This window comes from Anomalospiza imberbis, chromosome 1 (assembly GCF_031753505.1).
Source record: "Anomalospiza imberbis isolate Cuckoo-Finch-1a 21T00152 chromosome 1, ASM3175350v1, whole genome shotgun sequence".
Lineage (NCBI taxonomy): Eukaryota > Metazoa > Chordata > Aves > Passeriformes > Viduidae > Anomalospiza > Anomalospiza imberbis.
The window spans coordinates 139,032,659-139,321,016 of NC_089681.1; the positions used below are offsets into that span (position 1 = coordinate 139,032,659).

At 39.4% G+C, this 288,358-nt stretch overlaps 4 protein-coding genes across 21 annotated transcripts; 3 read left to right on the forward strand and 1 right to left on the reverse strand.

Annotated features, from left to right (window-relative positions):
* Nucleotides 1-761: 761 nt before the first annotated feature.
* On the forward strand, nucleotides 762-36,520 carry CREM (cAMP responsive element modulator). Of its 12 annotated transcripts, none has more exons than XM_068173696.1 (10): nucleotides 767-968; nucleotides 3,913-3,992; nucleotides 5,851-5,963; nucleotides 6,512-6,629; nucleotides 13,849-13,995; nucleotides 18,734-18,825; nucleotides 18,962-19,050; nucleotides 25,361-25,504; nucleotides 33,554-33,710; nucleotides 35,808-36,023. In XM_068173696.1, exons 3-10 carry the CDS (start codon nucleotides 5,923-5,925, stop codon nucleotides 35,950-35,952), a joined length of 933 nt encoding a protein of 310 aa, XP_068029797.1. In that variant the 5' UTR covers nucleotides 767-968; nucleotides 3,913-3,992; nucleotides 5,851-5,922; the 3' UTR covers nucleotides 35,953-36,023. The 12 variants fall into 12 exon arrangements, with proteins under 12 accessions (XP_068029843.1, XP_068029811.1, XP_068029797.1 ...); XM_068173669.1 differs by having other exon boundaries at nucleotides 769-968; nucleotides 18,962-19,107; nucleotides 35,407-36,023; XM_068173658.1 differs by having other exon boundaries at nucleotides 771-968; nucleotides 18,962-19,107.
* A 24,501-nt stretch (nucleotides 36,521-61,021) lies between these two features.
* On the forward strand, nucleotides 61,022-180,997 carry CCNY (cyclin Y). 7 transcript variants are annotated; one of them, XM_068173609.1, is made up of 11 exons: nucleotides 80,994-81,139; nucleotides 133,558-133,691; nucleotides 133,785-133,859; nucleotides 139,551-139,585; nucleotides 150,343-150,443; nucleotides 153,471-153,506; nucleotides 157,377-157,434; nucleotides 157,536-157,655; nucleotides 168,700-168,866; nucleotides 172,148-172,310; nucleotides 178,008-180,997. In XM_068173609.1, the coding sequence occupies exons 3-11, from the start codon at nucleotides 133,793-133,795 to the stop codon at nucleotides 178,122-178,124; spliced, it is 864 nt and encodes a 287-aa protein (XP_068029710.1). In that variant the 5' UTR covers nucleotides 80,994-81,139; nucleotides 133,558-133,691; nucleotides 133,785-133,792; the 3' UTR covers nucleotides 178,125-180,997. The 7 variants fall into 7 exon arrangements, with proteins under 7 accessions (XP_068029692.1, XP_068029748.1, XP_068029701.1 ...); XM_068173616.1 differs by having other exon boundaries at nucleotides 81,006-81,139; nucleotides 133,561-133,691; XM_068173591.1 differs by lacking the exons at nucleotides 80,994-81,139; nucleotides 133,558-133,691 and adding an exon at nucleotides 61,022-61,589.
* An 11,893-nt stretch (nucleotides 180,998-192,890) lies between these two features.
* On the forward strand, nucleotides 192,891-199,677 carry GJD4 (gap junction protein delta 4). Its single transcript, XM_068173755.1, has 2 exons — nucleotides 192,891-195,384; nucleotides 198,078-199,677. The coding sequence occupies exons 1-2, from the start codon at nucleotides 195,321-195,323 to the stop codon at nucleotides 199,259-199,261; spliced, it is 1,248 nt and encodes a 415-aa protein (XP_068029856.1). The 5' UTR covers nucleotides 192,891-195,320; the 3' UTR covers nucleotides 199,262-199,677.
* A 16,996-nt stretch (nucleotides 199,678-216,673) lies between these two features.
* On the reverse strand, nucleotides 216,674-219,324 carry FZD8 (frizzled class receptor 8). Its single transcript, XM_068173767.1, is given in 2 exon segments — nucleotides 216,674-218,279; nucleotides 218,281-219,324. Coding segments are annotated over 2 exon segments (2,013 nt in total). The 3' UTR covers nucleotides 216,674-217,310.
* Nucleotides 219,325-288,358: the final 69,034 nt, after the last annotated feature.

The following is a 288,358-nucleotide window of genomic DNA, read 5'->3' on the forward strand; positions in this document are numbered from 1 at the left end:
TTTAAATGCAGTATAATCCCTTGTAACACTACTTTGTAAAATACTGATCAGCAATAACCATATGATGTTCAAAGAACCATAGTAACAAAGTTTATGGCTTACGCATTTATAGCATTTTAACATTATTACCCCTGAGCCGACGGGCCCTGCGCTTCCGGCAAAGGACGTGCTCACACCTACAGCACAAGCCCAACATGACTCAGGATATTTGGGCGTAATTCCGTGGCAGCGAGCGGGGAAACTCGCACGTCGCTCCCGCTTGTTGCCTCTTGGCAATTTCTGATTTACTTAGCCAAATAAATGTAAAATACTATGTCATACTATGAATGACTGATGTGAGGAACGTGCTTTTACTAAGCAGAATTACAAAACAACCTGCGGGGAGCATCTCGGCGGGGCGGCCTCTGGGCAGGGTTCCGTGTCCGTCAGGGCTCCGGCACCGCCCAGGGGACAACCGGGGGTTGTGCCGCGTCCCTTCCCTAGGTCAGCGCGGGGACAGCCGGGGCTGGACCCTGCGATGGAGCCCAGCCAACAGCCCTTATCGGCGGGGCCCGGCCAGCGCGGGGCCCGGCCGGCACCGCCCCGCTATCGCACGCCCGGAGCGCGGCGCAGGGCCCGCGGCCGCCCCGGCTGTTACCGGCCGCCCCCGCCCCCGGCAGCGCGGGGCCGCCCCGCCCGCACCGCGGCGCGTCCCGCCCCGGCCCAAGGGGCGGCGCCGGCGGGGGCCCCGCGGCGGCGGTTGGTCAGCGCCGCGGCCGTTGCGCCCCGCGGCCGCCCGGCACCGCCGCCCGCGCGCGGCTCCGCCTCCCGCCGCGGCCGCTGGCGCTGGGAGGCCCCGCAGACGCCATTTCCTCGGCGCCCCCGCGGCGGCGCGGCTGCATCAGCGCTGACGTGAGGCCGACGTGCGGCTCCGCCCGGCCCGATCCCCCCCACCCCCTGTGACGGGGGCAGCACGTACAGGGCGGCGGGTGAGTGCGGGAGGGGGCGGGGACACGTGTGCGCGCAGCCCGACCCCCCGCGGGCCGGGAGCGGGGCAGCGCGGAGGGCAGCGGGCGGCGCGGCGGGCAGGGCAGGCGCGGGCAGGGCAGGCGGGAGGCGCTGTGCCGCGCTTGGCTCGGCTCCGCCGCGGGAGCGCGCGGGAGGCGGCGGGGGCGAGTCCCCGTCGGCAGCCGGGGGCGCGCTGCGCTCAGGGACGGCAGCACGGAGCCCGCACGGCGCTGTGGGGCTGCCCCGAGGCGGCTGCGCATCCCGGGAGTTGCGGAAGGGCTGCGCGGAGCGCCGGCTCCGGTACCGTCCGGGAGCCACGGCGCTCGCCGGGCTCCGGCAGGCGGTGGCTCCAGCGCTTGCTCGGGACGCCGGCTCGGCTCGCCCGGCATTGCGGCTCGGAGCGGGGTCTGCGCCTGCCCGCTGCGGGCAGAGCGCCCCGGACGGCCCGTCCTGGGGTCTCCGCGGGGCTGCCCCGGCCGGGGGGAGCGGGGGTGCCCGGTGGCGTTTGTGCCTTAGTCCGTTACTCCCGGTTATAACCTTGCCCACAGAGCTTTCGGAGCTGGGTCAGAGCAAGTGGGGAGGGATCACAGTGGGCTTCGTGAGTCCGAAGTCTTGCTTGAAACTTTTGTCTGCATCCCCCACTGCTGTGATAGCATCATTTTTGGTGCTGAGTGCAACCGCGTGTTAAGTGATTCCACGGGGACTGATGCTTGCCTGATTGATCCTCTGGCCCACCCAGGGGCTGGTTGGGCCCCTCTGAAGCCCCCTGTGTATCCGCTCACAGCCGGCTCTGCACTGCGCTGGCAGCACGGTTGAGGTGGCAGGTGCCGAGTGGCCAGGTAGCATTGCCTGTGCTCAGAGTAATGGCACGTTGGGGTTTTACGATTTTGGGGTTTGGGGAAGAAAATAGGGAAACAAGACTGTAGAAGACACAAGAACCTGAGTGATGAAGCTTCTGGTGATACCGAAAACTTTCAGACCGAACAGTTGCACTTTCTGCAAACTGTTGGGTCTGTTGTGCTGCTGCACATTTTACTTGACTGAATTCTGTGATCACCTTATCAGCTGGTGTCCTTCATGCCACCAGCATGGTAAAACAGTTATAACAGAATTGATACATAACACAATCCTTTTCTGAAACGAGTGTATTCTGAGAGTTTCCACACTAACAGTAGGGTCATCAATAAATGCAAAACAGGTGTTTGTAAATTCACATTCTTGCTTTCTAGTAACTCCCCTGTGAATAAAGGCTTTCAAAGAGATTTGGAGCAAGGGCTGAAACATAGTTTTTAGCCCCTTACGATTGATTTCCTTTGTATCAAACCACATTTGTAAACAGTCCCTGATGTATAAAGGATGGTTGAAATAAAGTTGTTTTTAAAAATGTCTGTGGGTATTTATTTAGACAGTCACACACTTCTAGTTATGCAAAATACTGTAGCAATCTGCTTTTGCAGTATAACTTCACCAATAGACATTAAATATTATGTTGATATGCAGTGATGTAAAACGAACAGCAGTACTGGGAGGAGTGAAAAGATTTCTTGTGCTCTTTATTGCAAAAGAACATGTCTTGCTAGGGCTGCTATCCTTCATCTCTTACCTATGGCTAAACATATAAAGAATTCACACCTTTAGCTGTAAATCGCTTAAAATTTCCTAGGAAAAATTTTCTGTTTTCCTCTAGCTGATTCCATCTGTCAGATTTCTCCTGTCAGGGGTGGTTCATCTGATCGCAGTTGAAGAAGCTTTTGATGTGCACTGTATGCATCATCTTAATCAGTGTTTATCTGCTACTGATCACTGACCTGCTGTCCATTAGTCTCAGTGACTACAGTAAACATGTGCTTATGGATATTGAAATGTTGCTGGTTTGGTAACAGTTCAACTTCCTGCCAGATCCTGAAGATCTCTTTGCAATGTAGAAAGAAGCAAGTATCTTTGCTTCATTATGGAAAACCATTTTTGACCCCTTTTTATGTGTGTGCAGAAGTATAACTTGTTTATTAATTTAAAAATCCAGACTAGTATTTAAAATTATTGTTCAGTCTTTGTCAGTAACTAAGATTAAAAATGTAAGAAAAAGATGTATTAATAATGAGTATAAGACTAAAACTTGTATATAATTAGTCATACAATGAGGAAAAACAATATAAACAGGACCCAAGACCACTTACTTTAAACTATTTGCTTAGTTTTCCTTTAAAAATAGAAGGAAGGTTATGTAAACTTTTAAGTGTGATGTGTACTGCTACTGATAGACTTTTTTGAAAGATTTTAAAGTCTTGGCGGAAAATTCTGTTTTTCTTTCTTGGAAACTTAATAGCAATTAATATGTTAATATTTGCTTGCTATACAGACTGAATGAGAGTGCTATGTGTAGAAACTGTTTTCTGAAATGGATTAGTAACAGTTTCATGCCACAGTCTGTATTACTGACGTTTTTGAAACAGCATAATTATAGTATTGCTCAGTATTTTTTCTGTGTATTATTAAAAAGTTTGATGTATTCGTGTTGACATGATATGTAGTACAGGAAATAAAAACCCTGTACAACTGAGGTTATGAGAGTGCTCTGAAGACAGTGACAGCCTAATCTGAAATGCAGGAGTTCCTTGGCGTGCCTGGTCTTGAGCTGTGTACAAGCCCTCGTGAACTGGCACAGCTCGGTGTGAGTGTGCCACCGCTGACCCTGTGGGCTCAAATGTCTGCAGCTGACCTGCTCCTGCCAGGACAGCGATCCCATGGCTGTGTCTGTCAAAGATTCCTAATCTTGTAACATGTCTGAGTCGTGATACTAGTGTGCTAGTTTGTCTTAAGTCATCGTTCTCACTGAAGTTTTATGCCAAGATAGCTCATGTATCTTTTAAAATTACTTATATACTTCATTATTTTTGTTCTGTTTTTTTGTTTTTTTATTTTTAGGCTGTGATTGGAATTTTGTATTTGGATGTTGTTTTAAGTCAAGTCACTATTTGGTCACAGAGGTTGTCAAAAAGAAGCAGGTTTGAGCTTACCTAGGAAAATATTTTGCTGTGTTTCAGAGTAGTGATTAAATTTTATGGCAGTCAAATTTTCAGGCTTTACTCCACCCTGCTAAAGTTTTCAATTAAGCAGTCATTTGTATTGAGAGTCAGAATAGACACAATTATAGATGGAAAATCTATAGAAACTTTGGAGTTTTCCATGTATATCATAAATCTTAATTATGTTTGTCACTCCACTGACACGTACAGTTCTTGCTTTTGTTTTTCTAATTAGAGATAAATAATCAAAAAATACACCCCTTTCTCTGTACTGCATTTCCCAAAATAAAACGAATAACTTTGTTAGATTTTCTGCTGCACTGATGTTCTTTTTGTAGCTTTTTGCTAACTTAGTTAATGCAGCACTGCAGATGAAAAGTCTTGGGGAGAAAAATACTGATAAAGTAATATAAATAAATAAATTTTAATACTGTTCTGCATTCAGTGAGAAATTAAGCTAAAAATCAGGAACTAAATTTTTTCCAAGATGAAAAATGGCACTTTCTGGGTAAAAATTCTATGAAATGCATTCAGTGGGAATAAAAGTACTTGTTTTTGGGGTTTTTTTTTGGGTTTGTTTTTTTTTTGTTGTTGTTGGGGTTTTTTTTTTTTTTTTGGCTTTCTGTGACAGATGGCTCTGGATACAAAAATACTTCAGGGCCTTCATAAAGTGAATTAATTCTGACTATATTCCCATTTTTAGGAAGCAATTACAATGAACATGTTGCCAGTACCTAAGCATTATTTATTCTTTCTTGGGTGTGTGTGCTGTTCTGAAGCTTATTCATACTAGAACCCCATAGACCTTCCATATTTGAGACTTTATGGGTGGCCCTAGTTTACAAAGGAAGAACTTTTTTTTTCCCTACTTTATTATTGTTATTATATTGTGCATCTATAAAACCAGAATATTTTATTTAGGTAACATCTTATAGAAAATTATGATGAGAAGCTTGGTAAAAACATTTTCCCCAGAGCTGTTAGACTTTGGTAAATTTCAGGAGATATTTCATTAAATTGTATCTAAACAAAAAGGTAATTAGTGGTAACTTGCAAGAGAAAAATGTAGAAATATTTTAGGTGTAAAATAGCTCCCTATGATTCTAATCTGAATTGATTCTGTTATGAGGTATGTAACTTCTCTGAGCAGAAATACTCATGTTAACCCATAAAATGGTGAATTGTTTTGCAGCTTTGTTACTATTAGCTATAGTACTGTTAAGTCTGGTCAGTAGAGTACCTTTTGAGGCATATGAGCCAGAAATATGCTTCTCTGCATCATTTGACTGGGTAACCTTTTCATATTTTCATGCCTTTATTTTTGGCAAAAATTTGATTTTTAAAAAACTAATAAAAATTATCCTCTTCAAAGATTGTGGAATGTTCTGTAAAATAGTGCCACAAAAGGAGTTTGGTTGCATTTAATTTCTTTAATATCGTTAACTTATAAAAGGGACTAAATTCCAGAGCCTCAGAGTGAGGTGGGTAGCAGTCCTTGCCTGCCTCTTGCATCTCTCAGTGCAAGTCCTGAGAAGAAACCAAAGTAATTATCAGCCAGCTGAAATAATTGAACTTTGGCCTCAGTCAGGCTTGTCACCCCCTGGTTACAGAAACAGAACCTGGGGAACTGAGATTTGCCGCCTCTTAAATCTCACAACTAATACCATGTCTTCCTTTTGAGGCTGTCAGTTGGTTGTGTAAGTAGGGTGTAGGTGGGAGCTGCCTGCAGGGCGTCCTGCCTGCCTCTGCCTGACCCTATCCTGTCTCTGTTCTGTTTGTAAACTGACCTGTTGCCATGGCAATGTTTGACATCACCTGTTCAATGTTGCACCTTCAGTGCAGGGTTTGGTAGGAGAGAAAGGGAGCCGAAGAGATCCAAGCTCTTGTTTTAAATCTCACACCTTCCGTTATGACTAAGTGTGCCAAGAAATATCGAAAAGGAGCTGTCAGGTAATTGCATTTTTATATAGCAGATATGTAGCAGATTTGGAAGTTTTCTCTATGAAGTTTAAACTCTGAGTTTACATTGAGGATCAGCAAGTTCTTAGTTTTCAATGAAATCTATCCTACTTTAAACCTGTAAAGTGAGAAGAATTGTTGTGGCTCTTGAGCCATGAGTAGTTTACAGACAATTCAAGTGTAGATGCCAGCAGGGAGTAGGCATCTTGGAAGGTTCAGGAGGGCTGTAGCAGCCCATGAGGCTGAAGGGACCTTTTGTGGGCAGCACTGCATGGGACCCTGGCACTCTGCTTGTCCCTCCCCTGAGAACCATCTCCAGAACTGCCTCTCCCTGCAGCTTTCCAAAATACTTGTTTTAGAGCTCCTGGCTATATGAGTGAATATTTTAATACAGAGGAATGAAGAAAGGACTTCATTTTGACAGAAACACATTTATTTTCTGTCTGCTCCAAATATAAAATAGTTTGGAATTACTCTCCCTAGCTGCCTGATACACCTCCCAGTATGAGTTGTTGAAATGTGTATGTACTTACTTTTAGACTGATGACCATGGAAATGGTTGAACAGGATGACAATGCAGTGGATTCTCTGACAGAGAGAAGTTCTGGTCACCTTCAGAATCAGCCAGGCCAGAATCAGATATCCTCAGGATCTGAGGTAAGCTGAAATGTGGAAAGATGAGAAGAATCAATGAAGTGACACTCAGAACTGCTATGATTTTTAAACTATAAATCTTTATGGTATTCTCATGTTTTATAAGTCTTGGTATTAAATAGGAAAAATACAGCAAAGATATACTGGAAACTATGCCCTCAGTAGTTAAAAAAGGACTTATACAACATCAGGTCTGTTAAAAGGTAACATTTTTAGGAGCCCTTTCAGACAAGAGTGATCAGTAAACAAAGGGGTTTTTTCATTTTACTTTCACAAGGTGATTGTTAAAAGATGAGCTACAGTCTTAAAGAATTGAGGTGGCTACAAGAACAAACATATCTAAACCATTTGTGTATCTTGAAGATGTGTTGTATAACAAAAATGGTAACATGAATAAAAATAGCTGTAGTTCTCTCCTAGTTCCAGTTTTTGTACAGAATGTATTTCATCTAATTGCAATTACATTTTTAATGTGTGCTTGTTTTGTTTCATCCCTGTGCATCCAATGACAGAGACTGGACTTCTGAAAGCATACTTTACATGTTTTCTATGGTTGCTCTACCTGGATTATTGTTTGGTAGTTAATGGATAAAAGATTATATAGTAACAATTCTCAAACATTAAAAATATGTACTGTAATATTCAGCACTTGAGAGAAATAGCGTTCCTGAGAGTACTAAGATTTATAGCTTCAGAAAAGTGTATGGACCACTTAAAAAGATTTTCAAAAGCCCTTTGTTAAATAAAAGAACTGCTTTTCGAAAACGTCTTACAGAATTCTCTCATCATTGGAAGTCTGAAGTTATTTGCTAAGATTTGATGCCACGTATTTATCTTAGATACTTGATTTACATTATAGATACATTTTTGAAACTGAAAGCAGCTGCTCTTTTTGTCAGATCTTCAGACACAAAGTTGACAGCAAAATATTTATCAACCTTTTTTGTTGGTTTTGATGCATGCAGCATTGGGAATATTGCTTGTTTTTTTCTTTAAGGATTTTATTTGGTTTGCTCTGTTGATGTCATCACCTCATTTCTTCTTTAATAGTTCTGTTCAAATTTTCATGCAATGATTGTTGTGTAAAATCTGTTGGCTTGTGCAATAGTCTCTGAAGGAGACATATGTGAATTCTGTCACTTGGGTTTTTTAGTGTAGATCCAGAGACAAAGGTGTCACTAATGTTGTAGGAGAGGTTTTGCACTCCTATATTGTGCAATGTATAACACTTTCTATATTTGTCTGCATTTAATGCTTGAGTACTGTGTGTGAAGGTTCAGCTGTACGGGGTATGGGTCTCAGTTAAAATGAGTAACTCTGAAGTATTGATGAATCTCCTTCAGTCAACACTGAACCAAGACGTGAACCTCTGTCTGAAGGCCGAGTGTGAGAGTCTGGAGCGGAGTCCCTGTCTTCGGCCGGGCGCTCAGAGAGCTGTCCCGGAGCTGGCAGAGCCGCTCGGCGCAGGCGGCTGGAGCTGCCGTCCCTCTCCTGGGCTCCCAGACAAGCGGGGCCGGTGCTGCTGTGCCGTCCCGAGGGCTCGGGGCCTGTGCCCATCTCCTCAGCCGCTGGCTCCCGGGGCCTGCAGCCCTCACACGCCCTCAGTGCCTTCAGGCTGCTCTGCCGCAGCGTTTGTTGTGGTGAGACTGCCCAGACAGAGCACTTACTGCTGACAGGCCTTTTGAGACGCTCCTTTGGCTTGAGATGAGTAGGATTTTCTTAGCCTGTGTTCCTGCCTGGCTGGCTTGGAAGGTGAGGCGCTTTGTCATGGAGAGTTGGGCCTGAGTGTTGAGAGTTAAAGCCCGCCGGAGGCCCCTGTATGGGACATTTGACTGGTTTTGTGGCGGTGCAGACGGAAAATTTGTGTGTTTCTGAGGAGTTCGTGGCGTGCCTGTGTATTTTGACTATTACAGAGGAGCACAGATCCCTTCTCCCTCTTTGGTGTGTGGAGGAACGCAGTTATGAGAAGACAACCACTACAAGTGACTGAAACATCTTGTGCCAGCTTCCAGTCATCCCTCTTACTTATTTTGTTGCAAATATGCAGAAATAGTAGAAAAGAATGACTTGATTCTTACTGATAGTGAAAATGCCTGGTCACTGAAACTGAGGGCTCCTTTTCAGATATCTCCAGAGGAGTGGGGAGATGGCAGCTTTGTGGTTTTTTTAGCAAAATATTTGTTCAACCTTGGTTTTGGTCAGTCAGAAGTAAACCATTTTAATACACTGTGTTTTAATTTGTGGTTTTCTGTGTATTATCAAAGATTTAATCGTAGAAGCATCAAGCTTGGGAGGAACCTTTTAAGATCATCTAGTCTGACCTGCCTGTGCAAGCAGTGTCAGCCAGAACTGTGTCTGCCTGGGATGTAAATATCTCCAGGGATGGAGTCTCTAGAACCTCTCTGGGCACCTGTACCAGCAAGTGACTGCCCTTCCAGTAAAACACGTGGAGTTTTTATGTCCAGATGGAATGTAATGGTCTTTAATGTGCTTGATATTTAATTGAATTATGACTTCGGCCAGGGAGTGACTAGCAAAATGCTGAGGGATACAACTACATAGGAGGTGGGAACTTTTTTTTTCTTCTTGGGGGGCAGCTGACTTATTTTCCCTTCCTCTATAGGCTTTTTAAAGAAATACCTGCCATTTAGTTTTAAAAGGATGGACAAGGTACTTCATAAGCTGATAATCTTTAGAGGGCAGAGATTGTTTTGTGCTGAAGCATTTTTAATGTCTCCCTGTGTTGGGAGAGAGAGGAGACATTAAGAATGTGTGGGCTGGAGCACTATGGTGTGATGGGATGACATCCAGTGCTAAGAAGGGTGTATTATACATTATTTGTAGAGGAAAAAAATAGTGTTTGCATTTTTTTCTTAGCTTGTATCATAGATACTGCTGTATTTTCCTGCAATTTTTTCCTGCTGAAAGTAAAATTACTTTTTCTACTAAAGCAAAAATGAGTAAATTTGAAAATAGCGAAGATGAGATGCACTTTTTGTCCATTAAATGGTTATTTTTTAAATAAAATGTCCTATAGAATCAGCTTATAGTTGCATTTCTTGCATCTGTCACTGTTGATTAATTGACATGGTAATGTCAATTAATTAAAAGCCAGTTGATTAATTGACATGGTAACGTTTTTGTGATCCAGCTACCAGAATAAATAGGTAAGAAAGTAAAATTATTGGTGGCTGTCTTTAGAAGCTGTTGAAAATGTGCTGAACACCTGTACAAAAGCTTGATGTCTTTGAGGGAAGAGCAGAGGTGTGAGATGGAAAACTTCTCAACGTGTTTTGAGATGAGCTCCATGGGTTGGCTCACATGCATAGATCATCTGTTGCTACATATAGAACTGTACTTACAAAGAAGTTAACTTGTATTGGAATGTTCTGATGGTGTTGATGATAGTCAAACGTACATCTTCGAAGACTTAAATCTGCAGTGGTATTCAAAGAGAAATTAGATGTTCCTTTTGCAGGGTTTCTAGAAGCCATACTGCATTCTGTGTTGCCATGTGCTCAGCTACATTAAATATAATTGTAACAATGCAAGATCAATGTACTTTAGCCCTTCTCAGATTTGATAAAAACACTTTCATTTGTCTTTTTTCTTTCATACTACATCTTGATGGGTTCCTCTTTGATTCACTTTTTGTTAACCTTGTCATGTTGTCTGTCATTAGGGCTGTCTGCTGACCTTGTCTGAGATAACATAAGTCGATCTCTTGCTGCTGGCCCTGAATTAGACATATGTCAGGATTTACAATGTGAGAAAGCATAAGGATATTTTCATGGAGTTTTTCAGAGCCTGGAGTGCATACCTATTGCAAGCTGGGACCATTCAAGTTTAGCAATTCGGGGGGTTGTCCTTATGGGCTCTTGACATCAAAGAGCATTAAATCTCACTCCCTAGAGATTGAGACTTATGGGAGTTTGCTAGGCTGTTTTAAGAAAGGCTCTGAAACCAGCCTGCCAAATGCAAATGCTGGCCATTTATCAAAGCTGATGTTAGAGGATTATCAATGTGCAGCTATGTCACCATTTCATGCTTCCTTGAAGCGTTTGGTGGCACCAAATGTCTGGAGTCAGCCTAACCTTATTTTCCTTAAAAGCAGGTGCTGCTGTTTTGGCAGTGGCTTTGGAATTGATCAAAACATCTGTCTCCAGCTTTTCCTCATAGAGGCTACTCAGTGCCCAAGTGTGGCAGGTCCTTTGATCCTTTATTAGGTGAATCCAGTGTGGATTTGCCTTGGCTTTTCCAGAGTTGCTTTTCACTTTACTTCTAGAGTCCTTGTAGTATTTAGAGTCTGCAGCAGGGGCAGAAATCAGATGGGCCTGTGTCCTGCGTTCTTCATTTGGCAATGTTGAAGGTATGAGGGGTTGAATGTGAAAGTAACCTCTCTAGTACTTGGCAGGGAAAGGATATCTGACATTCACAGGATATCCAGGATAACTGTACAGATGGACCATGTATCTTGAAGTTACATAAATGATGGGCAGCTTCTTTCTCTGCAAGAGTGTGTACCTCACTAGGAAGGTAGTACCTGGTCATTCTTGCCACCTACTTTTCTCTCCCCATGTAGAAGAGGGAGCACTTACATTTCCAAATACCTGAAGTAACAGGACCATACTGTTATGGTTTGCATGGTTGATATTTATTGAAGCTATTGGATGTGACTGTTATATGCCTAGGAGCACAGAACCCATACAATGTGTTAAACCTCCCCTCAGCCTCTGTGTTCCTGACGTGCTTCTGTGGATTGTTTTCAGCTGCTGTGCCAGACAGTCCTTGAAGTAATGATGCTAAAGGTAGCATTGCTCATCACTGATGTCAGAAATAAATTTCTTTGCCAAGTCTGTTTTAGTCAGGATTTACACATGATAGCATGAAAATGCTCTAGTATTTCAGTTGACACAGGAATATTCAGCTTGAAAACAATGTTAAGAGAAATCTGAATCAAAATTAATATTTATTATTATCAAAAATTCAGATTTATTATTATCAAAATAATAATTTCCAATATCTATAAATGTGATGCAGAATATGAACATTGAAAATTTTATAATATTACCGTCTCTTCTTCCCTTAGCACTTAAACCTCTTCATTTAATCTCTTATCTGAATTAATGGGAACAAAACTTGTCCTTTAAAATTTAGTCCAAAAGAGTATTAGCTGAATGAAGTTTTCTTGTTTTTTTTTTTTTTTTTTCCCTGTGGGGTTATACTGAATAAGGAGCTTTAAAATGAATGTAGTTTCTTAATCTCAAGTACTGGATTATTTCCTGATCATGTGTGACGGACCCATTGTGTACCAAAAAGAAATTTTAAACTGCTCACCTTTTGCTGTTTTATGGCTGTTGTACTCAGAAACTTCTTTCTGACGCACTGAGTATTGTATCAAATTGCAATTCTCACAAAGACAGCAGTAAATAGAAAGGTTTGGTGAAATTGCCTTTATAATGTTTTGAAAAGTTAGCATGCTTTTTAAACATTTAGACTGCTCTATGATCCCTGCTTGAAGCTTGGGTTTAGGATGTAAGCTTTGCCACAAAATAGATCATACTTTTCAGATCTTTGAGACTTTCTAGAGCTTAATCTCAAATATCTATTTCTGATAAATTTCTCATAATATTAATATTTGTTGAATAGGTTGGGAAGGTTTCTATGTCCTATTTCCCTGTTACTATTTCATGCCATTTAAGGAATGATTTAAGGAACTCATTTCAGGGTTAAAAATGCCCTCAATTGTTCTGTTTTCTGAAAAGTGGTTCAGTTTCCTACAACACTGAACAATTGCATAGTGAATGTTGACAAGATCCTGTCTTTGTTTCCTAGAAACATTGTTTCTTCAAGGTAATTTGAACCAACATTAGGACTTTTTGATAGCAGTGCATCTTAATTGTAGTTAAAATTTTTCACTTTCTTCAAGAAAGGGATTATTTCCTAGACAAGCAATATCTTATGGATCAGGAATTAAAACTGCTTTTTATATTTGGATTAAAAAACCACCTCAGTGTAAATATATAAAAGTTACAAAAGTTTTTTTAACTTTTTAAAAAAATATTCAGCATTCTTCATGTTTTTCTTCTTACTCTCATCTCATTTTATGTTTACTGCTCATACCAGATACCTTTAGAGCTGTGAACAAAGGAAGGGAATAATAATAGAATTTTGTGTTTGAGTCTGATTTTATTGTCGAATGTGCAGAATATAGAAATAAGACTTTTCAGTGCAGTTTAATTGAAAAACACAGCATTTCTTTTTATGATGTGGTTTATGGTTTGTCGTTGTCTTCCTTTTCTAAGTTTAGAGATGTTTCATCACACAAGTTGAGGTCAATTATAGTGTTTTCCCTTTGCATCACTGCTTGTTTCTGTTAATAGATTTAACAGTAACAGCAGAAATATTGGACTATTTCTTAGCCCATAGGTGTTAAGCTGTTTCTCAGCCCACTTGTCCTCAGCACTGAGGGTTGAAAGTCACAGGCTGGGGAAAGCTGTTCTATGGCTGTGCTAGACTTAGAGAAGATTCAGCTGTTCTTTTTGTTTGTTGTTGTTTGAAGCACTGATACACTCCAACTCTCTTTTTCTTGGTATATAAAATTGTATATATAACAGGAGTCCGTTAAACTAATCAGTTTGCAAATCCTTGTATGGCTCTATTTAACAGGGAAATTTTTCGCTATCTGAGGAATTCTCACATCTCTTGAGGCATCCATCCAAAAAACATAATTTCTTACCTAATAAGCAAAGCAAAACTAAAGCAGTTCTAAATTTTTTTCTTCCTAAGAACATTCTGCCATTTATGTTGCAGGGACATTCCACTCCAGTGAATATACATGGATTTTGTTACATTTCTGGAAGTTCTTCCTAACTTTCATGCTGGCAACAGCAGATCTGGTGTGTGATGGCTGAGGGTTGGGGGTTTTTTTGGGTTTTTTTTTGATTGAAAAGAAAATATAAAGTCTCTGGAGGGGAAAAAAAAAACAAATAATTGCAGTTGGTTAGGGTACAGTTTTAAGCTTTCCAGACCATTTGGAAAGGTACATGCCTTTGGTAGTTTTATTAGTAAAATAATTTATTTTTGTGTGTGTGATAATTATCTACATCTAAGCTATTTTAGATGTGGCAACAAAATCAGTCTGTTTTAGCTATCACTTCTAAAAGCATTTGGTGAAATCTTAAGGCATCTTACTTACACATGATGATTGTAATTTTTGCAGGTTTCTGTAGCTGCTTCCAGTGCTGGAAGAGGATCTCCAGCTGTAACTCTAGTGCAGTTGCCTTCTGGTCAAACTGTTCATGTCCAGGGTGTCATTCAAGCCACACAGCCCTCAGTCATTCAGTCACCACACATGCAAGCTGTTCAGGTTAGCTTTTTTATTGTTACATTTTCATGAATATTTGGTACCTCATAAGTCTTTTCCCAACCCATCTTCAGTTTCTCTTCATCCCAACCAGTGCTGCAAGATTTACTCAGATGGCACAGGAAACAGCAGGGGGAAAAGTGGCAAACATCCAACCAGCAGCAGCTTTACAAGCATTGTGTAGCAATTCCTTAATGCTTCCTGTTTATCTTATAAGAAATTGTCTGGTAACTTGTGTTTTTCAACTTACGCAATAGCAAATTTGTGTTATAACATGGCCTTACTTCAGTGTATCCTGCAGTTTTTAATCATCTTGTATTGCTTTTTGTGGACGTGGATACCAAAAATACAAGCAGCCTCAAAACACACATTTATGTGGCAAATGTTCATGTGTTTAAAGTTGCTGGAATTAGAAAACAGGGATCAGTGCAAAACGTGTAAGACTTTTCAAAGTTTTTAAAAAGTAGTAAAGGCAAGAGAGAATGAATTTGCAGTGTTTTGAAAATTTCTTGGCCTCCCATTGGTGTTTTTTGTAGCTAGGAAGGCCTCTGCTCTAGTTTTTTTAAAACCTATTTGGGAAATGTCAGCTGAATTGCTTTTTGCAGATACAATTGGTATTTCTGGTAAGAGAGGTGATACACCTCTCCCTGTTAGGAGGGAAGGGTCTTACCTGTGGCCATTGCAACGCATTAAGGAAAAGCCCTGTGTTACCAATCATGAGAAGCCATCTTTAATGTTAGAGGCTTATTAGTAACTTTCCAGTATAATAAACAAAAAGACATATATAAGTAGGATTTATATTTGAGAAAAATAATAAAACAGTGATCAGATAATGAATATTTTATTATTGAGCAGTAGATGCAGATGATGTGACCTCAAGGTTTTGAAATACTAGATCACTATGGAAAGAGGTGCGAAAGGTGCCAATACTTGATCAAACTTGAAGTCAGAACAGAGTATTCAAAGTAATTACTTTTTTTCATTGGAATTCTTTCCAACTGTAATTTTCCTGAGTAACCTTTATTCAGTTAGCACATTAGGAATTCCCAGTTTCTGTTCCTTTAGTCAGTGTAGTCAGGACATACATGCAAAGATAGAGGCTTTTTTTTTCAAAGCTCAGAAGGAGATATTTCTCAGGAATCTCTTGCCACCTGCTGCTGTGTCATCTTAGGGGAGTGGAAGGTGACTATTTGTTGTATTGACTGAACTCTGGCTGCCCACCCTTTCTCAAAGGAGTAGAAACAGGAAAGTTTTGTCCCAGTTAATACTGACTAGTTAGTTCCAGGATTATGCTTTGGTTTCATCTGGGTAAGAAAGAGCTTGAAGATGCTGCAGAAGAATCCATTACAGAGAGTGTTCAGCCCTTCTGTGATCCTTTTCAGTACACTATCCTGCCACCTGGAATTTCCTCCAGATCATTTGGCTTTAACTTGCTACCTTGTCTCTGCCAGACAGTGGGAACTTGGGAAATTATATCAGTTTAAAAAAGAAATAATGAAGTATGCTGAAGGTTGGTGTTGAAGTTTGCATGACCTCTCCCTCAAACATCTGCCATTTTCAACTGGAAAGTGCTCAGAAGTTTTTCTCATAATGCTGTTGTTTTTTAGATGAAAACATACGTTTATAGCATTCCTTATTGTTTGGTTAAAGGTTGTTTTATTTATAGGAAGATTTAAATTATTTGACATATTTCTTGTTCCCCCCTGTAGTGTGTCAGGTCTTGGAAACACTTAACATGAGTTTGAAGTTAAATTTCTACAAATGCAGTTGAAGCTGAAATAGGTAAAGTTGAAATCTGAACAATGTCCAGGAAAAAAATTAAATTGATTGTTTGTTAACATTATGGACATGGTTGTTTGCCATTAGAGTGATCTGAAGTGTTTGTTTCTTTGTCAGGATGAAAATTAAAACTTCTGAAATTTCTTGTAGAAAATGTCCTCTTCAACATTGTGGTGGTTTGACATTGGCCAAATTCCAGGCCCCCATGAAAGTTGTTCACTCACCCTCCCCAGCTACAGCTGGGCGGAGGAGAGAAGATTTAACAAAGGGTTTCATGAGCTGAGATAAGGACCAGGAGAAAACACTCCAACAGCAAAACAGGCTTAACTTAAAGATACAAAGTGAATTTATAACTAACAAAATCAGAGCAGGATAATGAGAAGTAAAATAAGCCCTTGAGGACACCTTTTTTCCTCCAGCCCCTCCCTCCTTCCCACTGACAGTGCAGGGAGACAAATTGTGGGCGTTTTGGTCAGTTCGTCACCCAGAGTTTTCCTCTGCTGCACAGGGAGAGAAGTTGTTCCCCAGTGAGACTGTGGGGTCCCTCCCACAGGAGACAGTTCTCCATTAACTTCTGCAGCATGGCTCCAATCTCTTGAGCAGCAGTCCTTCCAAAACTGCTGCAATGTGAGTCCCTTCCACAGGCAAACCATGCTCCCAAAACTGCTGTGGCATGGGTCGCTCTTCCACGGGGTGCAGTCCTCCAAGGACGGGCTGTTCCAACTTGGGAGCAAGACCTGTCTCTCCATGGGTTCCCAGCTGGACCACAGCCTCCTCCAAACATCCACCTACTTTGGCGTGGGCACCTCAGCCACGTTCTGCAGGGGGATCTCTGCACCCCCATGGATCCCCATGGGCTGCAAGGGCACAGCTGCTTCACCATGGTCTCACCATGGCCTGCAGAGGAATCTTGGCTCCAGCATCTAGCACACCTCCTCCACTGACCTTGGTGTCTCCATATGTTTCCCTCACGTGTCCTCACCTCCTCTTTTCTAACTAGAATTGAAACTGCCCCCAACCTATGTTTTGATTTCTTCCTAAATATGTTAACACAGAGGCGTAACCATCATCTCTAATTGGTCTGGGCTTGGCCAGTGGTACATCCATCTTTAGAGCCATCAGGGATTGGCTCTGCTGGACATCATGGAAGCTTCTAGCAGCTTCTCACAGAAGCCACCTCTGCAGCCTCTGTGCTACCAAAAACCACTATGTGCAAAACCAATATACACATTAAAATGCTTAAATCATCTTGTAATTTCCTTACCTTCTTCCTAACGTATGACTGCTCCCAACTTCTTCAGCCATCTTCTCAAACAGGGGGTCTATTGGTAGCTGTTAGGGTAACATGACAATTTAAAGACAATTGAGGTCTTGTTTTTGAGCTATTTGTCCTGGGACAAATAGATTATTTATTAACCCCCAGGCCCCAGCAGAATGAAAATTCTTTTTTGAGTTATGGTGCCCAGGCTCTTTCTTGGCTGTGCAATACTATCTTACTTCTGAAGGATTATGCCAGAGGCTTGAAGGTCAATCCATGATGAGGTTGCTGAAGGTATATTGGGAGGGAAATGTCTTCCAGGATCTCTCTCTGCTGCTCAGCATTGGTCTCTCCTGCAAAAGGAGGAATACAAATTTCTTGAAGTAGCTGTATCTCTGCAGTCAGCTCTGATGTCTGGTTTGGAGCTATACATCTGTACACATGCAGAAGTAATTCTCACCACCCAGGTGGCAGACGTAGAGTTCTAATGATGTTTGTTGCATATTAACCAGCCAAATGAGGCTACATTAAATATTTTTACACAGAAGTGTAATGTAATAAAATTAACAAGTGAAGAGATAATTTTGTTCTGCAACAACCTGCAGGTCCTTCAAGGTGGAGTTCTTGAGGTGACCCAGACCTATAACTTATACAGGTTTGAGTTGAGGTGACCCAGACCTATAAATTTCCAGAACCTTCCAGTCAGTCATTTTCTATTGAGGTCAGGCAGGTTTTGTTTCTAGTACCAAACACTGAGGACTGGGAGATGCATTCATTCCAGAGCTCTTACTTGTATTCCCTGAACTTCCACTGCAGCTGGTTCATACACTTGAAGTCTTCTAGTCTCTTACATCACGCTTTCCCAGATGTTAGTCTTCACTGTTATTTTAACAAAGTGCTTAATCTGAAACTGGAGTCTGGTCTGTCATCATGTGAAAAGGTTTTCACACTATTTCAATTTGGAAACCTCAGCACAGCAGTAGTTCTGAGTAGTTAAAAGAATCTAAGAAAATAAAGCCTTTTCCTTGTTCAGTAATGACTTTCAGTTCTGTGTAGTAAGATAGGTGCTGGTCAAAAGTGTGATTCAGCCTTAGGCCTTAATGTTGTCTGCAGTAATTTTAAGAAGAATATATGAAAATACTAAAGGTCTGAGAAAATGAAATACTGTGGGTTTCTCAGGCACTTCCAAAACTTGTACAACATTGCTAAGCAATGCCTTTGTATTTATGAATGTGTTAGTAAGACTAATAAATTTGCATATTTAAATAAAGTTATTTTTAAAATAGCTTCGGTATGGTATGAGGAAACTTTTATGTTGTATGCTATTATTTCAAGCACATTAGTGCAGTATTCTGTATTTTAGATATTTGACCTCACTTTAAGAGCTAATTAAATTGTATAATATTTTTATATTTAAAGAAATTTGTTTCCAGTACTTTGTCTAAGTCTCATTCACAAAAAAGTAACCTGGATTTTATACTAACTTTTTCCTTTTTCAAATGGAAGATGTTATCTGAGTGGCTATGTCTAAGTAACTTCAGAATTCATGATTTGCATTGGAAAAAGTAGGCTAAAATCATGATTAGTGATAAATCAGTCAACAAACTTCCCATAGGTAAACATGGAAGGGATTTAAAAAAAAAATTTACTCTGCTGCTAATTTTTTTAATGAAGTTATGAATTTCAGGAACTTTGCTATTACAGGTAGCATCGATTGCAGATGAAGCTGGACAATCAGAAGTGATAATTGATTCTCAAAAACGTAGGGAAATACTTTCAAGAAGGCCTTCATATCGGTAAGGACTTTTGGTTTTGCTGGTTTTAAAGGCAGCTTATTTATTACAGCAAAACTGTCTGATAAAAGTCAGTTCTTTGATTTTCTTATGGGTACGGATCTTCAAGTACATAAAATTACTTACATTCTCTTTTTAGAAAAATTTTGAATGAGCTCTCATCAGATGCACCTGCAGTAGCGAAGATTGAAGAAGAAGAGAAGTCAGAAGATGAAGGAACGCCTTCTGGTATTTCTGCAATGGCCATGCCAACCAGCCTGTATCATACTAACACAGGGCAATACCGTATGTTTGCAAATGTACTATGTGATGATGCAGAACATAGATAGCCAAGCTTTGTTTCTAGGAGTTGCATAATGCGGTTGGGATGTTTGATTTTGATGAAGAAGAATAAGAGATTCTGTATTTCTAAGTAATTGTTACTAATTTTTTCTAACATGGGGATTATAGACTTTTAGTCTATCAGTATTTGTTGGCTGCTAGATTTAGTCGTTCTAGAGCTTCTATGCATTAAAATATGGAGGTGAGGCTGAGCTGTAATGAAAAATGTTGACACTTTTATGTGAATGTTTAATGATACGAATCATGGCAGTTTCAAATTCTTGTGATTTGCTATGTATTAGTGCTATTCATTATATGAAATGGCAAGTGGAGTTTTTTGAAATGTAAGGTTGGACTATTAAATTACTTGTTAAGTTCCAGTTTTCTTCTTTAAAAGAATTGTGTCTTTTTGTCACCAGCTTTTAAGTATCTACACTTTCACCATAGAATTAACCTAAATCATGGTTTCCAACATTTGATATGTCATCCAAATGCAAGTTAAAAGTTAAATTCACAGTTCTGTTCTATGGGCTTGCTTTTGGATATTTTTATTCCTGTATTTATAGTAGAGGTGTTGCATAACTTGCACTCTGTGGCTTCATTGGACATAATCAGATAATCAGTTATCAGTTTGGATAACTTTATAATAACAACTCTTTTTAAAATTATGTGTTTTATAAAGCTTCACTTCAACAGTTTGTAGGGGTTTTTCATGTCTTTTCATAAGTAGACACACTAAAGTGCAGGTGTTTTTCCTTTGATATAATGACAGGAAGATTGCATAAGAAATGTTTTGGAGATTTTTTCCTGAAATGAGAAAACAGAGGAAGTCTATTAAAACACTGCAGTAGCATATAAAAGAGGATAGAATGGCTTTAATTGTGTTCTACTCACCCCTAGAATTCTTCAGTTATTTTTAATTTATGTAACTAAGCTAATTACTAATGGTGAGAAGACAAAATTTTCCTGTACTATCTATCCTTTCAGCATAGAAAGTAATTTTACTTGTGCCCCTAGGCTGCTTTTCTTACCCTTTCTGTAAGCTCTAGACATAAATAAATAAATGTTTGCTGTGTGATGTCCAGCATATGAAGTGTTCTTTTCTGTGGAAAAGAATATCATCATCTTAAATTGCAACTATTTCAGTACAGAATCTGGCATGTGTTAATGTATTCTTGTATTCTAAGAAAAATTAAATATTTTTCTTCAATTTTTGTATTATATTTTTTATTTTACTTAGGTTTAATTACGAATATATATGTTTGCCATTTCAAGGCTTAAAAAAAGTGTTCTAATGTCTGTGTCTTACCTAGTGAGCCTGTAAACCTATAGGATTTCTAAGAAATTTTAGAGCTTAGGTTTAATGATGGCTTCCTCTGGGAAGCCAAAGCTGTACTTTGACCACAGTGTCTTGCAGGAGGTGATTCTTAGGGGAATATATTTTCATTCTAACACACCTATAAGCAATAGTGATAGGGAAGTGTTTAAGTGAATAACAAAATTCAAAGGTTTTGGTTTCTTGTTCAATCAAACATTTACTTCTGAAAATTAAGCAACAGAGAGCATCACTGACAATGTGAGAACAGAATCCACAAAAATTTAATTAAACCTAATGTGTTTGAATTTAAACTTGGCTATAAGCCAAGCATGGGAGATTTCTGTTCTTTGCTGCTTTTTCTTTGAATTGTAGCATAAAACATGTACTGTATAATTAAGGTTCTCATCATAATAGGGCATTGCTTCAAAATGCAATGTCAGCCTTCATGGACTCTCTTGGTTTTTGCTCAAACAGTTTGAGAGCTTTTTCTTTTTGGAAATAGTCTTTCTTGCTGAATTTATTAGTCCATTAATTTGATTTTTTTTAAAGTTCGATTCTGTAAGTTAAAATATCTTTTTCCTCAGCAAAGTCTGTGTATTTTAATTAGGCCAGGTGGTAGCAAGGATGGTCATTTCCTTGTAATAAAGGGGGTCTTAATTTGGAACTTACTGAAGAGAGCTTAACTGTTGACTCCTAGTCTTTACATATATGAAGCACAGATCTGAAACATTTCTGAGCCTTCCTGTTGGTCACCTGTAATCCTCAGGAACTGCTGTTATCTAAAACCAGGAACACTGGGTGGGAATGTAGCAAATTCAGTGTTGATTTTAGACTGGATATGATGCAGAGGGTCACTCCATGTGCCTCCTTCATCTTTTATGCCTCCTGTCAATAACTCTGTGCTTCTGCCTGTCGTTTCTGTGCCTGAGAACTCCTCTCTCCCTGGCCAGCATGGGCTGCACATGTTCTCCTGTGCAGGCACTCAGTAGTTTATGCATTAAGCTTGTGCGGTGTCCGTGGCAATGAAGAACTGGCCTTGCGGTGTCACTGTGGCCATCTCTACTGTGGCCTGGTTTAAAAGAGGTGTCATGTTACTACATTTGCTGGTCCTTTTTTTCTCTACTATTCTCTCTATTCCTGCAAAGGAAGGGCAGTTTAGTTGAAAAGATCATTTTGACTGTGTGTTTATGTCTCAATGTCTGGCATGACTCTTTTTGGAAGAACTTGATAAGTAAATTTTTCTGGAAAAGAAATGCATTTTTGTCTAGCAGCATTGATGGCTCTTGTCTACTTATTTTTCTCCAGGCAAAATGGTATGTTGCCATGGTTTCCCAGTACCCTTTTCCTTGGAGCTTCTTGGCTTTGGCTTATGGAAGCAGACAGACTGGCATGACCAGATAAAATGTCTTTGCCAGTTACCTCCATCAATATATGTGTGATCTTTCTGCCAGGCACATGGGTAGTTTTGCACAAGGTGCTGTCTTGTGTAGGAGCTTTGTATTCTTATCTGACTACACACCTACTCTATTGGCTGTAGTTCTGTCATGTTGGTTATTTAATACTGAAAAAAGTTACTTCCTCACCTGTGGTAGTGGTCTAATGTTTAAGAGTTGTTTGTTCAGTTGGGAGTGTGTGAACCAGTCTCTCCATCCCCCTGCTTCCTTGTGCATATCATGATGATCTGCACAAAAAAAAATGCAGAGGGAATGAAAATTATTAGATCTTTTGCTATCTGTTTGGGTTACTTGCTGTCTTAGAATAGACTTTTAACAATTGGAGAATTAAGAAATCTTTTGGGAAAGACTAACTTTAGTTCCATTTTCAGTTTTGGAAGGGAAAAAATCTGTTTTTTTTTCTGAATACCACTCAGAGTGGTATTACTACTGTCCTCACTCCTAGTTGGAAGAGAAGATGCCAGTTGCAACCATCCACCTGCGTGACATTCAGCTACAGGGACTGTCCAGGAAAGTCCTGTACTCATTATAAAAGGCTCAGTTTTCAGTAGAGCTCCAGCACAACAAAGTGTGTGCAGTGGTTGAGATCAGGACAGTGAATGGGAGGATGGGCAGTGTGTTGTTCTGGGAATATGGCAGGAATCAGTCCTGTAAGGGAGGCAGTTACTGGAGTTAATTCACTTTTGTTTATAAAGTACTGGATTGGGATCTGAATGAATAATTGCCGGACAGCTGTGACATAATTGTTTACCCAGGTTCACTGTGGAGCCAAGAGCTTTATATCAATCTGTGCTGATGTTTTACTGCTTAGGAAGCCAAACTGACTGGGGTTGATTTGGTATGGTTCTGTGATGGTGTAGATGTACGACCATTCCTGGTTCTAACTCTGAGAGGCAGAATTTGGCTCTTTATAACTTGTCTGGGGGTAGAGTTGACAAATCTTGTTGTTCTTGTCCTGGACTTTGTGAAGAGTAGACGATACAATGCTTTACTTTTCTTGCTTCTCTCTCTTTTGTCCTGCCCTAAAATGAGGCACTCTCTGTTTTGGAAGCCAGACTGAAACATCTTGCTCTCTACACCCTGCCACAACTCTTCCCCTTCTCCTCAATGCCTTACAGAGCCTGGGTGCAGCACCCAACTAATTCCTATGTTACATACTCCTCATTCCAAGGGCAGGACTGGAGGTCCATGCTGAACCCTGTTTCAGTATTGCAGATAAGGCTCTGAACTTAATTCATCATGAGAGGAATTCCATGTTTTCCCCAAAAGAAGCTAATTCAAGTGTTGGGATTTGGCAATCTCAGTCTCTTTCCAGTGTTTATATCTGAGGTTGAGCTGTTGAGATAACCTGCTGTTGCCAAAACAGAACATTTGAAATGAGCAATCTCTAAAATTCACATAGGTATCTAACAAATCCTGTACTGAGCTAAGCAGAGCTGAACCTTCAAGAATGGTATAAAATACTGTAATCTGACAATGAATTCAGAGGAGTCAGCAAGCCTGAATCTTTTTTTATGTCTGAATTTTATAACATCTCAGATCACTTTGAATACAATGTTCATAGTTTAAATATCTTTTGGGGGAGAATGGATTTTTTTACTCCTTGGGCATTGCATTCTCAGCTAAAAGTTTCAGGATTGTTTTAATTAACACAGGAGATGTGGAATTGGCTGGTGAATCACTTGGTAGATAAGGAATTGGCTCAAAGAGGTCCAGTCAATAGCTGGATGTTCAGGTGGAGGCCAGTGATGAGCGGTGTCCTTCAGAGATCTGGTTTGGGACCAGTATTATTTAGGATCTTTGCTTGGAGATGTGGAAGGGGTTGAATGCACCTTCAGAAAGTTGTAGGTGACACCAGGCTAATGATGCAGTTGATACTCAAAGCTCAATAGAGAGAATGGATCCCATCCAAAGGGACTGTGACAGAGTAGAGAGGTGGACCCATGCAAACTCCATGAAAAGGCCAATGCCAATCCTCAATACACAGTGTCCTGTGCATGGGTTGTGTCAATCCTAAATGTGGATACAGACTGGGCAATGAGTGGATTGAGAAGACCTGGATGTGCTGGTGGCTGAAACACTGACTAGGAGCTTGCAATGTGTGCTTGCAGCCTAGAAAGACAACCAGATCTTAAGCTGCATCCAAAGCAGTGTGAGCAGCAGATTGTGGGATGCAATTCTGCCCCTCTGCTCTGGTGAGATCCCACCTGGAGTGCTGCATCCAGCTCTGAGTTTCCAGCATGAGACAGACATGGACTTGCTTGAACAGATTCAGAGGAGGGCCGTGGAGATTATCAGGGGCTGGAGGCCTTCTCTATAAAGACAGGTTGACAGGTTTGGGCTTGATTAGCCTGGAGAAAAGAAGGCTCTAAGGAGACCTTGCAGTAGCCTTCCAGTACTTAAGGGGGGGGCTACAGAAAAGATAGGGAGGGACTCTGTATCAGGGAGCATAGTGATAAGATATGGGGCAATGGCTTTAAACAGAGAGGATAGGCTTAGTTTAGATATTGGAATGAAATTTTCACTTTGGGGGTGACAAGGCACTGGAACAGGTTGCCCAGAGAAGTTGTGGATGCCCCATTCCAGGAGGCATTCAAGACCAGGTTGGATGGGGAGGCTCTGAGCAACCTGATCTAGTGGAAGGTGCCTCTGCACATGGCAGGGGAGTTAGAGCTAGATGATCTTGAAGGTCCCTTCTAACTCAAGCCATTCTATGATTCAGTGATATTTCTGTGTTTAATAAATGCAATGCTAATTTCAAAAGGAATACACAATTAATAATATCTCAAGGGAATTGCATTTTTATAAATGCAATAATTATAATTATGGCAAGAATGCAGTGATTTTTTTTAATGGGGAAAGTATATTTGGTTTTTTCTTAATGCTGCTACACTGAGGGAAGAACCCTACTTTGTTCTGTTTCTCTTTTTGCATGAGTATTGGGCTCTGTACAACTGTATACAACCTGGTTAAATCTTATGCTAAACTTTTTCTTACACTAAGGAGAAGATTGTTAGTATTGGACATCTTTCTCTTCCTTTGTCTTGGTGTCCTGGTATTTGTTTTCTGAGAGTCAATAAACAGCTTTTCTTAAGAATTTTTTTTAATAACTTCTATGTTAGTATTTAAAACGTCACTTTTATATCGCTAGGAGCTACTATGTTTCCCCCCAGTATTTGAACTATTTTTGTAGAGTTAATATTTCTGGAAACATAGAGATAAAATGTGTTGAACACTGCTTTTTATCTGTTATATGTATGGCGTATACTGCACAACAGGCTTTATATTTGTGGAAATCTGTATTAATATTACCTAAGTTTTATCATACAATTGATCCTTAAGCAAGGAGAGGACCAGGAGTCCTATAAAACAATGTTTATTTCATGTTTTTTAGCATGTGTTATGTCTTTCTATTGCCTAACTTACCTTTTTTTTTCCTGTTTAGTTACCATATCTCAAGGTGGTACAATTCAGACTGTGACAAATTCAGGTGCTCCTCAGCCAGGTGCTACCATTGTGCAATATGCAGCACAGTCATCTGATGGCACACAACAGTTTTTTGTTCCTGGAAGCCACGTTGTTGTTCAAGGTATATTTTAATAGTCTACTCCGTTTTCATTTCTTTCTATTAAACAATTTTTCTTTGAAGGTTTCTTATTATGTGTTGACATTATTGCACTATTAGGTAAAATACTCATAGCAAGATGAAGGAGTCTTAGGAAGGGATTCAGGTTCTCTGCTTAGCAGGGCAGCTACTACATTTGGTTAAAAAGAATGAAATAGCAGTATAACATCACTTTTTGCTTTGGGCTGTCTTGTCCAGATTTTGAGACATGTTTAATTAGAATAAAGGTACTTTTGCAGGTTGAAGTGAGAAGGTGCTGAAGGTGCACATCATTTAATATATGAATTTGTTTTAAAATATAATTTGTTTTAATATATGAATTTGTTTAATATATAATTTGGTTTTTTTTCAGCAGTTAATGGTAATAAAACACAAATTCTGAAGATTTTGGGATATGTTTAGGGCAGAATTTCCCTTCAACTTATGGCTCTTGCAGTTACTAGAAAGCAGATCCTTTACTGAAGCTATTTTTCTCACAGAGGGACACTTTGAAGGTCCTATAAAGTGCACACATGATGTGATGAAAACCTTTGAAAATGGGAGAAAAACCTTTGAAAATGGGAGATAGATTTCTCTGTGGAGACACTAAATTAATAGCTATGGAGGATATACAGAATTTTTTTTAATCTTTTTTTTTTTTTTAACAAATTTTCTAAAAAATTTCTTAAGCCAAAACAGCTATCTGAAATAAGCCATGAGAAGATCCTTGGGAGGATTTAGATATGTATTCATGGAGTGGATGAGGGTCATCAAATAAATGCTGAAACACATTGTTGTCCCAAGACTTTCAAGAAGCATTTCAAGTACTTTAAGACTATAAGATGAAAACACCTTAGCCAAATGTTTTTATTGCTCAGAGAGTATTGTTAGAACTTCCCTAAATATTATTATTAATTAATTCTTAACAAAGCCTAAGACCCAAATTTGGCTGTCCCCCAAACCAATTTCCCACTCTAGTATTGCATGTTTTTCTGAGTATGAGTCTAATATATTTTCTGTATGTGTGCCTTACACATCCCTTAAATCAGAGGCCACCTCCATCTCTCCAGGTACAATAATTAATTGTAGTATTTTTTAGGTACTGCTTTGATTTTTCAGAGATTCTTTGGTGTCAGAGGCAGAAAGAATAACTCCTTAGCTGCTTCCTAAGACTTCCCAAGTCTGTGAAGAAGCACAGCATTTGAGGATTTTATTTGGCAGCATTTCAGTCTTTGGGAATTCCATTTGACTGATTTTCCTTTACAGGCTCTCCATTACAGCCCTGTTCTCTGACAGAGCTACTCAGTCTCAGCAATGGGCTCCACAAGATGGAATTGTCCATTAAGTGTTTTGCCTGTGATGGAAACTTTTAAAATGGATTCAGAGACAGCAACTGAATACTTTCTACATCATGTTTTTGAAAGCATTTGGGTACTTTTAACTAAATTGATTTGCTCTCTGTCCATGATCAGAGAAGTTTGTTTCCTGGAATTCTCTATTCCTTTGGTTCAAAGTCCAGTGCTTTAGTGAGCCTCATAGATGTTAACACAGAAGAAAAATGTGACATAACATATAGGGAAAAGTACAAAGCAATCAGTAAATGAGCATTAACTTGGAGATAACAAGAAGATAAAAGGCTTCAACTTATTCTACATGCTATTGATATTAGAAAATGTTTAGAAAAAACAAAACGTCTATAGTACAAAATGAGATGTGTAAAAATAGTGTGAAAGCATTTGAAGATGTTTATAGTAATACAATTGTATGTAGGCAGCAAACCTGAGTTAATCACAATGGAGTGAGACAATGGAGTAAGTTGAATATACAAGTGTCTGAAATGTCCTTATTACGGGTCATCTTGCCTATGCTAGAAAGTCTGTTGGAATACAGGTAATGAACATTTGTCATTTATGCACACTTTGTAGTTGACTGTTCACCTAATGTTGTGATAGCATAGATTATAACAGAAAAATTATTCCGCTTATATCTTACAACTTTTTTATAATTTTTTTATATAATGTATTTTTTATAATGATTTTGGGTAGGCAGCATATAATTTTTTTTTCTTTACCACAGAAGAAGAAAAGAATATAACAAATACCTGGAAACAGAAAAGATCTGTTTCAGATTCTGTTTCAGAATCTTTCAGATAGCATATGTACTGATATTTTTTCTAAAGTATTTGTTAATGAATCTCATGTAATAATGGATACGATCACATAAACCCTGTGTTTGGTATTTTCTCATAACCTGTGGTGTGGAAAAATACTAGGATAAAAGTGCCAAATATATTGATCCAATTGAGTGACATTGTATTTGCTACAAGTTTACATTTGTAGGCAAAATAAGAGGCAGTTCTAGTATCTGAGCAGTTTCCTAATACATTAAGGGTTAAGGATTTTTTTGCTAGCTGAAGAAGGAGGTGTTTTGATTATTTGTGAAAGTGAGTGTAGAAAAGTTATATAAAAATCATTCTGTTGGCATCTATGTGTGTTTTCATTATATTGTTAATGATATTTGAAATCTGTGGCTTGAATGTCTTGTGCTTTAGTTCTGATCTTCTGTACATATGATCCTGAAGTGATCCTGTAATTTACAGGTTTAGGTTTAGAGAATAAACCTTATCTGTAATTTACAGGTAAGGTTTAGAGAACACTCCTGTTTTACTCCTGTAAACACAGGATGTAAAACACAGAACATCAGTGCAAACATTGATGCTTCCACTGCTGCCATCCAGCATAGTTTCACAGTTGATAAATTACTAGTCTGAATTTTTTTAGTACAAAGACCATAGAAGTTTGCTGTGCCCTACATACAAACCAGTGCTTGGACTCTTGCTCTGAAACTAGTTTCATTTGCATTGATGTAAATAAGGAGTAACTCTCTTAGAGCTGAGTTGTTGTTTTTGTAATTTATATTTTAAAACAGAGTCAGCCAGATCTCTCGGGCATATTTTGAAAAAGGAGGGAAGGGGAAAGAGGTAGCCTTTACCCAGAGTTACTTTTGTGCTTGTTACAGCATCTGAAACCACTGGCTTTAGGTTGACTTACTTTGTTGGAGTATTCTTTAATAATTTCTGAAGCTTTTAACTGAAATTAAATGAGTGGGTCATGGGTTTTCCTGCAAAATGAGGAGCTCTAGCCTTTCATTTACCTATTTGTTACAGCTTATTAAGCTTTCCTGTCTTGCATGTCTGTCCAACAGAGTTCTCTGCCCTTTACTGGAACTGTTCCAATGAAAACAACTGCATGTCTGTTTTAAATTTCCTTATTTTCTATCATGACTTTGTCATTTGGATTCATTCATGAATGCTAGAACCACGTTCTAATTTCTGTCAGTCAGTGCTGTGATTTTTCAGGTCTTAACAGCCTGCTTTTTGTTGAGTGCTTTCTGTAGCTTTATGAATAATTCAGGGTAAAAGAACAAAGCTAGGATTATAGCAATATGGAAGAGGAAGAAAAAACAGGTTTACTGGAAAAGGAATTCTTTGGGCTGCAGTTTCAGTGAGCTGTTCCAGTGATGGAGCACGTTAATGACAGCGGTAAGCAAGTGAGGTCATTGTGATGTCAGTGCTCTTGCTTGTAATCCTGCACATGCTTGGTAGTTTGGAACAGTTCATGCTGAGCTCTGGTAGAGGAGCAGCACAATCGTGTGTGCAGAAGTTGATCATGGCTGTTACAGGAGATGAAACAGGTAAAAATTTTGTTAGCCTTTGACATGGTATTTTTGCATGTCTGTGCAGTGTTTAGTTAATATTTGTGACATTTTCTTTTGAACCTGTTGCTGTAATTCTTTCATCTCTCTAAAGTCATACAAAATAGCTTCTTATTCTGTCTACTTAGTGTAGGATTCCAGAGCAATTTTAACAGTTTTGTTTGGGGGGAAAAACTAAAAATCACTGTTAGTGCATGAGTTCTTGCACAGATTGATTCAATAACTGTTCTTTATTATTTGATGCAGGATTTTGCTGAAAACAATCCACCACTCTGCTTTTGAGTTTTTCTTTATTGTGGTGATAGTCATATATGTTGCTGTGTTTATAATTGCTTTTTGTTTTGTAAAAATGACAACTGCCTTTTTTATTGAGCAATAAACGCTACAAATTTGATAGCCATGGGCTTCAACCTAGCTTTATAGAGATTGTTTCGGCAGTGTAAATCATTCCTATGCTTCCAGTATTAAAAAAACACTGAATGGAAACAAATTTGAGGGCAATAATTGAAGTGTTGTAAAGCCTGCTTGTTTTCTCCTCCACTGTTGAAATGGTCTGTTCCTCAGCTAATCGAGTTCAAAAGGCTGACGTCATTAGATTTCCTGGAATCGTGTTGCAGCAGGGAACTGGAAAAGTTAAACTCCAAACAAGATACACATTGACGTCAGCTCCAAGTCATGCTGCGATTTAGTCAGTTCCTTTCTGCCTCGTCAATTGCCTCCGGCAGCTCGGTACCATTAACTACTTCCCTGCCGGCTCCTACGTGCTGCTGCTCAGTGCTGGCACACGTTGTTTCATTAATCCAAAGATAAATATCTTCTCCGGGTCGATTTTAATGCTCAAAGGGATAATGATTCATGCCTTGTGTAGCCTGTTTAGTGGTGAAGTTAAAAACCCCTTGATAATCAAGTCCCACCATTATGACTCACAGAGGGGGAGAATAGGCGTCCAAATACATCGGGCATTTTTTCTCCTGGATAGTCACTGAAAGAACTGAGTGCAGGGATGCTCTCTAGTGTTCAGCAAGTTACTTTTTCCAAGAGGTGGTTGCTTTTTAAATGTTTTGGTTTTTTAAAATGCATGTTTGTTTGGTTTTTTTTTACTCTCTGTCTTTTGGCTTTCTTAATTTTCTTTTTGTAAGTCTCAAATTCAGGTTTTCAGTGACTTTTTATTCCCTTGCATTTTAAGGAGTAAAAAGAAAAAAAAAAATTACCTGGGGCAATTCGATAGGGAAAAGCACCAACTTGAGGTTTGTTGCTTTGTTAACACTCTCAGTTCTACTTCTGGTACCTTAGGAATTACATTAAATCTTTGTGAAGTGTCATTAGGAACAGCCACAGACGTTTGGCGGTCTGGATGAAGTGTGTGTGACATTTGTCTCAGATGCTGAAATGGAAGGTATGCTTCACTGTAATATAACTAGGCTTAAAATAACTTTGAAAAAAATTAAGTTTATCCCACTGTGTTTAGAGCCCATTTCATCTTTCCAAAGGTCTTTTTCTGGGAAGTCAGTTACATTGTAATTTCTTGAGCTAACATACAAAATATTTTTCAGTCTTCAAAATATTTTTTGCAATGATATATCATAAAACCTATATTATTGCACAGCTAAAAGATATTTTGTCAATGCTGTGCTATGCTTTTTTCTTGTTTCTAGACAGTGGTATCTGGATTGGCAAGGTGGTACCACCAGAATAGTTATCTGTCTTCCTGTGCTGGCAGATTTATAAGTGAGACAACGGTCAGGCAGAGACTGCCACTACTGGGACCTGCTCAGACTAGAACACTTAGCAGTGGTGTTTGCTGATCCCAGCTGAGATAGGGACTTGCTTTTGTTAGGTCTTGCTGGAGGTACATGATCACACTGAGTCCTCTGCACAAAAGCTGCAGTAAGTCCTGTTTGCTGCTATCTGAGCATAGGTCAGACACAGACAACAAAATAGTTGGTCTTGCCGGACTGAGATGATCTGGGCTGTGGAGCTTCCCCCCATGACTTCACCTACAAAATGGTTTGCTTGGATTTCTAATTCATCGTAGCTAAGGCAAATGAAGATAACATCTCTTTAATACCTAGTGATGAGATAGAAAAAGGTAGTTCTTACCATAGAGTCTACAAGATATGTTATGTGGCCAGCATAAAGGTGAGCCTGAAGAGTTACTAAACTTCCATTTTTATATAGTTAGTGAGCTGAGGTATCATTCCATTGACGTGACTGGGACTGCTAAGAAATGTGGAGGACTTAAAGGGTTAAGCAGTTCCCCTGTAGATGTACATGATGACCAAGCCCTGTGTTCAGGCAGCTGCCTGTCATTGCTCACAGGGCTGTTCTGGGCTGATTTCTCCCTCCCTCTCTCCCTCCCTCCCTCCCACATCCCCTGGGGATTATCCAGGTCAGTTCACTGGTCCAGTTCATCTTGTAATTCCACAAACACTTTTACCCGCAGGACTGAGGAGCAGGGGGAGGTGCACAGGGTTTAAGCTGATAATGATTTCAGGACATGGCTGTGGAATTATAGTCTAAATACAACTTGATTCTATTTTTTTGTTTTGAATTAATGAAAGACTTGTATTAATACAGTAAGAATAATAGTATATTTTTATTAAGTTTATTTTTATCCCCCTATAGTTAACTGTTGTTTCTTAACTGCTCAATCTGTCAGCCTCCCCAAGATGTTTTTGTCTACCTTTTATTTTTCCAAGTTGTCCTAGTGTCAGCTGGGATAGAGTTAATTTTCTTCCTGTTAGCTGGTACAGTGTTGGTTTTTGGTTTTAGGATGAGAGAGATGTTGATAACTCACTCCTGGTTTGGTTGTTGCCCAGCAGTTGTTGCACTAAGTCAAGGACTTTCCAGCTTCTCATGCTCTTCCAGTGAGTAGTCTGGGGGTGCACTCAAAGCTGTGAGGGATCACAGCCCGAGCAGCTGACCCCAGATAGCCAAAAGGGATATTCCATACCATAAGTCATCATGTTCAGTATATAAACTGTAGGGAAAGCTGGCCTGGGGCCTGCTGCTCAGTAACAGGTTGGGCATCAGTTGGTGAATGGTAAACAATTGCTTTTAATTTGCATTAATTATTTTTCTTGGGTTTGTTTCTCTTTCTTTTTGTTATTTTCCTTTTCATTACATTTTATTTTATTTCCATCAAACTGTTCCCATCTCAACCTATGAATTTTCTCTACCTCATCCAGCTGGGGAGCTGTGTGGGTGGAGTGAACAAGTGACTGTGTGGTGCTTAGTTGCAGGCTGGGGTTAAACTGTGAGACATGTTTTTCCATTATTTGAATAATGCTTTAAAGAATTAAAGTATAAGCTAAGTGTAACAATAGCCTCTGAAACATCAGCTATATACAGTTGCTTTAATTACAAAATTATAAGTTTTGTTCTGTCATAATATAAATTACTTATGGAAAGAAATAGGTAAATACTTGCTTAGAATGTAAAGAGGAATAAATTTTTTGTTTGGTTTTGTTTTCTGTCAGACAAGATACAAGTACTTAGGACTTCCCCAGTGCTTCTAAGTTGAGGTACATCACGTAGGGACAAGTACATCTGAAGCAAAGAAATGACATGAGACTGTAAGAAAGGTGTTAGTTTCAAGTCGCATCAGATCAGCATTTGGCTTGGGGAGAGCTGCTAAGCTCAGGAGCTGAATCTGAACTTTTGCCCTCTGATTTACTGTGCAGCTACACTCCTTCCTGTGCAACCGCCACTGCCTCCTGTTGCTTGCTAATGCTGCAGCATCCCATGTGTGGCCTCCTTGCCCGGGGAACAAATGCCTGTACATCCTGGGTGCTTGTCTATTCCTTTTCATTGTAGCAACAGCAGCTCTCACTCATTATCCAAGGTTGCCAAACTGCTGTTTTAAGAGGAGAGGCTGTAGAGCTGGTACTGTTGCTATCTCAATGAAGGAGGAGAAATTTGTCTTCTGAAGCAAATAGAGTCCTGTACAGGGAGAACAGGGTAGCCTATCAACCGCAGTGGCTACAATAGCAGGACCCTCTTTTTGTGTGATTGTGCAAACAGGAAGTAAGTGTCACTGCTTGAACTGTTTCTGAAACTGCTTTCCCCATGTTGTCTGAAGAGAGCCATGTGGAAGCTTTCAGTCTGGCTCGCTAGTGGGGCCACATGCTAGAGCAATTCAGATAGTTTACAGAGTGGAAATAAATGCTATTAAGATAAAAAAATATAGTTGTGTTACTAGAGACCTGTGAAATCATTTATGTATCTGGGATCCTGGATAAATCATTGTCAGAAATCTGTTATTTTCAGATATACCTCTTTTTTTAACCATACATTTTAAAATATGTTTCTTTTATACAGCTGCCACTGGAGACATGCCAGCTTACCAGATTCGAACTCCCACTACTACCTTACCTCAGGGAGTGGTTATGGCAGCCTCACCAGGGACTTTGCACAGCCCTCAGCAAATGGCAGAAGAGGCAACACGCAAGAGAGAGCTGAGACTTTTGAAAAATAGGTAAGACTATGTAATAATTCATAGTCAGTGTTGCAAACCACTCTCCCTCCCCCACAAACATTATAACAAAGTTTTCTTCTTAAGGTCATGAGCACTACCTGTAATTGATGAAAGGAAGGCAGGAAATTCTTTGTCAGTCATCCCATGTCCTTCTGGCCTAGAGTATTGCTTGTTAACTCCGGAAGATTAGAGTTGGCCTTATAGGCATGGATTTTTAGTTTGAAAATATTAGGTGATTCATAAATCAATATCAGATAATTTTTGTAATAATCCAGAGTTACACGTTTTGTTGAATTTTACTTCGTGTCCTCTCCCACTACTGACAGTAATGTGACCAATAGAGCCTTTTTCATTTTAAAGCATCCCAGCAAAGAATTGGTTAGGAAAATAGCTGAGGATCTCATTAGCAGCTGGCCATTAATGATGCTATGAAGAGGACTTATTCAAAGATGGAATGATAATTATAGACTTTGCTAAATACTTGGCTGCTGGGATGAGATACTTTGCAGTGCCCCTGTCATTTTGTGAGGCATATTGTGGGAAGTTGCTGTATATTTTTTAATTAGTTGTCATGGACTTGACTGAATGTTGTAAATGTCAGTCTTTCTCTGTGCATTCTTCTTACTGTTCCTAGGGGAGTCTGTCTTTTTAAAATGTGTAGCCACCTCTGTCACTGGCAGATTAATAGTAGAAATAGTCTGCTCTGCAGATCTCTAATACACTGCTTATCCACTTGTCTTATAATTGAATTAATGGTATTGCTTTGCTCTCATGCCTGTCCTTTATTTTAAATTACTTACGAGGATCGCTGCATTGTTGTGCCTCCTTTTTGTTTCTTCTCTTTTCAGTTTTAAAACTAGTGCCTATGCTATAGCTCATAATTTGCTGGAATGTTAGCCTCTCACAATTTGATAGTTTATCATGTTCCAGGGTGGTAAAGGAGAACTCCCAGTATTTTTAATATTTCTTCTGGAATTGAATGCTTGTTTAGTCTCATCCTTCTGAACACACTAGCCAAAGTGTTTGTCTCAAATATTAGAGACTTTTGAGCAGAACTACAAAAATGGCTTCAGGCTATCATTTGCCAGCAACAAAACCCACAGACTCATGTGGCTGAAATGTGCTCAGGCAGCCAGTTCTGAAATGCTAATAAATTGTATTTGTTTTGACTTAAATTCTACTGTACATCATTACAACATACTGTAAGTTTTTATCTTCATGTAAGCTTGGCATCTAGTTTTTATCTGAAGAGAGTAGTGTTACATTTGTGTTTTTTCTGGAAGTATATTCTCTGGGTTTGGTTTTAAGATTTTGATGGCAGAAGACAGTGCTCTCGATAAACACACAAAGTAGAATGTGACTGGAAGAAAAAAATGCTGCTTTCCATCCTAATGTTTAGTACAATTCAAATCAATGCATCATCATTAACTCCCTGTTTTTCTCAATTCTTGTGTGTAATGGTTCCATCTTTGTATTTGGTGATGCTGGATGCATTTCAAGTTCTAGATGTTTTGGATTATATTTTAACTATGTTACTGCTTTTGGCTGTTATCCGATGTTCTGTTTGTGCAATCCAGCAGTTGTTGGTGGTGGTTGTTGTTATTGTGGAACCACAGGGATTGCAGGTAATTGCATTTATCCAGTCTTTGCCATATTGTGGCTGTTCCTGTAGTCATTTGCCTTGTATTGGTTCCAGGGAAGCTGCCAGAGAATGTCGCAGAAAGAAGAAAGAATATGTCAAATGTCTTGAAAATCGTGTGGCTGTGCTTGAAAACCAAAACAAGACTCTCATTGAGGAACTCAAGGCCCTCAAAGATCTTTATTGTCATAAAGCAGAATAACTGTCTTTCATTTGGACCTCCTTTATTATGAACTTTAATCAAGGCATGAGAGGAAGCAATTCTACAGATTGCCATATGAACTTGAGAAAGAGACACTTGAGGCCCTTGTGGAACCCAGTTTTGCTTAGTGTTTTCAGACTGATTTGGGAGATATTCCAAAATTTGGAATTCTGTCATAGTCTCCATACTCTGCTGAGCTTTCTAATGGCATGCAAATGGCTTTTTTGTTTGCACTTTTTACTTCTGCTTTTTGCAGGGAAGCTGCTAAAGAATGTCGACGTCGGAAGAAAGAATACATAAAATGTCTGGAGAGTCGTGTTGCAGTGCTAGAAGTTCAGAACAAGAAACTTATACAGGAGCTTGAAACCCTAAAAGACATTTGCTCTTCCAAAACAGATTAGTAAAAATATTTATTATACTGTGAACTAAGATATGTCCAGTTGCTTTGTAAGACAATACATAGCCAACATGACTTACGGCTTTCTCTTTGTGTCATTTATAATATATTCCAACTCCTAACATTCCTGAATGCTTTCCTGCTTTTTGTCAATTCATAGCTCTAATTTCAGGTTTTTCATGCACCATCCATCTGTCTCCCAAGGAGCCAAATGCTAAAAAATATAACAAAGTAAAAAAGTGCATAATTTCTAAGAGCTGTTTCTTTGCCATATATTTACATATTACTTTTTACATGTTACTGAGTGTCCTGCACATTCAAAGTATTTTGCAATTGTTTTAGATGAATCATAAAGATAATGCATCCAGTAACACAAGAAAATCAAACAACCCAAGGTATCTCAGGAAAGAGTTTATAAAAGAATGTTATGATTATATGTATGTACTAGCATACTAGCCTACAGATGATTTTATGGCATATTTTTATATTAGTTGCTTTGTGGAAAAAGTATTGTATTGCTGTCACTGAGTGCCATGGTTAAAGATAGTTTTTAATAGAACCATGTTGTTTAACCTGTGTAGTGTCTGATTTCCTTTAAAAACCTGGTTGAGATGCTTTAAAATCCATGAGTATCTGAAAGAAGACAAAGGGAAAAAAGCACACCTAAGCTCATGACATGATGCTAAATATATTGTAAATACCTGTAAGAAGCTCTCTGTTATATGGTTGCTATTTACTTAAATTTCCTGTAATCTGCAGAATATTTGATTCACTGAAGGTCCATATGTCAAAATTTAAATGTTCATCCTGAATACTTCCCATTCTAGATCCTGTACACCTGTAGATAGTTGCCTGTAGTGAAGATTAGTTCAGTTCTTTTCACAATTTCAGCAAACTACTGAGTGGTGGTCAAGGTGTCCCAAGGAAGGAAGCTTTCCAATAAGTGACTGTTTGCTGTTTGACTGAGTTCTGGAGTAGCCTACAGAGGAGATCTGAAGCGTTTTAATATAAAACCATGTTTAAACCAGATTACAGCTCTCATAAATGCAGTATGTGCCAACTTTCCATTGTGTTTTGAAAAAAACTAGTGTATATGCAAAGTTGCTAAGTTGCTAAGTTGCTTCTGGGTACTTTTTAAATTCAGGAGTGATCTAATTGTTTGGCCAGTACAGTCTGTGAGCAGAGTATTTGGGAGCTTTGCTGGAACTAATGACTTTACTGATGTGGTAGGAAGAGAGGCCTGTTTCCTACTTAACTGGCTTTACTTGAGGGTGTGTGTGTGTGAGAGTGTGAGTGGAAGGGGAGGAGGGATGGAATCATACTGAAGTCATTGAGATTTCCTAATTTAATTTAAACTCAATTTGCATTTAACCCTCTTCAATCTGACCCTGTTGGGGTGGGTTGGTTTATGTATCTGTTTTTTTTCTTCTTTCCTAAATTTCTTGAAATACACAGGATAATATTTTGAAAATCCCACTAAGTACCAAAGTGACACCATTTGTAAGAAGAGGTATTCTCTCTCACTTCCTGCAGCCACATCAGTTGATTGAAGGAGGTAACAAGATACCTCTGGCCTCTAAGGCTCTGATGCAGGTTTGGAACAAAAGTAAAGTAAACTTAGAAATACCTTCTTCACTGTGAAAATACATCTGAAGTGCGAAGGTCAGCAGAAGTCAAAGGTGGACAGGATGAATGCAATCTGCAGGTCCATGTTGCAGCCTCTGCAGTACAACTAGTAAGCTGTTTCTTGTGGCTTTGTCACTAAAGTCTGTTTTCTGTTACAGGTAGACATTGCTTCTGACTCACAAGGAATTTGGAAACTTAAATAGAGAGAAATGTTTCCAGTAAAAAGTCCCCTTTATCTTCACAATAGTATCTGGTACTAACTACAGTTAGAAATTTGATGGGAGGAATCCTTGTCTATTCCACATCTGTGTAGTTTATACTCATTTCTTTACTAGTGGAAACAAAGAATGGTTTGGGTTGGAAGTAACCTTTAAGATCATCTGGTTCCAAAGCCACTTGCTACTAAATCATGTTGCTTAGAGCTCCATCCAATCTGGCCTTGAATGCTTCCAGAGATGGGGCAACCACATCTTCACTGAGACACTTGTTGAGTGCTAATTTCTGAGTAAAGAATTCATTCCTAATATCTAATGTGAATCTCTCCTCTTTTCTTTATAACGATTGCCCCTTGTCCTGTCATTGTCTACCTGTGTAAAAAATTCTCTCCTTCTTTCCTGTAAGCCTCCTGTAAGTACTGAAATGCTCAGTGAGGTCTCCCTGGAGCTTTCTTTTCTCCAGGATGAAATAGCCTAACCATCTCAGGCAGTTCTCATTGCAGATGTGCTCCTACCCTGTGGTTATGTTTGTGGCACTCCACCAAACATGCTCTAACAGGTCCATGGCTTTCCTGTGCTGGGGCCCCCAGAGCTGGATGCAGCACTGCAGGGGGAGCCCTGCCAGAGCAGAGGAAAGGGGCAGAATCCTCTCCCTGACCTGCTGCCCACCCTGCTTTGGATGCAGCCCAGGATGGACTTGGCCTTCGGGGCAGCAGGCACACACTGAAGCACTGATGGATGTGGTGCAGGAAAAAGACCTTTTCAATACAATAGTATTCTTTATATAGAAACATCAAGTGAATCTGAGTTGGTTTATTACAAGAGAATTTGAGCACTGCCCAAGCTTTGATTTGGCAGAACCAAGAGTTTTGCTTTTTCATTATCAAGAAAAAAGGCCAAAAAAAAGTGGTTTTTCCCTTCCTGTTAGAAAACTGCATTTCTATTGTATGAAACTCCTTTCTTGCTGAAACCACACAACTGCAAGTTTCTTTAAGATAGACAGCTAGAGGATTTGCCTTGGAGGGAAGGTGGGTGTACACAGGCCTGCATGGATTTTAATTTTTTTTTTCAAAATAGATTTTCATGTATCTCAGGTAAAATAGTCTCTTGGAAAATATCTTCAGCTTCCTAGACTTGTGGGTGATGAGGAATGTAATAGTCAACTTCCTCTTAAGGTACAGCTTTGAGTCATAGCTGTTTCCCTCTTTAAGCAGATGTGCAAAGAGAAATCTCTATAGACTACCCAGACAAATCTCTCTTGACTCTCTAAACCAGCCTCAGTTGTTTTGGCCAGTGAAGAAAGGGATTAAAATAAGTATATTGTATGAGTAGGTGTGGATTTAGCTTCTTTGGGAGGACTTTTTGATTGTTATTCCCACAGATTTTGCTGTTTGCAAGAATAATTGCAGATTTTTTTTTGGCTGCACTTATACAGTCCTGAGGAGTGCAAGTTGTCTTCTGCTTGGTTTTCCTTCTGTTCTTGTCACACGTAATTGCTGATCTGTACTGGTACCCTGCAGACATCAGTGTAATAGCTAAATTCAGTGTGATCTTTTTCTGAATTAAATTTCACTTCAAAGAAAACTAAGGGGTCTGCTCAGCCACTAGTTTGGATTGACTCATTTTGCCCACAGTTTTTTCCTGTTTCATCCCCTTGGTATTTAGTGTGTGGGTGTGTAGAAGGCAAGACTGTATTGAGTGCTGAGCTGTTAAGCAGCTGACAGAAGTAACTGCCTTTTGGTTGTCAGCCTTTCTGTAGAAAATATTGTTGTCATGTGGGGAGAGGGTCTAGGGTTTTTTTTTGAGATTTTTTTAAGGTACTATGAGGCCCTTTTGGATGAGAACAACGGTGATCTCATTATTCCAGCAAAAGTGTTCTAGTATTTGCTTGATTTAATAACTGAGGAAAATAATTTAGGTAAATTCTAGAACAATTTGATAGTCTGTCATGCCAACTGGAAATGACGGCTAGCGAAAATCAAATTATTCTTCTATGTCTAATGAATTTTTAGTCTACTTTCTCAATTTTCTATTTTTTTCTTAATTCTGAGTTAGAACTTCCTTCTTGCAACAGGCTTGCTCTATACAGTATGAAGCAAAAGCTATGTATATGCACAAAGTCTGAGAGAGAGTAGTGTGTGAGTTGAGTGCTGCATGTAGACTGAGGAAAAAAACACTTCATTGTATTCTGTGTGACTTGAATGGAAAAAACAGTGAAGGAAGTGTCTTTGTTATGGTAACTGCTGAGCTTTTTCCTCTCTTTTAATAGCCTTTGTCAGTGAAATCAGGTGTGATTAATACATCTCGTGAATGGAATTATGGCTATAAAAATGTCACAATTCAGAAATCTGGTTATCTAGCCAAGTCATTGTTTTGTTTTGTAGCTTCAAAAATACGATTTCCAAACAACCTTGAATGAGGCTCTTAATATTCTCACTTTCATGATTCTCCTCTCCACCTCTTCCCAATGTGGTTGTACTCACACCAGTTAAAAGCTGCTGCAGATTTGTTGAACAGGCTCGGTCTGGACCAAGAAGGTTTATTCTAAAATAATTCTCTTAAGGATTTTCCCCCCCTAAGCAAAGTATTTATCACATTTCTAGCTTCCATCAATTCTTACAGAAGTGAGAGAACTGCAAACACATTTTTAAGTTTAATGCATACTGAACTGTTTTGCTTGATGAAGTTGATTCTGAAGATCTAGATTCTCCAGGATCCTGGTTATGTGAACTAAAAGCTTTCTGAAGTTTGTCAGCTGGCATACAAACAAAAAAATGCTGAAATCCTTGACACCTCTGCATTTTTACCAGTGAAGTTGTCAGTTACTTCAAAGGTCCAGACATAGGCCTGGAGCTGCAGCTTTCATGACAAGTGAGCGGCCCAAATCTGTTTAGATCTTCAAAGCAGACATTGTTCTTTTTCTCTCATTTGAGGTCTGATCTAATTAGCTTTTCTGAAGTGTGTCTATTGGAAATGGTCCTAAATGAAATACAGCCACAGATAAACAGGAAAAGTTAGGATAGATTGAACAAAGTGTTTGAAAACAGTGCTGTTACAGAATATAACACAAGCAGCTATGGTAAGTTTGGATGTGGGACTGTTTATTTTTTAATTTCTGGGTTTTTTTTTGCAAAAGCCCCATTGGTCTATGTAGGGATCTGAGCTCTGCAGAATTGAGCACAGGATGAAAAGTTTTAACATTGCAAAATCAGTTCCACTTTCTTTTGTTGTATCTTGTGTAAATTTTTAGCTACAGCTCTCTCCCTCATACTATCAGACCTGCTCCATACATTCTTTGTTCTTTTTCATTTATAATTTTCATTTTCCTGAAATACTAATATTGTTTCCTGTGAAATGACAGTTGCTCATGTTTGTATCGCATTTCTTCTAGTATGTTTTGAACCTGGTGGTCAACAGCAATTAAAGTTCATAGATGTATCAAAGATCTCTCAAACGTTCATGAAAATAGGGAGTTAGCAATGAAGGCATGGACTTCCTACAGGAGAAGTTGGAATGTAAGTTTTTTTTAGATTCAAGAAAACTTTCTGGGTATTCTCTCCTATTAGCTTCCAGAGAATTAATTCACTGATTGCCTGTGAACCATAGAAAGTGAAGTTTTGTTGCTGACAACTATTTGTATTTTTGGAGGGTATTTGAATGTCTGTAGATTATACTATATTTGTTTAAAAGGACAATTTGTTTATAGACAAAATGTATTTTATTAAAAAGCTTGAATACCTTGCAGGCCTAAGTTATTGGGTCTGACATTGTTTTCTGTGTCTTCAACGAGCCAGTGGTAGTTGAATAAAGGAGAGTGCATTGTATCCTGAAAAAATACTTGCTGGATGCTCCCCCAAATTTAAACAATTACAACAATTACTGACATACTTTTTTTTTTCTTTTTCCCACACTTCAGCTAGGCAAATATGTTAAAAATAGATTGATTTTGAAATACACTCTTTGCAAGAAAAAATATCCACTGCCTGTACTGTTACATTATAGTAGCTCTGAGTAGAATCTGATAATTCAGTCTTAAATTTGAAATGCTGGTGATTTCTGACCTTCTGGGTAAAGTTCAAAGCAAAAGAGAAACGATTTTTTTCCAGCTGTTTTAGAGTGACACCTTGTGGAGTATAAATGTCTGGACTTTATTTTCAAACTGATAAAGCAGCCAAAGGATGTTCCAAAAGTAGGGAATTTTTTGTATCCTATGGGGGAGGTTTGGGGGGTGGGGTGTTCTGTGGCTGTTGGGGACAGAAACTAATTTTTCCTGCTTTTCCTGTGTTAGTATGTATTTAGAAATAAGTGATTTAAAATTTGATAGCCTTTCAAGAGGAAAAAAAATTATATTGACAGTTTTTCAATTTATAGTCTTTCTGATCAAGTCCCATTTAATGAAAGACAAAATGGGAATTATTTAATTTTGATTTATAATAATAATAATAATAATAGGATTTATCTAAATGCTATTGCAAATACTGCTTTTGAGGCACAGTTGTTATTAGTTCTAGATCACAGAAATTAAATACAATAAAAAACCTAAGTATCTTTTGAGATATAATGACGTGAAGGGAAAATGAAATAATGCAGCTTTAATCCTGGCATATAGAAATGTCATTCTGATAATGGAAGGGAGAAGTAAAATGGGGGAATGTAGAACACAGGAAAAGGTAAAGACAAAGTCATAAAGAAAATCATTCTTCAGGATAGATAGATTCTACTTTTCTAATAAATTGCACAGTTCTGCATTACAGGCATGACTATATAGCATTCTGTCCCCCACAGACACGTCTGCAAGTGGCCATGTGGACAGTTCATACATGTGTTTTTCCACAGCACCTGTGAAGTGGGTGAACTGAGCACCTAAACAGATTTTTTTTTTGACTCTTTCAAGAAAATTAGCCAAATACATGAGATGTGATGTCAAGATCTAGAACAACAAATGCATTTGCATATGGTAAGTTTATAGGCCTATTCTATGAAAAATGAAAATATATGTGGTTTGGGAACTGTTGTTATTAAGAGATTATATTAAATATTTATATGATTTGACAATTAAGCCAGTTACAAATGCCATGCATTTTTTTTCCCAGTCCAAAATATTAACTTGGTAACAGTTAAGTTTGTGTTTTAACAGAGACAGTCTGAAGAGGGTCAGTGTCCACTTTCACTATAGTGTATGATTGCAAAGCTTATAAAACTGATTTGCTGTCCCAGTTGTTTTCAGTGTAGCTGTTTTGGCCAGTGTTAGATCTGGTTGTGTATCTCTTCCCCAGACTAGAGCATTCCTGAGGTGACAAACATTATGCTCAAACAACATCTCATGCTGTTTGAGTATATCAGTCGGTTTCACAGAAAGTCCTTCTGTTTCCAGTTTATACACACCCTCACACCACCCCACTTTCAAGAAGGAAAGAAAGAAATGTTACATTTCTTTAGCCAGTATTTTAGCCCTGGAAATCCTTAGGTCTTCTGTTTGGTCTCCCACTTTGCCATTAGCTTCCTAAGGATCAGAAATGGATTTGCTCTCATAACCCAGCTGCGTACTTTTACAAACAGCAGAGGTCTCATTGTGCAGCTTGGAAAGGTATGAGCAGAGAACAGAAACAACTCGTGCAAATATGCACAGCAGCAAATATGCACTCATGCAAATATGCACACCTGCAGGCCTCAGGTCAAGAGGCATCTCTAGAGATACATTCCTACCAAATCTCCTTTGTAAATGACTGGCAAGAGAACCTCTGCTTTCTACTGCCCATGTGCCCAAAACCACATATAGGAGAATTTGATCAAGTTACTAGTATTTCTGGAAGTATCACTTTTTATTGGCTCCTTTTAGTTTGTTTTTCAAAGTTTTTTTCTCAGAGCGATGACTCTTCTAGCATAGCCTAGCTGCCTCTGGGTAACAAAGTTCAAGTTTGATTTTTTTCTCTAGCAAGATGGTCAGCTTCTGCCTGTGGCAAGATAACTTGTTATTCTTTTTAATGCACACTTAACACTAATGGAACAGCTGTAGAAATGTCCAAGGGCTTTTTCAAGTGTACCAAGGAAAAATAAAGGCATATGCTCAAACTTGAAGGAAGGAGAAGCTTCCTTCAAGCAAGAAGAGGGCACTCCCATAATAAAATTATCAAAGCTCTACTCTGAAGTTTCATAAAAAACTTTAAATCTGACCAAAGCATTTCCTCACATACTCCTCTGCTCCCTGCAAAGGTTTTGAAAATACAAACTATAACTGTCCAGCCAGTCTAAAGAATCTGAAAGAATCAGTTTACAGCAGATTATGTAAAAAATCTGATTCTGATGCCTGCCTCTGCTGAAATTGTAAGTAAATAAACCTAGTGCTTTTATGTCTTCATTATGCACTGCATAAGGACTATATTTAGGACAAAGGAAAGCATGACTAACAGTGTCCACATAAATTTTGATTAGGATATGGGGTAGTCTTGTCTGTCTGAATTACTCTTGGAAAAATCTTCATAACTAAAATTACTTAAGTACAAGGGATTTATGCAATTCCATGAGAGAAATTACGTATAGATCAAACAGAAAATATGAGTCATTAGTGTCACTTATGAACAGGACAATGGTTAAGTATGTAGGTCACTTTTTAGAGATTAGTTATCTGGCATCTTGAACAGATGCCCAGCAAAATGAAACACACTAAATGGAATTCCTGATATAAAATAATCCTATTAAAATACAACATTAACATTGCAATAATGTAGAGAAGTGGTGTCAGGACAGCAGCTTTGTTTTAAAATACATACTTGATAAGGAAATAAGCCTGTCAAATGAAAAGAATCATAAGGACAGTGGCTAAATACATTTTAAATGTGGTTAAAGGTTTTATTCCTAATTCATTAATCTGCTTTGAATCTTTAGCAACATAAAGTATGATGAAAAATATTCAAAAATATCAGCTACAAGGAATGTAGCTGATATGCCATCAGGTATGACATTTAGGCCAGATGAGCAGGTTTTTTTTGCTCAAGTCAGTCAATAATTGTAGCAGAAAGCATAGCTGGACATTGTAGCATATAAGCTACCAAAAAAAAAAAAAACCCTAAGCCAGTAGATAACTGAGGCAAAATGAAGGAATATACTGCAACAAAGGGGCTGGAAAAAATAGTTGTACCTACTGTCTTAGCTCAGTAGCAGTGGTACAAAATTAGTCTGGAGTGCTACAGCTGGTTCTTCTTCAACGTTCGTGAAGCTGAGTATGTCCAGTGATGAGAGAAGCAGACCTGCCTGAAGAGCAGAGTTGGTGCACAGCCAGAACTTGGCCTGCAGATTTACTTGTGCCTCATCACTGCAGAAGCGCTAGAGGGTGAAAACCTTGAAGAGTATCCCACATTGATGGTACCCAGGGGAGCTGCAATGGCATTTGTGAACCTGCTATGGGAAATAGCACTATCTTAAGGACCAGATACTAAATGGTCCAGTAAATTGTTGCATGTCTAAACTTTAGATATCTGGTCCCAAATCTGGTAATTGGATCTCTCAGTGTGTACAAGTTCTCTACACAATACATGACTACTTATGTTAAAGAGAGAAGTTCATAGGAGTAGGTATAGAAAGTTCATCTTTCTCCTGATTCCTGGATAAGTTAACTCTTAATTACTTGAAGTGATACTCATCTTACCTAACAATGATAATCTAAACTCTAGGTATTTCTCTGTAGACTAGTTCTGTATTTCAGTGCGATGGCAGGTAGCATTTCCATAATGCAGTCTATAACTCTGAGGATGGAGTTATTTGCTCTTGCTGAAGTCCCTTTCCTTCCACTAAACAAACAAACAGTTTAGAGGACAGCTAGGAACAGAGGGCTGTTTTTTTTTTATTGCAGTTGAGCAAGATACACCCAACCCCAATGTTATAAATTCCTGATCCTTCCCAAGACAGATTAACTTTTATCTTGAAGAAAAAGTCCTCAGAGAAACGACTGTGGTAAGGAAGGGTAGATGGTATTGTCAGAATAATGGTGTACAGACAGCAGACCCTGACCAGCATGGTACCTGAAGACTTCCCAGGAGAGGTGAGATTGAATGCTCTTTGGCAGAGGAGGAATTTGATGCATTCTACACATCTGGGACAGGGATTCTGATTCTGTGCCATAGAAGATGTGCCATGAACATCCCAGGCATGGATTATGTCATTTTAAAGGGTAGTAATAGTTTTGTTGGCTTCATATGTCAAGTTTGATCTGAAAGTATGAAGTAGGTTTTGCAACTTTGAAGCTAACTGAAAACCCTAATGGTATTAGGTTGTGTTAGGCGTTCAGGTTAGGTGACTGTAAGCAGCAGGTCTGTGAGCACTGAAAAAACTGTAGCTCTTAACGGAGCAAAACTGTAGCCATGTCAGGAGCTCTTAAGACCGAGATATCCAAGTTTATTCACATCCCATTTTAAACAGCAAAACCTTGACTTTGGCAAAATCTGGCCTTGTTGCAGTATGCTTAGTCAAATATCCTGTTCTCATTAATATTTCTATTTTAGTGAATTTGGATATAATTAAGCTTGAAGTACAGAGATAACCATGACCATTAAATACTAGATAAGGATTATTTTGTTTCTCTTTACTCTTCCTTATCAGCTAGTATATTTTAACTTATTTAGCATAAAGTAAAAGATTATTTCTGAGTAGTTCCTAACCTTTCGAATGTATTGTAGAAATGTTTTATGGAGATTTACAGAGATGAAAAATTGTATAAGAATACATGAAGGGCTTAAGCTAATGTGTGCCTCTGCAACTCTTGGGAATGAGTCAGCTATTCATTTGGAATTGAAAATACACAATCCCAGGAGGATATTATAAAGTGTTGTGGAGCTATTTTGTTAAAAATTTATTGGATTTTTGTCAATAGTTAATTTTCAGTATTTTTATGTAAATGAGAATTCACTGTTACCTGTGAAACAGTCTCAGAATAAAAACCCAAAATTCTTCACAAGATTTGTTTTTCTTTGTTAGGGAGGTTTAAATTTGAACATTGTATATTGCTATAAAGTTTCCTGACCCAAGTTTCTAGTCTAACCTAGATAGTTATTTAGTTTATGTGGGTTCCCAATGTCAACTTCAAAAGTTATGTTACTCAGATGAACAACATAAATTAATAATCAGTGCATATCTGAAAATGTTTGAAGATATTTTTGTCTTCATTTGCAGTATCATGTGCCACTGGTACTGGCTGACAGCTTTAGGATGTGTGATTAGTTCTCTGTGCAGACAGAAACCTATTTTTTGTTCTGTATTTATGCTTTCAGTCTTATCAGTACCTCACCAAAAAATCCTGATTTACAGAGCTGTTATGGATCTTGCTTCTCCAGTTCTCTACACCTGGCTTGTTCAATCCCATCTGGAAACCAGTGGTTGCCTTAAGCTCTTGCAGTTTCTGTGCACTTCACCATTCTCTTTATGTAAATTGATTTGTATTAGGAGGTAGGATAGCACAGGCTTTTAATTTTAATTCAACAGATCAGCTTGTTGAAATAGGACTGTTAAAATAGTTATCCCTAAAAATGTGTGGGTGTTTTGGTCCATATAGTTAAATTGCATACATAACAGGGTTCCAACGCATATGTGTAGTAACTATAGACTTCAGGATACTCAGATCAGTGGTGAAAATAACAGTGGCATAAAGAGTTGCAAAACTGAGATCCTTATTTTCCAAAAAAGAGATGGAGATATATATTCCTTTCTCAGAAAATTGAACACAGATACTAAGTTAGTCTCTTCTGGCAACCCATCGGTACCTCAATACTTTCTTTAGCAGTGTTTTTCCCTTTATTATATAAAGGAAATTGATTAGTGATGAAGGCACTTGCCTCCTGCTGTGGCTGGCTAAAAATACTTGGTCTGCAATGGAGTAATGTTTCATCTCTTTTCTTATAGTAAAAAAAAACCAAAAAAAAAACCCCTTAACTCAAATCCAATATAAAACATCAGTGAAGGCTTCTTTCTTGACAGCCCAGGCGTGTGAAACTCCAGAAGGATTAGAATAACATTAAAGTTCCCTGTGATATGTACCACTGGTCTCTTCTGATCTGAAAAGACCAGTGGGTGTGATAAAAATACCATTTGTTTATGGCTTTTCATAAAATGAACTCTGGAAAGTATAAAACAAGGTGAACAGGGTACCCTTTTGTTGGAAGCTGTTCTGATACTGCAAATGCCATTTAGCTTATATCCATGATGCCCATAACACAAGAAGAGTAGTTGGTTAGAGTGCCTGCTCCTATATAGTAATTCCTATACTCCCCATGGATATGTGATGAAGGAACAGGACTGAGCATTTCAAATGCATTTCAAAATAAGAGAATGAGCAGGACAGAATATCTCATGTGCACTTCTCTGTGCAATATACTTTAAATGCTTGGAGCTTAGAGTAAATGTGTGTTTGATAATGCTTAGTTAATGGCATAATGCATCTCTCATTGAGATGTTTACTTCTGTGACTTCAGAATCTCAAATCTTTGAACCTGTAACCTAATTCCTATTTCTACTATAGCCAATAAGGTTAAGGAATAAGATCTAAATACTACACCAGTGGTAAAATCCTGATACTTCAGTCTGTTGCCTAAGTTTCCTCTCCAATGCTTGGGGATGATAGTCTTGCAAAGGAAATTCTGTAAATCACATTGGAGCTCTGCTGAGTTGGGTGGTTAGTGAAGATAGCACAACTTTATTGTGCAGATGTTTGAGCTGAAACCAGCATTCGTTCCAGATATTGTGTAGCGATGCAATCTGAAAAAATGGAATCCCAGTTGTGCAACATTTCCATTTCAAACCTCATTAGAGAACTGGGTTTTGTGTTTATTCAGGCTTAGTGTTTTAAGCCACTTGTTCTACAGTCAGATAAGGTCTTGTTACCATTGGGGTCTGAGGGTTTGCATTCTATTCATTATTTGTAAAAAATGCATTTTTAGTTTGTAGGAGTGACTTAATTTTGCTTTCTTTGACTTTGTGCTGGTTTTGGCTGGGGTAGAGTTAATTTCTTCACAGTAACTGGTATGTGGCTGTGCCTCAGACTTGTGGCGAGAGCAGTGCTGATAACACAGAGATGTTTCAGCTATTGCTGAGCAGTGCTGATACAGCACTGAAGCCTTTTCTGCTTCTTGTGAGGAAGCTGGGGTGCCATTCTCTGCGTGTAAAGCTGGGGGAAGAAGGGTGGGGTGGATGTTCAGAGCAATGGTGTTTGTCTTTCCAAGTCACCATCAGGTGTGATGGAGCCCTGCTGTCCTGGGGATGGCTGAAAAGCTGCCTCCCCATGGGAAGTGATGAATGATTCCTTGTCTGCTTTGCTTGCATGCACGGCTTTGGCTTTACCTGTTAAACTGTATTTATCTCAAACCATAAGGTTTTTTTCACTTTTACTCTTCCAATTTGTCCTGTATCCCAGCATTAGGGGAGTGAGGCTGCATGGAGCTGAGCTGTGGGTTGGGTTTAAACCACAACAGACTTGTTAGCTAAGTACAGAAATGAGGCAAAGCTCACTTTAAATGTGTATTCCCCAGAGAGCTGCCCTAAAAACAGGATGAAGACTAGAGGTGGCGGACTCCCATGCATACAGGAAAGGCCTGGGATATGCCTGAGTCGGGATTTATGTCCCAGGGCTGTTGGCAATCCTGTGCCTTATGCAGATTCCAAGTTCTGCAGCAGAAGCTTGACAGTGGAGGTAGGAATTGTTTCTCTATTAAGTTACATTTATAGATATTCCAAAATTACACTTGCAAATGGACAATTTTTTCTTCAGTATACAAGATACAATAACCAAGACAGCCACTACTCATCACTGTATGTATTGCAGGTGAGAGAAGATTCAAAAATGCAAACAATGCTCAAATGCATAAAATAGAGGTACTAAAAAGGGCCTGTGTCCCTCCTTTGAAAATGAAAAGTGTCTCCGGAATGCCTTGACAGAGAAAAGGAACTAGGATTTCCCACACTCCAGGGACAAGAAAAAGCAAGAATACTTGGTATACACAGCTGCGAATATAAAATGCTGTAAACTTTACAGGAAATGTGAAAAATCAATGTAGCTAGAGATGGCAGCCATATGACATAGGCAATGCATTAGTCCAATAGGAACATATCTGGATCTAGAAATTGTGGACACAATCTGAAAAACTTTGGCCTCTGCCTATAAAAATATTTCCTGCTGAAGTCCCAGATATGTACAGTAAAAGGTAAAAGAAATATTTCTGTAAATAAAAGTATTAATGAGATTTGTGGAACAATACACAAGTACCTTTATCTCAAAAATGCTCAGAACTAAAACTGCCCATTCTTAACCTAGACTTCAAGAAATTAAGGAATATTTTTTCTTTTATTTCAGATAGAATTCAGTAAACTTTGAGACAGCTGCAAGGAAGCTAAGACTTAATTCTTCCAGGTTATGCTTGTTCTCCAAATGTGTAAAAATTAGTTTTCCAGCCAGCACTCTCATGCCAGTGCTTCACATACAAATAATACTCTATAATCTCAAAGGTGTTAGGAAGCACTGAGAGAGCCTTGCATTTGTAGGCCTTTCTTCAAAGGGTAGATCACCTCAAATTTATTATAATTTGTTATATCCTAATGTAACATACTTTTGTTGGTTTTGTGAAGGTAACAGCCAGATAAAATCCTTTTCAATCTTGTCTATTAGCTCCTCTTATGTTCAAGTAGATTGCTAGAAGTCAAGATTAGCATGACATCACAACTTTGGAAGTAGAATCACGTAGCTTGCAGTTTTCACATGTCTAACTAATAGTAAGTTGGAGTGGGTGAGTGATTGTGCAATAGCTGTTAATATTTTCTTTTTGAGAAGCGGCATGAAAAGAGATTAAGTTTCACTTGGTTATTTAGCCTCTCATTTCCATGAAAATTGTTATTTTGTCAAAAAATATATAACTCCTCCTTTGACAGAACATTACAATTCTAATTTTCCTTTGGCACAGCAGAAAACTGCATCTGTTTCTTAAAAATATATTTCAAGTATTGCACTAGCAGAGACCCACCAACTGCGCTTGTGATAAAAATTATTATTTCCAGCATAATAGGTAAATGTAACAGATTAATAAAAAGCCAGTGCTAGTTTTAGCATCTGTATTACATATTGCTCGTTCTTGGTCTGTGCTCAGAAATGCTGTCTGATATTCTAGGTTCTTGAAGTGGAAGCAAATGATACAACCAAAACAAAAAGAACAGCATAGTGGAAGATTTCAGATAAACTGCTGAAGCTACAGTTGTCTGGCACTAGTCAAATTCACATGATTAAAAATCCTCTCCTGCTTTTATTTCAGCATCTTAGAAAAAACATTGAAATGTCCTGCAAAAGCAACTGGCAATATAGGAGTAGTGATAGGGAGGATTCATGAGAATACATTTGCTCTTGGAGATGATTCCCAAATTTAGGCTGCTGTCTCAGTCACTTAAGCCCCTTGAGTGAGCCCATGACCCAGAAAAACAGTCCTGTCTTTCCCCAGTCACGTATTTCCACTGCTTCTCCTGAGCCAGTAATATTGTTAACACAATTACATGGTAAGCTGGGTTAGAGAGTAGCTGAAAACTTTGCCTGATTAAATTCAAGCAGAACAGGCTGATTGATCTTCCTCTATGGCCATACAAATAATAATGTGGGCAGGGGGGAACAGACATGATCCTGCATGTGGGAGATCAGGACAGCTGGTTTTATCACAGTGAACACATGATTCAGAATATATCTTGTGGTTTTGAGGACATGAATATAAAAATTGGGAAACTATCATCAGGGGCAGCAAAAGTTCCCAACTCATGTGCATAGCAAAGGAATTGCAGACAAGGATTTTCCTTCCTCTGTTTATGTGCTGGTCCCATGGAAAGGAAAGGGGGACAGTTTTTTGTCTTTCAGTGTTGGCCATTTTTAAATACTTTGTGTACCATTAGTAGGATCTGGAAGAAGTTCTGCATATTGGATGCATCTGTGGTAAACTGAGATTTTCAGTGGTGCAAGTGAAAATTAGACTGTTGGATCTTGTTTACTTCCACTGGAAAGGAGGCCTTTACCTCCAAAGCTCAGAGTGGCAAGAATCCCTTCTGAAATGATCCTCGTACATTTGTTCAAGTGTTGCAGTCATTGGGCCAGAGTGATTTGACTCTCCTTGGGACAGACTCTACTATGCAGTTTTTAGTGATGCTCTATTCTGCAGGGGCCCCTGACACATTTATTGCTTTGATGGCACCTGCAAAATTGCACATTAAGTTTAAGCACATCTAAAAGCAGGATATTGTCAAGAGTGAGCACTTGCAGTGAAACAGTTAACTCAGTGGTTGTATTTCTGCTTCTCCCAGTGGTTGTTCTGGGAAGTTTTGTTCTGCAGAGCTGGTTTAGGTTTTTTGTTTTGTTTTGGCACTTTTAAAAACTCTTATCAATGGGATTGTGCATGATTAAGAGTATAGATCTAATTCAAAGAGTCTGTGAGTCCTAATGCTCTAGATGAATGATAGAAAATTTATTTTGCATTATGTAATGTATAATTTTTTCTCCTTTTGTTTGCTACATTATGGCCAGCAGCATGATTTATCCTGAACCTAAACACTTTGCCAACACATATTTGATTAGAAATATTAGCCATTACCAAGACACATATTTTAGCTATGTAGGCAATCCCATACCAGCTGTGAATTCTTAAGATAACTCAGTCTGAACAACTGGGAAAATTATGAAACCAATTAACAAGGTCAGACAAAATACTGTATTATGCTTATGGATAATCCACAATATTAAACAGTGAGATGTATCTTTGGCAGCTTTATTTTGGACAAAGACAATTAAGTTTGAGGTTAGAGACTTTGTAAGCTTGAATACATAATTAGAGTCCAAAGATTGCATTTCACTGGTCTTTAAGGGGCAGCTGCAAATATCTGACCTGAATTGCCTAAGCACTCCAAATAAGGAAGTCTTCTTTGTAAGATAGTACCAAATTTTATAATTCATGTAACTCACCCAGTATTAGAAATTATTTTAAATGAGAGATTACAGAAACAAACAAGTATTTTTTATGTGTTTTTGTCATTTATTGGAAAGGTCGTGCTGCAATTTTAGGAGTTTTACTACGAAATTTGAAGAAAATGGGCATATGCTTTTAGACAGCTATTCTGTGTTACACAAGATATTTTTCTGGTTTTCAAAATGAATTTGAGGAGGTCTTTCTTTTCTGTGGAGCTAAGCTTATCTAGAGGGCTACAATTTATAGTCATATCTTGTTATATGCTTTTATGTATTCTTTATACCTTAATTGTCAAATAATGTGACAGTTCAAAGTTCCTGGAATGTAAAAATCTGGTGTCCCTAAATCTTTTCTAGTTAAGTAGCTTTAAAGTAAAGAGACACTCATCACTGAATTAATCAGTGTTATAGAAATGTCACGTGCATGAGCACAACAGAAATATGCTGCAATAAACCTGGTGGTGCAGTTGGCTGGACCCAAGAAAATACCTGTTTTAATGCACTAATTTTATTTCCTGAAGCAGTCCCTAAGGGGAATTTTTGAGTGACAGCAGAGGACACTTGGTTGAAGTATTAGCTGAAGAGTTCCAGCACTGAAGGGTAGCATTAACTTTGAATGAAAAACAGCAAGCTAGTTCCTTACTTGATATAAAAATGTCTTCATTAATTATATTCTCTTTAATTTGAAGTATAATTCAAATTGACTAGATTCTTCCCAATGTTAGTCAGCAGTTTCTTACAAAATGGCTGTGCTGAGTTCCCTGTTTAACCACACGTTGCAAGATGCAACTGCAGGTCATGGGGCCTGCTGGCTGGTCAGCTCCTGAAATTCCAGAGCTGCCACAAGGACTGCGGGACCCTGAAAACATATAAGAATTATGTCCTCATTAAGAGTTTAAAAAGTATGGCTCATTTTGGCTTTTGATTATTTAGAATACTCGTATGATAGTATAGTTGTATTTTTATTAGTTGCACTTGGTTTTATTTTCATGTTTGCCAGGACACTTTATTCTTTATTTCACCATAAAGTCCTGCTTCTTTAGCTGCTTTAATTCTTGTCACTTTTAACTGTATGAAATGGATTCCCAGACAGCCAACAGGAAGTGTTTTTAGGTCAGCAGCTAATTTTCCCAGGCCTGTTTTGCAGACTCTTGTGATTTATACCAACTCTATTTATAGAGGAAAGACTTTCTTTAACCTATGAACTTGCTATCCTCAACGTTGGCATTTTTTCTATCAGCTGATGTATCTGCTTGTTGAGTGATGGTGACAGCAAAATTAATAAGCTACACAAGTGGAAAAATGTATTACAACAGACAAGAATTTAATAATTTAAAGATGATCTTGGCGCTGCCTGCATCCTGCAGTGTTAGTGTGCATGTCAGAAGCACCATGGGGGGAGGACAGCACATCTGTGATTACACAGTAATCTCTATTTTATTTACTTGGTCCCCTTTCCTGTAACACATGAACAACTTGCTGTTTTAAAGATTTTAGTCTTAAGAAACCCCTTTCATATAGTGAATTCTATGATTCCCTTGCATTGAAAGGGATATGAAATATGGGGGTTAAGTGGTGCACAGTCTGCAATGGAGCAGAAAAATGAATTTGGGTTCCTTGACTGTGGGCAAATCTCTGGGTGGTTATTCTCAAAAATAAAACAATCATTAGTCCTGTCTCTCTGGTTTCATAGTTTAAAATGATAACAAAAACCCATGAGTTTCACCTGATTAAAGGAAAAAACTTTCTTCTTCCCCTCCCTTTCCCCAAGTAATGGTAACTTAATCTAAGGATCATGCCAGGTTTTGCTGTATTTGAGGGGAAATTTTAAATGTTGACAGGAAAGCCTCAATTTTATTTCTGTTGGCTTGCTAATGTCCTGGGTACTTTTCATTGCTCTGGAATACAAAGAGGCAATGTTTTTGTTACTTGTATTGATTTTGTAGCCTTTCTACTCAAAGGACATTGATATCAACGACCACTGATAGTGGCCAGAATTCACAAGAAAAGCTGTTGGTCTGTTTCCATGTATAGTTTTCAATCTTGCATTGTTCTTCAAAAGAAAATGTCCTGCCACATAGGACCTGAGGAAATGGAACAAAATCTGTAAGAAGTACAAACTCAAAATTACATATCTGTTGCTAATTTGTTAAGTACATTAATTAATTTTTGGTTCTTTACTTTTAAGATCCATATTTCCATTTTCTGTATTTTCCAGACATATACATGGGGGTTTTTGGCCTCTCTACATTTCCAATTGAGTTCCTACAGGTATTCACAATTGTAGTACCCTGCTAAAAATCAAAAAGTCTCATGCCTGGACACTTTTCTATTGAAAACTTTGATGTTTCAATTTAATTTTCATACTTTTTAAAAATTTTTCTTACTTTGTAATTTCACCTTTTGATTTGAAAATTAAACAAGGAAAGTCTATTTTCACTCAAGACAGATGTTAATACTTAGGGGAACTTAGCTTAAGAATGTGTTTCACAGGAATAATTCTTAAGATTCATCTGTACAGCTCACCATATTTAGCTTGATTCCCTGTCTCTGAAACCTATAACTTTTCTTCAGGTCTATCCTTCAAACAAAACACTTTTTTTATTCTAGTTTAAAAGGATGGTCTTCTGAGGAGCTGTAAGATAAAGCAATAAACTTCCTTCATATTCTTCTTCACACAGAGAGCTCAGCCTGACACATGATAGACACATGATCTTCTGGTGAGCCATGTTTCGAAAGACCTCAATTACTTGCATATTACCCTTTATTAGCTCATATTACAGGACTTGTAAGCTCATACTACACAAAAATGTTTTTAACTGTGAGCTGCCACAACTGATAATCAAAATTACGAGGTATTGACAGTGGGTAAAAGTAAGGGATGTTATTTTCTCAAGATGAATTTGAGAGAAGATGGCTTTGTATGAACATGCTGTCCCAAATTGCTGGGCCTGGTTCAGTTCTTATTCTTGGTGGAAATTAGGCACAGCTACATTGAAACTAAAGAAGTTGCATTTGCCTAGACTTGTATGAAATAAGAAGAGACTAACACATACGCCTTCATAGAATGGGATCTTTCACAGACAGGACAGATTAAAACACAGTTGGCTCTTATTCATAATCCATATAGACTCTCTAGCTAGCAAAGTGCTTTGTGGCAGCACTGCCTGGTTTTACACATTTTGTTTTGTTTAGTTAGGCTTTTCTCTACAAGGGGTTTTATTGTTCAAGAGGGGGCACTCCCACCCTTGCTCATAGTCGAGTCATGGAGTAATTACTGCTCTTTACATGCCAAGATCTCAGACCAAGAAAAGGCAGCCAATCCTGATACAGGAAGACACACACTGGCACAAAAAAACTAACTAGGGAGACAATGACGAGAGGAAAACACAGAGTGAGTCTGTATGGGATTGTGCTCTATCTGCCTGTGACAGTAGCATCAGGGCCAATGTTGTTTTTCCCCAGTAGCTTTCCAATATAGTTACTCCATTCACTGATGAATTAAGAGTATGTGAAACTGTGCCAAAGCTAATCAAGTCAAATTCCACCCAGCTGGTTAAATCCAATTGCCTGTGCCTTCCTCCACAATTCAAGGGCATCCATGGTACACTCTGCTGAACTGCCTCCTCTCTCCCGAAGCTCACTGCAGGTCTGTGCAGTGTGGGTGATCTTTCCCCATAAGCATAATGCATGGGTTTCTGGCTGCTTCTGAGTGCAGATCTTATCTCATTAAATCCCTGAAGAAACAATAAAAACAAAAACATCACTTACATATACATGTGTGTGTATATATGCATATATATATATAGGTAAAAATATTCTAGCACAGTTGTTCTTCAAGTGTTTCCCCTAAAACAATGAACAATCTTCCCCTACTGTCTCTTTCTGCAGTGATTTCAAGCTGAGAAACATGGCACTAATAAAAAAGATTGTAATATAAGATAATATGCACTTATCTGGGCTATGTATATTTCGGGAAGTACTCCAACACTTGCTCTCTGGTGTATTACCTTCCTTCTTGAAGCAACTGTTTCCTCCTGTATAGTAAGTGGCAATAGGCAGAGTCCCCTAGTTGCCACACACTTCAGAGTAGGAGTGTGACTTAGGGCTTTGCATTCTTGCCTAGAATAGTATTTCCTCATGGGCTAGCATGAGACTAATATCCCAATTTATGCACTAAAGTTGAATACATTAATCAAATAGCCCAAATTTCTGCCTTGATCTTCAAAAGAAATCTTTATTTACTCTTTCCCCATTTCTCACTGATTCCAGCAAGGCACTTGATTCCTGAGAAACAAATGTGCCATTCACCAGAGGAATAACTCCGCTGATACCATTTGTGTATTTTTAAACCGGGTCCCACCTCTTACATACTCCTTGTTAGGTCTGGGTGTCTTTCCTGTGAACAGTAGCTGCAGCTATCTGCCATGCACAGAAACATCCACCTCTCTCTGGCGATGGCTCAGTGCTTGGGCTGGCAGATAACTTGTGTCAGGGCTGAAAGGATGTCTTCTGGCAGGCACTGGATTTCTACCTCCAAGAAAGAGAATACTGTCTTAACCCTGGAAGAATCAACACCTTCAGCAAAGGGGAAATCTGCCATAGGAGTAGTCTATGCAAATACTTGCGGGAGGGAATCTAAGACATGATCCTGAATGCATTCCCTTGAGGAGCAGCACAGTAAAAGGCCCTACAGCCTGGGTCAGAATCAAGTGTGATGCATTAGGAACTTGCCTTCAGGAAGGAAGTCTGCTAATACGACTGATTTCAGGCTTATAACAATAAATGCAAATATTAACAATAAGAATTGTCAGAGGGCTAATAACATTCCTCAGGTATGTTCATGACTGGTTTTAACTGATGTGGAATTTATTACTATCATAAAAAAAATTAGCTATTACAATCAACAAAGGCTAGGGAATGATTCAGTGGACCAGGCTAAACTCATTGTACATGGGAATGTTAATTTTAAGCTTTTGCTTAAACTCCAGACAATGATTAGCTCTGACACAATGGCATTTTAGAGTGGCTGTACACCCCAACTGCGAGTACAACTCCAACTAAACATCAGATGGCGATGTGGGGAAGGTATTGTGTGACGTGAATTTCTCAGCCTGTATTTGAAAGATGAGCAGAACCAAAAGATCTGGTTATCACCACTCATCTATCTTAAGGTTTTGGGTTTGTTTTTTGGTTTTGTTTTTTTTTTTTTTTTTTTTAACTGTGCTTCACAAATAATTTGGTTTGCGAGCGGGAAATACTTTTGGATTAAATAATACTTTTAAATTTTATCTGCTCAAAATAGATAAAAAGCTTATATAAGCAAAACACTGACCTGTATCTGCTGGTTTGAAACACATTTTTTGACAACATTCCAGGAAGATTTTAATCGCAAAATTTAATGGGTCACATAATTAATTTTAGCCTATTAAAATCCATTGTCTTTTCTATAGTGGAGTATCTTTTGTACAGTGGAGATGCTATGGATTTAAAATATTTTTGTACAGGAATAGGCTTTTAGGTGTACTTTTTAAACAAAGGTATGTCAGCACTGACCAATCGTGAAAGCCTTGGCCTTAGTTTAGGGAGCTTTATGGTGTTCCCCCGCTGATGGCTCCAGAGGGCAAACCCATAAAAATACATAAATCATAAATCTCAAGAACAGAATAATCTCTAATCAAAGAAGAACATACATTGATTTCTAAGCATGTCAATAAGATACAGTGAGCTGTACCTGCTTTACTGTATGAATATTTATCAAATAATGCAGTTACATTTGCATCATGCACTTCATATAGCTGAAATAAAATAATCATAATCAAATCTCAAATATCTTTGCATGGTATATATTTCACCTGTTCTCAGCTCTTACATACCAGCAGGATACCATTACCCTAGAGCAGCATCCCTTTTCTTTGATTTGAAATATGTATTGTGGCACCTTTGTCATTATAATGTACTTCAGCAAGCTCCTAGAGTGAAAAGAGGAGGAATAAAGGTAAAAATTTAGAATGAAAGGCTGCAAGTAAGAAAATAGGTAGCTACACAGAATAATAGAATTATGGATATAATATAGAATGGTTTGGGTTGGAAGGGACCTTAAAGGGCATCCATCTAGTGATCACATGGTCACATCTAGTGATTAGTGGCCACAGCCAATGATCACAAATTTTAAATACATTAAAGCAATTACATTGTTTAGTTTTATAATATTAGTTTTAAATAAAATGCAAAGATTAAATCATTCCTTTCTAACAAAGAAAACATGTATTTTTAAGCTCTACTTACACATTTAGAGACGCAAAGTTTGTACTTAACCCATCTCCATCATTATGTGGCCTGTTTTGTTTCAAAGCTTATGAAAATTGCAGAGTAAGTATAAACTGCAGGTTGTGTCTAAGATTTTGCTACAACAGATTTACAATTGTTACAAGTTTCTAAATAATTAGGGGTTATGAAATGTTTATGAAAAAATGTAGTGGGATTGATACTTCAAGGCAACAGTTGCCTAGTTAGCATTACCCATAAAGTACTTAAAAGACCATGGCACTGGTGCCCTAGGAGCAGTGACACTTGAAGTTGTGACACGTGGAGTTGAAAAGGCCACAAATGAGCACGTGTCCCTGATTCCTGCGGGAAGGTGGAATTTAACAGGGCAGGTAGATAAGTCTTGCACAGAGATCTCACTAGCTTGAGGTCCTCTTGTAAAATGTGGTAAGCAGGCATTTCAGTAACATCTTACTGTTCTGTTGTATATATACTGAGATGATTTGATTCTTTAAAAATTGTGTTGAGATTTTCGGATTGTTGCTTATGCCCATTTGAGACCTGACCTACCCTGCTGCCAGGTTAAGGTCAGGCCTGGTCTGAGCAGGCTCAGGCTCAGCTGGAAAGCAGGTGAGCTCCAGTGGAGGGGCTGAGGTGCCCTCAGCAAGTGATGACATGGTGGTGGAAGGCACTGGTGGAAGGCACTAGTTAGCATGACATCCTCCTAGACAGCATTTCTAAACCAGAGCTCAGCAAAGATTTTCCTTTTATCTGGATGCAAACTACTGAAGACACTAATACAAAAAAAAAAAAAAAAAAAAAAAAAAAAAAAAAAAAAAAGATGCTAAACCTAGCCTTAATTTTTGAGGTACTCAAACAGAAAGGGACAATGTAACTCCAAATCTACTGCCCGTCCATGTTTGGGGAGGGGAGTGTCATAAAACTAGTTACAGAAGACATCCCCAAAACAGCTTGATTTTGAAAAAAAACTCACATTCTTTTTCTTTCTTCTTGATTCTTTGTACCCCACTAGAGTACATTTGCATCAATAAACATTCAAAAGGTAGTTGAAAATAAAAAAATTAGTTTTCTTTGCAATGTGTGATCTGAAAAATAAAATAGGATAAAAAATTCTAAGTCTTTCATGTAATCATGTGACTTGAGCAGATCTTGTGAAAACATCAGCTATCATGAGATGCCTGACAGATTGAGTAATGGCTCCCTGGACACAGGGCTGTAAGTCAAAGCATCTTTTATAAACACAGTAAAGTGCTTTTCTCTTGTCAAATTATCAGTGTACCCATTCAACTACCATGACTCAGACCTCCAGCCGTCAAGAGATTTGCTTAGATTACAAACATTTAAAGAAAAAAACTCCAAAACAACAAAAAAGACTAATGAGAGCCATGCACTATCCCCATCTTTACCATTACTTAGAATAGGGCAAAAGTGGATTTTGAATGGATGGGAAAGCCCTAAACACGGGGAAGGTGTTACAAAGGGGCACTTAACACCCTCTCATTTCTCTGTGGCCTGTTATCTTTGGAACGGTCAGTCTCCAGGAGAGTTTAACAAGTTCTCAAAGAATTCGTGCGGTGCCTGCAAATCTCTGGGACACCAGGGACTGTCTCCGGTCGGACGCGGGTCCCCACGGCGGGGGCAGGGCCAGCCTAGGGCTCCGGCCTAGGTCCGGGCGGCCCGCGGGGTCCCCGGCGCGGCCGGGAGCACGGGGGCGTTCCCGAGGAGCCCCCGGGCCAGCGGTGCGGCCTCGGCCCGGCCGGGCCCCCGCGGGGAGGGGAGCGCCCGGCGCCGGGACGCTCGAGTGAGCAGGGCCGGGGACGCAGGGGCCAGCGCGCCGGGAGCCCCGCGGCCGCGGCTCGGGCGGGGCTCCGTCGGTGGCTGCCGGGGCGGCCCCTCGGCCGAGCCGGGCTCCGCCGCCGCTCCCGCAGCCCGCCCGGCGGGAGGCGTCACCGCCCGCTTGAACCGGAACCGGTTCGCGGGGGCCGCCCGGGGCGGCTGCTGCTGCCGCCGCCGCTCCTACTGCGGTGTCGCTGCCGCGGAGGCTGCGACGCAGCCGCGTGGGTGCGTGCGCGGAGCGGGCCCGGCGGCTGCGCGGGGGCGGGGGAGGATGGGGCCGTGCCCCGGCGGGCCCCGCGCTGCCCGCCCGCGGAGGAGGGCGGCTTAGCTGCCGCAGCCCACGCCGGCGGGCCGCGCTGCGGGGCCGCCTCCGCGGATGAGCCGCCGGGGGGAACCGCCGGCGAGTGCAGCCGCAGGGCGCCGCAGCCGCCGCCTCCTCCCCCGCCGCCGCTCCCTCTTGTCGCCGCTGCCGCCCATGGCTTCCCGCCGCTCCCGCTAACTGGCCGCCCCTCGCCTCCTCCCGAGCCGGGCCGGGCCGGGGCCGGGCAGAGAAGATGGGGAACACCACGTCCTGCTGCGTCTCCTCCAGCCCCAAGCTGCGCCGGAATGCCCACTCTCGGCTGGAGTCCTATCGCCCCGAGGCCGAGCTGAGCCGGGAGGACACGGGCTGCAACCTGCAGCACATCAGCGACCGGGAGAACATCGACGGTGAGCGCGGGCGGGCGCCCCGGGTAGCCCCCGCAGCCCTTCCCCTCCCCTCCGCTCCCTGCGGCGGGCACGGCTCTGCCCCGGCCGCTCCCCCGCGGGTGGGGCCGGGCCGGCCGGTCCCGCTGCCCCGGCGCCGTGTCCCTCGGGGCCGCCGCGGTCTGTGCTGGTCACCGTGCCCGCTCCCGCGGGGACGCCGCGGTACATTCCGGCTCCAGAGCTGCTCGTGTCCCCGGAGAGAGCTGTGCGGGACCCTTCTAGCGGGGGCTGGGAGCATCCTCGCACCGCGCCGCATCCTCTGGCAAGGTGCAGTTTTGCAGCCCCGGGTCTGCGCTGCCGAGACCCTTCGCCCTTCAGAGTATCGTGAGGTGACATTACGGTCAGTCCCGGCGGGCTCGGACACCCGGGGCTCGGCTGTGGCCCAGGGGAGCGTCCCTCGCCCTTGGCAGGGCTGTGTGTGCCGAGCTCACGTCACCTGCCGGGATGTCACCTGCCGGGCCTCTGCAGGGGTGAGCGTTTAAAGGACAAACCCTGCCAGCGATAAAAGTGGGAGAAATGTTTCCCATGACAACCTTCTCTTCCAGTGACTTTTTCTTCTGTTACTGTCATGGTGAGGCGCAGTGCTCATCATGAATACTGCCTTGCCCTCTCTTTCTCTGCAGAGATATTAAAAAAGCCATGTTCCTGTTGGTTTAGTCGTGACTGAATGTGGTGCTGTTCGGCTGGCCAGAATACAGCTTTATTTTAAAGATGTGGGCTGGGTTAATGTATACATGTAATTTAGTTTTTGATTAGCTGAAGTATTTAGTCCTAAAACTTTACTTGCTAAAAGGTCAGCTATCTCATGGGTTTGTTCACATGAACTGCTTTTGGTAGAAAGCCAGAAAGTAGGACTTTGGTGCCCTTCAGTTTGCCTTCCACATTTTTTTCACAGCTTATTACATTATGTTATTAGTGCAGAATTCAATGTTCAGTCACTTCTTGACACTGGTAAAGTTGTGAATCCCATGGAAGCATATAGGTACCCTCACTGGTTTCTTTCAGTGAGGTATATTCTAGAAACAGGAATGTTTTTCAGATGTCTTTGCTACATGCAGCTGAAAAATTGAATGTAACAGGATCAGTAGGTGGAAAAAAAAATACATAATGGTCTGATCTGAGAAAGCCAGGGAGATGAAAGAACCAATTGTTGATCTGTGAATGATTAATTCTTCCAGCAATCAGTGGTGTACAGTGTAGCAGGATGCAGCTCTCTCTGATGGTACGGATTTCTCCATCTATAACAACACAGGCTGCAGTAAAGTTTTTGGTCAGAGATGTGTGGGTTTTGTACCTTGTTCTCAGTGTGCTTTTTTTTTTAATGGATGGGAAGAAAGGCTTTGATGGAAATAGTAAGTGCATGAGTACTTGTTAAAATGTGCGTGCAATGCAGATAAGTTCCTGCATCTTAGTAGTTATTTGCAAAAACCCCAGATCTTTATTGGTTGGTTGTTTCATTTGTTGAGTCAAGGTGCATGTGTGTTCTGTCTCTCTTCTCCTTTAAACTGTGGCATGTGTCAAGTGTAGAGTTGTAATCTGTTGTTAGAACACAGAAAACACCTCATGCATTATTTATTCTTACGTTTTTGGTTTTCATCTGGGGCCATTGTCAGTGCAATGCCACAGTTTCAAATGGGCAAGCTGTCTTCAAATTTGTGAATGAACAGTTATGGGTTCCCTTTTTATGCTTTACTCTGCTCTTGGCCCTTTTTGTGGATAGAGTCTGAGAAGCAAGTTTTCACTGTGGAGACTGATGGGTAATAGATGTCTGTACATTCAAAACAACTGGACAGACTGGGATAAAACAGCTTTCTGAAGCGTGCTTTGTTGCAGGTCTGTTACCCTGGAGTCATGCTCATTGACAGTCTCTTGGTTAAAGATGATGACTGAGTATTAAATATAATAGGGTGATTCTTTGTTTCTGAAATTTTATTTTGTATTAGACTAGCTATTATGTTTTTGTTGTTAGATTGTTTGAAGTTGTATGGCATACAGACGTTTATGGATGTGACATTGGGGTAGGAAAAACCCTTCATAGTAGAGAACTCTGATGATATTTTTGCCATTTTAGAATGAAAGAACAATAGTCTGGTTATCTGTGTTGTGAAAAGAGAATGCTGGATGTTTTTTCCTTAGTGTTCCTGCGAGTCATAAGGTTTTGCAAATTGGTAGTGTTGCCAAATGTGCCCTTTTTTAAATTAAATAAATGATGACAAAGACTAATGCCCTGAAAGGAAACTTTTTTGACACTTTAAATTTATTTCTCACTGTTCTTCAAGTGAGAGCCCTTCCATCCTGCATGGGTATAGGTGTCAGTGACAGGTCTCAAAGTGCAAATTCGTGTCTCTAACAAGCATTTACTTTGTCACTGGTACTTTTAGGAACTGTAAAAATTATGTCATGCAGTGACTTGGTTACTGTGTTTTGTGGGGCAGTTGTTTTCATGCTCATATTGATGGAAATTCAGGAAACATTTTATTTTTTGAAGTGGGTAAAGCTACTTGAATAAATCAGGAACTTTTAGAACCTTTAAATCAGCTGTGGGCTCTTCTAAGCTTTTAAGAGATGTATGGTTTTCACTGTTCCAGGCCCTGTTTCTGGCAGTATGAGAGGGAGGAAAAAAAAGAGGGAAGAATATCAAATCTTAAAGGTAATTTAACTGGCAATTTTAGTACTAGTGGAACTGTTTGATGTCTGCCTGGTGTTATGGATCATGTAAGTCCTCAGTGGCTGGGCTGCCATAGCCCAGACTCCCCTGGCTCTTTACATCAGCAAGACACAATCAGAGCCAGTGGTGGTTTAACTTGGGAAAAGGCAGCATGTGCTCAGGTGTGATTCCTCTGTTTGAAGCATGATTTCTACAGTCAGCTTTTCAAGTATGGAGCTGTAGTGAGGGGGGTGAAAGGGAATATCTTACCATAAATATGATGGTGAGAAGCAGAGCTGATACCATACAATGAAACTGGCCAAAAGGCTGTTCTTGAAACAGAGACTAGATGGAGAGTTCCTAGGCTGTTTCAAGAAAGGATGGTTCTTAACGTTCAGCTTCTCCCCTTTTTTTCCCTTTGCCCCACAAAAATCAGATTTATTTTTTCCCTTCTTTGTAAACTTCTGCTAATGTCACTAGATCATGCACTGCTAGCTCAGATAATGTCCTGTGCAACTGTGCATCACTGATAAACCTTTTCAGCCCTTTCCATGATGGGTCAACGTTAATTTTTTTGCTGCTTAATGCACAAGCTCCTAAGAATTGACTGCTTTTTAAAAAGCTATTTATTTGTTCATTTATGTGGTTTTTTTTTCCTCCAGCTTCTTGGAACTGTTGTAAGATGGTCTCTGACATGGGATTAATTACTATTTGTGTATTGTATGCTGGGTTTTATAAGAATTATGAGATTTTAGCAAAATACAAGGAAGTTTTAAAATGTCTGCCCCATATACCTAATGGAATTTTGCTGAAGGGAAATACTGGTGTTTTCAAGAGCTAGGGCATGATGGGTTGCACATTGTGAAGGAACTGACCTACTTCACTAAAGTCAAGACATAAGCATTTCAGAAGCAAACTAAACATCTAGTGTGCTGCACGCAGACATTCCTGCTGAAACACAGATTGTGAAAGGATAGCCCTTCTTTAAAAACAAAGCCTATTTGGTTTACAGAAAATTCTCTTTCAAAAAATGTTCTTGTTCCTTTAGCCAGAACTCCAGCACAGAGGTGATCTATGTGTTTTTCAGTACTACTGTTTTGGTATTTGGCGTTATCTACCTAAGCATTTTTCAGAGGTAATGTATCAAGGTACTCCTGTATTCTGATGCATCAAAAAATTAAAAATACAGCCTGCTGTGGCCTACACTGGTGAACCTAGGCCTATATTGCACCTTGCTAATGATGCTTCCTGCACAGCTTTCTTTTTTCTTCTGTTATCACCCTCATCTGGTTATTCTGTCTGTGCCCTTCTTCTCCTAAGAGACACCACTGTGTCGTACAGAGCCTTCCTAAATCTCATCTTTACATTGTTCACATCAAACCAATAAATTTACACCCTGTATGAAGCCAGTATTTTCATATTTAGCTGCAGAAGCTTTCAGAGGTGCACATACTAAGACTAGTCATATCTGAATTTACCTCTGAGAATTTTTTTTAATGCACTGTCATCTGATTAATATTTTCTTTGAAAGTGAGTTGCACAGTCTTGACTGGGTAAATTGGTACTTGAAACAGAAGGACAAAACTTAAAATTATAGGTCTTGGAAAATGGAAGGACTACTGTATTTTGAGTTGTTTTGGATATTTTTGAATTTATATTTGTTTTTTTTCCCCTTGGGTTTTATAATAAGAATAATGTATGTAAAAGGAATTAAAACCTCTTCAGTGTGTGGTCATAGCTTGTTTACCTAATTTTATGTGCTTACTGAAGGTTTTTCAGACTTCCAGGGTATGTTTGCTGCATCTTCAGGCCTTACTCAGGTCAGATGATACAAAAACCAGCCCTGGTGAGACACCATACAGCAGCTTACTGACATCATGAATGCTTTTTTCTAGCTGCTCTCATATCCTGAGGCTGGAAGGGGAATAAGTGAGCAATGTCTAGCACTACCTGATGGCTGTCCTTGTCCTTGTCCTGCCAACCAGCTGCACGTCAGACATAGTCTAAATATCTTCCTTGCTTAACATCTTTGCAAGAATATGAGATACACTTTACAAAATGAAAACATATATATATAGCCTTTCTCTGAGCTTTCCATGTAGAAATGAATCAACATTACTTCTGCTTCTTTTCCATTCTTTGGACTTGGATAAATAGAACTTTTAAAATTTATTAATTTTCTGTGTGCATTCTGACATATGGATTAATCTTTTTCACTTCATCCTGCAGAATATTTAATATATGTGCCATACCTCTCTGAAATGTATGTGAAGAGCTAGTAAGCATTAATAAATCTTTTAAATCTAAGACTGTGGATGGACTAGATGGCCGATTCCAAGCAGTGTGCGTAGGTGGTGCCTTCACTGGAGTAGTTACTACTTCCTGTATCTTCTGTAAGAAGAACAAGCAGTTTGTAAGGAGTTTTATCTCCTTACAAACCAGCTTTAAAAGCAAATATTCCAGAACTGCTGAAATGGACTGTTGGGATGTTAATTTCCTTAGCTGAAACCTTTTGCAAAATTGAAAGAAGTTCAGAGATGGTTTTACTGAGCTCAATTTAAACTAGCTTTTGTTGCTGATTTTGTAAGCCCCAGTAGGAGCATCACCAACCCTTGTGCTGCTTCTGGGAGGACTGGTTTTAAATTTGGAGTGCTCACTAGCCTGAACTGGGTTGAGAAAGAACTTAGTCTTCAGGCTAAAGCTCCCGCTTCTAATCCTTAACTAGTATAGAAGCTGGCTAAAGAGCCATGGTTGGCAGTAGTGGAAAATTACTAGTTAAAAATGGTTGGAGACTTTGCACAAAATCCTTGTTTCTCCCCCCCCCCCCCCCTTTTGTTTTAATTTGTTTGTTTCCTTTCTCATCATGCTTATAACATTTTGGGCCTGCAAATTGGAAAGGATTTTTTAGGTCATTCAGCTAAGACAAAATTCTCAGATCATCAAGATTCACATTTTCCATGAACTGGTGTTAGAATCATAGAACATTCTGAGTTGGAAGGGACCCACAAGGATCATAGAGGTCCAACTCTTATTTTTTTACTTCCCCTTTATTTCTTTGGAAATGAATACTGTTTTTTTAAGTAAGGGTAATGCTGTAACCATGTTGCTGAAATACCTTTGGTATGCCATCAATAGGTGCAAAACCATGTCCTCCTCCTGTAGTTTATGGTGGTTTGAACAAAATGTATCAATTAAATCCCTGCTTTTGGTGCTGTGAGTGTCACTTTATTACTGTTTTGTTGGTGTGAAAATATTGCAGAAAACTGCAATAGTTGAATGCTCAGACATGGTTATGGAATAGAGCTAATCCCAAGATTAAAAGCAAATTTTCATCCACCTTGTTTAACATTTCCCATGCTGTTTTTTGCTGTGATTCTTAGAGGGAGAATCTGTGCTGTAATATCCTTCTCTCTGCAATAAGAAGAGTCAGCCTTCGACTACTGACACCTAATTTTCTTTTAAATAAAACTGCACCCAGCCTTAGTTTAAAAAGTTGTGTCTCAGACTTCTGGCTTGCTTATCTTTTTTTGTCTGCAAAATGATTCTTAGCTGTGGCTGAGATCCAGAAGATATCAGATGGGAAGTGAAAGTATTTACTTTCAACAATATTGAAACCAATATGAGAATGTGTTGAAAGTTTAAAAGATTGTTTCTTTGCTGTGTTGGTATTTCATTAAGAGTGGGAATGGATGAATTGTTCCTTCATCTGAAACTTGGATTGTAAGGAGACAAAACTTAAAGAAGATACAGAGTACTCCAGGGCTTTGTAAAGTCAGGCTGCGCAAAGTGACGTGATAAAAGTGCAGTGTTACTAAATGAAGATGCAAGACTTAATGGTACAGGGGTTCTTTTCTTGATTCAGGATTGAATCCAGAATTTAGAATTACTGGCATGCTTGAAATTATTTCTGTTCTGCATTTTATCCCTACACATCAGTATTCTGGGAAGTGGTGCCTTTTTGTTGCCATGTTTTTATTTATTTTATGACATCTTAAGGGACACTTCCAACTGAAAAAGATACTTATTGCCATCTTTGTTCCTAGAAAAAATACATTCATTTCAGATATTGAAAGTAGTACTGCATGGGAAGGAAACTGTGCTTGGTTAGCAAAGATATTTTCCATTGCTATCCTACACTTTTTAACTTCTACACAAGCTCTCTATGGAGGGGGTAATGTAGAATTGTCAGTAGATGAGGCTGGGTATGTGAAATGACTGGCAGTAGTTACGCTTTTCTGCTATTTATTAATAGTGCCATTTTAAAGCTAAGTATATGGTGGTTTCTTTATCCTCCTTCCTGACCTCCCTATGGAAGGACAATGCATTAGATTAGAAGATCCAAAGTTTGGGAATTGTAGCTGATCTTAACACAGCAGACCGTACTTCCCTGCTTTGACTAAAAGAAGTTTTCAGGCTGCGGTCAGTGGGCTTTACAAGCAGTAATTACATCTTTGAAGTACTTGGTGAGCTGTGTTGTGCTGTAGAGTAATGCAAGTGATCTGAAGACATTGAAGAAGGTCTTTCAGTATTTGAAATTAATTAGATCTCTTCATTCCTAGGCTCATATTAGGCGTTTTAGACCTCATCTGTTTTTCTAGTTTGAAAAAAGTTGTCTCTGTCTTACATGTGCAGTTTTCATTCAGTAAACTGTAGTCTCTACTAATTTGGTGTGGGTCTCCCCCCACTTCCTCCTCTTCAAAGAATGATGTTAGAATAACCAGTGTGAAATACAGGTTGGAAAAAGAAGAAGTTACAATTGAGAACATACAGATAATCCTAAAAGAAATTTTGGGTTCCAGACGGTTGGTTTGCTTATTACAGAACTGCAGTTTCCTGTGTGTTTGGGAGGTAGAACCACAGCTATTAGGAACTGGGATCTTAAAAATCTCTTTTTATTCCTGTTTTTGTTTTCTCTTTATTTTGGAGAACTTTGAAAGACTCATTTTGTTTTTATTAATTAAGTTTATGAAATATAGAAATGAAATCAACAGAGTTAAAATTCATAACAATAAGTCCAGTGGCAGAATATTTTGCCTAACAATTTGTAGCATTATTCTGTTTTATATGTAATTAGGGAAAAAACAGTTTCAGATTTTATTAGAAAGAATTTTATTTCTAGTTGCTGGCAAAGTTTCAGCTGCTGCTATATGAAGAATCTTAATTCTGTTCAATCTCCAAACTCAATAAAATCTGTTGAGGATGATCTTTAATGTGAAATTCTCTGCCCTATTCAATATCACTTTTAAAATAAGGATTGTAATTAACCACTTGACACAGTTGTTCATACATGTGGTTTGAAATCCTAGGGTTTCAATTTTTAAACAGTAATCAATGATTGATTTATTTGCTTTTGGAGTGATCAGTTCCTGAAAAGGGATTCTGAAATGAAGATACATGAGCTTTTTTCTGGTTAGTATTATATATCTTGTTAAAATCATGTGCAGAAGATAGTAAAATAATCATCAAGGTAAAATCCAGTTACAAAAGTGAACAGCAAGGTCTTTTGCATGTGCCTGTGCTCTGAGCTGTGTGTCAGTCCCACCTGATGCTCCATGTGAATGCACAGCTCTCAGTGGCACCTCCTTGGAGCTGGTTGTTGTGACTATTCCTGGCTGGCAGAAATCCATATGCATTTATTTAGTCAGTCAGTGGAGGCTGAAAGTGTGTGAAGAGTTTGGAAGTGCAATTGTGTTTTAAGCTTTCAAATCACACTTTGTGCAGCTAAATGTCCTCCTTTCTTCTAGGATAATTCACTTGGGGTAAGTGTCTAGAATGCTTTTTTCACAATATACAGTTACTCCCTCTGTCAGACATAGAAATTGGAATTATAATTGTATGGAGGATTTTCTGTACTTTTTCATGGGATTAGGGACAGGAAGGATTCCTGTAACTGAGATGGTCTTGGAGATCAAGTCTGTGATAAAAAGAATAAGAAGTAGGAGATATTTAACTGTTTCAGGGAGAAAAAGAAACCAATACGGCCTTTGAAAGCTAAAGGAAACAAAAAATAATTCAAAATTCCATATATAAACAGTGATGCAAATTATAAATCTAGAAACTAGTTTCCCCTGGGCAAAAATGGATATTTAAGTGAAGGGGACAGTGCTAAGTTAAATTGGACTGGAAATTAATGTTTTGTGAAAAGTAAGCTCTTGCCATTAAATCACTTTTCTTTAAAAATATTATGGTAAAGGATTATTTTTGTAACAAGTATTTGAGTCACAGTGAGTGCAATCCAAACGATGAGGTTTTATATTACTACATGAGAACCTGAACTTATATTGTACAACTGCTGTCATATTTTCACATATTTGTTTGTGGGGGTTTTTTTGGTTGCTTTTTTTTTTTTTTCTCCTTACTGCATGTTTTATTTTTTGAATATAAATTTGCAGTTCAACAGCAGTGAAATTATGTATGTATGATTGTGGTAGAAAAGGAGAAGAGAACTTCAGGAAGCACTTCTGTAGTTCTTTTGTCTCTGATTTTGTGTTGATTATCTCAAAATGGGCTCCCATGGATGTACCAATGTATTTGTTAATGTAGGGAAAAAGCAAGTGTACTCATACTGACTGTTCAGGGTGGTTGTTCAAGTGAGGAATGGTGCTGGCACTGTGGCAGCTGCCAGGCCTTGGTGCTGCAGAGAAGGCGCTGGCAGTGGCATCCCTGCACCAAGGAAGGGTTTGTACAGCATAGCCTGGCCATGGCCCCTGTGTCCCGGTGTCCTCCTGCCCGTGCGTCCCGGTGTCCTCCTGCCCGTGCGTCCCGGTGTCCTCCTGCCCCTGTGTCCCAGTGTCCTCCTGCCCTTGTGCCCGGGTGTCCTCCTGCCCGTGCGTCCCGGTGTCCTCCTGCCCGTGCGTCCCGGTGTCCTCCTGCCCGTGCGTCCCGGTGTCCTCCTGCCCGTGCGTCCCGGTGTCCTCCTGCCCCTGCGTCCCGGTGTCCTCCTGCCCCTGCGTCCCGGTGTCCTCCTGCCCCTGCGTCCCGGTGTCCTCCTGCCCCTGTGTCCCGGTGTCCTCCTGCCCCTGTGTCCCGGTGTCCTCCTGCCTCTGTGTCCCGGTGTCCTCCTGCCTCTGTGTCCCAGTGTCCTCCTGCCCTTGTGCCCGGGTGTCCTCCTGCCCTTGTGCCCGAGTGTCCTCCTGCCCCTGGAGGCCAAGGTCAGCTCAGGGCCTGCTCTGCTGCTGGGTAGCTGATGCAAACCCAGTGTGCCATTTGTCCTTGGGATATCTGTGAGCTTCAGGAAGCTCTGGGCTTTGGTAGAAGAGCAGGCTATAGTTAGGTAGCAGATTCTGCCCCCAGTTATTTTACTTTTGTGTGTGTGTGGTCTTGAATGGAAACTTTGTTCTTAAGGGCTTATATTTAACAAACCTATTGGAATATAGTATTTTTAAAGTAAGAAGTTAGTTTATTGTTTTTTGGTGTGGTGCTAGTAGAATGGTAAAAGCAGATTTGAGCTGAAAGATAAATATATTCCTTTTGGTCATTCTTCCAATGATTTTTGGTGATTCCTCCATCCTTGTTGCTTTACCAAGACTGTCTGATTTTTGTCTCCTTTCCCCTCTTCCCCTTTGTTTTATGTCACTCTGTCATAATCTGCCTTACTTGCCTCCTGCCTGTGCTCAGCCCAACCTTCTTCTACCCACACCACACAGACATCCTGTACCCATGTCTTATCTCCTCTTACTTGACCCCTTCTGTTTTGCAATTCTTTTTGAGTGATGAGAAGTGCACAACAATTTCAGTTTGTTCTAGAGCAGGGTCAGTGAAGATTCCAGGGTGGCATCATAACTGTAAGCACTGAATTCAAAGCCCTGTATTATCTTATGTCATGTTTTCACTTCAGCAATTGCTGCACATTCCTACTTTCCTCCCTCTCCTACATGTTTTACAAGCAAGCAAATAGTTCTCTTGTGTGAAGGTTAACCACAAATTGGTAAGATTTCTTTGTTTCTGCATTGTGTCTTTGGACTTCCAAGTGCATTTTAATCTCTATAATTTTCTTCATATCTTTTGGAGATGTGTGTTTTATGATGAATGTCCTGAATTACAGTTTGGGATAACAAATAAACCATGGTGCATGAGTTGTAATTCTTAAAACAGGCTGTGAAGCTGTGTAGGTTTTTTCTTTTTAAAGAGTGTGGAATGCATATACACTGCTTTCTTTTGAATAAAAAGCTGAAAAGAGAGTTAGTCAGTAGGAGTCTTAAGATCTGCATTTCATGGAAGAAATTTCCTGGTAATTACCATCTTTGTAATTGATACTCTGCCCATTATTCAATGTGTCCAGCTGTATGTAAATCTTCTCTAACCATGTGTTTTTGCATTTCTTTCCTCATGCAAATGAAGAACCTTCTTGGTTTCTATTAGGGGACTCAAATCTGACTGATTTGGCGTGTCCTAATTGAAAGGGTCTCTTTCTGGAAAAGGTTTTCCTTCTATTGAAGGAGTGGGAATGTGCTCGAGCTCAGCATTGCCCAGTGGGATTGGTGGCTGGCCTCTTCTAGCCAGGGCTACTTGGCAGACCAGGTGGCACCCTGAGGGGCTGGCAGGGCAGGAAGGGCAGTTGTGCTGTCACTGTGGGTTCCTGGAGCCCAGCCCCGTCCTGTCCTGCCAGGTAGTGGTAGGACCATGTCTGGTACTCTTCCTTCTCTTGGTTTTGTTAGTCTGGGCTCTTGGCCATATGAAGGTTTTTGTTTGTAGGTCAGAAGAGCTCTCTGTCCCTGTTGGCTACTTCTAGAAAGTGTTTTGCAGAAGGCTGCTGACATGGTCATGAGTGCTTGCTGTGCTCCCCTTGCTGGCCATGCCATCGTCGCCACCTTCACACTGGTGATGCAGTGCTAATCAAAGCTGGGAGGAATGTCACATGCTAAGTCAGCACACTGTCAAATGTGGCTGTAACTGTATAACTTGTCTTATTTATGCAACAAAAAATATATTTTACTGCTACTAGATTTCATGAGAACGTGCTGACTTTTTTGAGCCATTTTCAGTTCTTACAGGGTGTGGTATTCACATTCTCTGAGCAGAGACATGATTCTTTCTCCCAGGATTTTTCCTGGGAAGCTGTCTGACGCAGTGAGAAAGCTCAGAGAAAGAAGAAAACAATTCTTATCTCTACTGGCTGCTCCTGTTGTTTGGCACATGTGGAATGTGTTATGGAGATTGTTTACTGAAGAGTGCTTTGTTAATTGGACACTGGTGATGGTTGTTTGGATTGATTGGCCAGTTGGGTCAAAGCTGTGTCATGACTGTCTAGAGACAGTCACGGGTTTTTCTTTAGTATCTTTTTAGTATGGTATAGTTCCAGTATAGCATATATTAATGTAATATAATTTAGCTTAATGAAAGCAATTTGTTCAGCCTTCTGCAATATGGAGTCAGAGCATGTTATTCCCCCTTCAAGGGTCACTGCTTCGGTAACAGGGAGGTTTTAATCCTGGTTTTCATTGAGGTAAAACAGTTTTGATGGAGGAATACCAGAAATAAGCTGTTACAGGTAACTATCAAATGGGGGGTGGGATAATTCACAATGAAAATGCTTTGGCAGGGGTGCAGCAGTATATAATTAAGTGTGAAGCTTCAGTTCAGCAGTGCGTGTAAGCTGTATACTCAAGTGCACTGCTGGCTGTAAAACACATTTGCAATGATACTAAAACATCACAGCTTATTGTTATCAAACAGTCAATTCCTATGGTAAATTTTCTAACCAGGGCCCATGTGAGACTAAGTCTTGTTGAAGTAATTCAGAACATGGAACTTGCTCTTGCAAGACTCTTAGTATTCAGCAAGGCAGTTGTTGAAAGAGGGTATAGCATCTGATTTCTCAATAGTCCTATTAGCTTCCTATTGCTTGCTGCAGTTCTCTTTCCTCAAAGAGAAACTAAGGTACTTTTTTCTTTGTATCTGATAGAAAATAATATGCATAATTCATTCAAGTATGCACTGATAAAACTTTATTATTGATGTCTTCTAGAGAGTTGGTAATTGTTACCTGGAAAATAAATTTTACCCAGGAACCTGATTGATCTCTGGAAAGATCTCTGTGGCATCTTTCAAGTAAGATTTGACAATATTTACTTATTGTTTGGAGAGAAACCTAAGACTTGGTTTGAAAAAGCAGTTTTATGCCATTGCTAAGTGGCATTACTTGTCTGTCTTGCTGTTTGGGTCTGGTGGTCTTTTTTTCTCGCTCTAAATTTTTCTTGCATCCTTTTCTTTTGTCTTCTGTTTATCCCTTTTTGGCAGAGTTTATTGTTTTGCCACACATAAGCCTTCTTATCAGAGCAAGCTAAAGTTATTATCCAGGACTCAGTCATGATAGCATTTTTTGGTGCCGTAACTAAACTCGGGATGAATGTATTTTTTAATAGAATTTAAAATAAATGGGAGGAAAAAGTCAGAGTTTCCTTGGTAATATATAGCAGCTATGACCAGGCACATGCCTTTGTGTTTTAAATAAATAGCTAGTATATTGGTAGTTAGCATTAATTGTTTCTATTAGCTTCATTCCTTTGATTAAAAGGGATCATTGTCATCTCCATGGTGGTACATTGACCTAGTAAACAATGGAGAATCAGAAATTACTTGCAAATGAAGGTTGTTGTGATGAACAACACTTTGTGTTCATGCTTGTACTTACTAGTTTAATATATTGATGATGGGTAACTTACTTGTTTTCAAGCTGAGACAGCAGTAAGAAATGTCCTTGGCTCTCTATTTATCAGAAAAATGAAAATAAAAAACCCTAAAAGGATTGGTCATATGAACAAAGAAAGCTGAAAACTATTTGAATATTAAATAATTTGCAAATACTGTGCCTGACTCTTGGGAACAGAATTTATTTTTAAGTTAATATATATCCTCTTCCCCTTAATGGAAATTCTTTTATTTCCCTGATATTAAATATTTTTTAAAGACAATATCTTGATGCTGCTTGCTAGAATTAAAAATATAATTTGGCATCTTTCAAGCAAAGCAATCTCCATGTCAACGAGTAATATTTGTGAGAGAATGAAAAGCACTTAAAAGATGCTAGAAGACTTACAGTGGGTGGGGAAATAATTGCTTTATTCACTGGAACTGCAGACTATAGTAGAAGTTACAGCATCCCTAATTTACTTGTTCCAATATCTTTCTCAGACAATTTAGTAGATTCATGTTCAGGAAAATTTGTCTCTTTATTTTCCAAGGTGATGTATCAAGGAAGCTCTTGAAGTTAGATCTGAGGTTTGGCAGTTCCTTCATGGTGTGGAATTGTTCAGAGGCCTGCAAAAAGAGAAATTGAGAGATTTTCTGCCAGTTTAGACCAAAGAAGAAGTTAATCCAGTTCTTGTAGTAAAATTGTTTCCTTGAAAATAAAATAATGCTGTAAGATTTGCAATAGATTTTGGTTTAATTGTGGGGTTATTTGGATTTTTTTTTTGTGTGCGGGTACATATGTTAACATGTATTTATGTACATTTATATAAAACCCCTCACAACTAAAACATTTTGGTAAATAAAATTGAGGGTTCTATGTGAATATAGGAACTCTAGGGACATAGATTCCTGCTAGGATGGTGTAAATTAAATAGAGCTGATAACAGCCAAAGCCTTAGTTTGCTAATTCCTTTACAACTTTCTTGTTTGCAGTCAAAACCAAGGTATCCTTTTGGGGTTTGGTCCTTAGTTCCTGGCTCATATAGGAGTTCTTCATTCCCACCAGTCCTGGCTGAAAATACCTTCTTCTGTGCTGACTGTTAAGATGTGAAGGACACACACTCAGAGTGCCTTATGGGACCTGCAAGGTGAACAGCATGTGGTGGGCTCACTTGGCTGGGATGTAGCCAAGACGAGATCAGCAACTTTGGTCTTCCTTTGAAGATTAAGTTGGCATTAAATTATACACTTGACTTGCTGTTTTCTTTTAGAGTGAAGTTCAGTTCATCTCTACTTGGAGTTTGATTTATAGCTGTTTTGATAATATGTACAACCTTGAGCTGTGGAAAAAATCCTTTCCACCTTTTCAACCACCTGGGTTTTAGCAAAGGACAGATTTTTACTATCTCAAATATTTTCTCAGTGAAAGTATATTTAACAGGTAGCTGACCAACTGGTCTCCTGTCTCCCTCCCTGTCTTCAGACTAAGTGTCCATTCCTGCCTCTGTCATTTATTGATGAGTATTTGCTATGTGTATATTATGCTAAGATACTAAATGAGACTAACTTTTAGAAAGTCAAACCTCTTGATTATTCGATAAAGTTAAAAAACAAATGCAGAATAAGCCTTCATTAAATTTTATTTCCTTCCAAAAAGTGCCTTACATACTTGTCTTCAAGTGTTGTGTTCACATATAGGAGAGAATTTGAGAAATCCCAGTTGGCCAAGACAATGTCTCTGACAGCAGCAGCTGCTCAGAGGAAGTGCATGGGACCATCTGCACTGTGCTGTATTAGAAGCTTTACAGAACTGGAGAATACCTGTAAACATTTAAGACAGAGGCAAGAATTACAACTCTCTTTAGATGTGACTCTTTTTTTTAAAGGGAAGATAGCACTAGCCTTAAAAAAATAAAAACAGTTCCTTGTTTATAGACCTCTGTATTAGATTTGGATTGCTTCTGGTACAGGAAAGTTAGTTTGTCTGTGGGATTGTTTTGGAATGCCTGTATTTCCCAGGCAGAAGGGCATGTGCTGGAGTCCTACAGAACTGTGCTGTTGTGTGAGCAGCAGGCATCCTTACGTATCTGCCACTTTAGTTTTGTGAGGCCTAGGCTACCTTGATGGTCTAGGAGCACACAGTGACAAGTTTTCAGAGTTAACTAGGATGCTAAAACGTACTAATTATTTTTTGTTTACTTAAATTTGTGCTATAAAAAAATTATATGTTTTCTAAGGACATCCAAATCAAGTTGAATTTTCAGTGTGAAATATGATTTTAGTGCTTGTGCTGCACAGTTGCATGGCCATAAAGGCTGATGTTTGATTTGGACTTAAAGGTAGGAGCAAGGGGGCATGTTTCTCAGTCAGCTATGGAACTAGGACAGGCTTTCTAAAACTCAGTAATTACTGTGTATTCTAGCCTTAGCCTCCTGATTTCTGAAGGAGCTGTACACAGACTTATGGTTTCTTTAGGTCTCAACTTTTTTTGCATAGAATGCTGGGAGTGATTTGAGTATTGCATGTCCTATAATTACACTTTGGTAGGAATGCAGTGGAGTCATCAGCTGCTGCTTCACTGTCTGGTTTTCCTTGCCTAAGCAGTGTGTGAAGGGGAAAAGAAACTGGAAACATGAAAATTCTGTTAACAGTTACAGTTTTGCTGCTCTGTGTATTGGGGAGCATTGTTAGCATACACTAAAAAGAAAACTGGATTTATGTTGGGAAATACGTTGCTACTGGTTAAGAGGAAGCATTTTCTTCCAGAATATAAGAGGAAGCATTTTCTTCCAGAATATACTGCACTTGGTTATATAGGTTAGTAATTGCAAGAATTACATACTTGAATGGTAATTAAAAGTCAGAAGTTCAACTAAAGTTGAGGACTAGCCACTGAGTTGTGTTATCAAGTCTGATGATGCCTTAAACAATAGATTGAGAGGAAAAAAATTCTATCAGTCCTCCTCCCCTCCCCCACCCCCGAATTCCATACTGCATTTTTTCACAAGATAGATATTCAAGGAGGAAGCAATATTGCAATTTGAAACCACAGTCAAGTGCTCATGCATTTGTGGTGTTACTGTTTCAGTTCCCCTTCATTTCCAATGAATAGAAAAAACTCCTGAAAGATTGTATTTCACAGAAGATTAGTGTCCAGAATATTCACTTTATGATAGTCAACAGGTGACATTCTACACCTTAATTTTTATGGATTTTATCTAAAGCCTATCCAGAACACTGATTAAGAAAATATTTTTACCATTGCAATTTTGGTGCAGTTAAATAGAAAAGATTTAAATTTTGTACGTCTGTTTGCATATCTTGATTTGAAACCTAATGAGGAACCCATTAGATAAAACCCATAAAATGTAGGTATCAGTATTTTCAAACTGTCCCTTACCCAGTTCATTTTCTGAGGTGTGAAATCTTGTCCATTTTTAATCTGTCCTGCTACCATTTAAAAGCTGTTTCCAGTCATTCCTGAAATTCCAAGAAAGTCTCTATATTGTCTGATGCTTGAAAAGTCTGGATATAAAAGTAAATAGACAGAAGGTGGTATTATTCTGTGATCTGTTATTGCTGTTATCTATTTGTAGTCACCACCTGTGACTTCACTGATGTCTCAGATGCTCACTTCTGTTTGTTTCCTAAATGTAAATGTTTTAAAACATGTAATAACGAATTGTTTGGCTTTTTGCCCTTTCTTCTATCTAGAGATAAGAGAGAACCCACTGATAAGTACCTCCAGTGCAGGTGTACAGTGTGACATGGGGTATTATCCATGGAAAATGGGCATTTCAGCAGTGTCCCTGCCCAGGGCTGTTCTCTGGGGTGGATTCTCTGTCTTCCTTTCATCAGATGTGTTTAGCAGTGGCAGCTGTGTTGGGGACAAGGTACAGCAGTACATGTTGTGTTTCTGCCTGGAAGTGGCTATATTTAATTGACGGACAAACAGTCAGAGTCCGCTATTGGCAGTAGTCCTATTATTGTTTTTTTAACTAGAAATTGTTCAGTGATAAGCATTGAAATTCCAGTGAGGCAGATGGAAAGGCAGCAGAAAGCTTTTAGATTTAACAAAATCAAAGTCTTTGCTTTGGCAAGACTCAGTTCTTTTTTCTGTTTTAACTTTGTCATTAAGGAGGGGAAGAATGTTGCTCTAGTTAAAGAAATTAATTGCAAACAGGTGTTAATGTTGTTAATTCTGGTTTGTGTTGATCCTTTCAGCTGTATCTGCTAACAAAGCTAGCTTCTCTGTGAGACTGCTCTCCTGTCATTTTGATGAGATTAAGTTATCTCTTTGATTATTAGTATGTAATTCCAGTTTTAATTGTATTGCTCTTGAAATATTATTGATGTATTCATCATAGATTTTCATGCTTAAAAGAAAAAGTTCTGTTACTCATGAACACTGCTTGTTTTCTATTTCAGCTGGACTGCCTTACCTCATTCTGACTGCTGTGTAGAAAGCCCCATAGACTACTAAAGAATTGTCAGCTTTCTAGATGACTGTTCTTATTTCTACCTTGTTCTGAATAGTTAAAATATTCTGGTTTTGAAATTAATATATTTCCAGAAGCTTCTTGTTGCAATTGAAATCCTATTAATTTGCTTCCAGTGTTTTCCATGTCAAGTGATCCTTTATAGTCCTCTTGATTATGTACTTTCAGTTTCTTTTCTCTATTGCTGTGAGGAAAATGTCCTTTTGCATAAGGTAATTTCACAACGTGATGCTGTGCTCATTCTTACCTTAATAAAATACATAATCCTTCTAGTAACAATGACGATCCCTACATATTCCTGCTTGTGTATATTCTTAAAATAATGGAGAATGGTTTGGGAGTTTTGGTCATTTATACACTGCAGGATATTGAGAACTAAAGGATGCATTTAAATACAGCAAGAGGCCAAAAATATGGTTGTAGGGATTCTAAGCAGATACAGTGTCTCTGTCCCTCCCTGTTTCTGTATTACCATTGCTTATTAAATGGTTGATATAGGAAGTTAACATGGATGAATATTTTGAAAATAGATGCATCACCTTGAAATGTAAATGTGCTAGGAAGTGAGACCAACAATGTTTAGTTAATGTTTCTTAAACTGATCTAAACTAAGAAATAGATATTTTATTGTAATTTTGCTTTAGGAATTGATGCCTATTCATGCAATTTAACTTTTGTCACAAATATGCATCTGCTGGTTTTCTTTACCATAAATGTGATGTGATTAGTTATCTGAAATGAAAAGTTATATAAATAATTTAATTATATTCCCAAAATCTCCCTGGAAGGAGTGCAAGAACAATGGCAGTCTGCATTGTGTACAAAAGTTAGAGAAAACCTGCTGTGCTTATTATTCTGTTTAAGTAACTTGCTGGGACAGCACTGTGAAATCAAGATACAGGAACCCAATCTTTGAAACCTCTGTTACAGCGTTTAAGTGTGTGAAAGATTTGACTGGGTTATTTTCTTGTCCTCTTTGAAGAAAGTAAATGATTCAGTAGGCTTCAAGCATATGATTGAATGGCCTTTTTTTCCCAGGGAATTTGAGATATGTTATTTTTAGGAGAACACCAAATCGCATCTGTATGCCTTAGCATTTAAATGTTTAAAATACTAGTTTTGTATTGGTTAACAAAATTGCTGGAAACTGCTTTTTTATCACAAAGAACTGGAGCTTCTTTTTTTAAGGTTGCTTTAGCCTGTTGCTGGATTCTGTAATGTGGAGGTTGTTCCTTTTCTAGCTAAACTGAAGTCAGAATGGAATTGCAGTCTGCTGAGAGCAAAACAGCTTCAGGGTTAGCCCTGGTCCCTGTGGGCACATTGATCCCTGGGAAGGGAGTGTCTGTGTGTGTTCTGTCTCGTTCTAATCTTTGCTTCTTCAGTGGAGAAACATAACTGCTAGGTAATTAAGTTATTTTTTGACAGATTGTTTTCCTTCACTGGATTAATTTATTTACATATTTTAAACATTCTAAAGTCTCGAAAGTCCCAAATTCTGATGCTAATTCCAGCTAAAGCTGTGACACCTGTGCTCATTTATCTCAACCATGCAATCCCTTTTAAGGGCTTGAATTTTCCTTTCTCATCTGCCAGCTCAGATCACAGTGTCTCCTTTCAAAGCCACTCATGTGTGCTCTGAAGTTGAACACTGATATCATCTGGGGCTGTGGCAGGCTGGAGCCCCATGGGTTTTATCTCTGTCTGCCATAATGTGCCTATAGTAGGCAAAATTTCTGGTATGATCATAATTTATTTGCATTCTGAAAAGACTGTGTCAGTTGGTTTATTTCTAGGACACAGTTAACCAACAGGTAACCAATAGAAAACTATAATATTAAAATGTTTCTTGTGCAGTTGGTACAAGGCTGCCATGTGAATACCAGCCTTCAGAAATGTGGGAAGGACTTCAAATTTTACAACATATGGGAATTTGGGAAATGACTGTACTGTTTATCAAGCAGTAGTACTGTGGGACATAAAATGTACAGCGTGCTTTGATTCTAACTTGGGGAATGCTTGTAAATTGTATATTTGTTTCCAGAGTTTTATATAAATGAGACAGTGAGCTTGAAATCTGCTGCTTCACGAAGAATTCCCTGCCTCAAAGCAGAAATGCAGCAAAATTGCATCCTCTGTGTTACTCCCGCTTCTTGGAGATTTAATTTAAGGGTCTTTCAGTCTCTAGAAATATTAATTATCAAAGCTGTCTTTCAGATCTTGGCATAATTATATGGGGATTCCGGCATGCTTTAAGAGAGAAATTGGATAGTCTTTCCTTCCTTTGCTGTTGAAAGCTCCTTTATGTTTTGTCTGTGGAGTCACTGTGTCACTGTTGCAGGAAAAGGGCAATTAGGCTGGGTTTTTTACCACTATGAATTGAGTTATTGCTTCTTCCCTTTGGGAATCAGTTGGGGATGAGCTTGAAATGGAGCTACTATGAAGCTCCAACTGTAGGGCTTCCCATATCTGAGTCTTTATCATAAGAGAATTGGGTAGGTTCTAAAGTTCCTGTAAAGCAAGAACAAATCCTAACCCAGTTATGTCTCTTCAGAAAGGTGAATGGATGACTACTAGAGGCTGTATTTTATAGTGGCTGTATTTAATTTTGCATAACAGCAGTCTTGACAGTCAGAGGGTGAATAAATTGTTTGAAACAGACATACAGCTTTGAGATAGCAAGGAATTGCAGTGTCCTGTCTAGAGGCAAAAGTAGATATTAACCATTAAAATATACAGCAGATATAATAACCAATGTATTAAAAACTCTTAAAACATTATATTGAGTTTGAGTATCTTAAACCTTTTTTGTTTATTTGTTTGTGTTTTTGGTTTTTTTTTCTGTTGTGGGACTTGTGAAAACAGAAGGATTCCAAAACCTTCGTATGTACCTGGATTCTGAATTAGCACCAGCATATGCCTCTTCTAAAGAGAAGATGTGGTTTGCATTTGTTTATATATTTTTGTCTTCCATGTGTTAGAAATATTTTCAGAGGCCTTTCCCAAAGCTATATAACACCTGCAATTTTTTTTACCCAGAACCATCAATACATTGTTAAACATAAGCAGCCAGCTGAGTTTTTGGTTTCTGTAATTTCCAGTCTGATTTGTGGGGTTATTTCATACATACTTGTTTAGTTCTGAGATAATTCAGGAACAGATCCCCATTAGTGTTTCAGTTTCAACATCAGTAAATTTTTTAATGGTTTGATTGACCATTCATATATTATGGTATGTCACACACTGAGAGGGCTTAAGTATTAAATATTAATAATAATAATAATAATAACTTTTTTTTCCCCATTCTGTCTTCTGAAAACAGGAGTACACTATAATTGGACTTCAGAAGTCATCTGGTAGAGGACTCTGCATAGCTTATTCTTTAAATTTGACAAGGTTGTTGTAATTTTTAAGACTGAGCAATTTGCAGCTAGGAACTGTTTCCCATAGGATGGAAGGAAAGGGATCCAAATTCATACTTTTTGTTGAATTGATGTTTTCTACGTGTTTTTATGACTGAGGAAGAATAATTTTAACTTGCTTTCTCTTTGCAGAAATGCCTATCTTCTTTCTGTAAATTAGTTTAGCATTTTACCAGGTGACTTTGAATAGGCTTCCTCCTTCTCTCCCTGTCCTCAAATAGCTCCTCTTCCAAGTTTGGTGCATTTTAGCTTCATTTTTGCTATCAAGGTTTGTAAGTATTATTTATTTCAGTGCTAAAGGGACAGTACTTGCTGGTCATGCTTCCCCTTGGCTGAGCGCTTTGTGATGGGAAAGAAAACCTTCATGTCTTTGCCTGGCTCATCCAATGTGGACCCATGGCCTGAGCAAGCCAATATTCTTCTCCTTTTTCTTAGGGATGTGCTCAGTGCTGATGCAAGCCTTGTGGGCTTCTATTATGGGCTAACATTTGGTAACATCCTGAGGATATATGGGTGGCCAATGGCATGTTACAGACATGTGGAAGGTTGTCAATTAATTGTGTGTTCATAGGGGAAAGTGTCTTGTAAGAGAGAGGATGTTTGCTGAAGAAGTGTTTGTCTGGAGAGCTCCCTTGTTTCAGCAGATTGGTTCAGATGTCCGACCATTTTTTCCTGCAAATGGTCACCCTTCCCAGTGTTTGCTCTTTCATCTGTAGAAGTTTGTTTTTCTTTTGGGTTGAAATAAACCAAGTGTTGATTTGGCTCTGGCTATCTTTTAATTGCAAGTTTTTTTGAGTTTGAGTCTCTCCTTTGTTTTCTGTATGCAATTTCAGCAATAGTGTGATGTTGGAGGAAAAAGACAAAAAAATATAACATTGCTTGCATTTTTTGTCTCTTATCGCTTAGTTCTCTGGTTGAACTCACTGTTGATGGTGGATCAAGAACTTTTACCTTCTTTGTCAGGGTAACTTGACAAAACAGAGGAATAGAAATGAATGAACTAAGATTTACCATTTTCTAGTATGGTAAAGTTGAAAACAAAGGAGGAATACATTTGTACTAGGAGGTGGAAGTGAAGGACTTAACCTTACATCATCTCTAGGGATGTATTTTACTGATAAGAAATGAGGTATGCCTGTAGCTCGAGGGCCGTATATAACATAATTAAACATACATACATATTTCAGTGGATGCCAACTAGTGGAAACCTCTGTCAGACAACATCAGAAGCAGAATGCTGAATGTACTGTGTAATACATTAAGCAGAGATTTCTGTTTCTTCTTGGTCATAGCTGAACAAATCTTAGGTATAGTTCTGGTTCAAGCGTGGCTCCACTGCATGCAGACATTCTCCCATGAGCCAACTACATTTTATTTTTTGTGGTTAAACCACAAAGTGTGTGGTAAACGGAACTATTTATCTTGGTTTCCTTCATACTTATGGAAATGTACAATGAGGATTTTACTACGTAAAAAGGAGATTGCAAATTAAGAGGTGTGTGATTCCCTAAACCTTTCCTGTTCTCCTCAAATAGGAAGCATTTTGTAGGGTTATGTTTAAATCCTATCTGAAAAGTAAAAATAAACCCATGCAAACGTCAATGTCTCCTGCCCCATCTGGAGTGGGAAAATGGAACAAATTTGAAGTCTTGTTGTTTATCATCTGTCTGAGACTGAAAGAAGGATTGTTAAGAGGGAGTCACAGCCCAGTACATAGTCACAGAGATAATGACAAGATTTCATAGCTGGTTGAAAATAATTTTCCATTTGACAGGATTTTTGGTATTTACTCTTAATTCCTGCTGCTTTCCCGTATGTAGTTTAACTGAAGTGGTGTTAATTATGATGCTAGATCATGAACATCCTGCAGGCAATGGGATGGTTGTTCTCTGTTCCTTAAACTAGCACAAACGGAGACTTCTCCAGCTTTTGGCTGTGCTGTGAAGTTGCCAATGCTTTAATTTTCCTCCTGCCTATGTCGTTCAGAGAAACACAGTTTTTTCTCACATGTCCTACTGGGAAGTCAGCCGGTCCAGATTAAATGAGGTGAGTTTTGGCCATGTGTGGACTTGGGCTTTTGACTTGCACCGAGATCACACGCATTTTACTTTAGACTTGCAAGTAAACTCTCACATATCTTTCAACCCATACAGCTCCCACCATACGGATCAATAACCTTGTGTTTTTTGATTATTAGGTTAATTCAGAGGAGCTAGTTTCAATAGTTTTTCTCTTTCAAATGACTGTATTTCTGTATTTAGGGTTGCATACTGAATACTAACATACTGTAATATCACAGACTGTTCTTCAAGCCTGAAGGTACTTTTCTAACATTTACTTTGGTATACTTAATATTTGGGGTTAGTAATTCAAGGTTACATCAGGGGAGGTTGATGCTCCTTAATGACATCTTTCTTTTTATTCCTCTGTGGCAAATATGGCGAGTACAGAGTGTTCGTATCGTACAAGAGAGTAGAAAACATGTTACATATATATGATGAATGGTTTGATTTAGTTTTTTCCACCAATCTTCCATCTTTTCCTTCTGGTTTTAGTCCTTCTTCTCTGTAGTTTCTGTTGTTGTCAGATCCTGTATTTGCTTTTAGTATTGCTTTTGCTTGTGTATGAGGGAAGCCAGTTGGGTATTTCTTAATAAAAACAGATTCATGCTTCAAGGCCGGGTGCTTGAAATTAATCTCTTAAATTAAAGGAGCCCAATTCTTAATGTGTGTGCTGAGTGTATATAATTTCTGTGGAAATTGTATATGACCAGTATTCTGTCCCTCTTTGATTTAGGATATTAATCTTAGCGAAGTGTTCAACTTTGAAACAACTCGTTACGTTTATGTTTTAATAATATTGAATGGCAAACGCATTTTGTTGTTATTTTTAAAAGGCATAAATATGGCAAAAGCAAAGCTTTTAAGCAATTTAAAATTCTCTGTCATGAGGCTTTCAGTCATTTGCCTTACTTTACCTAGCTTTGATAACCAATCTCTGGGGTGTTTGGCAGAATTTGCTTAAATGGTAGTGTGCAGCAGGAGCAATATGTGTAAACTGTTAAAAATGGATAATTTGCAGACTAAGGCAGGAAAGCACAGAATGGGACCAGGATGTCACCTTCTGTTCTTAGTTTGCTCTTTTTGTGTGTCAGGCAGGTGGCTGGCAATGTCTTTGGTAAGTGGTCTGCCCTCAAGATTGCAACATAAATAACTCCATTAAGACAAAAGGAGGAATAGAATTACAGCATCTTCCGTCTATTCACAGTAACGTAATTTGGCTGTTACAGTTCTTTCTTAGTGTACAGTCTAGGAAAGTCTCCTAATGCCCTCTGCAGCCTGGGAATTTTATCTCCTGTCCTTTCTCATAGATTAATGGAAATGGGCTTTCCAAGAGCTGTGAAACAGATGTGAAAATTGCAGCAGAGAGCAGTGACAAACTCTGCCTTCTCTGTTTCTTGTTATCATTGGATCTCAGCATGGTTTCAAAGCAGGATGAAAGGAGCCACATCAATATAGCAATTCCTTTTGCTTGTGGTGGATGTTTATTTTAAGTGTTGGTTCAGAATATTTTTGGTACATTCAGAAATCTGTCTGTTAGAACAGCAGGAGAGATTTGGTTTGGGTACGTAGCTGCAGTGTGCTAGGGAGTCTCGTGCCTTACTATTGCTAAGGTGCATGGTAGTGTGTAAGAAATCAAAATGCTGTCTGCAGTTCTCCAGCTTTCCTTTCTCCTTGGCTCTGGAAATTAAAAAAAAAAAAAGTTTTGGAAGCTTAAAAAAATTACTTAGTTCTTAATTAGCTTACATTTTTAATGTTTATTAAAAGCTGTCATAGAATTCCTCCCCCCCCCTCCCCCCAAAGATGTAGAGCTCAGATCTTAAGGAATTTCTTAGTCTGGGAGTTTGCAGTTTGGAAAATGTGCAAAGGTAAAAACTGGTGCCAGTTTTGTTACTGTTAGAGAATGTTTTTTCCCTACAACTTCTGCAGTCTAGTCTGTTCTGTACATATTATTCTGAAGCTAATGTTTTTAGGGCTTGGGAAAGAGGAAGATACCACCATAGAAAGACTGTGAAATGAAAACAGGCTTAGAAAATATTCATAAAATGTGTTCTGTTGTGAATAGCCTGAATTTGTATAGTGCCTTGATTCATAGAACATCTACACATATGGTGCAGTTATGGACTAGGTAAATGAAAGGTGTTTTTATCCTCAGTGTCAATATTCAGCATCTTGTTTCTCTTTAGTATCAGAATGGGTGAGTTGTTACACTGAAAGTGTAGCTAAATTGAGCATTCCTGCAGCTGCTCAGTTGTTTCATTATGTTCTAGCCAAAGGCAATTCCATTGCAATTTTATTTCTTTGCCATGACTTTGTTCATACTTAAAATATTTTCCATTATTTTAAATTATGATGTAAGATTTTCTGAGCCTGTATGGCTTTTTTTTTTTTTTTTTTTGGCATTTGTATCAGTCTGAGCAGGCAAGGGCTCTTAAGGAGTGTTACGTTCAATGGAGATTAGATTGACGTTAATTTACCAAGAAGAAAAAAAAATTTACCAAGAAGAATTTACCACCCATGCTTACTCTTTTGGCCTTTAACTGAAAGAGAACCATGCTACTAATATATTTGCAAAAGTTTTCAGACAGCCTGCAGATAAATATTGGATGATTGAACAGGTTGTTACTTGTGTCACGGATGTCAGTGGCTGTGCCCCTGTATTGACAGTGAGGCATGTGCCTCGTTTCTCCAAATAAAATAAAATATCAAATTGAATTTACAGTATAAATGATTGTTTATATCCATTACTTGATTTTTTTCTAAAAATTAGTTTTTAAATTCCTGCCTTAAGAAAAAAGATTTGAACCCATGTGGCACAGTGAAATAGGTCAGTGGCAAATGCATGGGAAGAAAGCTAAAAATGTCTCATTGCTGTCTTGCTGTTGTATTTCTGGAATTTTGAAGTCACTCCTGCTTAGTCTTCCCTCCATGGGGTTTCACATGGAGATGCTTCAGCAATTCACCGATGCTATGCAAATTTGTTCAAGTATTTTGAGGTACTTTTCCTTCAGGCATCCCATACTGTGTGGCAGGTTCCAATGTTTTGAGACTGTAGGAAGTCTCCCCACCAGTTTAGTGGTCAAAAAAATCTATGTTGTCCCCAGGTACACTTCTCTAACATGCAGTTACAATTATAATACAGGAAAGTACTTCTAAATTCACACTCTCGGATGGAGAAAGATTTTGTGGAAACACTGTTTTCAGGTCAGTCCAGAGAATTTTACATTGCTCAGATAAAATTATTTATTCCAGTACTGGGCAAATCCAAGCATGTATTCTCATATATAAATATATATATATATTTTTTATTTCTTATAGCAAACTTAAACTGATGAAAGTGTTTACTCTTAAAGTATAAAGACATTTAACTTCAATTTGAAGACTGTAGTGAGTTGACCTTGGCTGGATGCCAGACACCCACCAAAGCCTCTCTGTCACTCTCCTCTGCAGCTGGACTGGGGAGAGAAAATATAACAAAGGGTTTGTTGCTTGAGATAAGGGCAGAGAGAGGTCACTCACTGCCATCATGGGCAAAACAGGCTAGAATTAGAGATATTAATTGAATTTACTATTAACAAAATCATAGCAGGACACTGAAAAGTATAAACAGACCTTAAGAACACCTTCCCCCCTCTCCTCCCTCCTTCCCAGCTCTACTGTCTCTGCTCAGGGAGATGGGAATGGGGGCTATGGTCAGTTCATCACATGTTTCTCAGGCTGCTCAGGGAGAGGAGCCCTTCCCCTGCTCCAGCCTGGGGTCCCTCCCAGAGGAGACAGTTCCCCATGAACGTTTCCAACATGAGTCCATCTCATGGGCAGCAGTTCTCCACAAACTGGGTCACTCTTCCACAGGGTACGGTCCTTCAAGGACAGGCTGCTCCAGCATGAGTCCCCCATGGGGGTCACAAGTCCCACCAGGAAACCTGCTCCATTGTGGGCTGTGCTCTCCGTGGTTCTACAGGTCCCTGCCAGGAGCCTCCCCTGGGGTCAGAGCCTCCTCTCAGGCATCCACCTGCACTGGCATGGCTCTCCTCTGTGGGCTGCAGGTGGATCTCTGCAGCCCTGTGGCCTTGTCTAGCAGCTCATCCTTGGTGGAGCCAACTGGGATTTGCTCTGTTGGACATGGAGGAAGCTTCTAGCAGCTTCTCACAGAATCCACCACTGTAGCCACTCCTGCTACCAAAACCCAGCGATATAAACCCCATACAAACACTTAGAAGAATCACCACAATAAATAAAATGTTGAAGATTAATGATCCTCCCAGGTAAATGTAAGTTTTATCTAAATGTATTTATCACTGCTTCCAACTATTAGATTTTATTATGGCTTTAATAATGCATTCTATTGCATCTACTATGTAGTAATGTATCTGTGCAATTTTCTTTCTTAAGAATTTTTTTTTCTTAAGAATTTAATGCTCATCAAAATACTGCTTTTAGTGGTTTTTGGGCTCTGACCTTCCTCACATACTCCTCTGACTGATAAACTTAATCATTGCCAGAGTGGTAAATAATATTTTTATTCATAGTCTTTTATTCCACTAAATAATCAATGATAAATTTCAAACCCAATTAGTAGTCTTCTGCATCGAGCCCTTTTATTCAACCACTGATTTTCCCCACTCTTTCAGAGGAGCTGGCTGTGTTCTGCTCGTTTTCATTCCTGTTTGTTGCTGCTTTGATGATAATAGATGGGAAGTTGTCCATCATAACAGCCTCTGGGACATAATTTAGCCATAGTAGGACTTGTCTGTACTACAGCTCATGACAGGTTGCCCTTGGTGTTGGTGCATTGTGTGCCATAAACCAGCAGAACCTGTGAGAGCTGTGACACCAAGAAACCACTCCCTTACTTTCCAGTTTGTAAAATAAAGGGAGCTGAAGGCAGTTTTCTCGAAGGTGGCTTGTAAATGGGTTTGGAGGGATTGTGGAGGTTGTGTATGTGGCGCAGATGCGAGCAGGCAGCCGGAGTGAGCAGCCTGTGGGCTGCCCACTGGGCATGGCTCCTGCCCAGCCTGGCTGGAGGGCTGGCACTGCGCTTTGGACTCCTCTTTGCCACGCGCAGAACTCTTGTCTCCCAGGAGATGCCTGGTCGTGGGCAGGCGCTGCACACCTGGTGAGCCCTGAGCAGCAGGGCCCTGCCTGGGGCGCAGTGGGGAAGGGAAGAGTTGTGCCTCTGCCCCTTGGGGAGCTCTCAGCTCCGTTCAAGCCATAAACACCAACATTTCAGATGACTTGGCAGGGCAAGCCGCCAAAGACAAGCCAGGCCAGTTACGCCCCTCAAGGGCCTGCAGCCATCCACGATGTGTCCTGTTCTCCCCTTCCAGCAGCACTCGGGCGTGCAGGTGGCTGGGGACGCTGCCCAGCGCGTTCCACCCGCTGTGCGTGCGTGCCGCCGTCCTGCGAGGCAGTCGCGGGCAGCGGCTCTTCCTCTGCGCTTAGGCATTCACACAGTCCGGGGGAAATCCAGACACTTGGATCTGTTTTCTGGCAAATTGCCCTGCAGGGAAGTTTGGTATTTTAATGGTGTTTCTGCCTTAATTTGGAGGGAGGTTATATTTTTATCTGCTTTAGTGGTCAGGTGGGAATTATTGTACAATTAAATGCAGCAATATTAAGATTACATGGCTTTTTTAAAATTGAAGAGTAAAAAAATACATGCAGTGTTAATGTAACTTTTATTTTCTTGAGTGGGAGGTTTTTTCCTTGTTAGGCTTTCATTCAATTTTTTTTTTCCTAATGGACTTTGGTATATGAAGGGTATGCAGCGTAGGTAAGCTCAAAGCATCTTGCTTTTCCTAACCCTGTACAAGCTTCTACTATGCCTTGATAGACCTTTGGGATTAATTAGTTTTCTTCAAAAAAAAAAAAAAATTAGCTATGCTTATTACACTAGGCATGAATTTTGCATTGAGGTTTCATTTTAATAAGGTGACTGAGATGTAGGAGGAAAACATCTGTGACGTCTGTCCCAGCTATGTTTTCTGTAAATACAGTTTTTATAGGGCTAAGCTGTAGATCAATGCAATATACAAGTTGAATCTGCTGTATCAGCTATATTGTTTTTTTAAAAAGAATGTAAAGAAAAGCTATGTTTTTCTTAAAATTTGAAGCAAGCTTCTGTATTCTGAACATGCTTTTATTTTTCTGTTTAATTTTGATATTTTTAAAATGTCTTCCTTGGTTGTGTATTGATTTTGGAAGATCATGATATAGAAACAAATGATACTTTACTGTTACGTGATCCTGTGATCTCTTTAATAGGATGCTAATTTGGGCCTGTGATGTTGATGTTTTTAAGATGTACATTAACTGCAAATGGTGGTTGGTAATTGTGGTTTCTTTTACTTGCCTTGCATATGTCGCCTGAATTTGGATTCTTCCTTCTTAGTGTCACTGCTGTTGCACTGCAGGTGAGAAGAGTGAGGAGTGCTACTTCTCTAGCACAGCAAATTTCTGTCCTACTTTGTTGACAGCATGCTTGAGACTAAGGAAGTACCTAAATTTTGAAAAAAAACGTTTGTCTCCTCTTCTGAAAATATTAAGACTCTAGTACATAATGTTCTCTCAGCAGTTGCCTTTCTGATAGATAAAAATAAGCAGTGATTCCTGAGGAGGACAAAAGCTATCATAAATTCCATTAAGATCTGAACAAATGTTTCTAAGTGTTCTTGGAAGTAATAATGCAAAAAAAAAAAAGTCCTCCGTTACTTACCATATGGCACTGCTTTAGATCTTACTGGGAGGTCTTGACTGTTTTATTTTAATGGTTGCATAACCTCTCACTTCAGAAGCTTGTTCACATTAATAGCTTGCTAAGGAAGGCCTGGACCTTTATCTTCTTTACAATGTATGGACTTCAAGTTTTAGCTTTAATGGGATTCACTGCAGGAATTCAAAGTAGCTTTCCTTCTCAGCTTTGTTGTTGGAAGCAGGAGGACTCTTCATCTGACTAAGCAATAGTTGATTTTTGGGTTTTTTTCCTTTTTTATTTTTCTTTCTCCTCTCTAATCAACAGTGGATTTATTTTAAGAAAAATTCAGGGTCTGAGACTGCAATTTGTTGTTTTTTTTTTTCTTAAAAAGTGTGATAGTGGAACAGTGGGGAACAGTTGACATAAGGAATGGTTGACAGCCTCTAAGGGCTGAAGTTTAAAAGGATGAGAGATCAGAATGACATTTGTAGAAAATATTATTACTTGCTAATTTTCTACTTTGCATGTTTTTGGATTACATGATATACAGCCAAAGAACTGCTAATAATGGGGTTTTGATGTTGGGTTTTTCTTCCCAAACTTCTCCAGTTCAGGTTTTTAAATCTCTCAGGCAGTGGCATGTTCCCTTTCCCTTGGGAGCTTGTTGTAATTTTGAAGCATAACCAGTATTATGTTTCTTTAAAGATTCCTCCCTGACATCTTTTCTCCAGCTTTTCTGTACATACATCTTCTCTAATTTAAATAGTGTTAGGAGTTGCCTTCAAGATTTTTTTTGCATACAGTGTAGGAGAAAATGGACTCCAGCAAATGACTGCATCTTTCTATGCTCTTAATTGTACTGGAAGGACTGTGAGATGTGGTTTCAAAGTCTGAGAAGACACCACACTAATTGTATTTTTTGCTTTTAGACTGATTGGTGCAGTGAAATGCAGACAAGGCGATTGGGAGTGGAGCTGGTTTTGTGATTTGTACTTGGGTGATATTTAGGATAATTTCTTTTTGTTCAGGGATGACTCCTTTGCTTCCATAACACAGATGCACATCAAAGCAGCGTTCTGAGAAGTGCACTTATTGTTTTCTTGATTTTTTTTGTTGTTGGATTTTTTTGTGTGTAAAATATATAGCAGTGTAGGTATATAATATATTTTTTCTTTGCAAGGTTGTAAATCTGCCACTCTGACTTTTGTTGAATAATTTTCTCAGTAAGTGTAACTTTTTAGTTTAGCTTATACAGTTTATTTGGTAGAAATACTTGCACTGTAAAATACTTTCTGACATGATTTAACTTGCAGAAAATAAATCCAATAAGCTATTAGATGCACTCTTTCATATATGGGGAAGATATTTCCTACAGTTCCTCTCCTACTGTCACACCTGCTTTTATTATTGTAATTTATCCATTTCTGTAATGCAGTTTCATGATTCAAATTGTTGTGGAATTACACATTATGTCAGTAGGGATCTCTTGACCTCAATTACTGCCAGCTACTACAAGCCTTTTCCCAGATGAAAAGCACTAGCCATGGCACAAACACCAATAACAAAGCAGTTTAAAGATTTGAGTGGATGTACCATGGACTTCTAAGGTTGCGTAACTGGAATTTTTAGTCCAGCACTAAATCTATGCTTCCTTTTATGTCTAGTAACAAAATTATATCTAGTAACAAATTACATTATAGTCTTCATTGACCACCATCTTAGACCTAGATTTAATTCAGGAGCATGTGTAGATGGAAGATTGATTTTGAAATTAATGAATTGAGCTTCTCCACTCCAAAGTGAGACCAAGTAAACATGTGGTACTTGCTCATTGCTGTTTTTTAGCCCTGGGACTGAAATCTGAACTTACTTCCCCAGGATGCTTCATGTTTCCTGCATCTTCAGACAAGAGTTATTTGAGCTTCTGGTGTACACACCATTAATGTGTCATCTTTTGTATCTTATGTCTCAAGAAACTATTTGCCCTGCCTGCTCTGTGGAAGACCTGTAGCTTTGTGTTGGACCTTGATGTTTGCTGACAAAGTTTGTCTGTGAATATTGCCGTTGTATTTGTCTTAGGCCTCCAAGTATATCGCGTCACCTAAGCACTCCTGATGTGGAGATATATCTATTTTAGCTGAGTTACGCAAAATCTTCAATAAGTCTTCAGTCTAAGTCAGATGGTTTTCTTTTCAAATGCTGGATTGTGAAGAAAAATCAACAGAGGCAACCAGTGTGCCAGCATCCCCTCTTGTAGACCAGGAGGATTCTTCAAAACATTTAGCATTCTTCTTTGAATTTACAAATACCTTTAATAAAACTTTGTGGCTTCCTGCGCTTCAGCATGAAGTGCAGGTAAGTATATAAACATTATATTTGTTTTTGTAAAACAAATCTTAACTCTGTGTTTTGCAATCCAATTATTTTCTCCTTCCAGAAGAGTTATTCAGGTAACTAATCCTCCTTTCCTCTTCTGTGTTCAAAAATGAGTTTAATGCTGGGTGAAACAGACTATGTAATGGGCTGCTTGTGCATCCTGAGGCTTCCTTGAACTCATTCTTCTCATCAAGTATTTACTATTATTATTATTTTAAAGAAAGAACAAGAATTGGAGGATTAAAAATATATACCGTATTTGGGTATGGAATCTACTACTCTAAAGAAAATGGACTTAATAGCAAGATAATGATATGAACTTTGTGATATTTAGAAATAATAAATTACACTGGAAATAATCAAAATAATCCTCATTTTTTTCTCTCATATCTTTTTGGGCAGTTAAGTTTAAAGCTGTTCATTTATTTCTAGCTATGTTCTAATTTTATGTTTAGTGTTCCCTGACTAAATCACTTCATGAAGTACTGCTTTCCCAAAAATAATTTTTTTTTCCTGACATGTATAAATAAATATTTTATATATTAAATAGGTAGATAGTCCCGTTGGCTTTTGTGCATTAGTGGTAATTGGGCTGTAGAGTTGCCTGGGTAGTGTCAGTGCACTGCCAAGGACCACTACCAAAATTGGACCTGAGGGGGTCCTGAACTTACCTGAACTTGCGTAAGTCATCCTGTGAATTGCTGTTTTCTGTCCTTTAACAAAAGTATTTATGTTGTATAGAATGCACAGGAGAAGAAAGAAGTGTGAGGACTCAACAGACTTCCCAAATCTTTACTTCTGTCATTTGGTTTTCAAAATAAGCTCTTCTTGTTAATGACAAAGAAGCGAGTTGCAGCAGATGTGTCTTGTGTCGCTGTGAGCCCATGTGCACGGGCGTGCCAGAGCTAGTGTGGGCTGGCACAAGCTGCTTTCTGCATCTGCCTTGGCAGCAGCAAGGAAGCAGTGGTGTTCAGTCTCCAGGAATGCACTTTGGGGTTTTGGGTGTGGAGTTCTGGTTTTTTTATAGTCTCCATCTCCTTCCTGGATAGAGGTGTGCCTGTTGTGCATTTCTAGCAATTGTTTCCTATAAATACTTTTTAAAAGTTTTGTGCAAACAGTGCCCTTTTTATAGATACTCTTCATTCTTATTGTGGCAAAAATTTGCTAATCTCTTTTGCCTTTGGTTTTTTTATTTGCCCCCATATCTTCTTGAAAAATTAAGTGGTGTTGATAGAATTGGGTAGGCTGTGCCTTGGGGCTATGAATTTGGGGTGCTAGAGATGGGATCTATATTTCTGTTCAGCATGGGTTCCTTGCAGAAGTGTTCCTGGGGAGTTGTCCTCCCGGAGGAGCCGTGCTTGGGCACTGCTGCAGGAGGCACTCACCTTCAGGGAGAGTCTATGTAATCTGGTAACTGACTGTGCTGCTGGAATGAGCAAAAAGCACTCAAGTTCCTTATTGTGGCTGGTTATTTGAAAATTTTTAAACAAACAAATCCCAGATCAACTAAACCACTCACAGTGTTTTTGCCATCATTGTTTTGAAGTCTTTGAATGTATTCCTGGTCATTTCCAGCATCAGAAGACCACAGATGGAAGTGTTCCTTCAGGGCAGCAAAAAGCCTCTGGAACATCAGTCTCCAATTGCCCGTCTGTGCAGGAACCTTCCAGCAGCTTCAGAAGGGATGTCCATGTTCCAGTCTTCTTTTTTTTTTTTTTTTTTTTCCTGACTGCTTTTTCCTTATATCTATTCTGGGCAGTTCTTTTCATCTCCCGGTCTCTATTTCTCCATGGATGCTCTCTGGAGGGGAGGGCTCAGCAGAGGTGGCTGCAGAGAACAGTGTGGGTGTTGGCTCTCTGCAGCTTATTGCCACAAACACTTTTTGAAACATTTGCTTTCCTCTGCATTCTGGGTTTGATTCCCTTGGGCATTTTTCCATTATTAGAATGGTAATGGAAAATAGTTTCTGTCCTCTCCTGATGAAATTGGTCTATCTTGAAGCAGCTATTAATGTCTTTGCTTCTTCAGGTTTTAGTAATTAAAGGCTTAAAGTCTCTTGCACCGTGCTTCTCAACAAAATTTTTTGTGCTGCCTTTCTCTGATTTTCTTTAGATTTCCCTTGGTACTGTTCACTCCTTTGTTTTGGTAATGTACCTCCATTTTAGCTGGAAAGTGATCTCTCTTATCAATAGCCCCAGATGTTTTCATCTACATTTATTTTTTTGAGAAGGGAGCCTTGATTCTTGTGTGAAGGTTATTTGGAAAAACCACCAGGTTTCTTTGGATGGATTTGTTTGATTTCTTGCTTTCAGCAGTAATTCTACTTGAATAAAATGAGAAACATTTTATGCTTTAGTGTTATTTTCTTTTGTTATAATTTCTGTTATGCAAGGCTCAATATTTTGCTTCAAAAACCTATCCGACAAGCATTGTGTATTTTTTCTGTCTTATATTTATATTCAAGGATGCTTCTTATGCTGAGTCTTTTAGCTAGAGAAAAATTACCTTATATATATATGTGACACATATGTAAAATTACCGTACATATATATTTGTGACAAAGATCTGCTTGGTGTATGCCAAGTGTGGTGTCCTATGGAATGGGCCATGATGCTTGTCAGGTGGCAGAGACACATAGATGTTAGTGGTTCTTAAGATGGAATATATTAAAAATATTAAAATATATCAAATATTTAAAAAAATAAATGCTTCTGCTCCTAGACAGGAAAATGATGCAACTATAACAAGAGGGATTGCTAGTGGGGATAATAGATCATTTTCCTTATGCTGCCTTATTTGAACAAGGGCTACTCCCTGGAGTTCGTGTCTGGTGTATGAAGTGCATGCAACGTGCACCTTAGGTCTTGATTTGATTTTTGTCTTTTCTTTGGTCAGTATAGGTCTCATCAAAGTCATGGCATCCTTCTGAAGTACTGTGGAGGGACAGCCTGGGTTGATTTAGGTATTCAGAATTTGTCATCTACTTTTTTGTATCTGGTATGAAACGTTTCCTTCCTGTCTTTTAAATTTAGTATCTAATTTCTGTATAAGTATATTCCATTTTTATCTGAAAAACTTTCCAAGTCCTTTTGGGCATCATGAAACAACTGAGCTAATTAAATTTGTTTTCACTCAACTTTAGAGGCACTCTTAGCTCATCAGGGATATTTTTTCAGATTAACCACATAGTGGTTAATTTTGTTGTCTTGCTCTGTTTTAAGCAGCCAATATACAGAGTGTGCATTTAGAGTAACATTGGTTCTTACCTTCTAGGAGATAATGTTTTGTGGCTCAATAGTTTGTCTCCACAGACTGGCATATTTGCTATTTCTAAGTGAAGCTTAGTATAAGGACAAAGTTAAAGGAGTAGATTAAAAGAGAGAAAACCAGGTTGTTTTCTTTTGTTCAATGAGGCAGTAGAAATGATGTTTAAAAATGCTTCAGAGAGGACTTGGCTGAACTTAGTACACTGAAAGCTTGAGTCTCTAAAGATAGCTCTCTGAAGCAGTAAATTTGTGCTGTGTCCATGCATTTCACTACTTGGTCAACCCTGAGAGCAGGCAGCCTGGCTTTTGTAAGGAAAACTAAAGATTAAAGATTGGTGACGTGCAAAGTAGTAACAGATGATGGAACGAATTAAGTCAGAACAGTTCAGACAAGGTATTAATAGAAACTTTTTTTTTTGAAATATGGTCTGCAAAATGCCTACTTTCAAGGCTTCTGTTTTTCTAAGTTTATTTTAACTGTCTTCTTGAAGTGTTTTGTGAGATGAAGTTTTTAGCTCAGTTTATGGGACACAGCTGTCACTAAAATGTTCTGCCACCCCCAGCAGAGAGGTAACGTTCTTTAATCTTAGCATGTTGAATTGCTGCTCTGAAAGGTAAAAGGTTGCATTGAAATTACTGAAAAATATATTTGATGCTACAAAGTAGTATTCTATGTCAGGTGGAAATCCTTTGCACAACCAGGTAACATTTGATCAATTTATTAAAATGTCATTGGCTGCTGTTCAAGGCAAACTACAACAATAACCAAGCTTATAATAGTAGCGATACTGGCGTACAGTGCTGTATTTTCATTTTCTTAAGGTACATTGTTGCATTTATCTAGCATTTTCTCTTATATTATGACCTTCATCTGCCCTGTGGAAGGTTTTCCTTGCTTTTTCTTCCTTTCATTTCTTTTTTGTGCAAATTCCCAGCTGTGGCTAGGCACCCCTGCTTGCCCATCTGCAGTGCGTGGGGTGGTGGAGAGCCCTTCCCGCTCTCCTTGGTTTGTGTATGAGCTGTGTTTGTCGGGGTGCCAGGTTCTGGTTTGTAGACCTTGCTCAACAGGCATGTTCTGACCCTAACCATTCTGTGATTCTGTGACATGCCTGATCTGCTTTCACTGCTCAGGCCCCCGGGTGCCCGTCACTGCCACCAGGACCAGCCCCCACGGCGGGGTGGCAGAGCTGTGTCCGGATTGCCTGTGTGCCTTCAGTCTTCTGCCAAACTCCCTCACCGTTGTAGGGCGTGTTTACTGCAGGCCAAGGCTGCATGTGTCCTGCCCCCCATTTCAGTGAAAATGAAATTTGGAATTCCCTGGAGTCTTTTTTGCTGGATTGTGGCTCCCTCCAGAAGCAGAGACTGAGTGTCTCATGGAAGGGTCTCCTGGTGCTCTTAAAGGGAACAGTTAAAAACACATTGTTAAGCCTGAGGAGGAGTACAGGGACATTTTCTTTTTCCTTATGATTACCTGTTAATGTATTTAATTTGTTTGCCAACAAGCTGTTACACAGTGACATTTCCAGTTTTCTTAATTTCTTGAGCAATATGTGTTCTGGATAAACTTGGTCCAGGTTTACTGTGCCTTGAACTGCTGTGGGTCATTTGGGTCTGAGGTTTCCAGCTAGTGTTTTCTTTTTGCAGTTTTCCACCAGTGCTGCTGTCCAGGTGAGGTCAAGTGGTGAAGGCTGGTTTGGGAAGGCATCATGTGTCCTGACACACTGTCCATGTGCCTGTCGAGGGCAGTTATATAAAACCCCTAAATAAGCAGGCATGACTTCTGACGCAGCCTTTTGCAGCCCAGGAGGGAGAATGTAGAATAAGGCTGATCTTAGGCTTCTGGAAGTATAAACTGCATAAATGTACCTCTAGCACAAAAAAAACCCAAAAAAACCCCCAAAAAAACAACAAAAAAAAAAAAAAAAAAAAAAAAAAACCAGCAGAGGGACTCTGGAGCTGTCAGCTCTTCATCACAGCCTCAGGGTGACTTTGGGCTTGCTCTGCATTTTTCCCACTGACCCAGGGTGGATTCTGCTTCTCTGTGTAGGAGAATACCTGTGGGACAGCACTGTCTCTCACTTGCCACCTCTGTCAGTAAACTGGTAACAGAGAAGCCACTAGGAGATTTTCAGTTGGTGATTTTTTTTCCATAGGGATGCTTTATTCTTGAAATTCCTTGTGCTGCTTCATTTTAACCCACTGGCTGAATAAACAGCCTTCTTTGCAGTATATATGGTATAACACAGAAGTAGTCCTGCTGCTGTGGAAGCTTTAGTTTCATCAGGGCTGCTGACCAGCTGCTACACAGTTTATAATTGGGATTGAATGGGAATAAAAGCCATAAAAGTCTTTATTTCCCTCATAACTGGGTAAGACGAAAAAAAAGTTTTACTTTAGAAGAAGATCTGTAAAGGCTGGATTTTTTTTTTTGGTGTTTGGTTTGTTTTCCTTGTAGCAGAAGTTCTGCCCTATTTAGTGCAGAACTAAATGCAGTTGACATTTATGTGCTTGTAAATATATCTTTTAAACATCTTATTCTGAAATGAATGACAGGTAAATCTTCAGCTTTTATGCCTTTATCTACCCTGCATAATGTGAAACTTTTCTGTTCTGTGGTCAGAAAACCACTCAACTTGAGTCATAGGCTAAAAGTGGTGTAGAACAGTAATTCCTTTTGCAGGTCTTAAGCATACCTCTTTTAATACAGTGTTAAACATTGTAAGAAAGCTCTTATTATATTGCATTGAGATAAAATTCATTACTGTCTGCATAAAATAAAATGTGGAAAATATCCTTGCAGAGATCTAAGTCCTGAATTCATCCACCCTCATGAGGTTGCACAAGGGCCTCCATCATCCACAGCACTATTTATTTTTAAATACACATCTGTCTTATTCAGAGTCTTTCTCACCTCCCTTTATTTTAGCAAGCAGCTGTTTCAGTCTGCAGAACCTTTGCTATTTTTTAAATAACAAACAATTATGTAGCTTCTACATACATCTCTTAAAAATTTAACTACTGGTTTAATAATGCATATTGCCTTATGAAGATATGTACCTTTTCTGATAAAGGTTTTGTGACCCATTTTAGTCATTTGGAGGAGTGTCAGTGTAAAAAATTTTATTCTCTTAAAGAGAAAATAAAATTCAAACTACTTATTTCTGTATTGCCGTAGTTATTTCCTCGGGGATAGTAGGGTCAGTCCCAGTAGAGCTTTAAACATCACTAAGGTGCTTGTTCTCCTGTCTTTAAAGTGGTGTTTAATAAGCTCCTGTAAATGCTTAGTTTGTTTTTTTTTTCCACTAGCAAACACATTACAGAGTGGTTGCAAGTTCATAGGTGGCACATGTGATGCTTAATCCCTCATGTAAAGCCTAGATAATACATGTGTAGCATATGCAGAAGTGATAACAAAAGGCTTATCCTCAACACTTGAGTTCCTTAATTTGTTCTTCTGATTAAAGATTTTGGCCTGAACTATCCTGCTCAAGCTTAAGTTTTCATTCTGTGTGTGTTCCATGGTACAGAACAGGAGACAATTTCTGGAGCTTTGTAATAAGCCTAGGCCTGTTGTGAATCAGGGCTGAGTGTTGCTTGCCCTACAATTAGTTTAGTACCCTTGTAGGTGTAAACCTCTGTACTGTTTTCTTCCCCAAGCAATTAGTTGTTGAGTTCATGCCTTCTGAATGTGCCCCTGATGAGTTCATAGGCTGTATGCATGTGGTTCTGTCTCGTTTGTACCAGTCATTTGTGCCCAGAGCAAAGAAGACATCCGTAACATAGTGTGGGACTTGAAGGATTTTTCTATGCCTACGTTTATGTGGCAATTTATTTTTTTCCACCTTCTGTTCAGTTTGTTCCAGCACTGAAAAGGGAAATCTTTGGGGACTTAAATAGAATTAAGCTTTTTTGTCAGAACATCCCACAGTGAAAAATGCCTTAGAAATGTTGATAGGCAGTTTTTCAGAATACCTATCACTCAGACAACCATTTAGTTCTGCTCATTCAGTGGTGTGTAAACGCCCTTAATTTAGCCTGATATTTACACACATTCCTTGAATATAGGATGCTGGGAATTACTATTGCTTCAACTTAGTGCTAAGAAAATTGGGGAGGGGGGGAAGGGTAGTTCTGATAAGATGACCAAGTTGCAGTGAGTTGAAAATGGGCAGAATTTCTGACTGGAATGTGATCTAGTGTTTTACTGTTTGACGTAATTTTTAACTTGAGTGATGCCTGTGGAGGTGAGAACCTACATTAGCCTAGTCTTTTATTTATTTCTTCTCTCTTTTGTCTGCCTCTTTTCAGCTTCCTCTGAAATTTTTAGTGCTAGTGTCTCCACAATCAAAGTCTTGGTGGAAGTGCGAGTGTATCTGATGGTATATAGCAACTACCATCCTTAGGCTCAGATATGTAGGGAGGGGACAAGCACCTGAAGTGTTTCCTAAACCGTCTGTGTGAAGTGCTTGCCAAGACAGGAGACAGATAATAAAATGTATATAATCAGTTTATAGTAATTTTGATGCCTGTCTCCAGTTGTGTGAGATATATGAATTATATAAAGAATATATGCATAACAGATGCCCTGTTAAATCAGATATGCAGTGTGCCATCCTAATGAAATACCCTTCTGTCTCTTTTTCTGTCTCTTTTTCACGGCTTCTGTTTGAGGTGCCGTGCAGAACGTGTGAAGGAGATGCACACGTTTGGTAGGTGTGTTCTAGCTTGCCAGGTATCCATGGTAGGACTGCAGGCAGTGTGAGAAGACTGAGAGCTTGCTAGAGAAATCAGAGATGGAGGAGGCAAAGATCAGTCACATCTGCTGGGAAGAAAAATGAAGGTGCTGCCAGCTGTCCAGGAGGAATTCAGCCATTTGAAAGGTAGTGAGCATGGGGAGGTCAGAAAAGCTGCAGACCATGTGTGAGAGAGAACAGTATGTTTAGACAGGTTGGAGAGCAGATCCCATTTCCAGCCTGTAGCTGGAACTATTTTTCTCCTCACCTAAAATTCAATTAAGGCAAACCAAGGGCACAGCCACATGCTATCACAGTTTTCAATGTGCTTTTGCAAATTTACTCACCACCTTTCTGCTGTTTGTTCTACGGATGCACCAAAATAATGTAGTGGTTTAATTCCATGTTAGTGATTTTTTTTTGTGTGTGTGTTGGTTTGGTTTTTTTGAGGTAATTCTTCTCCAAATTGAGTTGATTTCCCTATTCCATGTTGAAATATCCCCAGAACAACACTTAGGCAATAAATTAATCTCTGTCAACTGTGGTGGGAGCCTGAGGTGACTATCCCATAATATAAGCTTTATTTAGCAAGACAGGTTGACTGTGGGCCTAGCAAAATTATTTTGTTCTTTTGGGGGGGGGGGGAAATTAGTAATATTTAGATGCAATTTAGCATTATAATCTGTTCTCTGGTCTCATGTAAGTTCTTACTGTTCTCATGCAAACCCCTTGAATCCTAGGCCATGTCCCTCCTTTAAGCTGCTTTATTCTACAGCACACTTACCCTACATAGCAGTTTTCTATTTTAGCAACTGAATTTCTTGTATTGAAAACATAAACACAGTGTGTCCTTTGCATGTGAGAAAATTGATAACGCTTCCCTTGTCCCAGCTACAGCATCTGTGTGGCTCTCCAAAGTTCCAAATGCTCCTGTTTTTCAGTAACTCATGGTATCCTGGCTCATCTCCTCTCCTTCACGCTGAACCTTTTCTGGCTGCCTGAAGCCACGTGGCCCCGTCACTGGAACATTGCCTGTGGACTGAGTGAACACATGGGTGCCTCAGAAGTCTTTGCCCCCTCACCTCTTACATACTGAAACTGTTTCTTTGTTTTCCAAAGCACTGGAGCCCTTGAGTGAGCCCTGCCAATTTATTTCAGACTCTGATTTTGATATTGGAGCTCCAGGTAGCTCAGCTGCTATAGAGTGCACAGCCACTGGTGCAGCTGCTTTGACTTTGTTTGGTGCTGCATGTGTTTCTGAATGGATGGAAGTGGGTAAAGAAAATGTAAGAAGTAAGTGAACCCAGTGAAGAAATAGCTGAGGGCTCATTGTGGATGTCAGGGGAGGAGAGAGAAGTTAAGTTGTCTTTATTTCTCTTCTGCTAAGGAAGAGAAAAGAAAATACAAACATAAAAACCAAAGCCCCAGGGCAAGAGAAATAAATCAAAAAGGGGGAGAATATAAATTATGTAACTTTGAAAAACTTTGGGAGGAAAAAATTGAACTCTGGGGCCATGGAGTGGAAAACCTAGGATCAGAAAAAGAGATGTACAAATAGATAATGCTGTGTGTTACTGGGGCATTACAGTTGTTTTTTGAAAAGAACATCTGGAAAGTGTAGGGAAATTCACTTACCAAATTCATAGCACCAAGAACAGGTTAATGGACATGGGGTGATGTGATGTCCTGCTTGGTGATACAAAAGTAATTTATGTTGTGTACCAGCAACAGGGCTCTGACACAGAGGAAAACCAGATGCCATTAGTTAAGATCTCCCATGTCTTTGCTTCTCATTGCATCTGGAGATCTTGTTAAACACAGATCACCTTTATGTCCTTATTCCTACAAGATATGAGAATAACCATGAAATTGTTCAGAAGGAACATTTGTATTAAATAGCCTAATGCAATTTGCCTCAATTTTTCTAATTTGATCAGAACATAATTTAGCTTTCATCATAAAATTATTAATGCCAGGGGACGTATTTTAAACATTGTGGGGAGCACTTAGGATCATTTTAATCAGATATGGATAAGTCCCATTAAACAATTGAGCTAATCTTCCTGCCAAGACAGAGCATAGTATGCTATATGCAGATATATGTAGTGTTTCGTGAGCAGCAAGTCCAATGAAGTTTATCTGTTAAATTTATTTTTTTCTTAATAGTTGCTTGTATCTTGTGTGCTGTGCTGCTCTGCCCCACTTCCCCCCATTTTCCTGTTTTTGAATGGACACAAGTGCTATCTCTGGGCTGGAAATGGCAAGTTGCTGGCCAGCCACCACGTCTTGGAATGAACCATGCCTACCTCCTTCCTTTTAACAGGGTTTTTGATACACTGCCTTCCCTACCAGCCTGCCAGCTTTCCCAAAGTATGCAGGCAGGTTGTTCCTTCGAGGTACTGAGCCATTTACAAAATTTGTTGAAGTAGGTTTTGCGCTGAAAAATTTTCAGAGCAGAGGGCTGAGAGCTGGCACAGTTAGATATGCCTGATTTCCTTAGGAAGTTAGCTAAAAATAGTGTTATGCTTAGATATTTATCTACAAGCCAAAACACTGACATCATCTATTGTCTGCAAGCCCTGTTTGTGAACAACAGAAATGAGCAAGTGTGGCACTTCTGTAGGTGTCACTTTAGAAAAGAGAGAGCTGAAATTTCCTAACCTGGGTAGTAAGATTCTCAGTACTTTCCTACTTAATTTCCTAGCAACATGCATCCTATATTTTCCTTTTTTTGTTTTTTTGTTTTACTTTTTCCCTTTTTCCCCTTCTTTTTCCCCCTTTCATTTTTTTTTTAAAATACATGACAACTGTTTTGATTCAGTCAAATGCATGGGCAAATTGTTGCATATATAAATACCCTGTAATCATTATTTCATTTTTTGGTAGACTTCTTGGGCTTTGGGTAAGGTTGTGTGTTTTGTGTGCCAAGAAATACTTTGCCAAGTGACCTGAGTTTCACTGAGTTTTGATGAAAGTGTCTCTTTGGAAGCCAATTTTAGCATGAAAAAACAATAATAACAATAACAATAATAATAGTAATGATGAAAACTGTCTGCAGATAGTTCATACCTCTCTCTGTTTGCTTTGCCCAAATCCAGAGCCACTTTGTGTACGTACCTACTCTATTGCCAAGATGGATAAAGATAGTCGCTTTTTGAGCAACAGTCCTTGTACAGGTGCTTAGATTTCCATATAATTAGACTTTTTATCCAATATCTTCTATGAAATACCTGCTAGTTAACAAACAATTGAACAGTTTTTCTCTTCAAGGGCAGTTTGTGTGAAATGTAGCACTTAGTGGAATAAGCACTAATGAAATACTGTGTCAGAGACAGATAATTTGGGTGGTTATTTTTATGCCCTGAATATTACCTTCATTTGTTGTTCCAATTTTCCTGTTTTTTCTTCTATCTTTTCTATGTGGGTAAGCATGGTTTTAAGTGGAAAAAACCTCAAAGGGAAATGAGTGCTGATTGCTATTTAATGAAGAACTGGAGATTATCGAGACTAACAGCTAAGCTGCTTTATTTACTTGGTAAATACACCACGGTGTAAGAGAGCACACATTAATGAATTTGAAGAGGCAGCATAAAAAACTGTTCTGGCAGCATCCTATGTTTTGTTCTTTGTGCAGATGAAATGACGCTGGTCGAACATTTCCCTATCTCAGTTGATGCTAAGACTTGACTTAAGTAGTGTTTATTCAGAATAAGAGTCTGTGTAGTTTTGTACTAACATAGTATGTTTTCCCATTTACAAACAATTTGCAACTATTATAAAGGACTCTCTCATTTATTTTATTTTTGGGAAGCTGACAACCAAGTAACTTTTGCTGTCATGTGTTCTACACTTGAATTGTAAAGCAGGAACCATTCATTCTCTTGAACATCTTACTGCCCCTGACAGTAAAAATATATGTTTATTAATTCTTGCCTTCTGGAGGCAATGAATAGATAATCTAGAAAGAAATAAAATTTTAAAAGTTCTTACAGTGTTGCACTTGTAATGAAGAATTTCAAATTCAAAGTAGCTATTTAAAAAGTTATTTAATTTGTTAATAACACTTGCTTCATTTTTCCCATAGGGCAATGGGGATTTATTTGTTTGTTTGTTTATTTTCATTTTTGGCTAAGAATCTTTTACTTCCGATGACTACTTCAGCAGAAGTTTGATAAACTGGAAAACCAAAAGAGAAGAACCTGGTTTTAAAATGATATAGTGGTCAGCTGTGAAGCACAGTTCCTGTTCCTTTAAATTTTTTCTCTAAAGGAAGTTTAATATAACATTTCTTGAACATGTTTTGAAGCTGATGGGCAGTGGGCATCCTCTGTATGAATGGTATTATAAATAATGCATTCAAAAATACTAAGAGCCAATAATTGACACTTGAAAAATAGGAAATAATCGAGAGTTAAGTTGCCTTTCAGTCTTAATTCATCTTGTTATTCCCCTCTTGTTATGCACAATCCAGAAGTGTGGATGCTTTCTTGCCTTCTTCAGTAGCATTGGTCACCTAATGGACTGCTTTTCAGCATCTTTCTCATTTGTTTGTCACAGACCCAGGTCTCCTACGAATCAAATCTTGTTCCAAGGTAAGTGCTTGTGGACACAAGTATTTTTACTTGTCTTCCAGGAATTTTATCAGATTTATCCTTATACTGCACGTGGAGAGCTGATACACAGAATAATTTTGAAAGGCCTGCTAATTTAGTCTCGTTTCTAAGTGCTGAGGAACTCAGTTTACAAGTTCTGTGCATTATGTTGCAGTTCACACTCTTAGCAAGGCTGCTGTTGTTGGTTGAGAGTTGCTACTCAGGAAGGGTTGGAATCCTTTTAATCCTTTCCTTCCTAATGAAATTTAGGAATCCTTTAGGTTGCAGTAGACCTCTAAGATTATTGAGTCCAGCCGTTAATCTAATGTTGCTAAGTCCTGACATGCAGCACATGAGAAACTTGCAGCTGTAGATTGCCTCTGTAAAGTTTGGGCTTTGCCTGGCAGCAAACAAGCTCTGTCTGGAGGCAGAGGAGCCTTTTTCCTGTCATCACTAGAGACTGGTTTCTCTTTACACAGTCTGCTGCACACCTTGTTTTCTGTGACGAGAGGAAGAGATCCTTCCACTAGCTGCTATCTTCATTTGGTGCTGCAGGTTTGTTCCTTCAGCTGCCTCTTTTGTGTGTAGTGCCTCTGTAACCACAGGGGAAGGGGAAGTGTGCACCTGGGGTAAGTAAAGGCTGTCAAAATGAAGGAAGCCTGACAAAGGCTGCACACAGATCAGATTACTTTGGCTGAACTTCCCAAAGTCTTGGGACTATGCTGAAAGTTTTCTGGTCACTTTTTCCAAAGTTTCCCAAAGTTGTAAGTAATAGGGCAAAATCTGCTTATTGGAAACATAAGCTTATCAGCTGAGAGTGCTGAAGACTATTAGCCTTGCCAAATACAATTTTTTTTTCAGAATTCAGTACAATGAAATACTCATACATTAACATTACCTTGTGTATTTATTTCAGTTGTGGAACAGTGCCTTGAACAAGTGATAAGAGTTTGCTTATTCTGACAAATAGGAGATAGCAGGATATCTCAGGATATTTATGACAATAATTGGGGTAATGTTTCAGGTTATTTCAGAATAATAGAAACTGGCTACACTTTGAGTCCTCTGTCCTATTCTGGGTGCCTCAGTTGAGGAAGGACATTGACATACTGGAGCAAGTCCAGAGAAAGGCGACAGAGCTGGTGAAGGGTCTGGAGAGTAAGTGTTATGAGAAGCAGCTGAGGGAGTTGGGAGTGCTTATCCTGGAGAAGAGAAAGCTCATGGATGATCTTATCGCTCTCTATAGCTCCCTGAAAAGAGGTTGTAGCCTGCAGGTGGGGGTCAGCCTCTTCTCGCAGGCAATCAGAATGACAGGATAGTCTTAAGCTGCACTGGGGCAGGTTTAGGTTGGAAATTAGGAGGAATTTATTTGCAGGAGGGGTGATTAGATGCCTGGAGAGGTGGTGGAGTCAATGTCGATGGAGGTGTTTAGGGAAGGACTGGATGTGGCACTCAGTGATACTGTCTGGATGATATAGTGGTGTTCAGGCAAAGGTTGGACTCAGTCTCAGAGTTCTATCCCAGCCTGTTTGATTCTGTGATTCTTTGATGCGTACTTAACACCTTTCAGTATAAATTGCATGAAAATTGTATTTTCACGTGCAAATTATTTCTAATGACATTACTTTAGGTTTTCTTGGCTGCTTTCAGAGAGAGGAGACTGTTGTGCCTTGTGTTCTGATATGCAAGCCCAGAAGAACCACATGAGGACAGCCTCAAAGGGGTAGTTCATGCGGAAGGGGCAGGCACTGATCTCCTCTCTCTGGTGACCAGTGACAGGACGTGAGGGAATGGTGTGCAGCTGTGTCAGGGAAGGTTTAAGACTGTTATTAGGAAAAGGTTCTTCACCCTTTTGAAGAGGGTGGTTAGGCACTGGAACAGGCTCCCCATGGGAGTGATCACAGCACTGAGCCAGCCAGAGTTCAAGAAGTGTTTGGAAAGCATTCTCAGACACATAGTTTGATTCTTGGGGTTGTCTTGTGTCTTCAGTAGTGTATCACTGGCACTCTGATTGCCACATTGGCAAGCAAAATTTGCTGTACTTCATCATATCATCATTCTGCCAGCTTGGGAACTCTTCTTTTGCAGTGTCCCCTTGGTACTTTGGGGTTCAGAGCAGAATAACTAAACAGACTCTGTGGTAGAATACCTGACAAGTCAAGGGAAACGCTCTCCTGGATTAATGTTCTGTACTGAGGTGCTGGCATTTCCAGCATAACATTTCTAACCATAAATGTTACTAGCATTCAAGGTATTATATCTGCCTGAGTTGTGTACTGCATTAATTTAATTTAGTAGAAAATATGTCCATGCAGTGACTGTGTCATACATTAGGAGGATAAATGGTGTTAGAAATTTTGTTACAGAAGCAAATATTAAATGTGATTGTAAAATGACCCTCATGGGCGGTATAAAATGACAGACAAGTTTGCTTTTTTGATTTTTTTTTTTTTTTTTACAAGGGAAATTAAAATTGGTTTCATATACTTACCAAGATCACAAAATATATCTGGAGAACTCAGATAATACTGTAGATATTTCTGCTTCTAAAGGCAAAAGGGATACAGGTTCTTTCTCTATGAAAGTGTAGGAAAAAATGGAATAATTTCCTTTGACCTATCAACTGTATCTCTCATTTCAGAACAGAACTTTATTTTCTTTTACAGGTATAATACAAAATAAAACAGGTGTAATCTGGGAGAAATGCAGATGGTTTGATTGAGTCTGGTGTCCTCTACCAGTAACATTTATTTGTTTTACTATGGAATACAAAAACATCCAGTTTGCCCTGCTTCATGCTAAGCATCTCAAGGTATTAAAATGATTCTGAATAAACAATTTACATTGCCTTACAATATTTTGGTAATAAGGAAAACAAAAAATGTTTAAAAATTGTGAGTTTTATTCAAAATATTCTTATGTCAAGCTGTTAAACTTTTATGTCTCTTATGGAGTTCAAAATTACTGAGACAATAGTGATGTACTGTATCTCTGTGCAATCTAGAAACTTGTTTCAGCCTATGTATGTATTTTCCTGGTTTGGCAGGAAGGAAAAAGTGTTACTGTCTGCCTTACAGTTGAAAGTAGGAGGGTAGCAGCTAAAAGAAACAAAAGAACCAAGCTGCTTTTGAAGGAGCCAAACCAGCTGACTGTTTATTAATTATTCATGATGAATATGTTCATGTGAAGTCTTCATTGTCTGAAGTGTCAGGCTTCCTGATGAAATTTAATAAACCTCTTGGTGAAAGATTTCTATTTATACACCTTCAAGCTCCAGAAGGGATGATTGTGGTAAATAAGGCCCTGCATATTTTTGAATGCCTGATTTGTTATTTTTCTGAAATCTGTTTTGTAACTGTTTTCCCTGATGTTCTTTTAGGTTTTTGATCTTCCAGATAATCAACCAAATCTGAATAAATGTAGAATGACTGAGTGATAAAATTCTTAAGTAGTGTAAAATTTTTTCCTAATGGCCAAAAGTTTTTTGTTCTCTCTTTTCCTTAAAAACAAACAACCCCTTTAAGAAAGTGAAATAATATTGCAGATTTTTTTGTGCAATGTCCATTAGAGTGTTAATTTTTAGTACTTTTTCCTCACTTTTGTAGTATTTTATTTATTAGCATCTTCAACACTTTTTCTTTTAACATTAAAAATAATTAGGTCAAATCACCTCTGTTATAGGTACTATCACCATGTCATATAAAAAAAGATCAAGGAAGAAGATAAAGAAGGATGAGAGGGGAATTATTATGGACTTTCAAGTTTACTCCTTTCCTGAGTGGCTGACTACCCCAACTGCTGAGTTACCTCAAAATTCTACCTCCTTTTTCCCTTTTCCTTTAGATGCTTTTGTTATTCAAATAGTTCAATTCTATGCTTCTGAGAGCAGAAGAGTTAATTTTTCCAACAGTGTAATAATTTTAGTTCCCAAAATAATGTGTATATACAAATGTCTCAATTAAGAGACTAATACTCTCCTCAAGAGAACAGAGCAGACCCTCAGATGGAAGATAACAGCTGGGTGGACACCAGGCTGCATCTGTAGTGTTGAGAATGTAAATATTTGCAGGAGACATTGGAGTGAGCTAGAAGGAAGATATTCCATAGCAAGAGATTTCTTCAACCTCTGCTTTAGGTCTGAATCGAAATCAAATACTAATGGCACAATAGGTTCCTCTTTTAATTTAGGTTTCATCAAGGACCTTTACCAATAAGCTGTATGAATCTTCATCTGCCTACAAATAACAAAGGCTTGAGATAACTGACCTGGTGTAATTCCATGCTCTGTGCACTGCTCTATCGTTTCTTAGGCCTTTACTACTCTTCCCTTTATGAATAAAAGATAAATGAAGCTTGGGAGTTGCCAATGGGGAAATAAGAAAGTTAGAAATGAAGTGAGCCAATGAGAAATAGGGGTTAGATTCTGTGAGTACACTAGAGACTAGGGCAGCCTGGATTGCTGTGAAATGTCATATACATAAATTGACAGTGCTAACTGCCTTATGGCCTCTGCAATGCATTTCCTCATGTGTTAATTTGTAAGTTTTAAAACTTCTGTTGAGAGTTTTGTTCAACAGGAAAGCATATGTCATAAGGAAAATTAGCAGTGAATCAACCATCTGCTTGTAAATGATGAAAATCTGTGATAATGCAGAGGTTATACATAGCTAGCAAAAACTTGCATTCATGTGCTTTTTTTCATCTCAGGCAATATGAAGGTGGCTTTAAAAATGCTCTTGGTGCTGTTAATTTTCTTTTTTCTTTGAGAAATCCAATAAGGAAAAAATGATGTTGGTAAAAGAAAGAGAGGCAAATAAACATATTTTGAAAGCTTCTGTTCTAGCAATTTTATTTTATTTTTTATTGCTGATTGGTTTCAGTGGGGGATTGAAGGGAACAATTTTCCACTTGATTGTATGTGAATTACTTTATGACAGTTGCAGACATACTAATTCATTACAGAATGGCTATGAAAATTTTCTAGTGATGAGAAGTGTGAGAGAGGGCAGAGAGATTTTTCTTATGACAGTTAAAAATAATACAAAATATTTTCTTGTGGAAAAAGCATTTAAACAGAAATTTCTTACAGCTATTTGGAGACCAACTTCTCTTTATTTCAGTCATCTTGGAGTCAGAAGTGAACAAAGCTGTGTTTTGAAAAGGATGCCCTCTGTAAAAATATGATTCTTCTGACACCAATGTGACCAACTTGGAACAAAAAGTGAGAAAACAAGTTTATGGCTTACCAGAAGAAAAATGTTCAATCCTATCCAATTTTCTGGGAAATACATAATAGTTTTCTGCTGTTTTCAGGTTTTTCAGGTTTTAAAAAAATAGGAGTAGGCCAACATGGATTGCCTGTATAGTGTCCTAAAGCTCAAGAGTAGCTGTTTTGTCTGCTTGCTTTTTGCAGTGTCAGTAAGTGGAAACTTACTCAGGGATGATGGATTCACCCAGTGGCTGAAATGCAGGAATTTTGATTTGTAGTGTGCTGTCTTTTCCAGAGTTGATCTGACTGGTTATATTGGTGGAACTTCCACTAATTGACTTGAACACTCCTCAGTCTCAGGATTTCAGCAGTGCTTTGGACCTCTGCTATGCTTTCTGTATCTCAGGAAGCATTTGTATTGTTTCTTTCTTGGCACATCTGAAAGATTTCCTGGTTTTAGACCTGTTCTTACGCTGTCACAAAATAGACACGGTAACACCCCAACTGCCTTCAGCTCTCAGATCTGTGCTAACTACCAGGGTATTTGGAACATAAATACAACAGTTTCCCAGATCTCTGTCCATATAGATTTTCTGAGATACCCCGTGCGTGTATAGGAGTGTGTTACGTGTCACCCTAAACTTTTGAACTATTTTAAGACTTCATTGTTTTTTAGTTACTAGTATAAATTACATACAGATTAGGCAAAAGTCTCTCCCCTCTGGTCTATTTCCACTTCTGGAACTCTGCTTTGGCTCAGGCGGAAGATCCACAATTCTTTTGTAAGTACACCAATATTCTCCCCTTCCCCAGCTCAAACTTGTCCACAGCCTGCCTGTGCCAGCTCTGTCCTCTTGGCTCATTTGGTATCGTCCAGTCCCCAGACTCATTTTCTTAGCTAAGAAAAGTTTTTCAACCGTTCTCATTAGTTCTTCAAATACTTGGTTCAAGTTTGGATGTTTTAGTCAGTCCTCTTAGTTTGATGGGTACATATTAAAGTCTGCTCTAGAAAGGATAGAGCAGAGCATGCCTGGATATGGTAACTTAGTAGCAACTTCTGAAAATCTGAAAGCTGTCATAAGCTCTATGTAAGCTCTTTGTCTGAATCATTGCACATGGCTATTGATTTGAAATTATCTTGTGTTGCTTTAGTGCAGACAGTCCCTTGCTGACTGCTACATGAACCTTGAGAAGCTAAATGGCATTCTTAGAGCAAGAAGCAGCTACTCTTCTGAAAGGCTTGAAAGTGTCAGCAGCTGAACCATTAGGAATCTATGACAGAGTTGAATGCTTGCCCTGAATCTCAGGACTCCCAGCCTTTTGCCTCAACTTCAGTGACAACCTTCCTGTTGCTGTGCTGAAGAAAAGACAGTACTGGAAATGCTGGTAGCTGATGGCCTGTGGGCCTGGGACATGGTGTGTGTGCCTAAAGCATGAGGCATGTGGCAGACTTTTGAGATGGATGTCTCAAAAATTCCTCCTATCTCTTCAGTCATCCTGGTATTTTGAAGAACTGAACTACTGTGAACTTTCAGAATATGTAATCATATTATGTTGATCAGAATAACTTATGGCATCTCTTGTCGTTGTTGGTAAAAAGTGACTAAGATCTCAAAAAGATTGCAGAAATATCAGCTATTTTCAACATATTTATATGGGAGCAAATTGGTGACAAGTTGTGGAAGTTTCATTTGCATATCTTAAAGAAGAAATGTAAGGTAAAAAAAGGCCAAAATGAAAACATTCATAAAGTGGTTTTCAGTATGCAGATATAATCATGAGGACAAATAGTTTTCTGCTTTTGAAGTCATACAGATTGAAGACAGCATCAAGTTTTAAAGCCTGAGAAAGAGAAAGCAGAGATGATGCTAATGATTTTTCAAAGGCTGACACATTTCAGCTGGATTCAGCTTGCTAGTGCTTGTTCTGTAAAAATATGTTGAGTTGAACCTTGTCTCTTTTCTATGCTTTTCTTCAGTTCTGTGAGTCTTCAAACAGAATAATTGGAACTTTTCTTTAGACTGCAAAAGTGAATGTTATAACTTCTTCTGTGGTACTTTTCAAAAATCTTAGCCTATCAATGAAAACAGACTGACTTTATTGACAACTGAAAAATTGCCATTTGCCTGAAGACCAGGGCACACGGAAGAGTGATAGATAAAGGGAGAAGGCATGTCTAACACTTCTGTTGCTGGGACTGCTGGTGTGGTACATGCCTGAGGGCTTCTTGGAAAAAGGCTGTGGTTCAGCTGGTCCCCAGATTTCAGAAAAAGCTGCCAGCAACAGTGACGTCAATGTCAGTTCTGATGACTTTATTTTACAGTGGCTGATCTGCTGGTATTTGGACTAAAACCACTGAAGTCATTGGATAGTGAAAGTGTAAATTAGTGAAAATCCATTAACTTTTTAAAATTTGTTCTTATTTATGGCAGGACCAAGCTCATTTTTATTAAATTTTACCCTCTTGCCTTTGTGGCTTTTGGTTTCTTGGTAGCTTTTTTGATGATATCAAGTAAAGGAAATCAATTTTGATTTCACCTATATGGATACGTACTTTGGAGAAACTTGCTGTCAAGCTTCTGAAAGCATAAGAAGTGCAGGTTTTCAGGCAAGCCTCCAAATCCCTCCCACATATCTGGAGATTATATAATCAAATTGTGTGTGTGTGTGTTTCATGTTGCTAGGACAAAGTAGAAACAGCAAATTGAAATTCTCATTTTGTATAAGGAGGCTGTGAGGTGTCAAATTTTGCAGCATTATTACAGCAAAAGTAGCAGGGAATTTTTTGAGGGGATGGCAAGGATGAAGTACAGATTAGATCCAGACTGCTCACAGGCAATAGGTAAAGCTGGTCCGTTAAGCAGTTTTTCTTCACAACTCAGATGTGAATGAGGGGCGGGCAGAGAAAGACATCTCTGTTGCCTTCTAGACAAGAGAGTTTTCTTCTGTAAGTTCTCAGAGCCCACTTGTGTCATTGAAATCATAATACAGCACTGTAAGGCAGTGAGGGAGCATTTAAACATCATGGTTTGAGGATTTTTTGTTTATTTTATTTTGTTATGTTCCATTTCTAATTTGCCTCTCTAGCCGGCAATGATCATGATTTACAAGGTGTGGGAAATCTCTTCTAAAAAATGTGTGTCAGAATGCAAACTTTACATTGAATATTTTTCTCTATCTAATTTTTAGAAACACGAAGTTGTGTTATTTTGAAAAACATTAACAAAAATTATTTCACCAGGGTCTTGGAATGTTTAAAAAACAGTAAAAGTTTTGATCTGCATTTACTGAAGTGTTAAAAGTTTATCTGTGTCTCACTGAGCAGTGCTGTTCTTTAAATGTGTCAGGCACCTGGTGAAGTCAGGATCCAGTCCCTCCATACAGCCAAAGCGTTGTTGAAATTTCACTTTGTTGTATAGATGCATTATAAGCTGTACATTGAATAACGTGTAATAAATATCAGTGAAAGTGTTCAGCAAGAGCTTTTCTATATTAACTCGAGTTAGCCTGTGATTTGGCACCTGCTCTGCCCGTTGCTGGGTAGGCTTTCACATGATAGTAACCCAGATGGAAACTGAAATCTTGTTTCTTTCATAGGTTGGAAGGCCCTACAAAATGGTCTGCATTTAATCCGTTTTCAAGAAGAAAAAAGAAAGCAACTCAAAATACAAAACACAGAACCTAAAGCCTCTCTTCCTCTCTACCCAAAAGTAATTTTTTTCTGCAGAACTTAAGAAATCTAGTCATTGTTTTACAAATGTTTAATCTATGGCTTCAGGGTAGATCTATACCAGAAGGAAAAAGAAGGTTCATGATGAATTCCTCTTGGGCTTGTCCAGATCCTTAGGAAGTTTGCAGTGGATGAACATGTATTTAGTGAGAGATGGTATGTGAGTATTGTTCCAAGCAGAAAAACTGCAGCATGGCAGTGCACTGACCTCAGAGGTAACTGGGCCAGTAACATGGCCTGTAGCAGATCAATAATAGAGCCCTTACTGAACATTTGGTTTGGACTTGTTTCACTTCTGACTACTGTTTTGATTCCTGCAGCTGATGTACAAGACATGCAGTACTTCCCTTTCCTGCTGCTTTCCAGAACTACCAGAAGGACAAATGCTTCTGAGGATGAAGAGCACAGAGGTGCTCTCTGAGGGTGGAAGTCCATATGCTGCCATAAATCTGATGCTGGCTGGACAAGCAGTCTGATTCAGTGGAGACAAGTTAGTTAACGTTAAACTGCAAGGCAGTGACATCTTTGCTCCTTGCTTAAAAAGTGCATGCTTGCCTACTAAATTCCCAGCTTTGGGTTTAGGTAATTCAGATGTTTTGGTAGCTCTCGACAATAAAGGATCTGTTTGGTTTAATTTAAGATGTTTATTTTACTGGTTTATCAGATTGCAATGTACCAGGATTTTCATGTGACTGGTGCCTGAAGTTCTGCCTGGCCTTCTTGCCTGTCTCGTCTGTGAGTCAGTGGCAGAATAATAAAACAGGAACATAACAATATTTGCCCTAAGGCTCCACCCTGGGAATTCCCTGAGGTGTTCCTATGCACTTTCCAAATATTAGTGAATTTGTCTTCTAGGAACCTGTTTAATCCCTTTTGAACCATTGGTACTGTAAGAACTTCAGTGGTGTGTGCAAAGTTGTTACACAGCATTAATGTTGCTGAGGAGCCTCCTCCTTTTGTTTGATTTGAGTATGCCCATATCTGGTTGCATTTTTTCCCAATTCCTACAACATATTTCCTGAGAAGGAATATTCAAAGCTCATAATATTGAAGAGGAAGTTTGAATGTTTTTTCCTGTCTGCCCCAATTTTTGCATTTATCTACAACTACCATTTTGTCAACCAGTAACTAAGATATTTTTCACAGTTGATGCTGTTTGTGATGTTATGTCCTGTCATCTGCAGACTTTGCCATCTTATTAAAATCACTTCATGGTTTTGAATGTATTGAAAAATGACAGAGAACAATTGTTGAAAAGTGACCATTTCATCCTGTGCTTCCTTTCCCATAGTTTTGCAATTTGTGCCTGGCCTTTCTGAGCGTTCAGTGTTTGCTTAATTTTAGAAGCAAGTGGCCTTGTTAATGCCTTTTGTTAGTCTTAAACTGCACCAGAGGAGGTTTAGGTTGGATGTTAGAAGGAATTTTTTTTTTCAGAAAGGATGATTAGACATTGTAATGGGCTGCCCAGGGAGTTGGTAGAGTATTTAAGGAAAGACTGGACATGGCACTCAGTGCCATGGTCTAGACATGGTGATGTTCAGTCATAGGTTGGATTTGATGACCTCAGAAGTCTTTTCCAGCCTAATTGGTTCTGTGATTCTGTATATCTGCCAGATCTCCCTTATGCAAATGGTTTTTGTCCCATTAAGGATAGGGCTTAAGAAAATCTGAGAGATGTAACTTTCCATTGTAAAAGCCTGCTCAATTTTCCCACTCTGTATCTGGATACTTTCATTATCAGGACATCATTGTTAAAAATAGGTCCTTCAGAAGAGTAGGACCTCCAGGTCAATATCACATATTAATTTTTCAGATGATTCCTGAATATATGAAATTGGATTTTTTTTCACTTTTAAAGGGTAGTCAGAGTTGGATTTGGTACCTGCTTCTGTACATACAACACATGCCAGTAAAACCTCTCCTGTGATGTGAGCTGACGTGTTTCAATGAAAAAACCTCTGATAATAATTGAGATGAGGAACTGCTGTCCTGAGTAAAATGGCTTACTGTATTTAATTTTCTGACTGGCAGATTAGACATAGACCTTTGAATTGGAAAAAAATCATGTCTGCTTAGCAATTGCTTAAACATTTAATCTGTGGTGTGGCTATATGCATTTCTGACAGCTGTACAAATCGCCACTGATGTGGTTATTCTTCCCTGTTGTCATGGTTTGACACTGGCGCAATGCCAGCGCCCCCATGAAAATGCACCTTCCTAAATAATTGCTGTGAGTTGTGGTCAGGAACAGAGCAGAGCAGGCCCAAGCTTAATAACAAAGGGGAAAAAAAACTTTATTAAACTACTACTACTATAAAACACAGACACTAAATCACGGATGAAGACCTTCCAAAACACTCCTCCTCCTCCCACCCAATTTCCAAACAAACCCGCAGTGAGACACCACCCAGGATCCTGATCAAGTTGCCACCCTTCAGATAATCAATACTCAGTCCATCAAGGGAGACAGGAGTCTCTCCTGTGCCACAGACCCCCAGGAAACACAGCTGCCACCCTTGTGTCTCCATGTCACACATGGCAACCGCCCGGAGAAAATCTGCCAGTGTGACACTCTCTTTTCCATGTCACAGTGCTCTCACCACCGTGCATGGACAGACTGCTCATAGGGCTCCTTTAAGGATGCTTTGCCATGGACCAAAAGAGACAACAGTTCAGTTTCTCATCTTGGGACTACAGTCCCCCCCATTTTCCTCTGGGGCCGAGGGTCCAAGAACAGAGATCTTCTTCTCTTCTTCCCTGAAGACAGAGGGCCTCTCCGCACCCTCTTCAACTTTCCTCTGTTCTCTCCATTCCTCTGTTGGTAGCCACTAAAACAGGTCTCTTGGTCCACCAACACATCCCCCTAAATGCAGTCTGTGTTGCAGGAGAATTTGGTTCAGTCTTTGGCTAACAAGAGAAGTCCAGCCACAAGCCACTCCATCATCTTCTGCCACTCAAAAATTTCCTCTTCCAACATCTCAGATCCCCGACTGTCTCTCTTCTACTTCAAATCAAGGAGGAGTAATATTTTACAAAGCCTTCATTGCTCAGGAAAGGGTTGAAAGCTCAGACTCCCTGGATGGCTGATATCTCTGCCCAGCAGCCGATTCCCAAGGCCAAGGCTGGGCACCTTCCCCCCCACCCCTCCTTCTCCTCCGTGCCGGCAAAGTTACAGGTGCTGTCTGGACTCTCTGTCTCTTCCCTTTGTGGGGGGGACAACAAAGGCATCTCCGCTTCTCTCCACCCTTCCGTCCACAGGAGCTGGCTCGGTTCCAGTCCTTCTACCCCTCAGCTCACCTCGACCAGGCCTCATGGCTCCCCCTCCCCCACCCAGCCCCATGGCTGGGCGGGGGAGGTCTGCACAGCACCCTGACTGGAACCAAAGAGAGCGAGCTCTTGGGAATTCCTGCTTTTAAACCCCTGTGTTCTCAGAGGCGTATCCCTATCTTCAGTGGTCACTTCAGGTGCCAATATCCAAACCTGACCACTGATTGGTTTGACCCAACTTCCTGAAAAAATTCACTTCCATGTCAAACCACGATACCTGTCAGTAGATTCCCTCAGTAGACTGTCTTGGAGGAGACTTAATGAAATCAGTCTGATTAGCATGCTGCATTGGGCATTCCCTTTTCTGATTTAATACATTGTCTTTCTGATTCTCTTGTTTCAGAGCAACTCTTAAAGCAGTGTTCTAGGCTCACGTGTGGTGGTTTTAGCTGTTCTGTGGTAGCAATTCACTGTTGCTGCTTTTGGTCTGTCTAGTAGGTTGAGCACAGGTCTGAATTTGGCAATGAACATTTGAACACATTGAGCTATTTAAGGCAAACAAAAAGGCTCAGAAGAATTGAACTTGGTGAGTTAAATTAGCATTTCCCTGGGAGGCAATAATAGGAAGTGTTTGTTCAAAAATGTTACATTACATATGGCCTGACATTTGGATGTATCTTTCCAGTAGCCTTGGTACCTGGAACAGTTCCTGTAATCTGGAAATAAGATACTGCTTAATAAGTAAGCACCACATGGTGTCAATGTGAATAGTTAGAAGCGTGACTGGGTTAGTATAGTGCATTGTTTTATATATATTTTTAATTAATTTCCTGGTATGTTTGTCAATAAATTTATCAGAAAGATAGGGGAGGTCTGACGATGTCTGTCTCTGTGCCTGAAGAAGAACAGAGACCAAATTGTTGGATGATATTACTTGACATTTTAGTAGGTCCTCTCCTGATTCTGGAAGGCTTCTGGGGGCAACAAGTTTTTCTGAAAAAAGGATCCAGATGTTCAACCTACCTAATGTGTACTCATGGTTTTGAGAAAAGGCTTAAAAGATCAATAAAGAGAAACTGATTCTGGAACTTTCAGGTTTAGACAGAATCAAAGAAATTTATTCAGTCTTTCCCAGATTTCTTATAAGCCCATATGCTGCTTTTCAACAGGATTCCTGTCTTGCCTTAGGCTGTATTGAGAATGGACTGGTCCAAGTAATGCATCAGTCAGTGCAGTGAAGGAGAGCTTGTCTGTAGGAATCCAGTGTGATTTGTTGGTGAAATAAAGATTGTATATGGAGGACATCAAGAGAGAGTGGGATGTGAGGACAAAGAATCCAGCTTCATTCATAATGCATAGTGAGCAGTCAGCAGCCTGTCCTGGGTGACACCGACAAATCAGAAATCTCTTGGTTTATAACCAAGAGAAAAGTAATTTGTGTCAACCTTAGCTGACTGCATCGTGGTTTAGACTGAGTTTGTCACCACTGGTTCCATGTATAGACAGTGTATAAGGATCAGTATGTCCAGAGTATGTGTCTGTTCTATCCCAAACATTTGTTTTAGGATTTTGTGAAATAGCTGCTAAACAAATGCACTTTTAGAAATGCATACTTTGTTTATTGAGGGGCAACTGGATGACTAGCTCTGAGTTAGACATCTAAAAAGTAACTATAAAGTTTGGACAAGATAGTCCTGTGTTACCCTAAGTATGTGCTCTTCTTTTTCTGGCTGCCTAGATTGATGCTTGGAGCCTGATATACAGAGCTATGGGCTATGTGCAGAATGGCATTGGGATTTTAATGGGGCATTGACTTTATTCCTTTACCTCAGTTCTTCATCTGTAATGGAAGTAGCAGTAGCCCTTCAAATTTTTTGGCCATAGTGCACATAATTTAACTTTGCTCTGTGACTTTTCCTTGGAATTCTGTTTCACAGTGCCTCTCCTCTGTTTTGCCAATGGCACAGGTATTCCTGTTTTGGGTTTGATCTGTAAGGTTTTATCTGCCTGGATTTAGAATGGCTGCATTATTTGATCAGGTCAGCCTCAAGACTTGAGTTCTACACGTGATGGCACCTGACTAGGAAAAAAAACCAGACAAATAGGAAATTGCTTTTATCAAGAGCTGGAGAGCTGCAAGGTGTTGAAACTAGATGCTGCACTGTGACTGGGTGTTTCTAGTCCTGGGCATTGAACCAGTGTAATCTCAGAAGTAATTTCATGTTTGGGACAAGGACAGAACATTTCTGTAGGGTTTTGACTTAAAAGTAAGTTTAAGGCTTTTCTGTTGTTGTTTAGAGCTATTCAGACATTCAGATTAGTATTTTAAATCATGATGAAGATAGATGGCAATGTTTGAGCTTGCTATAAATTCACGGTAAATAACAAAATACCAATATACTGCTTTTTTCTCACTGGAAATGGTAGCTCCTATAGTGACAATTCATAACATTCAATTGTTGTAAGGTGTATCCTCAAGATCAGCACTTAATGGCTCTGAGCTGACTCTTCTGAGAGCAGGTGTTTATTAAAGAAGTGAAAGACTTAAAATAAATGTCAATTAAAGATCTATATCTCTTTTCTTCAGAGTTCAATTATCAATTCACTTCTTGCTCTTTTTTGTGTGCCTGGTGCATGAGTGCGGGCGTCACAGGGGTTCAGGTTTTAGAGGGTGTAGTGTCTGGAGTCTGGGTAATAACGACATGGCAGCATCTGAAGCAGATACGTGTTCAGGAATCAGTGGTACCTGTTCTGCCATCAGCCTTCAATGGGACTCAGCCTTCTGGGCATGGGGCAGCACAACAGCTGTACATATACATGCACATGTGCTTTAACTGTATGTTTATGGGCCTTTGCATACATTGACAGATGCAGAGATTCACTGATAAGAGAGGTTTGTAATATCAGTTGACTTCCAGTTTTAGGTGATAATTTGTATGTATGATTTTGACACTATCTTGGTAGCTTGGTGATTTGGTTGCCATGTGAATACAAATCTGCAGGGGAAAAATTGAAAGCCTGTTATTGTAGTTTGCCAAATATCCTGGAGTCCTCCTCAGAAAAGATTACAAGTTCTATTTTTGCATATTAAAAAAGAAGCTGCTGTCCTTTAAGTCAGAAATGTACCTTTGCAAGTGTTGTATAATGCACTTGCACAAAATTTCCTGAGAAACCAGGGTCAATATTTTTCTCGTTGTATTTCACAGATTATCTGCTTACTTTAACTTTGGGTCGCACAGCTCAGTGGGGAAGCAAAAGAAAGGAAGAGAGCCTGGAAAGATGCTATTTTCACTGGCACTTTTAAAAATAATTTCTGTAAGGGAATGAGGAAGGGTAAACTCATCCTACCCTGCTGGGCTGGTGTGAGAGCTCCTCAGAGCTTCAAACAGTATCATAATATGCCTTTTTCCAGGCGTAGAGTTGAGCTGCAGCTCAGGCTCCTGTGCCCTGGTTTGCAGAATATATGAATCTTTAAAGTCATGCATTTTCTTACTGATTTGTGTGGCAATAGTGTCTGTGTTTTAAGGAAAGGTGAAATGCATGCACCTTGGTGCAAAGCTGCAGGTGATGCTCCAATCTAAGATTCAGACTTATAATGTCAGCTGTGAAATGATGATGATTATGCTGCTAACTTTTTATTGATCTGTGTCTTCAAGTAAAATTGCTTCACTTTGCTGTAGGTTAAGGAAACACTTCTGCTGACTGGTATTGTGTGTTTGGCTCGGTGATAAAAAATCCTCTACCAGCTGCTAACCTCTAGGTTAAATCCGTGGCAAGAGCAGCTGGGTTCGCAGCCAGCCTCTCTTGGGGCATGGATGGCTTGATGTCTCTTGGTGGGAGAGCATGGTAATATTGTTTGAAACAACTGAAATAATTTGTTGTGACATCAGCTGGTGTGATTTGTTTAGGTCTGTAATGATACTGTGTTCGAAGGATTTTACATTTGTCAAGTAAAGTAGGTATCATAATGAGTGCTAACTGAATCATAATGTAATTTTTTTCTGATACATTTATGTGAAGAAAAATAACTTGGTATTTTAAAAATTATTAATTTTTTAAAAATTCTTTCACAATACTTTATGTTCCCTTCTGTCTGACTTTGAACCTAATAGGGCAGAAAAAATTCATTTAAAATTGGTGTATAAGTTAAGTAAAAGTGTGTTAGGGAGAAAGCATTTATAGTGCTCAGTGTAACAGGGACATGAGAGAAATGCATACATTTCAATTTGGAGTTAATAATAACAGTGGTTTAATTCCTTTTGTTGCTATGTGTGCCTAAGTGGGGCACGAGTGATGTTGACAAAGCAGGCAATAGTTAAAGTGTTGATAAATCTTGCTGAAAACAGGTGATGGCGCAGTTCAGGTGTTGACATTCTACTGCTTTATGTAGAAATGCACTTGGAGTGGCGAGACACCAACCTGTATTCCTGAAGGTGGGCACAGTGATAGGATCACATCCAGTGTGCTCTAGCTGGCTCTGTGGCATTTAATCAGGGAAGGTTAGTAAGAGAGAAGGTAGAACTGGGAACTTGAGTACTGTGTTCTCAAGTGCCCACAAGTGTGGTCTAGTAACAAAATGAGAAGGTTATCAGTGAGAAAATGAGCAGCGATGGGCAATGTGCCGCAAAGCAAGATGCTGTTCAAATGGGCACTGGTGTTTCTCTCCCCAGCCTACATTACTTGAAGGCAACTATATCATATATGATTATTGGGGGGAAAAACGGTTTTGTGGAAGTGTTCTTGTCTATATTACTTGTAATATTTAGTGTGGACCATCCTTCTGACAAAATGAGAGCAAGCCTTACCCCGTGTTTGTATTCTAACAGCAGAACTGAAATGCCACATGCATTCCTTGCCTTTTGGTGAGAAGTGTTTAGAGCAGTTTTGCTTGGCTTCAGCTGTGTGTCCAAGACAGTGTGTTCACCCAGATGAATTGAGGCAGGTGGCTGTTTGCAGTTCTGATCCTTTGAGGGAGGCTGCTGCACCTGCTGGGTCTGGCTCAGGCCACCTGTATCTCCTGGGCTGAAACCTGCTGTGTGCTCAGTGCCAAGGAGTCAGAAGCAATGGGAGCTCTTGTGTGTGATGGACTCGCAGGACGCCACTTGCTGTCCCAGTGTAAGCTTTTCATTCCAAAAGCCATGTTACACGATCTCAGCGTAATGAAAAGGGTGTTTCAGAGTGAATTTTTGTCCATGAAAACCTGTAATGTCCTAGGGAATGTTTTTCCTCAGTTCTGGAGTCAGTCTGTGTGTATTCCAGCATGCCTGCTTGATATCCCTGCATGTCCTGCATATGAAAAACTTTTGGGCCCAGTTGTGATTCTTGGACTAGGTTCTGTTGAACCCTTCTTTAAAAAAAAAAACAACAAATATGTATATATAAATTCATTTTACAAGACTGGTGGGAGACTTTCTGTGAGGACAGTTTTCAACTAAAGGGTTATCAGTGTCCTTTATTCTGGAGCATGCCTTGGGTCTGCTGTCAGGAAGGAAGGCGGACGTGCTCACACCTGTGCTTGTCACCATTTTTACAGGTGACATTAATTTCAACAGGAAACTGAAAGTCTTAAAGATGCCATATTTGAGAAGTTGTTCCATTTTGCTGGCCTTAGATTTTCAGTCAGATAAGTGAAGGGAAAGTGAAATTTTTGTATGTCAAGATATTTTGATCTAAAGAAGTGGCTTTTACAATAGACATTGTTCAACATTTCATTATTGTATTTTATTTCTCTTACACTTCAGATGTTTTAGGATAATGTAAAATGAATCATGCTTCATAACACTGAAGTGCTGGAGTGTGTCCAAAGGACAGTGAAGCTTCTGAAAGGACTAGAATACAAGTGTTAGGAGAAAGGGGCTGAGAGAGCTGGAGGTGTTTGTCCTGGAGGAAAGGAGGCTCAGGGGAAGACCCTTATTGCTCTCTACAACTGCCTCAAAGGAGGCTGTAGCCAGGTGGGAATTAACCTCTTCTCCCACGCAACCAGTGATAACACAAGAAGAAAAGGCCTCAAGTTGTGTTGGGGGAAATTTAGATTGGGTATTGGGAAACAATTCTTTACTGGGAGGGTTGTCCGATGTTGGCACAGGCTGCCCAGGGAAGTGGTGGAGTCACTGTAGAATCACAGAATGTTGAGAGTTGGGAGGGACCCTAAAGATCATCCAGAACCAACCCCCTGCCACGGGCAGGGACAGTTCCCACTAGAGCAGTTTGCTCAAGTCCTTATCTGGCCTGGCCTTCAACACTGCCAGGTTGGGACATGCACATCCTCCCTGGGAAGTCACAGTTAGGTGCTCCTTTGAGCTATAGACGTGAAGAAAAGGGTCAACCTGTTAGCCTGACTCCAGCCTGCAGTATGTCCTCAGTTATCTTCATGTGTAGGTCCTAGGAGGAAATGACCCTCACTGGGATAGGTCTTCAGTTTCTGCTGTGTGCACACCTTCAAACATGTTCCAAAGACTTGGAACAATGAAAAAGGACAAACTTGAAAATTTTGAACAATTTTTTTCCCTTTCAGTCCTTGGTTCTCTAGGGCTGCTTAAATATGTGCATTCCATTATTCATATAGCTTTTTAAAATAACTGAATAAATTTCAGGTTTTTTTAAGTAAGTCTGTTTTGACTATCAGTTCTTCTATGGTACAATAAGAAGAAAAAAAGGACTGAGAAGTGCACTTAAATTTCTCTTTTGCCTTTTCATCACTAATTTCTACAGTTACCCAGTCTAAATTTATCTTGACCAAATTTACTGCTAGGGTATTAATACAGGCTGAAAGACTTAAAAGATTTAATTTTAAAAGCATACTTAGAAATCTTACAAAGCAGGAGTATATATTCTTCCAGCAGGTATTTGTGTTCACATTAGTATTAATCTGAGTACCTTCTACTTAGATTTTCTCTATGATTTTAACTTCTACAAGAAATAATATTTAATGTCTCCATCTTAAGACATTAACATTCAAGAAGTGTTTATATTCTCTTGGGTGTTTGCTGTGGAAGTTAGGTTGCCTGAAGCAACCTAAGTTCATGCAGCTGTATTTGAAGCACTGTCTTTGTAGGCTTCATTGAACTGTGTAGCCTGTCAGTGACAATACAGTCCCTGGAGGTATCTTAAAGACTGTGCTTGTGGCACTTAGGGACATGGCTGGACCATCCAAGTGGTGGACTTGGCAGTGCTGGGTTGATAATCCTAAAAGTGTTTTCCAGCCCAAGTAATTCTATGATTCAGTGATTCTATGTTGTACTCAAAAGCCAGAGGAACAATATTTGAGTATGATGGAAATACATGTACAGTCTTATGTGTTGTGTTAGGCACTTTTTACAGTGGGCAGTTGTATTTAAATAAGGGGAATGCTCCTAATTTAATAATAGCACAGAATTGTTGCTCTCTTCAGTCCATGCTGAATTCTGCATGTGATAGGGAGAAATAGTATTTTCCTTTCTATTTTCCTGTGGGGAAGGGAATGGAGAGGTGTTTGCATTAGTAATTTTTTTTTCTGGTCTTCTTCTGTCTTACATATCAACAAAACTTTTAAAATGAATCTTGGCTACTGCAAGCAGTAACCAAGTTCAGTTAAAGCAAAAACTACTAAGTGAAGTGCTGGAATGTCTGAAAAACTTCCATGAGATGAGCTTGAGAGGAAAAAGATTTATTAATTGCTATCTTTCATGTTCTAAATGTAAGGAAACATTAAACAAGAGACTTATGTATCTGTAATGTCAGATACTTATGTATCTGTAATGTCAGATCTTTTAATTCGCTCTTGAATTGTGTCTAGTTAGTTGGGAGATACTGCTGTGTAAGGGAAAGCAAATCCTGATAAGTGATACAAAACTAAAAATCCTGAATACAAACCTTGTATTTCACCGTGTGGGAAGTTATATGTGTGATTTGCTTTTAGAAGAGAAAATAAATATAGCTGTGCCCATAAGAACTGCTCTGGGCTGTCACTTGGCTGACTGGTCAGGCATAACTGTACAGAAATGAGCATTATTTGCCACAGAGGGTTTCTTTTATTGATGAACTCTCTCTGCCTCCCTTGAAAACTGAGATCAGAGCAGAGCCTGGAACAGAGTCACCATGTAATTGGAACTTGCTGAGAAATGTCGTGCGTGTTGTCTGCTTGGAATGGCAGGCAGAGAATACCATAGCTCCAGGGTAGCAAAGATCACATCCAAGTTTTTCCAGCAACCTAGCCAAACCTGAAGGAGTTTACCCTTCCAGCCAATTGGCTCTTGAAAGCCTTCCAATTTCCAACTTTCTTTTCTTTTAATAATCCGTGTTAAAGTGTACTGGAACATGATCACAAACATTTGTTCTTGCAAGAATACTGCATGCAGCTGAGAGGCATTTTTCTTTGTGGTAGGTTAGTCGCTGCGTAGATTAGGCTTGAAGTATTGTAGAAGTTACTGCTGGATCTTGTGGTCTGATACTGCTGAATCTGTATGCTGTGATTGTGTGCTACTTGAATGACACAAGCTGAAACTTCTAGTAAGGGATCTCACATCTTGGAAGTTTTAGTGTAAAAGCAGGTGCAGTTACTGTCACTAGCCAGTGAAATCAGCCTATACAATTCAGTCTTGTTTTAGCTTGAAAGTTTTGAAAACCTCTGAACAGAAAGCACCCCAGTGCTTTATTTATTTATCCCAGTGAATTATTTTAGTCCCAGTGTTTGGTGCATCCCACATTTTGGAGACATTGATGTACAGAAATCTCAAATGGAAGCTTTACTGCTAGATTTAGTCGTAGGGCTTTCCAAATGTCAAGTTCTATCATACATCTTTTGCATAAATTATGGTGCTTTAAAATAAAATCTAAGGATATGGATAATAATGGTGAGAGCCTTTTTCAATCTCGTTTCTTTGCTCTCTGTTCTATTTTAATCTTTGTTTTTAGCTTCATTTGACTAGAGACAGATGAGGGAGATCCTGTTAGCTGAGGTGTCCTTTTAACGCTTACCAACTCCTCAGGGAATGCTAATAACATAATAATGTTTAAGGGAGTATTTTCATTACTGTACTTATGGCTAATTGCTATAAATAGAGGAGAGCAGCCCACCAGAGTAAGAAAGTAGCAGAAAGGTATAAGGTGTAATGAGACTTGTGGAATTTATTTCAGCATTTTTTTCTAGGTTCAGTGTTGGGGAAGCTTATCTCCCTGTCTGTCCCTGGAGAATACTGTTTCTGTTTCTCTTCCCACAGATGGCATCAGCTCATTCCTGTGGGCTGGTACAGTGAGAGCAGGAGCACCAACCTCACTCTTTCTGCCAGCTGGACAAATTACCCCTCAGGTCCTGCTGGTGCAGAGGTGGGGCTTGGCCTGGGGAGTCACAGCCGTGCTGGTTCCCATCCGTGTCAGGGCACATGGAAAGCTCTGCCTTTGACATCTCCGTGAATGCCGTCCCCTTAGCTCAGGTCACCTGTGCTTCCCTTTCCCTTTGCTCCTGTGGTGATTGTTTCTCTTCTGTTCTGACACACTTCCTTCCTGGAAGAGTGTAGGGCTTAGATATTACTCATGGCTTGCATTCTTGTAATTGCTCAATAAGAACCTTTGTGGTGTTTTTGTTGTTTTCCACCCACTACAGGCAGTTACTGTAGAGTCAGGCTGTGGGTGGAGAAAAGATGGCAAAGAAGTAAAGTAATTTATGTAGTGCCTGGTCAGCTCAATTTCCTCTGCAGCATGCCCTGGACAGGTCTGTTCTTACCTCAAGTCCCTTTAAATAATTTTAAAAAATGAAGCATATGATAAGTCATTAATAGGGGGCACTATCTCTTTCCTAAATGGTAATGGTGGCTGTGCAGTGGCAGTGATAGCTTCTGGTCCCAGGGGCAAAGGGAAGGAAGGAGAGAATTTCACGAGGTTATTTCAGAATTGAGTAAGACTAAAACCAGTGGTTTACTTGGCTTAGACTTTATTCTGTTATCAAATCAGCATCAGAGCTTTGGTGGTGCAAACTTACCTGACGTTCATTGTTCAAAAGGAAGGAAATAACATCTTATTTTTCTAAGAGAATAAACACATTTTCAGACCTGCTCCCTGTGCTGCAGCCCACGTGCACTGTTAGAAAGGCAGTGACTGTTGGTTTTTCCTGTTTGTGTCATGCAGAAGCTTTGATGCATATTGCTCAGAAGTTAGCTGCTACAGCACCCATCCTTAATTCTCTTGTCATGCCCTCTCCTATCACAGTAAGACTCATGAGTTGAAGAAGCAGTTGGGTTTTTTGTTCAAGTTTTGCCACAAAAGATTTAGTCTCATCCTTTACTGTTTTTATCTTGCATAATATAGTCTAACCACAAATTTGAAAATGTACCTCTTTCTGAAGAATTGCAGCAGAGCTTGATGCAGTTTTAGAAAGCTTACAGATGTGCCACAGGGATTTGCTGAGCTTCTGTGCTTAATAATTTAAATATTGCTATTTCTGAAGATTTTATAGACCTTAGGCTTGAGGCCTAAGGGATCATCTGATCTGACCTGCATATGAATCATAAGCAAATAACTTGCATAAGCTATTCTTAAATTGAGCCCAAATACCCGTGCTTGACTAAAGCCCAAAGATGTTTGGCTGAGACAATCTTCTCAAAAAGGAAAACATCGAGATAAGTTTAGTGCATGTTCCTTGGGTGTGGAGCTTCACTGCCTAGTTGTCCTCCCTCTTTTATCATCCAAGGTCATAATGAAGATTTTTCTGCTTTCATATTCCACTGGTTTTGTTATATTTTGTACTAGATTGGAGAGAGCTTTCAGTAGTTATCAAGTTGTATGTGAAAGACAGACACCTCATAGTTATCTTTTTTCTTCAGCTGTGGTATCAAGACTCTCAATTGAAGGCATTTTCAGCAGTCTGTCACTCTTGTAGCTCACCTCTGCACTCATCTAAATTTTATTCTTACTCTTTGCTCTTTAAAAAGTGCAAATTGAGGCTGTGTTCAGGGTTTTTTTTTTTTTTTGTCTCAGTAATGCTTTTTAAGATCTTGTTTTGAGATTTAAAACCTTGCCTGGGCTTTAGCCCAAGTCTGAAGCCAAACTATTTTACAGTTCTCTTCTTTTTATGGCCATATTTGAATGCAGCTGCTGTAGCTTTAGAAATTAAGTTTCTCATAGTATACAGGGTGAATCTTGTTGGGGTCTTCTGGTGGCTGTCTTTAACTTCAGCACAGTTATATACCAAATTAAGTTATATGCACAAGCTACTCCTATTTTCTCAAAATGATTTTATTTTGATGTGATGCATCAAAATGGCCATTACAAAAACTGTTAATATGGCTGCTGCTAAGCAAATAAGAGAATGCAATTTTAACTGTATTTGCCTGCATTTGTAACTGTTTTTGTCCAAATCCTCCAAAATCGTGTGAATTCTGTTAGACATACAATATCTTATTTGAAGTTTGCATGGGTCTGACTTTGCCTTGGCTAACCAAAAATTAGGTTTCATTTAAATATGCAACTATCAGTCAATCTATAGATATAGATATGTGCCTTTGTACATGTATTTAAAGACACAAACCTTTGGTTCCTAATCTTTAGAAGACAAAAGCCCTGAAATTTTCATGGAGTACCAGACTGTTGAGGTGTTTACAGGATGTGGATTATATTTTGCATAATTTAACAGTCCTTTAGTAATGAAAAAAAAAAAAAAAAACAGAACAAACTTGGAAAAGATATAGAAAAACATTCCAATTCTGTTTAACAGAAAAGAAAGCTACAGTGAAAGATTTGGACTATCTACAAGACCATGGGTTTTCTATTTTGAGGTGCTGGATAACTGTTGGAAGAAGTATCCACTGTTATTCTTTCATTTGAAGGCTGTGATGAGTTGCAGAGCAGACTGTTAGTAAGGAAGATCATTTTTGTACAGGTTTTGAGACTTAAAATTCTGCCTCTCATTTTCCTCTCTTTTGAATAATAGACTATTGCTTGTGTGAGTTTAAATCTCTTTTTATCTTTGACTGTTTCAAAACAAAATGGGTAAACCTTTCCTATTATGGCTGGTCTTCATGGTACTCCTCAAATACTAAAGAAAGAACTAGTAATAATTAAATAGCTAAAGAAAGAATTAGTAATAACTGAAAGAACTAGTAATAACACAAAAGCAGTATGAATATCCTATTTTCTTTAGGGTGGAGGTAACCTTTTTATGGATAATGCCCTTTGGTGATGAGTTACTAGCGTTAGGTATTTGTGTATCATTTGATCTTTCTTCTGTAATGTGTTTTGTAGAGACAAATCTGTCAGGATTTGTTGTCATATTCAAAAAGACATTTGTTTTAAAGTTGTGCAATTAATTAAGACATCTAAGAACCACCAGAGAGTGAAATCTTACATGTTGTGAATCATCCATTCTAATACTCCAGTGTGCCAGCAGTGGTGGTCTGGAGTGATGTGATGCCATATGTGGGATGCTTGGATTTGCCCAACCCTTTTCCCTGGAGGAGCTGGGAGGGGCCCAGTTGCAGATGCACTCCAAAGAGTGCTTGCTTCTGCCTGCAAGACCTGTGCTGTTCATCAGAGGGGTCTGGGGAGCCAGCCCCTCTCAGCAGCCTCTGTCCCCTTTTGGCCACATTGTGCTGGGTAAAAGAGGCTTTGCCTTTGCCATGTTCTCCTCCTTGGAGTTTTGTGCAGGCAGTTTGAGAAGGACAGATGGATGTGTTTGGTTCTTGCTGTTGCTGGGGAGGATGTGAGAGAAGGGATGTGGAGAGAGGAGGATTTGTGCTGCTCTGTAGGGCTCAGTGGTGGGAAGGAGCCACAGTTGCTCCCTGGCTGTGGACCATTGGCTCTGCCAAGATAATTAAAAATCCCTGGACTGTAGTCTGCAGCTGCTGACATGGGGTTTTGCTGGCCTTCTTTCAGCTCCTGTCAGAAGAATAACAGTTTTCTGAGACACGGTGCTTTTTGGTAGTTTATGCTTTTTTCAGACAGACTTTTAAGTCTTCTGTTGGTTTACTGCTTCTGCAAAATAGCACCTTGTAACACAGGCATCTTTGGGAGATGCGACTTGACTGTAAGATGTGGCGATTGGTTTTCCTTTCTTTTCAGCCCTGCAAACAAACTGTGAGCCTGTACCAGGTTGTTATTTTTGCTCAAACAGATAATTTTCTAGGCTTAAGGAAAGAAGTGCTTTTCTGGTTTTCTGTGTTTTGCAAGCTGGATTCAGTTTTTGTTCCTGATCCTATTTTATTGACTGAATTTGTACTTCTGTACTTTGAAATGGTTGCAGAAAAAAATATCTGTAGTGTTTTTTAAAAGAAAGGGCTTTTTTTTTTTTCTGGTGATGTGTTGTGCTGATCAAAGATGAAGAGGTTAATAAAAGATAATGTATTTTGCATTTTTAAGTGCTGATTACTCTTCACGTAAGGCAAAACATCTTGAATTCAGCTTAGCAGAAAAACCATCCTGAAATGGAAAACAGTCTATTGTTTATGTCAATGGGTGATTATTTTTTTCTTCTATATGTCTAAATTAAATGCATAGAGTAACATGAAAACATTCTATTTCATAATCCCCTGAAGTCAGAACTCCTAACATAAGATGACATTCTTAGGATCTTCTCTAAACTTGTCTGTGATTTCTGGGACAATCAAAATAGCTTTCCCTTGAAATCCCTAGATTACCTTTCCTTTGTGGCATGGATGATAATGATAATAGTAATAAGAAGACTGTTTCCAACTGAGAAGTTGCACTCCTGCATTTCTCGGTTCTTCCTTGTAGGAAATTGTGCCCAGGTTTCCAGCACCATGTCAGGTTGCTCATCTCATGGGCTACAGAATGCAGGGAGGTGAAAAGGAAACCAAGAGAGCATAAAATGGAAAAATACAAATAGAAGGTACATTTGTAAAGACGTGTGTGGTGAGGAGAAAAATGCAGGGAAGTGGAAGACTTAGTAAATTATTAAATAAAGGGGCAAGGAGAGCAGGGAAAGGAAAAGCTACAGGGAAAGCTGTAGACAGAAGAACTTGACCCTGGGGCAAAATGACTTTGTTTTCTTTTCCTAAGACATGGGGCTTAATTTCCAGTTTTACTGAGCTTTCATAAGGACATGAAAGGGGAATGACAGAATTGTAGAAATGCTGGGATAATCACAGAAGATAAACATATCAGTGCTCTTATGTAGTCTCACATAAATGCCTGCTTGAAATGCAAGAGAATGTGCATTTGGAGATAGGGAGAATGTAAGAGAGCTAAGGTTGAGAAAGCTGCACTGGAAGGCAAGGAAATGCTAAAAAATTATGTACTATTTTAGTAGCATGTTTTCCAGTGGATACAGGCCTGTAAGCTTTAGCAAATTGGTAGTAGAGTGGAATTTGGGAACAAATAAAATCAATGGATTTTAACATTGATAAGGAAGATCATTCATAGAAGTTGGTATAATGTATGATAGATTTGAATTTGTAACTGGTAAATATCTTTTAGGACTGGTTTGGGTTTTTTGGAGTTTTTTGGGTTCTTTTTTGTAGTTGTGGAGGTTTGTTTTATTTTTTTTTTAAAGTTGTTACAGCAAAGAGAGTGTTAATGTGTGGAAGTGCCATATTTTTCTAATCTTGACCACATAAAACACTCTGGCCTAGATTTTACTTGTTTACATTCAGTTGCAATAACTACTTTTTTGTAATCATGTCTAATCTTGGAAACCTATATGTAGAGAGTTGTGCATTTGTTTGTAATACTTAAATCTTCAATAATTACATATAACAAGCTGTGTTCTTGTGCCAAGCTGTGGCTTTGGGGCATGGTGGGAAGAGAGGGATCGTAAGTGGGAAATTCCTGACTTCTTGTGTACCAGCTCCTCAAGCTGCTTTATCTGTTTTAATCCAAAAGCAGCCCTTAGAACTGAAGTCTAATCCCAAAGCTGTGTTGATGCAAATGATTTGTGTGCCAAAAAGAACCACTTGTGCAAAGAAGGATAAAAAAGTGGGCCTCAAGATGGATTCTGTTTTACAGTAGCTGCTTAAGTATGTAAACTTGATGTTACTAAAAAGAATGAGAAAATCTGTGTCTGCCATTGAATAATCATAAATTGTTTTTGTGCTGTTCTTTCTTTCCAGATTTGAACATGGAATTCAACCCATCAGATCATCCACGGGCCAGTACGATATTTCTCAGTAAATCACAAACAGATGGTAGGTTACTGAATTTATTACAATGCTTGTCTCTAAACCCTTCGTTAGAATGCATGTGATAATCCTTTAATATGTAATGGCCCCCTCTCCCCCAAAAGGAGGCATTTAGAGGCATCATGTTAGTTTTAAGTAGTCACACCTTTAGCTAATTGTCTTGTCAGACCAGTAGTACAAATATGGATGAAGCTTAATATAATTATATTTTAAAAATATTTTCTCTAAATCCAAATTTTTTTGTGTAACCGTGTCTTAATTTTTTTAAGACATAATAGACTATTGCTTGTGTGAGTTTACCATTAGGCTTCTGAAAAATGTGTAGAAAGTATTTTTTTAGAAAATGCCGGTTTATATTAGCTGAAAGACATTCCAGGATTTCTCTGATATTGACAATACTGTAAATGAGTTCAGTACTAGGTTTTCTTAACAAAATAACTCCCATCCTACCCAAACATTCTGTTGTCTTCTCCTCTTGTTATGGATTTTATATAACCATGTTTGTCTGGAGTTTAGATGATTTTTTTTTAATACCTAGACAAAATGATCTCTAAAATTAACATTGGCTAAACAAGCCTCCTGACAGTTAATAGAATAGAAGCCATTTACTGTGTCTCTTTTGTTCCCTATTGGACATGTATGATATGCTGGTTTAGAAATAAATGAATAATGGATACAAAACACATTATTTTCTAGCAGGACTTTCAAAGCAGTTCCTGCATTTTAATTCTGACTGTTCAGCATGAATTCTTTGTCCTCCTTTCTGCTGCCTATAAATGCTGCTTTTGATTTACATAGTAAATTGCAGTGTCAAACACATCACTTGAAAAATAATGTAGTTTTCACTTACTGTATATTTTTTGCTAGTTTTTGAGCATGACTAGAACAAAGAGGGATATACATTTAGACCCTAATAGAAGAGTTGATTACGTGAGTACCTCCTTTAACCTTGAGATTGTCCTTCTGAATTCAGCCCTGGTTCTTTCAATACCTGATTATTTGGGTTTGGATGCCATTCACCATACTAATCTGGTTTGGCAGTCTGGCAAATGAATATGGTACTATTTCCATAGTTGTATTATGAGGATTGATGTCTCTTTTATAGTGAATTTGCTGTGTTTTGAAACTGTCTAATCCCAAATGGATGCTACTTGTTTCTTGTTACAGCTTGTTGAAAGAAAGGACAGAATAGACCCAAGTTCAACAACTAAAATTTTGACCAGACTGGATGATTATTCTTACTTGTAATAAGAGTAGTTAATTTATTGCAATATGGAGTTAATTTTAAGCATTTTATAAAAGTATTTATACCTATTCTAGAGTTGGTCTATGAAGCTTTGTTCCAGTTTAAGTAATGTGAAGAACATATTTTTGAGTAAGAACAACGAATTTAACAAAATGTTATAGAAATGTTATCAATGGGAGTGTAACATCTGTTCAGCTGTCCTTGATGCATTGGAAAAAATACAAAGGCTATTTTTTTGTATAAAAATAAAAGGATTCTGCAAACATTTATCTACTGATGTATTGCCAAGAACCATCATGTTCTGGTGGGACAGCTCCCAGTACTAAGCGTTTTGCTAGGCTGTACTTCGTTGAACCAAGTGAGCTGGAGCTGTAGGAGTTACCACATTGTTCAAGGATGTTGCCTAACTAAAATGCAATAAAGTGCTTGTTAAGAAGAAAATAGAGGGGGTTTTCAGGGCATGTAGGGCTGTTACCTGAGAGGTTGCTGTGGAATCTAGGGGACCCCCAAGACTTCTTCAGATGATGTAGAAGAGGGGAGCTGAGCTAGCTGTGTTGAAAACACCTAACCTGGGCAAATAACTGCTCTATTACTTGAATAGGATTGGGCTGGTAAACCTTCCTGTTGACTGTAAGTGAAAATATTTCTATAGATAAGACCTGTGGACATTTAAAATACACATTATACAATACACAGAGAGTCAAGTGGCATCAGGATTCAAGGTTTCACCCAGGATCTGGCTCTGGCTGTGAGCATACATCTCACGGTTTTACAGTGGGAAATGGCCAAGTCCATCACTAGGTGCTAGAGTGATTTGGCAATGTTACCTTCAGACAGTTCCATGTTTGGCTTTCTAGTAGCCCTGTGCTCTTTGAGCCTCACTGCTTATAGCATTCTCCTGGCATAGGAGCTGTGCTTGACCTGCTTGTGATCAACATGTGAGCAAAAAGCGACAAATAAAACGAGGCAAGATGTGGCATCTCGGTTTATTACATGGTTTCTAATTGTCGTTGTTCTGTGAAGCCTGAATGCCATGCTAAGCATATAAATTATCCTGCCCCTCTTAGTAGTCTGAACGAACACTTAATTACTTGAGCATTCAATGAATCTGTAGAAAAGTTAAAGTCACAATAAATATTAATTTGATTCCTAGCTTGATGAGCTTTTCTAAATGTTTACATCTCTTTTGGGAATTTTTTAGGTGCTGAATCATATGTATGGAATTCTTCCTATTTGGGGAGCTGGTACAGAATATTGCCTGTTATGTTTTTAACTTCTGCAAGTGCTTTATGCAAGTTCTCCCTCATTTACTGAGCTTGGCCAGTGAGCTGTGGGTGACTGGAAACCCATGCACTATTTAGTGTGTGGGTGTGATTAACCCAGGGTTTCCAAACAGCACTTCAACAATGGAACTGCCTTTTCTTCATGGTAGCAAGGAGGCAATGTTTGCTCCTCCAAGGTGCTGGCAATGGTGTTTTGTGTCAGTGGGTTCCAGCTGTGCCCCTCTCCTAACTTAGATTGGGCTTTACGCATTCAATGTACTGGCTAAATTTTGCAGTATCAGTGCAACAGTGGGCTTTAGACAAAAAAGATTTTCAAATTGTATTTATATAGGCAGATAGAAGTGGAGTAAGCTGCTTTTAATGTTAGCTAGGACCAGTCTTCTCAATTAAAACAAAAATAGATGAGTTATCAACAATGGTTGGAAATTCCAACTTCCAAAGTGCAAGACATTCTTATAGTTGTAATCCTCAAGAATTTTGTTTTCAATCCTGATATGATTAACATTAAAATAAGTCTATAGAAATGGCACATTGAAAGTTTTTCTTACAGCACAATGAAAAATACATACATATATGCATGTACACACAGATGCCTCTGTGTGTGTTTCCTCACCCCCTTTCAATTTCAGGATACTTTCCTCCTGTTGTGAAAGCTCAACAATAACAGTTGAAAGTTTCTGCAGCAATAGGAATAGGTCATCAATTGTAGAATGAGGAAAACTGAGACAATTTGGCAGCGTCTCAGGCTCCACTCGAAGAATTCCATTACAACTTTGAAGTTTTATATTGTTTAAAAAAAGTAGAAGTTTTAATTGTTTAAACTGACTCTGAATCTGTTTGGCTTCACGTCATCAAAAGCCCATACCTGAAACCCAAAATCCTGGAGTTGTAGTTAAGAGTTTATGCTGCAAAGCACTGGTTAATTCTAACGTGATGGTCTGGCCTGCTGCAGACCATACTGACTTGTGTGAGCAGCGAAGCATTTTTTAACTGACTGAAGGCAAGTGATGGAATGACTCTTTACAGTCATTTTGCCTTGTGCAATAATTGGCTTCCCCTTGGTTTAAATGGTGATTGTGATTACAAAAGAGAATGGTTGTGACAGAATGGATTTCTGCTCTGCCTGACTCCCCACTGGCATGTGTTCTGGAGAGAGTTAAGCCTTTCACTATGGCAGAGTGTGCCAGAAGCACAGAAAGAAGCAGCTGCCTTCCTGGAATGCCTCACCTGAGAGGCCAGGCTAACTGTATTTCTGTTATATGGGGAGATAGGGAAAGGAGGTCAGCATGGTGCTTGCAAAGAGGTGCACAAGAAGTGCTTGAGCAGGCAGAAGGGAGGGGTGTGTATAAATAATGCTAACATATTCTTCTGGAGACTGGAAATAGCAAATGGGATTGAGCTGTGAGTGACATTCTTGCTTGGGATAGTAGGGGATTGTACCTTCTTGGGGAATTGAATAAGGGATACCAATACAGAAGACAAAAATTAAGGCGACTAAAGGTCATTAAAATGGAATTTGAAGTATATGTGCCAGCTGTCTTTGTAGGATTTGAAGAACTTTGAATGTGGTATAATTATTTGTGATTAAAACTGTGATTAAATACTTAACTGTGTTCAAAATTTCACAGTTAATGGATGTTAACTTTGAGTCAAGCACTATAGTAGCTTTGCACACAGCTTATCAGAATTGTTTACTGCCTGTACATTGCAATATGTGATACTAGACAAATACTTCAGCTGTTCTCAGAAGTATTCACCATCATTTTGTTGTTCCCCTGTAGATGTCTTATGTATTTTGCTGGTGATAAATGCAATGTGTGGAACTTAAGTGTAGTGCAGTGTTTTAGCAGGATTTCAAACAGTTTAACAATTTACTAGATCATCAGAATTTTTCTGCTGTTCCTGTTTTATTCTGTTTCTTATACAATGTCCATAATTGTGGATCTGAGCATATTCTAAGTGACATGGCTAACATCTGTCATGTGTGATTCTCCTTTCTGCTCCCTGGGAGGAAAATTATGTAAGGATTTTTCAAAGTTTTTTCTTATTTTTTTATTTTCATTTTATGTCTGCATTAAACACAATTATTTTACAGTATTCACACATACAGCCTTGTTTATGTGAGATTGCTTGCTTATAATAAATCGCAGATAATGGCTTCTCATCCAACAGGGAATGGACAGGCTATCCCACCATTGTGAGCACTCTTATTTTGCTAAGTGCGTTGGTTTGCATAGCTTTCAAATCATGATGCACCAAAGTGCATTTAATCACCTACAGCATGAAACCATTATTTTAATCCTGCAGTTTGATTTATGTGGTAGTTGCCTCCAGAGTTGTATCCTAAATGCTGTGTTTTCACTGGAACAGAGCTCCGCTGGCTCTCTATGGGGTGAGTTAATTGGGGAAGTGCTTTAAAAAAATGAAACAGAGTATATATAATCAGCTGTAATAAGCATTTTCCTGACAATTAAGACTTCATACATCTATGTCCCTTTTTGTTGCTATTTACTTTCTGACTGTTTTGGCTAATTATGGCTTTGACTTGGAACCATTGCTTGTGGTGACTGGTTCACACTCACCAAGGAAATAGATTTTCATTGTTACATCTAACATGAGTAATAGTTTCAGGCTTGTGCCTGATCATTATAGAAGGCAGTGGTGTAATCCATACAGTTTCAACGCTTCTCTGTGGGAGTTAGTGCACAGTAAGCTGTGATGAGAATTTGCTAACCCCATGGTGTAGCCGTTGAGGTGCTTTCGTACCTGCAAAGTAGTGTAGGCCACTTTGCAGCAAGGTACCTTGGATGAAGGCACTGGTGGCTCAGGAGTACCCACACAGAAAACTGGGGAAGAATGGCCAAGCCACTGCTACCTTGGACTGCAGCTTACTGCATATTAGCTTGCCCATGTGGACCAGCACCTGGTGAAGTATCCAAATGGATGAGAATTTTAACCCATCACCACACTAGTGAGCATAAATGCCTTTCTGCATACAGATATGTGTTTCTTCTGTGTTTGCTATATTAATATACTTGGTTAGTGCAAAAGCAATTATAATGTTGCACATAGATAGTCTCCTGTTCTTTTTATTATAAATGGTGTATAAGAAGCTTAATCGGGAAAAATAGTCATGTAATATTTCTATCATATTTTGTGTTTTTGCAGTGAGAGAAAAACGCAAGAGTCTCTATATAAACCACGTAAGTGAAAATGCCTCGCTATGCAGCTTTCTCCTTGTTGTCTACATTATCCAGTAAATGAGAGGTATCACACGTGATTTCCACATCGCTGAGAGGGTGCTGATGCTTCACATGTTTGCTCTGCATCAGGATCCTGAAGTATAGGCCTTGGCCATTGAGTTAGTGGAACAAAGCTGTTGGTTTGAAGACAGTATTATGCTCACAACCAGTGTACGTAGGTAACTGGTATCTGGGAAAAAGAGCTGCACACATTGGTATGAGTTTTTAAATTACTCCAGAAACTCTTGAAACTTTAGATTACATTTGTATGCAAGTTTGCATTGCCAGGGAACTACAGCATTGGGTATTTACACAGTTGTTCTGAAGTGTTGATGCAAGGTAAATGTGAATTGACATGTGCTACATGCTGAGTACGAAGACGGGGGTTTGATATGCTTATGTACCCTGGGCATTTTTCAATTCAGTTCTCTTCTGATTGAATCAAATTCCCAGTGAAACTGAGAGCAAATACCCTGTAGCCTGCTTTGGGTACAGGACCAGGTTCTTCACCTCAGTTACCATTGTTTGTACTGCTGAAGCACCTGGAACCAGTGTGATTCCAAGTATGTGAAGCCTTGTGCTGAAATAGTGGAGTCATAGCTAAGTAAAATTGAGAAGGGAAAGAACTAATTGTCTACCAAATGCTATTTGCCTTTAAGGTAAATGGGGAGAGGCTCTCAAGTTTTTCTCTATCTGGAAATATAAGCTGTCATTTCATTTTTATGGTACTACAGCTGCTGAAACAAACAGATGTGGTTTATACCCACTTCATCTCTTTGTGTTGAGGTGAGCAGTTGTCTAGCTCCGGATAAACTGGATTGGGGCACAAATGCAGGTGGATTCAGCTGAATGCTAAAGTGGAGCTCCTAATTGTGATTCACTCCAGGGCTTGCACCTGCAGAAAAAAGGGAGGGAGCCATGAGGGCAGGAATGAACTGCTGTGTGGGGTGGGAGGTCAGGACTGCTTCACTTGTTGATAGAACTGGTTGGTGTTGAGTATTTCTAAAACTACTGTATGGCTTTCAAAGCAAGCTGAGATTTTTCAGGTTCCCAAGAGTTAAGATTCTGAGAAGTCATGGCTTCTGAGAATTCTGTGAGGCTTACAAAATCCTTAAAGTTGCAGATCTAGGTTAGCAGATCTTCTTGGTCCTCATCTTCTGTTCCCCTATAAAACATTCCCATTGTTTATAGTGCATGTGAGGGTAGTTTGCAGAGATGTTGTCTTGTTATAAAACTACTTGGAAAGCCAGTGTACTGGGTTCCTGTAAACTTAATAATGTGTACTTAGTACCAACCATTTCATATGTAAAAATTGTCTTGTGAGTTCTGATTCCTCCAGCAGATTAACAAAGATGCTATTACAGATGCTGCTGGAAGCACCCTAGTGCAAACTCTGGTATAAAGTGTTTTTTAGGTTAGGCTGGACATATTGCAGAAAAGGGAAGGGTGATCCTGTCACTGAGGAGTTGTGTTGTTGGGAGCTCAGTGTAGCAGCACATGCAGTTGATGTGCTAAGTGCTGTACCTCTTCTTAATTTGTTTTGTTTTTCCCCCCCTAAGTACCATTCAAAATATTGGCTGAGGTTGCAGTAGTGTAAACTTCCCTCAGTGGTTTACTGCTACCTTAAGTCTTTGTACTTATAAAGTACTTCTTCTGAATTACAAAGCTAAAAATAACCTTTATGAGGCTGAAGTCTTTACCATGTCTGTGTCTTTACAGGTCCGTTAAGCTTTTTAGGCAATACTCATAGATAAACTGTATTGTCAAAGGTGTCCTGTAATATTTTAAGTTGTTCCTTCAGCACATCTGTAAGTATTCATTCAGCACCTCCTAAATCTTCAGTATGCTAAACCTGATGTACAAACTGGGTGATCATTTTTGTAGGAGTAGCTGTGACTTGTAACTGGAAACCGTGTTTAGATTTTCAGACTGCAGGGAACCATCATGGTTTATTTAGACCACCTTGCTGGAAGAAATGGAAGGAATTAGTTAGATTTAACAGTTGTATGTGACAAATGATGGGTTTTATTTACATGGTACAATGGTTTATGATATACCCTATTGATAGATCAGTTCTTTTCCACTGTTTCTCAGTGTGTGCTAACAGGAGCTATTGCTACTCATCTGTTTCCCTGTTGATGTGAAGTGCTGGGTCTCCACATCTTCTCTGGAGGAAACTTTCCAGAGAACATAAATTTTGTACTGTTATTATTTTGCCTTTTTTTAAAAGAACTCCTCACCATAATGCAGCACTTTTTTCTTTTGTGGTTTTTCCATGATGTCATCTTTTTTGTTGTTCTTCATGCTTATTCTCTTTTGTGATAAATAACCAAGATGAGCAACAAAATATTTTTATCTTTTTGTGCAGTAGCTGCATAACTGGTTGTTTTGCAGGCAGAATTGAATTTCTCCCAAGTGATATGGGGGGCTGGTTAGAAAGAGAAGTGTCAAGAAAAGCTGGGTGTTTTTTTTTTAACTGCTTGCCAAATTGTGTGTAGTAACAGATGAGAATAGTAATTTATATAAATGCAGTTTTGAAATATTACTTAGGAAAATAATTAGTATTGACTCTTCCTCATTTAAAAATGCACTTTCTTAGCATGATCACACCACTGTTCTTTATCTTTCTCGCTTGCTTTTGTTTGTAGGATATTTTATTTGACTGAATAGTTTCCTGTGATCCCCAAACACAAATGGTGGGTTCCTGATTTGGTTTGTTACACTTTGTCAAGAGCTGACAGTTGCCATGTTTCCGATTCACCTTGTCAGTAGGTGTGATGGAAGAAGCCAGCAGCTGCTCTTTTTTTGGGGTGGGGAAAGAATGAAAGGAGGGATTGACAGAGTGCTATGGAGGAGCTGCCATCTCTCAGTCTTCCCCCAGAGCCCAAAGAGATGCATGACAGGTTGGGAATGATGCTGGAAGTTCCCTACCACCAGTGTACCTGACCTTTGCTTTCTTCTAGCCTGTTTTAATTCCTAAGCACTTGCAGCAGACTCTGCTTCTCTTTGCTATTGCACTGGTTTTTGTTATTTTATGTTTTTTTTTTTTAATGCTGCCTTGGTGTGCACATGTCTTTTAATCTGCTTAGTCAAGCTGCTGAGAGGAATAAAGATGCAGACTGAGATAGGGGTGTTTCCTTTCTCAGAGAAGAGAGATTGCATCAGTGTCTCTGCCTGTACAAGGAAAGCAAACAGGAAGACAGACACGTTTTGTGTTTTTAGAGGAGGTGGTGGAGAAAGAGTGAATCTTTTATCATGGTTGCAGTCGGTAGTTCTTTTTACTGTTTACTGCAGTAGGTAGTTCTTTCTACTGAGAGGAGAAAAAAGGTTGTTTTCTCTTTCAAGTTTTTCTAGAAATTTTTCCTTTCAGACAGGAGAAAATGCTCTGTCAGCCCAAGTAATTACTTCTCTTCTAGGCGAGATACACTATTAAAATGAATCTATGTTTATGAGCAGTAATACCCCTTAAAAATAAGGGATATTTTTCACATATATTTCTGTGTTACTGAAGGAAGATAAAGGGTAGGAAAAAGGAAAGAAAATAAAAGTAAGTAATGTCTCACTTCTGCATATTTTTTATTCTGGAGACTCTTTGCCATCCTTGTAGCAACAGCATCCTTTCATCATTGTCTTTTTTAGGGATCTGGACCTTCTACTGTCTGCTACCTGGCAACTGGATGTTCAAATTCCAGCAAACAAATACTGTTTTTATCATTCCAAGTAGAACAGTTAACATCTGTGTGTAGACCAGAATATTTTTTCTTCATCCTGGGGAAAAGTTACTGGGCAACACTCATGTCACGACCCTGGTCTTTGTAAGTGACCCTTTGGTGATTCACATCAGGGGAAGCTTCTCCCCAGACACAGTACTGGGGACTTGCAGAGAACAGTTGGGTCTTTTGCTGTAGGTGGTGAGGCAAGAACAATTTCTATGAGCCTTTTTCCATGCTTGGAGTGATGTATGGCACTTACTCCTATGTAGTTCCCAAATCTTCTTGTCAGATTGAATAAAGAGGCTGTTCTGCTTCCATGTTGTAAAACTACTGGACATGTGGATTATCATGTGGACATGATAATCAAACACTTTCAACTAGTGATTAATGAGTAATTAAGATACATGCTGAAATGGGAACATAGTCTGAAAAGTAGTTTAATCTGTGAAAGCAAAGCACAACATAAAACATGAGATGTTGTTTTCAAGTGATGTTTCAAGAGATGTTGTTTCCAATAGCCAGCCTGAGGCTGGCTATTGGAAAGGCTTATAATTGCTGTCCAAATTCCTTAAGATATTTTAATTGTCACTCCTTACTTGAAGAGAAGAACAAGATAAACAGAAAGATAGAGACTTCTCAGGTGCTCTTGAAGTTCTCCTAGAGATTGCTTAATGTGGCCTTTGCTCCTCTCCATTGCACAGTCACAAAAAAGCAGGTCTAGAGGGGGCCTTTATAGGCCACCTGGTCCATTTAGCAGATTCCCTACACTGTTGCCATTCCCAATAGATGTAGCTTAAGATTCTTTCCAGGCATCTAGTAAGTTAAAATTAACAGGTTTTAATGGCTGACCTAAACTTACTGTTTGAAATGTGTTTTTCTAAAGTCTTTTAGTTAGCTTCTTTTCCTGTCTTCTAGGGTAAAGAATTTTACCTCTCCTGTCAGCCTCAAGGCAGTAGGTTATGTGAAGTGATAAACTTTTTTATGGGGAGAAACAAAAGCTAGCTTTTGAGTTAGAGTGAGAACATGCAGGACAGTTCTTTTACAAGGGGCTATGTAATGCTTGCTTTGCTGGGAATGTAATAAAGTCCCTCTGGTGAAATTGCACAACAGTAGCAATTACATGCTTTGTAAATATAAGCCTTTGAGCTGATTTTAACAGTCAAAGAAATATTTAATCTTTCACATTTATAAAGCAGGGTGCTTTATCAGTGGTTAAATAGGGCCTGCATGTGCTGCAGAGGAGTTTACTGGTGATTGCTGAGCCCCTCAGGAGCTCAGTGGTTTGCTGACATAATTTCCTATAGTTGACATGAGTAAGGACGAGTTTGACAGCCAGAAACTCGCAAGTACAGATCTAGTCTAAGCTAGGCTAGTTTTGGACTTTATCAAACATTGGTGAAACATCAGCTGAGGACAAAGGTGAATCATGAGGAACAAGGGGTATTACTTAAGAGTAGTTGGACTGGATTTTTTTTTTTAATTGTAGTTGTTGGCACAGGAAGATGAACATGCTGGTGCAGTTTCCTATTACTCTTGTTCTGGTGAATATATCTACACCAAAGGTAGACCATTTTGCTGTATTGGCATTATGCAAGACAAAAATAAGTGCAGAACTTTGCAGAGCCATGTAGAGAATTGTGTTGCATGGTTTGCTTGATTTGGGAAGCACTTTGTTGACCTGTAAAAACATGTTTCTTCTGTGAAAAATGTTGTCAAAATGAAATCATGTCCTGAAGCAACATAAGATCCTCAAGATAGGAACCTCCCTTTTCCAAGTCAGAAGCAGTCCTGGTATTTTTGCTAACTGTTGTAATTTGGCTTCATGTGCACTTTTATGTGCCAGTTTTGCCTTTTAGCATCTTGGCCAGCCTCTACTACCTGGAAGCTAATGGGCATGTCTGCGTAGACGGGTGCAAGCAAGCCTCAGTTTTTCCATGGGGGAAAATATTATTTAATAGGACCTTTTAAAATCATGCACTAACTTAGACCTGGTTTGCAGGGAGTAGAGAAACTACTATCATTATTTAGTAGAGAAGCTCCAAATTATCTTTTGATGGACAGTCGCAAAAGAACACTGGAAAAGGCTGAAGCTGCTTTGCCAAACTGGAAGCTGACTGGCTGAGAGCCAGCGCTGGTACAAAAGCTGTAAAGCTTCATTATTGTGCCCAAATAAATGAATCCTGCTGAGCATCAGGGCAGAGAGCCACCCTAGTGCTGTTGAAAAGGCCAGAGCTGGCCCTTCTGCTCAAATCTGAGTGTGGGTTTTGGGCAATGTACACCATCCATTAGATGTTTCTACACAAAACCCCTCTAAAGTGCCTACTTTAACAAAAGAAACGGTAACATTTCTTCTTTCCCCACAAATTTAGATTAATTTCTAAGTGATGTTTCCTGAGAGAAATTAACTCTTTTGTACAGTCTCATTGTGAAAAAGTTAGGGATTCATTATGGTCCCTTTCAAAGCAGGTACCTAGAAGCAATTCTGTAGTGTTTGTGTGATTTTGATGGCAAACCAAGCCATTAGATTTCTGATAAAATGTTTTTATATAAACTTCAAGTAAAAACCTGTAGTTCAAACATCTTAAAAAACATAGGTTTTGGAAAATTGGAAAGTGTTAGGATGAAGCTGGAAGAAAATGAAGCAGTGATATTTGCTTAGTACTTGCTGTGCAAGGGGAAAAAACTGCTAGTCTTAAGAGCTAGGAGCGCCTGCATTATTGGAAACTGAACCTTGATCTCTTAGGGCTTTTTCTGTAACATATTAAAAAACATAGCAAGTTATAAAGCAGAGTTTTCTGTTCTGCATCTTTTCCTGTTAAGAAAGAAATTCCACAAAACACCTATTTCATATTCATTGTGACCTATAATGTCAGCATTTCTTAGTGGATGTCTTTGGTTCGAATGAGAAAAATAGCAACTGCTTCTGGAGTAAAGAGCTACAAATCCTCTCCACCACATGATAGAAGATTGGTCTAGAATTCATCTCAAAAGCTTGTTCAGTCTGATTTCTTGTCCAGAAGCAGAAGCTTATGTCTAAGCTATTCCTGGCCTGTTTGTTTTATCTCTTCTTTACAACTTTCAGTGATGGAGATTCTATCACTGCTCAAGTCATTTAAGCTATCCCTACTATGAGAAAAAGGTGATGACTTAGGTGTTTTTGCCATCACCTCTTCTCACACTTTCATGTACAATCTTAATTTTCCATGGTTTAATATAAGCCTGCTCTTTCTTATCCCATCCACAAGGGTCATGGGGAACATCGTCCTCTTCTTTGTAACTTCCTTCAACATGACTTTAAAGCCATTATTTTTGCTTTCTTCCTGGAGAAAACCTTTCCAGCCTGCCTTTACAGTCCCTTGTAAATCAGGTTTTTCAAGTCTCTGACTTATGTTGCTTCTCTGTCCTCCAGACTCTGAAATAAATTCATCTTTCTTGAAATACAGTGTCCAAAACTGGACATAAAATTACAGTGGAGCAGTGGATGGATGCTCTACTCTGTTGCATACTTGGTAGCTCTATAAAGTCTATTGATATATTGCATTTTTAAAAAGAAAAATGTTCTCTGCAAGTTAATCTCAGCTGCAAATACATTAAAAATACTTTGATACTGTGATCAAAGTTGTTGGTCAGTATTTTATGTGGAGTTGACTGGACCTCTGTGGAATGTCCCTTACTTCAACCTTCCAATTTGAAAGTGATCCCTGGCTGACCAGCATATAATTTTCCAAGTAGTTTTTACCTGCCATGTTTTCCTTAGTTTGCCCTTTGGGAATTTTATGTGAGATGAAGTTGGAAGTCTTGCTGAAGTTGAGAGGCATGACATCTACAGAATCTCTTGGCTACAGAAATAGTACTGCAGCTACTGAAAATACATGTAAAGTGAATCCCACTTCATATCAGTGAGGTGCTTTGAATTAGTAAATATTTGTAATAGCAGAGGTTGTCAAGGCTTCATATATGTCCTATGCTCATTTTTGCATATGAAGATTTACAAAAGGATGTATACCAGTCTGTCCTTTTCCCTGTGCCAGCTCTGTGGTGGGATAGAACTTGAGAAGGATCTCATTAGATGATTTGGCTAATTTCTCCAAAAGCTCTATAGTCATCCTCAGCTCTTTTTTTTTTTTTTTTTTCCTTTATTAGAGCCTCTTTGACTTGTCTAAATGTGACCATTTTTGTGGTCAGCTGTGATGGATTTGAAATACAAAGGTGTTAAGCTCCTGTACAATTTTGGTCATGGACCTATCCCACTGAAATGGACGCAGAAGGGAGTTTGTCGATAGGACAGTGCTGAATACTGAGCTGATGCTCCGTAACCTCTTTTGTCCTTTGCAAGGATGGAGAAGGTTCCTGTGCAACATTTTATGGAGGCTAAGAAAAGTCTGTTTGACTGAACTGTGGGATTTAAGATGTCTCCCAGCTTAGTCAAGGTAAAATATGAAACCAAGAGTGTTTCCAGCAATTGGAAAAGGTAGAAAATCTGTTACCTGCTGCATCATATGGCTGCAGTTGGACATCAGAGTAGAAGCTGGGAATGTTGATGTCCGGACAGGTCAGTTATTCACCTGGCACAGGTGTGTGTATATTTACCCAAGGGTGTAGCTTTATACTTGGCACCATTCTTCTGACTGGGACAGGTAGCTCCTTCCTGCCAAGCTGTTGTGAACAGAAAGTGAGGCATGAGACACCACATATTTTCCTGAGGTGTGAAAAGTTCCAAGCCTAACGAAGTGTGATGTGGGCTGAAAATCCAAGAAGAGTTCTGTGATGTGGTAGTTTCAGAAATAAGGTGCATTGCTCTAATTATTGACATGTGTCAAATGTTAGAGTGCTGTTTACATAGGAAAATTTAAATCTGATAGTGGTGTTGCCACAGAGTTATTTTCTGGTTTTAAATTGTGCTTCCCTTGAACAAATCTGGTGTATTTATCTTAAATTTTATCTAAACCTTTAAAGCATGTTGACACTTATTATGCAGAAAGAAAACTTTCCATGTGTTGTTTTTTTTTAATAACAATGCTGACATGTGTGTACATCTCCCTATTTTTCCCCAGCCACTAGAGTCTCATTTTTGTTGTTTTTAAGATGCTTTGCCTTTATCATGCCTGTGGAAGGTACTCAACAGACTAATGCAGATATTTAAACTAAACTGTGGTAGAATAAGGGCTATGAATCACCAGTCCCCTAGTAATTCTCTGTGTGCAGCAATGCTAGATAATAAATTTTATGGCATTAATATTCACAGTACTTATAGTTTTTTTTCATTCTTGCCTAACATACAGTAGCTTGGAAGGTAGATGGATTGTCAGCTTTCAAAGTATTACAAAGTACCTTTCCAAAGTCCTGAAGACCTGCAGGATTTTTGAAAAGTGGTATTTTTCATTTTCTCAGTAAACCTTTTCACTTCCAAGAAAAGCAGTTCAGCCAACAATTTTACTGGTTAAGTGAAGGACCTTGAGAGTATTTGTTGGTAAGCTTTCAGATAATTTGAACATAATGTTTCACAATTGTGGCAGCTGCAGAAAATGTTGGGTTTTTTTTCAATTAACAGGAGACTGTGGTTTTTCACTCATAGCTGTGAAATACAGAAATATGACTTAGATGTGTGTAGGTTTTACCAGGAATCTGTCTGTGTAGTGAATGCTGCTAAGTCAGCTGCCTGTGGAAAGTGGAGCATTGGTGAGCTGATGGATGCTGGCACTTGTAATAATATCTGCTTTGGAAAATGGGCAGGGGAAGATGTACTGAGGTAGGAGTCACAGGACTGTATCTGGATACTCAGTTGCTCTGAGCTGGTAAATACCTCTGAATTCCGCTGATGGTATTGACATTGGTCCCTCCACTGAAACACTGGAAACTACATTAATTGTAAGATGAATTAAAATTTCCATGTTGATACGCCAACTGAATTTTAAACCTATTCTGTTGTGAGTTAAATGTGTAACTTGACTGATCTTCACTCTCCTGCCCTAGGTTCTTGGTCAAGTTATTTGCTTGTGTAGATGGAATAAGCAAAGATGGAATCAAAGAGGATTAGGGACTGTGAGAGCTATTAGCTGATGTGGTTGAAACTGTTCTCTTTAGCCTGGTGGAGTGTTGGCTGCTCTCAGCTGATGGAGAAGCTCTCTCAGCAAAAAAATGTTTAGAAATAAATAGAGTTCTCAAATGCCAATTTTTTTGGCTGAATTTTCCAGTGTTTTTCTATGGTAGTGCAAAAAAAGGATTGAAATATATTGAAAACCTTTTCTTTTAAGATATGTTTTTTTTAAAAAATTGCTTATACTCTTTTCTTCTGTTCTTTGATCAGTTTTCTTCCTTTCTGATAACAATCTGTTATTGATGAATTATTTTTTATGAATTATGAATTTTGAATTTATGAATTTTGATGAATTATTTTTTATTTTTTAAAATTTGCTTATACTCTTTTCTTCTGTTCTTTGATCAGTTTTCTTCCTTTCTGATAACAATCTGTTATTGATGAATTATTTTTTATGAATTCTCCTTATTAATTTTGTAGTTCTACTGTGAAGACCTCTTTCCCTTCCTTCATTCTGTTAGCTTTTTGAGGGTTTAAATTTTTTTTTTTTGCAAGCATGGTTTTATATCTGTTGCTAAACTGGTCTTCATTGCTAACACAATTTCTTTTTCACTCTTCCATTTACTCTTTTGGAATGAGGACAGAAATATAGGTCTTATTCATCTTTGCTTTCGAAGTGTATGTATGTATTTGAGTAAGCCTCAAGAAAATTTTTTGCATGGTTTTGGGGAAGGAGGGATGCAGGGGATTTGGGACTTGAAAGCATTAGCAAGTCTCAGGCAGGGATTTTTGTGACTTTTGCACTGTTAATTATTTCTGAACTTTCTGAACTGCTTCCAAATGTGATCACATTACTGTGTGCGTCATTGTGAGAGACAGAAATTTGTCTTTTTAAAATTCTTACATTTCCTCAAAAAAATGCTTTGCTATTACATAATTGCCATTGTTCTTTTGCATGTTTTCCATAGCATCCTCCTGGGCAGTTGAGAAGGAAGTACAGTTCCTGCTCCACTATTTTCCTGGATGACAGCACGGTCAGTCAACCAAACCTCAAGTATACCATCAAATGGTGGGTTTTACACTTCATTTATTTTTGTTAGCACTTACATTTTGTGTGTGCATTTATGTATACTTATTTCTCAACCATTATTAAGCAAGCGTCAAAGATTTTAGTTTTTGAAGTAATAAATTTATTTAATCAGTCATGCTCCAGACTTACTGGGTGATGTCTTAGATGAGCATTTTAAGTTTCACTGGTGCCTTTTTACTTTTGGAGATAAATGAAATTCATATTTGTAGAGTATTGTTCTTTACATTTTGTACAGTAAGGGGAAAATATAAACCAAATGCTCAGGCATTTTGTGCTTTTTATTAATGGTTGCTGATAGCCTCTCTTGAGTTGTCTGTAGGTTGGTTACCTTGGTGTATGCAAATTCAAAAATTTATTAAGACAGTATCTCTGCTGCAGGGGTGTTTACATGAGAGACAAATCTATTTAGACTACCACATCCAAAGGAGTTTGTAATGTTGGTCACTAAGACAGACCTTAATTTTTCTGTTAAAGGAAAAAGAGGGGAGAGGAGAATGGTTTTGTAGTTAAACTGATGCCTGATTCCTTGTCAGCTCTTTCTGCCTGGAATATAGTCTTTCTTTTCTTCAGATTTCTGTCACTAACTTAAAAACAGTTCTGATTAACACTTGAAAAAGGTTTTGCATTTCTGAGGTGTTTAGGCTTTTTTTGTCCTTGAATCTCGTACTCTTCTGCTCTAAAATCCTTTGTATGCAGAATAAGGGCAGCCTTTTGGGTGGGTTTGGGGTCTCTTTTTGCATTAGAACTGCCATGGCTCGTGGGAAGAAGACATGGGCTCAAGTGCAGCAGCCAAGAAGCATTTTCAGGACACAGAAGGATGAGCTGGTGGTGGGGAAAAGGGTGGTGTGTCTGGGAGAGACTCAGGTGCATGGGCAGAGTTGTGGGGAACAGAAGAGCCAGTGCTGGGATGGGGCAGGGGTCGTGCAGGGCTGAGGCCAGGCTGCCAGCATGGGAAGGGTTGGAAGCTGCAAGGGCTCAGAGAGCTTGGAAAGGGACTGCAGAGGGTGAGAAACTGAACTCTGGAACACAAAGCCTCTGCATCTTCTGTCTGGCGGCACATTTAACAGGTTGAAGGGTGAGGACATGGTAGGATTATTGCTTTTGTAGGACAACTTCATTTTTTTACCCACACCTTGCAGTCTCTGCAGGAAAATAACTATTGCATAAAGGTAAATCTAAGAGGGAGACATTTTGCTCAGCTCATTTATCTCTTCTAGGTCGTGTTATGCACTGGTGTGTTTAAAATATTACTGTATCCACTGCAGCATCTGCAGCAGTCGGGGTGGCTGGGATAGGGTGATGGAAAGCTCCATAATCATCATTTCTGCACGCCTAGTGCCAGCTGAACCAGTGTATGAAAGGTAGAATGAAACTTGGATGAGCCCTGAGAGACTTTCAGATTCTGATACAGATTTCTAAATAGTACATATTTTCTAAACTTAATTTGACATTTTGTTACAAAGGCAACCATATGGGCACCAAGCAGAGCTGTGCACATAGGTTCTTGCATCTGCTTTCATTAAGTGAACTGGAGCTGCAAGTGTGTTCCTAGGGGCATAATTTAAAATTAAATTTTAGGATTAATTCATTTTGTGAATATCATTCTGTCAAATCAAATTCCTTCATAAATGTGTGTTTTTCTTGTGTTCAGTAAGTACTGTGGTCTTTAGGTACACACTATCTCTTGATTCCTTAAATATGTGTCTGTATTAAAAAAAAAAAAATTTAAAAAGCATGTATGTTCTAAGGACTTCCAATACATAGAATAATAATAATAGGTAGGTAAAAGCTCATAAAAATTTAGTAAAAAATATTACTTTTAACCAATAAATATATTTTCTACTGTATGGCTGTTCAAAAAAAAAAACCCCAATCGAACCTGAAATAATTTAAAATTCTGCAAGAGTTTTAGCTCAAACATATTATTTTCCTAACATGCAGTATCTCAATTTTCATGTAAAAATTCTGGAATAAAATCTGAGAGCAATCGATTGACTCTTAAAAGATCTTTTACGGAAAAGTGGGAAATTTTGCATTAGTATAAAACATAAGCATCTTACAGTGAATTATTATGAAACAAACTGTCTACAAAGAGAATCAGTGAATTCCCTCCTCCATCCTCCTCTTTCCCCTTTAGCTTAGATTGGTTTTATGCTGCTGCAGTAAGTAGGGAGAGTGCTGGCTTGGCTTCGTTCTTTAATAAAAATGTATTGTGAGTAAAGCATGAGCTGGGAGTTGGAAACTGTAGGATAATCCTAAGAATCCATGCTTTAATTTTGTTCCATTTCAAATGGGAATGAGATCAGTTAGTTATGTATGTAATCAAAATCTTAACTTTCTGTGAATACAAGGACACTTTTTGTCTGTGTGCAGAATATAATCAGGGGTGCTTTGGTGTGTGGTTGAGAGTAGGGGAAATGCATAATGCAGTAATTTATTCAGGGAGTCGTCTTTCCTGAGTTAAAATAAGTAACTTGATGCCATAAAACTGTAGGAGTGTGGTATTGGAGTCTGCTGTTTGAGCAGCTATATAAAGACAGACCCAAGCAATGGATTTAAATATACAATCATAAGCCAATGATGATTAAAACATTTTGTGTTAACCTGTCAGCAAAACTAAAGAGAATGTCCAATGCCTGTGATGCTTTGTCTTCAGCCTTGGAAGTCAGTAGGGGTTTAATCATTGGGTTTAGTGGAGTAGGGCATTTAATGGAAAGTTTGTGCAACTTGATACATGAAATGTGAAGATAATATGAATATGATGATAACATGAGGTAAAATACTTAATTACTAGTAAAAAGGATATAGTTGGAGAGTACAAAACAAATATTATAAAATTGTCTGTTTACAGCAGTTTTCCTGATATCTAAGAGCAAACAAAAGAAAATAGGCTGTTGACCATATACTGTTTGTCATGTTTTGTGCTAGGTTTTAAATTTGCATGCAATATGACAGGAAATACAATATGGCAGTCCTGAGATATTAACTCTGTATTTTTCTTTACAGTGTAGCTCTTGCAATATATTACCACATCAAAAACAGGTATGTGAATAGTGGAATCTTGTACTGAACATATCTTTTATTGAAACAAGTGAACTGCTCAATCCCCAAAAATCCATGCTTAATCTCCTTCAAAAATGTTTTTGGGTAGTAGTTTTCTTAACTTACAGGCTAGCAGTAAGAAACACACACATTTTCTATATGTATTATTTTACATAGAAAAATTAAAACTGGATGATTAAGTACCATAAAAAATGGAAGTACTCTAAACATTGAAAAGCTCTGATGATTCAGTGTTTGGTTTTATATGCATTGGACACTTCTGCATTGTTGCATATGTTGCACTTACATGTAGAAAAAGCTGAATAGTATCTTTCAGTTTTAAATTTTTAGCTGCACCTTTGTAAAGTTAACTGTGTATATCAGTAATCAGTTAGGATTTTGAAATAAAACCCATGAATTATACAGTAAGAGTGGCATTGTGAAGAGATGTAATTCAAGATGCCTCAGAAACAGAGCAGATTCTGGCTTATCTCTCCTGGTATAGTATGTTTTAGATCTATGCTCAGTCAAGTTGATTGAAATTGAATAGAAAAAAGGTTCTCTGAAAAGTAACTTGGCACATATATGAGTTTGCTTCATGTTGAATTGTGCTTTTGTATCTTAATTTCCCTGTCCTCATGATATGTCATGGTATCCTAAAATAATATTTCCTGACATTTCTAAGGAGAGGTTGTATAAATAATTTAAGTGACTTCTGTGTCCATGATTTTTCAATTGGCCTTTTCAGAGAACTTGGCTTAGATCTTGATTTATCAAGCCACTTCGATGTTTTTTCTTCTGGACTATAAGAAGTCCAGCTAGAACAAAAGGAATTACTCATGAGTTTAAAGTTCAGCTGGTACGTCATTCAGGACCATGGTTCAGGTCACTGGAACCCATCACCCTTCTTGAAACAAGGCTGACATCTCAAGAGAATCCTTTAAATGTGCACAAGAGCAGAAAGGCTTAGGGCTTGATTCCTGCTGAAAGCTCTTAGAAGACTTTCTAAGACATCAGTGGGTCTTGCACTGAAACGTGGCAATAGATAAATGAAAAGTTGGAGTGAAATCTTCTCTTGAACTTTTAATCTCATTTACCAGGAAATAAGGCATGAGTGGTCATGCTTGGATTACTTGTTTATCTATCTGTGGTTCCTTTCCCCCGTTTTTCCGTGGTCCCTGGATTAGTTTGGTTAGCTAGTTGGTTTTTGCTATGCTTGACTAAATAATAGAGATCTCAAAGATAATCAGACTCCAAAGTTTTGTGGAAATAAATTATTAAGTACTCTGCTAATTACCATGCAGCTGAGTAAAAGGCTTGAGAGAATCGGGCACATTAGAGAGTACAAAGGGTGAGAAACCTCAGTATAAGAGTTTGCAAGTGAGCAGGAAGGATCCAGAGCCAGGGGCATCCAGAGCCACAGTGTGCATGGCCATCTATGCTGATTGCCAGGGAGCTGATCCCTGTCTGCAGTAAATTATGCCCATTTGTGGGCTTGCAGAGCCTGATGCAAATTTGACCTACAGCTGGTAGACAGAGAGACCAGACCTTTATAAAATGAAGAGTACTGTGTCAGCATCTTGAAAACAAGTGTGTTCTGACTGTTACTTTCTTGGGAAAATTGTTATCTGTCCTTTCACTTCTTGGGATGGAGAGGTGGTTGATTCAGGAAACTGCTTGCTGCTGCTTTCCCTGGAATGTGCCTGGGGTGGGGAAGTGCTGTGCCTGCACTTGGGACAGAGTCCCAGCAGTGATGCTGGAGCCAGGCTCACGTGTGGCAGTTTGAAACTCTGAAATGAGGGCTGTGGAACAACTGCCGGGTCTTGGGTTCTCTCTGATTTGGGAATGGAGGGACAATGTGATAACAGCACTCAGTTGTGCTTGCTGCTGAAACAGCAAGAGCAAAACATATGTTCTGTTTCCTGCTATTATAGGAGAAAAGGAAGTTGTTGACGTCTGTGGGAGAGTTCGGTTCATTATGGGGGATGGGGGGTATGAAACCACTGTGACTCTTTGACTCAGGGTTCATTTTGACAGAAAATGAGTCAAGCATCTGCTTTTCCAGAGAATAATTCATTTTAGACAGTATTTAGTTGGTCCTGTTCTCCTGCGTAGGAGACTTAAACCAAAATTACTTCCTAATATTTCAAACCCTCACCAATCTATTGCATGAAATATAATATTTCTTCTCATGTTTCTCACACATCATTTGATTGTAACATTCTAATTATCATTCCTCCCTTTCCCATTGTCTATTATCATGGTTATAGTGATCAGTTTTCTTCATGCTTTTTTGTCTTAGCTACTCAACAAGTGAAAAAAAACTACACCCATCTTGTTTTTGAAGAAATGCATAAGCATTGGTGAATTTGCTAAGGAAATAAAATAAACCCCAGCAAACTAACCATAAAGAATGCTTGAGTAATCAGTAGATGGTCCATTTTTAGAAAGAGTACAATGTGAGTTGTAATGAAGACAAAAGCCTCTCAAGTTTTTTTTTTTTTTTTTTAACACATTTTTGAGGGCAGTCAGGTATGACTTCATAGCATACAGCAGCTACAACCTGAAAAAATAAAATAGGAAATTGTTTGCATTGTGAAGTGCCATAGAACACCAGTCATTTCGGGGAGACTACTTCTGCATCAAAATACTGTTTTTAGGTAGGGTTAAAAGAGTCTGGCCTAGAATCTTTACTGATAGAAATTTTCTAGTAATTACTCCAGTCACCCCAGTCCAGATTTTGGTTTTATTTATTTTTTATTTTAGTTTATTTGTTTGTGGGTTTTTGGGGTTTTTTTTTGTTGTTGGTTTTTTTTTTTTTTTTTTTTAGTTATTGTTTATTTGTTTTAATTTAGGTGCTCTTTTTTATATTAAAAATGTGTTTCTTTCCAGTGTTGGCCTCAATTTTAGTAGAAAAAATGGCACCTTCAGATGCTGAGTTAATAAATGTATTTTGCAGACATGAGTCCACTGTAAAACTTGTGGTTTGCATGCTCTGAGAGACACATGCTGCTAAATAAAGATAGAAAATATGTATTCAGTGGTTCGTTTGTTAACTGTATGATCAGAGTACCAGGGATGCTAAAAATAAAGATGGAACTGTAATAGGTAGATCAGATTGATGCATCTGTCCAGAAAGTGCCCATACAGTTATACTTCTTGGTTTTGTGTTTGTTAATGTCCTTGCCAAAGTTACATACAGCAAAAATCTTCTATTGCATCCTGGATGTTAGGCTTGTGAAGTTGCATCAACGTGCATGCTGATATTGAGCTACAGGGATTTCAGAGAAACATCTAATAAAACCAATGAATAGGAATATTATTTTGTCTGAATTTTTGTTTGTCTGTGTTTCTTTTGGCTTTCAGAATTCATTAGTATAATAGGGTTTTTCAGATAAATTAAAAGTATGTATGTATTAAGTAAAAGATTACTGTAAAAATAGCATTGCATATTAGTAAGCATTTGCAATGCTGGCAATAAAGGAGGGAGAGGCAATAATGAGATGAGAGATTTCAGGGGTGGACATGAGTAAGTTAAAAAAAGGAGAAAAGGAGAGTAAGCTGGGCTGATTTTATCAAGTTTGTAGTAGTACTTAAGCCTTGCAGTAAAGAGCACAGCAGTTTTGTATCTTGGCCACAGAGAGCTGAGTGTTTCAGCATGTTTTGTAATATGAATTTCTTGTTACATGAGGGCCTTATGGCAGAGTAGGTCCAACCTCTACTTGAAAATCACATTTCATCAGTGGTTCTAAGCACCCCACAGCATGGGGAGTGTTGGAGTTTGAATGGTTGGAGTTTGAACTTGTGTCTGTGAGGGTTGTGTGCTGTTGTGTCCACATAATGACGGTACTTTGGTTTTAATGCTTTTAGGGACACAGACGGAAGAATGCTCTTAGATATTTTTGATGAAAACCTTCATCCCCTTTCGGTAAGTTCATCTGCCTCTCCTTCCCTTTCATGTGAACTGTCTTTTTTTTCTGTCTGCTTCATTTTGTTTCAGTCACCTATTTGGAAGTATTTCTTCCTTAGAAATCCGAAGTGCCACCAGACTATGACAAACATGACCCAGAGCAGAAACAGATTTACCGCTTTGTCCGGACGTTGTTCAGTGCTGCTCAACTGACTGCTGAATGTGCCATTGTCACCCTGGTGAGTGTCTGAAGGATGACATCAGCCATCTGACAGACCCAGTTTTGTTCTCAAAAGTTGCTTTTGTATGATTTAATAGATCTAGGTGCTGCCAGGGAATTTTTTTCTCACTATGGAGACAGGAAATTCCTTAATGGGAAGAGATGCCATAGTTCATTTCATGGGTAGAGTAAGTGAGGAAGAAGAGATTGGGTAACATGTGACACAAAACCTGGGGTCCTGCCCTTCACAGAGTGAGAGTGTTACAGGCCACCAAGGTGACTCATAAAAAAATGTAGGTGCCATAGGTGGTCTGAACATGAGGGAATGTTAAAAGCAGAAAGTCTTCAGCTTTTGGGGGGTTTGCTGTCTCACTGCAGCTTCCAAGAGAGACTTGGGAACAGCTGTAGGTGATTTGATAGCAGTAATAAGAATTGACTGGCGCACGAAGGATTCAGTGAGTGACTGGGACATGTTGGCTCTCTTCTACTTACACTGTACTTGTCATGGGATTGAACAATTGTACTCAAGTCTGAAGTTTAGCTGCTTAAAAATAGCACAACACAAAAGAAGGTTCAAATTTTCAGCTGGTGTGGATCAGCATAGCAATGTGGATTAAAAGAGCTAAAGTGATCTCTACCAGCTGGGAATTTCTTAATTTTCTCGAAATTTATATCCTGCCAATTCTGACAAGTCTGTTCAGTTTTCAGTCACAATTTTGGCCATGTTCTTCACTCAGAGATTTTAAAATAACAACATGGTTTTTTACCACTACAACTTGTGGTTTCATGACAGCTTAGTTATACATTTTTGATGGAAGAAGGGGAAATTAGAGAAGGTGAATTTTGAAGCCCCGGCCTACTTGTTTCCTCTATTAATCTATTTCCCTTGGCTTCTAAGATTAGTTGGCAGGCTTTTCTCCTTCAGACAGTCAGAATGAGTTGTACTAGCCAGTAAAGAACAGAAATATGAGAGAAATAGGGCAAGAAACACCCTCCAGTGCTCCACCTTTCCATTTTGTAGTTTTACTCTACCTACTTGCTTGACGGTCAATATTTATTTTCTGAAATGACATTTTGCCTGTCTCTTTTGCATAATTGTACTAAGTGCTTGTCCTTCTTCCTTGTCTTCATAAGTGTTTTCTGCTGGAGACAAGATATGTTGTGTGAATCAGTATGTTCTTTTGTAATATAATTAACCCACTGTCAAATGCCTTGTTGTATTTATCTGTTATTCAGTCTTAAGTTATTTGATCAACGAGGGCACTGTTTAGTAGAAAGACAGGGAGCTTTTTTTTCTCCCTTTTTAAATAGCATTACCTTTCTGTTACTGCAATGCATGGGAAGTTCTTTCCCACAAGTTTTATATAACTACTTCCTTGCCGCTTCTGGTTCTTATGTGGTTCCCTTGCACGTAATTCTTTTGAAGTATAAATGTTTTTAGTTAATTTGTTATATTGCAGAGGCAGTTTCCATAGTTGTTAGTGCTTGAAAACTTAGGTGTTTTTTTTTTTTTTAACCCAGCATAATGGTAACAGGAAAAAGTGCTATAGCCAAGTTCTCAGAAGCAGCCATGCAGATGTTTAGATGTTTATGGGTAGATTTGGTGCAGGTGATCAGTGTTTGCCATTCTGCTATTCTTGCCTGTGTGTTGTCAGGATAATAGCACCTGCCTGACCCCCCTTTCCAGAAACCTTCAGAGTTTGTACATAGTGTTTTACAAGTGTGAAATTCTGCTGCTGCTGTTCTCAGTTTCCTCTGTACTTCTAGAACCCATTTCTTTATTCGTTTGTGTCATCAGGAGGGGCCCCAGGCACAGATTGTGTTGTTTTTGAACTACTCATATGTGGAAACTAATCTGTGAAAAAGCAAGCGACCCTTTCCCCCTTCCCACACTCCTGAAATCTTAATAATGTTGATACTGCTGTTTATGAACCTTGCAAGTTTTGATATCCTGTCTGGAGAAGGAGAGATCAGCATTCCCTGCTGGAGCTTGTGTTTTGCCAAAGTCTGGCTGTCCGTCAGAGAGCAATCTGATAGCCCTGTCTGCCACTTGTTCCTCCTGGGAGGGCTGCCAGAAGGCAAGAAATGTGGGGATCAGCGACATTTTGAACAAGATGCTGCAGTTTTATCTTTCTTTCACTCACTCTAATTATTTTTAAACAGTTCTAAGCACCCTTTTTTACTGCCCACATTATTAACATGCGTGGTTGAATGCACCCACTGTTTGTCTTGGTACATGCATTAACCAGGTAAAAGCAGCAGTAACAATCAGTTCTACAGCAGTCTGTGTTCAGCACAGGAGCTGAGTAAATGTGAAACTCCAGACTGAGATAAGCTATTCTGCAGCAAAAAGCTGGCATTGTGTAGCTTCAAGCACTTAATTAAAACATTTCAATTAAAGCCTCCACTATTACAGCAAAACCGATTTATAATTAAACTAAAAATTTAATTTTTACATAGCCTCCAGAGCTGCCTAGAGATTTCCCACACTGATAGGTAGAAAATTAAAACCTCAGGTTGAAGCAATTAAATACTAATTCACATTATTTATTTCTAAAATAATACCATAAGAATAAAATTAGTTTTAAGAATTGCTTTGCTATTTTAAAGCTTGTGACTAGTGGTTCTAACACCAGTGATCAGCATAACTGTATTCTGTGACCTGACTTATTGAAAAAAGTCTCTTGCCCCAGAGTATTCCCACCTTTGCTAAAACTGAGAAATGCCTGTGTCCTCTTTAGCATCTCCCTCAGTGCAGAGGTGGGAAGTTGTACTTGTGTTAATCTACTAATTGGATGGCAAATAAAAATGTGAACAGGAAAACAATACAGTGTTTGCATGTCAGGAGAATTAAATATTTATGCTTTGTTCTTTTGTTCTGTGAAAACAATCCTATGAACTAGACCTGAAGAGCAGAATGGTTCAAGTTTTCTGCTTTGCCTTGGCACGACTTGCTGAGTTTTTTGCAAATAGGCCAGAGTTAAGGCTCTTTTAATATACTTCTGTGTCCATAGTGGTTTCATTTTACATTTGCAAGTATGCTTGGTCTGCATGCTGTAGACAGATCAAATACAGTGATATGTAAATACATACAGTACATGAGCAGAATTATTCTGAGAAGTTCAGAGGAGCATGCTTTTAGAATACCTTAAAGAGTTCATACTGTGACTGAGGGGATTTGATATTAACAAATTTGAAATTTGAAATATGTAAGAATAAATTCTCCTTATGAAAAACAGGGATTTAATTAATCCAGGCAGATGTTCCTGAGTTCTTCCTTTATTATTTGGTCACATTTTCAGCACTTAAGTAAAGAGAGAATACTGCTGAGCTGTATTGTGAAAACTATTGTATTTGTGGAGAATTTTGTTTTGTTTTCTGGGTATTTGGAGGAATGGTGAAAGCTTTTTTTATTGGTTTCCTTTCACTAGGATGTTTTTACTTTTGAATGCTGATAAAATGTTTAAAAAGTGTATTTCAATTGATGCATAAAAAATCTGATGCTTGTTTAAAAGGAAAGAAAAACACAAAAGGGTGTCCAGAGTCCATAGAGATACTTGATCTGCAGAGGTCCTTTTCTGCTGGCCCAGTGTAACCTCCAACCTTTACACAGCTGATGGAAGATAAAAAATCTGATGCTTGTTTAAAAGGAAAGAAAAACACAAAAGGGTGTCCAGAGTCCATAGAGATACTTGATCTGCAGAGGTCCTTTTCTGCTGGCCCAGTGTAACCTCCAACCTTTACACAGCTGATGGAAGATGCAGGTTTCCCTGAAGACCTCTGAGTGCAATCCAAAGCAGTGCTTGTTGCCTGGTGTGACTGTGAGGAGAGTTGTGTGTATCCAGTGGTGTTGGTGTCCACCTTTGTCTGATCTTCAAGCATTCCTGGGGAGGTGGCAGAGCCCAGCACTTGGCCACATGAGAAGAAGGTCTCCAAGGTGTGGAGAGAAGGTCCCTCGACCTGTGCTGTCGATCCTGAGCTCCTTGGCAGCTGCACATGGCTCAGGGTACACGCTGGAGGAGGCCAGGAGGAACCTGTGCTCTGGGAACTGGCGGGATAGGGATATTCTGGCCCCTGCTTTTAGGGCTATTCTTATCTTTTGACTGCGGTCCAATGTACAACACATGGGTGATTATCAGTTAATACTTACACATCTACTTAGTCAATTCTTGCCTTAGAGTTGCTGGGATATGCACTTAATGAAAAGAGAACAACTGAGGTGGGCATTGAGGGGGAATTCTTTTTAAATCGCAAGGGAAGAGGACATTCAAGGAGTGTGAATCTGCTGATGCCTCTTGGGCTTCTGTGTGGGCAAAGAATAAATGCTGATCCCAGTTTGAGACTGGAAAGTCAACATTGCCTAACAGTTGGAGTGCATTTGACATTGGTTATAAGTATTTGTCTTAAAAGGAGTAATTTAAGGGGCAAACATGGAGATGGGTAACTTTTATCTCAGTTCCATTTGTGCCCTCTATAAATATCTGTAATGGCACTTTGCAGTTGTTCACCTTTTTTTGTAGTTCTCTGGCTGCTTTTGTTACTTCTTTTCACCATTTGGCCTCAGAAATAAAAATGGGATGAATTTCAAGGACCACAATGATATGATGTCCTTTTCCACCAAATGGGTGGCACCAAACCTTTGTGGAATATTTTAAATGCCCAGCTGGGCAATTGCAAACCACGGTTATTTCTGGAGAGTCGTGGTAGGGAACTGGCTGATAGCTTAGAACAGAGCATATGGCAGTTCAGCGATTGGATTAGAGCCGTGATTTGGCTGTGTGAGACCTGCTACCAATTATAATCTTTTCCATAAAGATACCATTTCAGTTTCAGGGCATTGTGACACACTGAAGTTTTCTCATTAGAGAGAGATGACTCTATATTTCTTCATAATATGTTGGGATGGGAATGTCTTTGTTAGTTATTCTGTGCTCCTGCAATTTACAGTGTGGGTTACCTGATGAGGGAGGGAATGAGGTGTTTGCAAATAAAGGTTAATTTGTAGATTCTCAATTATAGTAATTAAGATAGTAAATCCATTGTCTCCTTTCTGTCAATGTAAATCAAGTGAGAAATAATTTAAGCCACTAGAGTTTTATTGGTAAAATAGAGATAGAATTTGACATAGGGCCATATAAAAACTACGTGGGAGAACATAATGTTTTGCTTTTGCTGCTGCCTCAAAATTCAGAATTATTCTAGTCATGTCAGTGACATTCCTCGGTGATTGCCCATTGCTTGAATGTGCTGAGATTCCCAGTCAGCTTCCTTGGGGGCAACACACAATTTCTGACCTCTTAGTGTGCCACCACAGGAAATTCTAGTGCTGTATACAAATATAATTGCATAATAATTTCAGTTGGAAGGGACTTCTAGGGGTGATGTCTGGTTTGGCCTTTTCTGAAAGCAAGACCAGGCTGATCAGAGCCTGAGCAGTTGAGTTTTGAGTTTCTCTGAAGATGAAAAGTTCATAACCTCCATAGAAAACCTTCTCCATTGCTTTAGGGAAGCCTAAAAAAAAAAGAGAACTACTGTATTTTTAGTGTTTAGACTGCAACTCCAATGTGATAAGAGGTATCAGTGGAGTATTGGAAGTTAATGTTGAACAGCTTCAAGATGAGGTTACAAAAAGAAGCAAAACTTCTATAAGAACCCCATCTTTTTTTTTTTTTTTAAATGAGTGTTTTTTGTGATTGTGAAATACTGAAATGAAATTATTTGACACTTTCACGTTTAGTATGTATCCTCCTGAAGAAGGGAAAAAAGGGAAAGACATCTTCTCCAATATTTTAATTTTTCTTTCTACTTGAATATATTATATAATGTCCAAAGTCTGCTGTAATATCCTCTGAGATGGGAAACATGAGATGCTGTTTCACACTAATTAAAAATGGACTCTTTAGTGCTATCTTTAGTTTTCAGTTTCTTCAAATGATTTATGTTCTGTTGATTGGGATGTTGTGTAACCAACACTCTGCTATCCAGGGTCATGGGGAGCCTGACATCTTAGATAACTGGGACAACACAGGATACTGTGGTTGGTTACTATTAAACACTTGGGAAGAGCAGGATGGATTCACCCACCTGCACATAACCACCCTGGGGATTAGTTCAAGCTCAGCAGTGGCCCTGCTTGGAGCTGCACTGCTGGGCCTTGGATGCTGTTGCTGATCCTGGTAGTTTGTGCCATGTTACAGTTCTGTGTTTGGATAAAAAAAGCCCCCCAGGACCAGTGGTTATAATGGATGCCCTAATGCTATTTAGCATGCCACTGCAAGTCCAGGTCCCAGGAGTCAGGATCAGAGGCATCCAAACTAGGTCAGCATGGAGTTGTTTCAGGTCCGGCAGATTTAAGAGTTGAAGATATGTGCTGAAACAAATCAGTTCTGTACTTCTGCTGGACCCGAAATGGCTTTGGAAGCCATTTAATTGCATTCCTGCAGTGTTACATCTAAGCTAATGAACCTCTCCAGAGTTCATTGAACTTCCAGCCAATTTGGGATTATCTATACACATGGAGTGGTAATTTTATTTAATTAGTATAAATAAAGTCTCTTTCATTCAGATAAATGAATTTTTAACAGAGGCAAATCACCAAATTGCTTTCACTTATGATTAAGTAATAATTTGCTGATACAAGTACAAAGGTCAGTCATTGTGAAAGCTGGGTGTTAGTCTGTGGAAAGAGATGGAAAATAATAATGCAATATTGATCCTTTGAAATCTTAACTCTGTGCAGTGTGCATTCTGATGTGTGCTTAGTTATTAAAAGTCTCCAATGAGGTGCAGATGTTGTCCATCAAAGCTTGTTAGACTGACAGTCATGTGAAATCAGATGATTCATTTCCAAATGCAGAATGTAGACTAATAATGGAGGTACCAGACTCTGAGGTATTGAGTGTGTAAATAAAAATATATGGACAGACCAATGGCCATTGGCATTTTCCCAATCAGAATTCTATTTTCGTTTCAGCTAGGATTTGTATTATGGTAGAAATGAGTTTTGAATACTGTGGTGTTGTTGTTACTAACACTGAGCTGTATTTGTTCTTTGCAAGCTGGAAAGAATTTAGAAGTGTGGTTTTTTTGACTGAAACCACTGAAAGTTTTTGCTCATGTCACATCAGTAACTTTAATCTGTATAAGTAGTCTTGTTATCATTGTGTAAAAAATATCTATACATACAGTTGGAACTAAGTGGGCAATGATAAATGTGATGAAGATGAGTCTTGGATGCTATGAAAGTGCTTGAGCAGAACTAGTTGTTAAAGCAAAATAAATATGAGTCTTTTGAGAATTCAGCTTTTGAATGTTTAATAGAGAAGTACTGAAAAGTTCTGCCTCAAAAGCTTACTTTCAGGCACTGCAAAGGATTAAGCAAACTGGAAAAAAGTAACAATGGTGCAACAGCTTCAATTTGGTTTTAGCTTTGGTTCCATTCTTGAGCATGGATACAGCTGTTAAAAGCTGGTGGAGGTAAATAATATTTTAACCTCTAGACTCTAAAAGCTCTTTAGTTCTAGTTCCATAAAGGACCACCTGTCAAAATAATCAAAAAGACAGATAGTTCTTAGACTTATGTTTAAAAAAAAGAAAGAAAAATAGCGTTTTTCACATTGTTTCTTCTGCATTTTTTGTCTTTCGCCATATTAGCAAATTTATTCCAGCATTCTGAGGTGGAAGTTGTAATATTCTTTTCTATTGTGACCTTTTAAAATTCAACTTAATTATATTACTTCATAGCAGCTAGTTCTAAAGAAGATGTAGAAAGTGTTTTTGCCTTTGAAAATCAGGCCAGTGAAATTCATTACAAGAGAAAAATACACTGAACCACATTGTACACTCAAAATTCCTGTTTGATACAAAACCAGTATTCAAGAAAATGACCCTTGTGTTTAAGACACTCTTTAGACATAATTGCATACAAATGATATTTCCATATCTCACGTTTACCGTTACAGGGCCAACATTTTCAGTGATTTTTTTTAATGAGGTGGAGCATGCCTCCCTGTGTGTGGGAAGACTCCCTGGCTTTTGCCAGCAGAAGCAGGTGGTGTTCTCCCACCCGCAATGAGTTTGTTTGGGATGAGTAGCGTAGTGATTAACCACCCCACCAGCCTTCCTCTTCAAACAGGCTGAGAGCCACCTGGCTGTTCTCCAGAAGTCTCTCCTGATTCAGCACATCTTTGCAGCAGCCAGAAGCACTCCCTGCAGTAGTGAGTGTATGGCAGACTCTACCTGTCCCACTCTGATGTCCCATCATGGGACATTGTGGGCTGGAACTGTGTCCCACGAGGGCGTTGTATGTTGAAATGCTCTGAAATGAGACCAGCTCCTTTTATCAGAAATAATGAACTTTGGGCACATTTACATTGGAGACAGCTCACTTGGCTCTGTGTGTGCTGCTGTTATGAGGTTGCTGTACATCAGCAGGGCAACAGCTGAAGTGTGTACCAGCCTGAATTTCCCAATCTGCAGTCAGTGGGTTCTCTCTGGGAGAGAGGCACAGGGAGAGCTAGAAGAAAGACTGTGTGTGTGGCTGGGTGAACTTGATTAAAGGTTGAAGACCTACACTAATGTCTCCTAAAGGTACACTGATGATGTCACAAATCCCAGATTACAGTGAGTTCTCACACTGACTAAGGACCTTATTAACTTTAACAAGTATTTGCTGCATGTAGTCTTGTTCTTTTTCTGTCTTCTCTTACTTGAGTGTGTACGTAAAACCCAAGCTGAGTAAAGAAGGCCACAGCAAGTGAACAAAATAACTGCTTATTTAAGGCATGTTCAAGAAAGGAGTTGAAAGCTACACTAAGTGCCTTTCTAATAGAGAGCTGTTTATCATCCTCAGTTTTACTGAAGTATGATAAAGAGCCTCGTTCCAGCAAACAGTGTATCTGGAGTCAAGCCCAAGTTATCACCAAGGAAGCAAGAGTGCTTTTTCACAACCCTCAACATGCTATTGGCAGATGGATCAATATGGTAATGAAGTAGGTGTAGGAATAGACTCTCATCAAACTCCTGTTTAATTTTTAATTCTGATTTCTCAAGTATGTGCTGGTGGGAAAATAGTGGCAAGTTTATGCTGCCTTTTTACTGAGGTGTAATTTCATCTGCTGTGCAGATGGACCTTGACAGGCTTGAGAGGCTGGCCTGTGCAGTATTGATGAAGTTCAGCAAGGCCAGCTGAAAGGTCCTGCACATGGGTCAGGGCAATCCCAAGCACAAAATGCAGGCTAAACAGAAGATGGCTTGAGAGCAGCCCTGCCAAGAAGAACTTGGACGTGTTGGCTGGGGAGGAGCTGGACGTGGCCCAGCAGTGTGCCCTCGCAGCCCAGAAAGCCAAACATGTCCTGGGCTACATCCAAAGCACTGTGGGCATCAGGTGGAGGGAGTCTGTCCCTCTGCTCTGTTCATCTGAGTGTTGCATCCAGCTTTGGGGTCTCTGACATTAAAGGGCATGGATCAGCTGGAGCAAGTCCAGAGGAGGGTGATGAAGCTGATCAGCGGGCTGGAGCACCTCTCCCATGACAGGCTGAGAGAGCTGGGGCTGTTCAGCCTGAAGAAGAGAAGGCTCTGGGGATGCCTTGCAGCAGCCTTCCAATACTTGAAGAAGGCTTACAGGAACGCTGGAGAGGAACACTTTATGAAGGTTTCTAGTGGTAGAACAAGGGCTACCAATGGCTTTAACCTGAAAGAGGTTAGATTACATGTTAGGAAGAAATTCTTTACTGTGAAGGTGGTGAGACACTGGAACAGGTTGCCCAGAGGAGATGCCCCATCCCTGGAAGTTTTCAAGGCCAGGCTGGATGGGACTCTAGCAACCTGTCTAGAGCAAGATGTTCCTGCCCATGACAGGAGAGTTGAAGCTAGCAGGCTTTTAAAGGTCCTTCCAAGCCAAACTATTCTATGATTTTCTGTCTTTCTTTGGAATATAATTCTTACCTGTTTACATTTTCTTCTCTAAGTGCCTTTGAATTTCAGCCCCCACAAAATCCTTACTTAGTAGTTTTTCTCTTCTCTCTCTTTCTAAGCTAGAGCTGTACATTAGAAAATATATGTTTTGTGATTTTTGTATGTTCTATTTATCTATATATATATTATAAATGTGGAGTATTCATTATAAATCTGCTAAAACTGTATGTGAAAAGTTGAGATTTTAAAGGTTTGCGTTAACAGTAGAGAGTCAAATTCTGCATTGATGTGAAGCAAGTTAAGTTCATCTGCTAATTTGAGTGGCATAATATTGCAGCTTCCATATGCTCTCTGCTTATGAAGCTCCCAGCATTAGTGTATTGTTTTAAAGAAGTTTTCTGCTTCCCAGGGATGGCTCCAGGGAATGCTGTATTTTCATTATTTGAGGAGCAGTTTTGCTTGCAAAGTTGACAAATTGACTTGTGTGATACAGAGTGTAAGGAGCTTGTTTACACAGGCTGTCTGGAAAGCAAAAGACAGTGTTTTGCACAGAACCCCTAGATAGTGCATACACCAGGGAGATCCATGTGCCACCTTCTTACTGAGCTTTGTGTTTCTGCAGTCTCACCATAACAGATTTTGTACGTCAAAGTCTTTTCAGAATGATCTGCTAAATAAAAAGTCAAACTTCCATCTTCACTAATGGGCTTGACACATAATTTGGATTTTTGTTCTTAAATAACAGTTTGCCTTCCATAAGAAGGAAAATAATTTTTTTAACAATTAGTGATATTTTGTTTTATAGTATTATAACATAACATTAAGGTTTTCTTCAGCTTTAGGATGGCAGGCAGGGGGAATCACAGCTAAATAAGAAATGGTGTATTTAGGAGTCTGGTGTCTGACCTCTTGAAATGGGTAATAGGATCAGAAGGCAAAGGCCAACTAAAGTGGATTTGTCACATCCAGTTTTGAGCCTGGCATTAACATGCCATGTATTTGAAACTACAACTTCTATAATAAAATAATCTTGAAAGCATTTTTAACAGCATACTGTTTTAGAATTGCTGGAATGGGAATAGTTTTCTTTTTTCATTTCTACTTAGTAGCAAAATAGATCAAGTCTTGATTTTGATGTGTTTCCACAGGTATATCTTGAAAGACTCTTAACTTATGCAGAGATAGATATTTGTCCAGCAAACTGGAAGAGAATAGTACTGGGGGCAATTCTACTGGCATCTAAAGTTTGGGACGACCAGGCAGTGTGGAACGTGGATTACTGCCAGATCCTGAAGGATATCACGGTCGAAGACATGTGAGTGAAGTTTGTTTATCTTTGTCAATGAATGCCAAGATCTGTCTCTGTGAGGGTGACAGGAAGCTCTTTCATCAATTGAATGAAGTTTGTATATTTGTGTTGTATCTAGCCATGGTGGATGCTGATAGGTGGCATGAGGTCGGCTTGACAGCTGCTTACATAGAAGATATGAATTATTTTTGTTTTCTGGTTGAAGTGTATTTTACCACTGGATATTCATGCACAATAATGAAAACAGATCTACAGAATATTTAAATGTATGGTTTGATAAAATTCCCCACATCCAGTGAGCCTGCATGTATTCACTTCACATAATTTACTGTCATGCAAATTCTCCATTCAGATGTAAATGGACATGTAAGGCAGGAAAGGAAATTATCTTAATGACCTTTAGATGATCACCCAGTTATTTATTGCCATTATTTAAAATGGATGCTTTTGGGTTTTGACATTTTTCCCCCTCACCCCTCAGTATCCTGCTGCATTAGTTTACAAGATGTTAAAAATCCAGACAGAATGAGGTTTCCAAAATAAAACAGGGAGATAAGATGGACAAGAACCAAAATCAGGCCCTTCACATTTTTGTGTGCAATATTATTCCATGCAGAATAATTTGCTAATGATTCCTTAACTGACTAAGTGGAATCTAAGTGATTTTGCAAAGTTAAATTTTTCCCCTTGATCCTTTTCTCCTGCTTTTTGAGTATTCAGTAGCAGTAAGGATCTCCCTCCATTCACATCTCCAAGGCAAATCTGGGTGCTTTTAAAGTGTTCCTGAAGCTGGGACATGAGCTGAAGTGCTGAACAGCTTGAAGCAGAGTCACAGGTTAGACTGTGCCATATGACAGTATTAATCAGGAATGGTTATAAATGTGAGGTTTGAAATCGATAATTCTCAGGGCTTTCCTTGAAGGCAGTGTGAAAGGAAACAGAAAAAGAGATTGTTGTTTCTGACAAACACATGTGATGGTGCTACTGTTAGAAGCTGCACTTGAGCTATGTAACACCAACACTCACATGGCAGACCTGTGCTCACATCAGCTCTCTTCTGCACTGCACATTTCCTAAGCCAAACTGTGATGAGTCCTTGTCCTCAAGGATTTTTAGTGTCTTACCCTTTCCTTAAAAGATTTTAGGATTCTCACAAACTGGAAAGCCAGCAGCCTCTGGGGAGCCTGAGCTCTCTATATGTACTTGGTGATGTAGTTCATGGGCTTTGTGTTTAGGGCTCTGTGTGAATCCCCAGCAAAGATTCTGGTGCTTATGTTCCTGCTGTCAGGTTTTCCAAATTTTGTTTCCCTTCTATCTGCAATGTGGTGGATTTTTTTTTTCCTTTCATATATTTTAGTTAGCTTGGACAGTACAGTATGATGATTTTGAAGTGTCTGGTTCTAAGCAAGACAGGGCCTTTCGTTGTATTAGTAAGGTAGAAGATCTAGGTCAAAAGCTTCAGTTTATGTGAATCATTCAGCATAAGTGTATCTTGCAAAGCATCAGGCAGACCTTTCAGGGTTTTATAAGTCAGCATCAGTGCAGTGAACTGTGCCTAAAAGTGAGTGGAGAACTTGGGAGTACTGAAGTGCAGTGGGTATCTGTAGTCATGTATGCAGCGTTACATTGAATTTCTGAGGAGTGGCCCAGGAAAGCACATGCTAAAGCAGTCTGAGGGAGATGTTAGGGGTAAGAAGGGTATGGTAGTTAGTTAAATTACATAAGTTCACTAAGAAATACATGTATGTTTTTGTCCTTTCTGACCTGTAGCTAATCTATTGATCCAACTTTGAAATCTTGCAGATAGGGGATGATAAGAAACTGAGGCTGTGTATTTGAGATTTTTGAGGGTACTCTTCAAATAGGGTACAGCCAATGTCTTCTGCCAGTAAAATAGGCTTTATATTATCAATTAACATAGAACTTTAGGCTTAGCTTGCAGAATGTACAATCTTGGCAGTATAAAAGGACATATAAAGGTTATATTTTGGTTTTATTTATAGACTATTTTTTACTTGGATTTTTAAGTTGGAATCTTCAACAGTGTGAATTTAAGCCAAAGACTCCATATCCAGATTTTAGTTAGTCTTTTAGTATTAATTAGCATTTATCATTATATAAACGTAGAATTTTGGCACAGAGAGTGAGGACAAAGAAGGACAATGCTTATGATGTAAGAATTATATAAGGGTAAAGAGTGAGAAGGAGAAAAATAATTCAGTGTTTAAAAACTACTGTACTAGTACTTTTTGTCTTCAGATCCTTCCTCTTCTACTGCCAGCTGTGCAACTTCTATTTCATATTCCTTGCACATTTGCACAGCAGTCAAAATGCAACTTATAGACAACATAATCATCAGTCAGTGCCCACTAGTAGCACAGCAGTGCAGTCTCTGGGCTCTTCAGCAAACACTGATAGCTTCCACTAGCCATTTATTTTTTTATTTCTCATATTTTGAATGTATCATATGTTCCTGCATAAGTATTAAGTAGGATATCTGAACAATTTATGAAAATTTCTAGTCCTTAGTTTTGTTAGTTGGCTTATTTCTCAATGTACTTTTTAAGGTATTGGTGTAGGTAATAATGTATTTGTATACCAGAGTTTTACAGGGTGGGAGCTCAAACAGGAGCTGTGTTCCTATCAGGTATTTTGACAAACATCTTTTGTTTAAATGCTGGAAAACATGTGAGAACCGCTGCGAATTTTGGTTGCATGTCTAAGGGAAAAATTACTGTATTCTGTTCATAAAGAGAGTATGATGAAAAATTCAGGTTTCCCATGACTAATTCTAAACAATTGATTATGAAGAGCTGCAGGGAGTAAATATGTTCTTCAGTAATTTGTGTTAGAGTAATTTGTAGTGTTTATGAGGGGAGCCTGACAAATTTAGGGCAGGGGTATGTGTGTTGTTGTGGCATAGCTGTGTGTGCAGACCCACCTAGTGGAGGTAAAGCAGAAACTACGAGAAAATTTTTTCCCTGCTAGGTTTTCCTTCCAAAATTGTGTTAGCGAAACTGATGAAGGTGCCCTTTCACTAGCAAAACTTGTATCTGGATTTGATTGGCATTGCAGTAGCAGCTGCAAGGTGCAGCATCTCTCCTATTCCTCATTGGTGTGAGTACACCGACAGAACTTGGTAGAGAAGGTCAAACCTTAGGCTGGGATAATTGCATATGGCAAGAATAAAAAAATGAACTTGGTTTATACCATTTGCAATTTAAAGTAAAATTACATTCAGAATGCACAGTCTGAAATACGTGTCCATGTTTATCTCCTTTCCACAGGAATGAGCTGGAACGCCAGTTTCTTGAGCTGTTACAGTTCAATATTAATGTTCCCTCCAGTGTTTATGCCAAGTATTATTTTGATTTGCGTTCCCTGGCAGAAGCAAATAACCTGAGTTTTCCCTTGGAGCCCCTCAGCAGGGACAGGGCATATAAACTTGAGGTAAGACTCTTTTTAGATTGCTCAGTGTTAAATATATAGGGGGATTAAGAATTTCTGTGCTGTTTCTCTCTTCCATCTCTTCCTAGATACTCCCATGAGATACTAGAATATCATGAGCCTGATTTTCATAATGGTTTTGTTTATGCTTTGAGTATTCATGGCTGTGGGGACAGCTTTTTGACCCAGTTTGCTTCATACCTTACCTTGCTTTCCCATTTCTTTTCAGTTGCAGTTGTCTATATTGGCCTTGTGAAAGTACCCACAAGTTTTATAATTATGGTGTTCAGAGTCTAGTGTTGTCCATTCATTTTGGTTTCTTAAAATTGATTATCCACCTTAAATGACAGAATATTAACAAATGTTACTGAAAATAGCTATTCCATGTTCTTCTGCAAGTGCTCAGTTTCATGTGGATCCAAGTTTATCTCCCATGGTGATTTTCTTAGTAAAGGGAGAACGGAAACGAGCACATGCCTTCAGTGAATAAGTCATGAATGCTTGCGAGATGTGGGTATCTCATATGCCAGAAGCACTGTTGGGTGGTCTGCACCTGTAAAATGCTGGGCACTGGGAATACCACAGACACAGGAGGGATTTAAATTATCAGCTACTTGTGGGCCCTTTGCAAGACTGCAACATATTTTTCCTAATTTTTTGGATATGTTTTTCAAATATGGGCATTATTGCACTGGGTGTGCATTTTGTTACTAATTTTGAAAATTTTCATTAGATGCTGGCTGCTTTTAAGGGTACACATCTTTAATTGCATAACAGCTTTGCATTGGAGGTTGTTTGCCTGTGGGATAGACTGAGCTTTGCATATTCTGAAATTCCCAGTGCTCCTGTGGAACAGGCAGGCAGTTCTATGCACATTTTTTGGGGGGGGAATGGTGCGTGGGAAGGTTAATTGACTTGTTTGTGACTCTAATGGGAGCTAAAAGTGGTGGAGAAAGAATCAAAGAAAATTTCACTTAAGATTTATTTCCCATTCTTTCTAAATATTCTTCCTAAATTGCACAGGTAGCTCCAATAAGAGTGTATGGAGTGTGATCTAAATTTGCATCAGATTTTCTTTCTATTCAAGAGAATATTAAAATAAAAATTCATTTGGATTGTAATCTTACTTGAAAAGAGATGTTTTACTGAGTCATGGGAGTCTTGATTTGAAGTGCTATTACATATATCAAAATTAAGGGAATTACTTTTTGATTTAGCCCACAGTTTCTTAAAACTCTCCATCTATATCACACACAATGTATAACAGCAGGTTACAAATGAATGTAACAATGATAGCTCCTAAAACCTTAGAAGAAAAGAAAAATGGGAAATGACTGTAAATAGCCAGAGAATAGTAGTAATTCTTCTGTACTAGCTAAAGAAAGGGCATATTTAAAAAAGAACTAATGGAATATTTTTTCAATAAATCTGTATTATTAAAAATTTCCCCATTGGGCATGCCAGCAGAAGTTGGCTGTAAATAACCCTGCTAGCCAGGGGATGTCTTCAGGGTAGAGAAGGAGTATCTGCTGTGAACCAGCTTGGTCTGCCGCCTCCTTTCCTCTATATTCTGTGGCCAGAAGGAAGGGAACTGCCTTGTTCCCTGGCAGTACGTGGTTGTCATTAGTGTGCCCTTGAAACTACTTGACAGCATAATTTATAGCCCAGTTCCCGGAGCACAGTTAAGCATTTAGCTTGCCAAGAGTCATCAAAATGCATTTGCAGCACTTCTGTAGTCTCTCGTGTGCTGTTCAGACCAGAGTTCTCTGTTTTAAAACAGTTGCCTGGATTGTCAAGTGGAGTAGATGTAGTACCACACAGGCTGTGACATTTTTGATACCGAGAGAAAAGCTGCAGTCTGTGGTAAAAGACAACAGCCTCACAGCAAATGTATTCATACAGTGGAAGGATTTGCCTTGTGTGATAAACTATAAAGACCTTGCTCAGTGCTAAGATTAAAGCAACTTACGGCATTTGAGATCACAAAAGCTGTTGCATAGAGAAATAGCTAAATTATAAGATATTTTTGCTATTTTTGCATTCTAAATCTATTTTTTATTATTTAAAGCAGAAGCATTAGATCTGACATGGCAGAATCTGCATTGTGATTACTGCAAACATCATAAAGTTGATATACCCATGATGATGAAAAAAAACACCCCAAAAAGTCCTAAAAGGACGAGGCTAGTAAGAAAGGTACCTCACCACAGGGAAATGCTGCACAAGATCCATCAGCTTAGAGGTGTTATGAGAGATTGCAGTACTTGCTAAAAATTACATCATTTTCTCAAGCATCTGCAGGGGATGTTTTCTCTTATTTAATCTTCTCAGAATCGACACTTAAAAAGCAGCTTTGTCTTTTAAATAACAAAATGAAAGGAATTTTTTTTTCTTTTTTACCTTTTAATTATCTGTGGACTGAAGTGTCCTGGATTTGTTATACCAGTCCACCTAGTAGCCAGAAACCATTTTTATGAACCCTCTTGGTTTTTTTTACTCCTGTTCTATGGAATCAGGCAGGTTAAAAATGGCAAATAAACTTTCATTAGATCGTCCACTCTGTCCACCTGCCAATGTTGTTTGTTCCAAACAGCATATGTTATAGTGTGTTTTGTTCTTTCTTTTAATTATGTCAAATGTCAAGGCTTCCTTTGCTTTTCCTGAGACCTGTTTTCTAATATGGGAGAATTTTTTCTCCTAAGAAGGTTGTTTGGTGTCCAGCCTGAATCCACTATTTCCTAATTTCCTACTCGTACACATGTATTTTCTCCCATGTACTGAGCTAAATATGAGTCAGATTCTGCTCTTTGGGTTAAGTTGACAAAACGTGTCTGTCCTATTGCTGCTTGTGATCTTAGCACTGTGCTTGTTTCAAGGTTAGATTTTCTGAGAGCATTCATTAGTGCACTCCCAGTTTAACTGATGTTGTTAGGATGGTACTTGAGCACATAGTTCAAACCCTTTGAAATATGTGCTGTTTTCCTGACCCTAAAGAGATATAGTCCCATGGTTCAAACAGACAAAACCAGGAGAAAAATATGTAAGTTACAAGCAGAGACGTGTCTTTATATCTCTTCAGCTTTCCAGTGTCACAGTGACTTGATTGCAGTTCTGTGTGCTTGTATGTTCAGAACCCTCAAAGCCAACAAGAAAAGGAAGAGCAAAACAGATCAAAACTCACCTTTTTGGGTCTTAGGAGTAACCAGTTGTGCTTTTCTCATGCTTTATAAATTAAGGAGAACTACCTGCTCTTTGTCTCTGCTCAGTTTCCTCTGGTTTGTCAGTTTTTGGAGGGTGTGCAGCACTCACAGTGCCTTTGTGCATACCTGATAGTGACCCCATAACCAGCTGTGCTGCTTTCCTGCCCTTCACAAACTGCATGCAGCCAAAATTTGTAGTGCTGCTTCTACTATTACTACTACTACTACTACTGCCATTCTCCAGCCTTCTTTCTCCTTACTTGTCCCCTCTTCCAATGATGGAATCTCTACAAGAGACATATAACTCAGCAGAGGAACTGACTTTAGTTGTGTATGCATAGGTATAATGGAAGAATATATATGTGTATGCATTCTAGCTGAATACATACATTATAGCCAAGTCCAACAAAATTTCACATGATGGATTAGTGTTGTTGGTTTTTAGGAATGTTTTGATTTGACATGAGAAATGGGCCCTTGCAACTGCCAAAAATTGGTTTCTTTTTCTAGCAATAAAAGCAACAGAATTATCATGTGATAGAAAGGTGATTATAGCTATTTTGATTTATTTTAACTGAAGGACAATAGTAAATATTTACAATTTTCTGCTTTTCCTGTTTCCCCATATGTTATACTAAAGTTGACTAACTACCTTGCCAAGTATGCTCCAAATGTTGGTTTTCTAACTTACTTGCAGATGAAGAGGCATCTTTAGATACAGAGTTGCTTTAAATGGCAGTGTGTTTCTTATCCATATGATTCATCAGCATAGCCTAGAGATGCCAAATATTAAGTGCCACTTCCAAGCAACATTTCATTTTGTCTGACCAAGTGCCAGAACAGAAATTTTCCTGTGTCACACAGGCAATTTTGAAGTGATTACCTTCTCTGACTGTTGGATGCCTAAGGTAATAGTCTGATTTGGCAGCTGAAAAAAGCTGAGCTCCACCTAAGTTCACCCCTTTGTCATGCCTTGGCACAGTATTTCACAGATAAATATTTTTAACCTATTGAATTTTAAATCTGATTGAATTGCAGAAACTCTCTTAGTCCATCAAGTTCCTGGTTAAATTAAATAAGGTTTTATTGAGGAGTTTTAAGTGCATGAAGTTACAGTCTAAGAAACAATATGAATACTTGCAGTTTTCAGTTAAAAAGTAGCAACTGATCTTTTGGTGGTGGTAGGTTTTATGCTGTTCTGGGGTTTGAGTTTGTTTTGTTTAGTTTAGTTTTGTTTTCTAATTTAATGATGTTTTGTGGCTGGCTTGACCAGAGCATTAGGTGAACTCAGATGTATGAGTTGTGTGCTTCTGCCATACATGGCTCTGGTCTTTGCAGGACTATTCAAATTAAAGGACTCTTCACTGCTACAATTTTCTGTGCTATAGAGGTAAAGATCAAGAGAGAAAATGATGAACCATGGAGTAAGGATGTTTAATTATTTGTAATGCCTTGTGTTATAATCAAACACTTCTACTGGGTTTGTTTGTACAGTACTCTTTATTAAACATCTTATCTTAAGGCACAACTTGAAAGCATTCCTGAGTAAATAAAAAATGCTGCTTTAGTTTGTCTTATTTTTGAATTTGACCTTGAGTGCTCCTTGCAGTGAGCTTTCTCTGCAGCTCTGCAGTTTGATTGCCAGAGTTAACATCTCTACTGATGCCAACCACAGCCTGTCCTAGCCATATGAACTCTAATAGACAGGCTATTTTAGGGAACAGTAAATTCATGCATGTGAGGTCCATAATAAATACTATTTTTAAACTTGGCTAAAGTCAGTAGAAGAAACATCAAACATTAATTTCAGTATAGCATAAAAGGAATTGAGACTTGAATAATATTTGTCTCTCTCTTCAAAAAGTTTAAAAATTACTGTGTATTTATAACATGAATTAAATTATTCTGAATATGAGTTTCATTTCCCTATGGAACTATATAAGATAGCCTGGTCACCTAGAAATGATCATCTGCTTCTGAAAGGTGAGTTAACATCAGCTCAGGAGGCAAAGCAGGGTGAGTGTTCTGCAAGACCATTTCTCAACAGAGAAAAATACAATTACTACAAGATTTTTAGGAAATAAAATATTTAGGAGCCACCCAATTTTTAAATTCTCCAAATACACTTACAGTTTCTATAGTTGTTTTATTAAGTTTTCCATGATTTTTCACCTATGAAGGATGATGCACCAATTACCTTGTAGAAATGGATAAGCACTGCCAGCTCCCTCAGTGAGGTTTGTGATGGTTCACCTTCAAAGAAAAGGCTTGGGGTATGCCGGGTCCCTCTGCTGCCATGTGAGGCAATGCAAGCCTTTCTTCCAAGACGAATGAAATGAAAACTAGGATTTGAGGAGAATGTCTTCATGTGTTTATGTGTTTTGCTTAATGAAATGACTTTTGTAATTCCCCCCTGTATGTAGAAATCTGCATTTAGTCTTGCTTTACCTGGACAGCTGTGGGCAGTGCCACTGAGGGCTTTTCATCTTTTCTCTTGCAGGCCATTTCTCGCCTGTGTGAAGATAAATACAAGGACTTCAGGAAAGCTGCAAAGAAGCGGTCGGTCAGTGCTGACAATCTGACTGTGGTTAGATGGTCCCCTGCTATTATCTCCTAACAGAGGAGACTGGAATATTCCTACGGACGTACTGTTTCATCCATCCATTTTTTTCAGATTGGGCTGGGGGCGCGGGGATAAAGAAAAAAAGACTTTTGATTTTTTAATTTTTAAATCTGTCAAGCTGCCTTTACAGTGCCTCCCCATTGTGTAGCACACAAGTGAAATACCTAACGGAAGGAGAAATGGAGAAATCGGTGTTCGGGAGAGAAGATTGGCAACAATTATTTTCTCACTTCCACTAACAGCTTTACACTTTTATGAGGAAACAGCAAATCGGGTGCTTGGAAGAAGAAACAAAAAAATGAAGTAGAGGCAGAAAAATATTTAAGAACGCTGCCATTTTCTATTATACTGTACTCATGAAGGGAAATGGCAGCATGAAAAAAAAACATGTAGTCAGATGACTGTGCACTAGAGGAATGACATTGGGAGAGTTCCATCCTAAAGGTTTCTCTTAATATCTTTTTTTGTTGTTGTTGTTGTTTTTTTTTGCATTCCTCATTGCTGCTTCCCAGGATAAATTCTTCCCCTTGCACAGCAGGAAATACAAAGTCTGTATTTACAGTAGCACAAGCCCCTGAATAAATAGCGTTGGGTTTTTCACTGCACTTTTCTCTGTAACCTGTCTTATTAGCATTATTCTTCTTAATTATTATGCATATGTTACATTTCTTGTATGCCTTTTATTGTATTTCAAAAGAGAGAACTTGACCATAGTGCTGAACCAAAAGTGTGTACAGGGATCAGAAGATCTTTGTAATTTCATGATGTGTTTTATTTATAGTATACTTGGGTGCGTGTGCCTTCCTGAGTTCTTGGAATCATTTATTTTTCCGTAATGTAAAGATACAATTGTTAAAGACTTGAGATGATGATAAGACTTGGGCCAAATCTCTGAAATTTGCAACAGATCTTGTGATCCTTTTTGCAGATTTTCATAACATTAGAAGTTTAGCAGAATTCATCCATTTTGAAGGAATTTTTTTTTTTTTTATGGCCTGACAAGTTCATTCCTTCACCTCCAGGTCCATTGTTGCAAGCAATATTCTCAATTTTTATATGTTTACTTTAAATCAAAGTGAGTCTGTTTGTATAAAATAAAAAATAATAAAAAAAATTGTTCCAATGAGAAGGCCTGTAGAAGAGCAGAATGGAAATCTTAACAAGGTATCTGTCACAAGGAGATTCTATTTGGAAGCTAAAATACAAACCCTCATGTTTTTCAGTGTAGGTGCTTATAGAAATTAAAAGTAAATGAACTGTGAATATAATTTCCAACTCAGATTATGAAACTCCTTTGTTGTTATTATTATTTTGCTCTTACTGTGGCTGTTCCCCCCCCCCTTGGCAATTGTAAGAACCTTTTATACAAAATAACTTGTCAGTATAAGCATATTTGCTTCATAACACCGCAGGGTGATTTTTTTTCCCTTTTCCCCCAGTTTTTGTTTTGTTTTTTTTTTCACAGTTTAGAAAGATTCAGCTGAAAGCTCTCAGTTCCCTGAAATCTGTCCTTGTGACTATCTCTGAAGGGAATGGCAGCAGATGTCCCTGATTTGTGCACTACTGTTGTAACCCAGAAAGATTCCATGTTTGTTTTGTTAAGCCCTATGGGCTTGTAGCTACCTGGGGGCCCAGAGTTGCGCACTTGACTCCCAGAGCGATGCTAATCCGGGCCCTCCAGGCAGGGAGGCACCACAGGATGGAAGCAGTGGAACCAAGCAGTTTCCTGTTAGCTTTCCAATGTGATTTCTTTAGTTTGAGACATGAAGGCTTTGTCCATAAATTCTCCTGATGTTCTTTGGGCCATTAAAATAATCTAATTCTCAACACTTCTTGTTGTGCCAATGCATCAGAACTGTGAGTATCCAAGTCCATTTTTCCCTTGAACATGGAATGTAAGGCAAGTGTTTATAACAAATTACAGCATTTGAAAACCTCTTTACAGATAGTATCAAAAGGTACATTTTCAGAGCATTTGAAATTCATCCTTTATAAGCATAAATTTAGGCTTTAAAATATGTAAAATATTTTGATTTATCAACACTTTGCTAAACTATTTTCCATTTAACTTGATATCAGGAATATTGGTTTTATCCATTTCTGGGTGATAGAGATATGAACTTTGGATTATGTAAAGATATCAATGCATCTACTATAATTTTTGTGAAGTTTATTAAACTACTTTAAAGATTGTATAGTCTATTTATTGTATGTATGTACATACAGTCTGATACTTTAAAAAGTGGATTCCGTAAAACCTGGCTCAGTCTTGTTTAGACTATTGAATATCGTTTTAGCCTTGTGCACTGGACTCTACCTCTGTATAGGAGAATTTTCCATATTCTTAATTAGTACTGATTCTGTGATTAACTTGGTTATGTTTCTTGCACTAAGAATTAAAAAAAAATCTGCTCTAAGTGTGGATTTTTTCTTTAGTTTTACCATATGAATCCTCTACATTTAGATGGATGTTTCTTTCCCTCATGGTTATAGAATAATTCTTTGCTTTTTATTCTGGTTTGTTCCAGGGTTGCCAAAAAAAATACAGTACTTGTCAGTAAATCTGAAAAGTGTCTTTTGTTTGCAAGGTATCCTATACCAGGTAATTAAAAATGAATTATTATTTAGGCTTATGTTGTATTTAGTGTAGTTTTTTCAGCATTACTGTATGGAAAATACCATTGCAAAGTTAGAGAATCACTGGAGATGTAAGAAGGGAGGAGAACCATAAAACATTTTGATTAACAGCACAAAGACATTGTGTTTTGCTGTAAATGTTTTCTGGATTAAGGTTTTCATTATTGCTTTGGTCACCGGCTCAGAGCTGAAAAGGTGTAGGAGATATAATAAACCTGTCCCTTCAAGTATCATTGTCTTAATGAATTATTTTTATATGTTGAGCCAGTGGGCCACTTGTTTGGTCATTTATATGTTGATAATTGGATCAGTATTTGAAAAAGGCATCTTGTAAGGTTTTAATCATTCATCTGTATGCAGCCCAGAGTTGTAGCCATAATTCCTCTTTCCACCTGCAGACCTCTTTATATTTGATTTGCTGTTTGTATTTCATGTTTTGTCAGTGACATATATCATTCTGACAGACACTGTCATGTGGGACTGGGAGCACTGGAGTTACGGGATGAAGTGCAAAAACAAAATGGTCAAATCACTTTTTTCCACCTTCCACAAATCCAGTCAGCTCTTCATATGATGCATGTTTTCTGTTGCTAAAAATATACAAAATCCTATCCTATAGCAGGATAAAGGTTTTAGTTTGTTAAGGATTTTTCTTAGATTAGCATATATTGCATAATTGCTGTTTACATTTATGTAGTCTGAACTAAGACTTTGTGTTTTAACACCTTTCTCTCCAGCTCCCCTAATGCCAGAAATCTTGGCTATAATATAAAGATTAGAAGTAATAAAAACCTCATCAGAAAAGGGTAATGGTGGCAGATGACAGAATGACATCTGGTAGTGCTGGCTATATATAAAAATAGCAGTATGTGGGAGGGGATGGAGGAACTGAAAGAGCAGAAAAAAACCCCAAAATCTTAAAACCTGAAGCAACAAATTATTTACAGTCATCCTTAGTTGGTAATGAGCATTTCATTTCCCAGTGACATGTTTAAACTCCTAACTGAAGTGCTGCACATCCTCTGCGGGCTTGTGTTGCTCTCTGCTTCTTCTTGGTCTTCATGTGGAATTCACTCAGCCTAGCTTTTAGTACTTTCCTCACTTCTGTGTAAAACACATTTTTCTGTAATCAGGAATTTTTTTACTTGAATTGACAGTTGTTGGCAACATTTGCCTACTCTGCGGTGAAGTTCCCACTTCGTGTCTCAGACGTGTTCTGAGAAATCAGCTCAGCTATAAACACAAACATGCCTGTGTGAGTTCACCTAGATGTATAACCAAAGTGCAGTAAGTGTCTTTCTGCTGTTTTTGTCTTTATTCTCATCAACTGAACTCCATCTTGAGGAAACCACAGAACTGGTGAGACTGAGCTGCATGAACTGAAGGTAATGATGGCGGATGTATAGCAACCACTGTTCTGTGAAAATGCTTTAAAAAGGGAAACAAGATTTAGAAGAAAAGCTGCTGCTTATAAGGAAAACAATAGTGATAGCAGATGTAGATTATGATGTTGAAAAGGATTTTTTCATAGTGTGTGAACCTGCTTTTCTGGATCTTATGAGCATCCACAAAAAGTAACTGCTGCGTTGCAGAACCACAGCTTGAAAAGGACTGAATGCATTGAGGGCATTGTGGCACTGGAACAGGTTGCTGAGACAAGCTGGAGATGCCCCATCCCTGGAAGTGTTCATGGCAGGAGAATTTGAACTAAATTATCTTTAAGGTCTTTTCCTAATCAAGTTTTTCTATGATTATATCCAAGAAAGCCAGACTCGAGTTTATTTCTTGCCTGGCCTGGATCACTGTGCTCTTCCCACTGAAGAAAGAAGCAACAGGATGGCAAATTGAAGAAAGGCAGGTGACAGAGCAGGACAAATATACTGTACTTCTAGTGCTCCTTCTAGAATAGTTAGCCTGATGCAACTTGGTGTGAAAAAAGAGGGTTGTTGTTCCATGCCCTTTACACCATGTGTAATGTGATTTGGTATTATCAGCAGAGGCTTTCAGCTGTTACACCTGGAGATACTGTTTGGTGAAGATATGCTAAGCAAGCTTCTTGGTGTGGTGAAATGTGGCTGTATACCTATGAGTTGTCCAGAACCTCTATTAAGAGTTTGTAAAGCTCAAGATGTCAATGGTCCCTACAGATGGAGAACAGCAAATAACAACAAAATGTCAAAAATTGTATTTTATAAAATACAATTTTCCAATGTACTTACCTCATTTACTTAATGTACCTGATTTAATTTCAGACCTTTTTTCCTTGCATCTCTGACACATAGACTGGGGTGCTGTGGTAACTAATGCAGTAAAACTTTGAAGCTGGAAAATCTCTGAAAATAGCACTGCCACCCCTTTGAATTCACTGGCAGTGAAGTGAATCCTCAAAAACCAAATGAAGACTTAGTCGTGTGACATGAGGGCTTCTCTAAACAGGTATTAGAGTAAGACATCACCTTCATGTAAGAGATTCCACAGCACACTTAAGTATAGAGCTAATTCTTCTCTTAGCTGTAGCTTTCCTTGCTTCACTGCTCTGGGTTTTCATGCCCCTGTGCTTTAGATGTTAATATAAATTACTCTCCATGGAAACAGTATCTTGGGAACTGGCAGCTGTGATACCCTTGCTGTCTTATATTTAAACAATACAGATCATCCTGTGGCCACATACTTCTCTTTCATGTATTTCAGGCAAGTGAAGCATTCTGCTGTAGGAAAAGGAGAGGCCAAAAATATGGGGATTGGTGTGCTAGAAGGGCTATGAGGCACAATTCCATTTGTATATTTTTAAAATAGTCCAGGAAATAAAGATGGAGAAATGTATTTGTACTTTCTGTACTCTCAATACCAAAAGGCATTGATGATACTTTCAGAAATGTGATGGTGTTAAATCTCTCAGGCAAAGAGTTTAAGGGATTATTCAATGGGACAGGAGATGCAGAGTGTTTTTCATTGATCTGGGGAGGAGGAAGACCAGGCTGTACTGAGCAAAATGGTACAGAAGAGTATGTAAAATACATACACCAAATAATCTTGAACATCGAGCATTAGAATGGCAGAACTAGCTTGATGCTGGTACACGATTTCAGTGTTTGGAAAGTGTTGGTGGTCACCTTACTTCCATAATAACATCCTTTTCCTTTTGTGGCCTTCCAGTACAAGGCCATTCTGTGTAGGCAACAGCTTAGTACACACTGTTAATTATTAGAATATAATCAGTAATACTTGAAGGTAGACTTTACCAAAGAAGCATTAAATAAAAGAAGTAATAAGAGTTCCTGTTAAGAACAAAAGCTGCAGGGGATAACCTGATGCTGCTGTGGGGCTTCATCAGTATGAGCATTAAGTAATGAGAGTCTCCTGCTTGTGACAGCTCTCAGTACATGTCAGTCCCACTTCTGAAGTCACAGGTTGGGAAGGTGAGAATTGCAGAGAACAGCCTCCTACCCCCCGTCCCCTGGTAATAGCAACCCAGCCCCAAGTCCTTTGTAGTTACAGTAGTTTTGCACAGCAGAGTTTTGAACAGAGGTGGAAAATTTTCTTCCAACTTACATCATTGCTTTGCACAAAAGTAAGAATGGTTTAAATGCGTACATCACCACCAGCATTTGTAATGTTAAATATTTAACTTATTACTGCCAACAGGTATGTACCTTACACTCTGAATGTCCACAGTCTGAATGTGCTCTCTACCAGTGCTTTATAGTGCACCTATTCTAAGTCTGTCCTCTGAGAAACTAGAGGAATGATTCTCATAACCTAGGAAAATAGTTGGTGTATCTTGATAATTTTGAATGCTGTCAGGTAAGGTGATCTTCCAGATTTGCCTGATTGAAGGCTTCGGATCAATGGTTCCTTCAGCTGAACAGAAATAAATACTTCAAAGCATAAAGTGACAGTACTGACTTCATCTAGAGAAACTGTGGTCATGTCACCCTGACACCAAGCTTCAGTGATCGAAGGACTGGCCTGATTCTTCTTCCCCATTTAATCATGAATCCCAGTGAGAACATTGTCGGTGTTTCTGACCTGTGAGAAATCTAGACTCTGAAATCGTTGCTTTTCTGTGGTGGCCTGTCATTTTGGTACATCAGAAAGGCTTTTTTGTTCTGGTCTGTTTTGCTGGCATGTGGCAGAACAAAGTTGTTCTGCCCCTTAAAGTGTGCACATAGCTGAACCATGTGTTAGCTGAAATTGTGTGCTCAGACATCTGATTCCCAGCTGTGACATTTTCCCTTAACCTTTTCTAAAATAATTTTCTCTTAGAAAAAGGAACCAGGGCAAGCAATCAGTTTTAAGCTTTCTCCAAAATGTATAGCAAATCAGCATCTTAATTTTTCTATTTCAGATTTTTTTTATAATTTCAGACTTGAGCTTTTCCTTGACTATTCAGTACATGTATGCATGTGAGCATTTATTTTTGGTTTTAATTGCATTAGATAAGGAATTTCTATGACAGTTGCTAATAGAAAAAGCAATTATTTAAAATGTCATTTGAACCTGTTGTTTGCCCGCTGAGGAATGCATTTATCTTTCACTTACTAAGAACAGGTAAATCCAGTGGTACAAGATTGCAGATTTTTGCCCCGTCAGCTTCATCCTGTTACCTGAAAAAGGAACTTTTAACCGTTTTCCAGTATTCATAAGAAATTTTACATATTTCTAATACTTTCAGTATAAACTGAGAGCTTCAGAGGATTAGGGGTGCAGAGAACAAAAGAAATCCGTAGCTTTAATTTCCAACAATTAGAGAAAAAAAATTACAGCAGATTCTAGTATCTATCTCTCTCAGCTTTTCTTCCTAATAAAGTGTCCCTAGAAACAGCTGCAGCATCTGTTGCCGAATGTCCTGTGTTCTCCTGAATGCAGGATTTCTTAGGATTTGAACAGAAAGCCCCAACCCCATCAACCCTTTAAGACCTGAGGTGCATTCCCAGGGAAATCAGGCTGAAATGCAATATAAAAAGGTGAGCGATACAGGAGGGTGGGGGAAGAGGATCTCTTGGGGCAGTGGAAAAGTGCCCTTGAGCTGAGTCAGCACCAGACTGAGGAAGTAGGTGAGGAACTCAGGCTTCCCACCCCACAAGTTCCTTACCCTCATCCTTGCAGCCTCAAGCCTGAGCTGCCACTCTGGGCATTGAAACAATTGAATTCTGTGAGTCCGCACTGGTTTGTGCTATCAAGTGGATGTGTGGGACACAGGTAAGTGAAACTGGGTCAGTATGACCAGGCAGCCCCAGTGCACCTCTCACCTAACGCAGATTTGCAGCTGGTTTTCATGCAGCTGGTTTTGATGCATGGATCTCATGCATCAATCTCTGCATCTTCCTGGCCTCCTCCTGTGCTGTACCTGCCACTGCGGGCTGTGCCGCTGTCTGGGATCTGCCTGCTGGCAGAGCTCCTGGCACTTCTAAACACACCTGGCTGGGCCTCCTCCCTGCTCCAGCATGTGATATTTGCATGAGCAGCCATGCCTCTCGGTGTTAGATCACACAGATAATTGGTAGCCACCACAGAATGGTTTGGGTCAGAAGGGAACCTCAAAGATCACCTAGCTCCAGCCCCTGCCATGGGCAGGGACACCTTCCACTGGCCCAGGTTGCTCAGGGTCCCTTCCAGCCTGACCTGGTTTCATTGGTTTATCTGCACATTCTTCAGCAGTGTATTTAGTGAGGTTTGCGCATTACCTCAGTGGCCAGGCAAGATGGAAGCCTCATCGTTTCCACGTGTGTAACAACAGCTGCCCTGAGAGCAGAGGCAGAGCTCACCTGAGGGACTGTGGGTTACTTTATCAACATTAGAAGAGCTGAAACCTCTAAACCTGAGGGATGAATCATATAATTGCTGAAGGCAGGAAGGAATGGTAGGGGACCACATTACTTGAACTGAAAATTGCTTTTGCTTATCTGAGCATCACAACCTGGGACAGGAATTCCTGCAGATCAGAAACAGGGGTCTGGGGGATTCTGCCACAAACCTCTAACAGGAGAATTAGTCCATACTAATGAGTCCATGTGTAGCTGTAACATTAAAGTGAAAAACTTTGTCCTTCTGATTCTTTCTATGTGAAAAACCACATTATTACTGTGGGGGAATGCATTTTAAGCATGTCCTGAAGCACTCATGCTAAATTTCAAAGATGTAAGACCTTCTAAAGTCTATATTTTTGCATATAAATGACTGTGGCCATTGAAAGAAAGGTCAATCATCTTATATATACATAAATACGACATAACTTCCTTTGTCATGTACATAAAAGAATACAGTTTATTCAGGAATGCAGATATATAATATACCATGATTCTGTTTAGTGATTTATTGGATTGATTCCCTAGAAATGAAAACATCATTGGCAAATTGTGTGGGTTAATGTACTTAAACAACTGCTCTTTGAGGTGTTTCCTAAGAGTTTTTGGATGGCCTACATATTTTGTTCCCCAGGAAGGGAAGTGAAGACAGTCATAAGAGAAAGCAGCAAAATGTAAAAAATGTGGGGGGGGGGGAAAGAGGAGAAACTGAAATAGTAACAGCAGTTAGGAGGCACAATGCAGGTCACAAGGGAATATATCCATAAATATTTGTGGCCAGTTGTCTGGGGTTTGCCAGCACTCAGCCCACTACACCAGTTAAAAGAACTAATACAATTTTTAATAGTGTCAGGAACACAGTAATTGGTAGCAATTTTGTAGATTAGATTAAAATGGCAAAGTATCTGTCATAATGCAGAGGAGGCAGAAAGATTGAGCTAATGGCCCCATTTTGTCTTTTTGTGCTGTGTTTGTGCCTTGCTGTAGTAATAAAATTTAGTTTCTGTTACTGGTACTGAAAGAATTTTCAGTGGAAAGTATTTGATATCTTGCAGTGACAAAATCTCTTTGCCCACGTGGTCTGAAAGGTTTGCTGAGGCAAAGGTGGTTGGCTGGAGGTATTTCTCAGTCCTGAGGGGGAGCCACCTCTGGAAAAAAGCTTAAGGAGAGCAAATGTAGAAATGGGAGGTGGTTTATTTTGTTTTTGTGCTGGGCACAGTAAACTGAGAGGCTGAATTGCTGTGCAAGGGATGGGTAAGTAAATGGGACATAATCAGTGATCCCTGCTCCTTCATGGAAAATAGCCTGTCACACTATCATTGAGAAACAAACAGGACCTAAATGGGTGTTCTTCCCTCCAGGCACACAGGTTGTGGTAACTGGGAGTGGGGCTGTGGCTGAGCCTCATCCCAGTGGGCACAGCTGTGAAAAGCAGGTGAGCAGCACTGACAGCAATGAGCCATGGAGTGCCCAGGGGCACTGACCAGCCACCAAAGGGAACAGAGGGCACACAGGTGCAGTGCATGAGCATGAGGGTACAAAAGGTTGGGCTAAAGAACAAGAAGGGCAGATTCTTGCAGCCTCCTGAAGTGGTAAGGTGTTGCTGTGTATGGGTTGAAGCTTTCTGAAGTTGTATGGTGACACTGTGTGTTGTGACCATCTTGACTGGGACATGTGCTGTGGCTTATGCTGTGACACTTCCTAATTTCTGCTGTGTTTTACCTTCCTAACAAAACCCCAGTAGGATGTTTGCCAGTGCATTTATCCATCATGTGAGGTTTCTTTGCCTCTGGACAACACTGGAAGCTGCTCCAAGGTAGGGAGCAGTGCTGTGTGTTCCCTGCCTGCCATGGGGATGGGTCCTGTGGAGAAATCCACTCTGGATCATTCTTGTCTGTTTTCCTTTGCTCTCTAAAACATTGGAAAAAATCCTTCAGGGTCCTTGTTGCCCTTTTGATGTTGTGGTAAAAAATTTCAAAGGAATGAATGACAGTGGAGTATTGAACTCCTATTAATTTTACTAAGAACTGAGCCATTGAGCTAAATTTTATGATGCTTTTCTCTTTAAAACAAAAAATCCTGGTTGATAGAATACACAGAATGTAAATGCTATTGCAGTTTAATGAGGGAATTCCTTGGGTACTGCCCAGTATGTGCTGAGTTCATTAGTAATGATTATTAAAAATGGCTCTTGGAAGAAAACAAAGCAGAAACAATGGAAACTGTAGGCACCTGGTATGATAGGAGTGCATTGTAAAGCAAAGGTTTGGGGCTGAGGGCATATTCAAATCCTGAAATAAAAATTTGGGGTAATTTTTCCTAATGTTGTGGAGGTTGACCTATCTGAATTTTGTTTAAATGACTTTTTACAAGGCCACACTATACTTAAACATACAGACTATTAGCAGGTCGCAGTTTAAGGTCAAAACAAACCTCATAAAACCATAAGGTGATGTGCATCTCATAAAGGTGAGGTGCAAAAACTCAGTTTCGTGTTATCCTTTAAATGGCCAGATGTACATAAGTTGTACATTCTGATATTGATGCAATAAATCTAATAATTATTTTGTCTATTAAGCTGTGAGTAGCAACTATGAGGAGTATTAGATTTTTCCCTTCATTGTTCATTAAACATGGCTGAAGATCAAAATTCCTCATTCTGAAGCAGTATGATAGATGTACGCATTCTTTTTAGACAGAAGTACTCTTCTGGATAAGGATTTTATTATGCACAGTATACAGCTTTTATTTGTCTAAAGCCATATTTTCAACACAAAGATGAGACTTAATACAATGTACTTTTTGACTTCTGCATAGGAATGAATTTGACTTGAAAATGACATTTCTTCACGTGTTAGAAGAAATCCACAATTGGGACTGCCTGCAGCGGTTCCTGAAGTTGTATGTGAATTAGAGGGGGGAAAATCGATTTTCTCTTTTCAGCTTCCTTCTTTCATTTAGCATTTTCCCCTGTGCTTGGTTTAATGACCACGTAGTTACAGTGCATCTGTCCATGGCGAAAGAAAAAGCAGTGTCAGTGTTCAGAAACAACAGTAAAGGGTTTGTTTCTTAAAATGATCAGCTATGAAATACAAGAAGGTGTAAAGAACTCTTATTTTAAATCCACAGTGGCTGCCTGTATGTTAAATCTAAGATGACAGATTTATTTACTGAAATCCAGAACCAGTACAGTAACTTCTTTTGTTATGCATGGTGCAAACAGGGATATTTGCCCTCCATAGCTCTAGAAATATTCGCACTTAGAAACAAAGAATTAAATTTAAAATATGGTGACCCAAAGATTTTCTTGCCATCTTCTGTTTATAATAAAAGCTCTTTTCCAATTACTTAAGGCCTTTTTCTTATTTAAATGATTTCCATGGTGTCAGCTCACCATGCTTTTTGCCTGCCTGACCATTGCTAGGTGTGGACCTGCTTGAGGGAAGAACTCCTTAGTGCCAGATCTTGGGCACTAATAAAACATGAAATTACCTGCTTAATCATAAAATACAGGATCCTTAAACATTCCAAACCTTCAGTTTTGTATTTGGCACTATAAAGAAAGGTAACTGTAAAACTCAGTGTTAAATGTTAATTGCAAAATTTTAAAAAGAGCTGGAATCTCTCTTATACAAGATTTTTTTTTTTTATGTTACAGCGGAGCAAATTTCAGTAATAATGTCATGTGCTCATGTAGCTACCAGTTTCAGTGGGAGTTAAGCAGGTACTAATAATGTGCTCTTGAAAATCCAGTGGACTCATTTTGTACTTTTACTACTTAGTAAATTAAATACTTTTGCAGAAATTAGCCCTGAGCTCCTGAATGAGAATATATTTTCCATTACTTAATTTTCCTTCATATGTGTCTTGAAGTGCTCAAAATTCTTGGTTGAGTAACTGTGAAGTTTCTGAACCTGAGTCTGAGGAAGAGCCACTTTTTCCATTTGTCGTCCTCTTAAAAGCAGGTTCCCTTTAGAAATATGACTGCTGAATATTCAGATGTTAAGAATAAGGAACTCTGTTTGAAACAATGTGGAAGAATGGTCTAAATCCTTAAGAGCATGCAGTAGAAGACAGTCTTTTTTTAGGTTTACTAAATTAGTAGGGGAACAGTGAGACAACACAACACGTGCGAGGCTGTGAGGCACCAGGCTTAGGCATCCAAGAGGACAGAGCTGGTCTGGGAGTCAGCAAGGTTGAATCCAATCAATATGAGCAGTTAAAAAATGAGCTGAACTTCACTGCTCTGGGTGTCCTGGGGTGTTTTAGACAGACATGCATTGGCATTTATGTACGTTTGAAAATGTGTGCATGCAGCTCCTCCCTGGGAATGGAAGGCAGGAAGAGATGGGGAAGAGGAAGGAGCATTTGTTGGAAGTTTCCTTTTCTTGCACTCAACTCTGCTGCTTGTGGAGACTGATGAGTTAGAGGCTGAGCAGTGGGGAATAGGAACATATTGTTTAAGCTCCCCATGGAATATTTCATGATGGAAAATTTTCACAGCTCCCCTACCTCAGTGTGTGTAGGCTCTGCACCCAAAAGCTGGAGCTGTGATTGCCTCACCTTTTCCATGTCTGAGTAGCTATGCTGGCTGTTCTGGGCACAGGTTCCTTTTGAACAGCAGCAGCAACACCCACGTGGCAGCTGGACAGGTCCCAGGGAATGCAAAGTGAGCAGTGCTGCATGTGTCTGTGTAAAGCAAAGGGCTTTCCATGCTGTGCTGGCTCTTGGCTGTGTAAGTGCTGTGAGGATTTACAACATGTGTGTGTAGCACATACGTCTTAAAAAGAGCGTTTGTTCTGGACAGCTTTTCCTGCTAACTTGCTATTGCCCTTCATGGCTAGTTTGTTTCTTTCTCTCCCCCTTCTGCTGTATTTCACAAATTTTAAAATAAGGCCAGCAAGATAAATTGCCTTTTAATGTTTACTATTCCTTCCAAATAGATTCGCCCCCTTCCCCCATTCACAAATCACCTTCAGAAGAACTAGATTTACTGCAAGATTCATCACCAACACATAATTTTTGCTAACTAGAAACATTCTAAGTAGATTTTTAACTTAGGCTTTAAAATATGCATCTGTGTTTTTTCATTCTTAAATTGCGATACACCAAAGGACCTGGACTAAAATGCCAGATCCCTTTGTCTATTAGGGAAGCTGCTATGATGACCTGTTTTGCCTTAACATTAAATTAGTAGAGGAATGTTCCTTCATTGCCAGGTGCAGTCTCCCTCAGTAACTCTCACTTCACTTTGGTGTCATTAGTGTAGGTCTTGACTGGGTAAAACAGATGGGTTTGGGATTTGCTACACCGGAGGGATGCCTTTATTTTCTGGGAGATTTTTTGATGTGTGATGTAGATTGTGATCTGTCATTCAGATGACAAATTTGATCCTGAAGTGACTTCCAGCTAACTCTCTCTTACCTCTGGATGTCATTCTGAGCCAAGGACTAGCTGAAGTGTCTTTGCTTTGTGAAGTAACCCAGGTCTAAGCCTGGGGAGGTGGCGCAGGTCCACACTGCAGCAAGATACAGTTCCAGTAGTTCCAAATGTTTCAGTGGGTCTCTCACTGTGATGGAGTCATATCTGTGAATTTTTGTAGGATCAAGCCCTAGACCTATGATAAGGGGTTATAAATGTGGAGAGCAGTTGTGAATTTTAAAATAGATTGTGTCTTCTTACGTTTCATTGTTTGTCTCTGAAAGCTTTCCAGTGGCTTTTAGGGCCCTTCCTAAAATCAGATGTGGTGTGGTACTGCTGGGTTTCAAAGTTTAACTTTACCCAACACCATGTTAGTTTTTTCTACCTGCCTCTCTCTCTAGCTAGAAGGCAGTGCAAGTTCACAGATTTGACACCTTTTTAGGTTGGGAAGAGTTGTTTGTGAGATTCCAGAGCTGCAGTGTGTGGAGTGGTGGGGCTGTGCACCACGTGCCCATCATCTGATGTGGGAAATGGTGCCAAACCTACTGGTGGCACTGCAGAGCTGGGGTCCTGTGCTGCTACACCCATATGCCTGTAATATGTATGTCATATTACATACATATGTAATATGTATGTAATATTACATGCATATGTAATATGTCTGTAATATGCTCTCCCTTTTTCTTTATAATCCTTACAGGCCAACAGGGAATACAGGGAACAGCTAAAGATAAATAATAAATGAGGGGGATTGTGTGGTGAATATCTTCAGCCATGATATGGAAGATCTTCAGATGGGGACCCTGGCCTGAAATATAGTGCTGAGCCAAGGGGTGAGGAAACTAAAGCCTATGGCTCTGTGGAGACCAAACATTTTACAACCACCACAGACTGGAGCCCAATGTGGACTGATGGCAGAGGCTTGGGAAGAGGACACCACAGAAAGGAGAAGCACTGGATTCAAGTGAGATATGAACTCTCTAGAAAAGCTAAAATTAAAAAAAGCTAAAGTTGTCTGAAAAAGCTAAAATGTAATTCAAGCTTTCTGACCTAAGCTAAGCTGCACTGTGACTCTGGAGAGTGCCTGCTTTCTTTTAGAAAAAATGGGCCATCCTATCTCAGTGCATCCATGCTGTGGGATCAGATGTTGTTGCCTGGTATAGTTTCTCAGGCAACAGTCTGGGGGCTTAAATTCCTAGCTGTTATCCCTCTTCCACAAATGGTAGAGGTCTCACAGCAATGACAAGCAAGGATATTTTAACCAACAATATTGACAGAGACAATTTATAGCCTATTGTGTGGATGCAGCTGCTGAGCATTCATATCCTGCCACCATCTTGGCATTCCTGACTTTATTTTTGACAAAGGATGTTTAACCAGGAATACCTCCATACCTCAACATAATTAATATCTTGGCTGTTTGCATCTTTTCTCTATTGACTTTCTCCAGCTTTCCTTCCTTCCCTTACTTCTTTCACACAAACACATTTGTGGTCGAAAAAGAAAAAGAAAATGTGTGTGTGTGTGTGTGTAAGTAAATGAAGCTAAAACCATCATCACAAACCATAAATAAAACTTGGTAACAGAAGAAATAGCAGTTTGGCAAGTATTTTACATAATTCAATTCTGAAACCAATAACATTTCTGTATTTACTACTGCAATTAAAAATCTTTTTACATAGGTAACAGACAAAGGGTTTTGAAGGGCTATCTTTTCAAACCCCAGGTTTAGGGCTTCCTTAGGATGGTGCTTACTAGAGAGAGGATGCTCAGTGTGTTCTGCCAAGGTGTTGCAAAAGCTGTGAGCAGAGAGCTGGGGAGAAAGTCTTTGTGCAGGTATCTTTTACTTTATGTAACTATTAGTTTTACCTTTTACCCAGGTAAGATGTGCTCAGGAATAAAGCTCAGCCCAGCTGCAGTGCCCCCAAGTCATGGAGTATCCTCATACAGCTCCCTCTGAGCTCCCCCTGCTCCCCCAGAGCAGTCATGGCTCGAAGCACACAAGCAGGACTGCAGTGCCCGGCCTGTGCCCAGGCTGCTGGCACCTCACAGGTGTCAGGGAATCACTTTTCTCCCTTGCTATATCACACACAGACTCCTTCTTCAGTTGCTTTTGTAGGGATTGTTACTATTTCCTGACTAGGTTTTCACAGTATGCTTGTCCTTGCCGCAGCCCAGGATAAAAAGGACAGAGCAACATCCCAAATCTGGTGGAACAGAAGATGGAAGATGGTGGTAGATTATTTTCCCCAAGGTAACCTGGGTGAAAAGTGAGGCAAGGAACAAAAAGCTGAGAGCCTTATTTTCACCCCTGCTTTTTCCTGGGGCGCAGCATAGTGGCACAATGTCCAGGACATGCTGTGCAATTGCATCTTGCTGAGCCCACAGACATTCTGCTCCAAGAGGGAGTTCTCTCCACCACTGCAGAGGGGCTGCTGGCTGTGAGAATGATGGTCAGTCACCCTTAAGATCATTTGAGTGAAGTACTAAGCAGTTTCAGCCAAAAGGACTGATAAAAATTAAAAATGAGTGACTCATGGCATCTTGAAAACCAGCCCCACCCTTAGGATTTTCATTTTTTTAAAGCTTCTCCTGCTTTTCATCTTGCCTGCAGGGAGGCTCAGCCTGCTGGCTGGCTCAGCACACAGAGGAGAGTTTGGTGTGGCTGTGATTGACAGGGCCATGATGTTCTGTCAAGGAGGTTTTGATTTAGAAACCAAGTGGTTTTGGGAAATTTCAATGGAATAGCTTCCAGTGACCTGAATTGGAGTTGCCTTTCAAACACAGGGATGCTCATCCTTTTCTATCCCCTTCTCTTATTCATCTGCAATTCTTGTGGGGAGACAGAGAGGTCTCTGTTATTTCCTGGTCTATGCTATTTTTTCCTCTCTCCCTGTCTTTCACCACTCAAGTATCTCAGCAATGCCAGGGGGCTGGTATGCCCTGGGAGGGTAAGAATAGTCTACAATGGCAGAGATCCCTCCTGTTGTTGCTTGTCCACTTGCAGTTGCCTGGACAGAGGATCCACACAGAGGTAGGAGTAATTGGATCTGAGAAGCTGGAACTTTTGTAGGACAATGTGTTAAAGCCTGAAGAAGATCAGCTCTCAAAACTAACAGTCCTGTTCAAATCATCAAAATAATCCTCCATCAACATATTGTTTTGGCTGAGTTCTTGATTTCTGTCCTTGACCCTCAGCAAAAATATCTTCTTTTTTACTTCCCTTTTTCTCCCCCCTTTCTTCCCTGCCAAGGTCTTATCTCCTTTGGAAATGACAAAACTGTTAGGACATCAGGAGCTGGAAGTGTTTTGAACCTGCTCAAATATGGAGCACTGGGACTCACTGGGATTTCTGATAGTCACACTGAACTATAATGTGACTATTGTAGGTAAGTACTTTAAAAGAGTTTTCTTCTTTCTTTTGCTGCTTCATATCCTGGAGCCACCAAGTGCCCTACTGATAATCAAACTTAATTTCAGGCTATGGCTCTGTGATCTGTACAGTAAGTTGTTTTCTTGATGCCTGATAGAAGAGGTTAATGTATTTATTTTCTTGTTAAATAGATTATTTCTCTCTCTTTGATTTTTCCTAAACATTACATAAATATTCTTGCAAGATTTTCAAATTTGGGTCTTCTTGATGACAGGGCTTCCTGTCAGCTAGAAGAAGGGATCATGATAAAGCCACACAGAAGTAATGCTGAACTTATACCACATAAAGTGAATGGTAGGATGTATGCAATAGCTTTAGTAACAAATTAAAAAAGTTAAAGAAGAAGACACTCTCTTTTACAGGAAGAAGTTTGTGGTTACTACCATTGTGGTTAATTATTGCTTTTCATTCTTTATTTTTGTAAACAAATAAGAATCATATGCATTAAAAAAAAAAGGCAAACCAAAGCAAAATGCCGTTGTCTTTTCCTTAGCTAAGTGTTTGCTGTTTATTTTTTACCCCTATAATTTAAATAAGATTCTGTTCCTCTTTCATGGGCTACTTTGAACAAAGTGTGAGCCAGAGAAAAACTTTCAAGGGCCCTTTAAAGAGTCTTTGCCTGCAGCAGTTGCTGTAGTTTCTGCTGTGCACTGCAGGGAGCATCCAGCTGAGCCCCAGCAGGGCTGCTGGAGAGGCTTGTTCTTGTGTGTTAAATCAAGATTGGGTCTTTAGGGATGGGGATGCATGGAGGGGTTATCTCTCAAATGTATGTCACGCTAAACTACTTCCTAAGGAGCCATTGATTTTTCTTAAGCAGTACTCCCTATTGTACATGTTCAAATTAAAAATTGATAGTGAAATAGCGTGTAGTATTTTGAGCCTAATTAACTAATGAGCTTCAAACACTTTGAGGTCCTTGCAGGGAAAAAATGCTACCAAAGGATGAAACATGGTTTGCTAAAGATGACAGATTCTGTAGAGCTGGTGTTTCCTATTGACCCATTGTCAAAAGGTGAGTAACAGTACAGCCTGCCAGCAAAGCCAGGAAGCTGGAAACACAGCAAAGCCACCACTACAACTCAGGTGATTAAAGATAAAATGGAAAGGCCTCAATTTATTTATGGTTGGATAATATATTATTTTGCCAGGAGCAGCAGTTTCTCTGATCTCTCATCAACCTTAGATATTCTTCATATTTTTTCACTACAGAGGGCAGTTTAGCTGTTGAGCCCCCAGTCAGTCTACTGGCCACAAATGGTTTTTAGAGGGCACTTGAACTGGATGTTCAGTACAATAATAGGTATCACACGATGTTGTGGAAATGTTTGAATATTTTAAATTCACACCAGCTACTGGGAAATAGCTTTATGGGAAATACAGAAGGAAATTCTCCAAGGCAACAGCCATAAATAGTTGTATATAGAAAAATGCTTTGTGATATATTTTTTCAAAGCCTTTATAGTGTGTATTCGTGCTATTTCACAAATTGCACACAAAACCTTATGTGCATGTGAGATGTGCATTCACTATTGACTTGAGCTTTTCAGTACATTTCTCAGCCATTAATTCTGTATAATATACTTTAGTCACTGAGTCTTGCTGTTTCTCTGCCTGTGTTAACAATTCATGTCTTAACAATACTTTAAAACAGAACTAATCTTATAATTCTTTAATGTTGGTCCCCCCCCCTTTTTTCTTTGTTTTCAAACTGTTTTTTTTCCTCTTTTCTTGTAGGGGATTATTAAATTAAATTACTTTTTCAAAGCTATATAGGGAATTGGTGATGGGATTCAACAGGAAACATGAGAAATTCAAGTGCTAAAATGAACTTCAGATGTTGAATATGTGTTTGTACAGAATGCATTTTTAACTTTTGACAACAGAATGGTATATCTTTAAACCTTCCTATCCTGCCCAGGAAAAGGTTTTAGATTTTCATAGAATCATAGAGTGGTTTGATAGAAAGGAACTTTAGGTCTGAGTGGAGAAAAGCTGATCACTGAGGTGAATGAAGGTCGGGAATCATGGCCAAGGTGGGGCAAACAAAGAAGCAGCAGAGAGAAATGTCTGGGGTGCACATTTGCACAAATGTATGTTTGTAGAACACTTTGCATGAGTTTGCTAATAATAACAATAATAACTAATTAATAGCTTTCTAGTAAGTACCATTCTAGTCACACCAGAGAGATTTTGTTGGCCAAAGTAAACTCTACATGGCCAAGACTTAGAACAAATACTATGTCATGGAGCAATCTTTTCTGTCTAGATGAGTCTCATGCTGTGCTACTTGAACTGTATTATTGAAATAGGACAAAATTTAGGTGCAGAAACCCAACAACAAGGAAAAACTGAGCGGAACTGATTGTTTAGTCAGCTTTGTTCTCTTTTTATCAGAATGTTTTCATTAGGTTTCAGTTGGCATGGCTTATTGTAGGTTTAACTCCTACGTTGTCGAGTCTAGGTGAAGATTATGGAGTATGTCAGCTACACATTTTCACTCGATTTTCAGTCCCGGTCAAAAAAAAAAGAAAAAAAAAAAGGAGCTAATAAGAGGGGAGACCATTTCTTCAAATGCCTCATGTATAGAAAGAGCATCACCTGCCTTCCTTCTCGGGATCTGACTTTTTCTTACCTTTCCTTCTCTTGTAGGGAAGATCTGGCTGATGTTAATAATTCTGCTGCGAATGGCAGTGGTGGTGTTAGCAGGCTACCCCCTGTACCAAGATGAGCAGGAGCGCTTTGTCTGCAACACCCTGCAACCAGGATGCTCCAACGTTTGCTATGACTTGTTCTCTCCCGTGTCTCACTTTAGGTTCTGGCTCATTCAGACTGTGTCTATCCTGCTGCCCTATGCTGCATTCAGTATTTATGTTTTGCACAAGGTAGCTATGTACATTGTAAGAATGCACTGTCTGGTGCTTGGGTGCAAGAGGAACAAGGGTTTATCAAGCCCCAAAGATGTGAAGGAGCTCTGTAGAAGTGCACTTGTCAGTAGAGCAGATTGTGATGCAGACAACCTAAGTGTCCTTAATTTTTCAGGAGCATATACCATTCATCTTTTTATTAGGACCCTACTTGAGGTTGCCTTTGCAGCTGTGCAATACTTTCTTTTTGGATTTTTTGTTCCTGACCGCTTTTCATGCTACCACTCACCTTGCACAAGTGCTGTTGACTGTTACATCTCCCGGCCCACTGAGAAATCCATCATGATGATTTTCCTCTGGGGGGTCAGCAGTCTGTCCTTTCTGCTCAGCCTTGCTGATCTTGTCTGTGCTCTCCGGAGAATGACAGCAAGAAACCAAAAGAGCAAGCAGCTGGCAAACCTCTGCACAGACAAGGAGTGCATGATAGATCTTCCCCCAGTCCAGCACAGTAGCTCCTCTCCACCTCCAAATGGGGATGCCCCAGTAGCAAATAGCTGTCAGGCCAGTGATGGCTCCTGCTCGCTTCTGCCTGATGAGGAAGAAGAGGCTGTTCTTCATGCTGGAGGTGTCCCTCAGCAAAGTGCCAGCACTAACCTCAGCAGCAGCAATAAGTGCTGTGTATCAGGAGACCTTGCTGTTAAACGACAGAGCACTGAAGAATCCTTGTGTGCCAGTGACCACCAAGGAACTCCCTGCAGCCAAATGAGGCCCAGACTTCAGCAAGACCTCATTAAAGATGCTGCCCTGGCTTTGAGACCTCAGATTGAGTTTCCCCTTGGAGTTTCTTCCTCTGTTGTTCAGAACAAGCTTTTAGGGTTCTACCCTTCAGCTGAGCTAAAAAGCCCTGATGCACAGTCAAATTATAGCAGCACTAGCTGCCTGAGGTCAAAAAAGTCCGAATGGGTATAGAAGCCAGAGTGAACACTACGCTGTGACCTTGACAGGGCAAATCATTGCATCACTGAAGAGGCTTCAGGGTGTTTCAGCTGAAGCCCTTGGCTGTGGTTATGCTGCAGAGACACTCTACTCCATTAGAGAAGAAGCAAAAACTTTGGATATGAGTTTGAAAGGTATTACACTAAGGGACATGTTCTTTAGAAAATGTGACATCTTTGTTTTTCTGCATGTAGACAATTAAAAAAGGCTGTGGACTGTTGCTGATGTGACTGACCCGGTTTTCCAGGGGTATATGTGAACACTTGTTTACTCTAACCTAGTTTTATTGCAAAAGATTGAGCTTAGCAAAGATATGTTGTTTACTCTCAGAAGTCTAATTTATCTCCTCATACTAAATTCTCAAAGCTCACTCTAAGACAGGATATTCAAGAAGAAGATCAGACAGTGAATAAAATAAAACCACTGTTTTGTGGAAAAGTGTTAATTTTTAAAACCCCCGGATCCTATTGCTTGAAGGCAATACCTCTGCCAGCTAGCAGTGGCAGGGTAGTACCTTTCTCTGACACTGATGCCTGCTGCAGTCTGACCACACCTGAGATATTCAACTATAACACCTTCCAGTACCCAGAGGGGCCTAAAGGAAAGCCAGGGAGGGGCTTTCTACAAGGGCATGTAGTGATAGGACAAGGAGGAATTGTTTCAAACTGAAGTAGGGTAGGTTTAGATTAGATGCAAAGAAAAATCTTTTTGCTTGATGGTGGTGAGGCAGTAGAAAGGTTTGCCCAGAGAAGCTGTGGATGTCCTGGATGTCCCATCCCTGGAGGTGTTCAAAGTCAGACTGGATGGAGCTTTGAGCAATCTGGTTTTGTGGAAAGTGTCTCTGCCTATGGCAGAGATCTTTAATCTCCCTTCCAACCCAAACCATTCTATGAATGACAATAACCTCCAAAACAGAGTGCATCCACATTAGCTGTTGGGCATGGTCCTGTGCTTGAGAACTTCTCAGGCGACAACAAGGAGGTGTGAGCTGCAAGGGTGTCAGGGAGTGCTCCAGCAGCTTGACAAGGACTGAGCAGCAATGCCCATGCTCTGGCTCCACTGACACATCTACAGGGTGTTACTTCTCAGCCTTAAATAGTCACAGTGGGCTCTCAATTGCAGGAGGTGGGAATGAGTCACCTGACTGTTTTAGGGGTCTCTAAAGGTAAGATGAGTCACTTTCTAGATATACCTATTTCTCCCACATTATGATTATCTCAGACCTGGGTTTAGGGAAAATGGTTTCTACCCTGAAAGAAGGATATAGTGTCAATGTCTATATCAAAGTGCTCGCCCTCTTTGTCTGACAGACTTATAATGCTAATAATTTGAAAACATGTCTAAATTGAGTGAATCACAGAAGATTTTATTACAATTACACTTTGTGCTTTCCTTGTGTTAATTCTGTTGCATTTGCATAAGCGTGGTCCAGCACTACAGCACAGCAGTGAGTGAGATGAATTTTCTTTTAGCTGCAAGTCAGTGGGGTTTGAAGGTTGCACATACCTGCAGATCATCAGTGGGAGTGGATGTGGAGGAGCATGTACCCAGAGAAATGTGCTGGTGGTGGTAGTGTCTTATAAAACAAATTATTCCGAGGGTGTCAAGAACTGGTATTTGTAGGTCCTGCTTGGTGCTGGAGTAGCTACGATGCTGTTTAGACCAGGCACAGGTCTAGTCTTGCTTTTGGGCTGCCACGTAACAGGTTTCAGTAATCACTCAAGGGCTGGCTCCCCTGTGCAGGGTATGAAGGGACAGCAGCTTTCACAGTCTACCTTTTGTCTCCTATGGATGCAGAAGTCTTCAAGACAGGCTCATCTCACCTGTGTATTATTGATCACATGTATAAGGTAAAGACTAGTAATTATCCCTTCTCTTCTGCATTCCCCCAAAATTAGGTGGCTTAATAGGGAGACAGAACTGCTCTTGGGGTTAGGAGCAAAGTACTTTGGGATCCTGAGGTAGGCTAAGGGCATTTTTAACTACTACCTTCTAAGTAAGGTTTTGCTTTCCATTAGCTCTGTTTGTTTCTTTTATTGTGACGCTTGATGTGTGATTTGTCATTTCCAGGGTAGAAGCAGCATTAATTATTAAACTTATCATAGGCAGAAAAACATTAAATATTTAAACTTCTCGTCCTCCAAAGCCTCTTTAATGGGGTCTGTGCTGATTACACATGCCCTGACAAAACATTGCAACAATGAAACCTTTTATGATGCATTCATCTTCTCAGATGTGAGAAGGAATGCAAGGAGCAAATGTGGATTCAGTCTATTGCATGCATCCCAGAGCGTGAGATATAAATAGGGTAGGAAAAATAATAAATGCATTGTGGCTGGACACAGTTTGGGTTTTTTTCTCTCTGATTAGAAATTTTTTAATGACTGAAGAGTCTCATTTGAAATTGGAAAGATCCTCTTTGTGTTTGAAATGGAAAGTGAAATTAGTGGATGTCTTCATTTGTCTGCAGAGACTGTAGCCTTTGGGTTGTGCTGCATCTCTGCAAACCTGGCTGATTTTGGGACTTGTGGGTCCATTGAAACATAATTCAGAGTCAGTGTAATAAGCACTTAATGTGTTTATAAAAACTGCATGTTAAAAGAGAAAAATTTGTTATGGAATTTTCCCTGGGGAATGAATAGAAACCTCTGACATCAACAACCTGCTCCTAGGGCAATGACTCAGAGTCTTTTACTACTATTTCTCCAAGTCACATTTATTAATTACAAAGATGCAACAAGGTCAGCTGATTTGTCAGCAAGGGAAGAGGTGTAAAGGAAGCTTGAACTGTTGTGAACTTCCATTGCTCAATGAAATTAAAAGTGATGGTTGGGAGGGACATCCACAGTGGGGAGAAGAAAATAGCAAAAAAAAAGATCTGCTTGAAAAAACAAAGAAGATCAGCTGTAATTTCCCCTTGTACTCAATATCACTGAATGTGGAGGTGCTGTAGACATGTCTAGATGTCTTAGGGTGAGAAAAGAACTGATAGAAGTGATGCAAAGAAGCAGCAAGGCTTTCTGCTTTTAAAACAAAAATTTAGTCTTTTAAACTCATGTATTGGTTTTGTAAGTCCTTCCAGACATTATTGCATACTCAGAAAAATGTTACAAAAGGTTCTTATTATGTTTAATGATGTGTCTTTAAATAATTTCTTAACCTATATACTTCAGAAAAGCATTTCAAAGATGGGTTGAAAGCACAATACTTCTCACACTGCCCTCAGGGAGCTTTGTCTTGTGCTCAAAGTGCAGGTGTCACTTGCACCCTGAGATGGCTTTATGGGACAATACAGAAGATATAGATATATTTTTCTCATCTAGCCTCATGTGCTGCTGACCGTGAGGTTATACAGAAAGAATTGAGCTCCCTGGAAATAAGAGTTGGAACTGATCAGAAAATCTAGGATAAAATAGTTTTCATGTAAGAAATAAATTTTTTATTGGAAAATTATAAAATGTATTAAAAATGTTTTTTTTTTCTTAGTATCTTGAATTGCACTTCAAACTTCAATAGCAATTCTCTTGCTAAGTAAGTATCTAGTAGGCATCTGTGGAGACACAGAATTTTCATGTTTTTATGCAGCAAAATCAAGTATCACTGGAAGTTTCTGCAGTATGAACATGATTGAAAGAAAAAAAAAATCAATTTTGTTACCTCTAACTAAAATATATTTAATTTTTTCTCTAAACAAATATTTTTCAATTTTTTTTGTTTTGTAATATATTTTTAAATACCAAAGTAAAGGCCGAACTAGTTTAGAAGCCAAGTTTCGGTCAGTTATAATCCCTTTATCCTCTTCTTGCACTTTTTAGGTTGGGTCACTTTGATTTACTCTCAGCAGCATAACTGAAAGCTGTGACTCTGTCTTCTCTTGTGAAAGACACTGTAGACAGGTGTCTAGGGAATGTATAATTTCCTGTCAGCAGCAGTTGTTCTCCATGAATATCTCGGTTCAGCCCAGAATAAGTGTTAAATATGAAGTTAGCAATGTAGAGGTTTGCTCAATGTATTCTTTCAAGTTATCTGCCCTTACATGATACATCATTATTTCAATTATTAGCTTTCTAAAATAAACCCTTAAAGAGCATATTAATTTAGTATGATATTATTGTAATGTCATGATTACAGTGGAGAACAGATAAACTGTTCCTGTTTGTAGTATTTTAGGACAATAAAGAAATACATCTCAAAAAATAGGCCAGTGGAGTAGTTCAAAAGGCTGTTCTTTAACTTCTGTCTTTTGATCTGCTTTTAATAGCCTGATGTTCTCCACTGACAGAGAAGTAATTTTACAACATAATGTCTTACATGGTAGTTGAGTTACTAAAATGTTCTGCAGATTAGATGGTTTCTGCTCACTCATAGCATGAACTCTTGGTCTGTGATACCCAGCAATGCCAGTTCAGAAAGATGAGTTCACTAAGGCAGAGATCTGATCAGAATGTATCAACTGCATCTCTATGTTAAAATTGTCCAGCATCCACGTAGATAGATTACAGTCACAGTCTGCTTCACTAGCTTCTGATTTCTCCAAATTTACTGTTTCCTTCCATTTGGTTTGGCAGGCAGGAGGTCCCAGGCCATCTCCACAGCTGTGGTTTATTCAAGGGAGTGCGCACCCAGTGCTAAGTCCAAGAACAGTTTTATAATCCTGTGCTGTTCACACTGCTGTGGAAATGCCAGGAGGTAGAGAGCTGTCTCCAATTCAGAGTCTGCAGGTAACACTTCATGTTGAGTACTGGATTAGCTTTGAAAAGGTTTCACTGATGAACAATTTACTGAGTGAGGATGATGGGACATTTTGAGCTTGTTGTTAGAAACTGAGGTTTATACATGGTGCTCTCAAGAACGATGGGGGATTTGGGCTCAGCAATCAGAAGTAATTTCCTTCATTTCTGGCTTTCCTATGTGAGTAGCATCTATTTTGCCAGTGAGACTTTAGGCACCACAGCATTTTCTGGCACTGAAAATGTTACTTTTAGAAAAGAAATAACAACAATGGAAATAAACAGGAGATTTTGACCTAGCAAAATAAAATTTTGCATTTTCCCCTGTGATGACTTGCCTTTTCCTTGCACTGAAGATAGGCATTTTTTTTTAAAGAGAAATCAGGATAAGATGCTTTCAGAGCCCCACTTGTCCTGACAAATTAAACACCCACTTAAACACCCACTCCTTCTGCTCATTTCTCTATGAGTCAGTGTGAGTGATTCTTACTTCTGACAGACAATATACAATGCAATGAGCTCTTTCTTTCTGGCACAAACTTTAAAGCTCTGTGCTATCTTTGGAGGTCTAGTGGAGCTATTCAAAGGAAGGCAGATGAACAACTCATGTGCATTGGCTAACAAATCCAAGCTTTTTTTCTTCTCCAGCAAGCCTCTTTGTAAAACATGTCTCTGAAGCATAAATAAGGAATATCTGTAACACAGTTTACCAGTTGTGATGCATTGACAGATACCTGTTTGTCCAGGTTCACCAGAGGCTTGCACATACAACCTGATGACTTGATGGGACCTAATCTTGGAATGACTGGAGAAAAGCACAGGATTTGCATTGCAGTCCCACTTTGGTCTCCCATCAGTCACTCAGAACTGATCCCACAGACTACCAACCCCTGAAATTCACAAGGTGACCTGATGTTAAGGAATGGTCCAAACATAGATATTTTTTTGTAATATTGATAGACAGACAGATGTGGTGACAATCCACCTCATGGGCTGGAGTTACATGAAACACAGAGCTACTTCAATTTAGAATAAATCAATCCTAATTTTCAGAGCTTATAGCAATAGACTTTGGAATGTGCAGATAAATAGGAAATATTTTCTTCAAATTACCCATATCTGAGAAATATATTCCATGACTTTTGCACAGAAATATTGACAACCCCCTAGAATAATAGTCTTGTGTTCCCTATTTACTTAGCCCCCTGTACTTCAGCAAAAATCCTTAAAATAGTATGGGGGGGGGGGGCAGGGGGGAAAGAGTCAGAGGTTGGTTAAAACATCCAAACAGTTGCTTTATTTATACATGAAGTTCCTGAAATATTCCTAATAGGCTCATTTCCAGAAACAACTTGGCTCAGCACACTTTATCTTCTGAGAAGTTTTCCTACAAATTAAAAGCAAATGCTTAAGCAAAACATTTAGGTTGTTTATTTCTGTTGATATGCTCATTGATATCCATCAATAATATTCTTGCTGTGTAGAACCTGGGATTCAACCCACTAGAGCCTGGACACCAGGTCAGCTGAAATACAGTCCCACACTGCTTCTGACACACAAATTCTATACAAATTCTGACCTGATTTTGGAGTATGTGCAGGCATCATGAGAATAGTCCAGCTGGGGCACCAAAATACAACTTTCATGTCTCTCCAGTCCCCACAGAGCTGCCCTCTGCATCCCTCAGGCAGCCTGCAGGCCCTGCCAATACAGACTGAACTCTGAGGACTTCTTCTGATGAGAATTTAGTAGGTCACTTGATGTTAATCCTGTGCTATAGGGTTGCATTGAGAAACTGTGGCAAAGCCAAGGCCAGACAGGGCAACTGTTTATTACAATTGTGAGCACAAGTCTGTGGCTGCCAAGTTAACTACAGATAAATTTATTTGGACTGGAGGATCATCAGGATCTTCCTCAAAAAATGGACTATACAAAGCATATTGTGAGGGTGTGGGTGCCTCAGTCAGCACCTGTCAAGAACTCACCCACCATCTCAGGGAGCATTGAGCTCTCTTGGTGGAGTGTTCCCTGGAATTTCCATGTTAGTGTTTGCAGGAATTAATTTGTAAAGAGGAAGTGCTGGTAAGTGCCAGCTACTTCCCATTGTGCCAGTGCCTTTATATTCTCTCTGCCTTGATGCCAGGTGGGCTCTTGTGGTGCAGAAGGCTGTGCTTGTCCAGTGCACCAGCTGCCAGCACACACCTCGAAAAGCAGCAAGATACAGCCTCCACCATCACCCAGGAGTACCACTTCCATAGTTTCCAGGATCTTTGGCAACATGTTTCTAAAACATGAGGTGGGACTTGGTTGGTAGATTGTCTGCGTTGCTGCATCTGACTGATCCAGCCCACCAGCAGAATAGTCCACACAGCTACTGAAGAGGCAGGATCCTGGTATGAAGGATGACATAGGAAAGGGGAAAATGTGATAGATGAGTAAATGAAGATGACGTGCATCATCTTCAGCTGCATACAAAGCATTCCTCGCCTTTTTCCCCTCTTTGCCTGACTGGATCCATCTCCCCCTCCATGTTATGCTAGCATGCTGGGACAAGCTGAGCATCCTTGAGGCAATGGAAGACAACAACTCATGGTAAATCCATTTTCCAGAAAGGATTCTCTTGCTTTGTCATGGCCTTGGCAGTCACTCTTACACTGGTGATATTTTCTGTCTGTCCAGAACTGTCTCCCAGCATTTTTTGTGTCTAACAGAGGTCAGGTGGTGACTCTGGGGAAGGTAGTTCCCATTTGTACCTGGGTACCTGGCAATTTGAAGGGAATGCCACCAGCACAGGTGTTTGTGGTGATGACATGTAATGCAGGTCACAGGAAACTGAGGAAAAGCTGCTCTGCTTGCAGCCATGGGCCTTTTGCAGCTATGGGGTTGGCTTAATTGACCAGGCTTTTAAATGAGAGAAAAACCTTTGCAAAAGCTGCTTTAGACAGTCAATACAGGCCAAGAAGCTTTACTGGCAGAAAACCTGACCAGAGAGGTCTGGGAACATGAGCATGCTTTTGGAAACTCTGTTATATTGGTTTCCCTATTAGAATGAGTTTGCATTGTCAGGACTGTGCCAGCTGTGCGAGCTCTCGGGCAGGCAGCTGTCAGTTGTGCTTGGAGACTGGTCTCAAAGAACAGAGGGACTTTGTCCTTCTCTTGAAGATTTATGTAGCATTTCGGTCCAAACTCCTGGTGGCATTAGTCTGAAGAGGTCTGTAGCTAGGAAGACTTTACATTACCTTGGCAATTTTTCCTAAAATATAAAACAATTGTGGCTCACTGTCAGGCACCGAGTTCCCTTAAGCCCCAGTCAGTGCACACCAGGAGCCAGAGTCCCATCTGTCAAACGCCCACTGATGGACAGGAGGATGGAGAACTTGTGGGTGTTCTTCTGAGAGTGAGTGCTTCCTCTTGGCTGCCAGTGCTGTGTAAAGATGGAAGATTTACAGCCCACAGATCTGGTGCACATCCAAGTCTGGTCCCTGGCCCAGGCTGAACCCCTGTTGCCTTCCTTCTCCCCTCTGCCATAAGATATTGGTGAGCTGGTGTTGGCTTTTGGAGAGGGTAGGAGGCTTCCACACTAAATACCAGGGCTAGGACAGTTCTCAGACAATGTCTGAAAATGCCAGGCTCAGGTATAAGACCTTCATTCCTCATAGTTTTTTGCTCTTTAGCGGTACTTAGCAAGCTGAGTTACAAAAGATTCTGTTTCAGGAAACATTAGGTTGAATCATGCTACTATTTTATTTGAACATATTTGCTGCTCTCTAGAGGAGCTGATGGAACTTGCATGATTTAAGGATACATGGTTATGTACTTTAAGTGGTCCTAAAATTTGGATAAATGAAGAAAATTTCAAAAAGGAGGAAAACAGAAGTAAAAAATAGCCTCTCAAAAATTTTGTCAGGAAATGAAGCAACAGCAAGACAAAATTTAAAGAATAGAGAAGTTAATATACCACAAAGAGGTAGAAGAAAGCATGTGAGGGGACCAAAAGAGGTGATACTAAAATAACACCTTTTCAATAAATTATGATTATACTGAATAAATTATTATTATACCAATCTAAGGCCTTGTCAAGAATAACACTCCCCCGTCCAAATCCTTAGCAGACAAGGCAGAGAGTGCTTTTAAGGGGTCAAAGAAGTCAGAGCAGTGGCTAAGAAGAAGTCTCTCTACAGAATAATCAAAACTATACATTATGCAAGCTAGTACAAAGGCATGAGAGAGCCCAGCAAATAATGTAAAACTTGAGCAAACAGCAATTGAAGAACCCATCAGCAAGAAAATACTGAAATCTTGCAACAGAGATGATAGAAATTATTATCAGCCTCTCTTGGGAGGGTTCAGCTCAAGGTTAGGACAGCTGTGCTTTATCACATGTCAATAGTTCCACTACTCTTTGAGGAGATCTGGTCAAATCCAGATCTCCACTGCAGTAAGTTGTCCACAAAAGTATCCCATGTTATTGGAGTAGCCAGAGGGTAACTGAGATATTCACCTCTTTCTTTCAGACATGACAGAAAATTACAGGAGACCCATGCTCGTTTGGAAAGGCAGGTAGAGACTGGATAGGAATCTCCAGGATCACCTGGAGCCCATGTCTGAGCAACTGAATTGAGACCCACAAGTAACTTAGAGTCCAGATTCTGCTTCCATGACCCACTGACAACATTTCTAACACTCCATTGATTACAATAAGAGTTCATACAATGCCTTACCTTAAAAAAACCCTATACTGAAATATTTACCTTTATTTACACATCCTAGCCTTGAGCTGAACCTCAGCCTTCACTTAAACATGGCACTTGGAGGGAGAAGGGTGGAGGGAGGAGGGGAAAAATCCATATGAAAAGGTTGAGAAATATTTAGGCAGTGATAACAGCTAGAGAAGCACTACTATAGAGGATGTTACCTTTCAATAAACATGATACTGTTTTTTATCCAACAAAAGAGACACAGAAAGCTAAGTTGGGAGAAGAGTATTGCTGCTGACCTGGAATAGCATATGATGCCAAACATTTTCACAGTAGAATTATTTAGAAAGAGAGCAAAAAAGACAAAAATCACACTGGTCATACCATTCAGATTTCAAAAAGACATCTTGCAAGCCACCACTGCAACACTCCAAAATCTTCTAAAATTCAAAAAGAAAAATTGACACCAGAGTCTGACTTCCACAAGTACAGTCAATATGGCCACATGGTCATACACTGAGCTCTTTGAATTCTCATGTGTGCTGTTGCTAAAGACTTAGTTGAGAGAAGTGCATAAAAAAAGTTGTATTTCCAGAGGAATATGGTAGGAAATGTAAATACACAGCTGGAGCAATGCTTCTATAGAAATAAAAAGATTATCCAGTGTTGACAGAGACAGATGATCTCTTAGTATCATGAAAACACAGTTGTATCAGAATCTGCCACTTCAGCCGTTACTTCAAAAGACAAGACATTTAGAGGTAGACACATTTTATTTTAGGAGATATTATAAAAAAAGTTTGTTCTGCCCAGTGTTAGTGGCCACTGTCTGGAAACAAAAAATGGCAGGTGTTTCTTAAAAGCAATACTCTTCTCGAAGACCAAATATAATATCACTTAATGTAAAACAACTTATCACTTTCCTTCCAAGAGACTGAAATTATCTATGTAACACCTTATATTCAAAAGCTTCCATAATTTAGTTGAGATTAAACCAACAGACAGTCTATAAAAGTTGCTGTATGAATATTATTTACTTTCAGCTTCCACAGATTGTTCACTGTTGGTTTTGGACCCTACAGAAAATTCTATCCTGAATAATTTTCCATTAACTTCTTCTAAGACTAGCAGAAATATATTAAAAAAATATTCTTGTCTACTCTATTTTCCCAGAAGGAGTTCTATTTTAAAGCACTGTGTAAATTCATGGGTTAAACCCTAATTCAGAAAAGCGCTCTTGTTCAGGAAAACATTTATGCACATGCTTACTTTATCTTATAAAATCTCACTGAAATCAATGGCACTTTGGCATGCACTTAAATAGCCCTTACCACCCTACATGCTTATGATCCACTTCTATTGAAGAAAGCAATCAAGCACAAGTTTCTGAATCAGGATCTAAAGGTATTCTGTGAAAACCATTTCTATTCCAAGCTCTACTAATAAATTAGGTTTTTTTGTGATTTTGCTTTTTTTTTCATTAAGAATGTATAACGTGAATGTGCTTTGCTTCATTTTAAGCTGCAAAGGCCCATTTTATGTACTGCTTGTTAAATCAGATTCTAATGATTCTTTCCTTCATGCAAATCTTTCCTCTCATTCATGGATTGTATTTAAATTCTGCTCAGCTTGTATTCATGATGCCTTGTCAGTGATTTGCATTGCTCTGATGCATTTGCCCTGGTTGCACCCCTCACTCACTTTGGCTTGAGAACATAGAAGCCATAAATAACTCTTTAGCTGCTAAAAACAACACACACAATTCTTGTACACTAATGAGCTCGAGGATGGCAGCAATGAAGCTCCGTGTGGGTCTCCGTGGTTTCCTGATCTGGCTGTTCCTAATGCCCTGCTCTATGTCCTGGAAAACTAAGCTTTCACAACTTATTATAGCAAAATATTCCTTCCCTCTAATATATAGAGTTTTGCAAAAAAGTAACTTCAGTTTAAACCCCGCAATGATAAATGTGCTTTCCACCCCACAGTTTTGGAGAGAGAAAGCCCTGCAGAGTGGCTGCAGCTCCGGATGGCAGCGATGTACAGAACACACAGTGCCCAAAGCTGCACAATCTGCACGGGAAACACTTCCCCTTCCTTTCCTAAAAAATTTCATTCTGTTCCCTCCCTACATCTGGTCAGAAAGCCAAAGTGAGTAATTTGTTTCCTAAGCCAGATGGCTACATTTTCTGATTTACATTGAAAGAGAGCATTTAGATTTCAACCACTGAGAAATTATGAAGGTATCATGCCTCAAACACATTTTGAATCAAGTCTCTTTATAGCATGAAAACTATTCTTTCTAATTTCAGAAGATGTGAAAATGGGACATTCTGATTGTAAGCTAATTTTTTGAAAAAGTCAAGTAGAAAAAAAAAATTGGAGACTAACACTTCTTTGTGAAGAATGTCACATATAATTATCAATGACAGAAGTTTGGAGGTAAGAACTTCTAACTAATGCATTTAAAGCATACCTGAAAGCATCTAACAACTCACATGTAAGGAAAAACTGATGGGATAAGAGCCCTTTTTTAATGCAACATATTAAAGAAGTCAGATAGTGTTCAAGAGAAATAGCCCAGCTTTCTCCTTTATAATATATTAGGCATCTACAGGAATGTGGCCGCATCTCTCTGACTAAATGTCTCTTTTCTTGGAAAGCTGGATTCTAGGAAAGAGCATCTCAGTTCCACATTCTGCTCTGCCTGTCGCCGCGGCGGTGAGCCCTGCCCAGAGGGTGTCAGCAGCGGTGTGCAGGGTCAGCGCAGCGAGCGGCGGCTGCCGTCTCCCCGGCGCGGCCCCGCCGCGCTCCGCGGGGAGGAGAAGCTCCGCAAACAGGGGCAAAGCGGGAAGCCCGCGGGAGCAGGAGCGGTGGAAGGGGCTGGCGCTGGAGTTCCCGGTCTCCCCAGCGGAGGGCACTGCGGGATGGCGAGCGCCGGGGCCACCGGGCTCCCGCACCCCGCTCCCGCCGCTGTGCCCGCACGCCCCTCCGCCTGCCGGATCCCTAGCCCGGTGCCACTCCAGAAGCGCCGTCAACCTTCTTCTCCGTACCCGCCTGCCGTCGGGACTGGGAGGAATGAGCAATTTTCCTCCAGTCTTGTAGAAGCCGATTTCGCTTGGCCCTGCGGCATCCACGGCTCGTTGGGTTCGGGCAGCGGCAGATGCGGAGCGTGCCTGGCAAACCCGGGCACCCCGGGCATGGGGCTGTGGCCTCTGGGGGTCTGCGGGGACACAGGTGACAGAAGGCGCTCATCAAATGGAGCTGTACTGAGCACACAGAGCAGACTCAGAGATCCAGGTTTTTCTCCTAGACTCGCATTTAGGTTTCATTAGCCTGCATATTATTACTGCAATTTCTGCCTCACAAGAAGAAATTTGACTATTAAGTCACAAGTGAATGTAAAGTGATTTAAGTTCACAGATAAGAGCCTAGTAGGAGTGAAGAAGTGTTATCTCAGCCTTCAAAAACTTGGTTCAGCATTTGACCTTAGGAACTAGTTTCTGAGCTGATTTGACTATCCTTAGTCACCTCAGATTGTTGCTCCACATTTTAATACCAGACACTAGATATTTCCATACCACCATAGCATTTATTATGTGTGATCTTTTCTGCTGAACTAGTGAAACTCATATACCTGATTACAGTAATGATGGGCAGTTATAAAACCTAAATAAATAGAGCTGTCTGAAGATTTCTAATTGAGTTCTCTTCAAGACTGCCTAGCACTCATCATGACCACATGCTGGGAGCCTGCCTTGTTTAATGTTTTTTCTTTGGACTGACATTTTCAGATCTCTTTATTCTTCTTAGTCTCATCCTATTGTTTTCAGGGTGACCTTTGTTGCCCAGCCTCTCTAATTCTAGGGAAAGATGTGCTATTCTTTCCATACCATCCAGTTTTGGTACGCAGGACAAAAAAAGAGGGAACATGGCCAGCATGGGTAATGGAGAGAGATTGCTCTTCACTCCCTTCCCAGCTGGGCCAGAAGCTGCATTGACCAAGGTGTGTGGGAGTGGAAGTGTGTGCCTGGAGAAACACAGGCTGTGTGGCTCTGGAACGGGGTGCAGGAGCAGGGCATGCTACAGGCAGGTTGCAACAGGCACTTTGGAGACTGGCTGTGATTCCACAAGCTGGTTTGACTGGTCCACACTGAGCTTTCCTCCAGCGAGGTGAGTTTTCACTCCAGGAGCATCTTTTGTCATTTTTCAATGTACATTATCACTAATTCTCTCTTCCCTCATATTAGGTGGCCTGTCTATCCCATGTAAAATGTTGTGGTTTTTTTTGCTTAAGAGGGTTAACTAACTGTACAGGCTAGGTTTGGCTTTTGCACTGCATGCAGTACTTGTGACATAAGTGTGTTGAGTTGAGCACCAGCACTGGGATCAAGAAGTGGTCATGTTTTGAATTTTTTATTTCAAAGTAGAGCTGGGATTCTCCCAAGGTCTTTCTTTCTTAGCTAGTGATTCCTTTTTAAATTTGGGCATTTTGCCTTATCTCCCAGTACTGGTTTCCTCTTGTAAAAAACTGCTGTTGCTTTCTTCTACAAGCCACTTTCTGGTGTCTAGAGATGTGTCCTCCTGAGGGAACCTGGAAAAAGCCCAGGCTCTGAAGCTGGGGTGAGAACATTGTGGGTAGTGTGTGCACAGAGGCACCCCTGCCTCCAGTTTTTCTACCCCACCTGGGACAGCTTTGAGCACCCCAGTACTTTAATATCGTGTAAGAAAGGAGAAACACTCCTTATGTGTCAGTCTAAGCCTTCCCAGAAAGCCTGGTCACATTTGTATTATTACAATATACGAGAATTTCCTAATTCCTTCTTTTCTCAAAGCCCCTTCCCAACCAAATGACCGATTACCAAAGCTTCAGGGACTTCTCCTGCACAGGGAAACCTTTGGAGCACACCTCCAGCTAGCTCCCAGGGACTGAGCAGCAGGGCCCAGGGGATGTACCATGTCCCTGCTGAGGCTCCGCAGCACACCTGCACTGCTGTGCCTCCTTTTAAGAAGCCCACCAAAAGCTAGGCCAGCTCTCTGGGAGGCTGTAGGGTTTTTCAGTTCTTGCAGCAGGAGAAGAAAGATCTGTAAGATTTCCTTTCTGAAGCAGGAGCATGTAAACTAAGGAGAGGTCCTGGGAAAAAAAAAAAAGGGAGAAAAAAAAAAAAAAAAAAGAAGAGAGCTCTCCAATGGTACCTTGCTTATTAGAGAAGAAAAAAAATCCCAAACCTTGTTTTTCTGCTAATTTGGTCACTTGCCTGAAGAGAGAAGTTTGGCCTTTCTGTGGGAGGCTCTCAGCTGCCTTTATCCAGCCCCCCAAATGCTGCCATACAAGTTGTGCTGTGGGCCACATCAGTGACAGTAGAACTTTCCCTTAGCTCTCTGGAGCCAGCGTGTGTGGGTGCTGTCCCTGCCCACGGATGAGCCTATGCCAGCAGGGATGCTGATGGCACTCCTGCTCTGCAGGCCAGGGCTTGGGCCGTGGGGCTCCTTGGACTGCTTTCAGTAGCTCTCTGGCAAATTTATGGAGAAGGCAGTTTATCATCAGATCTTAAAAATTAACATGTCATTTCTATCACCTCACCAATACTTTTTGGATCTTCATAGCAAATTTAACCTTAAAGTTTGATGAGGGCATCCTAATAATGTGAAGTTCATTGTAGCTGTGGATTTTTATTTTTCATGTACCTAAATGCCTTGCTGTTGGTGTTTCTGATTGTTTTTCCCTATCTACAAATTTTATGCTGATTCACAAAAATCTGCACTTCTAAGTTAGCTTCTTTAGCTCCATTTCCTCAGGTTTGTGTTTCTAGTGATTTTAATTTTGCCTCATTTTCATTTGTTTAACCTTTGCATTATTACTCAGTCACTTCCAAAGCAGGCATCTTGTTTACCTGGCTAGCTCTGAGACCCCTTTTTTTTAGTTCACCTGTAGCACCTCTTGGCTCATTCTGGAGGATGTTAAGCCAAAGGGCTACTTCTTTCTTTTACTGGAAGTGCTTTTATCTCAGTGCTAGCAACCTACACCAGCAGCCTGAGAGAGACCTATCTAAATAAATTCTCAGAAAATAGTTGTGACTACCTCTCCTCTGTCTTCCTTGCTAGAACCTGGTGGAGGGGAAGGAACTCAGATTTTTTACCTGCAGAACTGATTGTGCTATGTGGGTCTTCCCCATCAGGAAGACCTGACAGCTGGGACCTGACAGCTATTATTGGTTTAATAACAACCATGAAAAAATGTTTCCAGGAATATAGAAAAATAGTATGGCCTTTTCAACTTACAGCTATGCCCATATTCTGATGCTGGTCAGTTGGGGCATAAATAGGTACCATGTGTAAATCCCAGAGGAATTTCCTTTGCGTTTAAGAAGTTAAAATTATTTTTCCCATCAAAGAGTTAAGAGCATTTTGAATTACTCCTTTTCATGTTCCTGGCAACTTTGTAGAAGTGGGGTCTATTAAGTCAGGAGATCTTTGAAAGGGACACCAACAATCAAGTCAGTGCTCAATGAAACAAGGTTTTTCCCACAAATCATGACTGATATCTGTGTCATTAGTAGGGTAGCTGCCCATCTCTTATCATGATTGGCAGGTTAATAAGGGACCTGGGGCTATCTTTTCACTGCTAGCACACAACCTAACCAATTGCTTTTAAATGATTGCTAATTTGACAGAGTATAAGCAGAAGATGCAAAAATATCTGGAGTAACTTCTAATGCAGTTTTTACTACTGGTATTCTGAGTGCTCTCATTTTAGAAAACAGATTAGAATGTTAGTTAATATATTTTAATTTTTTTTTGGACACTCAGTTTTTAAAGAAAATCTTGTAGTTGTTCTTTGGTTCAATTAGGACTAAAAGAGAAGGGAGTTTTGTAATGCAATTGTCCTGTAAAGGAAAATGTTTTAAATTGGGGAGATTATGTGAGCAGACCACCTGTAGGGCATTCATAGCTCTTTTCTATAATGCTCCAAGCCATGCCTTGCTGCCTGCAGTCTGGCTAACAATGCAGGGAAAAGCTGTTTAAAAGGCTGTTCTCCCTTTTCCCTCTGGTGTTCACTAACTGTTACAAGTCTTCCTCTTAAAAAAAAAAAAAAAAAAAAAAAAAAAAAAAAAAAAAAAAGTCCCATGTCCCTTTAATTGAAGAACTTTAAGGCTCCATGGTGGCCAATTGGTCTGCAACAAGAGGAACCAGGCAGCAGGGAAAGAAACTTCAGACTATACATCACGTTTGGTGAAGAGAAAAGATCAAAGTTTTCCCAAACTCAAAAGAAACCAAGTTCCCTACAGATTAACCCTATTCATTTAGCTCCTCTTAAAGGAATGATGTTCTGAGCCACTGGGCAGACAGGTAAAAAGTTCAACAATTGCCAAAGCATTCTTCTGTTAATTCAACAGCCTTCTGCTCAAATAAATTAGCTTACTCCTGACAGAAGAACAATACCTTTTCTCTTGAAAAAGGACCATATTTGATATACAAAAGTTAAGATGTTAGTTTAATCTGTTAAGAAGAGATTGATCTAACAAATCTCAACTCACTGTCCCACCATAGTATATGAGCTATGAATTTAAAACATTAACCTTTTACACTTCAGTATGCATCCCAGGAAAGGCAGGTGCTTACAGAAGTGTAGACAACAGATATGAGAGGCGGGCGTGCACATTCCTAAAATAACACCCGTTTTAAAAGGATACTTAACATGCCATGGGAGCCTCTTTTGTAAAGGCTCAAAGACACCATCATCTTTCAAAAAAGGAAAGTAGTATGGTAAAGCACCTCCCAGTTTTGGCAAACACTTTTTCAGAACAACTTGTTGAATGATTTGTTTTCTTGTGTCTACATATCTCACTTCTTTAACAGGCAATGACTGGAGCATGAATGTAGTTCAGTTTATGGAACTACCTAAAGATACAGCAGCTGGAATAACAAGGGCAGGAGGAGCAGAAAAGCTTGAAAAAGTAATTTATCAAAAGTCATTTTATTGACAAAATAGAATACTCATATTTGCTCTTACAGGGGTAGCCTCTAAATTTTTACAAAAAAATTTACAGACTGTATAGCTTTGGATATATACATATTTTACACATCTGTACAAGGTAACAAATAATTATATAAATACATCCTTTAATGTAGGAAACCCGTATTTAGCTGGGGTGTATAATTAAGACATTTTTTGATTCAGTCAATATTGTAAGGCATTTGCCTGGTCATCCACAACCCAAAAACCTGCAGTCCCCAGCAGACTTCCACCTCAGGACGGGGGGAGGAAGACCCTCCCTCCCATGAGTAAAGAGCTGCTGTTAGTCCAGAGTGATTCAGAAGCTGCTGTGCCTTGCCCTCTGCAAGACACGGGTGAGCCTCTACCCTCCTCTGCCAGCAAAATAATAAGCTGGCTCCTTGAAGTACATGCTCCCTGCATATGAATGGAGGGGAAGGAGGAGGGGGTTGGAGCCTGGGGCCTCTGCCAGCTGCATTGTTCTATACAAGCTGTGGCTAATAAGGACCATTAGGGGTTCATTAATGGCACCAAACAGTGAGGAGGCATTTTAGGCAGGCCAGTGTCCCTCAATCCCTAACCTTTGGCCTCTTTCCCCCTCCTCACACTTGAGACAGGGGCATCTGCTTGGGATAGGACACAGAGCTGGCGGTGCCTGACCTCCACGTCAGACCGGTGCTGACATCGCTGTAGAGTGAGCCACCACCTCCGGCCCCAAGTCCTCCTGCCGTGGTGATTACTGCCTGTCCACCTGCTCCTGCCCCTGTGCTCCCAGCCACGGCAGCACCTTTGCTGGCCCAGCAGCAGCGAGTGCAGAGGGCCCTCCAGGATTCGAGGGTCTTGCCAGACCAGACCCAGACACCAGAAGTGATGCCCACCACCAGGCACATGAAGTACTTGAGCATGAAGACGGCATAGTCAGGGCGGCGGGCCTGGTCAGGCTGCTGGTCACGCAGGCAGGGGCAGTTGTGCGTGGCCTCCCAGCGGGGCCGGTTGTGCTGCTCGTAGAAGAGGCAGGCAACCACGCTGGCAGCTGGCACAGTGTAGAGCACAGTGAAGAGTCCCAGGCGTATCATCAGCTTCTCCAGCTTGTGGGTCTTGGTGGGGCCACCCTGCTGCTTGATGACGCTGCGGATACGGAAGAGCGAGACGAAGCCAGCGAGCAGGAACATGGAGCCGATGGCCAAGTAGATGAGCAGAGGTGCCAGCACAAAGCCCCGTAAGTTCTCCAGGCTCTGGTTGCCCACGTAGCAGATGCCAGCCACGGGGTCCCCGTCCACAGAACTGAGTGCCAGCACAGCGATGGACTTGACGCTGGGGAGCAGCCAGGCGGCCAGGTGGAAATACTGTGCGTAGCCGGCGATGGCCTCGTTGCCCCATTTCATGCCTGCCGCCAGGAACCAGGTGAGGGAGAGGATGACCCACCAGATGGAGCTGGCCATGCCGAAGAAGTAGACGAGCAGGAAGACCACGGTGCACAGCGCCGGGCCGGTGCTCTCGTACCGCACGTGCTCGGCCACCGCCAGCTCCGGCTGCAGCTCGGCCGCGCCGCCCGCCGCGCCGCGCCCCCCCCGCCGCCGCCGCGCCCGCAGCCGCGCCGCCGCCGGCCCCCGCCGCCCCGGCCCCCGCGCCGCCCGCGCCCGCCCCGCCGCTGCACGCCACCTTCTCGTGCCCCGCCACCAGCCGCACCAGGTAGCCCAGGGACACGAAGAGGTAGCAGGCGGCCAGGAAGATGATGGGGCGCTCGGGATACTTGAAGCGCTCCATGTCGATGAGGAAGGTGGAGACGGTGGCGAAGGTGGAGAGGAAGCAGAGCACGGACCAGAGCCCGATCCAGAAGGCGGTGAAGGCGCGCTCGTCGGGGCTGAAGTAGGGGTTGTGGCAGGGCAGGGCGCAGTTGGCGATCTGCCCCGTCTTGACGCGGTTGTAGAGCGGGTGCCGCTCGCTGGACACCGACACCATGGGCGCCCGGCACTGGCAGCCCGGTTCGCAGGGCGGCGGCGGCCGCGGCTTGCGCGGAGCCTCGGCCGGCGGGGCGGCGGCGGCCGGGGGCGCCTTGGCGGGGGTGCCGGGCTTGGAGCCGCGGAACGGGGGCTTGGCGGGCGGCGGCGCGGCCGTGGTGAGGTCCGTGCGGTTGTAGTCCATACAGAGCGTGTCCGGGCTGCCCTGCTCGGGGAGGCGGTCGCAGCGCATCCTGTCGGGCCAGGCGAAACCGTACTGGCGCATGAGCGGGGCGCAGCCGGCCTTGGCCCGCTCGCAGACGCTGCGGCAGGGCGGCAGCGGCTTCTTGTAGTCCTCCAGGCAGATGGGGGTGTACATGCTGCAGAGGAAGAAGCGCAGGTCGCTGGAGCACTGGATCTCCACCAGCGGCCAGAACTGGTGCACCTCCAGCCCGGCCTCGTCCTGCGTGTCGTGGTTGAACTGGTTGGGCATGTAGGTGTAGTTGTAGCCGATGCCCTTGCAGAGTGGCACGGTGATCTCCTGGCACGACAGCTCCTTTGCCGAGGAGGAGGAGGACGCGGCGGCGGCGGCCGAGGCGGCGGCGCAGCCGGCGCGCTGCAGCAGGGACAGGGCGGCGAGCAGCGAGGTGATTTCCAACAGGTAACTCCACTCCATGCTCGGCGGCGCGCGGGCGGCGGCCCCGGCTCCTCTCCCGTCCCGCTCAGCAGCCGCGGGGAGCGCGGCGCCACAGCACCCCCCCGCCCCGGCTACCCCCGGGGGGGCGGAGGGCGGCCCCCTCCGTGCCGGTCGCAGGTGAGAGGTCTCGCAGCCCCCGCCGGACTCCGTCGTCCGCGGGCACCCGGTGAGGGGGAGCCCCCACTCGGCGCCGGAGGATGGGGGTCGCTCACGGGAGGCCCCTCAGCCGCCGTCGCATCGCTCCCCGCGGGGTCGGTTTCGCAGGGGAAGGCGCAGCTCCTCTCGCCGCTGCTCCAGCGCCGGCCGGGCACGGGGTGGCGGCGGCAGAGAAGTTTCGCCGGCAGCCCCCGGGTGGCGCGGTGAAGAAGGCTGAGGCGTCCCGGGGACCAGGCGGTGCTGGGCTCCCACCGCCCCGAGCGGGCGGGCAGCGGCGGGGCCGGAGCCGGGGAGGCCGGAGCAGCTCCTTCTGCCGCCCGCCCGAGCGCACGGCTCCGCGGGTGACCGCCAGCCGGCCGGTTCACGCCCTGCGCTGGGTCCCTCTCCGGCTGCCCGGCGCCCCGGCCGCGATCGCGCCACCTGAGACGCGGGTCGAGCGCGGCAGCGCCTCCGCCAACTTCTCGCTCTCCGGCCCCGGCAGCGGCGCTCCGGCCGCCGCGCTCTCATGAATATTTATAGCGAGTGCCGCCAGGCCCCGCCCCCGCCGCACCGCCCGCCTATCAGCCGCGCTCGGGCGGGACGCGGGGGGCGGGCCCCGGGGCTCCTTAAGGTGGCGCTGGTGGCGGACTGTGGCGGCGGCGGGTGCTGCTGGGTCGCAGCGGCTGCGGGGACGTGGCGGTGTTTGTTCGGCTCCTGCCCGTGCGGAGACGCGCGGCTCTGCACCGCGGTGCGCGGGCTGCGGCAGCCACGCACCGGCCCGGGCTGCGCAGGGGACCTCTGTCCCTCAGGGCTCCCGGCCAAGTCGCAGTCACCGCAGCTGCAGTTTTAGTAGCGCTCGGGGCTGTCTCGGAAGGGGTTTCCTATCACCTCGTTGCTGCCCGCGGGATTCGCTGCCCGTACCGGTGTGCGCGCTGCCCCATCCGCTTGCACGTGTTGGTGACGGGGGTGGGAGCACGGCGAAGCCCCGGGTCCCGGCAGCGCCGCAGCCGACACCCGGCCCCGCCGCCCCGGCTGCCCGCGCCCCCGGCCCCGGCGCGGAGCTCCGAACAACGCGCGGTGCAAGCGCAGCGCTGGATGCTCTGCCCGCGGTCGGGGGTCGCGGCGTGTGACGGGTGACACGGGGACCCCCGAGGCGCGGACAGCCGCGGGTCACGGCGCTCGCCGGGGTGTGCTCGGGCGGTGCCGGGTGCGCACCCGGCCGGCGCCGGCAGCTCCCGGTGGGACGGCGGCAGCAGCCCCGCGCCTCGGCAGGTGGACACTCGGTTCCAAGCTGGGCAAGGACACGGCCGTAGCTCGGCGGCCGGCGCTGGGCGCGCACTACCCGCGGGACGCGGGCCCACTCCGCGGCCGCCGCGGGCCACTGACCCACAGCCGCGGGGCAGCGCCGGGAGGCCGGTCCTGGCACGGCCGCGGCTCCCGAGCGCCCGCGCCAGCCCGGCGCCGCGGCGGTGACTCGCCGAGGAGCCGCCTGCAGGCGCCCAGAGCGGCGTGTCCCGCCCGGGCCGGCAGAGGAGCCATCGGCGGCTGCATGCCCGCTCGGCCGCCGCCGGCCCGCGCTGTGGAGCCCCCCCCGCCCTCCACTCCGGGGGACCGCGGGGCGGCCGCGAAAGGAGTCGCCGCTTTTCTCCGCCCGCGGCGGGAAGGGGGCGGGCGGGAATTCCGGCGGCCCCGCCGTAGCCAGACCACCTTAAGGGGAGCGGCGGCGGCGGGCGCGGGCTGCGAGCGCGGCGGGGCCGTCCCGGGGGGTTGTCGCGCTCCGGGACGGGCGTTTGTTTGTTAATTGAGGCGCTGCTGCGCCTGGCGCTCGCGCGGCGCTCCCGCTGCGGCCCTAATGACTGGAACCGCGGGAACGCGGCGGGGCCCGTCTGCCGGCGGCGGGAATCGTGTGATTCGCGGGAGTCACACGGAGAGAAGCGGGGCCGGGGGGGAGCGAGCCCGCCCCGGGGGGCGGTGCGGGGCGCCCGAGGAGGAAATGGAACGCGTGAGGCCAAACAAGGAACAATCCCCGGGTTGTTGGCTGAGCCAACAGGCTGCTGTCGCCGGCTCTGTCGCCGTGTGAGCGAACGCGCGGATTACCCCGTTAGGAGGAAATGGGCGATGATGGGGCGATGAACTCGCCCGCTGTGTAATGACAATTGATTTGCAATCGACCGAGCGCCGCTCCCGACCCCGGCGCCCAGCCCAGGTCGCACGGGACTGGGAAGCTCTCGGGGGCCGCGCTCCTCCGCGTGCTCGGACTGTGGAATCGGTCCCGCTGTTACACGCGCGGTGGGTGCTGTTTCTGACCACGATCAGAACTTTTCCAAAAGTAGCAGGTGGTTATTTTAGCGCTAATTTAGTTAACACCATTGTGAAAAGTGTTGCGAGATCGAACAATGCCCGGTGAAGAAAACGTCTGGCACAGGACTCAGTGACGGATAGAGGTTTAAAAAGTCTCCAGTCCTGGATGCGATGCTCCATTTTAAGACGTGACTCTTTTGCCGGTGGCTGCTTGAAGCGCACCTCATTTAAAAATCTCTACAGAATGTAAAACTGAGTGAGTCTAGTCGGGGGAGCCGGGCGAGTCTGTAAATTACCACTCTGTCAGGATTCCTCTTGCCTGTTACAAAGTACCTTTTTATGCTGAACTTAAACTTTACACTACAGAGACAGCAGATGTGAGGTGATGGCTTCCAAAAGCAACACAGATGCTGTAAAATTTCCATTGCTATATTTCAGCGAGGAAGCTCAGGAGACATGCTGAATGCTGCAGTTTAGAATTACACTGCAACTCTCCTAGAAATAAGAGAATACCAAGTTTCCCAACAGTACATTTGGCTTCTTTTTTTGCTGTCATTCATATGCTCTTGTTTTCTTACAGCGAGAAGAAGAGATGCAGCACAAAGATACTGTGTGTCTTGAAGCTGTTCAGTAATGACAGAATCGGTAATATGGAGCTTTATGGCAATTTAGTAATGACTGCATATCCACATTCCCTAGTAAGACCATGATAATTTTTAAAATTGTCTTTCAGGTATATAAAACAGCACAGCTGTGAGGAGGCTGCTTTGCTTTATGTGACTGAAAAGCAGCCTGGTTAGCTCAACACTGAGGAATCAGAGCCCATTGTGTGTTCCTTATATTTGGAGACTTCCCTGAAGTCCCTAGAAGTCCTGTGATGAAGGAATCAAGGGTCTAGTCTTTAAAATGGTTGGTGTGTTTATTCCAGAAAATTCAGCAGCTGCTTTTTCTGAAAAGCTGAACTTTGCTATAGCAATGCAGAATACTTTAGAGCACTTTTTTCCCCTGGGATTTCAAAACAGATGTCCAGTCATCAAATCCTGCAGAAATATAAAGCTGGCAAGAATGTTACAGATATTATAACTTTTTACAAAGTTACAGATTTGACTTGTTGTCAAATCTAGTCACTTTGTGACTAGTCTTTGTCGCTACAGATCTTTGTTGTCACAGATACTCAGGACTCTTTTAGTCAAACAATTAGGTTTGGCACTGGCCCCTCTAACATAAACCTAATTTTTCTCTGCATCTGAGGCTTTGCATTTGGAATTATATGGATCCCACCAAACCAGGTAATGGTAACAACAGGGCATTTTAGTTCAAAATAAGTAAATTTGCCTTTTTTTTTTTTTTTTTTTTTTTTTTTTTTTTTTTTTTTTTTTTTTAACCTGGAAGTAAAAATGCCACATGAAACCTTGGATTTAACATGCCATTTTGTTTATGTAAAAATAGAGATGTTTTGTTTATAAGATTGAAAAAATTGCTTTTTAATTCCCACTGAATGTTCTCCAGTAAATTTTAGTGTGGCATTGTCTGCATTGGATAGGTCACTGAATGGTGCTTTTATAAATGTGTTTGAAAAGAAGAACTTGGTCCATGGAAATTGTTCAAATAATCTTGTTAGAATGAAGCCTTGACTGAAGGCAGTAATTTCATGGATTAAACCCAGAAGGGCTGGCTAGGCTGATCTCCTTCCTATCACAGGCCACAGAGCTTTGTGCAGAGACTGTCTAAGCAAATGCTGGATAGCTGCAAGACATAGGGGATTTTGCATGGACAATACATTGAACAACACCACAAAACTGGAAACTTTGGAACTTTTTGAGGACAGGATAAATAGGAGCAGGAAGAAAGAGTATTTTTACAGGCCATTTAGTAAACACAGTGAGGTAGAGTTGTTGCATCTATGTTCGGATTTCCCCTAAAAAGTTCAAATTAAGGGAGGCTGTTTTTTTTCCCAGTCTATCCTTTTCTCTCACATGCCAAATGAGGTCCAGAACTGAGCAACATGATGGCACATCCAAGTATGGGGAGGAATTGCCTGGTTTGTACTTCTGCAAGTCTGAAAAGCACAAATTACGAGCAGAAATCCAGTGCTGTGAAACCTGAAGAGAAATAGGTATAGGAGAAAACAGTGTGCATCTCTGTCTTACAGTTTGTTATTTTTCCATTTACAAAAATGAATAAATAAATGGCATTCATACATCTTCTGAGTCAGCGTGTACTTTATTGTGATTCATGAGAACTTTTTGTAGGCAAGAACAATGTTCTGCTTACATTTTTTTCAGGCGTGTCAGATCTGATTGGGGATGGGCACAGTACCATGGTGGTGCTACTGTTGTTCAGTGAGATTCAAGAGAGACTTCAGGAAACAAGAAAATAGGCTGAATACAATGTGCTGCAATAGCTACTCCTGGAGTGCAGTGAGCAGGTGACAGAGGAGGAGGAGGAGAAGCTTCTGGAAGAGTACTTTGCTGTTGCTTTGTCATAAAGGATGATCACAAAGAGATTGATCAGTGCTGTGGTCTGAGTATTGCTCTGACAGTGAAGATGCAAGCTGTGGCCCTGAATGTGGCTGGAGGATTTTCTGCTGAATATGGGAGCAGACCATGGTTAGATTCCTTCCTGAGGCTGCTTTGAGTGCATGGGCTTCACTAGAGAAGGAGTATGAGCTGCAGAATGAGTGTAAGGAGTCAGTGGGAACAGCAGTTCAGCATGAGGGCAGTATAAGGTGAGCTTGTATTGAAGGGCTTTAGCCCTGTTCTCCCACACTGTGCAGCTGGTGATTGGGCTGCGAAGTATTGGCTCTCTCAGTGTAATTGTATATTGCTTCAATTCTCACTAGTGAAGCAATACAGGAGGAAGGAATGCAAGAAAATACAGATTATAAAGATTGTGAAGGAAAATAAGTGTTCTTGAGGGTTTTTTCCAAAATATTGTATTTTTCTTTTCCCACCACTAGTTAGCAAGCTGCATTTATAATCCGCCTGTGCTACAGACTGTAATACCTCATGGTGTGGTGTTTCACACATGCTAAATCATGCGACTTGTGAAGACAAAATGCACTGAATTAAACAGTCTCTTGATCCATTGTCACTGTATTTGGAGAACAGCACAAACTTCATGCAGTTGAATTGCTAACCATAATGTCTGTAAGGTATGTATGGACAGAGTGAGTAGTGTTGTCTTCCTCTGATTACCCAGGTAACCATGAATTTACTTTTGGACTACTGCTAGATCATTAGTATATAAATGCACTCCTGCATCTCAGGAAGGTTATGTGGATTCAGGTTGGCAGGGAGAGGTCTGGTCTCTGGGGGTTAACATGAATATAAACATGCACCACTCTGAGTATAAACATGCACCACTCTCTTCTCAAAGTGAAAGCATGTCCAGGCCTCTGGCACAACAGTGACTCCTGCAGTCATGTTTGTGATTCTGTCTCCATGCTCCACCAAAATGTAATTAATGCTCATGTATCTGCTTGAATGGCAGATTCACCATCACATCCCAGCATGGGCTGGGAAGTCCATTTGGTCAGTCTTTAGTCTTGGAGACCTCAGTTTTAACAACTTGGGTATAAACCCCTGCAAAACTTCTGGTAAATATCCACTGCTGTTGCACTGCCCCCTGCCTTACCTGTCTGGGATGTGGCCATCTGGGATGGGCAGCTTCCAAATTACAACTCCCACCTGGCCTTAAGATGGTATGAGCTGCAGGTATCTGGACTGTGATGTCATAGCTTTGGGGGAATTAAGGGGACTCTGTCAGTAACTTGACCTCCTTGACGTGGTTACTTAGTCCATGTTTGGGTGGTAGCAGATGGGTGAGTAGCACATTTAACTCTTACCAACTCTGAGTATTGGTACTGACAGGGTGAAAGGAAGAGCCACAACAGAGGAGGTGGGGAGTGCAGGGTTGTCTGTCATGCAGGGTAAGTCAGAGTTGGGATAGCTCAGTTGCCACAGTCACACAGCTGTGGTGGGACTCCTGGGAAGAAATCCAGCCCAGCCTGTGTGCAGCTCTGTGCCAGCTGATCCAGCCTGGTGCAAGAAGGTTGGTGCAGAGACAAGATTGAGCAGTGTAGTCCACTTTGAGCTAAGAACTTCTGCATAAGCTACATGGAGACATTAGCTTGCACACATACCCTCTCACATGCTGTAAATTAAATGAGAAACTAAAGAGGTAATGTGCTTATGAGTAAGAAGTGAACTAATGAAAAAATGACACTTTATTTTGAAAGGCATGGATAAAGCTAAAACCCAGATAGAAGAAAGCAAAACTGTATAACTGATTTGAAGAGACACATGTCACTAAATCCTTGAACAATATGAAGTTGGTCATCAATTCTGATGCTACATTTTCCACCTTGAGGTCAGTGAAACTATAAGTTAAGGGAATGATGTTTTGCGTATGATTGAAGTAGATATTTTTTAAGTTTCACTGCTTCCAATCCCAATTTTTGATGGATGCCCAGTAGTAATTTTTAAAATATTGTATGACAAAATCACACTAAAAATTCTTACTGAAATTATTGTCCAGGAGATAAAATTGAAATAACAGATGTATCTTTTATCACTGATCACTGATTTTTAACATTTATTCTTTGTATTTCATTTATTATAAATAATTTTTTTATTCCTACAGTTAGTCCCTGACTAATTCTTCACTGTACTAATTTTGCTGGCACAACAGTGGTTGGTTATTCCAAATATGAGTAAGGACAGCAAGCTTGGGCTTGTATTAATTTTGCTGAAAAATTTGCCTTGAGAATGACAAATTGTGTTAGTACTTTTCACTTTATAACATTAGACAGTCAAAGATGTTAACACTTTGTTGGGAATCAGCATTAGGCAGTGTTTGGAACTTCTCATAGGGAGTGCTCAGGTGCCTGGTCTCAGCAGAAACTGCTAAAAACCTCGCTCTATTTTTATTTCAGTAAAAGAATGGTGTGATTGAAAAGCAAGGTGTTGAAAGGAATTTCACTGTAATAGCAACATATCCTTCCTTTCATTTTACTCACTGAGTTCTAGAATAAGGATATTTCTTTGCCAGCTCCTTTGAATTTTCTTAATTCTTAGTTGGCATAATGATGGCAGGAATAGTCCTCTCTGTGTATGGTGAGGGGAAAGAAAGAAGTACCCCACTGGCATGAGATTTTCTGCAGTTCTTTTGTAGGTTCACAACAGTGTTACAAAAGGTGCAGTCTTGATTGATTTCTTATCTTTTATTTATTGTCTTTATACATTTATTTTGCAGTTGGGGTGAGGGTATGCAATCGTATGTCAGGAAACAGCCACAAGGGGAGAGAAATACTAGAAATTTAGTTGTAGCATTTTTCCTGGTAGTATTAGTTGAGTGTTTCTCTGTCTTGGCCTGGTCAGGGCCTGGTTTTGGATAAAAAGCTTTCAGTTCTTCCAGGGGATTGTGGGGTTCCAAGAAAAGGGATGCTAATAGCCATGTTGGGATAGCTGATACTTTTTATTGTATTAGTTTTATTGGATTTATTCCTTCTGGTTTACTTTACTGAAAAGAGAGCCCTGAAAGGGAATAATAACTGGAGTATCTTATTTTCTTGCCACTTTGCTAATTTTGCTATACATATTTTTGCATTATAGATTTCTTACTTAGTAAGTGTAGCCATTGTATGAATCTTATCTTCATCCTTTGCTTTTGTAAGGTAAGCTGGTTGGTCTTTTATAAGTTAGGGATCACATGAAGTTATCGCATCCATTCAACTCTGTTTGTTTTTGTTTGGGTTTAGCTCCTTGGCTTTTTGAACAGTCCTGCTAGCAGAACTGTGATGGAAAACTTGAAACATTTTACTGCTGTTTAATTTTTTTTTCTGATTTGTGGGTGGATGGGTCCGGGTGATATGTTTGAATCTGCAGGTTAATGAGAAAGAAAGACCTTTCCTGACCCATGAAATTTCCTGCATGAATTTTGGATAAAAAAAAAAAAAGCTTTTTCTGTTTTGTTTTTTTTTTTTTTTTTTTTTTTTTTTGTCTTAATTTTCCATGAAACACAACATGCTTTGACAGAATTCAGAGGACTTTGGAAGAATTTATCTGAAAACTGAAACTTCTGGATTTGAAATGTTACTGCACTCCTCTGTCATCACAACTTGGATGCCTGCTGGCCCTGCTCTGCAAGGCTGAGCTGCCTTCCACCTTTGACATTTTGCCATGGTCTTTCCTCCTTGAAGGGAGTGCTGTTAGTGGGGAATCCCTCAAAGTGATCTGTCCTCAGAATTCCCATTTAAATGGTAAGTCTGGTTGATAGAGATCTGCCACATAGAGCAGGTAAGCTAGAGATACAATGAAATGCTACCCTACCATTTCTTAATAACATACTATGTTTTCAATCAAAATATTTTTGTTGATAAGTTTGGCTTTTTGGTAAGAAAAGTATACTTGCAGAAGCACATATTTAGACATGCCAAAAACCCCCAAACAATCCAACCAGAAAGTGTTTAGCTGAAAGCCTCATTTCCCATCAAAAATAGATGCAGTGGAAAAATTTCAAGCAGCCCTATATTTAACCTCCTTGGATCAGAATTTGGTTGTTGGACTGAGGGAGGCTTGCAGAGTTTTTTGGCTGCTCTTGTTAGGGTGTCTGTTTTTTCACTCATGATATCTGCCTGCTTTTCAAGCTATATTCAAATTTGTTATAACTCTTGCTATTGCAGCATTTTACTGTGTTCAGAATGCTAATTCCCACTGGACTCAAGTCACTCAGGTATGTGCAAACTCAATTTCTTTCAAGGGGTGCATCAATCCTGCTTTTAAATTTTTTTTAAATTTTTAAAATTCTTTTATTTTGGCTGTGTTTTACTAAGAAAATGTGAGTGCTGTGTACTGACTGTGCACAGAACAGTATCACTACAATGCAGTTCCTAGTTGTTTGCCCAGGGTAGCCTTGCTTTGACACATGGTGGATACAAAAGTTTATATAAGTTTGAGGGATAATTGGATAAGTGAAAGAGAAGGTCCATTGGGCAAGATAAATAGATAAATCACATCAATCTCAGGAATTCTTGAGTGCAATATAGTTGAAGTGCTAGAGAGTTATTCTGGGAAAATACTGTGTTTGATCTCTTTGCTCATGCTCTCTTCTCTTCACTCTGGCTTATGGACTGCTTTTGGAAAAACGATACTGACCCAAATGCACCTTTGATCTGAATCGTCAAAGCCATCCTTGGATGAGGGGAAGTACATTGACAAATGAGTAAGTAGGGGCTTTGGCCATCTGGAATTCAGCAAAATTTACCAAAAATTAATATTTTTTCACTGAGAAAAGTTCAAGAGAATCACTAAATATATGAGCATAGGAATAGAGAATTTTGTCTGAATAGGTTGTGATTCTGGAGTCAAGCACTCTGTTGATTTATTTTTTTTTAAGTAGGTTTTGCAGTTTCCATTTCTTCTTTGTTGCTTTTTGTAAAAGTAAAAATTTGCAACAGTTATGTCTTAAATACAACTGTGACCCTTTTTGTGTGTTCTTCCAAAGTCGGTGGGTAGAACATTAGTGTGACTCCTGCAAAATTCACTGCACATTGTATTATCACAAGAAGAGAAAAAAAAGCAAATATTAAAAATCAGGGAGGAAAATTATTAGTATGATCTGCATTAGTTTCAGTATGTGTTATGTTCTGTCATTAGTTCAGTGTCAGAATGCAGTTTGTAGCCAGAAGCTACCACCAACTGGCAACGTGGCATTTCTCAAGCAAAAGTTGATTTTTATTCATTATTGCTTATTTTGTATTGTAACAGCTTTACAGAAATATCTTTCCAGATATTCTTTGTTTTCATGGTAGTTTAACTTAGTTCATGACTGCTAAATAATACTATGCTGTTTAAGTCTTCTTAGGCATTAATGGTCAAATCTGTAAAGGAGCATATTCTTAGTAAACCAGCGGGGTATTTTTCCCTATATTTTTAATAAACTCTTCAGAATTTTTATGATTTCCTGAAAAAAGATATATTTAGTTTTACTCCTGTGCGCTTAAATTTACCTGGGTGATATATTGACCAAAATAGGTGGAGTCTCTTTTATTTCTTTTCCTGACATGGCAGATGCTTTTTATTCAGGTTTCTGTCAGCACAATTTTATTACAGCACATTGTTACTGCTAGAAGTTCCCTTTTATTATTTTAGAACTATTTAAAATAAATATTTGCAAGAAAATATAATAGCCAGACAACATTTAAAAGAAAGAAAGAGTTTGAGCATTGTTGAGAAATAGATTCATCAACCCAAAGTGTGGCAGGAAGGACAACAGAGAAAGGAAAGCACAATATTGAACCATAAGAGTGAGCTCATATGGTACCAGCTGCTCATGTGTGGAATCTAAATACTTTCTGAAGTACAGGGCTCCACAGTCAATTAGCATTACTTCAAATAATCAAGGAAGACATTTTAGTACATTAGAATTCATGAGCTGGAAAAAGTAGAAAAAAATATTCATACTTTCCCAGAAAAGCAGTAAAAAATATGTAAATTCTATTAAAATTAATTTAGAAATTCTGTGAAGTGAAAGATATTGTAATCCTGTCTCTATAGTGTGTCAAGAATGGCAGAATAATGCAACTTCTCTCACATAATTTGTATGGCTTAATCAGAACTTTTATGATAATGTCAAGAAGTGAGAAGCAAATGGAGTTGCAAAATCTGTCCACTCTTGAAACTGGAAGAATTGAGGGGAGTAATTGGGTGCAAAATAAACATGTGTTCACAAGTAATTGGACTGACACTATTAAATTTCTTTCATTTCAGTACTAAGTAGCAATTACTTTAACTTCAAGGAAAAGCTAAGATTACATCCTGTAAAATTTCTCATGCAAAATAGCCTGTCCTCCTGTCAGTGATGCTGGTTACTTTAAAATGTCTGTTTGCTTGAGAAAAGGTTTGTCAAATCTGGTGATTAAATGGGAGAGGGGATTAGGAAACAAAAAATCTGTTTTTTAATGGGAGTTAACTTTTGGGGGTGTGGGGCAGAGAATGGACAATGAATATCACCATCTTTTAAGCGTTCAGTACTATTAAAACTGTTTTCCTTATGGAGAATCCTTTATTGTAGAAAATTTGTGAAATAGACAGTGAAGACAAATGCTGTGGTAAAATATATATAAAGAATCTAATGCCAAAACCCAGAGTTAAGGCATACATCTTCTACAGATTTAGGAAATTATGAGGATAAACTGAAAAACTGTTTCTGTGCTTAAAAAGCCTAATTGTCATTGTATATATCAAACTCTCGTCTGTTTTGTAGAATGTTTGTGCTATCTAACTGGCATTTTTGAAGCAAACAATTTTTTTACAAGAGCCACTAATTTAGTTTGGAATATAAGAAATAGTTCTTAGCTCTATGGGTATTGTTAGTTTTATGGGTAGTAAATGTGAATGTAATAATTTTCACTTCATTCTGTATGTAAAACAAAATAGATTTGAGGTGCTTGGTTTTGTAATTAACAAATGTCTAGTTGATCAAAAATATCCTCTCTCGTATGAGGCATGGAGATTAGGCTAGACTGTGTTACAGAATAATGTGATTATAATGATTTCCTTAAGAGAGCACAAAAGCAGCATCTAAGTTTCAGCTGACGTTTATTGACACACAGCATCTGTTGGGAGCCCCATCAAACTTTCTATTCTTTTCTGTTTACCACCTCCTGCTTTTATTTACAGTCAGCGTATCTGTTAATTAGCCTCTGGTAGAGCCAGCTCTGCTAAGAAGATCTCTTGTCTTCCTGGTGATGGCCCCATGAGGTGACCATGTACACACAGCCTGTGAGTGAATTAATCTTTAGCTCGTTAATTTCAGTGCCTGGTTCTGCAATGTTTAACTGCTGCCTTGGGTTCCCGCTCAGCAATTTGTATTTGGAGAATTGTGATCCTTGACTTCTGCCGACCTCAATGTCATGAACACATCCCGGTGAGCTCTCAGCTTCTCGTGGGTAACCTCACTGAAATCATATCTTCCTGTCGTGTTTTGGTTTCCTGTGATTGGACCAGAATGCAGAATGCACGGACTTCCTCTGTGTCACTGAGGTTATTTACCTCGTTTTTATTGAGCATTTGCAGAATAAAATTACTCCTGCACTTCCTCAGCTATCTCTGTCCTGCCATATCTGAATGCAGCATTTTGCAAAAAAAAAAAAAGTCTGAAGTGAGGTTGCAGCACGTGGATGTCACGAGAGGTGCTCTGGAGGGTGCCATGCTGCTTTGTGGAGCCTCAGTGAGACCTTGCGATGATGTGAAGCTGTTGATAGGCACAGGCTGGGTGCCATGCTGCTTTGTGGAGCCTCAGTGAGACCTTGCGATGATGTGAAGCTGTTGATAGGCACAGGCTGGGTGCTAGAGGTGCTTCTTGCAGTGCACTGCTCTCACAGCACGGCTTGTTGGCTAGAAAACAAAAACCTTGTAGCTGTACTTGGAGGAAAGATTCAGGAGCAGGATTCAGAGATCTCCTGCCAGGCCTGCAGTGTGTGCTAGAAGTGCTTTGAGAGGTGAGAGCTGATCTGTGCAGCTCACCGGGGTGTTGATGGTTGGTTGTTCCACTTGAAACCTGAGAAAAGAATGACTGGGCCACTTATTTGCACAGTCAACTGTAGGCAATGCCTTAAGTGATGACCAAGTTCCTCACTTTTGCCCTCTCACTCCTCCAGCTGAGGAGTAGCCAAACTCTGAAGACTTAAGCAAAGGTTAAAGGTGTCCTTGAAAGGTGTCCTTGTCCAAGGGCAAGTATTAAAAGCCATAAAGTACATGCTGTGGTAATGTGAACATTTTTTCGTAATTTGATGAGAGCTTTACTGATAAAAATTCACTGTTTCAGTAAAAAAAAAAAAAAAAAGAAAAAGAAAAAAAAAAACCCAACAAAACAAACCCAAACCACCCAACCAACAGCATAATCCCTGGAATACAACCAGCTTTTGTACTGGAAAAGTACCTCAAAGGAGTATGATCTTCTCTCTTTAGTGGGAAAGTTTTTTTGCTTATCTAAAAGGTTTTATGCTGACAGAACTGCATTTCATTGTCTCCTTTTTGTGGCTAGGCAGATCCAGGTAAATAACTTAGTTTTAAAGGGACTAGAAACCTTAATTCCTTTAAATTAAATTCCTAAAACATCCAAATGTCCAGGATGCTGTGAAAAGAGACACAAAACCTAAAAATAGAAGGTGAATGTTTGCTACCGATAGTTCATGGCTTTGGAGGGCTAGTAGTGATGCAGTGTTGTGACAAAAATCAATAAAAAAGTATCAGTTAAAGTTTCCTTTAACAACTTTAATTGTAAGAAGTCAATGCTGACTGATCTGTTAATGTTTCATGGGGAAAGTTGACACTGAGGGGAAAGGGTGGGTGATATTACTTCAAAACATGGTATCTGCTTTACTTGTTTTGTGGTTGAAGGACAGAGAAATAAGAGATGCTGAAAATATTTTCTAAAATTATATGGCCACTCATCAGTGTTTTTAGGCACTGTTTAAACTTTTTTTGCTAAGGAGAAACTCTTTTGCTCTTAATATGCTGTCATCTTTCAAATCTCATCAAGGCAGCACCAGGATTTTTTTGCACAGATTACTTTTGACGTACAGCCTCAATAAATATGGAAATTACAATTTAAATCTCATTTTTTTTCCTTGAAAAGCAGTGCAGTGTCCAAATTCATTGAATTTCCACTTTTATTTTTTCTTAATGTTGAAAGACATATATGCAAATTTTATTAACAATATGCATAGTTAAATTTAGCTGTAAATTCCAGTCAGGGATTTTTGCTTTGTTTATTGTCCAAGTCAATATGTCTGTGGAGAAAACCTCCTGCTGTGCAGGAATACATAGTCAGCTACTTGGAAAAGTAGAAAGTTTAATTATGAGGGTTTATTCTGCAAAAAGTTAAAGCAACCACTGGTTTTTGGGTTGGGTTTTTTTTTTATTATGACTTCAACTAAAGGAAATTCAGCATACACAGTTTGTTTTGACACTAACTGTTATCAGACAAACCACTTGATTTTTCTTTAACCTGGTCTTCTGTGTATCTGAGAGGTTCTGAAAGAAAGTAGAGGTCATGAATAAATGATGCATTTCTTAAACTTGCAAGGTAGATCATGACATAAATGAAATAAAATCCAAGTGTGAAGCGAAAGAAGAAGCATAAACACATGTATTGCTGAAATATCTTCATTAAAATATACCTTATCCTATGAAGATATTAGTGTCAGATGCAAATTTCCTTTGTTGCTCTCTCTGAAGTTATTCTGATTTTTTTTGTGTGGTAACAGTGAAGTACCTTTATACAAGACTTTTGAGCGGAAGGGTAAATTATTGCCGGGGAGTATGTGTTATCAATGATGTCCAAGCATATTCTTGTGTTTGTAACAGAAAGCCCTCCAAGACTGTAGTTACTGGACTTGTTCCCATGTGTTCAGTATTTGTAAGTAATTTTCATGGAATACATTTTATCTAGCTATGTAAAAAACCCCACTGCTTTCAAAGAAGGTGTTTCTTCTGTCTACGCAGAGTTTATGTAATACTGTAATAATCTGTATTTCTCCTTGTGGCTCAATGCATATTTCTCCTTTCTAAACCTGTTCAAATGTAATATGAAGGATGTTTTTATGATAATTCTATTATGGATGATATTAATTAGCTTTAAGGGAATAAAAATTTTAAAAATTATGTTATGGGCAGTTTGGGTTGCATGCCTTGCATCAGGTGTGTAAGCATGTCCTTTTTTTCTCTTTTCATCTGTGTAGGATTGATCCATATCCTGGGCTTCGAGGTTCCACTGTAACACAAATAGTACATGTTAATTGTGTGTGGAGAAAGGCTGGCAGCTTTACAGAGGAAATTTCTGAACCTGTGCATAAGTGCAGAATAAGCAACTGCCTGTAACTTCCCTTCCCCCAAACAACTGCTTTTTACTGAGTCTCATTAAATGATCCTACATGTGGGACATGAATGTATTTGTGGTAGAGTGAGAGTTTTGTTCCGAGTCACTGGTGCATCGAGAGTTCCTTCACAATGTTCTTCTGGCTGCCTGATGCAGTGAGACAGGCCCATGAGAGGCACGGGGCCCACGTCCCGTGGGAGCAGTCCTTGAACCCGAACTGGCAGAGATGTGAAGGTGCCTTATCTCCTGTAGAACTGAGTGGAACTTTATGTTCTTACGTAGGATTCAGTAACCTAAATGCCTTGTAACTCTCCATGTATAAAGTTTAGCTGCAATATAGCCTCTTAATTCCCCACACATGCCTGCATTCTTCCATACACGTTTCTCTCATTGGCTGTTTACTGTTGACTGACAGTTTGGATGCTTAATTATGCTTCTGGTTTGTGAGATGTTTCTTCCTAATCTTATCCTGTATTTCTTTGGACTGTCCCTCTTCAACTCTTCCCACTCTTTACACTTTCTGTACAAAATAAAGGCACTTAATTTCCAGTGACTAGCCTCCCTCTTCCAATGGCATGTGTGAACTGTAAGGCTGCTGGCATTTATAGAGCACCTTGTAAAGATGCTATAAAAGGAATAATTAGGGCTCAAAACTGACAGGGATTTGACTATTTTGTCCAATCTACTTTTTGACCAGTGTATGACCGGCCAATATTCAAGTTGCATAGTAGCCAAATTCTACTTCATTTAAGTGACAAAAAGGACAGGGTAGGGGTGTGTATCACAGGTGGTTAAAGGATGCAGAACCTTGTGCCAGTCCAATGCTTTTGTCACAGGAACTACTTTCTGTTCTGCTGTTTGCTCTTCTGAAACCAGCAGTAGTAAACCAGGGCATAAATCAACATAACACTTTCCTCCCATGCTAAATTTTATCTTAGTTTTAGGAGTAGGATGCAGTTTGGGTAGGGATTTAAGTGCTTTGATATTGCAGATTGCTTTTTGTTTCTGAAATATTTTCCTCTTTCTAGTCAATAAAGGAACATTAATTAATTAATTAAAGAAATTAATGTGATTGACTGTTTGTTGTGGCTCATGGATTCATGCTGTTTGGCTAATCGATGGCTGTGAGTGTTGCATGTGTAAGTAGTTATAAACACTTTGTTTTATTCATGCTGACTTTTATCACAGAACATCTTAGTTTGTACTGAGGAGCACTCCAGGTGGACCATGGCCTGTGTATTCTACCCCAGTGAGGGGTGCTTTCAAAGGGCCTTTTGTTGCCTTTTTTTGCTCCATCAGTGCAAGGCCTAAACATATTCCATAAACAGTCTTACAGGATCAGAGATTAACTGAACTGGAGATGGACAGAATATGGTAAATTATGTTATGAACATGCTGGTGATCCTTGAGGGACCCTCTGCAACACTGCCTGTGGCAGCATGTCTTCTTCCAATCATTCTTCCAATCATCTCTTCAGCTCTGGGGCTGTTGCCTAATGCCATATAGTAGATTTATGCATTTAATTGTCTTGTCTTTAAAGCTATCCAGCTGCTTTCAAAACAGTATTGTTAACTTACTACCTAACGAAGCTGATTAAAATGAAAGATGTTTGTACTTGGTCGGCTTCTTCCATGATCTGGGATGCATCTGGGAATTCAATCTATAGAATCTCTTCTTAGAATTATCTAAATATTTCTGCGTGGCAAATACAACCAACTGAAATGTCCAGAGATTAGTAGATTTCATACAATTTTTAGACTAAATCTAAAAAATCACAGCAATTTTTTTGCATAGAACTGTTGGTGCTTCCCATTCACTGGATTTTTTGTGACATTAATGTAGTGTAAATAGATATTTTTTACATGGGAATGCAGAATATAAATGGTTGGCTACTGATATATGTTCTACTCTATATGTGTTAAGACAGTACCATACTAGTACTATGGTCATGAGAGATTATGCTGGTGGAAAACATGATCATGGGGTTTGACCTCCTTGGAAGCAAGGACTTTTCCAGGTCATGAAAAGCCAAATATTCAGCTCATGACTAGTGTAGAACTCTTTTTCTATCATAACAGAAATACTGACACCTGGTTTGCACTTGAAAGTGTTATCAAGGAGGTCTGTCAGGGAGGGATATGAATTTTTTGCTGACATAGCTATGCCAGCAAAAACCCCAGTGCAGAAGCTGCATAAGGAGTTCTTTTACCTGTACATTTTACTTCTCTTGAGGGATAGGCGTGGGTTGTTAGAGAAGAGTCTTGTTAGTGTAATTTCTATATTAACCTTTCTAGTGTAAATCAACTGTAAGCCTCATCCTGTAGGGACTCATGTGCCAGTTTATCACTGCACAGAGATGATACATCATAGCTTATGCTTACCTTGCTCCCAAGAATGACCTCCAGAGCAACTCTAAGAGCAGTGTCACTGTCTCCTGTTCATCTTCTGCCTACAGGCTTGTCTTACAGCTGCAAGTTCCTGACAATGCCTGAATTTTCAGATGTTTGGCATCTGTCCTGTTGGTGGTTCTAGTCTTGAGGATACCTTTGGGGCCACACTTAGGAGACAGTATAGACAAAACCATTGCTTAACTGAACTACTTCATCCAGAGGGCTGGATGAAAAGGAGGGAAGGAAGTTCCCTCATAGTGGAGCTTTTGATGTGCAACATGCAAACTGAAGAATGAGAAGTATAAAAGTGGAATTTTCTGTGAATCAGTTCCAGCATGAATTAGCATGTGGGAACACTTGACGGATCAGGATTGTCCTTTGCTGGTACTATATCACTACCATAAATAACAAGTAGTTCTAAAGAAATTGGTAGTGGAACAGGAGAGTAGAAATGGTTTGAGTGAGCTCAGGTTGTGACTTGAAGCCTTACCTTGTCTCTTACAATGCTCTTCCTGTATGCCTCTAATAATCTTTCATTTAGAAGTTCTGCCTTAGAATTGATGCCCAAAAGTGTGGGCTCATAATTTTTGTTGTAGGAAGGACTCCTTTTTCTTTACAGAGAGAGACATCCTAACTAGAAACTGCAGCCAACCTCCAGTGTGTGGATATTTTGTATTGGTTAAGTTACTTCATAACATCTGAAATGAAGGCTGGACCAGATACCAGAATACATTATTTGCACTAGTAGAAATAATTTCACATCATACTCTGCAGGAGTTCAGACTTGCTCTATTTTTGGGTTTAAAACAGGAACAGCTTGAACAAGCTAGGTGATGTTTTATTTGAGACAAAGGTTTCTTTTTTCCTCAAAGGTTTTTTCAAGACATGAGGAAAGCCCAGTTCAAATAATACTGCCAGAGCTAGAGCTGCAAATGTAAGCTCTGTGGCCATGCACTGAGGTTGATTAATCAGCCAAGGTTAATTGAAATTGGTATTTTCTTGTGAAGTCCTAGAGACTCACTTTGGAAATGCATGAATCTGTAGGCCTGCAGTCTCCCTGACAGATGAATCTAGTCTTGAGGATTGCAAATTCGATCCCTGCTGTTACCAGTCCAGCCACAGGGGCCATTTAACAAAAGATCCCTGAGTTAATGATTGCTGTTCTATGACAGGGATATTGGACTTATTATACACTGAACACAAAGGTCTCTGATCCATATTTGTGCCTTGTTTCCTGCTTGGGATTCAGCACCACATGGTGGTAACTGTCTGCTTCATGCAGGAAAGCATTCTGCTGTGATATCAGTGAGCGATAATATCAGAAGAACATCCATTTCCCATGAATTTAAACTATTACTGCAGTTAGGTGCAATTATTGAGAATCCCTGTAGAGATGTACAAAAAATGTTGTCTCTGTCCAAAGATGTTGATTCTGGAATGTAGCAGTGCCAGTCTGACATGCTTAGTTTGGGGTCTCAGTGGCTGCTATAAATTGTTCCCTGGAAAATGGTTAGTAGGGCTATAAAGTATAGTGCTGCATTTCAAGCCTTATTTTAAGTATCAATGGCTTTGTCAAACTGTACATGTAATTTAAATCGAATTTATGTGGTGAAAATATGTTGAAGAGGAACCAATGGAATAAGATGACTTCATAACAAAGAATATTGACTTTGCATATTAACTTCATTAACTTAATGCTGTCTCTTGTGTATTGGAAAATTGTTCAAGTGAGAATAATAGCTTTTGAACTACTTACAGGCTAATAGGTAGTGATTGTAGTCACTAAGACTTTGAATAGCTGAGGCTGTTGATTACACAGATTAAATGTGAGTGCAGTTTTCAATATGGGTGATTTTCAAAAAACTCATTTTCTGTCCTTCATTTTGACTTTCATGGCTAATGACACTGACTTCTAATGCATATTAAATTCTGAGAGTGGGAAATTAAATTCCTCTTCTTCTGTCTCATAGTAGAGACATGACTGCAGAAGCTTCCATATGCTTATTTTAAATTGTTCAAGATTGAAGCTGTCAAATATAAGGTTGCATTAGTGGATTCTCATACAGTGGGACAGCTGATTGGTTATAGACGTTTGTAGTGTTCATAGCACTAATTTTTTATGCACTCCTTCCTTATGGTTTTTTCTCTTCATATCTGAACTGTGTGCTTGTCTCTGCATCCACTGTGATTTCTCAGTGAATGCTGGTTCCCAAGTTCTTTCTCTATTCTCTCTTTTTTTTTTTTTTTCTCCAGGGCCTAATTATGAAACAGCTTCAAATAAATACAATTTTTTAACAAAAAACATTCTGCTTCCTATGAACAATGGGCTGAATTTTTCTCTTTATTCTTGGGGAGTTCTTATTCAGTTGGAGTGCTTTGCAGTTGGCTAGGCCTGAGATTTCTGGGAGCTGTAATTGTGTCTCATTAATTCTTACAGTAATGTAGGGTAACTATAAGGAGCATGCAATTAGTGGTCTGGTCAATGAATAGAGCAGTTAATCAGCAGACAAAGGATGGGGCTCAGGACCTATTAGGCTGAAAGGAAGTGTTACTATTGTCACAGGCAGTAGGAATGCATGCAGACATGCCTTAAAGTTGAACTGTTTAAGGGAACTGTGTATGTGTTTTGATAAACCAGTTTTCCTACCTATTCCACTGCTTGAGAGAGATTCATTTAAGCTTGCCTGCTAGAAGTCAGAGACCATAGCAGAGGTTTTCAGCAGGCTGAATGGGCTTAGTGTATTCTCTCACCTTAACAGAGGCAGCCCCAGGGTTTATCAAAAATAAAAAGCAGCTGAAGAGATGTAAGGCATCCTTAGCTGTTCCTCCTCCTCCTCAGAAAAATGGTTGGTGAATGTGAAGTTTAAATCAGCCATTGTGTAGATTGTCAGTCAGTCATACTCAGCATGTTTGTCTTCATAATGAACCTTGTTTGTTCTGAATGGCTGTGCTTTCAGTGCATGTAAATGTATGCAAATACTCATAACAGTTTAAAAATGGTGGCTCTTATGGTAACAAATAACCTTTCCCACTTTTATGAAGACCTGACTTTTACTATATCTAGGGCTTAAAATGCAAAAATTACTCCAACTTTTGAGAGTACTTTGGGGTTTTTTGTTAGCTTCAGATCAGAACTTCCAGTTGTTTCTGCCTTTGAAAAAATATGAACCTCATGAATCCTGTGAAATGTTATGACATATGATGATTATTAAGAAAAAAGCTTTATCAATAAAACACTGCCCTTGAGTAACTCTTATTTCTAGTGGGCAATGCTTTGAATAAAGAGTAATTTCTTCTCTTAAGTTAAGCAGACACTTGGCATAAAAAAGCAGTAATTAAAATAACTTTTTTTGGGGAAAAAGGGAATCAAACTTTAATAATTAACTTATATGCAGAGCCTAGTGTTTTTCTCAAAACTGAAAGTAATTTTTAACTGTCTTCTTTGTATTAACAGGTCTGTGGCTTTATCTCTTCTCATGGTATTCACATCAGCAGCAAGTAATGTTAAAAGAATAAAGTCTCTCAGGCTTTATATTAAGGATTCAATTATTCTGTATAATTAGCCGTGATTTGTTAAATATTTGAAACATTTTCTACTCTTAGGTATGGAACAGTGTACTGGAGTGATCAAAACCATAAATAACTTGTACCTTTACTCAGAAAATGCTTTTTTATCAAATAATAAGGAAGATTAAGCCTAAGTCTCTCTCTTTTTCTGTTTGGATTTTATTTCTACAAAAAATATCACTTTTGTCCACAATCTCTCATGTATTTCTATTCCCTTGAAATACAAAGAGGCAGTGGATTCTGGTATAAATTAGGTAAATTCAATGAAATTTATGAGTTGTAACTTGTGCCTTGAATATAAAATACTTGAGTGAGGAATAAGGCATTTTGCTGTTGCCATTATTGTCACCTGTCTGTATTTTTCATTCTTCTGTGCCTGTTTTTGAAACACTTAGGAGCTGTGGAGTCTTGGGAATAATAGTTTCTGTATGCCACACATAGCAAATCTTTCCAAGGTCATCTTTTTTTAAGTGTCTTCTTTTAAAGAAGCAGGGCAGACCTATCCTGCAAAATGAGAAAATGTTATTACTTCCCCACTCAGAAGCTGGCTGTTACCTCATATATATGCTACTTTCCCATTTAATTAGAAAGTGATTTCTCATCTGGTGTCGGACAGCATCAAAATGTTGCTGCCCAGTATCACTGGTAAGCATTACAGGTTTAGTGGAAGTTACCTCCCCCCTGCCTACCCCAGTAAAGTTTTCCCTATTGAAACACAGATTCAGTCATGAGGGACTATTGATCTGGAAGGGTCTTAAACCAAAGTCACTGAAATATTATTTGGACAGGTGGCAGATTAATTACGGTCTTCCACATGTTATGAATTATGACTGGAATGGGCATTATGATAGAAATTATAATTTGTAAAGATTGATGAAAATCGTTAACCTTTTTGTAATAACAGAATATCCCTGCACAGAGATACATCTCTGTATCTCTCTCTACATAGACACACGTCTATTTTTACTTAGTAGTAAGAGCTAGTGTTTTTCTGATAGACAGTGTAGGGTAAGGTAAATTAAACAACTCTATTGCTGTTTTGAGAACTTCTCTTTTTATTATTATAGTGTGAATCTTATCTGGTGTACCTGGCTTGTTGTGCAAGTCTCCAGTCTGCAAGAGTTCCAGAGCAGAAAAAGTTTATAGCTGTCAACTAAATGTATACCAATGTAATTAAAGTGCATTATCTTTAATGAAATCCTTCTGCATGTGTATTGTTTCTTCTGGTGCAAGGTGACATTGATTATTATAATTTAAACACATGGATCTTGCTCTCTAATTGAAGCTACCTGTCTATGTTTCTTCATCTCTTATCAGAAGAGAGAGAAAATATTACTTTCTGGCCAGTTGCCCCACCTGGTTTAAACTTTGTTCATGAGTATTTTTGTTAAGTATTTTTCATTCATGAGTATTTTGTTATGAATATTTTGTTAAGGTCAGGTCTGAATTGAAGTGTTGCTTAAGCTGGTACGGTCACCAAATCACCTTCCCGTTATGAAAGAGATTCTGGTTTTTAAAGATGGCTGAAGTGAAATGAGGGGATTGCCTCCATAGTGAAAATCATTCCATTATAACTATTTCACATATTATCTACCTATCCTGAAGAATCATTTTGGGATCAGGCTATGGTGCACACAACCAGTAAGTAATTTTCTAAGTCAGCTGAACAATAAATTTGTTGAGTGTATGATACTGCTGAGAGAAACATACCACTGAAGTCACCCCTTTTTAACCTGAGATTTGAAAGAGTAAGCTATTTAAGTCCAAAACTGTGGCTCTAAGAGTGCCTCCTTAACTGCAATCTAGCCCAGGTGACACCTAAATTCCATGGGCAGCTTTACTGTTGCATGCTGGTTGCAGCATGCCATGTTGCCTGCCAGGCTGGTTGCAGCCAAGGTCCAAACCAGCCCCATTGTGGCAGAGATTGTTGCCATGCTCTGGCAGCTTGACTAGGATCCAAGAAGCAGATGTTATGGGATCAGAATTACCTGGGACAGCTGATCTGGTAAACATTCCCAGATCACACAACAGCCTTGGACAGCTTCATCTCCTCCTAAAATGCAGTGACAGCAGCCGCTGCTGCAAGAAAAATGGGGCAGCTCCCTTTTACATGACATTATAGTAGCCAGATATTAATCCAAGAAATGTCTGAGAGGGCTTGTATCCATGCTGTGTATTGCCTTGCAGGCCACCCTAGCTCCTACAGTAGAGGCTAGACTGAGCTGGCAAAATAGTGTTAGTCTTTGGATGTCTTTACATATGAAATGGTTTGTCAGGAATTTGAACCAGAATTAATTCAGTGACCCAGAAGAGAATATAGAGTATTGGTGTGCAGCATGCTCTGTGCAATTTGTCACAGCAAATAAGCTGCTCTAAAGGATACTTGCTGCAACTGTTGTATAACATTTTCTAGATGCAGTTTCTTTAGCAAACTTGCCTGAAAGAGCATGAATTAAAATGGCCAGGAGCAAGAACAGGTAGTCTTTCTGATGGTTGTGCTGAAAGAAAATTTCTTGTGACCGTTGTTCCTTATTTCACAGTAGTCTGCAGTAAAGGAGGAAGTAAAACTCTTCCTGACTAGGAATTGTTCCAGCTGTATTTGAACAGTGATGATTTGGACCATCTATGTACAACTTAGAAATTATGGTTGACATTGTGACATTATCACTGTACTGCAAAATTTCTCTGCGTGTCTGCTTTAGTTCCCAAATTCTTGATGGCAGGATAATGAATGCTGTACTTTGTGAATAAGTTTTGACTTGCATATCAGAAAGGCTGGTGGTATTGAGAAGACTTGTTTTCTTGCAGAGCCCTATTAAATACAATGCAAAAAATGTCCACATTGGCAATAGCATGATGCCAGGTATTAATTTACAGAGAGAGATCAAATTTTTTTTTTTTTAAGAATGAAATATGTAACTGAAAGACCAGAGGAGAATAGGGGAAGTGGTTTGTCTCTAAAGGTGCCCTTAGATTAATCCTAAAATCTATGAGAAGGATTTTGGGCAGTATGAACTTCTCTGGGGGGGAAGTCCATAGTGATCAGAATTTGCCCAGACCTGGCATGCCTTGGTTTGAATCTCTGCACTGTCAGCTGCTGTGCTTGCATCAAGTTTCACGTGATCCCTGAGTTGCACATAACACTCTTCCTATCCACATTTATGTCTTACTATCACAAAAGAAGAACAGTCATACAGGATCAGACTAAACATCTGTCTAGCTGGGTGTCCTGTTTCTGACAGCAGCCTGGGGTAGCGTGTAAGAAAATGTCAAGCACGTAATGATCCCTTCTTGGTGTACTCTCCTACCTTCTACTGAATCATGGTTTTGGGACTTCCTGAGCTAGAGATAATGCTAACATTTTTCATCCCTCCTTACAGTTCCATTAGTGGTGCAAGCCTCAGAGACTTACTTTCTATTTTTTCTTAACAAGTCTTTTGCCTTTTGTATAAGAACTTTTATTTTTTTTTTAATGTGGTACCTTACACAAGCACTCTCTCATACAATGAACTGCTAAGCTCATATATCATTTTCCCTGTTTAAATTCCTCTTCGGAATTCGTTTCTTCCTTGACATCTACCAGAATAAGTTTGTTGCTAATTTATTTCGATTTACTTTGTTAGTTAGCTGCTCATTAATGTGAGGGGAAGGGTGTGGGGGATCCCTAGGGAAGCTGCTGGCTGTACAGGCTCCAGCAGGATGGCTCCATTTTAGCTGCTGTGCTACAGAACAGGGAGGAGTTAAGGTGCTCAGTCCAAGACAAAATTTTTGAAAACGAACAGTTCCAGAAGCCTTCAATTCCAAAAACTTCTCATTTCTCTGTGAGACAAACTTGTTGTGCAACCCAGGTCCCAGCATGACAGGAAGCAAGCCAATTGCCACTGACACCGGTTTTGAATGATGTGGATAATCAAACAGTAAAATAATTTATTTGGCTTCTTGTTCCCAGCAAGTTGTGACTGGTCCTTTTCTAAATCAAGCCTTGTCTGGAGAGGATAAATGGTGCTGCACTGCACGCTGCCTTCCCTCCCCCTTCTTTGCAGCAGGAAGTAAAAGCGTCTGTGGAAGAACTTTGGTGTGAGCAAACACAGTCTTGAGCCAGGAAATGTTTATGCAAGAGCATGTGAAAACCTGAAGGAAAATGTAGATCTAAAAAAATCCTGTACCTAACAACTACTTCCCTCTCCTTCATCAAATGTAAAGGAATTTAAAATTTCTTGGTATTTTAGTGCATGTGGTTTTTAATTAAAAGAAAAAGAACAAAAAAACTTCTAAGAGTACTATAATTTTGAGTTAGAGCAATTCTTTTTCACTTCAGTATTTATTTCTGTTGGAGAACTTGATAAACCAGTGTTGGTTTCAGGAGGAGTGGATCCATATCCTTTCTAGCTGTAGGTGAATAAGTCTCTAGGCTCCTACATTTGAAAAAAAATCTTACTTACCTTACTACCAAACTGTTACAACTGTAACAATTCTGACTGCAGAAATTTTTATCTAGATGTAAATGAATAAGAAGGGAGGAGGTGCTCTCTAAAAGCTTCATACATGGGAAAGAAATAAGAAATATTACTGAGTCATTTGTCACTTAGTTGCCAAAGCCAGCTATGACAAAGAGTTTATAATTTTTTCTGTTGCTACTTTTGCATGCTGATAGGTTCAAGCAGAGTGATTAAGCCTCTGGAACACGAGACACAGTTTATGTGTCAGCTAATCCAGTGCTGACCCCAACTTTCTCGTCTCTGTGGGAAGGTTCTCTTCTGCTTCAGCATCTTGTCAGCTACTTTGAATGCACTTAATCCTACTCATATTTTGAGGTATAGGCCAGGCCAAAAATATGTTCTCATAATTCAGGCCAGGCAAATTAGAAAGGCTTTGCCTGCTAGGCACACTCATTATTTTATTGCTCAAAAGTTTCACTGTGAAAGCAATGTATTGTTCCTCCTCTGTGTCACAGCAAATATAGTCTAGAATCACTTGCTTTTCCATTGTTGTCCCCTTCATGTCCAGTTCTTAATAATTTTGATGCCATGCAGGTCTCTTTATGCACCTCTGTTTTTTAGATTATTCTCCCCCCTCCATCAATCGACACTCAGATTTAGAATCCTCCTTTGTTGCCACAGGGCATCCCTATTGCCAGTCTTCTCTCAGGGTCAGTCAAATATTGCTGTTCTTGTTATTGACAAACAGACAAAAGAATCTGGTGAGTGACTTTCTATAATAAACTAAAAAAGAATTTTCTACCATGAGTAAGTTATGTCCTGTTTCTGAATTCTGTTCCTTAAAGTCTTGCTTGTTGAGGTCAATTTTCAATGGATTGATAGTAGTTTAATTTTATGTTTTCTGGATCTGTACTGCTTTTGGCCACAGGAGGTTAGAGGCCACTTGTTAGAAGACTAGCAGCAATGGTAAACTCTTTTTTTTTTTTTTTTTTGAGGTTTTCAGTCACACAGAGTGATATAGTGCTTAAAAAATGTGCTTAAGATTTCAGAGATGGGATTTTTTGCTTATGCCAAAGGAACCTTTCGGAACCTTTCCCATCTTTTGGAACAAAAAACCTGGTAATAAACTGGGATTTGGAGATTAGAACTCTTTATATGTATGTTTTGTTTATTATCCTCATGAATTGGACTAATACCTATCAATAATGCACATTCTATGCTGTTGGTGGGGACTGAGCTTTAGGCATAATTTTATGAGTTACTGTTTTTGGGAAATAAAACCATGCACATTCTCTCTTTTAAATGAATGTCTCTGACTTAAAAAATAACAACTTACTGCACTCAGATGGAGTACAGCACTCCTTTTCATCCACTTGTTTTCTTTTTGATTTATTTGAATGAAGGTAGATAATGAGCTAGAGGACACCAAGACAATGCATATATGCCAGAACCTCAGTCAGGATTATTGGCTAAAATTAAAAAAAAAAATTCCAAGTTTCTAAGTACATACAGTTGTGGTTACATGAGAGTTTGCATATTTTCTTTGCTGGTTTGTCATTAAAGGTTTTTTGTTTGTTTGTTTTTTAATTTTTTTTTTGTATTTTAATTTTTAATTTTTTAAGTTTTTTTTTTCCTAATTATGATAAAGGTAGTATTGTTCTTCAAATGTTGAATCTTTTGCTGCATTTGTGATTTGGAAAACTTGCACTGTGCTTCCTCCTCATTTTGCTACTACTACCTCTACTGCTACTACTGCTACTACTTCTATCAATAATTATAGTTGAGTAATGTTTAAGACATGCTAATTATAACAAGAATACACAAGAGAGTTGTCTCTTGTTTTGGGGAACTTACCTTCTGACAAAGAGACAAACCAAGATGCACAGATGGAAACTGTATTCAGTAGTACAGGGTATGGAAGCTGAGCTTATTAGTAGCAATATTATTCCTGAGGTCTTTGAAGGCTTCAGGTGAAAGGAGAGGATGAAGTTAGACTTGAAGAATAATGAAGTTGCCATCCAGTTATTTCCGGGGATTTCCTGCCTCAGAGAGACAACACTGCAGAAAGCACCAACATGGTTACTTAGGTGAATTAAGGGCTTATCGGGACTGCTTGATACACAAAACACAGGGGTCTGAAAAATGGGCTACATATGCAAGAAAAAAATTAAGTAACTTATAGATACTTAAAAATAAGTTTTAAATAGAAGAGCATGCTGTATGACAAGTGATACCCTAATTACAGTGAAGGAAGGGCATGGGTCCAGCGAGTCATAGATGAGCTCTCAGCCTCTAAGGCCAGGCAGCTCTGGGGCACTGCCTTTCTGTGCTGATGGTCTGGAGCAGTGGGCTGGGTCTTACAGACATCCAGAGTCCGAATCCACTCCTCCACTCCTGCTTTATCTTCATAAGGTGGCGTGGCTATTGAAATATGACTTTGCACGTGTGTTAATCATCACCTGGTTCACTGTGAAACTATTTCTAACGTTTTAGTAGCCCTTTCTGAGATACTGTCTCCCATCCCTGACACATTGCCAAGACGACACCATTTGTATCCAGCCTCAAATTAGCTGTTGTTTTGTACAATGTCATATTGCAGCTGCTGCTAAAGTTGTGGTTGCAAATCCACATTCTGGAATTGTAGGATGATGCTCATGTGCCCACTTATGGATGCTGCTGGTACTCTGAATTGTTAAGGTATTGATACTCTGCTGTACCGAACCCAGAAACTGAGGAGGCTTTGAGTAATTAGGAGCAGGATGCACAACTCACCGGAGCAACTTTTAATGAAAGTGGAGGCAGGCTGCTGGCAAGGTGTCATGCAGGAATGGCTGAAACTTACCTGACAGGTTCCATGCAAAATTTAAGAGATTTAAATAATTTTTTTGAATAGTCAATTTATCTTGTGTGCTGAGTATTCACTGCAGCCTCTCCATTCATTCCTCTGCCAGATTTATTGTGCTGCAACTCTTTTTCTCACCACGTTTGCTACCTTTCAAATCAAGACTTTCATCCTACTTGTCTCCTCTTCCTCACCCTTCTGCATGAGTTTTCCCCTGCCCCAGACATGCATTGCAAAGAATTGGTGGCAAGTCTCCTACGTGTTGAATTAGAATGGTGATAATGCAAGTGATTCAGCCCCTTTGCTGTCCTTTTCACTTCAGTTATGAATTTTAAACGATATTTATACCCTGAAATTATGTCAGTGTTTTACTGACATACAGCTTAGCATTGGGTTTGTTTGTTGTATTTTTAAAACCTAATGCCTGCTATCTTATTTATTGTTTTATAGATGTGTAAAGGGCTCTGAAAGCAGCTACAAGGTGGAATTTAGCCATGCATGATACATTTTATTAGGATTAAGGGCTTGTAAATTAATATAGAATTTCTGAGAGCTTCAGAATATACCTGCCTGAAAAAATAGCAGTAGTGACTTGATACGATATTTGTATGTTTGCTTTTAGTTTGCAGAATGTCTCTGAGAGACAAGCTTCCTGCTAGCCAATTTATTTTTCAGATAACAGGGACTGTCAAGAAGTACATTCAGAAGGAAAACACAGTAATTAATTTGTCACTGAAACCTGAGGGGTCCTCTTCCTCATATAGGTGATAATGAAGGTTTTGCATGTAATTAGCAGGAATAATTAGCACATTTCTGGTAACAAATAGACTGAGTGGTTCTCTGCAAATAAATTAATTGTTGTGCTAACACAGGCAATTGTCTCTTTATTGTCTGACAATGCCCCTTGTTTGCACTAAAGCCTATTTCCGACCTTAGCAGCTTTTCACAAATAGGAAAGGCAATCTATAAAATTGTACCTCATCCATCTGCTTTTAAGAAACTTCAGGACCACCAAGGGACTTGTTTGTTGAGACTTGTTAAACAATTTATAATTGTGAATGTGTGTTTCACTATATTAACAAATGGATTGTTCAAATCAACTTAGTGGGCAAACCAGAAAACCCACACTAATCAATCAAATAATTCTCTGGGTATCTAGGAGAAGAAATGTATCTGAAAAATAATACAGCACTAAATTCACAGTGAAGATGAACAAATCCCAGAATTCCACACAAAATCCCATAATAAAGCAGTACTGGTTTTATGTGATAGATGTTCCTCATAATGCAAAATCACGCTGTGATGTGTGCACCCTCTGCTTCACCGCTGGAAAAAGTGAAGGTGTCACAGGTCTGCTAAAACATAACCTCTGAGCAGCCTTAGTTTAGACAAGGCTTACTTTGCCTATATTCTCTCTTCATTTGCTCTTTCCAGAAAATCTAAAAAGCTACAATTGAGCTAGGCTTTCTACTTCGGGTGTTTTGTTTCATCATTTTTCTTTCTCTTTCCTTTTTCCCCCGTGTTTCTTCTGCTTAGGCACAACTGTCATCTCAATAAGCAATAAGCTTACATTAGCTTCTGGGTCTTCATAAATATGGAAACTGTTGGTTATGGTGAAGTCTGCAGATAGATTTCATCCCTCCCTTGTGCCTGTGGAGGGGATAGAAGAGGAAAGAGAGAAAATTTAGTTTGAAGATGAGGTGCTGCATGTATATGGTTGGGTAAAATAACAAATTTTGTTCAGGGGAAGTATTGCTGCTTCTATTTTTTGCTAGAGTAGTAATTCTCTAGTCTTCCTCTGGAATGGAAACAACGAGAATATAACTAGTAGATGTCCCCTTTTCTTTAAGGGTAGGGTTACTGTGTTTTGCCAAAATAACAATTCATTATTTCACTTCCAAATGAGTATTTACATTGATGTGTGTTTTGATTTTTATATTTTCATATTTTCCTTGCTTTTCTCTAGTAGCCATGGAACTGTGCAAGTTAAATCTGAAACATAATGCCAGCAATTTTTGGAATTAATGTATCAGACTGCAGCAGAAACCAGTCCTGCATTTTCAGTGAGAAGTGTTGTTTAATAGCAATGGTTTCCTAAAAATAAATTTAAAAAAAGGTCAGTCTTCAGTTTCTTAAACTGCTTTTTTCTGGCATTATACATCAGTGGAAATTTAACCATTAGGTCTACACTTCCCATTTTCCTGTCTTGTTGGAGAAATGCTACTCATTGTAGCTATTCCATGTTCTTGTCATTGTTGATTAGAATGGGTACAATAATATGGAAATCACCATCAAAAAAAAAAAAAAAAAAAACCTCACAGCCAAACAGTGCTTTTGCAAGTGTCTGTACCATTGTGAAATTTAAGACTTGTCCAAACATGTGGCTGGTTAACTTCAATCTCTTCTCACCAGTGCATTGCGTGTCAGCCAGACAACTTCTGCTGTGCATCATGTCAGGCGTTGAGCTGTTGGCTATGCTAAGTGAAACTTTGTGAGTATAAAAATAATACCTACTAAAATCACATAAAAACTTGGATCTATCAGGTCTTCCCAGGAATATCCTGCAAAAACTTCCTCTACTCTTTGCTTTTGTGACCACCACTAGTCATCATGCCAAGGTATCTTCTGTTTAGAAATGATCCTGTGGCGAGGGATGTAAGCCTTGAATATTGTGCAATCAAGCCTTTTACTTTTTGCAGGAAATTTCTCAGTCCAGAACTGAGATTGGGACTTTATTGTCCACATAAGAGAAGACTTATTAACAATGCTAGTATTAATTGATGGTTTATGTGGGACTGGAGAGACAAATTGTTGATGAAAGCTGGCTCAACCAGCATAGAATGGGGAAGAGGGATTCTGAATGGGCTGACTCAATATTCAGGGTAGGACTTCTGAATTGTTTGGAAAATGTGGCTTCTATGAGATGTAGAGGAGTCTGCCATTCAGCCTTGTAACCTCTTTCTGTCTGGTGGATCTTTAGGATACCACTGTTTTGTTGGTTTATCTCGAGTGAATTTTCGATCCCATTTTTCTTCCCGGTACATACCCAAGTGCACAGCCAGCACTTTCTGGCACAACTTTTTGTGTTGTGCTTGGTGCTGGCTGCTCTGCCTCTCTTTAGTTACTCTCAAAAAACCCCAGCTGACCATGATGGTGGCCCTACGTGAATTAAATAAAAGAAAGCTTGAAGGAAAACCAGATATATGCTAGCAGCAGAGGCAGAAAAGCATTCCAGTTTTTCTGATTCGGTGTTCCATCAGTGTCTTCATTGTTGAGCCAACATGGGGCTTATGAGGTAACATGGCCAAGTCATACAACATTCTTCTCAAAGAAGAGCAGTATTTTATGATACTTTAAAAATTTTGGTCCTTCTTTGTTACTGCAAAATTATGTTTCTCTTGTACAATGCTGATTGTCAACAGCTAGAAAAGTGAATTTAAGCAAAGGATTATTCCTATCACATGGAGGTGGCAATAGAAGCCCTGATACAGCCTGGCACAATAATTGACCCATTCTGTGCTCCCTGTGCTCTCCTGGGGCCCCTCAGCTTTGGATGCCAACGCATAACCTGTCCCAAGTGCCTGCAGCTCCTCCTTGCTGCACTCCTAGGGCAGCTCTGTCCGTGTGTGGGGTGCACAATAAACCCCAAGGTGGGGTGGGTAAGGCCAGCTGTGTGATTCAGTGATGAGCCAAGATGTATCCATGTTCATGGGGCTTTCCCTATGGGGTGCAAGGTCACATGTTGGCAGCACACTTGGTTCCAGACAGCTCAAGGCCTCGGTGTGTGTTCAGCCACAGGGCTGGGCATCACCAGACAATGTGTTAAGCGACTGTGTAATCTGTACTGGTGACAAATGTTGACAGAAGAAAGATAAAATCTAGGATTAATATTGTTCTCATTAAAATGTTTCCTTTGGTGCTAATTCTGCCTGCTGAGATATGCTACTCGTATTTGAACTGCTGCTGTACACAGAATTTGGTAGGATGAACCAAGTTTAATTCCTCAGCTTTTAAATAAAGCATGTGTTTCCTTTTTAAATAAAGTCAAGATTTTTTACTTCTGTTGTTTTATAAATTCTTATATGTGATGACAGCCTTGTGGTGGTGAAATAAATGTCTTCTCCTTTTACTTGTGTTTAATTTGTAGCAATGAGCTAAATTCATGTTCTTTCTGCTTCACTCTATGAAGCCACTGGCAAAACTGTTATCCAAACCAAATTAAAGTGTCAGTTGCTGATCCTGCATCTCAGTGCTTTATCTATATTTTCCCAAAATGGAAATAAATCAGGGTGTGATAGATCTTAGCAAATTTCTGCAGTGGCTTTATAACAATTGAATAGCACCAGAACTTCTGGAAATCACACATAATGTGATTGAACATGATAGTGGAGGATGCAGACACAAGATTTTGTAATGTTTGTCCCAGTCATGCTCTAGAAAGTTTTCTAGTATAGTCCCAAATCCAGTATAGAAGGCGACAACTTAAGCAAACCGGTAGTTTAACCTTCCATGCTCCTTTTCTCTGAAGGCTCAACAGTACTGATAACTTTTGAAGGAATAACTTTCTGGAAAAGGAATAACTTTCTGGAATTTGCTTTTAGCCATTGCTGGTAGCCTGACTTTACATTGTAGGATTAACTGAGGACATTTACAAGAGCTGGAAAAGGTTGTCTTTGGCTGCTGTTTAGATTTTTTATTTTTCTCTTGATTTAGTTTTAATCTAATCTCTTCTGGGCACCAAGCAGAGCTGAAAAGTGAGTGACTTTTTATCTAAATTGAAGTGATAGCAATTGATGAGGTTTTCATCATATGTCTTTGCTGTCATTGGTGCTTCCTCTGTGATCTGCAGCTGACTGAGAGAAATGAAAACTTAATTGAATTCTTTAATTCTCTAGCTGTTTATTTATAGATAGATATGTTGAAGCATGGTGATGTAGGACAAAGTTCTCTTTCTTCCTATGAATATAAAGGTTTTATTGATTTCATTAAAAGCAGGGACATATTTGACTTTCATGAAAAAGCAGGATGAAATCTAGCTTGGTATCATGACTTGGGAGTTGGTCATGGTGACTGATGGTAGAACAGAGAGCTGGTCACCTTGGTGAGGTTTCAGGTAATGCTTATCTCCCACTTTTTCATTTTGTTACTGACAAAAGGACTGAGAAGTTTTTTAGAAAACACATTTTGCAAAAATATGCTGGTACCACTACCTTGGTTCCGCTACTATGGAATTTGAGAAATACCTAGAGTAGAGTCTTCAAAAATGTCCCAACATTTTATTTTTCCTTCTGCTATAGTTTCCCTCATTAAAAAATGACATTGATTTGGATATTTTACTTTATGGATTTTGTACCATTAGAACAGCAGCATTAGTGTGCATTAAGTAGTCAAGAAGAAAAGAAAAATTCATCCTTGTCAAAGGAAAATGAACCTCATAAATATTTGTGAGTAATAAAAAGCATGTAATTACCAGAAATGCTTCATTTTTTTTCAGATGCCAGAAGTATTAGCTTAAACTTGGAAAAGTAGATATTTTAATTGTGTTAGGCCACATGGTCACTATAAGACTTTTCAGAGGTATTTTTCCAGGTAGATATATTGTCAGTACCAACTCTTGTAATCCTTGTGCATTGATTCCACCAACACATGGGGAATTCTAGTCCAAGTTAAATATTAATAGGGTTTCCTGCTTGCAAACTCTCTGCTGCTTTTCAGCTTGCAAATAAGCTCCTTGCCCCAGGATTTGGTCAAGTGATGGAGGAAAAAGGACAAATCACCAAAATGATACCTTAAACTTTGGTTTGTTTGATTTTCTTTAGAATGGACAAGGACATAATTTTAACCTTTTTTCATTGAGTAATTCTATTTCCAAATGTCATGACACTGAAACAAATTCAGGTATTTGAGGGGTATATATGATATTTATTGTGATAAATGCCCTTGAATTTTTCTTGCTCATTCTCCCTACATTTGCAGACCTGATGTAAGTATTAGAGCAAACATTGACAGCTCATGTTATTAGGAAGCACAGAAGATCTAAGAATTAGCAAAGACTGTTGTGTACAGTGAAGGTAAAGCCTTTAATTTTATTTTTTTTTCTTCCTATGTGTTGGTGGCTTTTCTCCTGTATTGGAAGGCAAAAAAATGTTGTCTCAGAGCACAGCATTTTTTTTGTTCAGATCTTTACCCATTGCTCCATCTTAATGATGCTCACCGAAGTTCACCAACAAAACACCTTGCAACATTAATTCTCTCACAATCTGCAAATTGCAAATAGCAGCTGAGCCTTTGTTGGGCATTTTTACCACTCTGGAGGGGTACAATAGTTTTTATGAGCATTGGAATTAAAAAATTCCTAACACTAATCCAAAGTTTCTAGCATTTTAGTAAACAACTCTTATTAAAATTATGGGTAATACTGGAATGTATTTCATAATAGGAAGACAGGTTCTTGGGGCAGTACCTTCTTCTGCCCCCTGAGAGTATTATTAATTTAAATCACTCACCAGTCATACCCTGTCATTTAATCTGAATGAATGGTCTTGGTATGAAAGTTGCTGTGAATGGCACTGTCCCTTTCTTCTCTGAGGAGTGTTTATTGCTTTGATGGTAGAAAATGAAATCAGATGCAGTGGGCTAATAAAGTGCTGTAGATGTCACTGCATGCTGGAATCTAAAGATATGAAAATATATTTGGTGGCAAGGTTTAGGGGTGGCTCTTGTGAGAAGCCACCAGAAGCTACCCATGTGCTCAAAATATTAAGCACCAATGTATGGTAGCCTAGGTTTTGCATGGATGTTTAGAAACAGTTTCAGTTTTAGTAAAAATGGATCCCAAACTTAGATTTTATTTTTTTTTTTTTTTGGCTCCTCAAAATAGAGGATATTTGCCAAGTTTTGAACTCTATAGTAAAGTCAAGTCAGTCATCATAGGACTAATTACACAATAGAAAGGGCTGCCAAGGGCTGTTTCGTAACCAGTATCACTGGAATATGCAAGACTCAACAAGATACTTATCTGTCAGGATGCTGTAGGATTAGTGAAATTATGCTGCAGGAGGCTTGGATTTAGGTAGTCCTTGAAAACCCATTGACAGAAATCTGTCCTAACCCAAATGATTCTAGGAACACATTGTAAGAGCTGCTATGTAGTGGGATTAGCTTTAAAAAGAAAATGTGCATATTTTTCAAGATATTCCTAATAGTTTTATCTTTTATTCTTTCTTGGAAAAGAGTTTAATTTCTGCCAGCATGAATTTATCTTGCATAGTGTCTGAAATTAAAAGTAAAAAAAAAAAAGCAGAAAAATTATATCTGTGTACAGACTCTTATTGTGGTTAACCTTTCATAGTAAGCATAGCTGTTTTCATGTAGCAGCAACTCTCCAGAACCACTTTTCCTTGAGAAGAATAGATGATCTGGAAGCCTTTTTTGCACCAAAACAGAAGAGTGCACCTTCACATGAAGGATGGCCTGGCAATATTATTCACAAAATTATGTGAAACATAATTTTCACAAAAATGTCTGTCCCTGAAACAAATCCTTTAGGTAGGAAGTTCCATGCTGTATTGGACTGCCCGTGTTCCAAGGGTTTTTCCTGTTACAGCCATGGTTAGCATTCTTATGGTTCTGGTTGTTGCTTCTGAGCAATGGATGTGTGACTGTCCTTTATCTAGGACATTGGGTTCCTTGAGGCCGTGCATTACATTGACCCAGCAGAGAATCTGGTGCAAGGAGCTTTTAGTTTCTGGGGCAGCAAGATAAACTTCCCAACCTAATAAACTGGTGAAATTTTGAGTCTTAAAATCATTCTAGAATCATGGAATAATTTAGGTTAGAACGGTCCTCTGGCATTCATCTATTACACTCCCCTGCTGAAAGCAGGGTGAATATCACAGTTACACCTTGTAGTGAAGAATGGAAGAGCACCAGAGTAGTTCATAGCTGATATGGCAGAGGATACTTATCCAATCCAAAATCCCCAGTGAGTCCTAAAAAGGCAAAATAGTTTTCGTGCATGCTGAAATGATGGATGTTCCTCAAATGTACTGAACACTGCTCATGTTATCCAATTTTATTGTGCTCATCTATACCAATAATGCTTAATCTTTCCACTTTTATCTGGAAATTAATGCCTCTGTTTACAATGCTGTTTTTTCCTTACCTTTCCAATTTTTATAAAAATCAATTTCTGTCTTTCTTTTTTCATAATCTATTGATAGATCATCTGTAACAATACTTCCAGTTTGGTCTTTTTTCAGAGGTCCTGTGTAATTTTGAAAGTGTCAAGGAACTCCTCCCATGACCACATGCTCTTTCTCATTCTTGAATGAGCCTGTCCATATGAGTTTTGGAGTGGGCTGTCAAATAGAGGTTGAATAATGTGTAGAGGAACTGCTCTTTCTGATGAAGGGACAATATCCCATGGAGGATAGTTTAAATTTGAGATTGTCTCAAGTAATTAAACTTACTAATTTATACTTTTTTCCTGTTCTGAATTAATCTAGACTTTTATGAGATTGATATGACCACAATTTATTTCACATAACTTTATAAATTTCGCCAAAGCATACCAGGTGAGAGTGTAGGTAACTCCTAATGACAGATGAGCACCTGCAGAGGGTGAGTCAGCAAACCAAGGCTGATAGTTGGCAATACAGGATTTCTCTGTTACAAACCATCTCTAAGTCACCCTGACCTATGAAAACATCTTGACTGAGGGCTTGACTATGCATTGAGCTAGTCAAGAACAGCCATTCCAGAATTCTTTCTGAATAATTGTGTGTGCCTATATATCTATTCCAGTTGTATCTCCCTATACTCTTGGTTATTCCTAGCTGTTCGTAATAGACACTGAAATTTTACATGCTCTTTTCATCCCAGCTGAACCACAAATAGGCTCTAAGGAAGTCGATAATGTTAACGTTAAGCTTTTCCTGAAGATACATTGCTTGTATTGTAGGAAAAAGTTTTAGGAAAAATGCTGTAACTTGGGTTTGTCACAGCTAATTCTAGCACTAGACTGAGGTATGGCTGATAAGAATATTCTATTTATTCCTCCATCTGCAATTAGGCACCTGTGGATCAGGATTACACAGAGAACCAGCCAGCATGTCTAATGCATGTCTGTGACTCTCTGTGACAGCAGAAGGCTCCTGAGATGAGAGGCTACCAGGGGATGAATCAGGACCAGAGTCACCAAGACCTCTACCTGCACAGAAGGTGGCATTCAGAATTATGTTCTGATTTATATATTTTTGTAGCCTCTAGGACACCACAAAATTACCCAGGTCTTCTGGAAAAATACTATTGTGTAGTTTGAATATCACCAGAGCCCTGATTTCTGCCCTGCTTTCAATTTTATTGTAATGTGGACTCTAAAATTCCAAGAATTTTCAGTTCCACCTAACCTTTTTGCTAGTATGTGGTATCTCAAATGGGACAAGTGAGTGTGTGTAAGGAGAATAAAGGTACATGTGAAAAAAAGTTCTTACAGATAAAGAAATGCAGAACCTAAGACAGACAGACTAGAGGAAAGCAAAAGAGCTGATTCATGAGAGTAAAGAAGCAAAAGACAAAGGCAGTGCCCTGAAGCTGGTAGCAGTTTTACACAGATTTGCTGAATAATGAGTTGTGGTATCTCAGTAAACCCATGAAACTTCTGTTTCTGCTATAGGTGTGATGGAAGTTGAGGCAATGATGTCTTGATTCCTTACCTAAATCTGATAGAATTTACAAGCTGAAGACCTAATTCAAACACAATGGTCAAACTTGGTGTGAAGAGTGACTGTCACCTGGGGACTGCATAGTTTAAGGTAGCAGGGAACTGCATCTTCTGAGGAAATCTATTGTCCTTTTGTATAAAACTTATTTTTTTCCTCTGTGAGGATATGCATCAAAGTGATAGATTTCAAAGACAATCCTTCTGCAAGCTCTCCATCTCCCCATTAAATAGGGACACGGCTTCCAGCAGTACAACCAATAGAGTTAAAAACCCCACTTATAATTCAATGACCTGTTGTGTATTTTCATCTTTGAGAGTCAAAGAGTGAGCATTACAAAAACTATGAATCTCATCCAAATTACCTATTGACCTTCTACAACCAATCCAGAAGGTAACAGCCATTCGTTTCTGCTCACAAAGGGAGGAGGTGGGTGGGAACCAGAAGCATGTTAGGAAAGTGAATTTTCCTAGAGTGTTTCCTACATTTATCAGAACCATTTGTTAAGGAATTTCTGACAGGCCCATTTGCAGCTGATGTAGCTGACTGTGGTTAAGTTACAGAAAGTAAATTATTAAAATAGTCAAGTAAATTCACCAGGATTAATTTACCCACCCTATCTGCACTTGCCCCAGTCTTCTCTCAGGTGGAAACCTTTCCTGTTGCATCAAACTTTATCACTTACACATGTGACATTTCCTTTACTTACATAGAACCAAAAATGTCACACACTTCTGGTAAAATCCTGTTGAAATTAGTGGTGAAACTCCTCTAGATGTCCATGAGGAATTCTCTCTTACAAAAGAGCCTTTCAGAGAAAAGCAAAATACATTTAAATTTCTGGTTTGTGTTGGATGAAGTAAAAACTGTGATCATACTATTTAGATCATGTTCTCCTTTACCATGTTTTCCTCTTATTTTACCTGTATTTAATTAAGAAGTTACATTTCTGTTTGCATTATTCTACATTCTGGAGTTTAAAATTCCCATATCACCTTGAGTTTATATTTCTATCAAAATATAAATATTTTTTCTAATTTTAACCATTTCCTAATCTCTGATGCTGATGATAATAGATGGGTTTAATTTTTTAATTCTTTCTCTAAATTGTTAATCAAACTATGAAGAATAGCTATCTGATCTAAATCCCATGCAAACAATTCTTGCCATATTATGATGAATGAATGCTTTAAATTCTCATTTTCTTCTTTCTGTCTGTAAACCTATTACTTAGTTTTATTATTTTCATTATCCAGTCTCAAAATTTTCCTTAGGATAACTACTATTTAATACCATCTGCACTAATCCATCATGTCAAAACTTGTCAAAGGCTTTCTGAGAGTCAAGATTGTGGCTACTACTATAGGTCTTCATGTCAATGGCTATTTCCCCTAGAACTTTGGGGTTAACAAGATGTTTTGCTGTAATTTGTTTTATAAATCCAGTCTGATCTGGATTTATATATTTTTCTACAATTAATACATCTTTTATATCTTTAACACTTCTGGTACTGGCTTTTTAAATCTTTTTAAGTGGTCCTGAGGCCAAGTTAATGCCACTGGAATTGAAGATTTCACCTATTTGAGATCATAGGATATCCTGAGTTAGAGAGAATGCAGGAGGATCTTTGAAGTCCAGCTCCCAGCTCTGCACAGGACCAAATCTCTGTATGTTCAGGAGAACATTGGTTTTGCCACTGTTTAGCTTTAGACCACAGGTATATTCAGATTCTGTGAACCATGCTTGGTAACATGTTATCCTGGACCAAAGTTAGATTAAATACAATTTAGTTTTCTGTTTAAATAATTTTTTTTTAGGTTTTAAGGTTTTTTTTTAGCCTTATATATTCTTGCAAGGTTTATTAATGTGTATTGTAACATATTAAAAAATCTGTAAGACCTACATAAAGAAAAGTAAGGAAAAATGCCAGTAGAAAGCAGTAACAATTGCTTAGAACTGGAGAGCAAGAGGAAATCACAAAGGCCTTAGCAGCTGAGAATCGGAATGCTAGATATAGTAAATGCAGATGATAAAATAGAATAAATAGAATTGCAGATGAAAGTAAGGGTAACTGTTATTGCTGTGTTTGTATGGATGCTTTTTCTTTCTCAAAAATTTTAGATGCATGGGCACTTTTTTTCTTTTTTGGTAGCTTTTCTATAATCCAGCCATTCATCAACCACAGGAGTCAAGACATCTGCCTTGGAGATGTACTCATGTTTTGATGAACCTTAGAGAATCATAGGGTTTTGACATGTTGAAATGAAATCTTTGATGCTTGGCAGCCGTTGGCTGCATGGAATGCTCTTTTTTTTTTTTTTCCCCTTTTAGTGTGATGTTTACTACACATTACAAGAATGTGCGTCATTTTGAAGAACAGTTTTAATTCCCTTTATCCAGAAAGCTGCCTATAAAAGAGATAAATTCATAGGAATGTCCTTTTGGTGAAGAATGCTGGCAATTTTAACAGCTGTAAATGTGTATGTAAAAGCAGAGACTTGGGATAAAAGGCTGTGTGAAGCTTTGCACATGGTAGCAGACAGATGCCATCAGATGAAATGCTGGAACTGACTGTATCATCTCGGTATCCCTGACCAGTGCTCACTGTTAACCAGAGAGGAACTGCAGTTGGGAGGCTGTCAGCTTCACAGGAATAAAAGATGTCCCACAGAAGTAGTTGCAAATGCTGTTACAGTGCTGCTAATGTAGGCTGTAAAGCCAGATGGGATGGCTCATGTGGCTCATGCAGGGCAAGAGTGCTCCCATTGCTGCAGAATTCCTTACCATGGGGGCCTGAAGGGAGGAGAATTGTCCTGTAGCATAGGAGTGGGCAATTCCTGTTGGCAGCAACAGCTGCCTTCTCCAATCTGCAGTAATCCCTGATCCAGGTATGACTGATAGCTCACACTGATGCTGTGACAGCCCTTAGGGCAATTCCTGTGCAGCATTTTATTTTGTGTTTATTAAAGGTGGCATCTTTCCAGCTGCTCTTCACCAGCAATAATAATTTTTCTCTCATTTGAAATGGAAAGAATGGTGACCCCTGTCTTCATGCAGCAATAGTAGAAACAATAAGAAGCTAATGCCTAAGACTGTGGAAAAGCCAAAATTGAACTGAAACCAATGGGAAAAGAAATTCAGAGGGAATGCTTGCTAGGGAATGCTTTCAACTGTTTTGTAGATGTCCGTGTATGAGGGACATCAGTGAAAAAAAGGCAAAAGAATTAAGAGAAGTAAACATAACAAGAGGGATGGGAAGGTGTTCACAGAGCTTAGGTGTACAGTGCTTAATGGACGGGCAGATGTAGATTTCAAGGTAATTATATTCCCCGTTGGTATTGATTTTCCCCCCTTTCTGTTCAATAAAGCAGGATTTATACATTCTTTCCTTTCCAAATAGAAGCAAGAGAGCAAGGCCACAACTACCGGCAAACTCTCAGGGAAATGGGAAGAAACTTTCTTTAATTTTATCAAGGCTCAGTACCTATGGAAAGTTTTCAAATGTGCCCAGGCCTCATCACTACTTTTGGGAACACTCCTGTGAGCTGCTGAAAACTGTGGCCTGAGCCAGCAGCAGAACAGATTTTGGAGGGCTTTTAAGTGAGCAAATGACTCCATGGTTTCCATGGGACAGTTTACATGTTTGAATTCAATGTGCTGAAATGCTTCACTGCTGCAGAGCCAGAATGCCTGACAAGGTCTAGGATTGAGTTCTTGGAAACCTAATCAATACAGAGTAATTTCTGTGCCAAAATGGGGACTAAGTTCTTTTAAAAGCCTGTCTTCTGAAATAAGTGACTAAATGTTGAATGCTAAATTTTCCTGAAAATCTAGCCTTTACATATCAACAGTTCTACTGATAACCAGTTTAACAATAACATGGGGTCAGTATTTTTAATCCAATCCTATGTACCATTACACTTTCAAAGGTGAAAGACTTAATATGAACTAAATAATATATGTGCTACTGTGGTTGTTTATTTATTTTGTAGCTTAGATACATAACTATATCTAAACAGTGTAAATCTCATGCTCAATTAAATTTAAACATTTAAACACCACACATTTCTGAAAATGTAGTTGCCTGCTTTTGATTTTTAAAGTTTCTTTTTCCAGTAAGTCTTAAAATCAATGTGCAGTAATAGCCAATGTGATACAGATTGTAGTCCTGCACACAGACCTTGGATCTGGTGCTAAATCAGCATTAGTCTTTGCTCTGCTTGTGTTTAAGAAGTACTGCTCTGCTAACTGCTATTTTGTGGATGTGGCTAAGGCTGTTTTTATCTATGTAAAGTTTATTGGTTGTGTAATACTTACAAATTTCCATAATTAAGACTGCAAATTCCATAATTACAGCTTTAAATGAGAACAATTTTTGCCAGAGCTTACTTTGACTGCTGTTTACAAAAATGGGATTTTTTTGGTGGTGGTGGGCATGATACCACTTCAGTTATTTCAGGAGTTCTCTTGGTCTAGCAGAATTCTTTCCTTCTTTTAACAACGCTGTGGCAGTGAAAGTTTCAGTTTTAGACAAGTTTTCTGATTTTTTAGTTTTTCTGGGATTCTAGGTGCTACCTTGTAAAATTACCACCTGTTGTGGACTTGGAAACAGAATATGAAACTGCATTTTACTTGACTATCCTTAGTATACACTTAAAATATAAGCAAGATAGAATAACTTTATGTATATTTTATATAAAAAATAAGGAAATCTTAATATTGTGCGGTAAAATCATGATTATAAGCAGTTTAGGCAATTCCTGTTTTTTCCTACATAAAAATATTACCTCATAGTATGAAAGATATTTATGAGCCTTATTAATCAGCAACGTATGATTTGTGGTTTGTGACACTCAAAGAGGTTGACTCAGTGGCATAGGAATTTCTCTAATGCATCAGAAACAGTTCAGGCTTGCATTTTTGCCACTAACAAATACCATCTTTGGTATTTTCTAGAAAGTTTTCCTCTATTAGTGATAGTCAAAAGTCAAAAAAAGTAGAATTGATGTCTGGATAAATCCTCAATATGGCACAGAACGTTTTTCAAGATGTTATTACTTTTCAGGCTGAAGAGATCAGGACAAATTAAAAGTTTGTGTCCTATGGAGGGAAAAAAACCCTATACTGTAGTAATATTTAAATTCAATAAAGGAAAACATGTAAAAAGGGGAAAGCTTCTTGAAAAAGAGCAGCCAACAGGGTAAAATGATTAAAAACCCTACATTAGAGGCTCAGAGTAACAGTGCACCACCTATAAAATCAAAAATTTAAAAAAGAACCTCTTCCTAAACCTGGCTTGGCCAGCAGTACAGCAAGATACTACTCAGAAGAGCAAGTGACAGATCAGCAGGATGAGATGAATTCTGTCCCAGGATTCATGGTGCTATTGCCAGAGTTCTAGAACTTGAATATGGAATTTTGAAATTATTAGCTGCAGGGTGGAATTTATGTTCTAATAGATAGAACATTTTTAGCCTGAGGCTGACAGATGAGTCTGATATCTTTAAACACTTCCTATCTTCTTATATATTTTCCTGAAAAAAAATGAAAAAAATGGTAATTAAAAACTTACCTGGTGACTCAGTCTAGCAAACCATACACATCTCAAACACTACAGCCATATGCACCATTGATTCTCTACTTAAATAGTGTCCATGTAAATTTAATTTAAAAGGTCTGAAGCCCTGCAGTTGTGGTGAATAAACATCCAGCAGTAATAATATGTTTGCTATATGAGTGCTAGTGTTAACTTAATTCCACTTCAGGAAATCAAGAATCACAGACACCTTCTTCCCAGTTAATTGCTATGTTTAATTTGTTTGCTCAAGTAACACAATACTTTAAATTATAATAGAGACCAAAAGGTCTCAAACTGCTTATTCCCCTGAGCAAGCCAAGAAATGCAGAAGAGGCCCAAACATGTGTTGACTATCCATCATAAAGAACAACTAGTTTTTTGCAATTTTTGATAACAATTTGCTGACATGAAAATTGACTATTATGTAGTTCTTTTGAAAGGCTCCTCTACTGTGAATTTTTTAGTTTGCATGAAGGAAATATCTAAGGCTAGCACGCTGCTTATTTTGGACAAAGTAAAATGAGCTTCTGTAAGCATCTTAAATGAAATGCTGGCTGAATAATCATGAGATTAATTGCAATTCTGAATAATCTTCTACTGTGCTTGCCACTCGGTAGCTAGCAGCCAAGGCAGACATAGTGTTCATTGGTGATTGGTTTTGTGGTGCACACATGTGCATCCTCTGTTTATTATCAAAGTAAACCTTCCAGGTGGGCACTTGTCATCTTTTGGAAGTAATTTTAGTGGGTAAACACTGATAAATCCACCTCATCTTAATGGTATTATAAAATCTCAGGGTACTGGAACTGTTGAAATTGAAATGTCTAATATTAAAGACTTCTGTTTAGTGTAAAGTAAACAGGTGCTAGCTCTTTTCCTTTCTGCTTCCATCTGACTAGGTCAAAGCTTTTAATATATATGAGCTGTCTGATTTTTTTCTTCCTAAATCGAAAAATCTGTGACTTCATAACACCAGCATAATTTTAAGTTTCACTGTCCCTGAGGTTCTTCAATATCACTTATCTAATCCTTAGCTGAGAGATTCACCATCTTTAAATTAAACTTTAAATTAAGCAAAACATAGTTGCCCCAGCTGAATGGAATCTTGGGAAGATGCATCATGAAACCAGAAGTTTTGCAACTTACTTTTCCTTGCTGACTGTATTTCTTTACTGTTCTTTGATATCTACTTTCAAGATTTCTGCTGTAGCTGGAGTAAACAGTAGACAGGATGCAAAAGATATCTATCAGCTCCAGACAGAAGCCATAATGGCACAGATAATCCTCTCAGTAAGCAATGATTTCTCGAGACGATAATTTATGTGTCCTGTGTGTGTGTGGTGTGTGTACTTAACCAACAGAACTAAGCATTTACAGAGGATGTATGCGATTTGCTTTCAGGTGCTGAGTGTTTTTCCTTTCTGTTCTTTTGGAAGAATGCACTAAAATATCCCTTTTCCCTAAATTTCATACACCAAGCATGTTCATACCTAATTTCTATCAATTTGAATGCCCAAAGAATTATTAAAAAATGTCTCATTCACTTTGGCCCTGAAGGTTTCTCTGGAATTCATGAAGAGCGCTGGCTATCTGCATTGCCCAGTCACTTATAAAATTTTAACTCACTGTCATCTCTTCAATTCAGCAACCTAGAATGATGCAGCATAACTTTGGGAAAGAGCAGCATTAAATTAGAATGCAAACTGCAGACTGTAATATTAAAAATGTGTTCTCCTACTGTGGCCTAATTTGCCTTTTTCTTTTTATGCTGATAATGTATCTGAACCCACACTGTGAGCAATGTGTAATAAGTTTCTAGGCTTTTGGCATCTGTTATGGACAAACTGTGGATTCTCTGCAGCTTCAAACAGCAAGTGAAATGAGAAGATCGATGGAATTCGTGTCGAGATGTGTGACATAGAAATGTGCCTAAACAAACGTAATTTTGCAGCAGGAGCACCTAAATTGTGTTGAGGCTAAAAACCAGATCTTGCTTAAAACATGAATTAATTAGCTGCAAAACATTTCTTTCTCCTGTTGTTACACAAAATAAAGGGCTGGGGGTGTGAGTCCTGTAATTCAGCATATAAAACTGCTGTCAGAACCCCTGGCTTAGGAAGCCTTGAAACCACAGGATGCTGGAAGGTAAGGAGGGGAAGGATCACGACGTGCTTGCCTTGCTTCTATACTTTTCTTCAGGCATCTGCAACTAGCCACTGCCAGAGCCAGGATAGCCAAGCAGATGGACCTTTGGTCTGACCTGGCGTGGCCACCCTTATGTAAGAATACATGGTATCTGGGTATTTTTGATTTTCAGCCCCTTCCAGGGCTGGATCACTACAGAGAATGAATGAAACTGGAGTTCATTCTAAAACATTGTTATTCAGGTTTGGAGTAATTTCAAAGAATGTTGTGCTGTCCAAAAATATGAAAATCCACTGGATATACAGTCCTCCTCAGAAGAAGGAAATGGTGTGTGTTCCCATATTCTGAGAGGATTTGAAGTAAAAAGGAAATTGTAACCTTCTGATAAGGTAACATGAGATACCTGGATGGATGTTGTGCTTTGTGCACCCTTCCGGTGGTAGGTGTGTGCCTCACTTTTACAGGAATAATCTAGAAATAAGCATATTTTCTCATTCTCCTTGCTTGTTTTTCGCTTTTTGTTTTCCTGGTTTTCTTTTTATTTGTTTGTTTGTTTGTTTGTTTGTTTTAAATAGTACATTCTTTGTAGCAAAATCCCCTGGCATTTGTGGTTGAAGCACCAGACAGAAGGAGTCCTGAGTTTACCTGGGGTGTTCGGGTGCTGCTGTATTGCACACATGCCCATGCTTTCAGCTGAGGTGCTAGAAGCCAGTTCCTCTGAGAGGAAATTCAGTTTGCTTTACATGCACTTTCTCTTTCCAGATCATAGACATTTATGTAAGGCTTTAAAGTGTAAGTTAGAGTTCTGCTAGCAATGGAATAAATAATTCATTCTTTTGTTTAAGTGATACACGTGTTCCTGAATCTTTGCTGTCAGGAAAGCAGGCCTGGCTCCATGTTATTGTCTCTTGGTGAGTGTACAAGAAAAGAAGCCTGAATTTGACATTGTCAAGTTGCCTTCTTAGGCTCATGGCTGGGGAAAACTGCCCTGGAAGGGGGCAAGTGAATTCAGATGTGACCCCAATTGCTACTTGAACTATGGCTATCCACATTGCAGCAAGTAAAAAGTGGGGAAAAGGGGTGAATTCCATTGTACTTGTTGAGCCTGTAGCTAAGCTGTTTCCAGTCTCTGGTTTTAGACTGTGCAGGGTTTGGACAGAAGCAAGATGTGTTGGGCAGCTAATGTCAAAAAAGGAACTCTTCACTATGAGTACATATTTTTATTGGTATTGACCTTTCAGGTGTTTAAAATAATGTTGCAACAGTGTGCAGGTGTCTGAGGTGTCCTTTTGATTAGTGCTGAGAAATACCCGATGGAATTAAAAATACAAAAAACCGTATGGAATGGTTTGTTGGCTGTGGGAAAAGCTTCTTGTCCTGTGCAGATCTTTAAGGCTGGTGGAATGACTGAATTGGGTGCAGTTCTTCTTCAAATGCTCTTTGGAAAGCATGATCTGAAGGTGGCAAGTGAAAAGGGAGCTAAATCTGTTCTGCAGTATGTAGACCAGAAAGAGAGAGAATGTGACAAAGGAAGCAGGAAGTCTGAGAAAGTCTTGATTTAATTTCCATAAATGCTTTTTCTAAAGAAACAGCAAGTACCAATATGAAAAAACTATTAGATGAATCCCATTTCTCCCCCTTTTCTGGAATTTTCCTGGTTACAACTCCTTCTATAACACTTAGTGGGTTTTTTCCCCCCTTTGGGGGGCTTTTTGTTTATTTTGGGGATTTTTTCCTCTTTTTAAAACATTTTTTCTTTTTTTTTTCTTTTTTTTTTTTTTTTTCCTTTGAGTGTAATATTCTGTGCAGTTGCATGAGCCTGTACTTAAAACTAATTCAATGGGTAAAAGAAAAGTCTTGGGAGTGCATATATGAAGGGCCACAGTTTCTGGTGAAATAAAGTTTTTAATGGAATTAGAATCATAGTGACATATTGTGAAAGGCAATTACACCCCTAAGATTTATGTAGGAAATGGTCCAGACTCCTACAAATTCTTGTTAATAGTGAGGAGTGTGCCAGATGACCTATCTATGTTATATATGCCAGATTAAAGCAAGTTTGAGTGTAGATTTCAGCTGAGATGACCTTCTGGAGAAGTTCACTGTCTAAAACTCTGTTTTATTGATCAGCTGCTTGAGAGTAAAAGGTTGAACTAATTCAACCTGAATTAGTTTTATCTGAATGTTGTAAGAGTATAATCTTTGCTTACAGCAAATGAGGGACATGAATTTACCCAGTTGTCTGAAGTTTTCTCTTCTGACATTAATTTCATATGCTTATACTTTAAGTGAATATGATTTATAAAATTATGAAACACAGTAAATAGATACATATTTTTTTAATGTGACTTTAGATTTCAGGCAAAATATGAGACTAAAAATGGAGTAAGGTATGGTTGTTTTTAGTGGTAATGGAGGTGTTGGTGTGGTAATGACTTGCCTGGATGCCAGTTAAAAGTGGCCTTTTCTGTGGAATTTGGGTAAATTGACTGGCCAATGTATAGGAAAAGAAACTGTTTTATTACACTTACTTCAGAATGCCCTCCTATGTAGGGATTCTGTTATTGAGTAAAATCTGTTATTTTATTAGCAAAATCATTATTTTACAATGCAGTGTTCTTGTATTATTCCAGCAGGGTGTATATGCACGGAAAGGTATTCTGAAGGAGAATACAAAATCCATTGTCCTGAATCTTAAGTGGCCAAGATGCTAAGGTTAAAGGGGTTAGTTCATTCCTATTTTCCCTGTAGATTGAAATTTCCCGTATGCGTCCCAAGACAATGGTGTGTGAGTGACAGAGCCAAACTAGGATGTGGTATGGGGATTATACTTTTGGGAAAATTTTTGTTTGTTCGTTTGTACATTTGTTTGTCTTTTTAGTAAAAATATATAAGAAAAATAAGGAACCCAAACTTTTTTGAAAATTCAGCCCTGAGTTTTGATCATTATTTTATGTTTCTGAGAATTTCTAAAAATGAAGCTCATATCTGCCTTGAGCATGGCCATGAAAATTAAGTTTCTTAATTATGCATTATATTGCTGGCATTTTTCTGTTGTTCAGGATAAATTATGAAGGCTTCTCTTTTTGTTCTGATTTGGAGAAAAGCTTGAAGTCTTTCATGGCATGGAAATTCTGAGAAATTAAATTTTTAAAATTCTGAATTACTGTAACCTGATATTTAGGTGATTTTGCTTTGTTAGTATTGACACATGGTGCATATCAGTATTTTATGGCAAAAGTATATAACAAGTGAAGTGATGAAGTAAAAATATAATGGAAATTTTAAAAATACAGCAGCAGTTGTTTATTAGAAACTATCACATTTAAGTTTGCATCAAAATTGATGAATTTTGTTAAAATTGCTTTTTCCAGAGAATACACTGATCAAATTTCCTTTCCTCAAAAGTCTTCCTGCATCAGTAGAGAATATCAGATATTTCAAACATGAAGGGAAGAGGTTGCTTGCTATTAGGTGCCCCAGTCTAAAAACTGTGCCTCCATTAATATCAATGAGGATTAAAGGTGAAACAATACATAGCCATTCATTAGCCATCAGTATCTGATGGTCCATCTAGCTTGAAGATCAACTATTTGCTTTAAAAAGGAACAACATCTGTATCTATTCCAGGTGTAATGGGTTTGAATAAAAAGTTTAAAGTCCAAATTGCCTATATAGTTGTGCAAATACATAGGTGAATTTTTGTATGCAGTATCTACAATCTCTAGGGCATGTCTTTGCAGTGGGACTGTGGGATGGAGGTGGTGAGTTCTTGTTCATTCAATCCTGAGGAAAAAAATCTGTGGATATGAAAGAAGAACTCACTCCAACAGATGCAGGCTTTGAATTTTGGTGTTGTGATAAGTTACCACTCCTCTTTTCCTGAGGTTTGGTTTCTGAAATAGCTATCAGACTGATATCTGTGGTTAGAAGAAGGAAAAAAAAAGACTTTGGTGGCATTTTCTTGTGATATTTTAAAAACAGTGAGAAGTTTTGGTGTGAGTAGTAATAAATTTAGATGAGGCTGTGGAGGGAGAGTTCAAGACTGAAGGGAAAAGGAAGAAAGGAAACTTCAGAGATTAGATAAGCAGCCACAATTTTCATGGCATACATGATCCAAACCTCAGAAGACATTGCGGTTCATATATCATTGGATTTTGACCTGTGCGGGAAATTCTTTTTAGCAGAAATACTGTAATGAGCTGGCAAACCCCACATGCGTTTTCTTTGAAACCTTTTGTCTTTATGCCAATGTAAGCAAGAGAAATGCTTTTACCATAAGCCTTTAGATTTCTTATAACCCATGATCCTTGCTTCATTCTTAACACCCTTAAGCAGTGGGTTAAAGTTTTTCCTTGCTTCTTTTTTTTTTTTTTTTTTTTTTTTTTTTTTTTTTTTTTTTTAAGAACAAGTCTAAGGGGTTTTTCTTGTAATTAGGGTAAGGGGAGAATATCCCACTGGACAATTACTTTCTGCATATTTTTAGGTCTCTCACATTCAATAGAGCTCATCAATGGGCAGCACTGGACATTAAAATGCATGAAGTTGAATTAGGCTGTTCGGGGCCCCCAAATGGCCCCATAGGCAGACACCTTGAAAGAACTGTCATTCAGAATACAACTAGCAAATAATATGTATTTTAGGCTGGAAACACAGAGGCATTTAAAGTTTGAATCATAATCACAAATAGGCAAGTATCAAAAGCAGTTATGGAATGAAGCCAAGAAATTATCAGTTTTTCAAAACACCATTTACAAGAGGCATTTTTGATTTTTTTTGGTTACAAATCCATAGATACATGCAGGCAGCATACTGAATCATGACAGAAAGATCTTTGGTGTATGAGGTGATGGGGTTTGTTTCTTCAAGTTTTTCCTTTGCTGCTGCTTAATCTGGAATTGGTTCCTATTCCCATTAATTTTAATTGTATGCTCTGAATTTAGAGGTTTTATGTTGGTATACTTGGCATGCTTCCATTTTATCCTTCCATGCCATGCTGGAAATGGGCTCTGGATCAGACACAGCAAAGGACATGCATTTCTATGATGCTTTTGAAGGCAGGCCTATCCCCAGAAGCACACATCTGCTGGTTGATGCTGCTGCACAGCTCAGAATGCTGGCCATAGGTGCAATCCAGTGTCTAACAACAGTGGGTGAGCCCATGCAGTGAGAAACTCTCTCTCTTGCTTTCCTTTCTTAGCTGTTTTCAGGCTGCTTGTGAGACCCAAGGGATTGAAAATGAATTCTGGAACATTATCCAACAACAGGAAAATTTGGATACTGCAGAAGAAAGATGGTTTTCCTTTCTCTTTGAGACCTCTCTGGTCAGTTGAAAGGTATGCCTTCTTTCTGTATTGACTAACATGGTTTTTCTTCATAAATCAAGTAGAACACATCTGGAGACACCTCTTGCAAGATATGCTGCTGTGTTTTGTACTAACAGAGGACCAATGATGAGTTCTTTCACTTCAGAGGACAATTCTTCAGTGACAATTTCTTGAGTTTGTTTGGCTCCAGTTGCACAGAGGAATATGCTCTTTGGAACACAGGGGTGGTGTCTTTCATAATGGTTCTATACTCTCTTCTGTGCATTTTGTTACTCTGGGACTATAATGATAGAACATGACCTGTTGAATTTTGGGGTTTAACAAAATTGCAGGGTCTTTCCAGATGTTTGTGGAGACTGATCTTCAGTGGTATGGTAGGAAAAGAAAAAAATCTAATGGAGGGGAGGAAAATTATGGTGTGAAATGCATGCAATGTCTCCTATGCTATGCACTGGCCTCTCATGCATATTCTAATAAATAATCACTAACTTTCGGAAATAAGGCAATAAATGGTTTCTCCCACATTGGTATACCACATATGCATAACCTGATGCTACTAATGTACATCATCCCGAATCCCACTGCACTTTTCTGCCTGGAAATTGGACCTCAACAAGACAGGAAATCTATTTGCCCTTTCTGCCATGTGACCACATGAAAGTGAATCAGAATTTGGGTTGTCCTGAAAGTGTTACCTGTAATACTATAGAGCACATTAGAAGAAAACTAAAGTTTTCTGCTTGAGTAAAATTTGTTTTGCTGATGTATTCTGTGGAGCTTTAAGTGGAAACCCTCTTTGGTAACTGAACAAAGCCATCAGGTATGTTATCTGACTTGACAGTCTGGTGTTTGATTAATCAAACTGTTAATTTGATTTTAAATGACTGATGCTCTTTTAGTACATCTGACTTAAGTGCCTGTTTATAATTATGGTACTGAATCAAAGGCTCTTCCCAGCCATTGTACAGATTAGTTTGAAAAGATGTGTTTTGATTTTAGTAGTCTAAAAAAATAGCATTGGTGTTTACTTTAAAGCACAAATATGTTCAAAGAAACACATAGTTAAAGTGATAAAGCAGTGCCCTCACACTTTTTATCTGTAAAAGGAATGCAAGGGTGCAATTTTTAATAAGTTATATAAACAGCACACTTTATCTTCTAAAGAGATAACCAGTTTGGGGGCATTCATAGCAGTTTGATTGGTGGGCACTTAGCTTTGTGTAATGAACATACATCATGCAAAACTTTTGTAAAACTGCTAGAGGTAGGGGATTTAATCTTGCCTGCAGCTGCTTGCTTCTTGTATTTTGCTGGGAATAAATTCCTGTGGAACTTGAAAACCAAGTAATGGCTTCTAGTGATTTGGTGTGCTGAGGTGTATTTTCAAGTGGATTGGAGCAAATGCACAGATATTAGGATAGCTGTGGAGGTTCTGGGGAAGTGGAGGTTCTGGGGAAGGTCCTAATCCTATAGACAGCCAAGAACACGCTTCCTTGAAATAATCTGTGTAGTCCCACTTGGCTTGATGGTTGTATGAATTGTATGAACCCTTAAATGTAAATTAAACTGATCAGTTTCTGCAGGGTTCCCATATGGTTGTATCTATAACTGCAGGAGACTGTCTGCACTTGGAAAAAAGGCTGCAAATTTCTGCAAAAACACTTTTTTGAAATAGTTGAGATTATGGCTAATCACTAACATGGTAAATTCAATCTCTAGTAAATGTATAAAATGTGTTAAGAGTGTCATCTTGGTGTAGCAAATAAAAAATGTCTGGAGGCATTATTTCTGCCTATTTTTAAACTCTGCATGTCTCAGATAATACATTATCATCTCTAATTTTCCTCACAATCAGCTTGAATATCTCAGGGGTATGTATACCAACACTGTAATTATTCAGCAGATAATCTGATCACAATGACACTATTTCTTCCAAATGTGGTTTTGGGCATTGTAGCTAAGTGGGTGTTTAAAAAAAAATTCTAATTTTTTTATTCTAAATTTAAAGAAAGTTTTCCATGCCTTCTTTTTTTTTGATTCCCAGCTATATACTGGTTCAAGAGGCTTTATTTGCAGAGAGAAGATACTCAGCACTTTCTGGAAATTATTAGCCACATAGGCAATTCAGGCACTGTAAAAGCCCAAATCATTAGTCATTCTTGAAAATCTTGGTTGAAGAACACTAGGCAATGCAATCTCTATTTCTGTAGGGTTTACTTTTTCCTGTTTCTTTTTTCTTATATCACGATTTCCTAAATTCTTCAGTCACTGCAGCCTTTCCAGAGTACACAGACATTAATTTTGACAGTAAAACCAAACTAAAACACCTCCTTCATTCTTCCCTTTAGTTTTTCATCTATCATGTAGAACAGTGTGAAAGCATGAAACAGCACTGTTTTTTCCTCAACAAAGCATTATTTTGGGGGAAAAAAGTTAGTCTCTGAAGGAAAGAAGCACTGAGAAATATAGTTTTCTTTCTTCTCCATCCCCATCTGAACCCTAGAAAGCTGAATATTCTCTTAGCAGTCCTAAATGACTCTTACTTTGTTGGCATGTCACTAACCTGGCTTTTTTAAACCTGGTTTATAGAAAAAATACTTAACTTGGCAGGGTTAATGGAGCTTGTGTCCCTTGAATGAGGTAAAGTGTACCATGAGAAGAAATTATATAAATATGTGGGCCTGATTTTTTTTTTTTAAATTTTTTTTTTGTTTTTGGCTTTGGTTTTGGTTTTGTTTTTTTAATTTCATGCCTCTATGTTCTTCCTGTGTCAAATTCACAACCAGGTTACTTAGAGGGCAGAGTACCTTTGTGAGAGCCGTGTATCCCTCAGGATTCCAGGGTGCACTGAATCCTGGATCATGCATGTAGAGAGTTACTCTGGGCTCTGTTTTAATTTTCCCATATGTGTTCAAAAACACTGCAGGTTTGCAGTGGGGAGCCACATCATTGTTCTGTTTTATTCAGCCTGAGACTGTTGAAGATCCTTCCTGGGGACTGGCACGGCTTAGAAACGGGGTGAATTTGAAGTTCAAGCGAGATCGCTAGAAATGTCTCCTGGGAATACTGAATGCAGTCTAAGGCAGTGGCAGTGGTTATGACTTTGTGAAGCCATAACACCAGTGAGAATGGTATTTTCCATAGGTTTTCAGAAGCCTGCAGGGCCAAGTGAAAGACAGGATCATCTGTCCTATGTGTTTCTTGGGTTTGTGAGTTAAAAAAAATGTTTCTTTTTCTTTCAGAATGAAAGAAAAAAGGATTTTTTTTTACTGTAGGAACCCTAGGGATGTGGCCAGAATTAATTTCAACTAATTGTAATACCCAGCTGAGATTAGGAGCCCTGTTCTATAGAGCATGAGAAGAGGCAATTTTAGAGTAGCAACACTGAATTATCCTTTAAAGTTGTCTCTCAGCATTGACTTATATAGGCAACCTTTGTTGATGTGCCTCCTAATTAGGCACCCCAGAGAAATTCCTGCAGTTAGTGAGATGAATTTGGATCTCAGTGAAATAAAACTTCCTCAAATTTATCTCCTGTCCATTGCAAAAAAAAAAAAAAAAAAAAAAAAAAAAAAAAAAAAAAAAAAATATATATATATATATATATATATATATAAGAATATAAAGTATTTAAATTTTACTAAAATGTGTGTTTTAATCTGAAGAATTGATTGCTAAAACTTATTTTGGTTAAATGCCTTGCCTTGCTTGGCTAAGGAAATGAGTCAAAACCTATTTTTTCCCCCAGATGATGTTCATTTGCACCACTTTTATTACTTTTGAGCATTTTTTACAGCCTGAAGTTCAAAATTTCCATTTGTGTATCACAGATGATGAGTATATCATATTTGATGATGCACTGCAGAAATATTGTTTAATTTGGATGACTCTGTTACAGAGAAATGGAAATAATGGTACCATTTACCTGAAATGGCAGCTGTAAAGTTCTGAAAAAATAAGTAATATTTAATATATAATAATATTGCATGTGACTAAAAATTCTTTTAAAACAAGATATGAACAGGCTCTTTTCAGCAGTCCAGAATTTGACATTAGGTTTTGGACATACTTTAATCACTCTCATTCTTCTTCTACCTAAAGTTAAATTTTAAAAAGGGAAGAGCTTAATTATACTTTTTTCTTTTAACTTGCATGTTTTGTATGGATCTCTTGCTAGAACTGCATTAGGGCAAAACCTAGATTATTTTCAAATCAGATGAAATGCAGCAGCATGGCAGAAGAGTTCAGTATAGAGGATTTAATATTAATAAAAAATGTTATTACCATTCATTTAAAGAAGTCTGTGCAAGTTATCCAGAATAACTCTTGGACCTAGATATAGGCATTTTCTCACAGATAGTGCTATTCACTCTCTTCTCTAGCAGTGACCTCCCAAAGAAATTCCTTCATGAAGAAGACATTTCTGTGGGGAAAAGGAGGAATGTGAACTTGTGTATCCTGATAAATAGCTGCTGCTAAATTATTAACTGAATATCTCAGCCTCAGTTCTGGCAGTTCCAGCTCTTGTTCTCCTTCAGAGCAGTTTTGTCTTTAAGTGTAATAAATGTTAACTATAGCACGAAGACTGAAAGTGAAGGGAACAGGAGTTTACACTTAACAAAACACCTTGCTGCCAATCTCTCTTGTTAAGCTCTCCTGACTTAGTTATAAATAAATGAATTTACTTTATTTTGGTTGTACTCAGACGTGGGTGGGTTGTTGTGGTGTGATTTGGTGGTTTTTTCTCTTTCTTTCCTCTTTTTTTGTGTTCATTTTTTGTTTTGGTTTTTTGGCTTATTTTGTTTTTTCTGGTGAGGGGAAACAGGTTTGTATATATGTAATTAGGTAACTGGTCCTGTACTGCCTGTGGATTGAAGTCAAAATAACTTCAAGTACTCACAGCTTTAAATGCACAAGGCAGAGTATTTACAAGGGGAAAAGAGCACCTATATGGATGCACTGCTGTGTGCAGAGAGAAGTTACGGCCGCATTATTTGAATTTCTTTGGATATACTGAGCATTTAATGGTGAGGTTGAAGGGGTATCTCCTCCTGCTGCACAAGTTCCTAAGCACTTTCACCCATACACCAGTTTTGGCTGGGAGCTCGTGCTGGTTTTAGTACTGTGCATTGCTGGCTTGGATTTGCCAAATTGCTGATGTTCACTCTGGATTGGTCACTGCCAATAAGCTCAGCTCAGGTGAAAGAGGATTTGCAGTAGTATGGAAGGGGAAGGAGTTTGCTGAACCCCAGAGATCTAGGAGAGCATGTACGGCGTGGACAGGGAGTCCAGGCAGATGATGACAAGGGACTTCAGAGGGATTCTTTTGAATGTTTTTGTTTGCACATTTAGTCAATATACTAAAAATCTTCACTTTCAAGAAGTTGATGCAGAGTCAACACTGCCTAGGTGGTCTCAAAATTCCCACAAAATACCTTTTTTCCTAGTCAGACCCAGCCATCAGCCCCAGTGTGGCTCCTCCAGAGCAGGATGGTCTTAAAGGCCATCTGCAGTACTTGTCCCATCTGCTTGTGCTTCACTTTGCTTTCTGTGCTGCTGATGGTTTTTCCTAATGCTTCTTTGCATTAACATACTAATCCTGCTTGAGAAATCCCCTCTCCATTTTGGAACTATCAGAGTTCTTGCTGCCAACACTGCTGGGTACAGCTCTTAAGGTATTCTCCAAGGTAGGGGGACTATAGGAGAGTGAGTGTTCAGGTATTTAAACTGGGTTTAACTGAACTAATTTCTGTACAAGGGTTAATCCAGTTTAGAGCTCTGCACAGGTTAATGTTGTCCTCTTCCAAATTAGCTTGCAGAGTTTTCTGCTCTGGAGCGAACTGTTCTTGGTACTCATACCAGGTTTTAAAAGCTGCTTTTTTTATTTTCAGACTGTAAGTAGATGACACATATGTTTGTGATCCTCCTCTGTCTCCTTTATGTGTTTAAATCCTAACTGGGGAGCCTGGAAAAAATCTTGCCTAACTTCTAACCACCAGATTTTTTTTTAACCATCTAATTTTTCTCATATAAAACAAGTCTCTGAGCCTATGAATCTCTAGAGTCTTCCCTTGTGCTTATGTCTCTAGTAGTTACTCATTGCAATATTCTGTATTTGGGCAAAAATACTTCTATTTTTTTTTTTTTTTAATCTGCATTAATGAAGACTTTGAAAAAGTGTCTTGGTGATTCTTGGAGCATTTGGGGAATGAAGAAACAAGAAAGTGAGTAATAAGAGAAATCTTCATTTAGTCTGCAGACACTCCTGAGCAAACTATATTCCTAATTTTCTAATTAGAAAGAAGAAAATATGTATAAAGTTAGTGGTGAGTGGCTGTCACTCTACAGTTTAGACCAAGGCTTGTTTAGGTTATCTGGACAATTTTCCATATCTACTACATCAGTTGGAATTGGGTCTTAAGGAAATTTTTATGAATGGCATCTAAAACATAATATTTTAAAGATGTGTTAACACCTGATAGAAGTTTCTAATTTGACAGTATGGGAGGGAGAATATCCCATTGAACACAGCTCTGCTGAATATGTTTTCTTAATAGATCTGTAGATGAAAGTAAAAGACTATTATAATTGCCTGGCCTGATGTTACTGAGATGAACAAATTTTAGTCACTAATGTTTTTAGGAAGCCTCCTACTTCTCTCTGAACAGTGGTGTATAGTACAGGTTGTATCATAAATATTTTTACACAAATATAAGTACATGCATGCTAAACTTAATGAATGAAAAATTGATTGTGGTCAAATTGAAGGTGTGGATTTCCAGAGAGATTGTAATGTCTGAAGGGTAACCTTAACTAGAAAAGAATAATGTAATTAAAACAAACTATTGCAGAATAATGTAATTAAAACAAACTATTGCAGAGTCATTGATAATACTTCTACTTCAGAAACAGAGTTGGCATGTCTTCATCTATATTGTTTATTAAAACCTCTCCTTTTTGCTTTGATTCTCTCATGCTGTGCTTAGAACTTCTATTTGCTGAGGAATTAAACATTCACATTTGCTTCCTGAGTCTTTTCTTAAGCTTGTGTCAGACAAAACGAAAGAAAAACAAAGATTGTCTGGAAATTCTAAAGTAATTTAGTTTTATAAATCCTTTCAGGAGATCCTGTGTTTACTAAGTGAACTACATAGAGTTAATTTACTAAAGTGTTCTGAAGGACTTACACAAATGAGAAAAGAAACATTACCTAGAGTTGCTGTTCTTTGCCAGGAACAAAAGTAAAACAAATCAGTGGCAGGATGAGTGGATCCGGTTAAATAATAATGTCTCTCCAGCAGGAAGTCTGTCTGTCAACTGAAAGGTGAGACAGCAACATAATGACAATGCCCCGTGGATCAACTCTGAGAGTAAAAAAAACATCCCACAACACAACCCACCCCCAAAAACCCCTCAATGAAAATATAAGATGACAGAATTCACAACAGCATTTTTTTAGTCTTTAAGCTCAAGTGTCTGGAAACACATTTCTTCTCTGGGGTTATTCACATGCAGATTCCTCCTTGTGGTGGAATGCCCCAGGGTAAGGAGAGCAGAATTTGGCCCTTTCTGTTTGCTCACTGAGGCCAAGTGCTGCTTTCTCAGTGAAATACCTGCCTTGGAGCTGTACAGCTGTGATATGCAAGAGTAGCTTTGGCATTTCCTTTTTGTTTTTGGTATAGGAGGTGAGTCCTGTGAAAGCTGAAGACTTTGTGTGGAAATGAAGCACACAGGGGTAGGTGACATGCACGAGTTTTGGCTGGAGTGGGGATGCTTTTGTGACAGCAAAGATAGAAATAAGGCTTATCAGAATTATTATCAAGTGAAAACATTCACAAAAGCTTTTCAGTCTGGTGCTCTGTTATTTGTATTTCAGTTCTGGATGAGTGCAATGCTCCTAGGACACATGAAAATTCCCTGGAAGCAACAGTTGTAAGTATTCATTGTCTCGGAGAGAAAATAATGTGTTATTTAAATATGGATTTAACAGCTGACAGAAGTTTGAAAACTTTGGTCTCTGTTTCTAGGATTTTCAGCATATAATTTTTCAAAATCAGTGTATTTAAAAAAAAATATATATATATATGAAGCCTTCTCACACTGTCATTGAGAAAACCCAAATTAACATTAGTGTGCTTAAAACATCTGCAGGAAGGGAAGGAAGGTGTTGGGTTGTGCTGCACTGATGGTTCAGATCTCATTTCCATTTGGTAATTGCTGTGAAAGGTTTACCTGCTCTAATGTAGTTTATGTTGTCTGGAAACACCTCTCTCTCTCTGACTGTGGCTGCTAAGCAACAGCCTGGATATTTACTGTCAAACAAATAAAACAAAAGCCTCATCTGCCACTTGGAGGCCCGGCCATTGCTACCGAGCCACTCAGCTGGGTCATCATATTTAGAGTCAGCTCTAAACTTAGTTTTTGACCACACAGTAATTTAACTGGAGGAATCCTTTCAGTCTTCACATTAAGTAGAGAGATTGTAACTATATGGAAGTATTCTAATGCCTCATATATTATTTATTTTAAATTGTTATGTTTTTTTCTCCATCAAAGGGTGAAAGGAAAACTTACCTCGTGAGACAGCTTAATTTTCAAAATTACCTTTTTGGTTACCCTGGAACAACGAGGGATTTCTTTAAAAACTTTCTGCCATTATTAGAGCTGAGCCCTTCCCTTCTATTACTTGCTTGACCCAAAACAATAACTAAAATGTATTTCTTGGAATTGGTCTGGAGAAAAAAAAAAGAATATAACAGAAAACCCAATTCCCAGAAGGAGCAGTCAGGCAGAAATGTTACTGACAAAAGGAAATTACCATTGAGGCAAGTAGGTAATCAATAGTAATCAAGTTGGTGGCTCTAAAATACAGAAGTTTCCTTCAAGATTTGTATCACGTTTATCTGCAGTGGGTCAGAGGCCAAGGCAGACTAATTGCAATTGAGGTAAGCTTTTCAGAAAGATCCAGGGGACATGGAAAATTCAGTTTTAAATAGCTGGAACTTGTCCCCTTCTCCAAGGCTGTGGTTGCTAGCTGCACTCTCTGTCCCTATGACCACCAGCGAGTGGGTTGCTCCTTGCTGTCCCAGCAGATCTGTCTTCTGGTCATTCTGGGGACTGCAGCTGGCATCTGCCCGGTGTCTGTACAGTCCTACATAGGGAGAGGCCTCAAAAGCACAGGGAATGGGTTTTGGGAATAACTTCAAACGTGTTGCTAAAGCCTGTTGACAAAAGTAGGTACCTAAATATGTCTAGATCCCATGTACTGTGCACCTCATCCTAGGGTTATGCAAATATTTTAATGTAAGGTAGATAAATGAATTTTGATCTTTTCACCAAGTGTGTGCTGGAAATGGGTGCCCCTGGAATGGTTAAAGAAATATTCAAAGAAGCCATGGCACCAAAATACCAAAGTGATCTAGAATTGCCTTTTGCTGTTGCACGTTTCAGTATTTGTGGAGGAAATAATAAATGAGGCCTGAAAAATAAAATTCACTAAACGGACTTCATGGATTTTGAAGCAGTTAGTTCCCATACAAAGTCTTGCTGTGTATGGGTTTGGAATATTAATTTTACAGGCTAATCCATCTGGCCATCTGCTCATCTGAAATTCAAACAAGGCTGTGTATTGCAAGTTAGTATCCTATAACAACCAATAGCTATAAATGATCAGCAGAATATGTCATTCTGTCTTTCTCCTCCATCAGTGAATGACTGCGACATGTCATTTAATACTTCAGCCACTGATTATTCCTGATGGGGAGGAAAGGTGAGAAAGTAAATTATTGAGCTGGTAGTGATGTTTGGCATGCATCTTGTGGATCCACTTTTTTGTCACTCTCTCCCATGGTCCAATTATTATGGGTTGTGCCAAAGGCTAGAGGAAAGACTGTGTTTAGATCTTCAGATTGGAAGTAGCGTGACAAATAATTTCCTCTGAGAATTACTTTCCTGTGGAAAGAATTGGTCTTGACTGGATAGTCAAGACCAATATTTCAAGCTCTTGACTCGCCTCTGGAAACCATGAATATATTCAGTTTTTTTGAAACCTAGTAAAAATTTGATTTAATGTGGTTCCAACCACCAAACTGAGGATTTCTGTGCAGAATTGAGAAAAACGTATTGAGCTTTTTAATTTGTACCTGGCTTTATTAAACATTCACTTAGTAGCTCATACTCTCAGACTCAATATCTTTAAATCACCAACATTTGCCTAATCATTTTATAATTCTAACTCAGATATAACAAAACCAGTCTTTGCCATTGTCTTTCATTTTTTAACTTTAAATGTGAATTTTAATTATTTTGTTTGTGAAAGGATGCCTTTGCAAACCATGTGATTCGAGTAGCTGCTAAAGTCTTTGTCATAGCAGTAGAATGCTTGAAATATATGATTATATTATGATTATACTCTTCTAATTTCTGTAACTTTTTGATGTGATTATGGCTTTAGTTATGTAATAAATATGAAACTCTAAGCAATAGTTAGTTATTAATTCTTTATGTTCTTACAGTCCAGTACCACAACAAGAAGAAAAAAAAGAAATAAAGTGTGAGGTAGGATACAGTTCTGAGGCCTTTCATAATGGTTTTTTGATAATGGTGGCTGACCACCTTTGGTGCCTTTGGAACACTTCACCAGTGAGATACTTAAGAGTAGAACTTCATTTTTAAAGAGAGAAATCTTGTTTTTCCACCATTTTTTTCCATGAAGTTGCCTAATGTCTGGGTTTCCACTTCCTATTCTGCAAAATGCATACAGTCAGAGTTCATTGAATTCTTAGAAAAAAACCTGAATCAAACCCCAAATTTTCCCAGAATCTAAATGTAATTCGCTTCTGGAGAAATTCCATTAATTTTCCTTGTCTGTGTGAGGAGTGGTAACAGGAACTGAATCATAATGTTTGGAAAGGACTTTAAAGTATTTAGAAAACTATAAAATATTATTAAGCGTGTAATTAATTGCTGAAATTCATAGTCTTCCTAATGGGTTTACTTTGTTGTTGTAGTAAAAGGAGACGTTGGATTGCTCTAGGAAATAATTTTTTTGTAAATTTTGAAACCACAGCAATTTGGATAATATATTTTAGCCTACATTATGGTTATGAGTTGCTGCATTACAAGGATTCCACATAAAACCACTTCATACCATCACGGGTAACATCTTTATGTAGGTGAATAATAATAACCACAAGAAATCAAAGAGGCTCAAAAGAAATAAAAAAAGGAGGAAGATGAGTGTACCTGAGGGAGATGATATTTTTGTTTTCTCTGCTGTTAATTAATACTGAGAGAAAAGGAAAAGACTCATTTTTTACATCTATTTGATATTGAGGAGGAGTAAGAGAAAGAAACCCTTTTGCTGAGAGCTCTGAATTAGTTTTGTTTGGCACTGTTCAGGTGCTGTACACCAGGATAACAAAGAAAGCTTTCAGTTTGCCTTGTTGAGGTTCACTGAAAGGAAAGAGTGTGACTTAAGGAAGTGTTTAGGTAGAACCTAGAGAGGCAATTAAGTAATTTAAATCTTTCTGTTTGCTTTTCACTGAAAGACAACTCAGAGTTTGGAAAACACACAGTCAAAAATATTGTGCATTTTCCAAGCAAGTCTGTCATTGCTATTTCCTGCCTTGCCATTACCTAAAGGAAGAAGCAAACTGTGATGCATTTAAAATCAATGCCAAAAATCTAAGTGCAAACAGGGTTTTAATTCTGGTGATTAAAGAATTATAAATGGAAAAAATACTAATAATGCAGATTTTAAAGAAATCCCTCATAATATTTCACCTTTTCTGAAACTATTTGCACAAATATGTGACTAGAAAACATCTCATTGTAGATATTAGCAAGAAGCTTGCTAATCTGATAAACTGATTGTATTGAATAAACACTTTCTCCCAAAATATACCCAGTTTGTCTTCTCCTTCTATGATTGTTTTTTACTGAGTCTTTTCTACATTTTAATGTGACCGGAATAATTTGAAAAATGTGTATTGAATACTTTCTGGGAGCATGAAAGTCCTGGTTTGAGACAAGTGAACAATTAGTGTGTTATTTGCGAGGTGTTGATAGCGTGTACATCCTCATGTCTGTGTCCCAAGGAAAAATGTAAGAACTCTGTTACTGACTTACTTTCCATTTTTCTGTTGTTGCTCTCTCTAGTGCCTATTCTGACAACTCAAAATGTTGAACAAACAAAGTAAATAAGCACTATGGAAACCATAAATCATAAAATATTAATATGCTTAGAAAAAACTACATATTTAAGTTTCTTTTTGTCTCTTCAGGATGACTTTAGTCTCACTGTTTCAGTTTCAATAAATGAGACAGCATGCACTAAACAGATAAAATATCCATTTATATTTGAGGTCATTGAGCCAAGTTTTGCTATCAGCTGTACTACTGTAAGTGCTGTAACTTCATTGGAGTTACTGTGGTATTATCTTGACAGAAGTAGACAGCAATTAATGAGGAATATATTGGCTGTATATTCTAGGAAATCTTGAATAGTGGTATCTAACCACAGGCCAGATTTCTCCCTTCATCTCCAATAGGAAACCAAAGTCAGACTTGGGTTCCAGATGAATTCAGTGGATGTTCATGTATGGCTCTGTGATGCAGTGCAGAGGGCACTTTGATCAAGCTTTAATTTAGTGGTTAGGGCAGTTTCCTTGAAAATAGGGGATGAACACCTTTTATCTCAGCAGAACATATTAACCAAGTCTCCCAGGATCTGATGATATACTTTAGTTGCTCTACTGTCATTTAAAGCAGGGGCACTGACAGTTTTTCCATCAATGCTGAAAGTGTGCAGTATTTCTTCTCACAGGAGAGAAACAGATAATCTACCTCACTGCCTAAGTGGAGGAAAGTCCCACCATTCATGAGCTGTGGCTGTTTTTCTGGGATTTCAAAGAAACGGAGTTGAGAGGTGTGAAATATTTCAGCATGACTGAACTTGTGTTAGTTATTCAACTGTCCTTCACCAAAAAGGCAGAAAAAACCCCTAGAAACTTTATGATCAAAATAGTTATCTTCATTTATTGGGTTACAGGTTCAGAACTATTAGAATGCAGTTACACACCCATCAGACACATGGCACAGAACATCAGTGAGTTTGGCTGCCAAAACCTGTGTTTTTATCAAAGTGATTTACTCAGTAATTCTGTACCTGCTGGGGTGTGCATGCAGGCATTATTAGCAGTCAGGAGAAAAAAAACTGAAAAATGCAGTGATTTTTTTCAGGTGCCATAGAACAGACACTCCCAATAATAAGGAAAAAAAAAGGAAAAAGGCTATGTAGAAAGTGAGATTTCTTGGACACAGACCTTGCTGTATTCCAAGTGGAGAATACAGGGAATTTGTACCTGCAGTGTAGTCAATTACTGGGACAGGAGGATTTACATCAGAGAAGCTTGTGCTGCTGAAATATTATCACATGTTCTACAAAAGAGTTTACAATTTAAAATGTAAACAGCCCTAGAATTTCGTGTTTTCAGATAACCAAAATCAGCTTGTAAAATGTCAAAGCTGCTGATCAGAAAATCTCAAAGTAAAGCAGGAGATGTGGAGAATAAGGAGGCAGAGGTCAGCAGCATGGCAGCTCCTGGGCAGACAGGAAAGCTGGTTTTGTAGTGATGAGTTGGTTTGAATGTGACAAGAGAAATCCTTCTCCCCTGTTCACTGCATGTTAGGAAAGAAAGAGAATATTTTAAAATCTGAAAAGGATACCTGTAGCAAGGCAGAATTGTCCCCCAGAAAAAAAGAAAAAGAAAAAAAAAAATTAAAACATAAAAGTAATTAGATTTTTCTTTCTGTTCAAAGTTGTTATTTCTCAGGCAATCTTCATCTTGATAATTTTTATTGGATGGTAGAACATAATTTTCAAGTGCTATGCTGTTTTCAAAGTTTAAGAAACCAAGTTAGAGAACAAATCTTTTATTGTCTTATTAGTAAAACCAGTCATGTGGCTGTAAAAGTGAATTCCAAATGTAAAGTCCACAAATGAATGAAGAACAGCTTATGTGCATCCACTTATATTTGTTTTGTTTAGGAGCAATGAAGGCTAAATTACTATGAGGGATTCACAAAAATTATCTTACTTGCAAACAGTCTAAATGTGAAAATTAAGCCAGTTCCTTGTGAATGGAATTTAACTAGATTTGAGTGTAAGAAACAGATGTTCTCTATTAACATATATATATTTTGAAATACATTAGTTTTTACAAAAAAAAAATTGTTATTGTTCACATGCAGTCAGGAAATCCTGAGTAAAAACTGATGACTGATTGTCTCCTCTATCTTGCATCTCATCTAGAGGCCTTCCCTGTGCAAAACAAATGTAAAACACTGCCACACTGATACAAACATAAATGATAATGTTAGACAGAGAGGAAAGCCCAAAAGAGTGGTGGTTGTATTAGCAATGGTAGGCCTTGGGTCAAACCAAGTTTAATTTTTAAAATTACGACTTGCAACCCAAGTTTCTTAACTACTTATGAACCCGCTATTAAAACTCCAATAGTTGTAATGAGATAACTGGATACCAACACTATCTTCACTAGATCCAATGTCAAATTTTCCCATTGCTTGTCTCACAGATCTAAAAGAAAATTATAATATCAGTACATGGGATTTCATTCGACTGTCATCTTCTGTGCTAGCAAGTTACCAAAACTGAATAAGAATGAAATAATTTTTAGATGAGAACTCAGCAGGAAAGAGCAATGCTCTGCAGTGAGGATGAATTTGGATAATTAGCTTTAACTCTAGAATTCCTCATTGCTATTGATATGTGTCAGTAGGTTGTCATTACTCATGCCTCTATTAAAAAAGAATCAATTTTGCTGCTGGAAAAAAGAATCCCTCCAGGCAGAAACTCCACAAACTTTTAAAGACATTTTTTGTTTCATCTGAAATGTTTGGGCAGAGGATTGTTCACGTTAGTATTTAAATTGAAAAAATACTGATGCATTAATTGCTGCTGATTTGGTACAACAGCAGTATCTGCTGCAGTGTTGTTTGCAAATTCATCATCCATCTGTTGATTTTTTTTTCCTAAGGAAGCAGAAATCATTGTGCTTTTTGTTTGAGAGTATGATAAATACGTCTGGATTCTTACATTACCATAAACATTGTGTCTTCTTCAAGGTCTGCAGCAAGTGTATGAAGGACGTCTGTGATGCACAGCAGAAGTTTCTGGGCTGGCAGCTGGTTCTGGCAGCGGTCACACAGCCACGTTTAAAATGATGAACACATTAGAGGTTGTCAAGTTGGCCACACCATGCTTGAGAGATCTCTCCACTGATGTGGATTCTGTGTGTGCATGTGGAGGGAGTAAATTTCACATAGAGTGAATAAGACTCTGGAATTATTTTTCTCCAACAGTTTTGTGTACTCACCAGAGTGTGCCCCCTCCTTTAGCTAATATTTGCAGTAACTTTATTGGTTAAAACAAGGCTATTCAGTAGCTGTCAGTAGCTTAATCATGTGGCTACAAAATTAACCTTTGACCTTTCTTAGCCGCATCAGGAAATTGATTTCTGGAGATATTCCTTAACCCAGGATATGTGGTTAAAGTTAAACATCACTAATAGGAAGTCTAGTAACAGGAAACGTGTGAATGCTAATCCATACAAACATAAACAAACCTTTGGCTTACACACAGTTTTATTGGAATTTTCCTCTTGACTCCCTTTTCTCCAATAAGCCAGAAAAAAATTACAAGCAGCTTGTTAAACTCTTTGAAAAAACTTGAGGGTTTTTTTTTGCTGGCTATAGGTTTATTAGATTTCTGCTAAAGGAGACTTTCAAACTTGGGTAGAATTTTGTGAAGAATCATCTCAGGACAGTTACATGCACTTCATCTTCACTGCAGTTCTGATCAATGAGGTTTATTACCAGAACACACATTTTTAGCAAAGTACTAAGTGGGGAAATTTCTTTCTGTGTAACAGAATTGGGTGATTTAGAGAAAAGGGGCTTACAAAAAAATGTCTTTCCATAAGGTTATTTTGAAATATTTTTAAAAAAAAATTGTCAGAAAGTCACTGAAATGAATATAATTTCAGCACTGAAAAGTAGCTTTAAGAATTTGAAACATTTTTATTGGTTTCACTGAATTCCAACTACATTTCATTAGGAAAACAGACTGGTGGGACTTGCAGCTAAACACAAGCCAGTTAATCACCACAGATATAAGTACAAGCCTTACCTTGGAAACCTGTGACTTATACTTTTCATATTAAATCAACAAAACCTTCATGTTCCTATTGAGCTCCACTGAGTTCAGTGGGATATTGTGCATGTCCACTGACACAGATCAGCTTTCAGGATTAGGGCCAAAGTAACTTTTCTGGGAGGAGTTTCCTTGAAGTCAGAGTAGGATCTTATGGGAGCAGAAAAAAAAGTCAAGTCTGACAAAATTCTTTCTCAAAACAGGAAAGAACAAGATAGCTGTGAAACAGTAGCTTACAATCTCTGTAGTTCCTCTTTTTTCCTGTCCAGGTTGAGTAAATCAGTGATATTCATAAAATAAACCCAGGCAAAGCATTTATTATGCATATTAAAGCAAGGGCTCTGTATGGCATTAGAATAGTGTCATAATGATATGTGTTCACTTATTTAAAAAATTAGCTAACCCATGAGGTACACAATTCGTGGCTTTACTTTGCAGATAATTTTTTTCCTGAGGGAACATTTTCAAAAGAGTTCTTAAGATGTACTATTATGTTAACTTCAATAAAAATGTTATTGCATGTAAAATGAATATCTGATGACTATCTAAAATGTGTTTAATGATTAACAGCTGTGAAGTAAACTGTAAACATATCAGTCCAGCCTTTTAAAATAAATTTGGGATTAATTCAATTTACCTTAATACAGTGCCTCCTCTAGAGATCATAAAAGCTTCTCTTTGGGGTTTGATGGTTCTTTGAGTATTTGGTTGATTTTCCATTTTTGGAGCCCCATTTGCAGACTGATGTATTGTAGTCATTCACTCCACTGTAGTCCAAAAGCTCTTTGCTTGCAATACCCTGGCAAACTTGTAAAATTGATTTTGATCACAGCCTCATTAAAACACATGTTTTGCAAAGTGAGAGTGATAAGTGAGGAATATCCAGCCTTCAAGAGCCCTCCCACTTAAATGTAATAATGTCAAATACTGAAGAAAAAATTGCTAAAAGGTGTGACAATATTTATACAAGCAACTCTTATGGCCTGATTCTCTCATTAGTCTGGTGCTGTTGGAATCATTCCTGAATTCGATAAATTTAAATATAACTCAAGATTTGATCATACGTTAATGGAATTTAATGAAAAGCTATAAAGAAGAGGTAGAGTAAGCCTCAGAATAGTATTAACCAACTTTCTTTTTGTTTGTTTGATAGCAAAAACCAAAGATTTCCCTTTTTTATATATGTTACCATTTGGCAAGGGGTTAAATCAGTTTTACCGTGAATTTCAATCAGGCAATAAATTTAATATTTTAAAATATTTGAACCTTGTGACACTAATCTTTTTCTACAGGAAAAAAACTTCATATTTTTCTTATAAATCTACCTTCCCCCCCGGCCCTTCAAATATTGCTTCATGTTTTCTGTTAAAAAACTGCTGGTACTCATGAGAAAGACTGTGTCTTTATGATACTTGTTTTGATAGAGCAGAAATCACTGTCAACGTGTC

Bases quoted from the DNA above. Each gene is read 5' to 3' on its own strand.
- CREM (XM_068173669.1), top strand. From the start codon at position 5,923: ATGACTAAGTGTGCCAAGAAATATCGAAAAGGAGCTGTCAG. The intron at 19,108-25,360 runs GTATGTTTGCAA...TTTCCTGTTTAG, and splicing joins TACTAACACAGGGCAATACC to TTACCATATCTCAAGGTGGT. The intron at 33,711-35,406 runs GTAAGACTATGT...TATTGGTTCCAG, and splicing joins CTGAGACTTTTGAAAAATAG to GGAAGCTGCCAGAGAATGTC.
- CCNY (XM_068173591.1), top strand. From the start codon at position 61,436: ATGGGGAACACCACGTCCTGCTGCGTCTCCTCCAGCCCCAAGCTGCGC. The intron at 61,590-133,784 runs GTGAGCGCGGGC...CTTTCTTTCCAG, and splicing joins CGACCGGGAGAACATCGACG to ATTTGAACATGGAATTCAAC. The intron at 150,444-153,470 runs GTGGGTTTTACA...TTTTCTTTACAG, and splicing joins CTCAAGTATACCATCAAATG to TGTAGCTCTTGCAATATATT.
- GJD4 (XM_068173755.1), top strand. From the start codon at position 195,321: ATGGAGCACTGGGACTCACTGGGATTTCTGATAGTCACACTGAACTAT. The intron at 195,385-198,077 runs GTAAGTACTTTA...CTTCTCTTGTAG, and splicing joins CTATAATGTGACTATTGTAG to GGAAGATCTGGCTGATGTTA.